Raw genomic sequence first — 265558 nt, 5'->3', positions numbered from 1 at the left:
GTTTATCTTGACACCGCTACAGACTTTGTCTGACCTTGCACAAGCTCTGTGTCTGTGTTTATATCTGTAAAATGGATATAATGCAGCAGTGCTTACTTACAGCTTCACCAGGGATTATTGCAAGGTTTAATTAATTAATATGTCTGCCTCTCGAGTCTTCATGCAAGTGCCTATGCTATATTTTTCTTAGCCTGTTAGCTTGCCATCATTTAAGATTCTGGGAATGGAACTGTAAAGAAAAATTTTACTTCTAGACACATACATTTGTTTTATTCCCATTGTGGTACATGTTTTGCTTCAGTCTTCGCTAAAAATGTTAACAGTGACCAGATACCCAACACAATATCAACAACAACGGGAAGGAATGCAAGCCAAAATAGGGAAGAAACAGGTTAAAGAATATTTAGATAAGTTAGATATATTAAAGGCAGCAGGGCCTCATGAAATGTATCCCAGGATACATAAGTACTAGCTAAAGCAATCACAGAATCTTTAACAATTATCTTCAAGAACTCATGGAGGACAGGTGTGGTCCCAGAGGAGGGGAGAAGGGCGCACATAGTACCTATCATTAAAAAGGGGAACAAAGAGGACCGGGGAATTCAGCCTAACTTTGATACCTGAAAAGATACTGGAACAAATTATTCTTTTTCTAATGGTGTTCCTATGTGTGCTCCACTTCACATATGCATGTGCTTCTTGAGCCCTTGATCAGATATTTTCCATTAGCAGTTTCTGTTTGGCCTGCACACATGCTCTACACAACCTCATCCTTCACTCTGAGGGTATACAGGGCTGTACAGGTGAACCAGTCACAGTTCCTTCTCCACTGCCTTGGCCTGAGACAGAGCTCTAGCATGTCTGCCTCAGCATGTTTTGTAATTGTTTTTAGTTAGTATAGTGTTGTGTTATTTGTTGTTAGTATAGAATTAGATAGTTGTCAGAGATTTCAGAGTTTTTTTTTCTTCCCCATTTTTCTGAGGAGCTTATTTGGCCTTGTGATGGGGTGGACTAGGCCCTGAGGCTCCCTGCTGGAGGCCTCAAGGCCCTTCCTCACTCTGCCCCAGAAAAGGGCAATAGAGAGGTCCTCTAACCTGCCTAAGCGGCTGTGTGGGAAGCAGTTGTCACCGAAATATCGGGTCCACCTAGCTGAGAGCCAATAACAGCCAGACAGGGATAAGGAAGAGTTGCTTTATTCTGCAGAAGAAAGGAGAGCTTTGCACCTTGGTACGAAAACTCTGTCTTACACACATTTTACAGATCCTTTATACACATTCAGACAAAGGCCCTTGCCGTGTTAACATTTGATTGGTGGTTGCCAGACCCGTGCTTTTTCTATCTGGTCAGTGAAAACCAGCTTGGGGCTAGTTCCCTCTGCCTCAAGGCAGAGGAGAGAAGACGGTTCAAAAGTTCAGGCTACTGTGTAGTGAGGTATCTGCTTCCCCCTAATGGCCGCTGGCTGCCGTAACGGCTGCTAGCTGTTAAGGGGGGGGTCGCTGCTGACTATCACACAGTCAATCTCGGCCCAGCGGGGCAGTATAAAAAGAGCTGCAGCGCCAGAGCCAGTGCAGTTCCTTGCGAGAGCTGGAGCAGAGTGGATGGTGCTCCAGGCTAGCTGCTGGGACTCCACAAGGACAAGGCCCTGAGGTAAGGGTGAAGAATGTGCTGGAGCCACAGGGAAGTGGCCCAGGGAATTAGAGCAGCTGCTCAACTTAGCAGCTGCTGCTGTGTCCCTTTTTCTACAGAGTCCCTGGTCTGGGACCCCAAGTAATGGGCGAGCCCAGATCCTCCCCAAACCCCAGTTAGTCACTAGGGGAAGTGGCCTGGACTTCGAGGCACCCCAGAATGGGGACTGAACTGTAGTGGCCCAGCTGAAGAGCTGGGGCCAGAGAGGCCCTGAGAGGGCAAAGACATTGCCTCCAGGGAAGGAGCCCTGCGGCACTGTTCTATTCCAGAGCAGGGACAAACTGAGAGAGACATTACAGAGGGCAATGAGAGAGGTCCCTGTTGGACTTGTACCCCGGAAGGGGTTTGCTTTGCTTTTAACAGATAGTGTGTGACTTAGCTGGAAGGCTAAGTCAGCGAAGACTACCACAAACAGGTAGAGAGAGAGAGCAGGTACACACACTCGGCCAAAGGGCGCTCGTGAGAGGTGAACGATCCCATTACACTGGTACCAGAAGCGGGGATTGTTCGGACCATCCCCTGTAAACAAGGGGACCATGGAAGAGCTATTATCAGCTCTAGGCCAGCGGGAGCTGCAAAACCCTAGAAAGCTGCCCAGCAACAGCACAGCAAAACCCTGGAGGGGCTTCAACAGCAGCAACTCCAGTTTCACGCTTGGCAGCCTCGACAGCGTCCATCCAGGCCCAGCCACCGCAGATGCCACGAAGGAAAGAGTTGGAAGACCTCACCACAGAGCGGCAGGTACTGTAGGCAAGTGGGGCAGGTGAGATGGGTTTACCCTGATACAAGCCATGATTGTAAGGCCATCCCAGTTGCCTTGAGCGCCACTGAGACCAGTGAAGGCCAGGCTGACCAAGACACCTGGCCACAAACGGTTGAGGCCCAGGCTATAGTGAAGGCGGAACAGAGGACCATCGGGACACTGTCCCTGGGGCAGCCTTCCAAGCCCTAAACTATGTTTCCATTGTGGGGAAATGGGCCACATAAGAAGGTATTGCCCTGAAAAAAACTCTGTCGGGAAGGCAGTACTGGTATTATTATAGAGCCAGGCCTTCCCCAATTGGCAAACCTTGGTTAGACAAGGAAGCAGGACTGAGGCCCACGTGATAGAAATGGGAAAGCAGTTGTGGGGCTTGAACAACCCTTTTCCTGGAGGCAAGACTCAGCTTCCAGTCTCTGTCCTGAAGGAAGAGAACATGAGCAATATATCTGTGTCGCAGGAACTGTGGCAAGGCCTCAAGGTCTCCAGCAGATGGCCTCAGGGCCTAGTCCACCCCATTACACACCTCCCCCCCACCACCGGACAAGATTGAGGTGGTTCAAGCAGTGAAAGAGATGGCCAAGCAGCTGGGACAGACCAAGCAAGACACAGCTGACCTTCAGAAGGCGAAGCTGTTGCTGGTGGCTGAATTCAAAGAGTTGGCCAAGGAAAGAAAAATATCTCTGCCTAGGGAGAGAAACATTGGGTACACAAGAGACGATGGGCAGGAACCCTGTGAAGGAGATGAGCTGAACTGAAATCTGGAGGAAGAAGTCTCCAACCTAAAAGATAGAAGGAGTTGGAGCATCTGCTTGTTTTGGAGATGGAATGCTCTGCCTACCATCAAGACCAGTGGGCCCGTACAGAAATAGAGGTGCAGGAGAGAGAGACCCTCTCATTGAGCAGAATGCTGAAGGACAGCCAGCAACAGAAGCTGGATCTAGAAAAAGCATGGCAGGCCTCAGAGGAGCAGCTTACCATACTGAGAAGGGAGCTAGAGACTGAGACCAGAGAAGTGATCCACACCTCTGTAGGTGTGGAGGTCTGAAGCACTGAGGCATGTCTGGAAACCCATGATAAGATGGTGAGCACAGAAAGAGAGTACCAGGAGGCTTGTGTGGAAACCAGTGGGTTGGCTGATGGGTTAGACATCCAGAAAGACCTCCTGAAAGGAGCGGGTAGCAGTCTAATAAAGAAGCAGGTGTCCTCTGGCACAAACACTAAGATCCCATGGACAACAAGGCTGCAATAATGGCAGTATCCCCTCAGCTACACAGCAGCCCTCTACAGTAAGGGACTGGGGTGAGCTAGAAGAGAAGGCTGCTACTGCTGATCAGAAGTAGGCTGAAATCCTGGAACTACGGACACAGGTCGCCCAATACCGGCAGGAGCTGGAAGAGGTCTGTTCTTCATGGGACAGGACTGTAGGGCAAGCAGTAAAATAGGAGCAAGAGATGACCTGCCTCAGAGTGGAGAAGGAGAATAGGGGACAGCAGTACTTTCTGTTGCAAAAGCTAAGCTCCAGAACCTGCTCAAGGTTCAGCCAGGATCAAAGTTCAACTTGGCTAAGGTTGAAGTTGTGTGGATCGGGGCCACTACAGAAGGAAGATGACTTGGACAAGGACATACATCTGCTTGCTGTGGCTCTAAAATCCCAGAATCTTGATGTGGCAGCAGAGCAAGGCCACAACAGGACCTCTGCTAAAAAGAAGAGCTCTTCCCAGAGGAAAAAGGAAGCTAAAAATGGTCCTAACCTGCTGAATGTCGTACACACAATAGTGTGGGTACAGAAAGGACGAAAGTGACCAGGTATTGGAAAGCAGTGGGCAAAACAGTACAGTCCCTGGTCTTTGGAAACCTTGGAAGGGATCTGAACCTAGATAGAGAGAGCCATAATTTTGAAGGGTGTACATGCAGATGCATCCAGAAGGACTCCTCTCCAGATCAGGAGGCCACAGTAAAGGAGTTTATTTCTGGGGAAATCCCAGCTTTGTTAACCAGCCTAGAGGCGGTAAAAGGCTTTGGTGATCTGAACGCCCTGCATGTGGTAAATTGACATGCCACTGACTATGGAGGATTATGTGCACCATATCGACTACCTACAGAAAGGGGTACCCTGGGCTGTGGTAACTTCATATTTCTCTGATGAAGATAAGGATATTGCCAAGGACCTGGTTAATTTACTAGTGTTAGCCAAACAAGAAGTACCCCCTTGGCTAAAGAACATGGCTAAAGGGTAACTTTGGTTGAGCCCACCTTTGAGATAGGTTGGCTCTGAATAGAAGGAGCTCCCAGGGACCATGACCAATGAAAACCTCTCCAGACAAAGAGGTCTGAGAGGAACCCTGACTAACTGGGGCAATGGGACGGTTAAAAGCTCTCCAGGTATAAAGGCCAAGAGGGAACCCTGATAAAAAGGGGGTCAGGATTATAAAAGCTCTCCGGGTAGATAGGTCTGGGAGAGAAGTACCCTGAGGAAGCAGGGCAAAATTGATAGAAGGTGTGTCACAGAGCTACTTAAGGAAGGAGCCTGAACTAGAAAATCTCTCCAGGCAGAGGCCTGGGAGAGAACCCTGACCAAAAGGGGCAGAGATTATAAAAGGCTCTCCAGGTAGAAAGGCCTGAGGGAGAAGACTCTGATCCACTGGGGTGTGAGACTGCCAAATCTCTCTATGCAGAGACGTCTGGCAGGGAAACCCTGAGAAACTAGGGCAAGAACTACTAAAGCTCCCTGGGTAAGAGAGGCCAGGAAGGGAGAGCCCTCACAGACTGGGGCATGTGCAAAGGAACTCTCCAGACAGGAAGGTTGGAGAGAGTAAATAACCTGCTAAACTAGGGCAAAAGACTGGGTAAGCAGAGACATTGCCTGCAAGAGCACCACCTCAATCTTGTCTGAGGGGGGGAGGTGTGTGACGGGGTGGACTAGGCCTTAAGGCCCTGCCACACCCCACCCCAGAAAAGGGCAGTAGAGAGCTCCTCCAAGCTGCCTAAAGCGGCTGTGTGGGAAGCAACCAATCAGGGCCCAGCAGGGCAGTATAAGAAGAGCTGCAGGGCCAGAGCGAGTGCAGTTCCTTGCGAGAGCTGGAGGAGAGCGGATGATGCTCCAGGCTAGCTGCTGGGACTCCACAAGGACAAGGCCCTGAGGTAAGGGTGAAGAATGTGCCGGAGCCACAGAGAAGTGGCCCAGGGAATTAAAGGGACACAGCGACAGCTGCTAAGTTGCGCTGCTGCTCTATCTATCTACAGAGTCCCTGGTCTGGGACCCGGAGTAGTGGGCGGGCCCGGATCCTCCCCAACCTGCAATTAGTCACTAGGGGAAGTGGCCTGGACTTTGAGGAACCCCAGAATGGGGACTGAGCTGTAGTGGCCCAGCTGAAGAGCTGGGGCCTGAAAGGGCGAAGACATTGCCTCCAGGGAAGGAGCCCTGGGGCACTATTCTATTCCAGAGCAGGGACAAACTGAGAGACACATTACAGAGGTCACTGAGAGAGGCCACTGTTAGACTTGTACCCCGGAAGGGGTTTGCTTTGCTTTTAACACACAGACAGATGGTGTGTGTCCCTGCTCATTAATCACTTGGATAATAGAGTGGAAAGTGTGCTTTTAAAATCTGTGGATGGTACCAAGCTGGGGTTGGGAAGGTTGCAATCACTTCAGTCGACAGGATTAGAATTCAAAATGACCTTGACATATTGGAGAATTGTTCTAAAAATCAATAAAATGAAATTCGGTAAATAAGTGCAAAGTAATTCACTTAGGAAGGAAAAATCAAATGCACAACTACAAAATTGGGAATAACTGGTTAGATGGTAGTACTGCTGAAAAAAATCTGGGGGTTATTGTTTATCTCAAATCGAATGAGAATCAACAGTGATGCAGTTGCAAAAAAAGGCTCGTTCTTAGAGTGCTTGCTCATGTTGATTCCATTCTAGGTGCGCGCGCGCCCACGTGTGCGGCCGTCGGAGATTTTTGTCTTAGCAGTATCCGTAGGGCCAGCTGTGGCGCCCTCTAGAGTGCTGTGCTCATGTCGCAGTATATCCGGCGCTGCCGGCCCATGCCCTCTCAGTTCCTTCTTATCACCCGTGGTGGTAGGTCGGAGCGCCTCTCTTGCTTGACAAGAGCTAGCGGTTTTCTTCCCTTGGACTTTGTACCTTCGGGCCTCTTGGACATTGTTGATAGCATTAAGTAGTTGTTAAGTGTTAGTTAGTAGTTAGGGTCCCAGTGGGGACTTTGCCCCAGAGCGCGGCATGCCACGAGCTCCCAGGTTTGAGCCCTGCTTGGACTGCAGCAGGCCTATGTCTGTGAGTGACCCCCATAACAGCTGCCTTAAGTGCTTGTGGGAGTCACACATTAAGGAGTTGTCAGGGTTCCTTCCCCACTCTGACCTCTAGGGTACAGATGTGGGGACCCGCATGAAAGCCCCCTAAGCTTATTTACCAGCTTAGGTTAACAGTAAGCTGCCACCACCAAGCATGTTCCAAATCTTAGGGGAGAGCCACTTGGAACTCTGCCTTTCCCCAAATATTTCCTAAGTCTCTAACCCCCACCCTTTCCTGGGCAGATTTATACTAATTCCTTCCCCCCCCCAAGTCCTTACACCCCTTTTTCTGGGTAGGCTTAAGGGTATACCCTCATCAGTTAGTCCTGGTGAACACAGATCCAAAACCCTTGGATCTTAAAACAATGAAAAATCAATCCGGTTCTTAAAAGAAGAATTTTAATTAAAGAAAAAGGTAAAAATCATCTGTGTAAAATCAGGATGGAAAATAACTTTACAGGGTAATCAGATTCAAAGAGCCCAGAGGAACCCCCTCTAGCCTTAGATTTAAAGTTTCAGCAAACAGAGGTAAACCTTCTAGCAAAAGGAACATTTACAAGTTGAGAAAACAAAGATAAAACTAACATGTCTTGCCTGGCTATTATTTACAAGTTTGAAATATGAGAGACTTGTTCAGAAAGATTTGGAGAGCATGGATTGATGTGCGGTCCCTCTTAGTCCCAAGAGTGAACAACCCCCAAAACAAAGAGCACACAAACAAAAGCCTTCCCCCTCCCCAAGATTTGAAAGTATCTTGTTCCCTTATTGGTCCTTTGGGTCAGGTGTCAGCCAGGTTACCTGAGCTTCTTAACCCTTTACAGGTAAAAGGATTTTGGTGTCTCTGTCCAGGAGGGATTTTATAGTGTTGTATACAGGAGGGTTGTTACCCTTCCCTTTATAGTTATGACAGGAGTATTGCCGGATCTGCAAGAACTTTTGGCCCTGCACCCAAAAGGAGAGGGATATGCGCCTCAAGGCTCTCCTGATAGAGTCCGCATGGCTTCCGAGCCTTCTACGCAGGCCGCACTGAGTGCCTTGGCCTCCGTGCGCAGTGCACCGCCGGCACCAGCCTCTTCCCAACACCATTTGCGGTTGTCGGTATCAAAAAAGAGGGATAAGAAGCACTCTCCGGCACCGAGCAAGAAGACCCAGGGGTCATCAAGCAAGGGACCCGGGCCTCCCCGCCAGCCTTCTCTGGAACCGTGCAAGCATACCTCCTTGACTGGGGCTCCACCAACTCCTGGGACCGATATGGGACCCGCAACCCTGCCTGCCCCATCGTCCTCCCAAGCCCAGGCACAGAGAGAGCACAGGTCTTCACCTGCCCCTATGATGTCTTTGGTGCCACAGGAACAGTCTAAGGCTCCCCGAGAGGGCAAGCCTGCTGTTAAGGCCCCTCAGAGGGCAGGGGAGTGCCGCCAGTCGCCGGACAAGAAGCGACGGTCTCCACTGCATGGAGGATCCCGAGGCATTTCCCAATCTCGTCGTTGGTGGCCCGGACCCTCCTCCTGGTTTCCTTGGCACTACTCTCCGGCACGGGGTTGACGCTCCCCATACTATGACCGGCATCACTCACCCTTTCGCTGCTCTACCTCTAGACATCGGTCCTGATCGCCAGCACCATGGGAACACTCCTCATCTTATTGCCAGTCTCCACGGCACCAGTCCGTCCGTTCCCTCTCCCTTCCTTCTCCCCCCCAGCACCAATACCCCTGACACCGGCCCCCACTGGGATTGCTCTTCCCCAGTACAGTCACTGGTCAGTTATGATCACCGGTAGCCTTGACCAGTAAACTGACTCAGGCATTGACAGCCCCTCCCTGGTTGCCGGAATGTGGTTCCTCTGGCACAGAGACCTAGTTCAGCCCATCGCCCCGGGATTGGGCACCGGAACCTGCTGCGCCGTCCACCGCACCACAATGGCAGCAAGGCCGGTGGCCAACAGAGTGACCATATTGGGGAGCATGGGGCGTTCTGGTTCTCCTTCAGATTCCTCCTTAAAACTGCTTTGCCATGATGCTTACAAAAAAACTTGACAGTGGTTAGGCTGCTGGTGTGCTGAGACCACTGCCTATCATGCTGATGAATATTGTCTCATTGTTTTCTTGTACTCCCCAACTGGTCTGTCTGTATCCATCTGTTGTCTCTTATCATATACTTAGATTGTAAGCACTTTGGGGCCAGAACTGTCTTTTTGTTCTGTGTTTATATAGTGCCTAGTCAAGATCCATGAGTGGGGCTTCTAGGCACTATGATAATACGAATAATAAATAATACTAAAGTTCCCTTATTCTTGTGCTCTGAGACAGGGAGAACAGTAGCTCTCAATCTACCTTATCTATACCATTCATTATTTTAGCTCCTTATACCATGTGTCTTCTTATTCATCTCCTTTCTGTGCTAAGCAGTCCCAGTTTTTTCAGTCTCTCTTCCAGGTCCTGAATCATTCTCATTACCCTTTTCTGAACACTCTCTAATTGTTCATTCCTTTTTTGAGATGGGGCGACCATTACTGCACACAGCATTCCAGATGAAGCTGCATCCAGGGCCGGCTTTATGACCCGCGGGGCCCGACTGGAATACTCGGCGGTGGTCCGGGGCTTTGGCAGCACTTCGGCGGCGGGGGGTCCGCTCCGGGTTTTCCGCGGCACTGAAGGACCCCCACCGCCAAAATGCCGCCGAAGATCCCCGGAGCGGACCCCCTGCTGCCGAAATGCTGCCGAAGACCCCCGGAGCGGGGCCCCCTTAGGCATGGGGCCCTCTTCGGCGCGGGGCCCGATTCCGGGAAATCGGGTGAATCAGCTTAAAGCCGGCCCTGGCTGCATCATTGACTTAACTTCAGAATGAATTATCTGCATAATTTGCTCTACGTTTAGATGACACTTTCAGGATGCATCCTGTTTAGGTAATATCCATATCCTGGGCTAAATAACTTCTGAGGTCAAAGTCTGAGATATACATTAGCCAAAAAACACCCTCCAGTTATATTTATAAGTTGAGCCTTGCATTTACTGGATATTATTGATATGAGATTACTGACCACCAAATAAAGCTTCATGAGTCCAGAATTTGAATGTTTCATAATATTTAGTTATAATTAGCTTTATCTGGTCAGAAATATACAGTGGTGTACTGGTAATGTTAGCTATCAAAATGAGCAGGAAAAACACAGTGAAAATTTCAAAAAACAATACAGCTAAAATTCTATGTTGTACCAGCAAAGTGCCTTAATGGATGTTTTTAATTTACTGAATAAATCATTGTTTAATATTGATTGCTTGAAATGTGTGTTTGTTAAAATGTGCATTAGACTTATTTTTAAGTAAAAAAGTCAATATTTTTCCTGTTTATATATGATATATTGCTATAAATGTTCTGTAATTGAACTAAACATTACGATTTATTTTTCTATAGTCTCCTTAAATAGAGTACCATAAAAAACTTTAGACACAGCAAAGCTGGAATGTTGAATCAAAACTTTTTTAAAAAATTACATGAATACCTTTCATTAATTTGAATCTTTTTAATATTTAAAAACTTGTGTTAACAATGCAAGCTGACTGTTCTGCTTTATCAGCATTATACAGTATTAACTTCAACCAACTAAGGTACTTAAAAATTATAAATTTCAATTCAACAGAAACATTTATACTAGGATTTAAAAAAATCATTCAATAAGGATGGACTTTTCAAAAATGCCTACGTAATTTAGGAGCCCAATTATTAGGGCGCTACCAAATTCATGGTCCATTTTGGTCAATTTCATGGTCATAAGATTTTTAAAATCGTAAATTTCATGTCATCAGATATTTTAATCTGAAATTCCATGGTGTTGTAATTGTAGGGGTCCTGACCCAAAAAGGAGTGTGGGGGGAGGGGTCACAAGGTTATTGTAGGGAGGTTGCGGTATTGCTACTCTTACTTCTGTGCTGCTGCAGGCAGCAGAGCTCCCTTCAGAGCTGGGCAGCTGGAGAGTAGCGGCTGTTGGCTGGGAGCTCAGCTCTGAAGGCAGAGCCGCCACTAGCAGCAGCGCAGAAGTAAGGATGACATGGTATGGTGTTGCCACCCTTACTTCTGTGGTGCTGCCTGCAGAGCTGGGCCCTCAGTCAGCAGCCACCATTCTCCGGCTGTCCAGCTCTGAAGGCAGTGCAGAAGTAAGGGTGGCAATATCACGATCCTCATAAAATAACCTTGCAATCCCCCTGCAACTCCCTTTTGGCTCAGGACCCCCAATTTGAGAAATGCTGGTCTTTCCCATGAAATCTGTATAATATAGGATAAAAGCACAAAAAAGATCAGATTTCACAGGGGAAGACCAGATGTCACGGTCCATGACATGTTTTTCATGGCCATGAATTTGGTAGGGCCCTACCAATTACCATTAAAAGTCAATGGGACTTGTATTAAATGACTTGTGTTTTTTCAAAAACCTATCTAAAGTTGTTGCTTTGGTTATTTCTGGTATTATTTACTTACTTATGCCTCCTTATTCTATGCAGAACTTAAGGCCTTCACCACTGCCTTCCATCTTTCGTGGTCTGTTGTTGCAGTCTTTGCTTTTTCCCTCATGTCATTTTAATAGCTTTCAGTTCAGCTTTTGTTGTGAATTTCCAAGTTGTCCTAGGTCTATTTCATTGCCTTTTGCCATGGGGATTCCAATCCAGCACCTCTCTTCTTATGCTGTTGGTTCTTTCCTTCATGTGTGTCCTAACCACCTCCATTTTCATTTCATAATTTCCAGTCATATCGGTCTCTGTTTCATCGTCCTCCAAAGTTCTTAATTTGTGATTTTTTTTTTTTCTGGCCATGATGAGGATTTGTCTAAGGCAGCTGTTTATAAAAACTTGGAGTTTAAATAATAAAGTATTGATAGGTCTCCAAGTTTCAGCACCATACAGTAAGATAGATTTTACAAGGGTGTTAAATACTCGAAGTTCAGAGGGCAAGTTTGTGTCTCTGGATCAGCTTTAGGGTTGTGAAGACATGTCTGGCTTTCATTATTCTGGCTTTAATGTCTTCATCTGTTCCACCTGTTTTGCTTACAATGCGACTAAGTGAAGTGTTGGACCTCTTTTATGTCAATTCCAGAAAATGTTATTGGTGTTTCTTGTGTATTGTTTCTCATGGAATTAGTTTTCTCAATGTTGTTTTATGCCCTCCTAACTGTGCATTGGTCTGGAGATAATTTGTTTTAGCTTGCATATCTCTGTGAGTATGGGACAGCAGGTTGATGGCATCTGTAAAGTTCAGGTCTTCTAGCTTCTGTGTGGAAATCTACTGTATACCCCTTGGCTGTTCTGTGGTCTCTCTCATTACCCACTCAGTTACCAATAGGAAGACCATGGGTGACATAAGGCATCTTTGTAGTCTTAGTCAGTGTAAGCTACCGGGGCATGGGTGGCCTTCCTAGTGGGTGGAGCAGGACCTTGCCTGGTGATTATGGTGGCAGTTTGGGTAACAACAAGGGAAGATCCAGGGAACAGACACCGATCTAAGGCTGAATCTGGAGTCAGAGTTGAGGGGGCCAAGTTGAAGATCAGAACTGGAGTCAGAATCCAAAGTCTAAACTGAAGGATAAGTCAAAGTCCCAGTCATATCCGGGGGTTCAGAGCCAGGAGTCAAAGGGTAAGCCAGAGTCACAGTCCAGGATGTAACTAAGAGTCAAAGCCAGGAATCAGAATGGCACAGAGAGACTGGGGCTGGGAGTGAGGATTGGAAGCAGGAACCAGCAATGAGAGCAAGGTAAGCACAGCTGTGGGCATGGTACACACTCAGCAGCCGCTGTGCTTGTGCTGCAAGGCTCAAGTAGCAGACTGCTGGCTCATCTGTCCAATCAGGAAGTGCAGCCATTTTGAGGGGACTTACTGGGCCCAGCTCAGCTTTCTGTGTTGCCTAGTAACCAGATCGTGCCCCTGACAGAAGCCCCTGCCATAGGTCTTCTTCTAGGAGTTGTTGGGCCTGGTTTGTCTGAGTATTGTTGGTGGAATTCTTGTAACACAGCAGGGGCATGGATGTTTTTTACGGGCTCCCACTATCTCTCCTCTGGCCTGTACCCCTTCCAATCCATAAAGTACTGGAGCTTACCCCTTACCCATCAGGAATCAAGGATTTGGTAGACCTCATACTCTTCCTGTCCCTGGACCACTATGGGTGGTAATGGTGGATCCATCTGTGATGGGATCCCCGGGGTGAAGCCTGGAACTGTGGGACCACTGTGCCCCCTTAACTCTCCAGCCTGGGCTGTCTCTCACAATGCTTTGCTAGTGACAAGCAGCAAACCCCTCCAGGCACTGTTATCACTCAGCACAACTGTATGTGGAGTCCCACACCCAGCTTGATTGTGTGAATGCTCCCAGAGCCACACATGAATCACAGAGAAAGGCACTAGCCGAATCCCCCCCCCCCCCCCAGCTCCCAGCCTTGTACCTCAGGAATATACCGTCTTGCACTGCTCGAGACGAGCAGTGTAAGTTGATTAATTGGTTCATCACTTCATCAATGGAAAGTGGATATACACCAGCCTTTGTAAACCTGAGCAGATTTACCACACACTTCAGGCAAACTCACCGGTAAAGATAAACAGTCAAACAAATGTATTGATTACAAAAGTGAGATTTTTAAGTGATTATAAGTGATGGGCAAAAAGTCAGAGTGGTTACCAAAATAAAATATAAGCACGCAGTCTAAACTCTCAACCCTATTAGACTGGGCAACATCTAGATTAAGCAGTTTTTCTCATCCCACTGGATATTGCAGTTCATAGTATGAAAGTTTCACCCTTGAAACCTGAGCCAGTCTTCTCTGTTGGAGTCTTCAGAGTGTCCTTGTTGCTTGCAGCATAGGTGAGGAGGAGGAGAAAAGGCCAAGCATGGGGCCCCTGTGTTCTGTTTTATACCCTTAGTCCATGTGCTTGGAGAACACAAGTCCAGGCGTGTCTGGTGGACATTGCTGAGTCATCAGGCAAGGTTGAGCAATTCCCCTGGTGTGGCCTTATGTAAGTGAGTCATTGAATAGTAACTCCCTTGCTGGACAATGGCTATTGAGGGTGGTTCGACACCCGCCCAAGTGTTGGTTAGCTTCTTTGTCCTTGTCAGTGGGGATCAAATATCTGGGCAATTACGCAACTCGCAGCATATTTTAGTGACAACCATACAACACAATCTCATAACTTCATATGAATTAATGATATACATATTTAGATAGAACAGTGGCTTTCAGCAGATCATAACCTTTCCCCTGATACCTCACATGGCATGCTTTGTGAAATATCACAATTATATATAAATGATTATTATGGGTGCTACAGGGCGCTCCCCTGACATATAGAATGTCACACCCTCCATCCAGAAAAGGGGTTGCTGACAAATGGCTTGAGAAGAGAGACATAGAAGACAGGGTGGATTTTAAGGGAGCTGGAGCTTGAAGGTCACTAGATTTATCTCCTGGTTGATCTGGAATGGGCTGAGGGACTTGTCATTGAGCTTGGCAGAGGGATAGGTTGATTTCAAATTCTGCCTGGAAAGCCACACTTTATTGACTACGTTGAAGTCTGGGGCAGTTTGCCACTGTCAACCAGCATAGCTCTTATAGGATTCCTTGTCAGTGGCCAAATGCTTTGTGTACTCCTGATGAATTTGGTGGAGATGGAGGACTATGTCTATGGCTGCTGGTAGTCTTCTGTGGGTGAAACCAGGGGTGAAAAATGAAGTTTGCAAAGAACAGGCTCAGTTGATGGAGATATGAGTTGTGTTATTGTAGGCAAATTTTGCCAACAGTAAAAAGTGGAGGTACTGTTCCAATGTCTGGCTGACCATTTTGGTCTGGCTGGCAGTCTGAGGGTGGTAAGCAGTTGAAATGAGGTGCTTGGTGCCAGTACAGCAGGGGAATTCCTGTCAGACCCGGGAGATGAACTGGGTGCATCTGTCATGCACTCTGGAGTGGTTCATGACTTTGTACCAATCTCAGAGCAGACTGTCAAAAAGCAGGGCAGACAACCCAAACTGGTGGTATGTTCTATAATTAGATTTCACCAACCCAGTAACACATGTGAATTCCTGGATCACTGTAAATCTTACCATGGAGTCACAAATAGTCCCCCTGGGCACTACAGTCTACCTTGTCACCCAGGCAAGGTGGACTTAGTGATAAATGATCACTTACACCAAAAATCACAAAATATTCAGGTTGCTCCCAGCCCCAAGAGACTAGTCACTTACTCCAGATCAGTTTTTACCTTCAGTCTCACACACAGACAATGCTGGTAGCCAATCCTATAGTAAACTAACTAAGGATTTATTAACTAGGAAAGAGAAATGAGAGTGTGTTTTACGTATTAAAGCAGGCAACGTATAAGTACAAATGAGTCACAGTCTGTGGTTCCAAAAGGTGACAGTGATGTTGTAATCTGTCCACTAAATGTCTTTCAGGGGATCTCTGCTTTTTGTTTCTTAGCTCCAACCCTTGTAAGAATCCAAACAGCAGAGAGAGATCCAGTTTTTCCTTGTCTGGGATTTTTATGCCCTCCACTCCAGAGTACAAGCTGATGAAAACAGTTCATGTGTGGGTCTCTTTCCTGGAGGGAGTTAGGAATGCAATCAACTGGGCCTCTCGCCTTTGATGCTATACAATACCCCATTTATCTTCAATGGGCCATTGTGTATACAGGACAAGCCTTTTACGTTAATTAATGCTTCTTTTCCTGTTTGAGTTACACGATTACAAAGATTTACAATGCATACACTCCATATAACTTTACGCTATGGGCTATCGAGGTTATAAATGAGATCAATACATGCAGCATCCTACAAGCATTTTGTGCCATTGGGATTGGGGCAGCTCCACAATGAAGTCCATCAAGAAGATGGGGCAAGAATGTGGAGGTGTGGAAAGGAGCTGGAGAAGGCCCACTGGTCTCATGCACAGCCTTTTAGTGCAAGTGCAAAGATCACACATCCTAATACAGTCTTTAACGTCTTTTCATAAGTTTGGCCACCAGAAATACCTGAAAATCAGATTCCTGGTCTTAAACTGGCCAAAATGTCCTGCCATGGGGGAATCATGGTACAACCTCAATACTTTGAGTTGGAGCTCTCCTTCAGGGATGTAAAGGCAATCCCCTTTTAGATGGAAGTTTGACCTGGAGGAGGGCCCAGGGTTTTCCAGGGACTGGCAGATTGGTACCACAAATGGATCGCTGAGGAGCAGAGAGTGGATAGCGATCATCAGAGGGTTAATGCCCATTCCTCTGATGAAGTGATACAAACATCCTTCTCAACTTCATCTTGTTCATTCTTGAGGGACAAGGCATCTACCTTCCCATTTTTAGTCCCTGGGTGATAAGTAACTGTAAAATTGAATCTGGGTTAAAAAAAGTTCCCAATGGCTATGGTGTTGGTTTAACTGTTGGGCTGGCTGTAGCTGCTCTGTTTTTTTGTGGTCCATCCAAACTTGGACATTGGGGCTGGCTGCTCCAAGGAGGAACCACCACTCCTCAAAGGCCAGGAGTTTCTTCTCCCAAATATCATAGTTTTTTCTCTCGGTTGCCAAGAGAAAAAGGCATGGGGTGGAGTAGCTGGCGGAGTCCTGTTACTTGAGAAATGACTGCGCCTACAGCAAAGTCCAAGGCATCAATTCCAATGATGAAGCCCCGAGCACAGTCGGGGTGGGTTAGGATGGGGCAGATGTGAAGACCCTTTTAGGTTGTTAAACATAGCCTCCATATGAGCGGACCAGGCAAATTTGGTCCCCTTCTTAAGGAGGGACATTAAGAAGGTGACCAGGGTGGAAAACCCCTTAATTAATCACCTGTAAAAATTTGCAAAGCCCAGGAATCACTTTACCCCTTGCATATTTGAGGGTGTTTTCCACTCTGTGATCACTAGTACCTTGCTGGAGTCCACAGCAAAATCTGCCAGGGAGATGACATAACCCAGAAACTCCCATTTCCGTGTCAAGTTTGCATTTTTCAGGCTTTGGCTTAGTCAGAACCAACTCCCTGCCATCTAGAAGGATATGTACCAACTCCCTGCCATCTAGAAGGATAGTGGTCATGGAGCTCTTGATTTTCAGAGAAGATGAGAATGTCATCTAAATAGATTAACATGAACTGATCAAAGATATCCCTAAAGATATCATTCATAAAATGCTAGAAGGTTTGTAATGTGGGAGCCTTACAGAGGCCAAATGGCCAAAGAGTCAAAATAATCATACCTAGATCAGAATGCTGTGTTCCACTCATCCCCTGGCCAGAGTCTGCCAAAGTTATACGCTCCACGCAAGTCTAATTTCATGAAGGTCCAGGCTGACTGGAGTCTCTTCACAAGCTCATCATTAAGGAAAAGGGGATATCAGATGTGTGCCACGATTTGATTTAGTGCTTGGTAATCAGTGCATGGTTGGAGAGAGCCATCCTTCTTGGCTATGAAGAATATAGGGGTACCAACTGGGGAGGTGGAGGGACAAATAAATCCCTTCTGTGGGTGTTCCTCTAGATATTCCTGGAGGGCTTGCAGCTTTGGCTCAGGCCATGTCTACACTTACTGGTAGATTGGCACTGCTGCGATGGATGCAGCGGTATCGATTTAGCGGGTCTGCTGAAGACCTGCGAAATCGGTCGCAGAGCATTCTCTGGTCAGCTCTGGTAAGTCGGCAGGAGAGCATCTCCCGTTGACACAACACGGTATAGACACCATGGTAAGTCAACCTAAACTGCATTGACTTCGGTTAAGTTATTCATAAAAATAACAGGAGTACTTGTGGCACCTTAGAGACTAACAAATTTATTAGAGCATAAGCTTTCGTGGGCTACAACCCACTTCTTCGGATGCATATAGAGTGAACCATATATTGAGGAGATATATATACACACACATACAGAGAGCATGAACAGGTGGGAGTTGTCTTACCAACTCTGAGAGGCCAATTAAGTAAGAGAAAAAAAACTTTTGAAGTGATAATCAAGATGGTTCAGTACAGACAGTTTGATAAGAAGCAAGTGTGAAAATACTTACAAGGGGAGATAGATTCAATGTTTGTAATGGCTCAGCCATTCCCAATCCCTATTTAGCCCTGAGTTGATTGTGTCTAGTTTGCATATCAATTCCAGCTCAGCAATCTCTCGTTGGAGTCTGTTTTTGAAGTTTTTCTAAGTTATTCATGTAATTGGAGTAACGTAACTTAGGTTGGCTTACTGCAGTAACATAGACAAGGCCAAAGAGAGAGCATAAATGCATCTGAAGGAAACCTCTGTTCCTGGGCAAAGTTCAGTAGGGCACTGCAGTGGTGTGGTAGGAAGTCCACCTTCTGTTTTTTGAATGCCCTGGCAAACTCCAGGTATTTGACAAGAATCTTAGGTGTGACTTGGCCTGCTGCTTGCCTCTCCAAGAGTCTCAGGGGCTGGAGCACTCAAATTGTAAGCTGCATAACCATGGTTGGTCTACCTACTAGTGGTTGCAGTGGCTGTTCAGGTAATGACAAGCAAAGACCCAGGGATCAGGTGTTACCTGGGGTTATCAGAACCCTCAGCAGGGGCAACTTAATTATTTCACTCCAGGCAGTGTAAGGAATAAATCAACAGGAACTCAGCGATTCTGTCTGATCAAGGAGTAATGCAAGTAAACATGCTTTTGTCTAACACTGCAGTTTATTAGATTTAAGCACACACAGACATAAGCAATAGGTTTAGAACATCCCAGATATTTACGTATATTCTGAGATGGTATTGAGTAATCAACGACAGGTCAGCGCTGGCCAAATGCCTCCCTGGCAGAGAGTAAAGATGTCAGGAAAAACGTCTCTCCCAGGATGGCTCCCGAGGACTGCTCCCAAATACATTCTATTATCTGAACTTTTTATAACTAACTTCTACTAAACACATAGATCATAATGACCCTGTGATGGGTTGGATCACAGAAACCCCCTTGGGGCTGCCAACTGATGTGCCAAGACTCCTACTGCCCCTGCTTTCCCTGCCAGCTTGGGACTCCAGAGCCCTGCCTAGTTGTGCCAGACATACTTGCCGGCCACAAACACAGACCCAGGTCTGAACCACGTCCCACAAACTGCAAGCTTAACTGAAAGCAGCTTAAGAAGTGTTCCTGTCTTTAACACTCAGATGCACAACTCCCAATGGGGTCTAAACCCCAAATAAATCCGTTTTACTCAAATTGTTTGCCCTCTATAACACTGCTAGAGAGATATGCACAGCTGTTTGCCCCCCTCCCCACCCCCCACCTCCAGGTATCAATGCATACTCTGAATTAAATAATAAGTAAAAAGTGATTTTATTAAATACAGAAAGTAGGAATTAAGTGGTTCCAAGTACTAACAGACAGAACAAAGTGAATTACCAAGTAAAATAAAATAAAACACGCAAGTCTATGCCTAATCCAGTAAGAAAAATGAATACAGATAAAACCTCACCCTCAGAGGTGTTCTAGTAAGCTTCCTTTTACAGACTAGTCTCCTTCTAGTCTGGGTCCAGCAATCACTTGCACCCCCTGTGGTTACTGTCCTTTGTTCCAGTTTCTTTCAGGTATCCTTTGGGGTGGAGCTGCTATCTCTTGAGCCAGCTGAAGACAAAATGGAGGGGTCTCCCAGGGGTTTAAATAGATTTTCTCTTGTGGGTGGATACTCCTCCCTCTCCCTGTGTAGAATTCCAGCTACAAGATGGAGTTTTGGAGTCACATGGGCAAGTCACATGTCCATGCATGACTCAGAACTTACAGGTAGCAGCCATGGTTCACATGCTACCTTGAACCTCCTCATGTAGACTTCTTATGTGGATTGGAGCCTTCCAAGATCCATTGTCCATTAAGTGCTTCTTGATTGGCACTTAACTTGCAAATTCCTTCCTAAAGAAGCTGACCAAATGCCTTACTAAGGCTATTTAAAATCAAACAAGTATACAGCCAATATTCATAACTTTGAATACAATCATGACACATGCATACAAATAGGATGAATATATTCAGTAGATCATAACCTTTACATAGATATGTTACATGGCATATGTAGCATAAAACATATTCCAGTTATGTCATATATACATTCATAAGCATATTTCCATAAAGCCTTATGGGGTGCAATGTCAGAGACCCCTACTAAATCAACACTTTTCCTAACTTTCAATAAACTGACTATCAGAGGCGTCTAGACTCAAGGCTGTCCATGCACATAATTTTGTTTCATTCTCAGTTATTTACTTTTTCTTCCCCTCCTCCCACACTGATTAGCAAAACTGCCAGTAGTTATGACCTTGCTTCTGAAAGCCTGTCTCCAAATTAACCCTTTTCTATGAGGTGATCTATTTCATTAATTCATAGTGGCATAGTGCACATAATATGATTGCAATTAGCTTGATCACATTCTGATCTCAAATCCAGGGCAACACAGGTACTGTCCAATGGTGAAGCTGGAGTCAGGTTTGAGGGGCCAGGCCAAAAGTCAGAACCAGAGTCAGAAGCCAAAGTCTAAGCTGAAGTTGTAGACAGGGACATAGCCAAGAGTTGGAGCCAGAAATCAGAAGGGGGTAGGTACAGGCTGGGGCATGGCTACAACCAAGGCAGAAGCTGGGCTGGGAGCAAGGGCTGGAAGCAGGCTGGAGCAGGGAAAGCACCACGGTAGGTATGGTACATGCTAAGCAGCGGCTGTACTGCTCCTGCAGGGGGCAAGTAGGAGACTGCAGGCTCCTCTGCCCAATCAGGAAGTGCAACTGTTTGGAGGGGTCTTGTTAGGCCCAGCTGAGCTTGCTGGGTTGCCTAGCAACCAGGCTGGGAGCCAGCTGTGCCTCAACAGTCAGTTTGCTGTTATGTATTACTTGGCATGTCATATTTATATAGAAATTCTGGATAATAATTGCAAATTTCTTGGGGATTCCATAGTGGTGTAGCAACGTCTGTAAGGCTGTTCTAGTTATTGTGTCAACGGCTTTTTGGAAATCTCTGAAATTCATGTAGAGTGTGACTGCTATTCGATTGACAGTTCTATGATCTGTACTGTTACAATTTATCTATATATGATTTCTCCTGTCTGAACTCCGCCTGTTCTTGTCATAGCCTTTAATCTACTGCTTAATTTAGTCTGTCTAGGATAATGCATATACCAGTAAGTATTTTACTTGTTTTTACACTGAGGTCTCCTGTCTTCGGCAGTTTCTCTACGTGGCCATTTCCCCACTCATTTGATATTTTTTCTCTGCCAACCAGAATGTCTACAACTGTGTTCTCTGAGTCCTCCTTAAGGAGCTCCAGCATATTGCATATTTAATCTTTTCTACTATGTCAGTTATTTTGCTAGCCAAAAATTGTAACAGATCTCATTTTAGGTTTCCTGCTTTGGGGAGTTTTGCTATTGACTTCTCTGGGAGCAGGATTGTGGCCCTACAATCCATTAGTTAAAGGGGCTTGAATATATTTATTACCAACATTAATTACTAGCATTAAACACTCAGTGCAAAGATAATGCAATTAACTTGTTGAATCCCAGATATATTCAGCTGGTTAGAGTCAGAGTTGAGATTGCTTGCTGTTCAGTTCAACACCAGTAAACTGTATACCACAAAAGTTTCTATCAGGAATCATACTTAGATCTTAGAATATGTCAGTACTTTTCTTGATTTAGGTTGTTGGTTTTTTTTGTCTACTCATGTTGTTTGGACTATGTAATTGTCATACTTTCTATGGGGAGAAAGGAAGTAAAAAACTTAAAACATTATATCTGAAAAATGTTGAAATTAACCATTACTTGTAATTCATTCTAATTTCAAAACAACCTCCTCAATATCTGGAGTAAATCAATGGCTACTTTTATTTCTAAAAAATCACATTATTTACCTATTCTAGATTCCTCCATCAACCAGTGACATTTTTAACTTTAATATCTCTTGTTGTATATAGATAGTGCTGTATGTGTTCTTCGTGTCTCAGGGGCTGTGGAGATGTTGCAGCTTGGGAAAGCATATATTAATACACACTTATATAAAAATGGATTAGGATGAACTTTTCAACCTAGTAAAGAAAAAAAACACCCAAGTGTGTGTGTGCTGGGCCAGCAGGACAATGGATAAAATACTAAGAATCTGCCTAACAAAGCTTGCTAAAATAGCTTTTGTGTAAGGGGACCCTTAGCTTGACACCTTCCTTCCCCTCACTGGGAGAAGTCCACATCAGTGTTCAACTATGAGATATAACAACTATTGTTTGCTCAGATGTGTAAAGATTTCACACATATTTTTGAACAGCCTTGAAGAGCCTCAGCAACCAATGGGGCAACATAGGTAAATAAACATGGGAAATGTTTCCTGGCAGACTTCACAAATGACCCAGGGGGGTTAGCTGTAAAGAGGCACAATAGAGAGGAAGAGTTCTTTTTGGAGGATGAAACTTGTCATGTCTTCCACTTTACACACCAGAAAAGGATGAGTACACATATGCAGATGGGAGTTCTGTGGTTCCTTCAGTGACAGAGAATATGATTTAAAAGATTTCTTTAGCTTGTTTAAATCTCTACCATTATAATTCATGCTTAGCTAAGCAATCTAATGTCTTATGCACTTCTGTTAAACACATTTTTATAAATATTCCTCTCTGCATTTGGTTTGTATCTCCAAATACTAAATATTATTCTTAAAGAGATTGTGTTTCATGGGACCTAAATTAAAGCTGAGGCCATAATTGGTCTACAAAGGGATTGTTGTGTGTATACAACCACCCCTGCCTCACCCCAATCCTTTGACCTTTCTCTGACAGAAACTAGACCAAAGGGTTTGTAGTAGTCACTATAAATGGCCCATGCTTTATGCTGGTGCTGGCTTGGTGAACCTATGCCATGTGATGTGGACAGTGGTAATGGTAGCTGAAGAAGAAAAACTATACTGGATCAGACTAATGGTCTATCTAGTCCTGTATCTAGTCTCTGCTGGTGATCAGTATCACATACTTTAAAGGGGATATTTGAAATAAGTTTCTTCTTAACCCCTATACGTTGGAGGCATCAGGTTTTATAACGTTCCAAACTATTTTTTAAATTCTTTCTATTGTAACTCTGGATGTCCTCATTATCCATAAAACTGTCTTTTTTAATTCTACCACATACTTGGTCCCCATGATAGCTTGTGGATCTCTCACAAGGTAACTGTGCATTTTGTGAAAAGTAACCATGCACCTAGAGTGCATTCCCAGTGAATGTTCTTCCTTGCTTGTAGAGTATGAGCAGAGTCACCTGCTCAGTGCAAATATGTGGCCACACAACTTGCCACATAACATGCCTTTTACCCCCACCCCGTTGATGAAGAAATTTCCATGTACACCACACTGTCCACAATGTCTATTTTTGGCCATCTTTTGCTTGTCCAGCCATGGTTTTGCCTGCCCCCTCCCAGTCTGCATATTGTTCTGTTTTATTCCCATAAAAGGAAGTTCATTGAGTTTCCTTCACCAGATCCCTTATTGCCACCCTTAAAAAGACAGAGCAGGAGGTGGTGAGAATGCTAGCAGCAGCACTGAACTGTGAGGAGCGATCATCTACTCAGAAGGCAAAAACCAGCTGCTAAGCTGCTTTATCTCCTTATGTACTCTGCAGGAGGGGAGTTAGTGCAAGTCTGGCAGGCTGGGGTGCTTGGAAGAGGAGGTGGCAGAGGTGTCATGTCAGGTGTGGTTCCTAACCCTTGCTGGAGCCCAGCAATGTACCATTGATTTATATAATAGCATTATATTTTCTGACTCATTCTTTATACAGCCTATCATTTTGTTTCCTTTTCTGTCTACCAATGTATCATGAGCAGCAGTTTTCGTTGGAACTGTCCATAGTGACCACCTCTGGTCTTTTTCCTGAATGGTTACAGGTCATTTAAAACCCAGCAATATGTATGAATATTTCAACTTAGTGTAATTATAGCTGCTCACTGCTGGACCCTAAGATATGAGTAGCATACGAGTACTGCAACCCAGGGGCAAGTTCTGAAGGCACTTCAGCTGCTAGGCTTTGTAGGTGACTTTACAGATTGCCTTGTAGGTGGTGGTGAGCTCTATTATCGGGGCCACTATGGTTGCCATGAAGGCCTGCAGGGATTCACTCCAAAACAAGAAACTATCACTCCCGTCAACTCCCTCCCCACACACTGTTCCTCCTGGGGTTCCCTGACTTCTGTTGAAGCCTGCTCTGCATGCAGTTCTGTGGGCTTTTCTCCCTGCGTCCTGCTTCCCTGATGCTCCTGGTTTGCCATGCCACCACTGCCTACCCAAAGTGCCAGGTGACTTACTGGGTCACAGTATTTTCATAGAGTTTCTGCCTCCTCCTATCTGGCCAGAAGGTAATGTGCGGGGTGGACTCTGATCCCGATTCCACACCCCCCCCCCCCCCCATGGACTTATCAGAGGCAAAATAAACATTTCTGACTTGACCATTGAGCAACTAGTGATTGATTTGTATTTCATGAGGCCACACCTATATGGGTGGGCATCCAGGACTTTGAGAAGAATCATGTTGGCAGATGGAAGCATAGTGCCTGGCACAAAAACAACGTGCAGCTCAATCACAGAGCCTAGGCAAATGGCTCTGTGAAATAGAGGTGACTAACATCAGTTTTCTGTTTACTGGATTCATCACACTGTGCCTTCCAATGTTTATTACCTTGTGTTGGTATGACACAGAGTGACCCAATGGTGGTTCACTACTCTGTGAGAGGCCTGTCCTACCTACTACACCTAACACATTGTTGTCATGATGTAAACCCAAATATATCATGGGAAATGTAATATACCATTGGAAAACTAATAACTCACTGATCATTAATATTCTTGCATGATGTATGTATGAGGTGTGTACAAAATGTTATAAATATGTCCTAGAATTATGTTCTTAAAATGTGTTTGGCACACAATGCATAAGTCTAGTTTGTCCTAGACAGAGAAATGTATATTTGCTGTCTAACCTACCTCGTCATCAGGCAGAGACACTGAAGGTATATTTACATAAAGGGTGAACAAAGCCATCAACCTAGAGAGTTGTGGGAGATTGTTAAGAAACTATCTCAACAGGTGATGGAGACTCCACTCCCAGGAGGACTTCCTGTCTCTTGAAGGAGGATCAATGAACTTTGGGAAGACAGAATGGTGTCTTCTCCCCAGCAAGATAAAGAAGTGTTGTCTGGGCATCCATCAGTTGAGAGGTTCAAGGGGCCAGAACTCTTGAAATCACAGAGCATTGGATCCTTCAACCAAGGGGTTTGAAGTCTCTGGAACTGAGTAAGGTGAGAAACCTGCTTAGGCAAAGCTTGTAACTTGCTGGCATTAAGTATTAGTCTTTAGAAGAGTATTTTTTTACTTTTGTTTGTTTGAAGCCCTTTATATCTTCATTCCTGATCCTTGGTATCACTGAAACCTATGAATTTTTGTTGAATAAACTTCTTTGACTGTTACTATAAACCAATGCAGTGCTGTGATTGAAATGAGTGTTTGTCAACCCCCAGTTAAATTAATGAGCTGCGATGTATTGTCTATTTAAAGGAGCAACACATTTAATCACTTCTGTAAATGTTCAGTTAGAGGGCTAGACACTGCAGGGTGACAGTTTTTGGGGAAGTTCAAGATTGGAAAGGTGTTGGGGTCACTTCTCAAAAAGTAATAGTGGTGGAAGCCAGGGTATGACCTGCATGCTTGGCACCAGAGTTGTGGGGCAGGCAGTGACACAATGCCTTATTGGTCTGGGTTGAATCCCAAAGCGTTATAGTTGGTCAATGCAATTTCATCTGCCACTGTGTTGCTTAGTCACCTAGCTTACTTAGGTCCCTCTGAATTTCCTGACAGTCTTCTCTTGACTAATCTCAATTTGAGGTCATTTTAAGGGTACCCCACTGTCAGCCTTTTGCCAAGTTGGAAAGTGTTGGTTTTCTTTTTCTCATGCAGTTTCTAATCTTGTCAAGCTCTGAAAAATGGATCCGTTGAAGACTGTCAAATCATTTTGCAATAATTTAATACTTCCATACAATTCCTAATGGGTGGGAATGTAGAATGAGTCACACATGTAGAGGCTGCTCTGCTGAGGAAAGATGATTTCCTGGGTATGCCAGGATTACAGTACGAGGAATTCTTTATACCTTTCAGTCTCACCCTGAGGTTCCTCACAGTACATTTTAATGTGAACAGTATTGTTCTGTATGCAATTTTAAAAATTCCCTGTGGGTGTTCTGCAGGAGGGGGAGTCCGCAGGGAGGAAAAGAGAACAGACTAAAAGAGAGGAAAGGGGGCAGAACAGAAGGAAACAGGCATACTGAGAAGGGGGGAAATGCAGGGAATAGTTAAGGATGGAGACTCTTGAGGATGGGGGAGAAGCAGAAGGGAGACAATGGAGACAGTGATCCAGCACAGAGGTCCCACTAAATTCCACCAAAAGGGTCACCCATTCTTTACCTGTTTAGTGAGTACGGTTTATGGCATTTGTTTTCTCCTGATCGAGGATGTGATGCTGCACCCAATATTCTAGACCCCATATTCTTCACAGTCATATTATTATGATATGGTTATGACAATTATGATGCATTTTGTGCAAGATAAGTCATGTGAGGTGCCATTGAAAAGTTATGATTTGCTGAATATGATTATCCTATTTGTACGCATGTATCATTTTTGTATCTGAAATTCTGAATATTGACTATGTATCTGTACTTCAAATGTAGTTACACCTGGGTAATGCCCACTAGACAAGATGCTTTGAGTCTAGATAGCTGGTTGGGAAGAGTCTATTCAAGGCAATGAGCCATTAGGGAAAACAATAGGCCTTAGAAGAAGCTTATCTCCTACCTGTGAGCCTTCCTGAGAACCCTCCAGACAGCCTGTAAGTAATGGCTGCTATGACTCTACAAGGCTATGTGACCAGGCCACATGATTCTGGAGTCCATCTTGGGATGTCAATATTTTTCCACAAACCGGTCTGGGAACCAAGTTTTGAAACAAAGGGTTCCCATCATATGCTAACGCTATATAAGGCAGTGAGTGACATTGTCAAGGCTGTATTCCCACTTTGAACTTTAGGGTACAAATGTAGGGGCCTGCATGAGGACTTCTAAGCTTAACTACCAGCTTAGTTCTGGTCCGCTGCCACCATTCCCTACCCTGGGAAGCTTTTAGAAACCTTTCACCAATTCCCTGGTGAATACAGATCCAAACTCCTTGGATCTTAAACAAGGAGAAATTGACCCTTCTCCTCTCCTTCCTTTCACCAACTCCTGGTGAATACAGATCCAAACCCCCTTTGGATCTTAAAACAAGGAGAAATCAATCAGGTTCTTAAAAAGAAGGCTTTTAATTAAAGAAAAAGGTAAAAATCATCTTTGTAAAATCAGTATGGAAAATAACTTTACAGGGTAATCAAACTTAAAGAGCTCAGAGGACTCCCCTCTGTCTTAGGTTCAAAGTGTAGCAAACAAAGATAAACACTCTAGTAAAAGGTACATTTACAAGTTGAGAAAACAAAGTAAATCTAAGACGCCTTGCCTGGCTTTTACTTACAATTTTGAAATAAGAGAGACTTGTTTAGAAAGATGGGGAGAACCTGGATTGATGTCTGGTCCCTCTCAGTCCCAAGAGCGAACCACCCCTTAAAACAAAGAGCACACACAAAAGCCTTCCCCCCCCCCCCAAGATTTGAAAGTATCTTGTCCCCTTATTGGTCCTCTGGGTCAGGTGTCAGCCAGGTTACCCGAGCTTCTTAACCCTTTACAGGTAAAAGGATTTTGGAGTCTCTGACCAGGAGGGATTTTAGTACTGTACACAGGAGAGCTGTTACCCTTCCCTTTATAGTTATGACACGCCCCCCAAATCACAGATAGTGTTGGACGTTCGGTTCCACACTGGCTGTGATTTCTTCCTGGAGTTCTAGGAGAAAACAGAGTTAACAAGACACATGTACCTTTAGACATACTACTGATTATATAAAAACTAACAATATGTTTCATTACAAGAACAATTGTTAACCAGTTAACTCTGGGAAACTTTCCCGGGAGAGTGCATCAACCACTTTGTTAGAAGCTCCCGAAATGTGTTGTATTTCAAAATCAAAATCTTGGAGAGCTAAACTCCACCGAAGAAGTTTTTTGTTATTTCCCTTGGCGGTATGAAGCCACTGTAGCGCAGCATGGTCTGTTTGTAGTTGGAAACACCGTCCCCAAACATATGGGCGTAGCTTTTCCAGCGCGTACACAATGGCGTAGCATTCCTTTTCGCTGATTGACCAGTGGCTTTCCCTCTCAGACAGTTTCTTGCTGAGAAACACGACAGGATGGAATTCTTGATCCGGTCCTTCCTGCATTAAAACTGCTCCCACGCCTCGCTCGGACGCATCTGTGGTTACTAGGAACGGTTTGTCAAAGTCTGGGGCCCTTAGCACAGGGTCAGACATGAGGGTTCCCTTAAGCTGGTTAAAGGCCTTTTGACACTTATCAGTCCACTGAACTGCATTTGGCTGTTTCTTTCTGGTTAGGTCTGTCAGCGGGGCGGCGATTTGGCTGTAGTGTGGTACAAATCGCCTATAATATCCGGCCAAGCCTAAGAAGGATTGGACCTGTTTCTTTGACTTTGGAACCGGCCACTTTTGGATAGCATCCACTTTGGCCTGTAGGGGATTTATAGTTCCTTGACCCACCTGGTGCCCCAGGTACGTCACTCTGTTTTGGCCTATTTGACACTTTTTAGCCTTAACAGTTAGTCCTGCCTGCCGGATGCGCTCGAAGACTTTTTTCAGGTGCTCCAGGTGTTCTGTCCATGAATCAGAAAAAATGGCCACATCATCGAGGTAGGCAACTGCAGATTCTTCCAATCCCGCTAGGAGACCATCTACAAGTCTTTGGAAGGTGGCGGGTGCATTTCGCAACCCGAAAGGAAGTACATTGAATTCATACACCCCTGCCTGGGTGACGAAGGCTGACCTTTCCTTAGCGGGTTCATCTAGTGGTACTTGCCAGTACCCTTTGGTTAAGTCTAAAGTAGAGATGAATTGGGCATGTCCCAATTTTTCCAATAGCTCATTTGTGCGTGGCATTGGATAGTTGTCAGGACGAGTTACAGCATTTAGCTTACGGTAGTCCACGCAAAAGCGTATTTCCCCATCTGGTTTGGGAACTAGAACCACTGGAGATGCCCATGCACTGGTAGAGGGGCGGATTATACCCATCTGTAGCATGTCCTGGATCTCCCTTTGTATAGCAGTTTGGGCATGAGGTGACTCCCGGTAGGGTGGGGTTCTAATTGGGTGAGCATTACCTGTGTCAATGGAGTGGTAGGCCCGTTCGGTCCGTCCTGGAGTGGCTGAGAAAATCGGTGCAAAGCTTGTGCACAGCTCCTTGATCTGCTGTCGCTGCAGACGTCCAAGGGTCGTGGAGAGGTTCACCTCTTCCACGCCACCATTCCTTTTTCCTTCGTAGTAGACACCTGCAGGCCACTCCGCGTCATCTGTTTCCTGGGCTGTAAACTGGCAAACGTTTAATTCTCTGGAATAAAAGGGCTTAAGAGAATTAACATGGTATACCTTAGGCTTTATGTTGGAGCTGGGGGAGGCTATGAGATAGTTAACAGCTCCTAGGCGCTCCTGGACCGTGAATGGTCCTTCCCACGACGCTTCCATTTTATGGGCCTGGAGCGCCTTTAAGACCATGACTTAGTCTCCTACTTTGAAGGACCGTTCTCTGGAATGTTTATCATACCAGGCCTTTTGCTCTTTCTGAGCATCCTTTAGGTTTTCTTTAGCAAGGGCTAAAGAGTGTCGGAGGGTGTTTTGTAGGTTGCTTACAAAGTCTAGAATGTTAGTTCCTGGAGAAGGCGTAAACCCCTCCCATTGCTGCTTCACCAACTGTAATGGCCCCTTAACCTCGCGGCCATACACAAGTTCAAATGGTGAAAACCCTAAACTGGGATGTGGTACAGCCCTGTAGGCAAAAAGCAACTGCTGCAACACTAGGTCCCAATCATTGGAGTGTTCATTTACGAATTTACGTATCATGGCCCCCAAAGTTCCATTAAACCTCTCCACCAGACCATTGGTTTGATGGTGATGAGGGGTGGCAACCAAGTGATTCACCCCATGAGCTTCCCACAGGTTTTTCATGTTCCCTGCCAGGAAATTAGTTCCCGAGTCTGTAAGGATGTCGGAGGGCCAACCTACCCTGGCAAAAATGTCTGCTAAGGCCTGGCACACACTTTTAGCCTTGGTGTTGCTTAAGGGTATAGCTTCCGGCCATCGGGTAGCAAAATCCATGAAAGTCAGTACGTACTGCTTTCCTCTGGGTGTCTTCTTTGGGAAAGGACCCAGAATATCCACAGCTACTCGCTGAAATGGGACCTCAATTATGGGTAGTGGCTGGAGAGGGGCTTTAACCTGGTCTTGGGGCTTTCCCACTCGTTGGCACACCTCACAAGACCGGACATAATTAGCAACGTCCTTGCCCATTCCCTCCCAGTGGAAGGACTTCCCCAACCGGTCTTTGGTTCTGTTCACCCCAGAATGGCCACTGGGATGATCATGGGCTAAGCTCAAGAGCTTTACCCGATACTTAGTGGGAACTACCAACTGTCTTTGAGGATGCCAGTCTTCCTGGTGCCCACCAGAAAGAGTCTCCTTGTATAAAAGTCCTTGTTCTACAACAAACCGGGATCGGTTAGAAGAGCTGAGAGGCGGTGGGGTGCTCCGCGCCGCCTCCCAAGCTTTCTGAAGGCTGTCATCTGCTTCCTGCTCGGCCTGGAACTGTTCCCTTGATGCTGGAGACATCAGTTCCTCCTTGGACTGTGGACTGGGGCTTGGTCCCTCTGGAAGCGATGTAGGGGCTGGGGTTTTTTCCATTGACTGTGAACCGCTGCCCGCTGGTGCACTATGTGGTATCTCAGGCTCTGGCTGAGCCTCTTGGGTAAGGTTATTTGCTGCTTCCGCCAGTTCAGGCTCGCTGGTGTCCTCTGGCATTGGAGTTGTAGACGGGGTTGCAAGCGCTGGACTCAGTGCTGGCAATGGTTCTGGTGCTGGTTGCGTTGCCAGTTCCGGTTCCGGGCCTGGCTTTGGCTGGGTCTCTGGGATTGGATCCACTACGGCTGTTGCAGTCGTTGGCAGGGGATCCGGTTCCACCACCTGTGTTTGGGTCTCCGGTAACACAGACGGGGCCCTGGTGGACGGCTCAGGAACAGGGATGGGGGTGAAAGCTTGCTTAGCCTGGCTGCGGGTGACTATTCCCACCCTCTTGGCTAGCTTCACATGGTTGGCCAAGTCTTCCCCCAGCAGCATGGGGATGGGATAATTGTCATAGACTGCAAAAGTCCACATTCCTGTCCAGCCCTTGTACTGGACATGCAACTGGGCTGTAGGCAAGGTTACAGACTGTGACACGAAGGGTTGAATTGTCACTGTAGCCTCCGGGTTGATGAGTTTGGGGTCCACTAGGGATTGGTGAATAGTTGACACTTGTGCCCCAGTGTCCCTCCAAGCGATAACCTTCTTTCCGCCCACTCTCAAGGTTTCCCTTCGCTCCGAGGGTATGAGAGAGGCATCTGGGTCTGGGGTTCTTTGGTGTGATTGGGGTGTAATGAACTGTAATCGGTTGGGGTTCTTGGGGCAGTGAGCCTTTATATGCCCCAGTTTATTACCTTAGCAGGGCGATGTTTTAAATGTATCACCGGGGCGATGTTGGTTGATGGAGACTGGTGTGGTGGGGTGAGAAGGCGTCTGGGGTTTCCCTTGGGATGTGGGTGGGGCCTTGGGTTGTCCCCGGTGATAAGGTTTTGTTTCGGCTTGCCCCTTCTGATATTCGCTCCAACTGCTACTAGCTTTTTTCTTTTCTGTCACCTCCACCCATTTGGCTCCAATCTCCCCCGCCTCGGTTACAGTTTTGGGCTTCCCATCTAGGATGTACCTTTCTGTTTCCTCAGGAACACCCTCTAAAAACTGCTCCATTTGTAATAGGAAGGGCAACTCTTCCGTAGATTTAACATTTGCTCCTGATATCCAGGCATCCCAATTTTTCCCAATGTGGTAGGCATGTCGGGTAAATGACACATCAGGTTTCCACCTTAGGGCTCTGAACCGCCGACGGGCATGCTCAGGTGTTAGCCCCATTCTGATTCTGGCCTTGTTTTTAAAAAGTTCATAACTGTTCATGTGTTCCTTAGGCATTTCAGCCGCCACCTCTGCTAAGGGTCCACTGAGCTGCGGCCTCAGCTCTACCATGTACTGGGTTGGAGTGATGTTGTATCCAAGGCAGGCCCTTTCAAAATTTTCTAAGAAGGCCTCAGTATCATCGCCTGCCTTGTAGGTGGGGAATTTCCTGGGATGGGAAGTGGTACTTGGAGAGGAATTGTTAGGATGGTCTGATGCATCCTGCTTAGCACTTGCTGCTTCCAGTTCATGTTTCCTTTCTTTTTCTCTCGCCTCCTCTTTGGCTTTTTCCAGCTCCATCTCTCTCTTGTGGGCCTCCTCTTTGGCTTTCTCTTCTCTTTCATGGGCCTCCTGTTTGGCTTTTACCAGCTCCATTTCTCTCTTGTGGGCCTCCTCTTTGGCTTCTTTCTCGAGTTTTTTAATTTCAAGCAGTCTCTGATGTTTTCTCTCATTTTCTTCTGCTTCTAGTCTGGCCAGTTCTAGTTTGTTAGCTGCTTCTTTGGTAGTCATTTTCCTGTTTTCTTGTGCTGGGTCACACCCTCTGCAGTTGACTGAAACTGGGATGTACTTAGCTCTGGCTGCTGCTGAGTTAACAGAGACTTTCTAACAAGCTACTCCCGAGGATGTAAAAAGAAAAAAAACAATTCAGCTTGTAAATTCCTTTACCAGTCAAAGTCTACTCACTTTGAACCCTTCTCTTAACAAAGGACCTTGTTAAAAAAAACTTAACACCTCTGCCTTCAGGCAAGGAGAGATAAGATATGCATCTACCTTCAGCTCTGCTTTCCAAGCAGCTAGAAGGGAAAAAAAAATCTCTTACTGGCTTTTGGATTTAAAACGATCTCCACCGCTGTGCCACCATGTCAAGGCTGTATTCCCACTTTGAACTTTAGGGTACAAATGTAGGGGCCTGCATGAGGACTTCTAAGCTTAACTACCAGCTTAGTTCTGGTCCGCTGCCACCATTCCCTACCCTGGGAAGCTTTTAGAAACCTTTCACCAATTCCCTGGTGAATACAGATCCAAACTCCTTGGATCTTAAACAAGGAGAAATTGACCCTTCCCCCCTCCTTCCTTTCACCAACTCCTGGTGAATACAGATCCAAACCCCCTTTGGATCTTAAAACAAGGAGAAATCAATCAGGTTCTTAAAAAGAAGGCTTTTAATTAAAGAAAAAGGTAAAAATCATCTTTGTAAAATCAGTATGGAAAATAACTTTACAGGGTAATCAAACTTAAAGAGCTCAGAGGACTCCCCTCTGTCTTAGGTTCAAAGTGTAGCAAACAAAGATAAACACTCTAGTAAAAGGTACATTTACAAGTTGAGAAAACAAAGTAAATCTAAGACGCCTTGCCTGGCTTTTACTTACAAATTTGAAATAAGAGAGACTTGTTTAGAAAGATGGGGAGAACCTGGATTGATGTCTGGTCCCTCTCAGTCCCAAGAGCGAACCACCCCTTAAAATAAAGAGCACACACAAAAGCCTTTCCCCCCCCCCCCCAAGATTTGAAAGTATCTTGTCCCCTTATTGGTCCTCTGGGTCAGGTGTCAGCCAGGTTACCCGAGCTTCTTAACCCTTTACAGGTAAAAGGATTTTGGAGTCTCTGACCAGGAGGGATTTTAGTACTGTACACAGGAGAGCTGTTACCCTTCCCTTTATAGTTATGACAGACATCATCTTTGGTTCTTCACTCCCCACACAAGAAGACACCTGGAAACACCTGAGGAACAAAGACTGAACTAGGGGAAGTGCTGGACCCAGGCTAAAGTCTGTGTATGAAAGACCTGGGGATTCCAAGCTGTAAAGCAAGTGCAGCTTGTCCCTTAAGAATCTGCATCCCACCTGTCTCATCAGCCAGGGTGAGGATTTGCTAGTTCATATCCTATCTTTCTAGTATCTTAGACTTAGTTCGCGTTTTATTTACTAGGTAATCTGCTTTGATCTATTTCCTATCACTTATAATCACTTAAAATCTAATTTATTTTATGTTTTAATCTAAACCAGTAACCTTTGACTGGAGTGCTTGGGGAAAATCTCTGCTTGGTTACCACAAGTGTGCATTGTTCTTTTCACATTAAGGGAGAGGTGGACCGGGTATTAAACGCATAAACTGGCCAGATTTGACCAGGGCAGGATGGTACTGCTCTGGGGTCCTAGGCTGGGAAGCTGGTGTTTGAGAGCCTGTGTGTAAGTGCAGCGGGCTGTGTCCCTACTTGTGTGAATGCTGGTGAAAGTGCAGGCTGGAGGTCTTTGCAGCTTGTCACAGCAGCATAGTGTGAGAGGGAGCCCAGGCTGGTGGGTCAGAGGACTCAGTCGTACCCCAGTTCAGGTGGCACCCCAGGGGGACCCGTCAAAGAGGAATCTCAGCAACTGACACATTTTAAACAAAATGCAAAGTGGCATGTCAATAATAATACAGGTGTCATGGAAACTAGAGATAAAAATAACGTACTAGATTATTGAGTGCACCCCTGCTGGGGCAAGTTTGTGCCTTATACTTTTTCCTCTAATGCTCTGACCAGTATAATTTTTAATGTTCTTAGTGCAGGGCTTTAATAACTACATTTCCCAGCTAACCTCACTCACTCATCTTCCCTCTCCAAAGTCCTGGAGAGCGATTTTTCAGGAAGCCTAGCTGGCTATTGATATAGTCTCTCTACTAGAGGGCTCTGAATGTGGATGATGGGAGGAGCGTGAATTCACTTAAGCTACAGCAAACCACCCAATGCAGTGAAAGATCCTGAAGGCTAACGGAAGCCAGTAAAACACAATGCAGTACTGAGGGAGCAGCAGCAATGCACGGCTGGACATAGAACACACAGGACGGCGAGAGCGCAAAGCTGCTCAATATTGCACCATGCTGACCTGTCTCTGATAATTTCCAAGGCGGGTGGGTGGGGGGAACTGAAGGACACAGCCATGCAGCCGGCTGCTTACCTGCTCTCCTTGATGCTCTGTGCCTTGGGGACCTTCTCTCTGGTTCATTCCAGGCAGGCAGGTAAGTTACCACCGTTTACGATTGCCGCATGCAATGACCTGTAATTGGGGGCTTACCCTTTCCAATGGTAACTATGTGTCTGGCAGGTGCATGGTGGGAACCACACGGGTGCAATTAACACATCATGCAGTTGCTACGAACACGAGCTACATTTCATGTCTATGTGTTTGGAGGCGGGAGGCGGTGTGTGTGTGTGTGTGTGTAAGGATACATTTTTTTTAAAGGCCCCATTAAGATGGAGATCTTGCCCGCACCACATCGCTTTCTGTGCCCTGTGAGCTGTAAGCATGGCTCAGAGACACTATTCCCCCCCTTCCACGCAGAGCGAGAGCGATGGGGGGTATTTGTAATTGTAGCGAGCACAGCTTAGCATAGAGTGGCCAGCGGGGTGATCGTGTGCATTTCTCCCTCCCCAAGGAGCCGCCTTGTTGACGGAGATGGAGAGAAGGGCTGAAAACCGATTTCTGGAGAGGCAGAATATCGTCCCCCTCCGCCTGATCTCCCGCCCGGAAGACGGCACCCAGACTGGGCACGGGGTGCTCAACACTCGGGTCAGCAGCCGCTCGGATCGGAAGCAGGTCAGGAGGGTGGCTGGGTTCTCGCGGTCGGCTCGGGCTTTTTAAGTGGTGGGAGCCGGCAGCCGAGTATTTGGTGTCTTGTTGCCCCGGAGACGTGTCTTCGGTGAAATGGGCTCTTTCCAAATGCTAGTCATGTATGATGCTGCGCCATGCATAGAAATCACAGCAAACGGGGAGGGGGCTTTGCAGTCGACCCACCAATGAGGTACACAGGATGCAGTTATCAACATTGCACTGATCATCCCAAAGCCCTCCTGCTGCTGAGAGTGACCCTCTCTGCCTTAGTCAATAGCAAGAAGGGGTGACGCTGGGTTAGCTCAGGTTATTCTTTTAAACCTATTTTAGGTGTGGGGAGGGTTTCATAGCTACGTAGCCCCTTGGCTGAGGTACAAGCAATTGCAATAGACCAAATGATCCTTTACTGCATGTTCCCTGAGTGTGGCTGATCTATGAATGCCGGGAAGAGGTGCGTCTTCCAACTTCCTGCATCAGTGACAGTCTGACGTTAGGTAGATCCATTTGCTTTTAAGAATATGGGTGCATTTAACTCAGATTTTAAAAATAGGAAAGCTTTGTTTTACCCTGGAATGCCATGTTAGTACCTTTGTACAATCAGAACAGAATCACTTTCACAGAAAAAGTAAGAAATTGTGTTTAGAAAGGTGTTTGTAATCCAGACAGAGGAATGTACCACGAGGGTACAAAGTACATCAGATAAAAGCAGTATTTACTTTAAAATGTTTTCTCACTGAGATGCATATCTCATTTCCTGTGGGTCCTAGGGGACAGGAATCCTACTGCAGCGCTATAAAAATTAATCCAGAAATTGAAGGGATAGTTCCATTGCCTTTTTTATTTCTCTTCATTTAAAATGGTCCCTAGGTGCTTTTTTGGAGATGATTTCTAGCTTTTTGAATCTAATTGAGGATTTGTATAGAAAGGCTGATTTTCTTTGCTTGTTTGTTTGTTTTTTTAAATTCACCAAGAGGAAGAAAGAAATTTATTTGCAACAACTTTGCTGAAGAATTACTCACAGCAGGAAATTAGTGCAATGTCAGTTTTTGAATGCATTTTGTGCATTATGATTGTATTTAATGAGCATGGACATACTTATTAAAATTGAAACAAAAATACAGTAATTGATAATATAAAAAAGTAAACTGATTGCAAGTGTTCACTGTTTAGGTACTAATGTGAAACCACTTATATATAAACTATCACTACAAAACTAATACTAATGGAAATAATTTTAGTCAATGTAAATCCAATTAAATATACTATGTGTTTTGATATGGATATCTTTTTATCTAATATTACAAAACGTTTCTCAGAACATGTTGTCATAGACTAAGATCCTGGAATAATCATGCATTCTAGGTGACTGTTGCAATCCCAGATTGTGGTAGGCTTAATTTTCCATCCAAAATATATACATAGTGAATTTTTACATTCTTTGGTTTCTTCTTCTGACAAACTTTGAAGGAAGTTCTGGCAATTTGTGTTCTCTTTGTATGATTCAATAATACATTGTTTCTTCATAGCACATTCAGTTACCTGTATGCATCATTTATTTTCATCCTATGTGAATTTCCTCATTCTGAGACTATATTTATGACATGATATAGTACAATGTTTTTAGCAGTTTTAAATGCTTTCAAAATGTGTATAATTTAAAAAATCAAATAAATTGTGTCTTAGTATTTCAAAGTCACTTGAGGACCCCTGAAGTTTTTGAACCCTTCACATATGGCAATAGCACATGCCACATCTGTTACAAATATCTAAACTTGCAATCAAGTACAACATTACAGTTCAAAATAGTGGCCTGGATCTCTGCCTAAACTGGAGACTAACATGCCTCCCTAGTTTCTTGAATAGTCTTTGTCTTTCCATACATATGATTTCAGATCTTTTATTTACCAACCTTGATGCTCCTGAAAAATTTGATGTCGCATTTCATCCATGTTTGACAAAGTCATTATGCAATGTTAATCTCATCCCTTTCACTCACAAGAGAAATATCTGTTGACTTAACAACATAAAAAGTTTAATTGTATTTTCAGCGTAGTTTCTACACTGAGGCAAGCTTTAAAAAATGATGTTGTGATCTATTTTCTTCCCACCATTGCTGATTGCTAAAATATCAGTGTGCAACTAGAAGCTTTCCTGCTTCATAAATAAGCCTCCTTCTGCGACCTGATACACTCATAGTCCTTCCCATGGTATAGTAGCTGGCTGTTGCCCCATTGAAGGAATCAGTAATTAGTAGTGATGGGAAGGGACGTTTGGAATATAAACAGACCAAAACCAATGCACTGATTTTATATAGTTTTCTTATAGAAGGATGGGTGCTTCTTAATTGAAAAGGGCATTGTACTGCCTCATCCCAGAGTTCTGAGTCATCTTGACAACATATGATCTGCGGTACTGCTACATTTGCTTAAAGAAAGCTTTGAGGAGCTGCCTGTTTGGAAAGTATTTTTGCAGCAGTATAAAGTCTGAAAAGTGTATTATTGCAGTTGGACAATTCAATATGCTGGCTATTATGGTGCAACATCCCACAATAAAACTTTACATTACTGCTGCCAAAACTCCTACCAAAATTGCAGCTAACAGAGTTAACTTTTGGGTTTACTTCTACCTAGTGGCTCAGCAAAAGTTACATAAAATAACATTATAAAATTACATTATACATTTATTATTGAATTATTAATTGCCTTCTGGTAGTGCCTGCAGTGTGCTAGATACTGTTCACACCCACACACAGTCTCTGCCTGAAAGAGTTTATAGTCTAGGAAGACAAGTGATGTATAAAGGGTTGGAGAACAAGGACACAATCAAAATAAATACAATTTGTATATATACTTTTAAATTATTATTAGATACATATTACTTATTTCTGACTGTTCTTCATTCTATCCATGACTAGTGGGCCAGTTTCTTGTAGGAGTTATGAAACAGAATGAGTCTTGAGCAGAGACTTGAAGGAAAGGATTAGTTATGAATTAATTCAGGAAGGACTTTCCATGCATAAGTGGCAGCGTTCAAGAAGGCACCAAAGTTGTAGGAGAAGCAGTGAAGGCTAGCATCTTTGGCAGAGCAGTAGTAATGGGCATAGGAACAACATAAGAGATGGGCAGATGTGTATGGAGGGCAGAGCTTTGTAAGGTCTTGAAGGCTGGGACAACAAGCTTGTACTGTGGGAAAGGAAAATGGGGAGCCAGAGGAGGTATGGATGGGGGTGACATGATCACAGAACACTGGAGAAGGAAGATGATTTTAGCAGCTGTGTTTGAATTGATTAACGATAGGAAGGATGGGGAGATATAGGTGTCAGGGAAGCTAGAGAGAAGGAAGTTATACACCTCTACCCCGATATAACGCGACCCGATATAACATGAATTCGGATATAACGTGGTAAAGCAGTGCTCCGGGGGGGTGGGGCTGCGCACTCCGGTGGATCAAAGCAAGTTCAATATAACGCGGTTTCACCTATAACGCGGTAAGATTTTTTGGCTCCCGAGGACAGCGTTATATCGCTGGGGTAGAGGTGTACTAATTAATATGGGATATGATTAAGGCTGAATGAAAATTTTACCTGTGTTACTAGAAAGAAGAGGTTAGATCTTAAACACAGAACTGAGTAGAAAGCTATAAGATCTGGACCTAGCCTGGATGTGTGGGTTAAGGGATAGGGAAGAGTGAAAGATGACTCCTAGATTATGGACTTGAGTGACAGAGAGGTTGATGGAATTATTGATAGTAACAATGGAGAGAAGGGGAAGGGTATAGGAAGAAATATAAATAGTTTGTTTTTAGCCATGTTGTTTAAGCTGTTATTGAGATGTTCAGGAGTAGATGTCAGAGGTCTAGTGGAGATTTGGGATTGGATTGAGGGAGACAGGTCAGGACCAGAAAGGTAGATTTCTGAATCATTGGCATAAAGATGGTAGCTGAAATCATGTGAGTGAATGAGATTGCACAACAAGATGGTATAAAGGGAATAGAGATTCCTATAGAGATTGGGTTCTCCTCTCTTTTCCTACAGAAAGAGAGGCTGAAGGTATTAGGAGAGCAAGGAGAGGATGAAGATACAGAAGTCCAAGGAGGACAGGATATTAAGGAGGGTATGATTGACAGTGTCAAAGGCAGTGTCAGATGTCAAGGAGGGTAAGGATGGAGTTCAAGTTCTGAGATATGGCCATGAAGAGGTTCTTAATGACCTTACGACAGTTTCAGTTCAGAGAAAAGGGCAGAAGCTGCACTAGATGGGATCTAAACTGGAGTTTGGAGTCCTGGGAAAGAAGAGAATGGAGGCAGCTGAGACACAGATGGAGTAAAGAGATGGCCTTTTGAGGATGAGGGAACCTCAACATGCTTGTATTGTGTGCAGATGGAGCCACAGGAGAGTGAGAGGTCAAAAAGAAGGGTGAGAGAAGGGGATGAATGAGGGCAAAGGCAGCCAGGAGTGGATGGATTTACAGTTTCAGTTTTGTCCAAGTTTCTAAAAACCTAATTTCTGCAGCTAATTGTCATATTTGTGTTTAACTCACCAGGGCTTCTTTGGCTCTGAGCCTTGGTGTAATATGCACAATATGTATACTCAAAAATAGAAGTAAATAAATCACAGTTCTCATATAGCCACTCATTGGAAACCCCTAGATTTGAGCTCTTAAGGAGTGGAAACAGGGTGTCCTCAGTGGAGGATTGTCAAAGGCTGGCTAGCCCTTTAAGGCAAGCTGGGCTCAGACTTGGTTGTGACTTAGCAGCTATTCCTCAGCCTCTCTGGTGATCTAGAAACTAGTGATCCAGCTGGATGTGATGGAGCTTAATGAGAGACCCCAGCTGAGGGGGATCAGGGAGAGAACTCCTTAAATAGAGCTGTGAACTCAGTGGAGGGGGAGACCCAGGAGAGAGGAGCAAGGAGAGTTCTGGGGGAGGGCCTGGAAAAGTTAGGCTGGAAGGCCTACAGGGAGCAGGGCAGGAATTCATGGGAGAGCCCTGAACTAGGGCCTACAAGGAACAGAGACCGCTCTGAGATAAGCTTCCAGAGTCCCAGACATGAGGGGGAAAACCTGCTAGGATGAAGTAGCATAGGAGAAGAAATGGGGACTATAATATGTAACTACCCCATCATGCTTAATTTGTTTATCTTTCTAAAGTACTCTGGGACTTTTGGATGAAAGGTGCAAGAGAGGGTGCCATGTATTCTCATCAATGCACCCTGATAACATAGCAAAGGGCACTTAATAAACTATTAATTAAATAATTATGGTGAGTTTTGTTGTTCCTGCAGCAGGACCCCATTGTCTTCATGAGGCCAGAAACTCTAGATATTTTATTTAAAATAAAAACCCAAAACAAAACGCTGGTAGAGTATCTTCTAATAGAAAGTAGAAATGACCTTGTATTTCCCTATGACATGATCATCCTGTTGATATGATAGGAGGCTCCAGGGGAATTGTGAGTTCTCTGATGCTTTTCTGTGGTCAACAGTGTGTTATGTTCCACATAAAAATGCAGCGTTAACAAAGAAATAACAATTCCCTCCCCCCTCCACCTCATTTGTTCTGAACAGACTCTAGAAGATTAAATCATATTGCACAAAAAGCCTGCATTTAGGAATGATCATTTACTAAAGCCTACAACAAGACAATTAAAACACTACCTCTTAGCAATCTTTTTAAACTGTACAAAGTTTATTTGACCTAAAACAACAAACAGAGTATACTATTGGTGTCTTGTAGCATTTTAACTACATCAGTGGCTTGAGAAATAGTCCTGTTGCTAAATAATAAAATAAACAGTTGAAAGTTCACATTGAAATTCACTCCTCCCACAGAGAGTCTGAATATTGGTGCTCCGTGCAGGCGGAGTGCTGTGGTTTGAGAGATGAATTTCACTTCCTAGCCCGAGGCTGGAGACCTGGGCTGCTATGTTTCTTCTCTGACAGCTGCTAGCCTAATGTATGGGCTGAGATAGTGGCTACCACCCCTCTGTACCAGTTGCTGGAGTTCTAAGGGCTACAGGATCTCTATAAACCCAAATTCCCATTGTGGCCTTCCACATTGACATGTGTGGCAGAGATTCTTTCTGTGGCACATATGGGAGTACACAGAATACCCTGTGGGTCAGATACTTTTTCAGTTCCCCCCGTGCACTCTCTTCCCATATCTTCTGTCACGTGAAGGGCTGTGTGCTGGCTCTAAAACCATTGGAGAATTTCACCTCCACCATTCAGAGCTGAAGTTAAGATCAGTCAAAGGTGAAGATCTATCTAAATGATAATACCAACAGTTCCTTAGCCAGCTAGTGGTGTTGATATTATAGTGGCTCTAAAAGAGTATAATCTGAGAGATAACAAACCATCTAGATTTCAAAACTATTCTAAATCTCCTGTAGAATTCTGTATTTGTTTAGGGTTTGATCTTGTACCACTGATATCTGAGAGCTTTCTGCCTATTTTAGATTAGTAGGTTACTGCCCGCTATATAACAACGTGCTAGATTTAGTTACCTTGTCCTGTCTAACTTTATTTGTCTGTTTTACCCACCTTCTGCATCTTGTCATAAAGCTAGATTGGGAGATCTCTGGGGCAAGGTATGTCATCTTATGACTTGTTTAGAGAGAGCCTAGCACAATGGGGGCCCTGATCCTTGATTGGGATCTCTAGATACTACTATAATACACATAAATAATATTAATCTCATGTAATTGGAGTCAACCGAAGAATTTGCAACAAAGAATGTATTTGTCTTCCCTTCTGTTTTCTGTTCTGATGTTGGCAGATTGGTCTGTTTTGTCATTTTTCATGTCAAGTAGTTCAAACAGTTAGTAACTAATAGTTAGTAATTAGCAGAGCTCTCTGACTGTAGAGTAGGCTAAAGAAGATGTGCAAGATTCTGGGAGTGATGAGGCAATGACTGCTGGAAAGAGTCACATGGTGAAAAATAGTCTGATTTCTCCACTCTCTTTTGTCCCCTTCAGTGTATTGGCCAGTAATTGATGGCTCTAGTAGAAACACAGGCACAGTTTGCAATAAATCCATCATGAAACTTAGGTCAAAACAAAGGCTAAGTCTGGACTGAGACTATAGCAGCTAAGAAATGTGTCCACTCAGTTTGCTGCCAGGTTCAGCCTCCTTTCCCCACAATAAAACAAAGTTGAATGGGTTTTGGCAAAATATGTGCAGTACTTTACTGTTTTTAGACTCTGATGGAGCTCCTTAACATATACATATGAACAGCATAAACACAACCACTTTATCTCTTCATGAATATATGGACAATATTTATTTAATTAAAATAGCAATACCATGTTTAGGTGCAAGTTCTGCCCCCAAGAAGGGGGGAGAAAGTGCTGAAACCAAAACTTTCTATAGATCTCAGCCTGCAGCAAGGGCAGCACAACTTCAGCGGGATTCTACCCTTTGATATTTGAAGTTCTGATGTGGACACGGTTGCCAGATGTGCACTTTTGCCAATTAAAGTTGACTTGCAAGAAGTGTGTTTGGCATTTTAATGATATAGCATATTTTTATTTTATAGTCTAACTCTGGCCATCTCTCTATAAATACCCTTTCTATGCAAACTTCTTTCAGGAGAATTCCCTCCTCGTTGATCAGATTCTCTATCAAGAACAGATTAATTTACTTAAAAACAGTATCCCAAAACCTAAGTCCATTTCATATTGTGAAAATTACTATCCTAGAACACATATTCCTGTAAAGTTGCATATTAGGCCTGGGATTTTCCAAGGCTCCTAAGGGATTTAGATGTCCAAATCCCAATTAAATCTGTGCACTGTGAGGTTTTTTATCACATTACTGCCAGCGGACGGGGAAAAAAAGGATTGACTCCAGAAACCATCCCTTAATTTCATAAAGCATCCACACATATGCATCATATAAGGCCTTGAGAGGATTAGAGATCAGTATGACTTATAGGAAGTGCTGAGTCTTTTTTCAGTCTTTGCTTATTCTGCCATGTGCGTCATAATAATCTTTTGGCATTATCAGATCTAAGCTTTATAGGGAGTGAGCCCAGATCTGACTCTAGTAGAATTACTCATGATTTACATTGGTATCAGTGAGTTCAGAATCAAACCCAACATTTCTCTTCCACTTCTTATTTCACATAACATACTTACAGGCCCATACTGCAGATATTTTCTTATTACACTACATTCATGTTGCTTAGAGGTGACTTGCATTACAGATATTGTCATAGTTATGATATGTGCTGTTAACATGTAGCTAGTTGCCCATACATATCTAAATCCAAAATGCCACTCCAAAGAAAAGGGTGCAATCAGGACCTGCCCAATCTGTCATTGGACCCTGCCACTTCCTCAGTTTAACCTTCTTGGACTTCTCAATAACTGCACCCAGTCTTTCATGTGAGTCAAATAACACTCCTTTGTGGGGTCTGGTTTATTACAAGAACCTCACAGTTCAAATCTCAACTGAAATCAAAACAAGTATTTCCCCCAGTTCCCATGTTCTTCAGCCTCTTGCTGGGCTCAACATTTTTTTCCAAAATGCAGGTTCTGCTGCCTGGCATTTCCTCAAGTGTCTCCCTTTTCAGTCTGTTGCTCCTTTAAGGCGTCTGCTCCTTCCCCTCTGCAGGTAGCTCTAGCCAGGCCTGTCCCTCTGGCTAGTATGGAGAGTTCCTCCCCCAGTCCTCTTTGAACCTGGGTCCCCTCTAGATCTCTCTCCTTTTTCTCACTGATACAGAAGGCTCCTGCTTATAGGAAGTCCACCCCCCACCCCGGCTACTTTCAGATAATCCTTGACCTCCCATCCAATCACTGGCCCAAGCCCATATCCGTCACCTGGGGACGGATAACTAGGCACCAGTGGGGCTCAGCCCAACTACCTAAAAGGGCCAGCCCACTCTGTGACAGTGGATTATAGATGATATTTCCAATCTTGTATTTGCTGTTCTCATCCTTCTGCTGAAATAGGTCTTTTTTGATTCCTGAATAAACTTCCTTCATTCTGCTTCCTACAAACTGAAAACACGGGGCCAACTGAGATTATGCACGTGTGTGTATCCTCTCAATAAAAACAACACAAAGGAGATCTAACAAGTTTGCATGTAATGGATGTGACCTCTGAAGCTTGTCAAGCCATGAGCTATCAAATCCTCATTTTTATCTATAGAAAGATTGCAGTGACCCTCTCTGGATATCTCTTCACTGGGTATGATCTCTTCTATTTTTCAATATCAACATCTTTGCTTCAAACATGACATCAGTTTGCCAGCTATGCAGATGCAAAGCTTCCATATGGGGAAGCAATTTTGTCTGTTTTTTCCTTTTGTTTTCTTATTGTTTCTGGGATGGCGTGTAGAACTACCAGAAAACTGTTTGGAGTATGTGACACAAAGGCAGATTGGGTTTTTATGGTCACAGCTGCTCCTTGCTGGGCACTCCTGAAATCATCTTTGTGTGTCTGAGGAAAGGGAATCATTGGTGGCTATGGGGAGAACTTTTTAAAGGAAGCGAGGGAGCAGTGATAGGTATCATGAGCCCAAAGGAGACTAGAATTGGCTGCTTCTTTTGAGACCAAGCTCACTGAGGTGGGGATTTTTACAGCAGGAAGTCTGAGTCCTGCACAATCTTTTTGGTCTTCTATCTAGTAGGAGGACTCAACTGAGGGGAAACTTAATTTTCTGCAGAAACTTTACAGTCGAACAAAAGAGAAGGAAAAAGTAGCCGAGCGGCGTTATGTACAAGCAAACAGGCCGGACTGGACCTTTTCAAACCATATTGTGTGTTTGTATAATATACGTTCACTGCCACCTTCTGAAATGTTTTCTGGAATAGTAGCTAGAACAGAAAGTTCTGAAAGTGACTCTTGTGCTGGAAATTGAAGTTAACACCATGTCTGCTAAAATTAATGACATATATAAGTATGTGACAAAAGGTAAGCAGAAAACAAGGAAAACAGCCAATTAGTGATAGGACAATTTGACTAATAGAGCAAATAACAGAGCAGCTTGAAAACTGGATCCAATCAAGGAAAGTTAGCATATTAGGCATAGCTGCTGGGAATGAGCCAATAGACAGTGCCTTTTGGTGACCTTTACAATAACTTTACTAGCTGTATTTTCCTACTCATCTGTAATGTGTGGTTTGACTCTGAGGATGGACCCTATTATGCCACCCTTATTCATGCTGAATTGAGCTTTATTTCAATTAGACTCTTTGCAGAGTAAGGCATTACTCAGCATTACTTAATCAGGATCTAGCCCAAGAGCTGACAACACATTCAGTAAGAAGGTGCTTTGAAAGTCTCTGTTACCTTAAAGTGGCGTATTTTTCAGTGAGAATAAGCACAAGTCCCTTAATTTTTTCTTTTAACTTTAATTAAGAACAAGAACAAATGAATATAAAATGGCCATCAACAAGTTTAGGCTTGAAATTAGATGAAGATTTCTAACCATCAGAGGAGTGAAGTTCTGAAAAAGCCTTCCAAGAGGAGCGGTGGGGGGGCAAACAAACCTAATTTGTTTCAAGGTGGAGCTTGAAAAGTTTATGGAAGGGATGATATGACAAAATTGCCTACCAAGGCATATTGCCCATCCATACCTGCCATTAGCAAATATCTCGAATGGCAGGTGATGAGACACTAGATGGGGAGGGCTCTGAGTTACTATAGAGAATTATTTCCCAGGTGCCTGGCTGGTAGGTCTTGTCCACATGTTCAAGGTCTGACTGATTGCCATATTTCAGGTTAGGAAGGAATGTTCCCCCATGTTCTTCCTCTGCAGCCTGGGGCATGGGTCACTTGCTGATTTGAACTAGAGTAAATGGTGGATTTTCTGCAACTTGAAATCTTTAAATCAAGACTTGAGGACTTCACTAATCCAGCCAGAGATTAGGGGTCTATTACAGGAGTGATGTGCAGGAGGTCAAACTAGATGATCATGGTCCCTTCTGGCCTTAAAGTCTTAAAGATCAGGCCCTGTTTGCTCTGCCTCCACTTCTACTCTCTTAGAGGCCTTATCTTCAATAGTAGTCAAAATCATTTTGTATTAATATAATTATGACAATAATTAGAAGCTCTCAAACTGACCCTGGGTTAATCCTCTTGTAACATATTTCTATCTTGAAAAGTTTTCATCCAGGGCTTTTCTTTGTTCCCTACTGTTAATCTAGTACTTTATTCATCACACCATATTATCTTCTATTTCATGATTTTTTGCTTTAGCCCTTTATCTCTGATGTGGAACCTTGTCAAATGCACTTTGAAAAACCTAAGGGTACAACATCCACTGAATTTCCCTTATCTGTCATGGCAGTGATATATTCAAAGACATCCAGCAGATTAGATAAGCATCACTACTCTCATACCTGAATCTTTGCCTGCTCTCCTGATAAAAGAGTGCTTTTCCAGAAGTTCTATCGACAAATCCCCTGAAGAGTTTTTCCACAACAAAAGTTACGCTAATTGGTCTCAGAAGGAGATGAAAATTATAACTAAATTTAAAAAACTCTATAAATAAACTAAAGTAACTTTTCTAGACATAAAGTTGTCATGAATATAAAGTCCAATATCTCAGGATTTTCCAAAGCTAGAAGCAAGTGCTGGGTATCTCATTAGGAAGTGGAGACTTGCCCATTTCAGTTATATAAAGCTGCCTTTTTAACTCTGGAGGGTCATGAGAAGTCTGGAATTAAACCTGTCACAGATGCAAGACTGAATATTGCCTCACCTAGCCCTTGGGCCACATTAATTTAGGGTGGTTGTGGGGAGGATTTCTCATTTCGGGGAGGGGGAGTACTTTTCTGGGAGTTTAATTATTTATTATAAATGGTGACTGAATCTACTCAGAAGTCTGGAATGTTAGAAGTAGTTCTGGAGAAGATGGATGAGTAGGCAGAGTTTAGGTGAAGTGGTCAGAGGGGCTGCTTAAAAACTGTCACCACTACCACTTAGATGTTTCCCATATGGTAATGATGTCCATGTGATAAACAGCATTGATCATGCAATTATCGGTGCTCCATCAGCTCTCTGTCCACTCATCTGTCTTCCCCAGGACTCATTATTTCATCCCACTGAACAGGTTTAAGCAGCCTCTAATTTAATAACCACAAACAATTAAAAAACCTTTTAACTACTGGAAAGAATAGATTCCTGGCTTTCCAATGGGACATGCAGCCCTTGCTTTTAGCTCTGACAGCCCATTGGTATCATGATGTTTGTATGGAGAGAAACTATTTTAGAACTCAGGACCAGATCTTCAGCTGGTGTAAATTGGCAAAGCTCTGCTGAAGCCAGTGGAGATATATCAATTTTCCACTAGCTGAGGATCTGGCTGATAATGTTTCTCTCACCCTCTGAGCCTACCAGGTGTAGAGATACAAAAATATAGTCCAGTATTAACAAAGCAAACAAATGAAAAAAAACCTTTTCAATAGCCTTTCTAATTTCTAGTTTTTCAGCAAAATTTGTGGCATGTTTGCCACTCAGGAGTCACAAGCACCCCATACATATTCTAACTAAATTTTTACACAATACTAACACATTCTCTTGTTTCTGCATTTTTGTATGGCATCTGTTTAAGAAATTGCCATATGTATCTAGATATAGTTATAGGTGTGACCAAAGAGAGAGAATGACTAAGGAAGTGGTAAATTGTTGTCTACAAGTATTTCACGAGGTACCTGCTAAGATGGAGATTTGACAGTTACTTCAGCTGGTATCATATCTGAATCCAATAATTTTACCAGATTCAGTTTTGTATTTTTCTAAACATTTTAGTGAATATTAGATATTTAAAGTGGCCACCACCTCCATGTGTCCTAGGGAACCACAATTGCTCCCCATTCTATTTATATTTTTTGTGTTGTACGTCATTTAAAAGACTGATTCTTTTGTTCTGAGATTTTTCTATTACTGAAATAGGCATGTCTCTGAAGACTGGTCACCGACACCTGCATGAAGTTTCAGAGGAGGTGACAGGATTGAATACATTGGACTAAATCAGTGTTTCCCAAACTTATTCCACCGCTTGTGCAGGGAAAGCCCCTGGCGGGCCGGGCCGGTTTGTTTACCTGCCGCGTTTGCAGGTTCGGCCGATCGCAGCTCCCAGTGGCCGCGGTTCGCTGCTTCAGGCCAATGGGAGCTGCTGGAAGCGGCGCGGGCCAAGGGACATACTGGCCGCCGCTTCCCGCCGCCCCCATTGGCCTGGAGTGGTGAACCGCGGCCACTTGGAGCTGCGATTGGCCGAACCTGCGGACGCGGCAGGTAAACAAACCGACCCGGCCCGCCAGGGGCTTTCCCTACACAAGCAGCGGAACAAGTTTGGGAACCACTGGACTAAATTCTGGTCTCAGCTGCAGCAATGAAATCACTGGATCTATTCTGGATTCATTACGGTACTTGGCCCTGCCTCAGTGGGCTGGAGTAAATGATCTTTCAAGATCCCTTCCAGCCCTACATTTCTGTGATTGTATGATGTAACTAGGACCAGGCGTTGGCCCATACATAGAGTACTGTGTACAGTAAGGGCTTATCTATGCAAACACTTAGTTCTGGGCAAGCTGGGATGTAACTCTACATGGCGCTAGTCTGCCATGCACCGTTTGTCAGTATGGGCCCTGCTGCAACACATTAACAGTTCCCTAGTGCATTGTGATCTACTCCCATTTCAAAGCAGCATAGATCAAAGCCAGAGCACCTGTGAGTGTGTGGTAGCAGGGCCCACACTCAGAATCAGGGCATGGCTTGTTAGCATTAGATAGATTTACAGCTCAGCTTGCCCCGAACTAAAAGTTCATGTAAACACGCCTAAAGGTACCTTTTTAGCACTCTATTATATTGAGTGTACATCACCCTGAATCTAATTTAGACCCTTCAGTTTAATATCACTTGTGTCAAAACTTCCTGTAATATTTCACATAGGAATGTTGCTTTAACTTCGCAATCTTTAATAACGTCCATTGTTAACTACCCCATGTTAGCTGTGTATGACACTCAGTACTGTCTACAGAGGAGTTGCTCAGGAACTCCATGTTATGCACTTATGCAAATCTGACAACATTCTTTGGGATATGTTGTACTGCAATCATCCTAGTTTAGAGGTAGATTAATCATACTGTCTTTTTTTTTTATTTACTTGCACGCAAGCTGTTAGCATTGTGGTTCTGGAACTTTTAGATTGTTCTAGAGCTGGAAGCACTATGCTTTTTTCATTATAATGGTGTTTTCTACTTCTGTCTCTTGTCCATATGCTGCATAGTGTGCTTCTTCCTTGTGTCAGTGGAACTCCATTTTTATGATTAAGTTGTCACATGTTGATGTGTCACATCTATGATAAAAATGTTTCAGTTTTCTGGGAAAGTTGCTTGGTTTGAGAACTGAATGACATAATTGATTATCTTGCTTCAGTGGTTGAGAAGAGCCCTTGCAGGTGCCTTTCTTGTTACTATTGCTAGAGTTAGATGGCATAAAAGAATCCATTGATTTCCTTCCCTTTGGTTCTTTTGTTGTCATGTGTCTGGGAATCTGAAGTTAATTCTCTGGTAGCCATTTTATCACTTCTCTAAACAGTTCAGATTGTCAAAATATGATTATTCGTAGTCTTGTTGAAAAATAATGTAGAAGCAAGCTTTTTACGTCATGCATCTTGCAGAAATATTCAGTATTATTCTGAGCCTAGGAAACATACTGAATAGAGCTGGGTGAGAAATGTTTTTCCTATCCCATGAAAATTTGAGATTTTGAAAATTTTCCCGTTGTGCATCAGGATGTAACAGAAACTTTCACAGTTTTTTGATGGGGGTAGGAGAAGTGAAGAGAGAGAGAGACAGACACACGCACACACTAAGACTGACTGAAGTACTCCAGAATAGCCAAGAGCCCAGTGGTTAGGGCACTTACGTGGGATATGGAAGATTCAGGTTTAAGTCATGGTCTGAATCAGGTAGAGCAGGGACTCCTCCATCTCAGCTGAGTTCCATAACCACTGGGCTATTGGTTCTTCTGGGGTGGTCTCTCTTTTTCTGTTTTTTGACTCAAAAATCCATCCTGAACCTGAGTAACTTTTCTTAACAAAGTTTTGTCAAACTCGATACATTGCTGCAAAAAGTTTAGCTTTAGACGAATTGACATTTTTTTGACAAAAAATTCCCGACGAGATCTAGTACTGAATTGATTTTACTTCAAATTGTCAGATGATGGACAGAGGATTTTTTTTCTGTCCATTTCTCCTCATTGATAATTTGGGATGTTGCATATTCTGTGTTTTATTACAGCAAACTGTTTCCTAAGGGATAGTTCTTGTAAGGGAGCCCTCTTTACTTCCAGTCTGTTGGAAGTAGGATTCCTCCCTCAGTCCTGTGCTTGACCAATTTACAGAGACCAGCCTCTGGTTAAAGCTATGCCCACTCTGTCAATCAGAATTAAATTTCTTTTTTTCTGTTGAGTCCAGGGCTGCCGAGAGTGGGTTCGGGCCCTGGTGAAAAAAAATTTTCGCCCCCCCCCCCCAACCCCAGCAAGGGCAGACCGGCTAAACAGGGCCAACGAGGGGGGGGGAGGAGCCGGGCCCCGGGTCCCCTTCCGGACCACCGGGCCCTTGTAATTTGGTAATTTGTACTGGCTTCCCCCCGCCTCTCGTCGGCCCTGGTTGGGTCTCTTAGACTAAGTTCATCAATATTTCTTCTACAAACAGGATTTTGGTCCAAAATGGCCATTTTAAAAAAAACAACAACAAACTGTTGCCAAAAAAGGTTACTTTTTGGAAATGTTTCATATTGCACAGTACTGTTAACAAAAATGTTATCAAAAATATAATCAAAATGGCTATTGAAACTCTGCATTTCCATGTCTCAACATGTTTGGGTTTCTTTTAAGTTTAGCCTTAACTATGAATTTTGGATAATTGCAACATCCGTGTAATGTTTTACTTTAAATTACTGATACCTACTCTTACTTTAACATCATTTTAACATTTTAGTTTTTGTCTGGGAATAATAGTGGTCAAGGGTCAGCTCTAGTATCCAATAGCACAGGAATTGCACATCTCAGATACATGTTTGGGGGAGGAAATTTTCCAGACCAGATCAATATGGCACAATATTCTTAATAGTTAAAAAAAAATTCCAAACAACAAACCCTCATGCCTCTCATAGTTACACTTCCATTACTATGAAATTAGCCATGGGCAATGTCATTGTGTAATGACATATGGAATAATCAGTTATGTCACCTGCAAAGATCTTAACAATTGTGATAGTTTGCCCATTGTTAAGAATTTGAAATGTGCTCTAGAATTCTCTTGAATTTAATACTATCGTAACAAACAGCTAACAGCATAGATCTTTGTGCAGCAGTTACTGGTGTATAAGCAGATACAAAACGACTGGCTGGTTTGCTGAAGTGAGAGGTTAGCAAACCTGCCTCCATGGAACAAACAAACAACTAAACAAAAAAAGATGAGGAACATTTTTTGGCCTCTAGCAGATAAATAGGAGGTTCTTGGACCATCATTTTCTGATGGAGGAAGCGCCAAAAAAAGGTGGCAAAATCCAACTGGAAAAGAGGGCATTTGGAACCCAAATCAGGAGCATACACTGCTGCCTGAGAACTGAAAAAGGAAGGCAAACTTGTTGATTTGCTACAGATAATTTTGATAATCTAGGAGGTGCTAGTAGCTGCAATAGCGAGCAAGAGATGGCCATGGTACCAGATCTGGGCTTCTCTAAACTCCTTGGGTTTCAATCTTAGAACTCTTGGGGACCACAGATGTAAATGGTGGAATCTTGGGTTGAACATAAGATGCAAACTGGGGACTACTGTAAGGCATCAGTAGTAACCCCATTGCATGGCACTGGGAAATGGAGAATATGAGCACATCAAATTCACCTAAAAATTGTGTCACCACTTCAGTTCTAGTGCATAACAAAGAGAGAATTGAAGGGGTTTTGAACAATTTTGCTGTAGGAAGACTCAGTGAAGGCTTCAGAATAATTCTAAATATCCTGAAAACTCTATAATTTTAAAGTTTCAGAAGAGCTCTCACTCTCCTGATATTGACTAATTTTACATGAAAGGGATTATTATAAAAATTGTACCACTTCACATTTTCTTTTTTTAAAGGTTGTAATGCAATAAATAAGTCATAACATGAAAAGTGTGTGTATTTTATATATATATATATATATATATATATATATATATATATATATATATATATATATATATATATATATATACACATACATTTGTGTGTAATTTGTATGTGTAAAACTGTCTGTGTGTATATAAAATATGCATGCAATGCCTGGAATCTCATAACTAGACAAATTTCAGACTAGAAATAAGCTACATATTTTTAACAGTGAGGGTAATTAACCATTGGAACAATTTACCCAGGGATGGGATGAATTCACTGTCACTTGAAGTCTTAACATCAAGATTCTATGTCTTTTTCTAAAAGATCTGCAGTAGCTGTATGAGAAATAAGAGGGTTGATGGAGGAATCACCTCATGACATTCTATGGCCTGTGTTATGGAGGAGGTCAGACTAAATGATCATAATGGTCTTGTGTCTTTTGGCCTTAAAATCTATAAATATGTGAATTGTATATATAAAAAGATATGGATAAGGAGGCACCCTAGCAGCTTCATAGTTAATTTTACATTGGCTCTTACAACTAAAGCAGGGTTTAAATTCATGGGATTTATATGCACATACATTTCATTACCAAAACTGGACCATTTTGAAGAGAAGGTCCAACCCAAATTCTCTCTCAAACTTCCACTGGATTCAGCAATACTACTTATCTTCTAAGCACTTAAAAAAAATCACCCTGTTTTTAAAATTTGTACTTAGGGTCTGTATTTTTGGGGGAACTCCTGTCACTTGTGTTAATACTCTTACACTGAACTTCTCATATTAGTGAACCTTCAACAAAATACCCATGCAGCGTACTTTAAAAAAGAAGCCAGCAAACCAAAAGGGTGTAATTCCCTTTACTTGTCATGTCTTCCTTTTCCACCAAGGAAACTGATGGCGAATATGTCTCCACTATATATTTCCAGGCATGGAAAGGATAAGGTGATGCCTGTGAGAACTTGATCCTGGTAGCTCATTGTGGGCTGCAAGTAGCACAGGGAACTTGTGAGCAGTTCAGTGCTTCAAGAGAAGTAGACAAGGAAAGATAGGAGAGTCGTACCCTATGGGTACGTCTACACAACCCGCCGGATCGGTGGGTAGTGATCGAGCTATCGGGGATCGATTTATCGCGTCTAGTGTAGACGCGATAAAATCAATCCCCGATCACACTGCCGTTGACTCCGGAACTCCACCGCGGCGAGAAGCGGAAGCAGAGTCGACGGGGGAGCAGCAGCGGTCGACTCGCCGCCGTCCTCACGGCCAGGTAAATTGACCTAAGATACGCTGACTTCAGCTACGCTATTTGCGTAGCTGAAGTTGCATATCTTAGGTCGACACCGCCCCCCCCCCCCCCCCCAGTGTAGACCTAGCCATAGTACTGTGAACTCTACCAGGCATAATGTCTCCCTGCATTCCAAAGTCCAGGATTAGGCAAGGCTACAGGGCCTTCATCCCTCCTTAATCCTTCAGGAAACTTTTTGTAAAATAACATTGACTTTCCAAAGAGGGAAGTTCAAGGGCTCTGGTCCTTTCCTCTTCCTCCAGCCTAGCTTTCCTTGCTGTTCCTCATCTGCTGTGCAGATGGGGATGTTTCTCCAGGTCCCTGGGAGTCACTACCATTGGAGGAGCTCCCATTATTTCCCTACCCAATCCCCTTCTAAGGGGAGCAGCCAGCGTGAGTTTTTGTTCTCAGTGCAGCTCTGACCTTGCTGATGATATCGTTAGCAACTGACAGCAGTGAGGAGAGCTTCTCCCTATGAAAGAGGATGGACCCTTGGGAGCCCCGAATAGACTAACCTAACTTTCCTCTTCTTAAAGCCAAGGAAGATTGGCTTGTTCCTCTTCACAGCTCTAAACAGGGAGCATCCACCAGAAAGCCTTTCCAGGAGGATTTTCTCTGTAGTTTTTTGGGCTGCCCTTCCTATTTTTTCCTTTTCAAAGCTTTTACCAGCCTGGGAGCTGGTTGCACTAGCTTGTCGGTACAAACATGACAGATTGGATTTCAAATTGTGTTCTACTGTACTTCACCATTTTCCTTCCCTCTTTATGCTGAAAGCTTACTGAACAGCCTTTTCTCAACACACGACCTTCCAGTGTGAATATACAGCACTCACTGTGCCCAATATAGCTGCCCAGGCATTTCTTTTTGTGGACCCCTTTGTGGAAGTGACGTACCTCTGCACTTTGTAGAAGGGAGCGACATGTGTTACAGGCTAACTTTCCTAATATCACAACCCCCATTTATGAAATGTAAAAATCTATTGGGCCCAATTCTGCTCTGGCTACTTTGTTCTGCAAAGTAGCCCCAAAGCTGGCTTATCTGCCTCTGTGAGGATTCCACTTGTATATGCGGGGTACCTGGGTGGCACAGTTATGGCATATGTCCCTAGGCCACAACACCCCCTACTACCAGTGGCGGCTCCAGGCACCAGCGCTTCAAGCGTGTGCCTGGGGCGGCAAGCCGCGGGGGGCGCCCTGCCAGTCCCTGTGAGGGCGGCAGTCAGGCTGCCTTCGGCGGCTTGCCTGCGGGAGGTCCACCGGTCTCGCGGATTCGGCGGCGGGTACGCCCAAGCCGCGGGACCGGGGACCTCCCGCAGGCAAGCCGCTGAAGGCAGCCTGCCTGCCGTGCTTGGGGCGGCAAAAAAGCTAGAGCCGCCCCTGCCTACTACCTCAGGCATAGGGATGTTCCTGAGGGGAAAGGGTGAAATCTCCAGGTGCTGAAAGACTCTTGGGTCAATGGGCAGATGACCATAAATTAGGACAAACTTGAGGCTTCTGTAAATTGCTCCCTGGACTGGACCAAGCCCAGTATTGAGAAGCATGGAAAAATGGCTTTTGCTTCCACACCTTTGGAGTGAGTTGTGCAGGCCATCCCAACTGACCGCCAGTAAATCCTTGATAACCTCTGCACTAGCCTGTATTGCATTTATTTACAGAAATGTATTATGAGGGTTTTTTAAAGAAAAAAATAGTACTTTTTTAATCCCTCTGCCTATAAAGCCTTTAAATCCCTCTGCCTTAGTTACTACAAGTCCAGTTGTACAGGGTTCAGAGGGAAAGAAGAATTGCAACTAATTTAAAACTCCTCCAAAGTGATCTAAAAATGGCTTTTTATTTAAAGAAAAATCAGTTTTGCAGTTTAGTTTCTTGGGACTTTCTAGGACTAGTGGCATGTGCTCTGTGTCCCACTGGAAAACTGGGAATTTTCCTTTTCTAATGGAGATGGGGGGAAGGCTCCCATTTCTAGCCCTGCAGGTTGTGAGACATAAGACCTTATACATGTCATTGAGTAGGACTAAATATTGGACTAGTGTAATTTTGGTGGTAATGAAGGAAGGATACATTTGGCTAGGAGAGAAGGAATGAGACTTCTCTAGCACATTGTTTGTTTAGGTTTTTTAAATGGCAGCTCTTTGTAGCTGTTCAGGGATTTGGAATGTTGGAAGTTGTTCTGGCCGAGATAGATTAGTGGGTAGAATGTAAGTGAGGTGGCCAGAAATCACATGATAAATGTAGCTGACTGTATGGTTTAGCAGTTTATAACACTGCTATCACTCCTATGTATGTGCGCTGAAGAGAGAAAATTCCATGCATCAAGAAGATCAAGGGTTTGATCTTGCAAGGTGCTGAGTACCTTCCATCTCCATATAATTTCAATGAGGGTTGAGGGTGTTTAGACCAGACCACAATGAAGCAGTCTAACCAAGTTAGCGTGCTTCATATTAGCAGCTGTCAAGCTATTCTCCACAGATTTGTCTCCAGATCCAGGTGCAATCTAGATGGTTAGTCAGGGAAGGTTGGTTTGGGTTGTTTTTATCTTTCTGTGGAGAATATGAGTTCCAAAGAAAGGTATTGTGTCCTGCAGTTCCTGTGGATCAACAGTGATGTAACGTGAGAGAAATAACACCCCAATACAGGATGCTGTTTCGAAAACTCCTACCTGCAGAGATGCTAAGTTTGACAATGGGTTTTAAAGGTAGAAATTTATGAAAGGGAATATTGCCTCTATTTATTGGGTTTATTATCCTGCTACTTCTACATCTTGAATAAAATCAGATAATATAGTAAAAAAAAAAACCATTATTCAACAATTTGTACACTAAACAGTAAGAATTTTTCCTGTGCTAATGGCATATTGATGCTTAGTACTTTTATTTCATTTTTTGTCTATATTATGTTCTCAAGTCTACGTGGTGCATTTTGACGTAGCAGACTGCTAACACATTCCAATCTTTTTAACGTTGCAGTCCACTCATGTTGCCCGAGCCAGCTTCCAGGTTGATGCATTTGGGTCATCATTCATTCTAGATGTAATGCTAAACCAGTAAGTACTGACTGTCTTTTATTCTGTATTTGTAAAATGCCTAGCACAATGGGATGCCTATTTTGGTTGAGGTCCCCATGTACTATGGTAATACCAATAATAAATAATATTTGTATGTATCTAGTGGATTTGAAATAGTATTTGTTTTTTCTTGTTTTGTCAAATATCTCTGTATATTTTGGCATATTTTCAAATATTGCTACTTACTAAGAACCTTATTGTAAGATGTTTTGTAAGATGTATTATTATTTAGTCTGCAATTCTGCAATTGATAGTGTGCAGGCAAATTGCTGTGCCCCATTGGACAAGGAGCTACTGAAAATTGGTAACTATTTGCTTTTAAACCCTGAACATATTATGTTAGAGGTCCACTAATAACACTTACAGCTAGTTGTCGAAAGCCTAAGGTGAATGGTGCAAGTGACGTTTCTGCAGATAAGTTCCTTATCTTTTGAGAAAAGAGAAGCGTTATAAAACATTAGCATAGTGAATTTCAGACTAAAGAAAGTGATTGAACAATAGCGAACTTATAAATGAAACCTGATACTTAATTCTGATGCAACAGATTTCTTTTGGAAAATTCTCATCTGACAAAATTGAAACATTTCAGGTGAACGTATCAATATGGTAGATATTTGACAAAAATTATTGATATATTTAAATTTGATAAGGTTGAAGCACTTCGTTTAGACTTTATGTTCTATCATAAGAGTAAGGGTTTGCAGAAAGTTTACATTGTTTAAAAGCATTATACAATGCATGAAGATCACCCTTCTACAGAAAAGGAGTAGCATATAGTGTGTGTGTGTGTGTGTGTGCATATGTATGTACATATATAGGTGTACATGTACAGATAACATAAATTCTATAACAGATAGGGTGAAATCTTGGCTCCATTGAAGCCAATGGCAAAATTCCCATTGACTTCAGTAGGTTCAGGATTTCAGCTGTAGAGTCAGCCTGAGGATTGTCTAATAAGAACAAATCAAATATTAATAGTATTTGGAAAGACAAGCAAAGGACGTTATTTTACTATGAACTTCTTCAGTAGCTTTTGCTATGAAAGTTATGTTTTTACTCTTCATGGAAATATGCTGTACATTTAAATATTTAAACTATTTAAAATTAAGCTTATTTTAGGATAGGGTCCATTTTTTCCCCCTAAAGGGGTCAGATTGTGCTACCCTTTTTTCCTTAAAGGACATTCAATGACCATTGGAACTGGCCTAATGTGAGTAACGCTGCCACAATCCAGCCCTAAGAGATGAACTGCAATGTTTTTCAAAATCTAAAAATCTGTTCTCTCTCAAACCAGTAATATAATGTAAACTAAATTCTGTCCCCAGTTTTCCCCATGTAGTGATGAAAATGAAAGGTGCTATTTGGCCTGTAATATGACATTTTATGCAAGGTTTCAAAAGGGCGTCTGAAATTGCATTTGCTCATGCACAAATCTTATCAAATAAAAGGAAGGACCAAGGATGCCAGAACAACGCGGGAAATGTATTTTTAATGTATGTCCCCAGGAACAGATGTTATATTCAAAATGATATATATTTTGTCTTTACTATAATTAGAGTGAGTTCTTGCTTTTATTTCCAAACTTGTATATTACATTTCTATGGCAGCATCAGACCTTTATTTATGAAAAATAAAAACTTTTTTGAGGGGTTTGGGAGAGGAATGTCAATTTTGTGGATGTACAAACAGAAGTGTATGCCAAATTTGTGGATGGAGTTTTGGAAACCAGTTTGGAAACTTGGCCCTTTATAACAATATATTTGAAAATCAGTTAATCACTTGCCTGCCAAGACCAACGTTAGAGATTCTGTTTCCTCTGCAAATATTGATGTTAGCACTAATACCTAAAACTGTGCTGAAGCAGGCATGTGTTGGTGGCATCATCAGCTCTTGCTGGCGCTTGTATTTTGGGGAGTGTCAAGGAGATGATTTTGTCTCCTCCAAGCCCCCACAAACTTTTGGAGTTACATTAATTTAAATTGGTAAGTGGTAGGAAGAGGGCAATTTTTGAAGCATCTTTCAGTCTCCTCTGTTCCAGAAAACCTGGATCTTATCTGCCTTTGCTCGGATGCCTTGATGTTGGGAGCAGTATAAAAAAACCCGGATAGGTCTGTGTGTCACAACCATCATTTGAAAATTGTTTCAGTAGACAAGTCAGTTAAGCTAGAGGTCTTAGGGCTACTTCTCCATTGTTACTCAAGGGTTTAGTATGTATTCTGGTGATTTTGGGGTAATAGTCTATTTTCTTCTCTAGTTAATTAACTATACATAATGTGTAGTAGCCAGTAGTAGAAATATGTATTCGCAATTGTGATTCCATTCTATTCCCCAACAGAGATAAGAGGTCATCGGGGAAATAAAATAAAGGAACATAAATTGATTTAATAAAATTCACTAGCTTAACAGTCTGGGCTATTTCTTGCATTTGTTCTCTTCTCCCATTTTTCATCCCCTGCTTTTTCTTTCTGTCTCTCTCCAGATTCATTGTATACATCTTCACATCATTTTCTCATTTCTCATTACTGTTTTCTCTGTTTTTTTCATTACTATCTTTCCTTTCTCCCTTGTTTGTCTGTCTCTTTATTTGAAAATCACCATTCCCTTTTCTCTGTTTTGTCTGTTTATATTTGCATTCCTTCTCATTCATGCCCTGATACCCTCCCTCCTATTATGTTGTGTCTTCCCCTTGCTCTCATCTGTATTCCATTTTCTCTTCACATTCCAGCATCTTTATCTCTCCCCCTCAATCTTTTGAAGGCTCCCATATTTCTCTGTCTCTCCCTTCCCCCCATGTCAGCCCTGTCTCTTCCTCCCCACCCCAAATGTTTACACACTAAATATCCCCTCCTCTTCTGGCTTCTGCATATGATGCTTCCTGGCAACCTCTCCTCTCACAAGTGTTCACCAACGGAGGGTCTAATGCTGCCAAGAATTTGAAGTTTATTCCCCCCCCCACACACCTTTCCCCTTATCCTCTGCATTGCCTCCTCACCCCTCCCAGAGTGGCTGCCACTGTTGAATCTGGGAGTAAGAGGAAGCAGGGCCTCCTGTTCCTTTGCCTCCCCACCACATCATTTGTCAGCAACTACAGGCCAAGCTGGCTCCTCCGCTTAGCTGCCCCCCCCCCCCCCCCCCTGTAGCTGGAGGCCATTTTCATAGCTCAGAAGAAGAACTGGATTAGCTGTGAGCAGCTGAGAAGGAGTTTGTGGAATCCTTTCACCACTAGTGAAAAACTCCCCAAAAGTAGAGTTCAGTTTGGGCTCCTTCCCCTCCATCAAAAAATAGGAACTGAAAAGAGCCTTGGTTGGCTCTAGTGTGGCTCATGAGTAATCACTGGTTTTTAGAAAAAATTACTCAGTCAGCTGTCAACCATGGAGCTTTCTTTATATTTTGAAGGTGATCTCTGCAACAAAAAGGGCTAGAAACAGACATTTAAAAATACAGACAAAAACAGATGGGCACTGACATGTGAAGGGTTGCTAAAAATTGAGGGCCCTGAATGTGTGTGTGTCTTGGCCAGTCTTTTAAACAGGAAAGTGAAAGAGGAAATAATTTCGCAATGTTTTGTTATAACATTTTGATTTACTTCAGAATTTAAATCTATGTGCATATGGTGTTTATTGTGAATCTGCAGCAGTTTTAAAATGCATTTTTGTTCATATGTAATAAATGTGCCTTCCTACATGAAATAAACTCAATGTTATGAATAGAGGGTTTGGGGCTGAAAATCAGAAGTTTGATGTAGGTTCCTGTGCAGTCAATGTTTTTTCCACTGTATACTTTTTTTTTTAGTTGCAATAATATCTTTACAGTAAGCTTTAATAAAATACTGTGTCTGTTTCAAGTTTGTCTGTTTAACTGGCTAAAGCATTTATGAAGAAGCTTTCAGGCTAAACTAGCTGTATTTTTAAAAGGTTCAATCCCTCAGGCAAGAGTCAGAAATGCATTAGTGGCATCAGTGTTTTATGATACTGTTGCCTCCTATGCATTCATTCCATGCTCGTCGTCATTATTGTTTTTTTCAGTGTTATCAAATCAAATCTCAGAATTCACTATTAGCTGTGGTATCACAGTGCTGCTCTAGGCTTCCCTATTTCAGAGCACATCTAAATCTGGCGATCAACCCAGAATCATGTGTGAGATGCATAACAATTAAGTATGCTTGTTTTTTGATTCCTTTTCCTTCAAGTTTGTGAAGCTTGGTTGGCATCTAGCGAAATGGGTATTTCTTAATTTATGCCTAATATTTCTGTTAAAATAGTTAATGTGACCATTTATACTTTCAAGTTGGTTTGTAATATCATTAAGTAAGAAATTGTATAGGAAAATCAACATATTTGAGTCTGAAGCATTTCTAGTCTTGTGAAGCAGGATATCATGTGCTATGGGGGCAGCCATCCCAACCTTGGTTTGCTCCCCACCCTCCCAACTTTTGGGCATCTGCCTAAAGTGTCAGATTTGGCCCAACCCAATCTGCCATGCTAGGCCTTTTAGAAAGGAGGTGGCAAATTGTCTTGAGTAGCTTCTGGCACTATCCATGCTCTCTGTGCTGCTGGTCAGGAAGCAGCAGCAGTGGCCTGGGTTGGAGCTGAATGTGGAGTGACCCCTGCCCTAGGCTGGCCATTGGTGAGATGCCCGCCGCCCAAACCCCCCCTCCCCCTGTGATGGGACTGGCCCACCAACCTACCACAAGCAGCCACAGCCTCAGCAAGGAGGCATAAGTGGGGGTTACTGACACAACTTTGCCGCCCCCCTTCCAGAATTTTTCTGAAATGACCTGTTGCTGTGAAGCACATACATCTGCCTTTATGAGAACTGGGCCACAGTGTATCTATCTGTTTATGGGGAGCTAATCTATCACAGAATGGATTAAAAAAAAGCTCATTAACTGGATGGGGAGAGGGCAGCTATAAGATTGTTCTACAGAACAGTAAGTAGGATTATCTATAGCAAGATTAGTGATTGAGAGTTCAAAATGTGGAGGGATTCTCCTAGGAGAAGTGCATGGAAAGCTTAGAAAAGGGGAGTGGGACACCTCATTCAGTACATTTTCTTTAGCATACATATAACCACAAGGAAAGAATTTTATTTACCTTTAATACTCGGGGGGAAAAAACACAAAAAAGGCATAAGTGTTTTTATTAAGCTGGAGAAGGACTAAATGAGGTGGATTGCATGGAGTGAGTGACCTTCACACTCCAGCCCAGCTTAGGCCATATCTACGCTACCTGCTAAATTGGCAATGCTGCGATTGATGGAGCAGTGTCGATTTAGCAGGTCTGGTGAAGACATGCTAGGTCAATGGCAAAGCGGTCTCCCGTCGACTGCTGTACTCCATCTCCCCGACAAGAGTAAGGTAAGTCGGAGGGAGACACAGCTGTAAGTCGACCTAAGTTACGTCGATTTCCGTTACGTAACTGAAGTAGCGTAATTTAGGTCAATTTACAGCTGTAGCGTAGACCAGGCCTTAGAAAAAGCACAGGTGCCTGCTGACTTAAAATGCAATGGTGGAAACTCTCAACAGTGGGTGTTGTGTGAACATACCAGTCGGCACAAGACTTGGGGTGCAGCTCTCTATTTTAGCCAGCACCGTCTCCATTAGAGGCTTTAAAAGCCTGCCTCAGAAGCAAGCCATCATTTTATAGGCAGTCTGTATAAAGAGGAAGGGTTTGTCTTTATATGCTCATGAAAGCTCAAATGCAGAAGAGCGCTGTTTTGAACAAATTGAAAGTTATAGTAGTATGTGTATTATCACTATTATTTACTAGGGTGGGGATTATTTACAGTGAAGGGATATGGCCATGCCTCTTCTCTGCCATTACCTCTTCTTTGGGACATTGTGTGCTCCCAGGGGGGCACCAAGGGACCAGTCCCTGCATTCCCCTGAGCACCCAGACTGCAGTTGTAACAGGCCATTGGGTAGGTTGTGCAAGAGGAGTGAGGAGAGAGGATCCTTGCACACTCCCCTCACCTGTGCACTCATGTGGGGCTCTGTTACATCCTGGCCTTAAATCTGGAGTAAGTTACTAAAATCAGTGGAATTGCTGTGTGTAATGGAAAGCAGAATGTTTCCTTGGGCCCTTGTATGAGATTAAGATGGGCCAGCGGCAGGGGGGGCTGATCTGGGGCTTGGAAGACTGGGTTCAGTTCCTTGCTACACCACAGATTTGCTGGGTGACCTTGGACAAGTCACTTAGCTTGTTTGTGCCTCAGTTCCCCATCTTGTAAAATGGGGATTATAGCACTTCCCTACCTCAGCGAGGTGGTGTGAAGATGAATACATTTAAGATTGTGAAATGCTCAGACATTACAGTAATGGGGTCTATCTTAAGGGTCACAATTCAGGGTGGCTGCACCTGTATTTCCCCTCAGTGGTTCATCAAGGGCACCTACTCTTGGCTTTCAGCTCCCCAGCTGTTGCCTCTCTTGGGTGGAGACACATGTCCATCTCTCTTCTGACCGCAGTATTCCCAGGCTGGACAGTTCCCTGCCTTCACTGTGTCATTCCCAGCACAGACAGGTTGCCCTAGGACATCCGCTTGCTTTCTCTTCAGAGACAGGTAACAGTGTTATTGCTACAGATATATGCTATTACATGGCTCTCTCTAAGCAAGCCTACTTTATTCTTAAGGTACAAAGCATTGCAGAGAAAACATACAAAAACAATAAAAGAACCTACATGGATGCTAATAAGCTTACCAGAGCTCATCCTAACTCTCACAGGGGCTCTGGCAAGTGAAGTCTTTTAATACCCTACCTTAGGGTATCCTTGTGGTTACAAGTTCGTCAGAGCTTCAGCTCAGAATTGGCACCCAATCTTATAGGGCCTCAGTTTGCCAAGTCCTTGCAATCCTTCTCTAAGGATTGGGGCCCTTCATGGACCAGAGGTTCTGTCTATTTGCTGGATCAGGAAGTAGGCCCCAGGTCAGCCTAAACTCAGGCTTTTAATCCAAAACTTTAGAGAATCCAGTTTGAACTAGAATATTTGTGTCTCCGCAGGCTGATAACTGAGGAAGTTCATTACCATACTCCTACTAGAGAGGGTACATACAATTCCACAATAACACATACACCATTGCATGTTTAATACAATTCTCCCAGAGATGTTAACTCTACTTCAATAAGTTTTAACTTAACTCAGTAAAGTTTATCTTAATTCCATAAGGTTTGTTCAGTATATTGCAGAATATTGTCCATCTGTCACAATAAATTCTTAAGATAGATACGTAGAGAACAAACAGTGCTGTAAAAAGATGAGGATAACTGGAACAAGAAAGATGTTTCGAAACAAGGCTCAAAGTCACCTTGTAGTATAAAATGAAACGGCATTAGAAATCAATAAAACGTGTTATGTGGAGCGCTGAACAAGTATATTGTCACCAAATATCTTTTTTCTTTTAATTTATCGCCAAACATACAAAGACATAGCAGCATTCACTAAATAACAATTAAAAAGACATTTGGAATCTTTAATGTTTAACTTCACTTATTGTTAATGCTACTTAGAAGGTAAATAGCACTACAGCAACTAAATACCCATCCACACCACCAAACACATTTTTGTAGTCTGTGATGAGAGAGAGAGAGACAAATATTCCACATTCCAAGTGGGAATATTTCTTATGGGAACATATTTCAACCAAGGTTTTTCAATCCTATGTCAGATCACGAGCTTCCTTTAAAAACAAAACAAAACAAAATGAAAGACAATTTAAAAGCCAAAAGCCAGATTTTTTTCCCCATGAGAAGACAAGCTGCTAAAAACCTTCTTGAAATTTGTATTGGCAACTAGTCACTAATATTATTATAAATGTGTCATGTAAACTGTAAATGAAAAATTTCTAAGAGCGCCCTGAATCAAAAACTTTTGCACACGTGCAACTCAAATGGATATGGGTGCTGACATATGCAAAGGTATACCAGTTCTCTACAGGTAAGTCTTTATAGTATATCCCCACTCTTGAGTCTTCACCTACAGCACTGGTGAAGCAGTTAAATGATTTCAGACTGTGTGCTATAGTCCACTCCTGGATGCCTCACACAGGACCACAAGACTGTCTGTTTTGGTGTAAGTACTAGGCCAGATTCTTCTCTCCATTACACTAGTGTAAATCCAAGGAGTGTTGCTGGGCCAGATCCTCCCGTGTGGGTGAGTTGTACTCAGGGCAAGACTTGAGGAGGCACCTGGTGGGGCAAAGTTGGCTTCAAGCCATCTTTGCTGCCCCCCAATCCTGAGTCTACTTGGAAGCCAGTCCAGTCCCCTAAAAGCTGCTTTAACCTATGCCTGGCTGCATGTAGCCCCAGTTGTTCTAGCAGCTGGGGCTCAGTGAGTTGAAGATGCATCAAAGTATGCCCCTTTCTCTTGCTCCCTCCCCCGAGTGCCAGCGCTACACCACCTGAGAATTCCCATGTGCGGGGGAATCATGAGGGGTCAGATTCTGCAGCATCACAGCTGTTTTGCACTGATAGCGAGGGGTTGAGGATCTGGCCCCACCGTATCTAGTATAGTTACACTTTGGGCCTGATACTCTTTTATAGCGAGGTCCTTTGTGCTAGTCTTACAATGTAAAGGGTGTGTGTACTGTAATTCACACACACTTTAAGGTCCAGTTTAATGCCAGAGTGATGTAAAGAGGCCGTAATGTAAATGAAAATCAAGCCCTTCAAGTGTGATTGGTCTAAACTCTTTTGCTATATTTTTGTAACCATTTGCTTATGATTCCCAATCCAAGCAGTTTTACTAGACACCTGCAGAGTCAAAACCCTACCTGGCTAGTTTGAGTTGTGCTTTCATAATGCCATTTTGTAAAGTAACTCATCCCACCCTCATCTTTAGAGGCAAACTTATACAACACCCACGTAAAAAACAATCTTACCAAATACTTCCTCCCTCCCATCATTGCTTTAAAGATTAATGTTCACTAGGGTTAATTATTATACACCCCAATGTATGTTAGCATGTTTTGGAATTGTGTTGTACTTTTTTTGGATAAACTGGCTTTGAGTGGCTCAATTTTTATTTTTAAAGTTTTTATCATTAAACATATCCACTGTGCAGAAATATGATTACTGGTGCCAATGCTTCTTCGTGTATAGTAAGACCAAATCTGAGGTTTTATTTGTGATCTCATATAGATTCTAAAGCCCAATGGGACCATTGCGCTCCTCTAGTCTGACCTGCTGTATAACACAGACCATATGTCCTCCCTGAATTCCTTCTGGACTAGAGCATATATTTAAAAAAAAAAACATCGTCTTGATTTAAAAAGTGCCAGTGATGAAGAATCCACCACAATCCTTGGTAAGCTGTTCCAATGGTTAATTACCCTCACTGTTAAAAAGTTGGTGCCTTATTTCTCATCTGAATTTGTCTAGCTTCAACTACCAGCCTTTGGCTCTTGGTATACACTTGTCTGCTAGATTGAAAAGCCCTCTTACCAAATTTCTATTCTCTATGTAGGTACTTATAGACTGTGTTCAGTCACCCCTTAACCTTCTTTGTTAAATGAAAGAGATTTAAGCTCCTTGTGTCTTTCTCTACAAAGCATATTTTAATCCTTTAATTATTCTCATGGCTCTTCTACGAGCTTTCTCTGATTTATTAACATCCTTCTTGCAGACACCAAAATTGGACACAGAATTCCAGTAGCAGTCACACCAGTGTCAAATAGAGAGGTAAAACAACCTTCCTACTCATACTTAATATTCTCCTGTTTATATCTAAGGATCTCAGAAGCCTTTTTGACCACACCTTTGCACTGGGAGTTCATGTTCAGCTAATTATCCACCATGACCTCAAAGTCCTTTTCACAGTCACTGCTTCTCAAGATAGAATTTCCCATTCTGCAAGTATGGCCTGAATTCTTTGTTCATAGAAGTATGACTTTACTTTTGGCCAGATCAAAATGCATATTATTTGTTTGCTCCCACTTACCAAGCAATCCAGTTTGCTCTGTATCAAGTGACCTGTCCTCTTCATTATTTACCATGCCAATCTCTATATCATGCGTGATGATTTTATATTTTTTCCAGGTCACCGATAAAAATGTTAAATAGCGTAGGACTAAGAGCTGATCCCTGTGGGATCAGTAGATCAGTAGAAATACACTCACTTAATGATTATTTCCATTTATAAGTGTATTTTGTGACTTGTGAGACAGCTTTTATCTATTTAATATGTGCCATGTTGATCTTGTACGTATTGTTCAAGTTTCTTAATCAAAATGTCACATGGCACCAACTCAAATGCCTTACAGAGGTCTAAGTACATTATATCAGCCCTACTACTTTAATCAACCAAACTTGTCCCATCAAAAGAAGCTGTCAATTTAGTTTGAGAAGATCTATTTTCCATAAATCCATGTTGGCTGGTGTTAATTATATTACCCTCCTTTAATTTGTACTATGTAATGTTCCATTTGGTTTCTTCTAGGTTTTAAAAAGGTGAATTGCGCTCAATAATTAATGTATTAATGTAATACAGTGGCCACCACCCGAGCACCCCCTTGTGGCCAAAGGTTGTTCTGTGCATGCTGCCTCTGTTTCCCCCCTCTTCAGTGGGCACCAAAGAGGTACCTCATTCTCCCCTTCTCTCAGGGGGGAGGGATAGCTCAGTGGTTTGAGCATTGGCCTGCTAAACCCAGGGTTATGAGTTCAATCCTTGAGGGGGCCACTTAGGGATCTGGGGCAAAATCAGTACTTGGTCCTGCTAGTGAAGGCAGGGGACTGGACTCAATGACCTTTCAGGGTCCCTTCCAGTTTTATGAGATAGGTATATCTCCATATATATGTATATATGGGGCTGCTTGAAGTACCTGTGTTCTCCAGCATATGGGACATGGCAGGGCTTCTCCCCATCTTAACAAGCACTCATTGCCATGCCCAGTCTTCTTTAAGCAGATTTATTTGTCCAAACATAAGCACATAATAGACAAAAGCAATTCCTCAGTTCACCCTTTGTCCTAGGGTATCAAAGCCTCTCCTCCCCAGGGTCTCTGGTAATCCTGCTTCTTGAAGCTTCCAAGTTCCAACCAGCTTCCCTTCTCACAGCCAGTTAGCTCTGCTCCCTTCTGGAACACCAGCCCCAAGGCTACCTCCCTGAGCATCTGACCCCTTGTTCCAGGGACCCACCACCAGAGTTAGCTCCACCCCTCTGTGGTTCCTCTTCCCAGGCATAGCTTGCCCCAGTCATTTCTCCTCTTCCTGTCCTCTGACAGGCCTGTGTAGCCTGCCTCATTTAACTCACTCGATAGGGGTCACCTGCTCTGACATGGGAGCTGGGCCTGGTCTACTCACAGGGACCAGCTACCCTCTGACAATGAAATTTTAGGTTTTGAATGTTGTTATAATTTAGGCCAGGTCTACACTACCGCGGTAGTTCGACAGCTGGCAATCGAACTTCCGGGTTCGATTTATCGCGTCTGGTCTGGACGCGATAAATCGATCCCGGAAGCGCTCGCCGTCGACTGCGGTACTCCAGCTCGGCGAGAGGAGTACCGCGGAGTCGACGGGGAGCCTGCCTGCCGCGTGTGGACCACGTCTGAACCGCGGTAAGTTCGAACTAAGGTATGTCGACTTCAGCTACGTTATTCACGTAGCTGAAGTTGCGTACCTTAGTTCGAATTTGGGGGTTAGTGTAGACCAGGCCTTAGTCTTAAACTACAAAATAAATTTGATCATCTTTCCCTTTATTAATGCCAGTACATTCATTCACATTTTAGCCAGTCCCTGTGTTCTTTGAAGAAATATCTATGGCATTTAAACACAGCAGTATTTTACACTTTCAGAATCACAGCTGAAGGAATTGTGAATAAGATTTGCTTCCTTGTATCCTGCCTGCAAATTGCACTGAGATATTGCTGGCTCTTATGATGACATAAATCACAAGAGTGAAGCATTTGTGTTTTTAGTTTTAGAATTTTATTATGTCTCTGTGTTTGGGGAGCAATTGGAATGCATTTGAATCTTCTATTTGTTTGTTTTACATCTAAACTTCAAACGTTGCTTTCACTGAAGTTAATGGAATATCACAACACAAGCCTAAGGGTGAAAAACACAACATATTGGGGTTCATTTGTACTTTGCAAGTATTCATCTGAAATGTCATAGTAGTTGAGAGGCAAAGCCTTCTGTTCATTAGTCCCAAATCAATGCCCATTAATAAAAATCCTTATTGCTGTCAGTATGACATTGTTACAATACTACATTAAAGCCTGAACTCACTGAAGTGAATAGGAATCTTTCCATTGAGCTGGATCGGAGGTGGATCAGACCCTTACATAGTCTATAAACAGTAGATTCTAGGGGTGAAAACTTGGCCTCATTGAGATTGATGGGAGTTTTACCAGGATGTCATAGAACAGAGGTGGGCAAACTATGGCCCGCGGGCCACATCCGGCCCGTGGGTCCATCCTGCCCGGCCCTTGAGCTCCTGGCCCCTCCCCGCTGTTCCCCCTCCCCTGCAGCCTCGGCTCGCCATGCTGGCAGCGCGGAGCAGATTTACCAGTGAACACAGGGTGCCCTGGCATGGGGCCCCCCAACAACAGGGGGCCGCAGGGCTGCGCACTCGGGCAGCTCAGCACCAGCACACCCCCCGTGGGGGGAGAGGAGCTGCACTGCAGGGGCAGGGGAGTGGTGCGGGTGGCGGGAGCACGGCGAACGTGGGCGGAGGACTCAGGAGGAGCACCAGGCGGCCATGCAGCTGGCCGGAGAGAAGCGGCGCTTTGAAGGGGACCGCCACTTCTCTCCAGCTGTGCGGTTGCCCCTACTCCTCCTGAGTCCTCCGCCCATGTTCGCAGGGCCACATTCCAATAGGGGGTGTGGGGGGACAAGGAGCGGGGGGGTTGGATGGGTCAGGGGTTGGGAAGTGGGAGGGGGCAGATATGGGGTGAGGGCCATGCTCTTTGGGGAGGCACAGCCTTCCCTACCCGGCCCTCCATACAGTTTTGGAACCCCGATATGGCCCTCAGGCCAAAAAGGTTGCCCACCCCGTCATAGAATCATAGAAGATTAGGGTTGGAAGAGACCTCAGGAGGTTATCTAGTCCAACCCTCTGCTCAAAGCAGTACCAACCCCAACTAAATCATCAAAGCCAGGCCTTAAAAACCTCTAAGGATGAAGATTCCACCACCTCTCTATGTAACCCACTCCAGTGCTTCACCACCCTCCTAGTGAAATAGTTTTTCCTAATATCCAACCTGGAACTCCCCCACTGCAACTTGAGACAATTGCACCTTGTTCTGCCATCTGCCACCACCGAGAACAGCTGAGGTCTATCCTCTTTGGAACCCCCTTTCAGGTAGTTGAAGTCTGCTATCAAATCCCCCCTCACTCTTCTTTTCTGCAGACAAATAAGCCCAGTTCCCTCAGCCTCTCCTCATAAATCGTGTGCCCCAGACCCCTAAACATTTTCATTGCCCTCCGCTGGACTCTCTCCAATTTGTCCACATCCTTTCTGTAGTGGGGGGGCCCAAAACTGGACGCAATACCAGTGCCGAATAGAGAGGAATAATCACTTCCCTCGATCTGCTGGCAATCCTCCTACTAATGCAGCCCAATATGCTGTTAGCCTTCTTGGCAACAAGGGCACACTTTTGACTCATATCCAGCTTCTCGTCCACTGTAGTCACCAGGTCCTTTTCTGCAGAACTGCTGCTTAGCCAGTCGGTCCCCAGCCTGTAGCAGTGCTTGGGATTTTTCCGTCTTAAGTGCAGGACTCTGCACTTGTCCTTATTGGACCTCATCAGATTTCTTTTGGCCCAATCCTCCAATTTGTCTAGGTCACTCTGGACCCTATCCCTACACTCCAGTGTGCCTACCTCTCCCCACAGCTTAGTGTCACCCACAAACTAGCTGAAGGTGCAAACCATCCCATCATCCAGATCATTAATGAAGATGTTGAACAAAACTGGCCCTAGAACCGACCCCGGGGCACTCCGCTTGATACCGGCTGCCTACTAGACATCGAGCCGTTGATCACTACCCATTGAGCCTGACGATCTAGCCAGCTTTCTATCCACCTTATAGTCTATTTATCCAATCCATACTTCTTTAACTTGCTGGCAAGAATACTGTGGGAGACCATATCAAAAGCTTTGCTAAAGTCAAGGTATATCACGTCCACCGCTTTCCCCATATCCACAGAGCCAGTTATCTCATCATAGAAGGCAATCAGGTTGGTCAGAGAGAGCCCTCCTGTCGGCTTAATTACTCCAGCCCCTGTGAGCAGCAGTAGCTATGTCGGCGGGAGAAACTCTTCCACTGATGTAGCACTGTCCACACCAGCGCTTAAATCAGCATAAGTTATGTCACTCATGGGGGTGGCTAATTCACACCTGTGAGCGACATAACTTACATTGATTTAAGCTGTAGTGTAGCCATAACTTCAGATCTTGCATTTTTTAAGCAGTTGCTGACTTGAGGTCTCCTGGTCCCATTGATATCAATAGAAGTTTTGCCTTTGACTTCACTGGGAACAGGATTTGTCCTATATTGCTGCTTGTTTGATAGTACAAGAAAGTTTAACTGGTGCCTACAGAAACGTTTGACATATTCGCTGAACTGAAAAAGGAAGCAATTTCATTCAGTTTTATAATGTATCCTATATTATTTTGTGTGTCAAAGTGCATCTCTGTGAGAACATTCTAAGTACCTGGATGAGAATTTCCCTGAGGCTTCTGAAACACCACTTAAAAGCTCAATGATCCTTGACTTCCCATATAAAACATTTAACAACATTTATATGGGTATATAAAATCTATATGTCCTCTCTTTCTTGTGATAATGTACTAAACCATAAACAAAAATATTGTTTGCTGGAACGGTCAAACCATTAAACAACAACGTATATTGCATACTTTACTGCTTTTAGTTGATTGCATAAATTGTAAGCAGTATGTGTTGGTTTACAGTGCAGTGATGGAAACAGATGTTGGAGATGGGATTATCAGCACCAAGTGAATTACATCTCCAAGGTGTTAAAATGATTTCATTGAGAAAAATTGTTAAAGGAAAATAAACATTATACTTTGAAGACTTTCTTCACAAAAAGTTTATAATCATTCTGAAGACATGTTGGGCATTTTACTACTACAGTGATTTTCATTGTTTACTGGTGACAGTGCCCAGACTTACTCTGGTTTTACTTTTTTTCTGTCACTTGGGAGATATGTATTGTTAATCCATACAGATAAATAATGTATTACGTTTATGATCTCCTTTAAAAATGGCTTTGGGCTAAGGGACCAGTCCAGTTGATTAACATATATTTTTGCCCAATCCTGCAAAGTTGTGAGCATCTCTAAATTCCATTGACTACTGCAGCAACAAAAGCCCCTGGGTAGTGTGGGGATTTTTTTTTTTAATTTTTTTGATTTAACTATTATATTGAAATGTGGATTTTACAGGGAGAATTTTTTTCTGAACTTATCCCTAAAAATGGAGTTATACCCACTTATACTAAGAGTGAATTTGGGTCACAAGAGTCCCTGCTCATAACACTCCTGAGCTATAGATAATACCATAAATCCTCTGCTGTGAATTGTTGGCTATATGTATTGTTCAGTGAGGAATTCTGAAAACACCAAGATAATCATAAAAGCCACATGAAGTGATGTGAGAACACTGTGCCTTATTCACAATTCCTAACTTGTATTTTGTGTACTGTAATTTACAGAGCTCTTCTTCCACGGATCAGTAGGTCTCCTTCCTGCTGACATAATTATTCCCTTGATAGCCTATTCTGCTGCTGCTTTCTTATCCAACCACCTTCTGTTTTCTACCTCCTCCCTGCTCTAGCATCATTACTTTTTCTCCTGTTCTCCAGTCTTCCCTGAAGCCCCCATTTTCCTTTAAAATCTTTTCTGCTCCATTACCTCAGGATCTTCCCTTTTAAAGCTTGCTGTCACTTTTGCCCCATCTCTGAAATTGTTCTCCCAGGGTACTTGCTGCTTACCCCAAACCATAGCAATTTTCTCAAAATTTTCACCCATGACTTTTAATTTTAGTTGCTCAATTTAAGAAACCTGAGGCATGTTTTTTTTCTGAGGTGCCGAACCTTTTTTGTTTCCATTAGAGATTTTTGCACCTGTATAAAGCCCCATTTGAAATTGAGGGAAGTCACATCAGTGCAATGCATATACACTGGGCATTTTAACCAGTGTAGCTGTAATGGTGCAAAAATCCCTAGTGTAGACAAGCCCGGAGAGTTGTGGGTGTGCGCATCACCTCTGAAAATCATGTTTCTGAAGTAGGAAACTCAAAATCAGAGGCAGCTACTGTTATTTTTAATTTAATGAAAAATATAATTTTCATTTACAAATGTAATCAGAAATGATGAAAACCTTCTACAGCTTTTTACATAAAAGTTAAAGGTTGCTGTGACAAAATGCCATTGAATCCAGTGAATATTCAAATACTCTTATGTAGTAAACATCTTTCTTTAACTGATTGCATGTGGCCATATATTAAAATAGCAAAAGCATTCACTGAAGTCATGGTGGCTTTCACCATTTAATTTTTCATTTAAAATAGCTTGATCTAGAGCATCTAAATCTCAAATAAGCTTTAATAATATGAAATAAGTGTTGTTAGCCGTTGTGGATAAGTGTTTTGAAAAACCATAGCCAATTGGCATTTACTGGACATTATGGGCCATGTTTTTTTTAAATGGCCTCTAGATCTATCTAGATGTACAAAAATGGTACATACATCAATTTGTATGTACAAAATCTGCATTTGGGAACACAAATAGACATTCATAGATGCAAATTAGGTTGATATATAATTAGTTTTGCAAATATATGCAAATGAGCCAACAGAATTGTGGGAAAAGGAGAACGAGTTAACACATTTTATTTAGACTTTTTAAAAGTCTTTGACAAACTAAGTAGTACTAAGAGGTGAAGTAATGTCATGGATTAGAAACTAGCTCAGAGATAGAAAACAAAAAGTAGGAATGGGTGGTCAGTTTTTAACATGGCAAAAGGTTAACAGCTGGGAGCTCCAAGTCTTGGACTAATATTGGTAGTGTTTAACACAATTGTTAATGATCTGGAATAAAGGGAAAGCAGGGAGGTGGCAAAATCTGTGGATGGCATAAAATTATTTAGGTTAGTCAAGATTGGTGAAAACTGGGAGGAATTTCAAGGGGACCTAACAAAGGTAGCTGAATAGACAGCACACTGGCAAATGAAATTTGGTGTTGAGAAAAGTAAGGTACTGCCTATTGAAAGGAATAATTTAAATTATGTGTACACATTGAGTTCTAAAATAAATGCCACCACTCAGGAAAAAGACCTGCATGTCATTATGGATAGTCAGGCAAAACCTCTGCTCTCGCCATGGAGCAGTAGCCAAAATAGCCAACAAAATGCCCAAGGATTAGAATAGAATATAAAAATGAGTACAAGATCATGCTCTTTTATAAATCAAAGGTCCTTTGGAATGCAGTGTAGATTTCCAGTCACTCCACTTCAGAAGAGATAGAAAAGGTGACCAACATGATTCTGGGGGTTACTAAGTGCCCTCAATTCCCATTTAATCAGTTAACTTCAATGGGAGGGGAATCCTCTGCACTTTGTAGCATCAGGCCCCAATTTGTTATCAGTAATGTTGTCAGATGAGCAATGGGGCTGATGTTGATTTGAATGGAAGCTTGTCAAGCCCTGTCTGTTGGAGGGAGAATCACTGAAAAGCAGGGTCTAGTGGGGAGAGGAGGTGTGAGGGAATGAAAATAGTGGACATCAACAGGACGCCTAGAGGGAATTGGTGACTTAAAATTATCCAGTCAAAGATGAACAAGTGTGTGCGTGCATGTGTGTCTGTGTTAATTTTCTTTTTGAAAACTTTGGGAATTTATATATGAATATAATTTCTGATGTAAAGTTATTTGTGTTGCAAAATAAGTAATTAAAATCTGTTTTACTAAGGACATCAGCAAGAATAATATGAAATGAATTTTTATTCTGCAAGACTGAGAATCAACATCCAGTATTAAAATCTTACTTTGATAGCATATAATACTTTGCAGATGGCATGTAGCAATGCTGGACTGTGTTGCACACAAATTCTATTGTCTTATCAAAACAATAGATTCTATTGCTTTCATCACAATTTCTATGACAAAGATAAAGGGCTATTCATAAATTATACAGAGATTTGGTTCTGTGATCAAATTTGTAATCTTTTAGTTTCTTTTTTTATTTTGCCATTGATGTTCAATACCAATGACTTCAGAATTTTACCTGTTTCCTTTGTGTATAGTTTCCCATTTGACCTGTGATGTATAAACTACACTAGATATTTGTGTTTGTAACTGCTTTCATTGGCTAGGAACAGCTTGCAAATGAAACCTGGGTCTTAATTTAATTTTTGTAGTAAAATGTACTTCTGACTTTAAAAAACAAAACTTTGAGCATAAAGGGTTTTGAACATATCACACTAACTGAATCACTTTCTACTTATATTAGCAATAGAAGTATCTTCAACATGACATCATTCTGCCCAGTGTTTGCTGGAAGACCACTTCCACCACTCCCATGCACAGAACAAGACCAAATCCCAGGTGATGGTGCACACACCAGTAGACTCCCAGCCAGCAGTGAGAGCACTGGGCTGAAGGTGGCCACTTCATTTGTGGTCTATGTCTACCCATTCCCCTTGCTTGATTTCTTCAGAGCCCAAACGGGAATGTATACTGCTATTTCTAGCCTTGAGGCAGTCGACCAGGGCTCTGAGACCTGCTGCTGTGGTTTTTCGTTTGTTTGCTTGTCTGTCTTTTTTTTTTTTTTTTTTTTGCAGTGTAGACATAGCCTCACATTTCACAGGAAGGGTGTTGGCCAGGGATCTGAGAGTGTTGCTCACATGTTAGTGTTTGTTTGTGCCCTGTGGCTGATATGCACAATATACCCATGTAGATTATTCCTTCTCTTCATAGGAAGTGTTCCATAAGGGTAAATATTAGTTTTTACTAGAATATAGGCACACACTAGGGTTGCTTTTGTAAGATATATATGCACTTGTTCGGGAGATGGTTGCACTGTTACTATCTGACTGTTCTATATCCCCCCCTTGGCCTCCCGCAAAAATTTAACAATAAAGCTTTCATTTTTATACACTTATGATTTGAGCAACTCAGGATACACTATATATCTTCCTCTAAATTATTTCAAATATCTCTTTGTTTTCTATTTTGATTCACTTGCTTATTTTCTGTGCTCTTATTAAATGATGGTAAATGAACCAAAGAATCAAGCATTGAAAACAAAAGTCGTATATTTACAATGCACTTCAAATAAGGCACTAAATCACAAGGCTGACTTCTATTAGTGAAATACAAAACAATTTGCATCACATAAACACATCAAAATCTTAGTTATTCAGTGAAATATGTGATTATATTAATTCTTAATAGCAAAATGATTTAGATACATTATTGAAGAGAACTATATTTTTAATGTCCTATTCTCCTACTCCAGCACACAAGTAGCTTCGTGTGGGGAGAAAAGAGCCTCATATCAACTGAATAAAATACTGTCTCATGCTAATAGCTTTGTATTGTTTAGAAAAATAAATGTCAAAAAGTTAGAAGGTATTTATCTTGTGCCCTCATTCTGTTCCATTTACTTTATTTCTTCCATCTGAAAGAAAGTAGAGTACTGTCATTTGGTGTGTGATGCATAGTGTGATGAGAGAAGAGGTTCGTTTTGTACTTTTATTAAAGATGACCTACAAAAGGATTTGTTTTGTTTTTAAATTGGACTTTGTGCCCCTGTTTATGATGTACAAAGAGGGTCGGAGAAGTTGGATTTTTTTCCCCTCTCCCCCTTCTCCTCCAAAAAGTTTTCTCTCCCCCGCCTCACGCTTGTTTTCCTTTATCTTAGAAACCTCAGCAATGTCAAGTCTGGCCTTTCCTGAATTTGTCCTAGGATCTGTTGGGGAAGGGGGAGGTTGCCTGAGTGTATGTATGTGTGTGTGTCTCAGAGCATGTGTATTGTGGACACTCTTTGTACATTGTAAAAAAGGGCACAACGTCCAATTTAACTCAGCCATACTGTTCTCACCTCTGCTGTGATGATATTGTAACCTTCTGTGCTGATACAATATATTCTTCTAAATAATACCTTTTATGCTTTTCAAGTTGCTTTTACAATCCATCAAGTTGCTTTTACAGTCCATCCCTCAATGTAAAACTCCTACTGCGGTGGATAAGAAAATATTTAAGGTTAGCATAAAAAACAAAGATAGAGATTTACTTCAGCACAAATTCCAGATTACGTAAAAGGCAACTGCTAACAGACTATGGCAATTTCTAACCACCAGTGAGGAAAGTTCTTAATTTTATTCTGTCCTTTAGAGTCTTCTATGCTACACATGGAGTGAAATCCTGGTCCCATTGAATGGCAAAGCTCCCATTAACTTCAAGGGGCCAGGACTGCACCTAAAACCTTTAGAATACCAGTGCAACTCTATCTATGTAAAAAATGCCACTTTTGTCCTTGAGGAAACTTCACTGAAGTTTACCCAGGGATAAATTTGGCCTATTTATCTTGGCTGTTTATATAATTCCCATTAGTACAGTATCTGAGCACTTCACAATCTTTAGTGCATTTGTCTTCATTTTGCAGATGGGGAACTCAGGCTAAATGACTAGCCCAAGATCACACAGGAAGTCTGTGGCAGAGCAGTCCTAGGCTAATGTCCCAACCACTGGAATATCTTCTCTAGGCTTCATGTCAACCAATTAATAATGAACAGAAATCACAAAATAAGCAACTTGTAGAGAATTATCTGATATACAATCTAGCAAAATCTAGCAAAAGAGATTAATATAAATAGCTCCCACTGTTATTGAGAAAATGTAGCTGGAGAGCTTTATTCATCTTTTCACTGTGGCATAAATTGAAGGTTTTTTTTCTTATTTGCAAGAATTGTTTGATAACCCCTACATTACAACACATTTCCTGAGAGAGATGACTGATATTTTGCCTGTACATATCCATAATCATTCTTTGATCTCCAGTTCTTTTATCGTATAAGATAATGTACTCTTCTTCAGTGGATTGCCAGAAAGTTACTGTTAATGGACTTCTGGCATCTTGTGATTTTACATTTGGAATAGATGCAGTAGTGTTCAAATGCTATGCAGATATATGGATGGGTTTTGCCACTGCAGCTTGGCACTTTTAATCCTGGGCTGCTCTTCCCTTTGCTGGATTTCTTGGATATGACAATGATCAAGAATGATCAAGTAGTTAATTATCAAGTAGTTACATGGATTCATCTAGCCTTACACCTGACTGTGAAGGTCATATGAGTTCACGTTCTTTTAGGTCTTGCTGTATCTAAGAGTAATAGAGATGAAGTATTTGGTACCCAAATTCCCAAGTATGCTGGTGCTGATACTTATAACCTTCCCACGAAAGTCTGATTTTGGCTGGTTAGTGAGGATTTAAACTTATTTCATTGATGCCCTCTGTAGCGATGCGCAGACTCACCCAGCGGCGCCTCCTGCTGGTCATTCATGGGAATTAGCTCACCAGCCCTCAGGAGCGCCCTCTGCAGGCCAGTGTCCCACTACCGCTTGGCCCCCGTGTCCCTCCCGGACCGGTTCCCTGTTGTCTGGGGTGTTGCCCCCTGGTAATAACAGCCCACTGTAATTAAATACAGCACTGATTACCCAGTAGACTTTTATTATGGTATATGTAGGGATGACCAACCTGATTGCCTTCTATGATGAGAGAACTGGCTCTGTGGATATGGGGAAAGCGGTGGACGTGATATATCTTGACTTTTTGGAGACCAATACTGGTCTCCCATAGTATTCTTGCCAGCAAGTTTAAAAAGTATGGATTGGATGAATGGAATATAAGGTGGATAGAAAGCTGGCTAGGTTGTCGGGCTCAACAGGTAGTGATCAATGGCTCGATGTCTAGTTGGCAGCCAGTATCAAGCGGAGTGCTCCAGGGGTCGGTCCTAGGGCCAGTTTTGTTCAACATCTTCATTAATGATCTGGATGATGGGATGGATTGCACCTTCAGCTAGTTTGCGGGTGACACTAAGCTGTGGGGAGAGGTAGGCACACTGGAGTGTAGGGATAGGGTCCAGAATGACCTGGACAAATTGGAGGATTGGGCCAAAAGAAATCTGATGAGGTTCAACAAGGACAAGTGCAGAGTCCTGCACTTAGGACAGAAAAATCCCAAGCACTGCTACAGGCCGGGGACCGACTGGCTAAGCAGCAGTTCTGCAGAAAAGGACCTGGGGATTACAGTGGATGAGAATCGGGATATGAGTCAACAGTGTGCCCTTATTCCCAGGAAGGCTAATGGCTGCATTAGTAGGAGGATTGCCAGCAGATTGAGGGAAGTGATTATTCCTCTCAATTCGACACTGGTGAGGCCACATCTGGAGTATTGCATCCAGTTTTGGGCCCCCCACTACAGAAAGGATGTGGACAAATTGGAGAGAGTCCAGCGGAGGGCAATGAAAATGATTAGGGGGCTGGGGCACATGATTTATGAGGAGAACTGGGCTTATTGCAGAAGAGAAGAGTGAGGGGGGATTTGATAACAGCCTTCAACTACCTGAAGGGGGGTTCCAAAGAGGATGGAGCTAAGCTGTTCTTAGTGGTGGTAGAAGACAGAACAAGGTGCAATGGTCTGAAGTTGAGGTGGGGGAGGTCCAGGTTGGATATTAGGAAACACTATTTCACTAGGAGGGTGGTGAAGCACTGGAATGGGTTCCCTAGGGAGGTGGTGGAATCTCCATCCACTTGAGAAAGCCCTGGCTGGGATGATTTAATTGGTGTTGGTTCTGCTTTGAGCAGGGGGTTGGACTAGATGACCTCTCAAGGTCTCGTCCAACCCTAATCTTCTATGATTCTATGTTTGTTTCTACTAGTTTTTTAAAAACTTTGAAGCTAGACCTTAAAGAAACACTGCCAACATAACTCATATTTTAAAACTCTGCTTTACCTCTCAGGTTTTAAAAAAAAATGTTTTAAACTATTATGTTACCATCTGTTGATTGTTGCTTTTCTCAAGTTTGCCAAGTGCATACATTGCTGGGGGATATACAGTGATGAGCTGCCAAAATTGTAACAACCGGTTCCCTCCTCACCCCACGAGGGGGTCATGGCCCACCCCCCGGGTCTCCTGCCCCATCCAACCCCCCGCGTTCCTTGATGCCCCCCCACCCCAGGGACCCCTGCCCCATCCACCCCCCTTCCCTGTCCCCTGACTGCCCCCCGCTACCCCATCCAACCCCTCCTCTCATTCCTGATGGCCCCCCGGGATCCCTGCCCCATCCAACCATCCCTTCTCTCTGTCCCCTGACTGCCCCTGGAACCCCTGACTGCCTCCCACCGCCCCATCCAACCCCTGCTCCTTCCTGACTGCCCCCCCGGGACCCTTGCCCCTATTCAATCCCCCTGTTCCCTGCCCTCTGACCGCCCCAACCCCTATCCACCTCCCCACCACCCCCTGAACTCCCCTGCCCTCTCTCCAACACCCCCTCCCTGCTCCCTGCCCCCTTACCGCGCTGCCTGGACGTGGCTGGCAGCGCTACAGTCCGGCCGCGGCCAGAGCCGGGAGACCGGGGACGCGGGGCCGGGGCAGGAGTCGCGCGTCCAGAGGCCGGGGACGTGGGGCCAGAGGACGTGGCGGGAGCCAGGTGGACGGGGCTGGAGGTCGCGGCCGGAGCCGGGCGGCTGGCTGGAGTCGGGGAGGGCTGCGGCCAAAGACGGGCAGCCGGGGAGGGCCGCGGCCGGAGCTGGGCAGCCAGGGATGCGGGGCCGCCGCCGCGCCCGGACCCGCACTGCCGGAGCCCGGCCACGTCGCACCACAGCAGGAGCCGGGCGGCCGGAGCCACGGGGCTGGGCCGGGCCGGAGCCGGGGGACCGTGGCAGGAGCCGGGCGGCCGGGGCTGCGGGGCTGCGGCTGCCGCTGCGCCCGGACCCGCGCTACCGGAGCCGGGCCGCGTCGCACCGCAGCAGGAGCCGGGCAGCCAGGCGGCCGGGGACGCAGGGCCGGGCAGGGCCACGGCCGGAGCCGGGCGGCTGGGGACACGGGGGCGGGCAGGGCCGCGGCCGGAGATGGGGAAGGCGGCCGGCCGGAGCCAGGGAGGGCCGTGGCAGGAGCCGGGCGGCCGGGGAGGGCCGCGGCCGGAGCCGTGGGGCCAGGCCGCCGTTGCGGCCGGAGCCAGGCGGTCGGGGCCGCGGCCGGAGCCGGGCAGGGCTGGGTCCGCGGGGCCGTGGCCGGAGACCGGCCGAGGCGCATGGCCCTCCCCCTCCCACTACTCCTCCCCCAGCTCCGTCTTCCTGGGCCTGCGCTGGAAGCCTGCTTGCTTCTCAGCCCTCCCAGGCTTCCCACGCAAACAGCTGATTCGCGGGAAGCAGGGGGGGAGGAGAAGCAGGGCGGAGCATTCATGGGAGGAGGTTGAGGCAGAGCTGAGGTGAGCTGGGGCCGAGGCAGGGAGTGCTTGTTAAATTTAAATGCTCTTTTAGAACCAGTTGTCCCACGCAGGACAACCGGTTCTAAAAGGGCTTCTAAATTTAACAACCGGTTCCCGCGAACCGGTGCGAACCGGCTCCAGCTCACCACTGGGGATATATTAACACTGATTTCAATGAAAAATGATCTGATTTCTTTACAGATCAATCACCTTAACTTGTTAAATTTTATCATCTTCTCTGGAAATGTGTCCTCTCAAAACCACTTGGGGAGGGTTAGGGAACAGTCATTTTGTTAAGGCTTCTTGGACAGATTCTGTATCAAATTCTGTATCATTTTTTAATTTTTTTTATCCAGGCTACATCTTTTCCTCAAACTCCCACATACACAATCTCTGACACAATAAATAGGCACAAAGAAGGGAGCAAATCTCATTGAATGTCTGGTTAGTAATGTATCAGAGTTTTAACGAACTTCTGCACAATATAGGCAATTGATCAAATGTGTTATAAGGATCTGGTCTTAAGAGATAGAGTACCCACTGCTTCCACTGACTTTCATGAGAGTTGTGAGTATTCAGCACTTATCAGACCTTATATGGAAATCTAATTTCATAGGAAAGAGAAAATTTAAATAAAACTTTATGTATTTAATTGATTACATTTGTTTATGTCGTGAATTCATGGGAAAGCCTTGACTTTGACCAATTCCATAAGACTCCTGCAAGTGGAACCTTGCAATCAAACTCTTGGTTATTTGTTTAATTCACTTGGATATAGCCAAAGTTTGTCCAGAAAATCTAAACAAACCATGTATCATAATCTGGTACTATCAGCCAAGGTGTTTTATATCAGGAGTTCTGAGATCACGTGATCCTTTTTGACAACTACCAAACTGATCACATATCTAACTTCCTGTTGGAGACATTTTCATTTACATTTTTTATGTTCTCTTTCTCCCTTTCTCTAGCCTTGGCTACAGTGAAGATTTTAGGCAATCGTCCAGCAAGTTCTCTCTCTGTGTTGCTAGCAACAGCAGAAGACCAGTATTTACCACAAAGTTGTCTAGACCTTGGCTGAGCATGGTGGAAACATGGTGATAAAAATACTGGGGGCTGGTCTGACGTAGCACTCTCACAATTATTGACACCGGAGGAGCTGTGTGTGAACTAGAGCACTTGCTAGGAGAATTCTTTAAAATCTCCCAGTGTCCTCCTCTCTCTTCTACCTCCCAATAAAGAAACATCCAAAGTGTATCATCTTGGCCTTCACTAAAAAGGTTAAAGATACTAAAACCTTAGCTACTTCCCCCCCCTTTTTTTTGCTGATCCTTTATTGCTGTCCCTTTGCAAATTTTCTGCATTATTTCAGCCTCAGTATTTACATCTTTCTCCCACAGACTTTTATTATGGAATCTTCAAGGGTGTTTGTTTTTACTTAATCTGCATTCTGTTAATCATGCAAGTAATTTTTGAGAGCTGCTAAGATTTCTTATGAGACTGGAATAGCCATGTACCAGGGAGAAATAGGGCAATTACTATTTTGTCCTTGAGTGGAGAGTTGGGTTGAACTATTTAAATTGAAGAGAAACCATAACGGGGATCTTTCATTATCTCTGAGCCTCAAGCTATTGTGGAAAAATGAAGCTGGTTTCGTGCAGACAGGGCAACACTTAATTGGGGCAGCAGGAATGAAAAGGCCCTTAAAGTTTACTTTCAAAGGGAAAAACATGTGGACATTTGTACTACTTTGCTTTGTGGAGAAGAGAGGAGGCCTGAAGGGGCCCAAGTGAAATGTTTTAAAAATCCTTTATGTGTCACTTTGAATTCAATGAATGGGCAATATTTCCTCACCACTTGGCACCAGCAGGGTGGATCCCATGTCGCCAATGTGATCCTCCTTGGGTGTGCATAGAAGTAGGGACTATCACGTCTGAACTATCATCCCTTCCAGCTCCCTGGCACCTACCAATGATCCTCCTCTGAAAAAAGGCTCTGTGAGAATTAGCTCTTCTTCACAGTGTTGCTCCCAACAGCCCTATCATATTTCTGCATCGAAATCTGTTTGTGAGTTCATATGGTTTAAAGATGGATTGACACCCTCTAAGTGCATTCTTGGCTGGTACTGAGCAGCCCATAGGGTGACCCAGCTAAAGAGGGAGCTGTGCTGCCACGGGGAAGGAGGTGGCCAGTAGGAGCCCACAGAGGGACTCTGGAGGCTCTTGTCTCTGCAGCTCTAGGGGCTTCTTTCTCCATACATCCCTAGGATACGCAAGGGTGGGAACCACTCAAAGGGAGCCACAGGAGGGGTTAAGGACATGTTGTGCAGGAAACTGCAAGGTCAGCCTCACTGAGTTTTCTTGTCTCTCTGTCCCCCTTCCATAAGGTTCTCCGTGGGAGGGGACATTCTGTCCCAAGGAGAGGTGACTCAATGGTCGGGAGTCTGACAAAGTCGTATCTGATTTTGATGATGCGTCTCATAGAACAGAGGGTGTCAAGGACTCCATGCTCTGTCTCTCTTACTGTGTGTAGATTTCTAGAGAGGAAGAGAGTAGACTGTATATATTATTAAGTATATCATTATTCTCCTTCCTGTCTATACATTCCACCTGCCTTACCTAAACCTAAAAGCTTGTTTTTAGTCATGGAGTTCATGTTTTCTCTATTCTATTTCAGACTTGTGAAAAGTGTAAAGAAAATGTCAAAGAGAAAATGGAATAATTCCTCTCAATGTTTATTGGGCTAATAATATTTTAGGGTGAAATTTGCTCTTGTGCAGAGTGCCAGCACAAGGTTTATGGGATTAAGTTGTGCATAAATGCTGTACTGATCTTTGCATTGGGGTGAATATCACCTCTAATAATCCTGTGCTTTCCATAATATCAATTATGTAGTTTTAAAAACAAACAACAAAATAAATGTGAAAAACCCATATTACCAGAATGTAAAAGTGAGATTTAAATTTTCTAAAGCAGTCTCCAACATTTGGGGCACAAAACTGAAGGTGCAATTATTTGTTCCCATAATTTCACCCATTTATGCACTGATATTGCAATAAGATGCATGTAGACGGAGATCTGAATTCAATGGCTGTGAGGTCCATCTGAGCGCATCTTTCTGCAGGATTGGGGTCTTAGGAGTCTACTCAATTGCACTGATAAATCAAGTAGTTACCTAGCTGGCTGCAATATTAGAGGCTGGGTTAAGACACACCTTAAAATCAGGAATTAAGACATACAAGATTCAATCATGCCTTTTCCATTCTTAACACTAATTGGTAACATTTTATTTCGGTTCAATAAACTTGTTACCTAATGGACAAGAGTCCATTAGGCCTTTAGCTGTAAATAGTCTTTGATCTACTATTGGAACATGTGGTCAAAAGCATGGATTTGTTTCCACTGCTGTGCTTGAAGTACACAAATTTACTTTTCACCTAAACTCATGGAAAATTTTGAACAATTTCCCACGTTCTGAGCTGGGCATACACTTTTTGATACAACAAAATTTTCCTTCCTTCAGTGCAGAGAAAAACAAAAACAAAAAGAAGAAAAAATTGTATTCGTAGGCTTGATCCCCTTACAACTTTGAAAACAGTCTGCATTTTGACAGCAGTAAAATTGATATCACAACCATGGCTAGAAATGTGTCACATGTCAGAGTGAATTACTGTCTTTCCAAACTTCAGTATGGAGTATTATCTGAGCAGGGGCGGCTCCAGGCACCAGCGCTCCAAGTGTGTGCCTGGGGCGGCAAGCCGCGGGGGGCGGCCTGCCGGTCACCATGAGGGTGGCAGTCAGGCTGCCTTCGGGAGGTCCGCCGGTCCCGCGGTTTCGGCGGCAATTCGGCGGCGGGTACGCCGAAGGCGTGGGACCGTAGGACCTCCCGCAGGCATGCCGCCGAATCCGCATTACCAGCCAGACCTCCCGCAGGCATGCTGCCGAAGGCTGCCTGACTGCCGTGCTTGGGGCGGCAAAATACATAGAGCCACCCCTGTATCTGAGTTGCCTTCTTCCTGCATAATATATTCAAAATGATGCTGGAAAAAGAACTAACCTTCAAAGAATATGAAACTACAATAATATCCAAAAGGCTGGCGATTGTTTGCCTTACCTCAAAATGTTCCATATGTCTTTTAATTAAAGACAGCACTGTTCTGCCTGCCAAATGGAGGACTGTAACCTCCTCAGGAATAATCTCTTTCTTCAAGTAGTAGGTTACTGTATGCTTTTCAAAAAGTGACTAGTGCTTTTGGGAATCTCCAATTTTGGGTGCCTAACTTGAGACTTCTTAAACAGACTTGATTTCCAGAGGGTGGATTCTCAGCACTTTTTGTAATTCAGACCTCCTTGAGGTGTTTTGGGCAGCCAAAAAAAAAGGGGGGGGGCACCAGGAACCACTAGTCACTTTTGAAAATCTTCTTTCCTCTTTGCTTTAGTCAGTGATTCAGGCCCAGGACAAACAGAATCATGTCCTCAGCTGAATCTCCTGCAGCACTTAAGAAAGAACTGTCTCATACATAACAAATAGGTGTGACCCTCTGTCAGGTATTGATGGCAGGAACAAGGGCTGGGTTCAATAAGTTTCGGGGACCCTTTCTGAAATAATGAGGTGTATGATTCAAGACAGCGTCAAGAGCTATACTCCCACTTCTGGCATTAGGAAACTAAAATGTAACATTCCTGGCCAGCTTTCCAAGTATTTTCTTCCCACTCACAAGTCCTTTGTAATGTGAAACTTCAAAACCTTTTGTCTGGGAAAGCATAACCATGTATTCACAAAAATTAAAATTAGTAAACCTGACCATCTATGAGGGGCATGGCCCATTTCACAGTCCCATTTAATTTACCCCACTAACTGAAGGCCAAGAATTCAGTTCCCACCCACATAAACCTAACTCAAACCTGATTAGATTCAGAGGTGGTCAAGTGGTTATTAGGATTTTAGTTCTCGCCTGCCTGTCAGTTTCAGTCCAGCAAAGCCAGCAACACTAAATCCTGTTTTACTCTGCTTTGCCTCTACTGTTCTGGTTCTACAGAATCAAGTCCACTGCACTGCTCCTGGTCTGCTCCTGCAGAGTCAAGTCTGTGCTACCTCCAGTCCCACCCCTCAGAATCCACTCTGCCATTATTGGTCAGGCCCTACAGAGTGAGCTCTACACATGGTTCCTATTCCAAACACCTGGTGTCTCAAAGAGAGTCTTTCAGATCTCTATCCTGCCTTGAATTTTGGTTCTGTACCTAGAGCCCACTACCTTTAGCCCAGGGTGACCCACTTTCCTCAGGCTATCATTTCACAGTTTCTCCCCTTCCTTACAGTAAATACACTTATAGGCACCATGTAAAATAATTTACAAAAACTCCACATAATACAACACAATACAACATACATACAACACCTCACAAATGCGCTGGGGTGAATTTAAAATATGTAAACTAAGCCTGATGGAGCTAGCTTTCTCCCTTTCTCCTATAGGGAGAAGCAGAGTCTAGCTAACCCAGCTATTAGAAGAGTTCTTGGCTCTTTGTTTCTGTTTTGGAGCCAAGTTCCAGGAGCCTTGTTCATGACACATAAGATTATTAACTACATCCAGATTCAACAGTTTTTAGGTTTCAGTTTACCAGCAAGATCAACTGAGTCAAAATCCTTCCTGATTCCAGATTATCCCCAGAATCCTTTTATTTTATATTCTTCTGAAGGATTTGTCACTTTCCATTCTTGTGTCAATTTTATCTCATGCTTCTGAGGAAAGTTCTGTGCTCAGTCAATGTTTAGTTGTATGTGAAATGTGCATTTATCATGCAATTGTATCTTTATCTTTACTCTCTCTACTTAGGACTCAGCATCTTCTTTACAGGCCTCAAAACCTGAAAATGCAGATGTTTTTGAATGGTTTGTTTTGCTGTCCAAAGGAAAAGAAGCATGCTCCAGTGGCTAGAAGGCTAGCTGGAGACTTGGGTTCAAGACCCTGCTCTGCCATAGACTTCTTATGTGACCTTGGGCAAGTCACTTAGTCTCTCTCTCGCTGTGCCTCGGTTTCCCATAGGTAAATGGGGATAATAGCACTTTCCTACCTCATAGGGGTGTTGTGAGGAGAAATATATTAAAGATTCTGAGGTACTCAGATGCTATGGTAATAGGGGACATATAAGTGCTTAACAGAGATACTAAATTGAAGGGGAAGTGGAAGAAGTTGGTGAAGTCTCACATGCTGCAATAGTCTGTAAAAGAATCTCAGTGGCTTTGGGCTCAGTAATCTTTCCGTTTTCCCATTGCAAAATAGAGCTATTTTTAACCTTTTATCTTTTTAATAATGCATAAGTTAACAGTAGACACTCATAGTACTGGAAAAGCATGCAGATGCCTCAGAAATAGAAAATCCCATCCAAAGTGTTTCAGGGAGGGGCTTTGAGGGAAGCAGGAAACATGTCTATTTATACAGTTTCCAGGCTTTTGTTACCAGGCTTATATTTTATAGCTGACTCTTTGTTTTAAAATCAGTATTTTCATTTGTGATGTGCCTTCCCAAACAATATTCATGAAAACCACTGACTAAATACAAGTGTCAGAGAAGTATATGACCTTATGTACCATATGTGCTAAGAGAAAATAGCATGAGTTAAAGAAACCTGTGTTTATGTGGGGGTGGCAGGGGGTAAAAATTACTAGCATGATTTTATTTCTCATTTCAGCATCTCCAACCCCTGACCTGGATGGCTATGTCACTTTCCACCTGAGAAGTGTACTCTTCAACTCTCACAGTTTGATTTAGAGAGGGAGCAAAGTTGGAAAGTTTAGAAGTGTTCTGGCCAGAGGTTTTGGTTCTGACCCATTTATAATGGTAAATGGATGTAGTATTCTATGAAACATCCCAACCAACAGAAAGGCAAAGCTACTATTTTCAATAGTCATTACTAGCCATTATTTACTAAAAAGTAAACTTATAGGTATTATAATGCTTCTAGGGTGGGGTGAAAGGAGAGAGGAACACCACTGCATAATTTTTAGAAATATAATAATCAATTATGCAATCTTCTTCCTTATGCCTTTTGCCAAGAGCTTTTATACTGTTATCCAGATAGTAATATTAAATATTCATGCAGACTGAAAGATAGCTAGCACATTCTATTTTGTTTTACTAGCACATATGGAAATAATTTCTACTCTGGTTTTTGTGATTAATTATACTTCTTTGCTGTTTGTTTTTTCACACACATTTATTTTCATAATTTGTGTATTATTTGGCTGAAACAATTAGCTAATTGAGCATGTAGGAAATTTTTTTAATTGTTTTGGTAAGGATGATTTTTCCTCTCTCTAAATTTCCAAGAATCCTCAAAAGGGAAAATGTTTACTACCGCCATTATTTGGATAGGAATAATTAATAATAATTGCACTGGTCTACAATTTTTGAGAAGTCGTCTGCTTCAGAGATAAAATGTGCTATTTATTATGTATTTTGATGTGCTGAATTCAAATATGACAATTAAAACAACTGATTGGCTACTGTTTCTAAGATATTTAAGTTTTTACATTTTATGTCTATGTATATTGTGTAGATAGTAGAGTTTTAATCATAAATTGTAAACCTAGGTCTTTTCATGTGTTTATGGTTGCTTTACATGATAATATTTCACCTGTCCTGTTTATGTAACACTTTAAAAATCAGCAAAAGGGTTATATAAATAAAATTTATTATGAAACAAAAGGCAAAAAACTATTATGTACATAGTTTAGTCCTATTCAGTGTCTACTCGGCGCTTCTTGGCTTGTCTCTTGTATTCATTAAATGGAGCATCTCTTGTCACTGTCCAGCAATAGTCTGCAAGCATTGATGGGCTCCATTTGCCCTGATAGCGTTTCTCCATTGTTGCAATGTCCTGGTGAAATCGCTCGCCGTGCTCGTCGCTCACTGCTCCGCAGTTCGGTGGAAAAAAATCTAGAGGAGAGTGCAAAAAATGTATCTTTAGTGACATGTTGCAACCAAGGCTTTTGTATGCCTTGAGGAGGTTTTCCACCAACAATCTGTAGTTGTCTGCCTTGTTGTTTCTGAGAAAATGTATTGCCACTAACTGGAAGGCTTTCCATGCCGTCTTTTCCTTGCCACGCAGTGCATGGTCAAATGCATCATCTCGAAGAAGTTCACGAATCTGAGGACCAACAAAGACACCTTCCTTTATCTTAGCTTCACTTAACCTTGGAAATTTTCCACGGAGGTACTTGAAAGCTGCTTGTGTTTTGTCAATGGCCTTGACAAAGTTCTTCATCAGACCCAGCTTGATGTGTAAGGGTGGTAACAAAATCTTCCTTGATTCAACAAGTGGTGGATGCTGAACACTTTTCCTCCCAGGCTCCAATGACTGTCGGAGTGGCCAATCTTTCTTGATGTAGTGGGAATCTCTTGCACGACTATCCCATTCGCAGAGAAAACAGCAGTACTTTGTGTATCCAGTCTGCAGACCAAGCAAGAGAGCAACAACCTTCAAATCGCCACAAAGCTGCCACTGATGTTGGTCATAGTTTATGCACCTCAAAAGTTGTTTCATGTTGTCATAGGTTTCCTTCATATGGACTGCATGACCAACTGGAATTGATGGCAAAACATTGCCATTATGCAGTAAAACAGCTTTAAGACTCGTCTTCGATGAATCAATGAACAGTCTCCACTCATCTGGATAGTGAACGATGTTGAGGGCTGCCATCACACCATCGAAGTTGTTGCAGGCTACAAGATCACCTTCCATGAAGAAGAATGGGACAAGATCCTTTTGACGGTCACGGAACATGGAAACCCTAACATCACCTGCCAGGAGATTCCACTGCTGTAGTCTGGAGCCCAACAGCTCTGCCTTACTCTTGGGTAGTTCCAAATTCCTGACAAGGTCATTCAGTTCACCTTGTGTTATGAGGTGTGGTTCAGAGGAGGAGGATGGGAGAAAATGTGGGTCCTATGACATTGATGGTTCAGGACCAGAAGTTTCATCCTCTTCCTCTTCCTCGTCTGACTCAAGTGAGAATGATTCTGGTGCATCAGGAACCGGCAGTCCTTCTCCGTGGGGTACTGGGCGTATAGCTGATGGAATGTTTGGATAATGCACAGTCCACTTTTTCTTCTTTGACACACCTTTCCCAACTGGAGGCACCATGCAGAAGTAACAATTGCTGGTATGATCTGTTGGCTCTCTCCAAATCATTGGCACTGCAAAAGGCATACATTTCCTTTTCCTGTTCAACCACTGGCGAAGATTTGTTGCACAAGTGTTGCAGCATATGTGTGGGGCCCACCTCTTGTCCTGATCTCCAATTTTGCAGCCAAAATAAAGGTGATAGGCTTTCTTAACCATAGTGGTTATACTGAGCTTTTGTGATGCAAAAGTCACTTCCCCACAAACATAGCAGAAGTTATCTGCACTGTTCACACAAGTACGAGGCATCTCTGCTCACTTTGGCTAAACAGAAATGTGTCCCTTTGCAAAATCAAACACTGACAAATAAGAGAGCACGACACTGTATGATTTCTAGAGCTGACATGGGGCAATTTGTTCAGCAGAGTGATGTAAGCTTCGTTATGATTGCATCATCCATGACTTCTAGGAATAACATGATGCAATTCATATCATGTATGACGCAATACCAGCTTCAGATTGCATCATTCATTGTTTTGCCTAAAAAGCAAGTACTGTCCAAACCCAGTCATAGATTTATTCATAGATGCAGTCAAAGATGTATTTTAGTCATTTCTGGTTTAAATTGAGATCCCTTCCCTTTATAACTCACTTATCCTCCGCCATTCCCAAGTCAAGGGTTGTATATACTGACCCAATAGCATATCTTGAAAACTAGAGCCAATCAACAATTTTAAGCATCATTTTCGTTCTCAGTGACCCAGAATTAGTAAAGTTTGACTACATTTATTTCAGAAGCATTTTGGCTGTAGAGCAGTGTTTGTCTGTCATTGCTGCATATTAACTTACTATAGGGAATAAAAATAATATATACTAATACATTCTTCATAGTCCTGTAATTGATACTAATAAGAAGAATAAGCTAACCATCAATTTGACACACCAGATAGGAACAATATTTGTAGTACTTCTTGTTTCATGGTGTCAAATGATGTCAAACTGTTGGCTATAAGATACTGGGTTCTTCTTTTGGATTGGCTGACTTTTTTCCCCCCCAGTGAAAATCCATGATGTCTGGTTAAATCAGAGTAATGAAAGATAACCTGTATAGCACATATTATAGTTTTTCAGAATTATTTTTTATGCTTTGTCATTATGGAAAAAAGAGCAAGTCTCAACCTGTACCTGTACTATTTGCATAAACACTGTTCAGTGTACAGCTTTGGTTACTCATTAACAACAGTGAGGAAGGTTCCTGATCAAGAATCCCAGGTGCAAATCATAGACTCATAGAAATGTAGGGCTGGAACAGATAATGAGAGGTCATCTAGACCATCATCCTACTTTCAGGTGGGATCAAATATACCTGAACCATCCCTTACAGATGTTTGTATATGTGTTTTTAAAAACCTTCAGTGATGGGAATTCCACAATCTCCCTTGGTAACCTAATCCAATACTTAACTATTTTTGTAGTTAGAACGTTTTTCCTAATATCTAACCTAAACCTTCCTTGCTGTAGATTAAGCCAATCACTTTTTGTCCTACTTTCAGCTGAACATAGAGAACAATCAATCACCAACCTTGTTATAACAGCCCTTACCCTATTTGAAGACTATTAACAGAGTTGGGTCTTTTAGCCGGAGCTGGCTTTTCTAGCTGAGGCAGTAGAGGCTCCTGTATTTAGATCCAGCGGTCCCAAGTTCAATCCCTGACGCCGATGGGCTTCATGGGGGTTGGGTGCTACACTTTCTGGAAGTTGAAGCTAGACAAATTCAGACTGGAAATAAGCCATACATTTTTACAAGTGAAGGCAATTAACCATTTGAACAATTTACCAAGGTTGTGGCGGATTCTCCATCACTAGCAATTTTTAAATCAAGATTGGATGTTTTTCTAAAAGAGATGATCTAGGAATCATTTTGGGAAAGTTCTATCGCCTATGTTATACAGGAGGTCAGACTAGATCAGTGGTCCCCAACCTTTTTCTTCTGGTGGGTGCCCGATGACGAGCCACGGAGGACCGTGGTGGCGGACGAGCATCCGCCGAAATGTAGTGTCATCCAGAGGCATTGCCGCCGAAATGCCACCGAATTTCAGTGGATGCTCGTCTGCCGGCCAGTACGCGGGCGCATTTAGACACCCCGGCGGGCGCCATGGTGCCCGCGGACACCACATTGGGGACCCCTGGACTAGATGATCACAATGATCCCTTTTGGCCTTGGAATCTATGAATCAGGTCTCCCCTCTGTCTTCTTTTCTCAAGACTAAACATGCCCAGTTTTTTTAACTTTTCCTCATAGGTCAGGTTTACTAAACTTTGTATATTTTTTGTTGCTGTCTTATGGATTCTCTCCAATTTATACATATATTTCTTAAACTGTGGTGCCCAAAAATGGACACAATACTCCAGCTGAGGCTTCACCAGTAGAGCAGGACAACTGCCTCCCATGTCTTAGATACAACATGCCTGTTAATACACACCAGAATTACATTTGCCTTTTTCTACAATTGCATCATCTCGTTGGCTCATATTCAATTTGTGATGCTCAGATCCTTTTCAGCAGTACTAACACCACCATCCCCCATTTTGTAGCAGTGCATTTGATTTTGCTTTCCTAAGTGTAGTGCTTTGCACTTGTCTTTACTGAATTTCATCTTTTGATTTCAGACCCATCCTCCAAAGTGCTTTCAACCCCTTCTGGCTTTCAGTTTTTGTAAGCATATTTCCACTCCATTAGCCAAGTCATAAAATAAAATGTTGAATAGTACTTGACCCAGAACAGTCCCCCGCAGGACCCACTAGGTACATCTTCCCAGTTTGACAGCAAATCATTGATAACTACTCTTTGAGTATGGTTGTGTACCCACCTTAATCGTTATTTCATCTAGACCACGTTTCCTTATTTACTTACCATGGTGTATAGTGTAAAGATCTTAGGAATCAGTGATGTTTTAAGTACATTGTGATCCTGTTCAGAACAGGCTGGTTTGTCTGCAGTTGCAAGTGCTTTGGAGGATAGGATTAAAATTCAAAATGATCTGGACAAACTGGAGAAATGGTCTGAAGTAAATAGGATGAAATTCAATAAAGACAAATGCAAAGTACTCCACTTAGGATAGAACAATCAGTTGCACACATGCAAAATAGGAAATAGATGTCTAGGAAGGAGTACTGCAGAAAAGGATCTGGGGGTCATAGTAGATCACAAACTGAATATGAGTGAACAATGTAACTCTGTTGCAAAAAAAGCAAACATAATTCTGGGATGTATTAGCAGGAGTGTTGTAAGCAAGACACGAGAAGTAATTCTTCCGCTCTGCTTGGCGCTGATTAGGCCTCAACTGGAGTATTGTGTCCAGTTCTGGGCACCATATTTCAGGAAAGATGTGGACAAATTGGAGAAATTCCAGAGAAGAGCAACAAAAATGATTAAAGGTCTAGAAGAATTTGACACAACACCAGATAGGAACAATATTTGTAGTACTTCTTGTTTCATGGTGTCAAATGATGTCAAACTGTTGGCTATAAAATACTGGGTTCTTCTTTTGGATTGGCTGACTTTTCCCCCCCCCCAGTAAAAATCCATGATATCTGGTTAAATCAAAGTAATTTAATCTAGGATTTGTTTAATCTGGAGAAGAGAAGACTGAGAAGGGACATAACAGTTTTCAAATACATAAAAGGTTGTTAAAAGGAGGAGGGAGAAAAATTGTTCTCCTTAACCTCTGAGGAAAGAACAAGAAGCAATGGCCTTAAATTGCAGCAAGGGCGGTTTAGGTTGGACATTAGGAAATACTTCCTGTCAGGGTGGTTAAGCACTGGAACAAATTGGCTAGGTAGGTTGCGGAATCTCCATCATTGGAGATTTTTAAAAGTAGGTTAGACAAACACCTGTCAGGAATGGTCTAGATCAGGGGTGGGCAAACTATGGCCCATGGGCCAGATCTGGCCCATCAGGGCTTTGGATCTGGCCTGTGGGATTGCCACCCCCATGGCGCCACGGGCCCCGCGCCGCTCCCAGAAGCAGCCCGCACCACGTCCCTGCGGCCCCTGGGGAAGGGGGGCAGAGGGCTCCATGCGCTGCCCTCGCCTGCAGGCACCGCCCCACGCAGCTCCCATTGGTCGGGAATGGGGAACCATGGCCAATGGCAGCTTTGGGGGAGGTACCCACAGGCAGGACCGGCTCCAGGGTTTTTGCCACCCCAAGCGGCAGGGGAAAAAAAAAAAAAAAGCCGCGATCGCAATTGCGATCGGTGGCACTCTGGCGGCAGCTCCACCGCGCCGCTTTCTTCTTCGGCGGGAATTCGGCGGCAGGTGCTTCCCTCCCAGAGGGACACGCCGCCGAACAGCCCAACGTGCAGCCCCTTCCCCTTGGCCGCCTCAAGCACCTGCTTGCTGGGCTGGTGCATGGAGCCGGCCCTGCCCACAGGCGAGGGCAGCGCACGGAGCCCTCTGCCCCTCCCTCCCCCAGGGGCTGCAGGTAAGCGGCGCCGGGCCGGAGCCCGCATCCCAACCCCCTGCCCTGAGCCCCCTGCCACACTGCGCACCCCACTGCACCCCAATCCTCTGCCCTGAACCCCCTCCCGCACTCCTCCCTGCACCCCTATCCTGAGCCCCCTCCCGCATGCCGCACCCCCACCTGCACCCCAACCCCATTCCCTGAGCCCCCTCGTATACCCCGCACCCCTCCTCTGCCCCAACCCCTTTCCCTGAGCCCCTTCCTGCACACTGCACCCACTCCCACACCCCGCATTCCCCCCCCCACCCCAACCCCCTACCCCAGCCCTACATTCATGGCCCTGCATGCAATTTCCCCACCCAGATGTGGCCCTCAGGCCAAAAAGTTTGCTCACCCCTGGTCTAGATAATACTTAGTCCTACCTCTCGAGATTCCTTCCATGATTCTATTTTATGGTTCTATGAATGGAATTGTGCTTATGCTTTCTAGTCTTATCTCTGCTTGTTTTTTGATCCTGCTATGGCTAATGTTTGTTGCTGAGTGATTTTGTGTCATGCTAGGTCTAAATGCCATTATCCACCTTTCCTCTGAGGCAGAGCTGATTAAAATACTGCCACTCATGGCTCAATATGCTGCCAGTCTCATTTATTGATTTGATGATTCATGCAAATTCACCTCACAACTGACATAGCCCAGTAATGTTATTATGTGTGTGATCAGGCACTGGATCAGCTTTAAGAGAAGAGTCTTGAGCAATGGGAAAGAGGTCAATATTAGCAGCAGCGCAGAAGCATCTAGCATCATGACAGACATTCATTTCTCTCTATCCCACCATTCTCTTTTCACACAGAAATTCACAGAAAAGGTAAAGGTCAAGAAAGATGTATTCTCTCTAAATTCAGGTACATGAAGTTTTGAGGTGAAGGAGTTTTTCCATGTCTCTAAGTCAAAGATAACCATTGCCCCAAAATTTCACACACAAAAAATATTCAAAGACTCAAATTTGCCCCAAACAAATTGGTGATGTTTTTCGAGTGAAATTTCATTCCAAAAATCTCATCACTTTTGGGAAGCTTTGAGCTATTTATAGATTTATGCATCAAGTTTGCTAATTAAAAATTGCATAGGCAAGTTTAATGTACTAACACTGTTCAGTGCTGTAGTTTTTCCTTATTTTTTTAGTATAAGATAAAGAGGGGTTCATAAAATAACATTAGAAAATAAAGTTGGAGTATGATGAGATGATGTTTCCATTCTCGACTCTTGAGCACTGATAACATTCCCAAAACATTCTTCTTGTTGTACAGTGGGGAGAAGTTTGCTCACAACTTACTTTATATTACATTCAACAGCCTGAAAAATGAATAAATTTGATGTAAGACCTGAAGCTGCAGGTTAAGGTGTTTGTATTGGAAGATTTAGGTGGAATAGATTTTCCTAATATGTATTACTCACAATATATAATAAAACGATGGTTTTCTTCAAATCCATAAACAAATAGAACTAAAGTCATATTTCACCTTCTGCGGTATCAGGCAAAAAGGAAAACTTCTCTTTGAATCCTCCACAATCCCTATAATATTGTTTGAGGTGACCATGGGTTTTAACAATGGATACTTTTAACATTTATTTTATTTAATTGGACATACTTCAGCAGATCTCACTATTTGTACCTTCAGAAATTTTGAGCGCATCTGCTTGAAAGTAAAGTATGCGTTCACCATGACTACATGTCCAGCAACATAAAAAGCATGGACCAACTCTGTTCTTTAGTTTTTAGTTTAGTGTCTTGAACATTGCTCTGTTTTGGGTGAAGCTTATGTGCCATTGTTCTGGATGTTAGAATTAATGTAAGGCCTGGGACTGATGTGCAGGAGTGGATTATATTTATATTAAGTTTATGATCTTTAGACCTGTTTGTTGCAGGGAATGCATGTTACTTTGGCAGGGATGGCATCAGAATTTACACTCTCCTTTCAAGGTTGATTAAGAAAGGGTGTAAATCTAGTTCTGCTCTATAGCCGTTTGTAACAGACTGGCAGCATTTGTCTGAAGCATTCTGTGCCACCCAGTAGCCATCCTGATGGTTCAGGGCATGATGGCTTGGGTTAGCTGTGTGAGGGGAAACGCCTAGAAGGAGCAATGTGCACCCCTTGCTGCTCTCTGATGTACAGTGCAGTATGCATAGGGGTTGCCCATTCCCCCCATCCAACCATCAGGCCACTTCGTTTTGAGATGGTGTGTCATGAACATATAGCTAAGGGTAGCATAAAATCCCTCCTTTACTGGTACAGGGTTAAGAAGCTCAAATAACCTGGTTGGGACCTGACCAAAAGGATCAATAAGGGGAGAAGATACTTTCAAATCTGTGGGGGAAGGTTTTTGTTTTGTCTCTCTTTGTTGTTCTCTCCGGGACAGAGAGGGACCAGGGCAGGAAAAATACATCTCCTAAAGCCATATCTGAAATAAGCATCTAAGATTACAAATTGTAAGTAATAGCAAGGAAATGAGTTAGATTATATTTTGTTTTAGCTTGTGAATTTTCCCTATGCTAAGAGGGAGGTTGATTCCTGTTTTTTGTAACTTTAAGGTTTTGCCTAGAGGGGACTCCTCTGTGTTTTAACTCTTACTACCCTGTAAAATTATCTTCCATCCTGATTTTACAGAGGTGCTTGTTTTACTTTTTTCTTTATAATAAAGTTCTGTTTTTAAGAACCTGATTGGTTTTTAGTGTCCTAAAAACCCAAAGGTCTGGTCTGTGATCACCTTGTTTACCTATTTGGTTGGTATATTATTCTCAAGGCTCCCCAGGAAGGGGGGTGAAGAGGCTTGGAGGGATATTTTGGGGAAACAGGAACTCCAAGTGGTCCTTTTCCTGAATCTTTGTCTAACTCACTTGGTGGTGGCAGCATACCGTCCAAGGACAAGGAAGAATTTGTGCCCTGGGAAAGTTTTAACCTAAGCTGGTAGAAATAAGCTTAGGGGGTCTTTCATGAAGGTCCCCACATCTGTACCCTAGAGTTCAGAGTGGGGAGGGAACCCTGACATGGTGGCTCACTAATTGAGGCAGGAGGCAGTCTTTCAGTTTACGATTCTCTTGAGTACTAGATTAGAATCCCGTTTTGCTGCTGAATGTGGGCATCCCACCTCTCCCTCACTAGAGCACCTGTGTAGCAGAGAGAATCCACAACTTCCATGCAAACTTTAGTTTTGTTGTTTGTAGGGGTTGTGGCTGTGTGTATCCCTGTGAATGAATGGGAATAGAATTCCTACATCAGTCTTACTGTGAAAAGGTTAAGTGGGTTCTATTGATTCACTGAGGCAAGTAGCTTCTCCACCCCACCTGGCAATAAAGGAAATGAGAGTGACTCTCTGAGGAGAGAGGATCTGGATGGCTAGGGTAAGCAGTTCTGAGATAGGAACTGTAGGAGCAGCCTTTTGCAATGGCAAAAAGTCAAAGTTAGGTAAAAGATGGTGCAAAAACTTTTCAAATATGTTCTTTTCAAAAACTTTGACTCAAAAAAGGTTTTGAAAGTTTTGCAAATTTTCCCAATTTGCCGTCCCCATATCTCAACCATATCTAGTAGTGTTTGGGTATATCAGCATATATTTATAAACTTTTCATTATTACTATGCTAATTTTTTTCTACAAACTATATTATATTTTTTTTGTTCTCTATCTTTTATACATTCTTAGATGTACCCATTAATGTCCATTTGAGACTTACGTGCTGGATTCTCTTCAGTTACTTTGCAGGGTTGCTCATTACAAATAAGTTCCACAGCTCTGGATGACTTGAATTTGAGATAAGGACTTTATTGTGTCATGTCAGAAAGGAATAATTATTTACTGGTCTATGGTAGTAAAACATAGAATTGTTCCATATCCTTTCAGAAATAAATTTCAGTAGTATAGAAAAATATGAATTTGTATCCTGGCTAAAACATAACTTAGTGCTTGGGCTCACGTGGTTGAGTAGCAAACAAAAATTGCCTATTTTGAATTGTCTCCTGATGCTTTTCAACAAGTTACTTGTTTGGGCAAGATGACTAAGGCACTATTTTGGTGAGTCTCTCTTACTTATGTGTCTTTGAAGACTAAAAAAAAAAAAAGAGAATTGCTTGAGGGGCGGGAGCCCATTTCAGAAGAAAGGTCAATACACTCTTTCTAGTTTGAATAAGGGGGCTGGTATTTGTATGCTGAGTTAGTGCAAAACTAGTGAATTAAAACTGTAGAGATGTAAGTGTAAAGTGTGTGTACAAATGGTCTGTTTCTTTCATGACAACGATGTTTATGAAATACAATTATTTGAGCCTTGACTTCATATTAGATTTGAAGAAGTAAACTGCCAAATAAAATAGACTTGGTAGTAAGGGAATTATCGACTACATGACTTATAATACTAACTAAGTGGTGCTTAGAAATATAGTCTGGAAAAGTTGTATTAATAGATTGTGGGCAAAACCCCTTACATCCCTGAGCTGTGCTGAGAGTGGGTGGGAGAGTGGAGCATGCCAGTGAAATGGCTGCACATCCTGCTGGTTCAGGACAAGCTATCTTCGGCTGGCTGTGAGAGGGGGAGCTCAGAGTAGAGTGCTCCTTTAGAAAGGAGCAGTTTGTATCCCCTGCTACTGTTCTACCCTTCAGCATATTGAGGGGGGGGGGCTGCCTATGTTGCCAAGGCAGCATACCATACCCTCTTGAGGCTGTGGTGTGCTAGTGTAGGCAGCCAGGAGCCAGTCCATCCATTTACGGTTTTGTTGAGCACTGAACTGGAATCCTGCTTCCTGCTGAGTGTGTGGTTCGGACACCATCTTGCCTACTAGTGCACCCAAGTAGCAAATTTGAATGCCTGTTTTTTGTGTAAATGTCTGCTTTAGTTTTGTTTTGTTTTCTGTGAATGAGAATAAAAGGCATAGACCGAGTTAGGCAGAAATACCCATGAATGTTTAAGGACACCGTTTTTGTAGTACCATACATATAATCTTAAATTAAACTGGTGTGGGTGGCTTCTCTGATCATCTCAAAGGGCTTGATTCTACAAGGTGCTGAGTGCCCTCAACTTCTGCTGACTTACATGGGAGTTGAGACAGTCGATATCTTGAAGGATCAAATTGAAACTGAGGATTAAAGTATAAATTCTGTTCTACACAGTCTCATTCTGTCCTTGGTGCAGCTCCTGTTCCTGGAGCAGCCTTTCTTCATCTCCTGGCTCTGACTCAGGTCATTTCAAGTTGAAAACACGTTTCCTGTCATGCTGTTGTCCTTAATGCCTCCTTCCTGGTGCTATTATATATTATTTAACACTGCAAATGTATTATTTAACTCTATCAAGCACTTCAGGTTCTGAATTGTAAGAAAGAAGCAGTAGAAATCAGTGGGGAGCTTTGACGTCAGTGAAAGCAGGATCAATCTGAGAGATGTATTTTTATTCTTAAAAACAAAACAATTTTTTTTCTACCACTTGGACATCTGGAATAAGATCTTCTGAGGCAAATGCACTGCAGCATCTGAGTAGTTTGCAAGTATTCCTGCAGTTAAATTAGACTCTATTTAAGGGAGAATTTAAGACAAATACTGTGATACCAAATAGAAAAAATGTTTGGACTATTTCTATGTCATTTTTCATTACTTCACCAAGGAAGGCTGCAGTATGCCTTTATTCAAAGTGAAATTTGCTTTAAAAAATTTAAGTGCATTACTTTGATCATGTGGGTATGTAGACACATTTTTCATCTATACTTCAAAGAGACTGTGTCCTTAAATAAGGAGAAAGCCAGATGTGTTTTTTAAAACAGGCTCTCTTAATCTTAGCTTTTTAAAACAGTGGTTCTCAACCAGGGGTACACAGAGGTCTTCCCAGGGGTGCGTCAACTCATCTAGATATTTGTCTAGTTTTACAACGGACTACATGAAAAGCACTAGCAAAGTCAGTACAAACTAAAATTTCATACGAAATGACTTGTTTGTACTGCTCTATCTACTATATCAGTGTTTCTCAACCTGGGAGTCACAATTTATTTTATAATTTTATGGTAAAAATGAGAAAGTAAGGTATTTTTCAGTAATAGTGAACTGTGACGCTTTTGTATTTTTATGTCTGATTTTGTAAGCTAGTAGTTTTTAAGTGAGGTGAAACTTGGAGTACACAAGATGAATCAGCCTCCTGAAAGGAGTACAGTGGTCTCGAAAGGTTGAGAGCCACTGCTTTAAAATACTACAAAAAAGTTGCAAAGTAGTTCAGTATGTTTCACGAGGACAGTGATAACTGCAGGGTCCTTTTAGCAGGAAAAATAGCAGAACTTTGCTCTACTGCTATAAAATGAAATTCTCAACGAGCGCACACAGCCTGGGTTTTGTAGGGGAACCACATGGGAATATAAGAAGACACTAAATCTATCCACCCTGCAAGGTGTGTACTATCTGTACAGTCAATCTAACTCTCTCATGCACTCCCCCAAATGGGCTTCTATGAAGCTCATTTGTCTCTGCTGGGTTCATCTCTGCAACTGGATTTATGTCCCAGTTTTAAACTTTGAACATTTTGAATCTTTCCCGTAATGCAATTTGGCCAACATTTTCAAACTCTAGTGCATTAAGTTAGGCACCCTACATCCATATTTAGGCTCCTAAATAAGAGAGGCTTGATTTCCAGAGCTGCTGAGCACTGATAACTCCTGTTCAGGTCAATGGACACAATGAGTGCGCAGCACCTCTGGAAATCCCAAGTCTTATTTCGGTGCCCAAGTTGGCATCGTCATTCATATTTTCAAGCACCTGAGGTTGAAAACATTAGCCTTGGTCTCTTGGGAAAAGATGGGAGAATGCCAGTTGGGAATCTAGAGAGAACATTCTTCAGAACACGTTCTTAGGGCATCTGAGGTGTCCCAGGCATCACGTTATCTATTCTTATGCTCTACTTCCCTAGCTGCTCTGGCATACTGTCATCTCCATCTCATCATAACATTGATCTGCAACCCACACAGCTGTAAAAAGGAAAAGTTGTTTATTCCTATTAAGGCTTTCCATAGATTTGCCCAGCAATTTAACTGTTTTCCCTTCAAACAGCTATAAATAGAGTATGGTAAGTGGAAGTTTTAGATGACATTGCCCCATCCCAAACATTATTAACTATGTGCTGTTGTTAGGAGAGAAATCAGAAGACTGCTGGGGAAATGTACACCAATGTACATGTTTATACATTAAGACACAGCTGCATTCATTTTCATATTGGTTCTGACCACCCCAACACTAAGGCAAAATCCCGAAAGCTTTAGTCACATGGGCAAATCTTACCCATAGGAGCACATCCAGTTACTGCAATGGGAGGATCAAGCCATTAGAAACAAGTCTGTAACTGTGGTTCTCTTTATTTTATTTTAATTTAAAAAAAAAATTGTGGATGAGAATAAAATGGGTACTTTCATTAGACATGTATCTAATCCAAGGAGGAAACTATCGTTTTCATGCTTTTTTTTTACCCCTTTCATTTTAAAAAAAGTAAATCAAAATCATTAGCATCACTGGAGGTTGCGTTATTTTAATTTACTGTTCAACTTAGCATTATATTCTCCTAAATAATGTACACTTTTCTGAAGGTCTTTCCTTGTTCTGAAAGCCACAGTCCCCTCCCCTGTGCTTGACTGTCGACTTTGTTATACTACAGAACCACTGAATTCAAATTAGTTCAATTTTTAAAATTATAAATAGCACATGGTACATTGGAAGGGATTGTTTTAGAAACATAAATCATGTAGAAATATCTAGGAAGATTCCAAATATGTGTAGTACTGAGGAGACGCATGATACCGTTACCTAGTGAAGAGGATAATACAATGTTCAAGGACTTGTGCTCTTGTCAAGTTATAAATAGTTGCGGTGTAAATTGCAGTGCCACTTATTGGAATTAGTGTTTGCATGAACAACTCCAAAACACCCTTAAAACCGATTAGTAGTGATGTGCTAGAGGAGGCTCTTGGGGGTTCCCAGGTGAGCCCCTTGTTTAAATTCTTGTCACCAAAATAAGGGAAGAGCTGGGATGATTTCCTTACCTCTTACACATTGCCATCCTACCTCTCTGGCACGCAGGGCTTACCACAGGGGAAGGAATCTGTGGGCATCCCTTGTTAAAACACTGGCAGCACATCAGATTCGATGCAAAGACATCTGCAAATTTGAAGTTCAGATTCTTTTTAGAAATCTTGTGTCATTTTCTGGAGTTCATACTCAGCACTCACTGAAGCACAATTTTAAGTCAACTTTCTAGTCTACGCTCCGGTATCAGTCACACCCATAAGTGTCTGTATTTGGCCAGAACTCTTATAGAATCATAGAATATCAGGGTTGGAAGGGACGTCAGGAGGTCATCTAGTCCAACCTGCTGCTCAAAGCAGGACCAATCCCCAGACAGATTTTTGCCCCAGATCCCTAAATGGCCCCCTCAAGGATTGAACTCACAACTCTGGGTTTAGCAGGCCAATGCTCAAACCACTGAGCTATCTCTCCCCCCTTATAGATTCATTTGTATTGCAGGTGTTCATTATTCCAATATCAGACCTTGTCACTCAGCTGTATTTCCAACTCCTGGTCAGCATATGGTTCTGGATGGGGAGCGTCCATGGGCAGATTGCCCTGTGACTAAGTGAAAGGGGTGGAGTACAAGGGGAATGGTGCCAGAAATGAAATTAGATTGTGCCCCCAGCACACCATCTCTTCCACCTAGTCACAGTGGCACTTTGCACCTACAGAAGTCCCTGTGATGAGGTGCTGCACAGATAGGGCTATACAGAATTTAAAAGGTGAGGACTGTGAGGAGCAGTACTTGATGCTGTCTGTGATACTGTCATTCCCTCTACAGACTTACACAGCAGTACAATATAATACATAAAGCAGCTGCATTATTTCCCCACCGTATGATGTGCATATAGTATTTTTTTATTAATGGATATATGTTGTATGAATGATCATGTAATGAAAGAGTCTGTTGTAGTGTTTATGAACAAGGAGGCAGCTATAAGGCTGCTGTGGAAAAATTAGCTCCGAGCAGAGTTATCTAAGAGGAAAATTTAGTCCTCAGTTACTTAGAAGAAATACTCACTTGTGCCTTCTGAGAGGAAAATAAAGCGTATTGCCAAATTACAGGATTTGTTGACAGAGGATAATAGGACACATTAAGAATCAAACCAAATCCTACATACTCAATTTTGGAGGTGGTTGCATCTTTTAACCCTTTTCCTACCAGATAGATTTTCTGATGTCATTGGAAATGTGACAGTCCTGAGGAAATGGAATGTGTACTAAATTCTGGGTGAAAATGCAATATAGTATTTGAAAAATGATGACCAGAAGTAGTGGGCTGAAGCATGGAGGAAGATGCTTTTATATGTTGAAGAGGAATACTGGGTACTGGCTTGGAAACCAAATTTGAATGTAGACGTTGACTATGAGGGATAAGGACAGACTACGAAGAAATGCTAATCACAATGAATTGCTGTATGATGAAAAGAGAATCGTGATCTATTACAGAAGTGGACCCACAGCTGCCAGCAAAAGGCATTATTTTACCCACAGAGGGAGGCAGTCCTGCGAGGAAAATGGAGGTGGTCAATCAGATTCTAGGGAATGTGAAAACTAAGAACCATGGAAAGAATAATGTGCTTTGCAGTCCAAATTGCAATCTACTTTGACTCCCATAATTTTTTCATCATAGGATGCACGTCAGTGCTTCTTCTATATCAATATTTGAGTTTGTAATTCCATAAATTTTAAAATTTAAACTACTGATCATGTGATAAATTGAAAAATTACAGATGCTTATTGTTGAGCAGGGCTGAATAAAATGTACTAAATTCTGTAAATATGTGTTAGAACAATTGTACATTAAAGTAAACACACATGTAACATGCAGCTCAGTACACCTTTCTGAGTCAAGGAAATGTGCAACACATCCTGGTATACAGGCCCCTATTTTCTAATCTTGAGAACTCTACAAAATTGAGTTCTTCAAACAAGGCAATGGGATTAGTCCTAATTTAGGACTTCATTCAGTGCATGCCAAGAATACATGAATGGGACAAAGGAAATACTGAACAGAATGGGGGAAATAGACGAATGATGGAGAAAATGGAAGTCGGGAATAAACAAGTGTAACAGATGAGCATCAGAAGCAAGAAACGACATACAATTGTGTTTTTACTTATTCGTGTTTGTATGTTTTAGAGTATTTCTCCGGCAGATGCCCCTCAGCAGTGTGTGTGTAGAGTGGATTTCGGCAGCATGGCTTCCGTCATATCAGAGCCACCAGCAGAACTATTTGAATGGGCCAGCTGCAAGGTCTAAGATTTTGTGTGCTGCCTTCTCTGCCCCAAACTCTGTGCCATGTTAACTGGGTGTCTGAAAAAGGCTAATATGCCCAGACCAGGGATCAAATTCTCCACTCCTTTGTACTGCTCTAAACCCTTAGTAACCCCAGTGAAGTCAGTACTACTATTACGTATGCCAGTGTAAACAAGTGCAGAATTTGGCTCTGCTTTGAGCGTTATTTTGGGAATGAAGAATCATGAGGCCAATGGATATAGATGTCCTTTTAAACTGGAGGTTTGGGAGGGGAGGGTGGAAGGAAACCTATAATGTACTCCGGCTATAACCAAGATAAAAGAGGGATATATTCTGATTTCCCAAGGATTCAAGTTGTTTTCACTACTAAATCCTGTCAGCGTGAATCAGCTCATACTTTAATCCATGTGGCAATGGAGAATTAGTAATAAACATTGCACTTATATTGGTAGATCCTCATGATGTGTAGGCTACCTGTGGAGCATTGTTTGAACTGCTGTTGTGGAGATTACTCTTGAGCATGTGATTTGGTTAATGAGCCAGGTATTTTTATTTTTTAAATATATGCCCGGGTAAGAGGTAATTGTTTTCTCTGGATTTCAGTGACTGACTTAGGATAGAATGAGAGTTTTTAAAATACCAAATAAATATGCTCATGGTACAAAGAGGGAAACAAAAGGTGACCGTGATTAGTACCTATTTGCCAGCAGTCAACCCATACATAGGGAGACTAGCAAATCTGCCAGTCACCTAGCATGTCAACTGTTTGCCCATTCAGTAACTCATCCAGATTCCAAACAGCACAAAGTAAAACCAAGGAGTCATAATTTGCTGGCATTTGTCTTTTTGGATGCTTCCTATTCTGGTGTACATACTACATGTTAAATCAAGATTGATGGCTTTATACTCAGGGTACTGTGGTTATATTCTGGATTCTGTGGTTAAATTATTAGTGTTGCTCTCCATTTCTAGCTCCTTTGGATTATATAGTTAAACAACTGGTATCCTCGTGCTTGCTCATTCATTTTTAAGATCAGCTGTGACTTTTATTTTCTCTTTCAACTTTTTCTGTAATTTTGCAATGTCTCTATACTGACCATTTATGGCTCCACTCTGCTGTGCCTAGCTCCTTCAAGCAACACCCCTTTCCATCTGTCTTATGCATGTGTTAAGGTGGACAAGTTGAGGGTTTGTTTGCATTGTTGCAAACTAACTCTGGCAATGGTTCACCTGCCAAATATCATGAGTGGGAGCACTGACTTTTAACCCAGAAAAACGTCTATGCTATTAGCATACAAGTCCTTTTTGAAAGAACAAATTACAGTGTTACAACAGGTGTACTTTGCTTTTGTTCTTTTGGTAAGTGGTGTTCCCCTCCTTTCTGGTCCAGTGTTGTAGACATTTTGCACTATTATTAGTATTTTTCCCCACAAGGATGACAGTACTTAGAAATCCATTGGTTTCATCTCATTTCTGAAACACTTCAAATATTCATCAAGGCAATACTTTTATTAGGTTGACATTAATGAGGATAAATGTCTCCATAATTTGAATTATTATATATTTTTTCAATTCATGTATGTTAATAACAATTTTTCATTTGAAGAATACACAATATCCAAGAAAATACATGGTCATTTTGTTCTTTGACATCATGCTGATTAGTGCAGAGGATCTGGTATATGGTACGTATTTTAGCTGGTGGTGCTGTCAATAGTTGAGTACCCAAGACTTTCCATTGTAAGACCCTGTTTTCAGCTTTTTTAAAATAATTTTTTGGGTATCTGTCTCAGGCTGATTTATTTATTTATTTATTTTTAAAGGTTTGAGCTAAAATGATCCAGCTGTTTCTGAGAATAAGATTAGGGGAAAATACATTGTTTTACTCATGTTACAAAATGTTTTACAACAGTTTTGTTGAGAAGATCTATAACCTCCATGCTTTGGAGCAGAAACTTGAAATTTGGCAGACAGGTTGCCCTGGTGTCAGGCATGTGCCTTTTGCTACCCCTGTGAAATTTAGCCAAAAAACTAAAAACCCTAAAAATCTCAGTTTGTACATGCGCAGGAGAAACTTGTTAAAGTTTGGCAGCTAAATTCTTCGAACATTACATCTGCACAGAGCATGCTTCATCCCCTACCAGTTTCTACACGTTGACTGGACTGTTCATGCACCATCCTCACAGAGCCATTGAGCGTGTTCTCTATCCTGAGCTTCAGGGGCTGAGCGGGATTTTCCTGGCAATTGTTGCTCCTAGCTGCCACGGGTTGTTGTGGTGCTGGATACAGCATACAGGTAGTAAGAGCAAGGAGCCTGTCTCTCCTGTGTGCTCTCAATGTCTCTTCTGCTGATGGCACCCAGACAGTATGGAGGAAAAGCAAGCAGCCACACTGGAATGCAGATGGTGAGAATTGGGAAGGGAGCAGCAGAGGGATAATGGGGAGCAGAAAATGAGAGGGAATGGAGTCAGAGGGTAGGAGAATAGAAGCCAGTGGAGCCGGAACAGGGGAGGCCAGGGCCCTCCCACTTTTTGCCTGAGCAGACCCCATCCCCTTCCTCTCCTCTCTCTCCTGAGGCCCCACTCCCTGGCCAGGCCAGCAGTTGGTGGAACCAAGCTGGGGAGCCTGGGCAGACAGTTGTGGGAGCCATGGGGACCCTCCACCTGCCTGTGGTGCGGGGGGTCTCAGAGCAGCCTTGCCCAGCCCAGGGCAGGTGCAGGTGGAGGGTCCATGACACCGGCTCACCACAGCTGCATGCACGGCTCTCCCACACCCAGGGACACCTCGGAGCCGCAGCTCACCCATGCCCTGGGCAGGGACACGAGCAGGGGACTGCTTTCGCCCGCCCCCCACACCTCAGGAATGGAAGAAGGATGAATAGGAACAGAACCGGAGAGGGGCAAGAGCCAGGAGATTGCGGGGGTGGATAGGAGGAGAGGGGAGTAGGGAGAGGAGAGGGGGGTAGGGAGAGGAGCTGGGTGAAGGCCTGGGGACAGAGGGTTTATAACACTGCAACCTTAATTCAGCCCCCTTGTGTGTATGAATTATGATGCAATCTTTAATGATTTACCACATACTATTTTTCCCATAGGAGGGACGGAGCTCTGGGAATGAGTCAGGGTCATGTAGGGAATGAGGCTGTAGAAACCCTTTTCTCATTTGTTGTAGAAGGAGTGTAGCGAATGAGCAAGGGATTGCAGGAAGAGGTCTTGTGATTGAGGCAGTTGGATGTTGCGCTATAGAACTGGATTACCCCTGCCTCTGCCTCAGAGTTCCTATATGATGGTGGGCAAGCTACATAAACCAAAATGTTCACAGTTGGCCACTAATTGTGTGTTCCTCATTATCTGAGTGCTCAGTATGAGCGACACCCCTGGGGTCTGATCTGCAGAAGTGTTGAGCATTTACAGCTACAACTGAAGTCAATTGGAGCTATGCTTTGAACATACAAACTGCTGTATAATGATAAATACTCTGACAAATCAGGCCATAGGTATCTCAAGTTGGGTATCCAAAACTAGTGGATGTTTTTGACATTTTTGGCTTTAATCTGTCTGTGCGTTAGTCTCCATCTATGATGCTGATAATACCACTTATTCTTACAGGGGTGATGTGTAGATAAAATTTTATATTCCGTACCGGGTTTGTACAGTGTATAATTAAAAAAGCTCTGTGGCCGCACATTGTAAGAAGGGGATAACAAGAAATATTGAATAACTTCCCATTTACCGAGTGAGACAGGAGACCTGCGATAAACAGAGTATGTGATCATGTAATTAAAGCTTGTATCATAATGGATATGCGCAATAGGGTCAAATGAAGATTGCCTGTGCATCCTTGAGTCTGGCATTTTCTAACTTTTCAGTGTTTGATTTTGAAACTTTAATGATCTTTTAACATAGTGTTTTTGGATATAATTTCATATTTGGCACTATGGTACCGTACCTTAATCTGAAATCAGTTTGATTCATGAGAGGGCAATGGGCACCAAATGTTGACTGGTGCTACTGAACTAAAGTAGATCAACATACAACCATTTTAGTATGGTGATCTGGATTTAAAAGCACCCTAGATCACAACTGAAATAAATTTGACTCAGGAAAATGTTTTCCACATCACAAAACCACAACAAGGGAGGTAGTTTCTGCTATTGCAAGAAAAGGCACATTAAAGGCTGGAATGGAGCTGCATTGGGAAAGTTGTGTGGGAAATGTGTCTAGCATGTCTGCTCTGTGCTTGCCTCCCACGAGTATTATTCATTTGCTCAAACACTAAAATTAATTATATTCACCCAAACTTTAAAGGAAACACCTCCAACTTTTACACATGGACAGAATGGCATTGATAAAGCTCTTTTCACTTTGTAGTAGAGGTGCAAATGCAGTCTAAAAATATCTGTTCATTTTAATAGGCTTTCTTCAGAAATTTCAATAAAAAATGAAAATGCATGAAGATATACTTGTGTAAATTATTCATAAACAAAAACAGTGTGAAGCTGTATTGATGCTGGTGTTGCCATTGCTATTGTACTGTGAAATAGGGGTAAGGCAACAACAGAGTACCTGTCCTTTACCCAGGCTGCTTTCAGCTTTCTAGGGTTTGTCTACATGGTAAGTTACTGTGTGGCAAGCTAGGGTGTGAATCTACAGTGCACTAGCTTGCTACGCACTAACATTCCTTTGGACATTGCTCCAGAAGAGTGAAAGTCCTGGTGTTGTACACTAAGCTGCACTCCAGAACTTTCACTGGGCTGTAGCAGAGTCCACAGAGAATGTTACTGTGTGTGCGGCAAGCTGGTGCGATGTGGATTCACGCCCTGGCTTGCCAGGGAGTAACTCTGCTGTGTAGGCAAGCCCTGAGACTTAGGATCATGAAAGTTAGAGCAAGAAAAACCTTACTTCATCGCCCTTCCAATGAAGGTTGATATCTAATACCATCTTCAGCCCATTATTCGTATTCTAGTTTCAGAGCATCTCCAGCAGCAGTGCCTCCTGTTGGTTACTGCAAAGAATTTCTGCATGAGGTGATGCCGATCCATTGTGTTGGAAGTAGATGACGTCTTGTTATGGCATGAAGAAGGAAGCTGTAGTTACAATCCCTGTATCAGCAGAAAAATTAACTACTTATTTGTGCACCTTGCAGCACTGATTCTACAAAGGGTCTTTCTTTTAAAAGTATAATTATGAAATGGTTAATAACACTTTAAGTAGCTTTGAAAGCATTATTCTTGCTTTTATTGTGTTGGAAACTATATTTAGATTTCATAAAAGATAATAGTTAAAAGAAAAATGGTATGGTATATTAAAGTCAGTCCATGACTAGATCTTTTTTCTCTGTACCTACAGTACAAAAATATTAGCTCTTGTGTTTTTCTTGGAAGCGAAGGGCACTGGGTATTCTACATTATGTGCAGAATTTTTCAGTAATTTCCCACAAAATTGACCATATGCCCATTATTGTTATGGGTTGGGCGAAACATCATTGAAACTGATGAGTGTTGCAGCTGTCCTTCATTCGGGATAAAGAAGGGCCTCACACCAAAACACCGGCACATGTCACTGCCCAGAACAAAGGCCCATCTGAGCCTGCCCAGGAATTAGAACAATGTGGGTGGAGGGTTTTCTCTGGGTGTTGTTTGATAGAGGTGTGTGAGTCTGTGTGTGTGTAAGAAGGGGAGAAACATATAAAAGCAGAGAGTAGGCAGCAGCAAGACAGAACCCAAAGAAGCAGTGAGCATGGCCTTGAGAAAAGAGTAGAGAGAGAGCTTTTTGGGTTGAGCACTGGCTGAAAGGGTCATGGAGATATGAGCAAAGAAACTGTTTCCTGTTGTTTGACACCTGTGTTCAGGGGAACAGCATTTTGTACATTCTTTGTAAATAATCAGGATTGTGTCACCAGACACTCGACTCCATCATCAGTTTCTCTTCCTAGCCGAAGCAACTCTCAAGGCCCTTAACTTTGACCAATCACTTGGGTCAAAAGGAGTAATGTTGTGTGGACAAGACCACCCTACCCAGTCAGAGCACAGGGGCTGAAAAGGGATGGACCAAAAAAAGCCCTTTGTGTAGCAACTACAAATTGACAGCGTGAACCCCAGCTGGCAAAATTACGCATGTCAACAGTCAGGCTGGAGTTTGAACCTGGAGCTGTTTGTGATGGAGCATTGAAAGTGCTGCTACTTTTGTGTAAGCTTTTCTCGCTGCTTTTGCTGTCGCTCCTTTTTCAAAGCAATAATGGAAACTATGGACATAAGGTAAATAAAATGAAAATAGGCAAGAACATCTTGAGGCAGCTTACGCTCATTCCACCAAGAAATTAACCCTCTCCAGGAGTCCAAATCAGAACATTATGTTTAGTTGTAAAGTTTTATCCCCCCATTACAGGCCTGTTTAGGATTCCGGAGCTCCTCTCTTGAGCCACTCTAAGATCACATGCTGAAATCCTGCAGTAAGATTCAGGGTAATTACTGTTGAGTCATATTGGCAGGTGGGATCAGTTAGCTTCCACCAGGCTATCAATGGAGCCAGAGTGTATTTTTAGGTAAGAAGGAGTCAGGACCGGAGAGGGAAATCCCAGGCACATACCAGCATGTGTTAGAAGCATTAGCTGAGGTTCATATTGTGCTACAGTTTTTGATTTAACAATAATAATAGGAAAGTGCTGAGTTTGGACAGGGTCTGTGTGTGATATGTTGAGGACTCAGCTTATTCATACATCCCTAATTTCTTTTTGGAGTAATTGTTTGTTGTTTAATACCCAAATGGAAGAGGCGATGGAGTACGTGGAATCACCTTCCCCTTTTTCCCCCACCCAAAAAAGTTTTGCTTTTAGTAGCTGAAAATAGCAGGGCCAGAGTATTTGAAAAGTGAAGAGCAGCTTGAAGTTCTACAGGTGAGAACATACATGTACTTTTCAAACTGCCTTTTCATTCCTCTCAAAATGGCCACTGTACACATCTCCCAAAGACACCTCAAAACAGTAGTGCTTCCCATACAGCCCTGTCCTGCACTTCCTGCTACTGCTTCAAAGATGTAGAACTGTTTCTTCTTTCAGGCTAATACTCCCTAGATACCCATCTGGCTAAATAGCTATATCCATTAAATTAAGTATCAATTGAAAAATAAATTTAGTAATTGTGAAAGGGGGATATGGAGTGGGGTGAAAGCTTTACAAATATAATGTGATAAACAGATGTTCTCAATGGAGTTTGGAGTTAGCTAATCCTTCCTGAACAGCACGGAGGAATGGGGGATGAGAGGAAAGCAGAAGACTGGGTGGATGGGCTTAGAAAGCAGGCATAAGGATGAGAGATTCTGAATGCTCCAGCCAGTCAGATGCAGGAATGTGCCATCCTAGTGGCTCTTCAGAAGCAGTCATTTTGTAAATCACTGTTTTTTTTATTGTTTCATGGCTGACACTGAAATCATACTAACATAGCAAACCTGCAAATCAGCAACTGTATCATCCCTGTGCTCTGACTATCTGGGACGGTTTAATTTCAGATTAATCATTGAGAAAAACCTCAATTTCTGTTCCCTCTTGACTTGTCTCCCCATTCTTGGCCCTCGAGTCAAGGCAATAATCAACCCATCTTTCCACTGTTATCTTCTCTGGTGCCCTGAATCTCCACACCCTGAACCCTTCTCAAAAATCACACCCTATACTCACTCCTTCAATAGCTATTCACCTTCCATCACCTCTAACCTCAGCAAACTCCTGCTTGCTACCAGCTGGTATGCTGCCTATTTCACAGTACTAAGACTGATTTTTTACAATAATCTTCTCTTGTTGGAAACAGACTCTCTGTTGTGATCCTCATTTTTCTTGAACTCAGTTGTCTTTGATACAGTTGATGATGATTGTGGCCTTCTTCAGTTAGTTGGAGTCAAAACCATTTTGTTCACTTAGTTACATGTTTACTTTTCCATCAGCTACTTCTTGTGACAGGCAGTATGCACTCCTCTTGCACAGATCTTTCCACTCCGGTGTTCTGAAGGGTTCAGCCCTCGAACCAATCTCTTCAACTTGGGTTATCATTACCATGCAGGTGACACTGAAGCCTTTTCTCTTTCATTCTTTTGGGCCTTTCATCATTTTCTCCTTGTCTGAATTTTCTCAACACCTGTACTTTGTGTAACTTACCTCAAATCCAACATGTCCAGAAAGGCTATCTACTAATTTGTTAGGAAGAGCATTTCAACCAAAACTCTACCACTTTCCTTTTTGTAAAGCTTCCCAGTTCAGATCTCATATTTGATCCTGTTCTCAGGAACTGTGTTTGACTTGAAGCTAAACTCTCATTAAAGTCTTTTACTGAATTTTTAGGTACACATAATAGAGGACTGTGGAAAGGGATGAACTTTAAGAAAGACAGAAAAGACAGAAGAAAAAGTGATAAGACAGAAGAAAAACATTCACAAAAATGTTTCACAAGGTACAATGGAAAAGGGCAACAATATCAGATACAGTAAATTCAATCATTCTTCTCACCTATAACATTGATGTATCATATGCAGACACAAGACTGCATTTTAGGATTATGATTCTGAGCTCTCCTGTGCTTCCATATCTCTTTGGTTTGGAATTCTGTCTACTGTTTCTACATAGGACAGCTATCTCTGTTCTCATAACTTCTATCCATTCAGGTCCAGTCATCTGGAATGCTCTAATTCCATTTTTATGCTCTCCCTAAATCTCCACTCCTGAGTCTTCAGTTTGTTCAAAATCCAGTTCCCCCCGGCCCCCTTCTTGCACCTGGAAAAGGGAACACATCTCTTCCATCCTCAGAAATATTCCTTGTCTTCTTGTCTGTTTCAGAATCAAGATCTATGGACTTGTCTCCTCTTCTTTCCAATCTGATTGTTTTATATTCTCCTTTCTTTTCTCCATGATCTTCATTCCAGACTTAGTTCTGACCCACTTACTTCTCCACAGCAGATTCTTCTCTGTACCCACTTAATATCCAACATCTTGACTGTTTATTTTTACATCCCACCTATTCTCTGTGGACTCCTATTCCTGGCCTCAATTCAGGAAAACCATGTATGCACATGCTTAAGTCCGTACCTATTCAAGACATCTCTGAAGCACATGCTTATGTGCTGTACTGAATAAGGGTGCTTTCCTGAACTGGGACCCCTCTCTAACACTCAAATCTTACTCCCTGAACCTTCTAGTTTCCTTGTGTTCTGTCACTGGGACTACTTGGCTAGGAAGGGTAGCAGCAATCTGACCTCTTAAGACTGTAAGTTGTTCAAGGCAGGGACTCCATCTCTGTTTTGTAAAACATCAGGCTTATTTCTTGGTCCATATGGAATCACTGATATGACTTGGAGTTAAAATAGTGCTAAAAGATGGTGGTATTGTAAACAGATGGTGGTTAGTCTGTTCTATTTGTGTACATTTTAAAAATAACCATTTCCCCCTCTTGTAGTTTTTATAAGAAACAAGAACTCCAAAAGCAGATTGTTGGCATTATCATAATTGCTTTCTCATTGTTAGAGTCATAGTTCACATGTTTCTTGTGAAACATTTTTTTAGAACTTAACATATGGAGTTTTTTGCTCGCTCCTTTTCAAGGAGTTTATCTCACTGATTGAGCTTATAGTTCTGAAAACATTATATCACAGCTTGTTCAGTTTATGCTCATAGGTGTTTTATCACCATGATTTTCTATGTCCTTAGCACTTGTGAGATTTTTTTTATTGTTTGTTGTTGTATTCAGATGCAGATTATCATTTATAGCATCTGTATGGTAAAAAAAATATATTTAAGCCAGCAGAAATCGATTTTAAGGATGGGGAGGCTGTCAACCAAACTGCTTCTATTGCAACACTACTGTATAGATAAAAGACAATGAGACTTATTCCAGCTGAAATACAAATTATTTTATTGCCGATTGCTCACTGACTTACGCTGCTTAGGCAATTATTAATTCCACTGGCATTGGCTAGGAATTTACATTGTATGTTTTTTGAAATAACTATTTTATTTTAGCCAAAGCTATATGCTTCATTATTATTGAAAGTGAAAATAGAACTGCATATGTTGGTGTTTTGTGATATTTCCCATGCACTGTGCTATAATTATCAATAAATATATTATCATAAGGCATTCTTTGTGGGAAATTATGTTTATAAACAAAACACTCCTGCACGTAATTAAGAGATTTATTATAGTGGTACAATTAGGGGGCAGACAGGTCATGTTGACATCTTCTGTGAAGGCCACAATACCCTATGCCAGTTTAAAAATAATAATAATAATAATAATTAATAATAATACTGTCACCCACCCACTATCAGTCCCCCCTATTCCTCCCAAAAAACTTCCTACACATCCTCCAATTTATGATGTTTGGTCTCAGTATGTTTTTTGTTGTCTGCCTCGTAAGACTATAGAGTCTGTGGGAAAAGGACCTTATCATGTTCTGTATGTTGTAGAGCACAGAGCTCCCAGGGGACCTCAGTAACACAGATACAACTGTAACTTCAGTGGAGTTGCACAGGAGTAATTGAGGGTAGAGTTTGTGCTTTTGGTTATAGTGATGTTTTTAGTAACCCAGTGAAAGGATAAACTGTTGCTAGACAGAACAGGCCGCAAGCAATAAGAAATACCACATATTACCTTAGCAGGCATGGATTAAACATATCTTAGATAAACCATTTCTCCCCAGAGGTTTAAACCATGAAGGAATGTAGTCAGAAAAACATCATCTGGGCCTTAGAGCTTTCTACAAGTGGCTGATTTGCATGTGTAAAAGCATGACAAGGTGGCAGAAGGAAAGAAAGCAAAAGACATTAGAAAGAGGGAACTCCATGGGGGAGAGGGGCTCCCCTAAGTCACTCGTGAGGTACTGAGTGCACTCTCTTGCCCTTAGTCCAATGTCTGCTTTGTATTTTTGTTCATGTTCCTTAATCTACTTAGCACTGTGCAATGGGATGAAATCTTGACCCCACAGAAGTTAATGGCAAAATTCCCCTGAAGTTTTGCTTAGCAATGTCCCTACAGACATTTGGCTAAATAATATGGATAAAAGCCTTAGAACTCCTGGAGAAAGCGAGCGTGAATAAATGGCTCTGAGACAGATCCACTGCAAGAGTCTGAGAGTGACACTCTGTCAGCTAGTCAACAAACCGGTACAAAAGCCTGGTCTATCTCAGTGGAATGGCCAAAGGCAGGCAGGATAGTCAGACCTTATCCTGGCTAGAATCCCCTGTGCATTATGATCTTACCTACTGCTTTAGACTGACTCTGAGTTCAATTTTATGGTGCACATGGGTATTATGATTTTTTTTCTTGATACTGCACCATTACTTTTCTAGGGGTCTGCTAAAGGCAGCTGCCATGTTTTGTTCAGTTCAAATGTAATCTGTTATAGAGGTGACTTGCAGTGTGTTCTTGGAAGGAGAGGTTACTTTTGTTCTTTATTGTTTTCTCATAATGTAAACCAGAAAAATCAATCAGATTGAAAATATATGAAAAATGTAATAACCTTTCCATGTCAGTTTTGCCCACCCACTTTTCGATGTCAACAGCCTACCTGGTCTTTCAATTATCAATGACTGGTTTTTGAGGCATTGGATCCAAAAATCTCAGCCTAGACTGTCTCACCTTTTCGTGTTAAAATGTAAATCTATTACACACACAAAATGCAACTCTGCTGTAGCTAATTGTTTCAGTGAGTTTTGGGAACATGCCACGGAAGGTATCCTGCTGTTTTTGTGCTTTTCAAATGTAAATGTTTAATCAAGCCTAGCTGAGATGATGTGCACAAGTGTATGTACTCAATGCTCATGGTTCCTTTTCTGTTGTTGCAGTGATCTGCTGTCTTCAGAATACCTTGAGAGGCATATCGAGCATGGAGGAAAGACAGTGGAAGTTAAAGTAAGAGTTTGCTTGGGGTTATGAGGGTTCCCCCCATTTTTTAAATGTTTGTTTAATGGACACTCCCTGATTTCACTGTAACCAGTGAATTCGGATTTTAACATAAATTCCTCCTATGAGTCAGGCAAGTTTTGTTTCGTCTAATTTTTAAGCTTCTTGTTTATTTTACATTACATAAATACTCATGACAAAATTATACTTATGAGAAATGTATACGCTATAGGTTTTTTTACTTTCCTTTGTTCTAAATATGTATGTACCAAAGAAAGTGCAACACTGACTCTTTTACGTAATGATACATTACGTAAACTTACTAAAAGGCCAGGATTGCTGTTTTTATGGGTTTCCTCATATACTTGAGTATAGCAAGTTATATAGGACGGTAGTTCCAAATATTTCACCATCTTGAAATAGCAGGTTCCTTTTGTAAAAGATCTGTTGAGATACCTATCAAATATTGTTATAGTTGTCTTCTAAGAAATATGCCAGTCTGGGTCCTTTTTGCAGGATGTTAATTTCTATTCTCTCTCTGTGTTTATACTAATTCAATGAAAGCCAACCTGATGATCCACTCTGTCTCTCTGAATACGCCAGCTGTATTTTCAAATATTCATATATGCTGATACTATGTACGTTTGTACTTAACATTAGATTTTACAAAACCATCAGTAATTTCAGAAAGAATAAAATTAAATCAGTATTTACATATATCTCCTCAGAGTTGCTGTGAAAGAGTCTTCTGGTGCATAGACAACATCTCATGAAAGTATGGCAATAAAATAAATGTAGACTGTACACAGCATGTATAGTGGTGAGAGTGGGTCATAATAGTAGCTCTTTTTAAAGGACTCTGTCAAGTCAAATGTGGCCCAAAATTTAGGTTTTGTAAAAACCAAAACCCCCTGAACTGAAGACTATTAAATGTTCCCTAATGCGACAGCAAAAGCAGGAAAGGGCAAAGCAAAAATTTGGTCAGCTGAACACACAGAAATATTTGTTCACTTCAACTACTTAGTAATCAGCTTACCCTTCCCTAGAATTTTCATATATATTATATACTTTTGGTTCCATAGTTTATATTTATGCAGTGCCAAATTGAACATGGAGAAACACACGTTCATTTATTGTAAAGATCATTTTCACAATGAGCCTGTGTTATACTGTACAGTCAAAAAATCTGACTGTAATCCAAAATTTGACTCAAAGCAGAAATACAAGATAACAGCTGTAGTTAATAAAAAAAAGTTAATCCATTTCTCTGTATTAGGAAATATATACAAATTGGCAAACTTAAACATTTTTTTGGCTGCCCGTAAAGCCTGCTTTACTAAATTAGGGACCAGTTATGCATCCCCCTCTCATGAGCAGGGCCGGCTTTAGGCACCAGCGTTCCAAGCATGTGCTTGGGGCAGCACTTCTCAAGGGGTGGCATTCCGGCCCTTTGGGGGCGGCTCTTTTCAAGGGGCGGCACTCCGTTTTTTTTTTGTTTTTTGTTTTTTTTGCTTCGGCAATGGCGGCACTCTGGCTCTTTTTTTTTTTTGCTTGGGGCGGCAGAAAACCTGGAGCCGGCCCTGCTCATGAGTAATCCTTACTCCAGTGAGTAATATCTTTGAAGTCAATGGGATTACTCAGCAAATAAGTAGTACTTGCATGAGCAAGAGGTAGCAGGATTGGGGCTTTAAGACAGGATTTTTATTGATTTTCATAGTGTGGATCATATTCTAATAGAGTGTGTCTCATAAGCCACTCTTCCCATTAACGTGGACTACTTCCCCTTCCATTTGCAACTGTGCACCATCTCTGTAGCATCTTCAGCAATTGTTTTCCTTCAGCTAGATTAGCACCTTGAAATATGCTCTGAGTAAGGAGCAGCACATTGTTTCATTGCCCCAGGAGCAGAGGACAAGACTGGTTGTGAATCAGAGCATCACAGTTTCGTCCCTTCTTCTCCCCTGGGGTGTGTGTGTGTGGAAAATAACCTGCACCAGCCCCTTTCCTGGTGTGACTTACTTCAACTTTCCATGTCTTGCTGCCTTCCCTGCCCTTCCTCCCCCAGGAGAAGTAATTGCCTTGGCAAGGCTGCTCTTCACTCTGTGTTGCAACCTGTAGCATGGCTCAGAATGGCACCATTGAAAAGTAATCGGAGCATTTAAAATGAAGTTTTAGCTCTTTTACTGCCATTTAATATCTGCAATCAAGGGGGAGAACCAGTCTGATGGCCACACACTTCAAAAGAGCTCATCAGCCACAATTAATGCCAGATTCTCAAAAACAAACAAACAAACAAACAAACAAAAAACAAACCACCTCAGCTCCCATTGGCACAGTCAAGGAATTATGATGTGTTTGGAATAACAGAGACTTGGTGGGATAACTCACATGACTGGAGTACTGTCATGGATGGATATAAACTGTTCAGGAAGGACAGGCAGGGCAGAAAAGGTGGGGGAGTTGCATTGTATGTAAGAGAGCAGTATGACTGCTCAGAGCTCTGGTATGAAACTGCAGAAAAACCTGAGAGTCTCTGGATTAAGTTTAGAAGTGTAAGCAACAAGGGTGATGTCGTGGTGGGGGTCTGCTATAAACCACCAGACCAGGAGGATGAGGTGGACGAGGCTTTCTTCCGGCAACTAATAGAAGTTACTAGATCACAGGCCCTGGTTCTCATGGGAGACTTCAATCACCCTGATATCTGCTGGGAGAGCAATACAGCGATGCACAAATAATGCAGAAAGTTTTTGGAAAGTGTAGGGGACAATTTCCTGGTGCAAGTGCTGGAGGAACCAACTAAGGGCAGAGCTCTTCTTGACTTGCTGCTCACAAACAGGAAAGAATTAGTAGGGGAAGCAAAAGTGGATGGGAACCTGGGAGGAAGTGACCATGAGATGGTCGAGTTCAGGATCCTGACACAAGGAAGAAAGGAGAGCAGCAGAATACGGACCCTGGACTTCAGAAAAGCAGACTTTGACTCCCTCAGGGAACTGATGGGCAGGATCCCCTGGGAGACTAACATGAGAGGGAAAGGAGTCCAGGAGAGCTAGCTGTATTTTAAAGAATCCTTATTGAGGTTGCAGGAACAAACCATCCTGATGTGTAGAAAGAATAGTAAATATGGCAGGCGACCAGCTTGGCTTTACAGTGAAATCCTTGCTGATCTTAAACACAAAAAAGAAGCTTACAAGAAGTGGAAGATTAGACAAATAACCAGGGAGGAGTATGAAAATATTGCTCAGGCATGCAAGCGTGAAATCAGGAAGGCCAAGTCACACTTGGAGTTGCAGCTATCAAGAGATGTTAAGAGTAACAAGAAGGGTTTCTTTAGGTATGTTAGCAACAAGAAGAAAGTCAAGGAAAGTGTGGGCCCCTTACTGTATGAGGGAGGCAACCTAATGACAGAGAATGTGGAAAAAGCTAATGTACTCAATGCTTTTTTTGCCTCTGTCTTCATGAACAAGGTCAGCTCCCAGACTGCTGCACTGGGCAGCACAGTATGGGGAGGAGGTGACCAGCCCTCTGTGGAGAAAGAAGTGGTTCAGGACTATTTAGAAAAGCTGGATGAGCACAAGTCCATGGGGCCGGATGCACTGCATCCGAGGGTGCTAAAGGAGTTGGCGGATGTGATTGCAGAGCCATTGGCCATTATCTTTGAAAACTCATGGCAATTGGGGGAGGTCCTGGATGACTGGAAAAAGGCTAATGTAGTGCCCATCTTTAAAAAAGGGAAGAAGGAGGATCTGAGGAACTACAGGCCAGTCAGCCTCACCCCAGTCCCTGGAAAAATCATGGAGCAGGTCCTCAAGGAATCAATTCTGAAGCAGTTAGAGGAGAGAAAAGTGATCAGGAACAGTCAGCATGGATTCACCAAGGGCAAGTCATGCCTGACTAACCTAATTGCCTTCTATGATGAGATAACTGGCTCTGTGGATGAGGGGAAAGCAGTGGACGTGTTATTCCTTGACTTTAGCAAAGCTTTTGATATGGTCTCCCACAGTATTATTGCCAGCAAGTTAAAGAAGTATGGGCTGGATGAATGGACTATAAGGTGGATAGAAAGCTGGCTAGATCGTCGGGCTCAATGGGTAGTGATCAATGGCTCCATGTCTAGTTGGCAGCTGGTATCAAGCGGAGGGTCCCAAGGGTCGGTCCTGGGGCCGGTTTTGTTCAATATCTTCATTAATGATCTGGAGGATGGCGTGGACTGCACCCTGGTCTACACTACGACTTTAATTCGGATTTAGCTGCTTTAATTCGAATTAACGCTTGACCCGTCCACACAACGAAGCCATTTAATTCGAATTAAAGAGCCCTTTAATTCGATTTCTGTACTCCTCCTCGACGAGAGGAGTAGCGTCAAAATCGGTATTGTTAATCCGAATTAAGGTTAGTGTGGCCGCAATTCGATGTTATTGGCAATTAGATGTTATTGGCTACCCACAATGCAACGCTCTGGAAATCGATGCTACTACGGTAGCTTGGACGCACACCACCGAATTAATGGTGCCTAGTGTGGCCGAATACATTCGAATTTATAAAATCGGTTTCCTAAATTCGAATTATATAAATTCGGATTAATCCTGTAGTGTAGACATACCCTCAGCAAGTTTGCAGATGACACTAAACTGGGAGTAGTAGTAGATACGCTGGAGGGTAGGGATAGGATATAGAGGGACCTAGACAAATTAGAGGATTGGGTCAAAAGAAATCTGATGAGGTTCAACAAGGACAAGTGCAGAGTCCTGCATTTAGGATGGAAGAATCCCATGCACTGCTACAGACTAGGGACCGAATTGCTAGGCAGCAGTTCTGCAGAAAAGGACCTAGGGCTTACAGTGGACGAGAAGCTGGATATGAGTTAACAGTGTCCCCTTGTTGCCAAGAAGGCTAACTGAATTTTGGGCTGTATAAGTAGGGGCATTGCCAGCAGATCAAGGAACGTGATCATTCCCCTCTATTTGACATTGGTGAGGTCTCATCTGGAGTACTGTGTCCAGTTTTGGGCCCCATACTACAAGAAGGATGTGGAAAAATTGGAAAGAGTCCAGCGGAGGGCAACAAAAATGATTAGGGGGTTGGAGCACATGACTTATGAGGAGAGGCTGAGGGAACTGGGATTGTTTAGTCTGCAGAAGAGAAGAATGAGAGGCGATTTGATAGCTGCTTTCAACTACCTGAAAGGGGGTTCCAAAGAGGATGGATCTAGACTGTTCTCAGTAGTACCAGATGACAGAACAAGGTGTAATGGTCTCAAGTTGCAGTGGGGGAGGTTTAGGTTGGATATTAGGAAAAACTCTTTCACTAGGAGGGTGGTGAAGCACTGGAATGGGTTACTTAGGGAGGTGGTGGAATCTCTCTTCCTTAGAGGTTTTTAAGTTCAGGCTTGACAAAGCCCTGGCTGGCGTGATTTAGTTGGGGATTGGTCCTGCTTTGAGCAGGGGGTTGGACTAGATGACCTCCTGAGGTCCCTTCCAACCCTGATATTCTATGATTCTATGATTTAGGTATCAAAATAAGTGGCTAGATTTTCAGGACAGCTCAGCATGCCAGGTACATGTCAGTGCTGAGCACGCTTCAAAATCTGGCCGTGGTTTCAATGCCTCAGTAGGAGCAGGTGCAGAGCTCTTTTGGAAAAAAATGTGGCCCCAATTTTGTGTGCTGAGCACTTGAAAATCTAACTGTTGGCTCTTGTGAAAATCTGGCCCCACATGACCAGTAAGCTGTTGGTCCTTAAGATACTGAAAGAGAAAGAAGCAGAGGAAAAGTCCAGAAATGTTTATTATGCATATTGGAATCTGGACTCTGTAGTTCAAACTGTTCTCAAAATACATATACAGACATAGACTCCTTACATGATGATGATTCAATACTTTAAAATTCTGCGATTGTTTTACTGTGTCATAAAATCCTGCTAAAAGGGTGCTCGTTCTAAGAATAAACCAGTCAAAACATAGACAACAACAAGAATGAAGGGCTCACACAGACTACTTAAATACTTGTTAAAAAAGAAAAAGCTACTGAAAGGGCCAGACCTGCAACAAAAATAAATTGTATAATAAAGACCACATTGCTATGTGCCATTTCCTAAGCTATCCAGCTCCATTTCTGAGGCTGTCAGTTACATAATAAGGAGACTGCGTCTGGTGTACATCTTGCTGTTTCCTACTGCAAATGTGGAAGGCCCTGAACACATTAAAGCTGCCATGGTCTAGCTGTGTGAGAGGAAGGGAGCACCCTGTGGAGCTCCTACTCCGCTTGGGGAAAATACTACTAGTTGGTGGAGCCGGTAGCAGTGCCAGAAGGGAGAAGAATAGGTATTTCAGCAAGGAGATCCCATCTGCTCCTTCTACAGGAAGATCCATATCCATCATTGGTTCTCCCTTCTCCTGTGATGGGAGGGGATAGAGGAGACCCTCCACCTCTCTTCCGACTAGGAGGGGGTGACAAGAGAAAAACCTCACTCTTCATTGTCAACTCCCTCTCATTTCTGGGGAAGTTGGATGAGAAAATAGAGCTCTAGTCAGATTACAAAGGCAACTAAATGGCCCTGTCAAATCCCTCTCCCTATCTGGCACTTGACAGAGTGCTGAGGATAGTCCGATTTTAAAATATTTGGTTTTATGAACAGTGAAGTGCTTTCTTTAGCTTCTTCTTTCCCTACATCACATAGCACAGTGTAAGTAGCAGATATTGCCACTGCTGTCATCAGCAATATAGGAAACATATGGGAGCGCTAATGCGCTATGGGAATGCAGTTGCATACGCAGTCATCATTTAACACTGTTACAAACATGGACATGCCAAGGGGGTGGACAGATGCTTGCTCTAGCTTATGCTCTTTGTAGAATTGGGCAGAACAACTCTGATCCCCTAACCAAAATTTCCTTTTCTGAAGAAAATGTTCTGGTTTTCTGTCATTGCTTACAGTGTTTTAGAGGTGGGGAGGGAAAAAAAAAAAGAAATATCTGTAGTTCGAGGATCCAGTTGTTAAGGAATGAAGGGATTTTTAATGACAGGCACCTCAATTGAACATATCCTTTTACAACAAAAGAGGGTAAAGTCTAATTTAATTGTTGTACAATTAATTAGTATTTGTGCAGCACTTTGAAGATGAAATGCACTATATTCTAATTGCTAAGTGTCAGAACATCATTGGATGAGACAGGGAAACACACCTCTTTGCTAGCTGCTCCAAACGCTAGGTATGCAGGACCTTCAATGTTGTTATAATATCAGCCAGCAATGCCCAATATTAAAAAACAGAACAATGGGTTAAGTTTTTTTGTTTGTTTTGTTTTTTTGACCTGCATGTGAGTGAAATTTTGCTACCAGTAAGGAAATCTGATCTGTCATCCTGATCTCTGAACTCCGTCTAGAGGCAAAGAGAATACTCAATCAATCAATTAACAAGAAGCAGACCACCCCCCCATGCATTACCTTTTCCTGATTGTGTCAGTACAGATCTTTCCAAACTCCAAGCACACAAATGCTCAACTTGCATACACTTTACCTCACTGCAGTATATCTCTGTGTCCTTTTATCTCTTTTTACGTTATCATTCTGTCATTGAGGCTGTCACTAAGATAAAAGGCAAAATACAGCTTGCAGTGCTGAGTAATCTACACAATGGCATTTTTCTTCCTTAGACTGAACAATTTGTATCTATTCAGTGACATTTTTCTCTTATAAAATATTTTCATTTTTTCACATTAGAGCCATATGCATTCTGCTCATTATCCAAACAGAATTGTCTTGCGGACCTACAAAGGTTCCTAGATAATAGTTTTGAGACAATTAAGCAGAAATACAGTGTCCAAATTGGAGAGATTGTATAGGTGGATTTATATGTATATTTTTAGACAGAATGATTAATTGTAACCACAGGCACTTTGTCTATTTCTCAAACATCACAATGTATGCAAGTTGTAAACATGCTGTACATAAGTTATGCAAAACAAACCAACCCACTCTATGGCCAAAATGTTTGAAGTGGAATGTAAATCCATATTTAGGCACTTAATTAAGTTCTTGATCCTATACCATTGAAGGTACGGGGAGCTTTGCCACTAAGGGTATGTCTACACAGCAAAGAAAAACCCCTGGATGGCCAGTGCCAGCCGACTTGAGTTCATGGGGCTCAGGCTGTGGGGCTGTTTCGTTGCTGTGTAGACTTCTGGGCTTGGGCTGGAGCCCGAGTTCTGGGACCCTCCCACCTCGCAGGCCCTAGAGCCCGAGCCCAGACATCTACACAGCAATGAAACAGCTCAAGCCCCATGAACCCAAGTCAGCTGGCACTGGCCATCCATGGGTTTTTCTTTGCTGTGTAGACATACCATTAATTGTTCAGGATCATGTTCAGACTCTTAATAGCTTGATTTGCAAAGGTTCCAACTACCTGTAGCTCCCATTGACTTCAGTGGGACCTGGGGGCACTTCTCAAAAATCAGGCAACTTACACCTGGTCTACACTACATAGTCAGGTCAATGTAAGCCACCTTGCATCGACCTAGTTGTGCCTGTGTCTACACTTAAATTTGTCTCCCATACATGTAAATTCTCCATTAAGCCAATATTGTAATACCACTTCCCTGAATGGCGTTGAGCTAAGGTAGATGTATTGAGGTTGACGCAATGTGAATGTAGACACTGTGTTAATCATGTTGACCCTAATAATCCTCCAGCAGCTGTCCCACAATCCCAACACTGACTGCTCTGGTCACAAATGTGAACTCCACTGCCCAGGGCTCATGGAGACTGGAAGACCCCATCCCCCATTTAAAGCCTGTGAGTTTTTGAAATGCCTTTTCCTGATTGTCCAGTTTGGGGACAATCCCATTGTTGTGTGCAATTGCCCAGCTGACCGTGCTGGCTGCACACTCCAGACACACTTTGGCTTGGAGTAGACAGGAGATATTGGATCTCCTGGGCCTGGTGGGAGAAGAGGCTGTGCAAGCCCAGCTACAGACCAGCCCTAGAAACATGGACATTTATGAGCAGATTGCATGGTGGATGCAGGAGGAGTATGACAGGCATCAGCAGCAGTGCTGCATGAAAGCAGAGGAACTGCAGCAGGCATATCAGAAGGCAAGGGAAGCCAACAGTTGATCCGGTGCTGAGCCTCAGACCTGCCACTTTTACAAAGTCCTGCATGCCATACTTGGCAGAGAACCCACTACCACCATGGATACCTCAGAGGACCCAGAGTCACTGGCCCTGCTGTGAACAGTGAGGATGAGGTGGATGAAGAGAAAGAGGATGGGGGGCATGTGACTGGAGGGCCCAGATATGCCATGAGCCAGAACCTGTTTGAAACTCCTCCTTAGTCCAGTCAGTCCCGGATATTGAGCATGGACAAGTCCGATGCAGGGGGAAAAAATTGGGTAAGTGTGTAAATTTATCCCCATTACAGTGCACAGCTATTGACTTTTCATTAATTTGCTTGTACTACAAGAGGTTGTGTAACCTGTGGGCAGGTTAGAATTTACTTCATTGCCCTTCTCCAGTGCCTAAAAACCCAACTCCAATAGAAAAGCACCTGGAGACCCAGAATTCAGTCTCTAAGGATTTTCAGCAAGAATTGAACAAGGTCAACTCCCCACATTCAAGTCCCAAAAGAACAAAAGGAATTAACGTAACAAAAGGACCCAACTCATTCCTATCCACCCCCAACTTTATAAAATCTTATGATAAAGAAACAAAGAACTTAATTTTTACAACATAACATGACTATTTTATAAGCATCATACATTATCTTCACCGTTATACATAAACAAATAAAGAAAACTAATTAAAATCTAAACAGGTCAGAAACACAGTGAGAAGAAACTCAGAGTTCCCAAAAGCTTAGGTTGAGTTCACCTGAGTCTCAGTTAGTCTTGATCACCAAATCTATACAGTTTGCTGAGTCAAAAACAACATCTTCTCTCCACTTGCTTGTAGGAATCCTCAGTTGGAATCCATGCAGACTCTTCCTCTGCAGTCAGCCAGTCAGATGATTAAGCAACCCCTCAGTTTAACACCCCCCCCCACCCCCCGCCCCACACACACACACACCGCAAATGCTTCAGAGTTAGGGAAAACAGCCTGCTTTCTGCTCCTGTGGCTCAGCTTCTCCCAGCCCACACTGGGCACATGGCCTTTTGTAAAGCAGCTGCCCTGACTGCTTGCCCTTGTGGAGTCTGAGTTCAGCAACAGGGAACCTACTGAGCACACCCAAACTACCACACCCTATTCTAGAAACTTCTGAGTGTGGACAGCTAATTGTGCATCTACCTAGCAGCAATGAACCAGACCCAACTCATTCCTATCCACCCCCAACAGATCTCTTAGGTACATGGGTTACAGTAGCAGTACAACAAAAAGAGGTAGAGTTGTTATCTGCTCCTACAGAGTTAGGCAGGGTGGGCTATGAGGAGTAGTTTGTTTATGTACACAGGGACATCCCTTGAATCCTCCCGAGACATCTCGATGAAGCTTTCATGGAGGTACTCTGACGCCCTCTCCTGAAGGTTTCTAGGGATGGTAGCCTTATTTCTTCCTCCACAGTAGGACACTTTCCTGTGCCAGTTGGCAATAACTTTGGCAGGCACCATTGCAATAAACAGAATAGCAGCATATGGGCCTAGACAGCTTCAGGACGCCAGCTGCAGCTAGGCTCTGTGCCTTTGGTGCCCTCAGGAGTGAGCTATCAGCTAAAATCACCACTGCCTGTGGAAAATGGTGCCAATGTTCAGTGCCATTGCCCTATACTTAATTTCAGGCAACTGAGCAATTCCCTCCTCATTTCTCTCACCCCTGGTGGGCCATACACCCCACGGCTGGAACTGTGAGTGATACTGTGCACAAGCACTCTGATGCAGAAGCATGGCTTATTTAAAACTTTAGGGGAACAAGAGAAGGGAGTTCTGAATCTTAACTTTCACTTTCTGTTGTGACTATATTGATAATAGTACCTCTGTCTGGTTCATCTGTAGCTGCTGACATTGTGGCCTTCAGGGATTCCCTCGCCATACTTGTGGAACGCCTGAGCCAGATAAGGAGGAGAAAGAAGAGGACTCTGGATGACATGTTAAGTGAAATCCTGCAAGCCAGTGCTGCAGACCATGAACAGAGGGCCTGGAGCATGAATATTGCAGACTGTATGGATAAGGAAAGAACGGGCAGGAGAAAGGCCCAGAAGTCAGAGCGGGAGATGCACCAGGACAGGATGGGGCTTCTCTGTCAGCAAACACAGATGCTGTAGATTCTTGCAGACCTGTAGGTTCAACAATCCTGGCCTTGCCTCCCTTTGTAGTCCATGGAGAACTCCAGTATAGCACCTCCCTACAGACCACCCTCAAAATTACATGTGGTGTCAGGGACTGCATCCCTACCCTTCTTCTCCACACTGGGAGACATTAAGGACAACCACAGCTTCACATACACCTACCTGTGATAGCCACAGTTGATGTATGTGCAGCTAAAATGAACATTAATGTTCCTTCTACTTTAAGCTCTGTTTCAAAAATTTATTAAGGTTTTAATGTATTTGCTTTTGACTTGCAAAGAATTTTTTTAAAGTGTTTCTTAATCTGTTAAACTCTATTGTTTGGAAAATAATTAATCTTTATTAATTCCCAACATATGCTGCAGAATACTTAGTGGGAGTGAAAGCACCCACTTGTTAATGTACAGCGTGACACAACTCATAGAATCAGTGACAAACAGTGTAATAATCATAAATGTACAGCAAGCACCACAAAATTAATAGGTGCCCTGTTAGTGATATTCACAGATGAGCACCAAGCACCACACATTCCTAACAGGCCCCTAAAGTGCAGGGTCAGGTAGAGCACAGTACACCACAACACATTACTGTGGCTCGCTGTTAAAGTGCTCTTTCAAAGCTTCCCTGAGCCATATAGCTCCATGTTGAGCTCTTCTCATAGCACTTGTATCTGGCTGGTCAAACTCGGCAGACAGCCCCTCCACTCCCCACTGGCAGCAACTTTCCCCACTTTACTTCACAGATATCATGCAGGACACTGCAGGCAACTATAACCCTTGGGATATTTTACACACTGAGGTCCAAGCCTATTAGTAAACAACGCCAGTGATCCTTCAGTCTACCAAAAGCATATTCAATTGTCATTCTGCACCTGCTGATCTGGAAGTTGACTGTTTCCTTGATGCTGTCGAGGTGGCTGGTGTACAGTTCCTAAAAGCCAGGGGACTAGAGGGTAGGTTGGGTCCCCCAGGATCATTATTGGCATTTAACATCACAAATGGTAATCCACCAGTTGGGAAAGAAAATCCCTGCTTGTAGCTTTCTGAATAGTCCTGTGTTCTTAAAGATGCAAGAATCATGCACCTTCTCTGATCAGCCAACCTTGATGTGGGTGAAATATTCCCGGTGATCCACCAGCGCTTGCATAACCATAGAAAAATAGCCCCTTCTGTTGATATACTCTGTGGCAAGATGGTCTGCTGCCAAAGTAGGGATATGCATGCCATCTATTGCTCCACCGTAGTTCAGAAACTTCGTTGCTGCAAATCTATTATATCCTGCATGTTGTTGAAAGTCACAGGCCTGTATAGCAGGAGATGATTAATAGCCCTGCACACTTCATGACAATGGTTCCCCTAGTGGGTTCCAACTCCAAAATGATTTCCCACTGACCAATAGCAATCTGGCATTGAACGTTTCCACGGTGTGATCACCAAGTGCTTCTCCACTGTCAGTGCAGTTCTTATTCTCATTTGCTGAAGGGCTGGGTTGAACTCTACACACAGATCCAGGAATGTGGCCTTGTGTATCTGAAAGTTCTGCAGCCACTGCTCATCATTACAATGCGATCCCATCAGTCAGCGCTCATTCCTTGGGCCAGAAGTGGCACTCCACCATTTGCAGCTGCTCCATGAACGCCACCAACAATCTTGAACTGGTTCTTGCTACGTCCCATAGCAATCTGCCCTCTAAGAAATCATCATGTTCCCCGCAGCTTTTCTTTTGGCTCTGCAAATACTGGAGGATCATGTATCCTGTGCTTGCAATGCTCATGACAATAGTACAGAGTTGTGCAGGCTTCATGCTTCTGTCAGAGATGGCGGACAGCAACAAGTCCCATGTCAGTTAGTGGGATTTTCAAAATAGGTGTGAAAATTATGGAAGTGAGATGCCATTATTGGGTGGAGAAAGTTGCATGAATGGAACTTGAACCTGCCATCCCAGTCACCCTGTATGACTTGTTTCTGCCTCACCATGCATTGCCAAAACTTCCCAAAAGACAGAACTCTGGATGGTGGTGAGTTGTGCAGTGGGATACCTACCCATGGTGCACTGCACTGTGTGTCAAAACAAGCACTCCTAGAGAGTACGTACAGTGCTGACACAAGGAACCAAGTATACACGCGCACAAGCAATATACTAACTGTGGCAGCTCTATACTGACGTAACTTGAGTTGGCCAAAGTTTGTTGTGTAGACATGTCCTTAGTTAAGTATCTCAGTGTGTATTTAGGTACCTAGCTCTAGGCACTTAAAAATTTTAATGCATGTTAATGCAATTGGAAGGTTGAGGTTTTAATTGTGTAAAACTCAGAAAGCAACTTTAACTCTCCTTATTCATATGTATATTACAAAATCATTTTTGTTACAATACCAGACAACATAGATGAAGATAAAATGTTTCATATTGTGCATGTGTCTAAGTTTATAGAAATAATTACAATTCCTTATTACACTGTGTTATTAGCCAAATAGTATGTACAGCACCTAGTGTGTGTTGTCATAATCTGACTGTTGTAATGCATATGGACAAGGGGAGAGAGTACAGTGCTGGGAGAACTTTAACTCTGGATCCTTCTTTTTTATACAACTAAAATCTCAGCCTTAATATGCCAATATCATAGTTTTCGGGGGTGGAGGGTTTAAATAAAATGTTCTTTTATAGAAAAACAATTCAGAAGTGAACACAGTGTTAAAAAGCCAAAAAAAAAAAAAAAAAAAAAAAAGGGGTGGGGAGACTGGCTGGCTGAGGGGACTGATAACGAGATATGTAGCCTTTCCTCTCAAGGTCACTGCTTCAAATCTGGCCTGGGTTAGCAGTGCCTAGAAGTCATTACCACCCAGTGGCTGAAATCAAGTGAAGTATCAATTACATCTTATCATGTATTGTTTTATTAAGCCTCATACTGACATCCTGATTAGTGTTCAGATATGCCATGGTAGCATATTTCCATAGGTTTGATTGATCACAGCTTTATAATAATTCAAGATATAACTGAAAAACAATGTTTCACAGATTGCATCAATCCTGCTTTATAACAGATCAAGTGATGTGCTGCCAATATTTAGCAAGGGGCTCCCACAGTCCCCCATTTAGAATACAATAGCCCTGTCTACCTTAGGTGTATCTGCTTGCTAGGAGGACTGTAGGATAGCAGAATGCAGTCATGTCTCTTCCCACTTCAACAAAAACACTTTCTCATAACCAGCAGGGTAGCAATACAACTTGGCACGCATGCATATATTAAGTGCACTTTGCTGGAAGTGTTTATACTTTCTTCCTGAAAAACACATTTAGGGCATCGATAGGATCACAGTGTTCAGCTTGTGTAACATGAAAGGGGGGAGGGAGAGGAAGTAGGCATTGTGAGATGGGGAGTGTCCGGGGTACCGTCCCTCAGGTAATTGCATCAGGTGTCAGATATTTTTTTAAAAAAAAATCTGATGGTGCATTCCATAGGCCAAAAAAAGAAGGAAAAAAAAGTGTGCTCATGATAAGTAATTTGAGCCCTAGTGGCAAGTCCTTTGGGGCAAGGATAATTTTTGCAGTATCCAGAGAGGAGGTTACTCTGTTAGAACCAGGGAAAATCACAACAACCCACCTGTGAAGAGGTTGAGAAACCTCACACCAGCATGAAAAGGGTTAAATCAGGGTTTGTCAACCCATGGGTTGAGACCCATAATTAGGTCGCCAGAATGTTTCAAAGGGTTGCATGGCAGCTCCTGTGGCTCCTATCCCACAAGGCTGGCTGGGTTCACCTCCCTGTTCCAGGTACTGCAACCTCTGGGATTCCAGCACCACTCAGGTTTGGCCCAGCCGTCATGACAACGAGAGCTCGGATAGGTCAAATTTGAGTGAGTGGTGCTGCAACGCCATGAGCCAGGTCACAACTCCACTCACACAAATTTGGTCCAATCAGGGGGACGGGGCCAAACCTGAGCGGCACTGCAACCCCAGAGGTTGCAATGTCTGAGTGGAGAGTCAAAACCAGCCAGCCCCACAGTACAGGAGCTGCCACTATGGGGTGAGTGCCGGGCAGGACCCAACTGAAGCCACCTCAGGGCCTCCACCCCCAGACTATTTACTGGGTCACGATAGGCCATAAACATTTACAAATGGGTCATGAGCCCCAAAAGGTTGAGAATCACTGGGTTAAAGAGAGCTTATGGGCGCAGCTAGACCCACCCCACTGTACCTGCAGCCAAGGCCAGGCCTGGAGGGAGAAGAAAAGGAGAGAACCTGGCTTAGTTCAGGGCTGACTGGTGAAGAGGCAGGAGATAGCTGCCTCCCTACGTGAGGGGAGGCATCATTAGTAGCCTGACTGCTGGGACAGCCTCCTGGACTGAGGAAGAAGCAGTGCATCCCTGACTGAGGGAAACTGCTAAGGAGACTAGGGGGCACCAGTAGTGAATGAATTGCGTGACTGAACTATACAAACATTGTGGGGTAGGGGTTAGGCTCCACCAATCTTATGTCTGCTCCACCCAGAGGGACCTCAGGCTGCAGCAAGTCCACAAGGGGTTGCTACTCTAGTTGCGCCACTACAGACTGTTTGGACTATAGGGTCCATGCCCCAAACTGAGGTAGGAAGTAGCCCAGCGCAGTGGACTTACACACTGCCAGGAGGATCCTTCTGGCATTGCTTCACACAGTGCCCTGGGCTGGGAGCCAGTGGGGAGGAAGGGCCAGGGTCCCTCTACCACACCTCTTAAAGGACTGAGGCACCTCCATCAGGGAAGCGGCTGGAAGTCAGGCACCCCAAACACTAGGCTGTCTGGTTCTCTGAGCACCACGATACACCTCTCCTCTATTTGATGAAAGGATTTAAAAAAAAAATCAGATTTCTGCAAGTTTCCCCAAAGCTCCCTCTCCAGTACTTATACAGTCCCAGAGCCCTCACCCATACATATATGTTTTTTTCACAGAACTTTCTATAGCTGTATTTGTTTTATCTGAAGCTCACTGCACTATAGAACTCAGTTTATATTATAGGTGCTGACAGAGCTTTCAAATTTCTGCACACTTTCAGTTTCTCTGAAAATCTTTTGATTAGACATGTTGTTCTACCATCTTACAATCAATATGATTTGCGGAAGGACTCAGGTTTCCTGTTTTAATTTAGTTTACATTATAGAGAGAGTTCCTTCTGAGTTTAAGTAAAATTTACTCTTCTCTGTGGGACATATGGGGGCTAATGTAGCTCAGTCATTCGGTATATTGCACCTTCTCTACCCAATGATCCTTCAGGGTTGTAAGTGGTCTTAAACATAGGACTTGGAGCAGGGCCGGCCCACAACATTTTGGCACCTGAGGCGGGGAGCTCAAATGACACCCCCATACCCCCTCTCTTGGGCCAAAACTTTGAAAGGTCTCAATTCTGCCTTCTTCCTGTTCTACTCCTCTCATGGTACTGCTCTGCTACCTATCCCAATAAAGGAGAACTAACAACTTAAAATGCCTTGTTCAAAAATTTTAAGTTACACTTAACTTTCAAATGTCTGAACAGCAAATGTAACTTTTCTTGTCTGCATAGTAAGCACTGGCATTTTTATCTGTTTGAATAATCAAAGTGGTGCTTTCCGTGCCTTCTTGGTTGCAAAGATTTGAACTGCGTCCTGCTGAAAGTCCACAGTCTGGGCCAGCTCATGCTCTATTGAGATGGTTGCAAGGCCGACCAGCCTCTCCTGTGTCATTGTGGAGCATAGATGTGTTTTTATTAACTTCAGCTTGGAGAAGCTGCGTTCTCCACTGGCAACTGTTACAGGAAGTGTTGAAGTATGCGCATAGCAACAAAAGCATTTGGAAATAGGGTGGTCATCTTTTTTGTGCACATACATTCCAGACAGCCTTTGGAGTTGATCCTGCTGAAATGTATCTTGAAAGGGCTTTCAGTTCATCACCTAAATCACTCGCATCAATATCGCGCATGTCATCATGTGTCAACACTGTCTCTAGTGCCCTGCATTGCTGGTGTAGGTCTTCTTCAGGTATAGTGAGGAGTTTTGGAATATCATACAACATCCCAAATAAACTGCTGTGTTCCTTGAGCTGCATGAAACATTCTTCAACTGACTGTATTGCCCAATCTAGCACCTGGTTAAAGAATTCAACTTAGAATTGTTGTTTGGGGTCTCTTATGGGATTATCCCGTGCCTCGTAATCAAAATGTCTTCTTCTTTGGTGACTCTTGTATTCTTGAATGGGTGGGAAAATAGCTTCAGTGTGAAGTTCTGCCAACTTCTGTGCACTCTTCAGAACGTTTTGAAATTCCTCATCTGACCGGTAAGACTGTAGGTATGACTTTGCTTTGTCTAGTTGTTCCATTGCTTCAGATATATCAAGGTCAACACCTTGGAGTCTCTTGCTTACAACAAACAGTATGTCATGCCACAACACTAAGCCACACAGAAATTTGAAGTTATGTATGTTTCTGGTGATTCCATTTCCCTCTGCCACTGTTCTCCCACGAACAGTTCCTGTCATAGCATTATCCCCCATAATGGCAACTATGGCATCATCTATCTTCCAAATTTGGTGTTTGATAGGTTTTATTGCCTCCATTTGACTTTCCCATCGTGTGGCACTCAGTGGTTTCAGTATCAGAGAGGATGTTCCCAGATGTTGTTTCAAAATTTGCCATCGATGAGTTGATGCAGAGAAAAATGCATAGATGCTTTGAATTACATTAAAAAATTCAGCAGCCTCACTAGAAGCAGATGCTGCATCACTGACCACCAAGTTCAATGAATGAGAACTGCATGGGACAAAAAAAAGCTCGAGGGTTTATCTCTCGGATCTGTGTCTGCACACCTCTGTTCTTTCCTCTCATGTTGGCACCATTATTGTAGCCCTGACCTCTCATGTCAGCTATCACAATTCCTGTATCTTCCAGCTTTTTAAGAAGCACATTTGTCATACCAGCTCCTTTAGTATCATCAATGTCAATAAATTCTAGAAAATGCTCTCTCACAGTCACCATTGCAGGGACATTTTCACTAGGTTCTGTTGTTGTTACAAAATGCACCATTAAAGTCATTTGTTCCATAAGGCTGATGTCAGGTGTGCAGTCCAGAATAACAGAGTGATATCTTGCTGACTTCAGATCTGCCACAATCTTCCATTTGACTTTTGTTGCCAGTAACTGTATGATCTCATTTTGAATTGTTTTTCCAATGTAGTGGTGTGTGTACATTTCTTGGGTGGTGACTCTTCTTAGATGCTCCTGGAGTACAGCATCAAAGTCAGCCATCAGTTCCACAATTTTAAGGAAGTTTCCATTGTTCGGTACATACAGCTGATCTGAGGTGCTACGCAGTGCTATGTTTTGGGTAGCAAGCATTCTCACAATGGCAATGAGCCTTTTCAGAACATTTTGCCAGTAAAGAGATTCTGATGCAATCTTCTCTTGATGCTGATCATCTATGGTGGCCTTTAACCTTAGTCTCATCTCAAGCTCTTTCCACCTGTGGAATGCTCTCTGGTGATTTGCTGCCTTCTCATGGCATGCCAGATTTCTAGCCAGATTTTTCCAGTCCTTTGTTCCTGTAGAACCCAATGTGGCTGGAACATTAGACTGGAAGAGTTTGCAACAAAAACAGTATGCAGCATTCTGGGTTTTTTAGTACATAAGCGATGCCCTCTTCACTTTGTCACCATTGGGGATTTCACGCCAGTAATGTGTTGGATGGAAACTTCTGTTTTCATTGTCTTTGGGGAACATGAAGTTTTTCACTTGCTGTGGCCCATGCAGTAGAAGGAAATCCCTCAGGCTACTGCTCAAGTGGGTCCACACTCCTGGATCATCTAGACTTAAGGAACTAAACTCAGCAGCAGCTGTTTCTTGTGCCTCCACCACACTCTTCTCTGTTCTACACTTTTCTTCAGGAATGTGCATGGTTACATCCGTTTGAGATGGAGATAGGGATGCTGCAGTAGCTGCCAGGTCACCTGCACTCTGACTAACTGGAAGATCAGGCATCTCCTCATCACTCACATCCTCACTGGGGCCGGAAGGCTCACTGTGAACATTTGTGTCTATGTATTTCAGGAGAACTCCTTCCTGCTTAGATAGAAAAGCTTCCTTTGCTTTCTGTCTTTTTCTGAATGCTGCCCCAGAGGGGCGTTTTCTTCTTTCACTCATGACTGCTGTTCTGTGCCAGCTATAGTGGTTCTCAACACTCAGTTGAAGGGGACAAATAAGCAGGCTGGTAGCAGGGCCTGAGTGAGGGAAGATATCAGCGTCTTAAGGGCCTAACTGGCTCCTACTACTTCAGTTGACTGCCTGTTCTCCTCAAGTGGGTTCAGGGAAGCAGCAGGAAACAGGAAGCTCCCTGAGAAGCTGGTGTTAATCAGTCCAGGCTCCTGGGGGTGCTAGAGAGGTACATAAGAGGCTCCTCCTCCTCTCTCTCCCTGCAGCTCCTGCTGCTTTCTGTTATTCCCTCTCACCTTTTCTCCTGCCTGCCTGTAATGTCTCTTGTGCCCTCCTTCCTCCAGCACAGCACTCCACCATCTCTGTGCATCTAGAGCAGAGAGAATACATATGCACCAGCAGCAGACACAATTTTCTACACTCTGGGTCCTAGTGGCACCCCTCCCCCCCCACAGTCTGGCATCTGAGGCGGCCGCCTCAGTTCGCCTCATGGTAAGGCCAGCCCTGACTTGAAGGGAAAAAAAGCTGATGAATTATTACTAGTTTACATTCTATGTGCATCCTGCTATGGGAATATGAAAAATTAAACAGCAGCAGTTGTCAGCTGTAGTCTTGTTCTGAATCACATATTTTTTAACATATTGGCTAGAAAGACTCTTAGATCATGACTCCTGTAGGATCAAGTGGGTTCAATTACCTTGTCCTCCCTCTTTTAATTATTTCTCTTCTACCAAAACCTGGTATTACGGGGTGCTCTATTTACTGCTGGGTGGCATCCTCTTCTGGTGATTAGCACCACCAGGTTCAGTGCCTCCTTTCTTCTCTTCCACCGTTGCAGCTCTCCTCTCGCTCATGGAGTCTCAGTACAGCTGTTTTGTGACTCAGCCCTCCAGACAGGTCACAATGATTCCCCTTCTGGAGGAATCTTTCAAAGTCTGTCTGCCCAAGAAGCATCAGGCAGTCCTCGCGCCTGATGCCCTGACCATGTCACTGCTGCAGTAACTCAGGAGATCTTCCCACTCACTGCCCCAAGCAATACTACTCTGTGGTAGATAGTGGGGGAACCCAGTCCCACCCTCTACTCTGGGTTCCAGTCCAGGGCCCTATAACAAGTAGTTAAGATCTGGGTCTTCACCAACCCTACTGCTTTCTTCCCTGGACTACTTCCTACCATGCTTCTTTAAGCTTCTCCTTCATCAGCCTTCCTAGTCAAACCCTTCTCTCTTAGGCCTGCCAGGTAAACCCTTCCTTATGGATTTCTGTCCCTTTTCTCAGGGACACCTATCCCCTTCACCCTTATCTCTGGGATAGAGACTGCAGACTTCCTCCCTACCACTTCTTTATAGAAGCTCCTAATTAGCGCCTTGCACATAGCCTAAATCTCCCCCATTTGCAGCTTAATTGGCTGATTGGGTGCTACCGCATCATACCTTGCAACACATTTTCATTAAGAGGACATTTTTTTCAGTGCTTATACAGTAAGACATGAAAAGGGGAGAGGAGGCGGAGGGAGGGAAGAAGAGGAAAAAAAACACATGGAAGTGAAGGGTGTGAAGAGTTTAAAATATATTCTGGCACACTGAAGGTAGAATTCTAGCCCCATTGAAATCAATGGGGGTTTTGCCAATTACCTCAGTAGGATCAGGGTTTCACCTCTAGTGTTAGTCACTTCACACTGTTCCTTTCCCCCACTCCCACCTGTCTGAAGCAGCGGGAGCATTCCGATGATATTTCTGTGTTATATGTGTCATCCATAGTCGTAGTAAAATGGCTCAACACACCCCACGTTTTGTTATCTCGGTTCCTTGAGCCACTAAACCAGGGGTGGGCAAACTACGGCCCGCGGGCCACATCCGGCCCATGGGACCGTCCTGCCCGGCCCCTGAGCTCCTGGCCCGGGTGGCTAGCCCCCGGCCCCTCCCCCGCTGTTTCCCCTCCCTAGCAGCCTCAGCTTGCCCTGCTGCCGGCACAATGCTCTGGGCGGCAGGGCTGTGAGCTCCTGGGGTAGCACAGCTGCAGAGCCCAGCCTAACCTGGTGCTCTGTGCTGTGTGGTGGCGGTGGTGGCGGTGGCGTGGCCCGGCTCCAGCCGGGCAGCGCGGCTGTAGCGCCGCCAGCCACCAGTGCTCCAGGCAGCGCGGTAAGGGGGCACGGAGCAGGGGGGGTTGGATAGAGGGCAGGGGAGTTTGGGGTGGTGGTCAGGGGGCGGGGGTGTGGATAGGGGTCGGGGCGGTTGGGGGGGAATAGGGGGTTGACTGGGGGCAGGAGTCCCAGGGGGGCAGTCAGGAAGGAGGGGGGGTTGGATGGGGCAGCAGGGGGCAGACAGGGGCAGGGGTTCCGGGGGCAGTCATGGGTCTGGGGGTGGGGGAGTGTGGATGAGGCAGGGGTCCCGGGGGGGAGGGGCGACAGGGAACGGGGTTGGATGGGGCAGGAGTCCCAGGGGGGCAGATAGGAGGTGGGGGCTGGGCCACAGCCCTCCATACAATTTCCGAACCCAATGCGGCCCTGAGGCCAAAAAGTTTGCCCGCCCCTGCACTAAACCAGCACATCATTATTTCACGTGGGGACTTAACATTTCTAGATCAGGGGTTCTAAAACTTCATTGCACCGTGACCCCCTTCTGACAACAAAAGTTACTACATGACCCCAGGAGTGGGGACCAAAGCCTGAGCCTGCCTAAGCCCTGCTGCCCTGGGTGTGGGGGGCAAAGCCCAAGGGCTTCAGCCCCAGGCAGCGGGCCTGTAACTTGAGCCCTGCCACCCAGGGCTTCAGCTTCAGCCCTGGGCAGTGGGGCTCGGGCTTCAGCCCCAAACACCAGCAAGTCTAAGCCAGCCCTGGCAACCCCATTAAAATGGGGTTGTGACCCACTTTGGGGGGTGGGGTGGAGAGTGAGAGAGAGAATATGAGTCTGCTGTACAGCGTTAGCTAGGAGCCAGTTAGCTTTTAGCTCATGCGGTAGAGGCTCATGCACTAAGCTCCAGAGGTCCCAGGTTCGATCCTGCCCACCAATGACTGGGTCTGTCGGCGTTACATTTACATGTTATGTATATCCCTGGATGGAAAGAGGAAAAAAAAGTAGTTGCTAAAAGTCTAGGCTACATCTACACTACACACCACTGGTGGCAGTGTGTAGGGCACGTGTAGCTACACGCCGCAGTGAAAAGCAAGCTGCATCCACGCTGTGGTGTGTAGCTACACGTGACAGTGAAAGGCTCTGGCAGGATGTGGAGGCAGCAGGGAAAGGTTCATCAGCTCTCTGCTGCTGATGCCTTTCACTGCACTGAGACCTCCCCACTTCCAGATCCTTTCCCCAGAGTCTCTCCCTGCAGGGGGGAAGGGCTCCAGCAGCTGGAAGGCAGTGGGAACCTGCACTGTGAAAATAGCATTGTAGGTGAGGCGGCACAGCTTGGGTGAGTAGAGAGCCATGTTGGGTATGTGGTTGAGTACATACCCACACCCTTCAGGCGTGTCTTTACTCGCCTAAGCCATGCCTCACCATCTACACTTGTATTTATACCCATGCTAGGGACACTATCTGTGCACGTTCCCTATAAGCTGTGGAAAGAAGCGTGCAGCGTAGGCATGCCCTTAGGGTTGGGTTATGCCTGGCTGTTGTGCTGGGGCACAAGAGTCATGAAGGGAGGCACAAAGATCCTCTCATGTTGTGCCTTGAAGCGCTCATTCCTTTCTTCCTACATTCAGAGGCATAGGAACCTGGCACAGTGTAATGGTCTTGTGATCATCCAAGTGCAGGGACTCTGTGAAGCTAGCAATGTCTGTGGCACTAGCCACCCCATAGATGATAGGATAGGAAGGAGGCTGTAAATAGCCCTGTTCTCCTCTGCCCAGTCTGCTTTAGGCAGGTGCTACTTAAAACCATTTTCTCTGACATTGAATGACAAGAGGCTGCTTCCCCACCAGATGCTAGTGCAGTTCCCTGGCCAGATGGCAGTGTGCTGACTAACGAGCTAGCCCGACACGCTCTCAAGCTGAATGCAGAGCATGGTATCTGTAGCTTTTGGCCAGTAAACACAAGACCTCATTTGAACCCAAAGATCTAGTCCAATAGCAGATGCCTAGTGTTGAAAGCATCAGTCATAAACCACGTACAATATGGACCGTTGGTGCAACTGTGTATTTTTATGTACTTTTAAAAGAATGCTGCCAACAGGGAGAGCTTCAGTGGTGATATGATGCTGTATCTTTAATGGTTCTAAAACTGTCCTAGAGTCACTCACTGCTGCACTTTGACTTCAAATTATGTTAATACCTATGATAAATGCCTAGCTTCCAGGAGTCTTGTTTGAAAAGTTCATAACCTATTTTAAGAAAAAATAAAATTTCCTGGAACTTTTTTTCAGTCTTACGAGATTCTAATCTGAACCCTTGTTCATGGCCAATATTGATTTCCCTTTGTAAAAATTTAATCAATTGGGAACTGTGTAGATATCTGAAAGGCACATTACCTTGCAGCTGGTGATGGATTAAACTTTGTGGAAGCCTCAAGAATTTGTAAGTAGAACTAGCTACTTACTGGAGGGCAAGAATTGTAAACCCAATGACCCTGCAATGGCTGGCACTTTAAAAAGGCTAATCATTCGCTAGCTGGTCACAGATAATAGAGCAGTTGTTAGCTGGTCCTTTAGGAGCTCTCCTCTGTAAAGAAAGGGGCACTCTACCACTAGGAACTCCTCTCCTTTGGACTACTGAGTGTTAAAATATTAGTACACAGGAGCTCAGGAGAGGGAGGTCATGCATTTTTGAGCCCAGTAATGCTGTGTATTAATGGCTATACCTCGCCTGGTTGAAGGGGATGCTTTTTGGAACTGCTTACTGGAGTATTTTGGAAATGAGAGCTGTTGCAAACAGATGGCTGGGAGTCCTTAGCTTCCTAATATCGCCGAGGAGTAAAAATAGCAGAGAACCATTGTAAATACTCTCTCCATTGAAGTTGTGGAGGGGAATCTAAGTTGATTACTAAGGATTAGCCTCTTGAGTACAGTTTGGCTGTCCAATTCTTATTTTTTACTCCTTATTTTTTTCCTGTTTTGTGAATATTGGTTAATGTGCTTCTCATGTTCCTTTTGATATTTATTTTTAAAAGGGCTGGGGATAGATTTCCCCCCCGTTTACTTTCACTGCTAGTACTACAGCCTACTTGTTTTCCAGCAGCAGTTGCCACTCTAGCTGTTGGTAGGCCTCAGAGCCATGACTGCCAGAAAACAGAGACCTGAAGAAGAGCTCTGTGTAGCTTGAACACTTGTCTCTCTCACCAACTGGAGTTGGTCCAATAAAAGATATTACCCTCACCCACCTTGTCTCTCTAAAAAACAGAATACTTTGACTGGCATGAAGCTAAGAGGTTGGCAAGGAGATGGCTGTAGCAAGCTGGCATGCCATGGGCTCAGTTGGCAGTAGTTCGGATTCTGTGAGCAGTACCTGACCAGAGGTAATAGCAGATTATGCATAAAGGCTGATGTTTAGGCATATCCTCACTCCTGTCCAGGTGCTTGATCTGTCTGAATGGATCCTGCCATTGCATCATTCTGTTGGCTTTTGCAGAATATTATGGCAGCCTTTATTACCAATAACAATTGACTGCCACAGCCACTCCTGCTGCCAGGGCTGGCTCAGGCTTTTTTGCCGCCTCAAGTGGCGAAGGAAAAAAAAAAAAAAAAGCCGCGATCGGCGGCACTTCGGCGGCAGCTCAACCGCGCCGCTTCATTCCTTGGCGGCAATTTGGCGGCGGGTCCTTCGCTCGAAAGGGACTGAGGGACCCGCCACTGAATTGCCGCCGAATACCCGGACGTACCGCCCCTTTCCGTTGGCCGCCCCAAGCACCTGCTTCCTGCGCTGGTGCCTGGAGCCAGCCCTGCCTGCTGCATTGTCCTTACAGGTGACCATGGTGGGTCAGCACAGAGGACCTGCATCTGACTGAAGCAGCAAAGGAGAAGAACAGAGTGCCACTAGCAGAGAGCTTGTTCTGAACTACATTGATTACAACCTGGGAAGTGGTTACATTCATGTGGAAAAGGCAAAAAAAAGTTGTACTTTTTCTTCACCATAGCATTAGACAAGACTCTTCCAGCAGAAATGTTCAGATGGGGAGGCAGGATGTAACAGGCACTATAACAGAATTGACATTTTCTCACTGTGAAGAATTTTCAACCTAATTTTCTAATAAGATCTACTGGCTCCAGACTGACCTGATTAACATCATAATGTTCTAGCAAGAGGCAAGAAATGCTGCTAAATTCCACTCTGATTTACTAGCTGATGTTCTTGATACATTGGGAGAGCTATGAACTAGACCCTTCTCCAACCTGGTTGATGAAGATCAGTGGAGAAATTTGGTTTATTGATGAGGGTTATTAATGTTTCCCTTTTAGACAGCAGGATGGTATTGTTGCTGCCTTTAAACAGGGAGCAGGTGTATTTTTGATTAAGAAAAATAATCTCTTGCCACTGTGTACTGAACTCTAATTGCCAAGGCTGTTAATTTTTCCTTTTTGAAAAAGGTTAATGATCCAACGGCTCTGGGACTTCAGGAATTTCCTCAGCAGGCATTTGCTCCCTTTCAGGTGGGCTTTCAGGTGCAGGGTGCCACAGGGTTCCATTTTGTCATCATCTCTTTTCTGTCTGTCAGTCTGATTAGGTGAGACTGTGACAGGCTCTGAGATCCTGGTTTAAGAGAGTCCTTAAGGCAAGATGTGTGGTTCACAAACACAGATTTTTTTAGTGCACTGGGGACACACAGACAACAAATATTTCCAGGTACACGTGTAGATCTGCCTAGATTTCTTTTGACCTGCTAGATTGTCTCAGAAAGGAAGACGTGAGCCCTTAGTAAAGTCTCACCCACATGTCAACATGTAAGCCAGAATGTTCCAGAGTGGTAAAAAATATGGGCATGGGAGTGAAGACATCTGGGTTTTATTCTTGGCTCTGCCAGAGTTTGTGTGATCATGGGTAAATTGCAACATTAACTGATTTGATTTAATTAAATAGAGTATCAGAGGGGTAGCCGTGTTAGTCTGGATCTGTAAAAAGCAACAGAGAGTCCTGTGGCACCAGTCTTAAAGGTGCCACAGGACTCTCTGTTGCTTTAAATAGAATAGAATCTCCAAGGTATGTTCTTGCCAGACAACACCTTTAAGTCTGTTTATTTCTATCTTTTCCAGATTGGTAGATAGAAAAATTATTTCTTCCACATATATGTTATGGGATAATTTAACTGAAAAGCTATGAAAAAGCTGTGAGTGCTATCATGGGGCATTTATTTGATTCTTATTAAGGAGATCAAAAACCCTTTTTGAGCCACATGATTCATGCTGGCTCAGAGTTTTTGCATGAAAAATGTTCTTCCTGGTTACACAGATTTCATTTTGCAGCATAAATGAGCCTCAGGCACTAGTGCAGATACACATTACACTACAATGTATGAGGATAAGCTAGTCTTGACTAATTACCCAAAATTAGTAGGGTAGTTAGGTAATTCCAGAAGTAGTTAGAATCCATTTGATTCCATCAATCATCTTTCCAGTATTATTTTCACACCCACGCACATGTTCCTGTAATGCTTTGTTACAAAAATGATATGGTAAAAAATCTTTTAAACGCCATAGGATACGGTCTTTAGAAAATCCATCTAGTTGATCATTTCTTTTTACATGAATTCCTCAGGGTAATTTTTATTACATGTATTATGGTAGTGCCTAGAGGCCCAAACCAAGATGATGACCGGGGCCCTATTGTACTAAACACTGTAACAGACAAAGGAAAAGATGATTCCTGCCCCTAAGAGTTTACTGCACCTAATAAAGAAAAGATGCAACAAGTGAATGGCTGTAATAAATCGTTGGAAGGAGTAAAGCAGAATGAGGCAAACAATAAGAAAAGCATATGTTTACATAGGCCAGATGTGCACAGCTAGATGGTTTTGAGTCAGATAAATTTTATTCTTATAATAAACTGTAAGAAATAAATATGATAGATATCAGCAGTCCCTCCTGACCATGTATCTAGATATAATCAGTTGGCAGTTTCCTGTAGACATCTTGGTAGAAGTGAATCCCGGGGAGGGGTTTGTTGGGGACAGGCTAGTGTCTTTACAGATTAATTCAGGGAACATGTGAAAGGGGAGCCTGGAGGAAAACATAGAGGTGTGAGAGGTGTGTACAAGCAGTGGAGGCTGCCTCTGTCAGTGGAGTGGAGAGAGTGAAAGGTGACACAATAAAATACAAGAGCAGATAAACAGGCAGGAGATAAAATTGTGATGCAACTTACAAGTATGTTGTTAATTATTATTATAAGTATATACAAGTATATTATAAGTATATTATTATTTATTATTAATGACCTGGATGTAGGAATAGAGTGCATACTGATCAAATTTGCAGGTGACAGAAAGCTAGGGAGGTTTGCCAACAATTTGGAGGATAGAGCTAAAATTCAGAGGGATCTTAATAAATTGGAGAACTGGGCTATAGACAACAAAATGAAATTCAACAATGACAAATGTAAGGTGCTACTTAGGGAAGAAAAACCAAATACACAAATACAAAATGGGAGATAACTGGCTTGCAGCAGCACTGCTGAGAAGGATCACAACCTCAGCAGTGCGATGCTGTTGCAAAGAAAGCAAATGCAATTTTAGGTTGCATGAACAGAGGCATAGCATGCAAGTCACAGGAGGTGATATTACTGCTCTACTCGGCACTGGTTAGGCCTCAGCTGGAGTACTGTGTCCAATTTTGGTCACCAATGTATAGAAAGGATGAAGAGAAACTGGAAACGATCCAGAGGCGAGCAACAAAGATGATCAGAGGAATGGAATGCAAGCCATATGAGCAAAGGCTGAAGGAACTGGGTGTGTTTAGTTTGGAAAAGAGGAGATTAAGGGGAGACATGATCGTGGTCTTCAAATACTTGAAAGGCTGCCTGTGGCGGGGCAACGACTCACCAGCGCGGCACCTCCTGCTGGTCGTCCAGGGAATTAGCTCTTTCCAGCCTGGAGCGCCCTCTGCAGGCTGGTGTCTTGCCTGCCGCTGGCCCCATGTCCTTCCCAGACCCCGGTGCCCTTTGCCCAGGAGTTCTGCCCACCACAGTACCCCCTCACTCTGGGTCTCCCCTCCCAGGGGAACCCCCAGCCCCCTATCCCCACCTTGCCTCAGTGGCTACTGCCAGTCTCCATTTAGCCCTGCTCCCTGGGGCAGACGGCAGTCTGTAAACCATTCATCATTGGCAAGGGGGGTTGGACCTCTTATAGGGCCAGCTGTGGTCTGATTGGGGCGTGGCCCCACCTGTGGCTGCTTCCCCCAAACAGCCTAGATTTTCCCCCACCGCAGACCTTTCCCAGGGCTGTTTTAAGCCCTTCAGGGCAGGAGCAGGATGACCACCCTGCTACACTGCCATAAAAAAGATGGAGAAAAGTTGTTCTCTTTTGCCACAGAGGTCAGGACCAGAGGCAATGGTTCAAACTACAGCATAGCAGATTTAGATTACGTCGCAGTAAAAAATTCCTTACTGTAAAAAGGATAGGACAATGAAATAGACTGCCTAAGGAGGTCATGGAAGCTTCTTCACTGGAGGTTTTCAAAAGGAGGTGGAATAGCCATCTATCATGGGTGGTTTAGACACAGCAAATCCTGTATCTTGGCAGGGGGTTAGACTAGATAACCGTTGCGGTCCCTTCTAACCCTGTGGTTCTATGATTCTAATTGAAAATTTGCCAGAAGGATACTCTTTGTAAAATGAAGCAACAAATAAGCCACATATTAGTAGGCCTTCAATCTCTCTAATCATATATTAGTTTTTTTCTGTGGCAGGCATCATCATAGTATCTGAGCACTACCTCAGATTCATGGTACAGTACATTTCTAGGTCTACACAATGGCATCAAAGTCCCCATGTCAGCCGACAAAACATGAAGAAGAAGAATGTCAAAAGAGACTAGTGATTTTTGGTGCCCGAACTCCAGGGGACTGATTTCCAGAAAGTGCAGTGCATACACCCTCTGAAAATCAGGCCCCTTTACGGTGTCTCAAGTTGGGCACCGAAAATCACTTGTCCCTTTTGAAATTCATAGTCTGTATGATCCTATAGAAAACAAAAGGGGATTTCCTTGTCACATCCCAAAAGCTACTAACATACTCTTGTTTTATTTTTTAAACTTCAGTTAATTTAGTGTTGGTGAAACAGCTGTTATAAATATACTTTTGAAGGGTAGAATCTGAGAGCATTTAATTTCACACTGTAAGTATGAACAGCAATTTTGGCTTATGGCTCTGCATCACTATCACCCAAGTGATTGCCAGCTCACAAAGATGAATAATCATGCTTTCCATCTCAGTAAACACACTTAAATATTTGCTCGCCTAGATATGTAGGGGTGGGGCAGGTTGCTCTTACTTGGGGGGAGGGACATGTTTGCCACCAGAAATTAGGATAAACTCTAGTGTTATTGCTTTTAAGGCCCCTCTTTTTAAGTCACCCGTCGACCAACAACAAAACACCATAATGACCTGGGTGAGTTTCTCCTAGGAATCAGCAATTAAGTTTGAGTCCAATGGGAATAATGATGGAAGATGTAGAAGACTTTTTCAGATAGAAATGAGGTTATTCATATTTTGTATACAGTGCCTAGATTGTACAGTGATGGGTGCACTGGAGATACATATGGCTAGACAGACATAAGGTCCAATCCTGAAGACCCGACTAAGGCAAAACTTTCCCTGACTTCAGTGGCAGTTTTGTCAAGTAAAAGACTGCAGGATTTGGCAGGTGTGGTATATGCACTACTTATAGGAAAGAAAAGACAAGTGTTAATTTTCATTGCACTCTTTTATCATTTGATTATACACCATGTTTCCTTTAAATTCAGAGCACTAGGGACACTTATGACTAATTCTCTTTGATCTATTTGATAAGAATGTCCTCTGCGGTTTTCTCTCGACACTGAATGACTGTGAATTGTGGGCACCACGCTGGTAGGCATGGCAACATAGTCATGGCACAAGCCATGTTTGACAGGGCATGTGTATGATATTGTGCAACATGATGGATTCACCGTCTCTATTTTCAATTACAGGGAGGAGAGCATTGCTATTATCAGGGCCAAATCCGAGGAAACTCAGAATCATTTGTTGCCTTGTCAACATGCCATGGACTTCAGTAAGTTTCCCCAGGTTATTTTTTTAATGGGCTGTATGTAATTTCTTAAAACAAGTACAAATTTTATAGTAAAAGAATTACTAATTGCAGCAAAATGTTAAACATCTTACTCTCTCTCACAAATTATGGGTTGAATTTGGACCTATAAAGAAATCTTGGATTTTTACAAGTAGTTTACAGAGTGCCTGAGTTGTTTTTTATTAGCACATAAACACACTGGTATTGTGTAACAGTCACATTTTTTCAAGTTAAAACTAACTTACAAATAAATAAGCAAGGGTGAGAGCAACCCAAAATATTCCTTTCCTGGGGAGGGGGGAAACCTTTCTAAATGTTACTCTTTAACTGTTTCAAAATATGCTTTGCTCTTTCCTGATTACGACAATGAGTAGATGGCATATTTCTCTTCTGTTCTGACCCCATTTACAAAACAAAATGGAGACAGTGAAGTGGGGGTTTTCTAGTCATTTTTCTTTTCTTTCACAGAGGCACTGATATTAGATATTTAGATATTTACCTACTGATCTGTACTTTACATATATGGCAATATATTTGTAAATCTGAAGGAAAGGAGTGGCCCTTACATGGCAAACTGAAAACTTTGCATTATTTTAACAATATGTTGTACTTAATAGCACCTTCCATTTGAGGATCTCAAACAGCTATACAAAAATCCCACATAGTCCCTCTCAGGGGTTGTATCATAGTTTTGGACCGGTTCAAAAAGATTCCTGGCCTGATTTTCAGAGGTACTAAGTAACTGCAGCTTCCGGATGACTTCATTGGGAATTACAGGATCTCCCTGATATTGAGGTCAGACATTGCTTGAAGGGTCATGTGATGAATGGTCTATAAATAGGAGCACTCAACAATTACCTTATACTTCTCTTTTCCCTCCTGCTTCACTGAAAGGCAGGCACGTATCCGATGGGGATTTTCATTGATTCGATCCTTTTCCTTCTCCAATAGTTCTATAAATTCTGTATCAGACTTCTATATTTTCAGTTAGTTTCTTTTAGTTAAATTTGTTGGGTTTTGTTTTTATTTTAGCATCATTGCAGTTTTCTGTCTGATTGTTTGTACCATAATGCTTTTATCTCTTTTGTAATCAAGATTTAGGAGTGAGGACTAACCCAAGAAATCTGACTTCAGGTTCTGTGCCGAAGGTGAATCTAAAAATAGTAGCGTTTTAGTGCATTCTGCAGAGATTTAACTGCATGACTTCCATTAGTTGTGATCCATTAGGTCTTGGATTGTAGTCCATGACCCCTGTTAACTCTCAGGGGCTAAGAGAGAAAGGGAAAAAGAGACTGCAAAAATTCCTTTCTGGCCTTTATTTGGTGCTTTGTTCTTCAGGATGAAACCCTCTCACTGCTTTGTATTCTCTCAGTGCTTAATTATCAATGTTGGTACCTTCTAATGCAGCTACATGACTAGGGTGATGAAGAGTTGTTATCTTTTCCTTTTTTGTTCAGCTCTCTTAGGTACATCTCTTTTTTCCTTTTAGGGAGGAATCTTGAAGTATCTGTATACTTATATCAGCAACAAAGATCAACAGATTCCTATTTCACAATAGGCAGGGACAGTTTGAAACAATATAATAGGCTGGAGTGTTCCGGGACCCTGTATGAGAATGCAGTGTTTCTCTAATAAGTCATGTTAAGCTCAGGTGCTGCAACACTGCATCATCATCATAATCTTTATCATCTTTTCTATAGTGCTTTTCATGAGTAGATCTCAAATACTGAATAAGTACTGCTGATTCATGCTGGCATTTAATTTCATTAGCTCCAACCAGGATCTGGAGTATTTCTCTGGAGCAGAGGAAACTGGGGGCTATTACATCTAATAAGGTCTGTAGGGCTGGTTCTTTGGTGAATTTTATGAGTTGTAACAGCTGGAGAAGATGCCTCTAAAGGAGCAATAAGCTCCATGTTCTCCATGTCCAGGCAAGTATTAATTCAAGCCTTTTCCTCTGCTTAATACATCCTCCAGGTCCCAGCCTATAACAGCTATATTATTGGTGGGTGGGTGTAGATCAGGTGCCAAGGTTGATGCCAGAATTGTTGATTTAACTTTATCTTGTGATTTCTTTAGCTATTAATGCCTGCGTTCTTTTTAGGGATGTCTATCTCTCGTTTGGTAAATTAATAAGGTAGTGGGTTCGATGGTGGAATCCTCATATCTCTGAATTTCCTTTCCTTTTGGTAGTTGCATTGAAGAAGCAATATACTTCTGTGGCCTTAATTCCTAGTTAGCCAAGTTTTTATTTGGGATGTCCAATAGTCTACAGTGGGTTAATGCAGAGATTCAAACAAAAATATAACATTTTGAAAAAGCCACACTCATTATTAGGATTTCTAGTGTCCACATTTCTTCTTAAATTCAGCTCTTGGGTTCCTTACAGAAGAATATAGAAATAAATGCAAAATAACTTCCCATTTTCATTTTGTTTTCTTCACTGCAGTTAAGTGATGTAAACATATCTATTACCTGTTGGGAATGTTGGAGTGTAGGAATACAATATTGAATCTCTTTCAAAGAATGTGCTTAATTATATATTCTTATTAATCTGTATTTTAATGCATTTTTTATTACAATACAGGCTCCTTGGAAGAGAACCATGTATTCCTTTATGTACTGTATAGCATAAAGCACACTAATTCTTAATAATGGATGATAGATTATTGAGTAATGAACTCTTCTAATGTAATAACATTTTAAACATTCAAATATGTTCTTAGGTCATGATCCTGCAAGCTCTTTCACACAGGCAGACTCCTTCCTCGCCCCAATTGAAATTAGCATGTGGGTACAGGGTCCATCACACATAGCAGCCTATAGAACTGTGGTGTCAGTTTGAGAACTATAGAAATATTTTTGGGAAATGAAGGGCCTTATCAGAATAACTACAGACAAGCTATAGTAAGGCTTAATTTAAAATAAGAGTTTGAAGGCCTGTAATGTAGATACTAGATAAGTTTTCTTGTTGGACTATGAATTTGCTGCCCACTGGTGGTGAAATTAAAAATCTTGCTATTTTAAGATCAAATTGATTTACAAGATGTTTATTGTTACAATATGTTTGTGTATTGTTTTGACATAGTAAAGATTCAGATTTCAAAAGTGGTCTGTATTTTACTACTACTTTGTATCTAACTTTTTTATTAGTGTATGATTCAAATATATAGACTGCTTCAGTTGAAGTCTATTGCAAAACATCCATTGACTTAAGTCGGATCAAGTTTGTAGTTTGACTGTAAATATGTTATTACCATGTACCATTATTAAAGAGTGGTTTGATCAAATTCTGACTTGATCAAAGGTCCATGCTGCTGGGTGAAATGATCAAATAGGAGGCCCTTTATTCCAAGAATGTGAATTAAGTCCTCAAATGCTGACACACTGATCAATCCTGCAGACTTTACTCATGTAAAATTGCCATTGATAGCAAAGCAAGTTTTGCATACTTAAAATCTGCAGGATGAGTCCCAAATCTCATTTTATTCTTAGAATGAAGGCCTTCATCAGGCTCTAGGATTTTTATTTTAAATGTCATAGAACAAGTTAATTTCTACAAAATATTTACAGGTTATTTGCAAAGGGATGAATACCTTTGAATTAAATATATATTTATAACCACTGCTAATATGAGTTATATTATATATTATATTATATATATATTATATTATATATATCCAGAATTACTTTGGTGGAGCCATTTGGCTTATCCTGTAAATACACAACATTTGGGCAAATATTAGATATGTTTATGTATAGCTGTAATGGTTTAAAAGTTTAATATGTAGTTATGGTCCCCAACAGAGTAAAATGACATCATTTTACTCAACAGAGCTGCTCCCTGTTAAGGTCAGAGCTGATGTTAGTGACAAAAAATGCAAACATTAATTATAAAAATGTTTTAAAAATCAATTTCATTTTTGACTTGCATAAGTCAAAAGCAAGTATTCATTTCTGTCACTTAAAGAATGAAATGTGGTGGTTTTTTTGTTTTTTTCCCCCCTCTCAAACTTTGGGGGAAAAAAAATCTTGCTCTCTTGTTGAGGTTGTATAGTATATGTCAAGTCTGAGCCTACAGCTCATATTTATAGCTAGTCTTAAAAAACCTTGAAAGAAGCACTTTAGAAAGGACATGCTGACACAACTTAATCTCAAAAACACCCATGCTGCTGTAATAAAGAAAAAATTCAAGAAAAGGCTGACTTAGATAAAGATGAAAAGGAAGGTGTGGGTAGGAAATGTACCTCTTTAGTATACTGTCAATTAACATTTTCATATCAGATCATTTTTATTTTTGAGTGAAATTCATCTTTGTGCAGAAATCCAGTGCAAGGCTTAAGCTTAAACCCCATTTAAACTCAAAATAGGATTTTAAGTGGTGTATAGGTCTTGTGTGAGATCTCTGCACAGTGGTGAATTTCACCACTGCTGTGTATTTACTTGTAAACAGTAATGCACAACCATGTGATTTAATTACCATAGGCTGTCTACATTCACTTAGGATCCCTTAAAGCTTGAACCTATCCTGTGGTTAGAACTGAACCATGTGCCACCTTTGCTGGCTTGGGAAATTGGTGATTGTTCACATGTGAGCAATTACAGCAACAGATTTTCCAGCATATACAACAAACATGCATATAGTTGGCGCCCTTAAAATTCCTCTACCATTTGGAAGATTTTACTTGTGTGAGAGCTGTTCCCTGTAAGTATAATGAGGAATACCACAAGAGCTAGCGAAAGCTTTCCATATGCTAGAATACGTACTGTATGAAAGGGCAACATAGCATGGGACATTGGCTCTGGCAGTTCATGGAATATTTCTGTTGATGTTGTTTTATATAAGACCTATTTGTGTCTTTTCCAAAAAATTTAAATAAAGGACTTAAATTGATGTGTGAGGAAAAAAATGGTTATTCTTGATTTTTTTTTTCAGTTTGTTTACCTTGTTTTGTTTACCTCAAAAGTATCCCCATTATGCTGGGTCTTGTAAGAGCATGCAGACAGACAGACTTATGGCACCAAAAAGCTTAAAATCTAAGAGTCAGATCAGTTTAATACTTTATTTTGGCATGACAAGCTATATATGTGTTCCCAGAGTGTGTAAAGAGACCTCTTAAATATCTGTCAGAAGTAGGAACAATCTGGTCCAGGGAGCGGAGTAGGTTTGGGAACTGGGTCAGTCAGTCAGTCAGTTTCTGCTGCTCTTTGTGTCTAACTCTTTATCACTACAACAAGGAAGAGGAAAAACATTTTAAAAAAAGGAAAAGTTGGTTGTAAAATCACGAAAATTGGCATGAGGACTTAGAAACTGGGATAATACCTGACATTGCTTTTAATTTATTTTTTTAATGGTTATATTTTAAGTTCATAGCCTCCCCTTCATGGGTTACCTGTTTAAATTGTTTTAAACTTTTTATAAATGTTTGGTAAATCTCTACTCAATGTTACCTCTTTTCCTGCCTTTAACAGTGGGATGTTCTATGATGGGAATCATACTTATCTTATTGAACCAGAAGAAAGCTACACTTCACACGTAAGTAGAACTTCAGTTAACCCAGTATTCAGATACACAAGAGATGCAGAAAACGAAAAAGCCTCATCCTCAGCCTTGCACCTCTAGCTTTGGGGCTGGAGTCCTTGTCCTCCCACTTTCAGCAGCTAGTCGATATATTGCTCTAAAGGTGCAAACCAAAGGCACTATATTGCATCTAGTATCTGAGTTCCCAGTAGCTAAATACAGTATCAGGAAAACAGGAGGAGTTTTCCTCCAATAATAATAATATGATAAAATAAAATAATAGTTTTCCTCCAATAATACATGTCTTAGCTACCCCTTGGTAGCTTCTTTAAAACGACCTCTTGGTCATTTGTCAGTGCTGAAAATCAGTTAAAACCATATATATACATATCCATTTGCATTTCATATTATTTAACTTTAGAAAATTTAGACCCCAATCCAGCAAAACATTTAAGCACGTGCTTAACTTTAAGCATGTGATTAGGCCAGTTGATTTTAAAGGACTTACTTGTATGTTAAAAGTAAAATACATGCTTAAGTGCTTTGTTGAATCAGGGCCTTAATGATCACATCATAATTGGGAGAGGAGGAGAAGAATCTACAATGTGGATAAAGATCCTTGAGGTTTGATAACCTCCAGTGATCCATTATTTCCCCAACATATTGGTTTGGTACCTAATGGAAAAGAGTTTCTATCTCCCTAATATTCACGGGATGGTTCATTTTATCTTGGCTTAATGCATTCTACTGTTTACTATTTCAGGAGGATTTCCATTTCCACTCTGTTTACAAATCCAGGTTATTTGAATTTCCTTTGGATGACCTGCCATCTGGTATGATTGTTTGTAATGCTCTCTTCTTTTAACTTGTGTCTTATTTTGCCACATTTGTTTATCATATTTGGTTTCTAATCTTCTTTGGGGTTTTACTCTTTTGTTTACTTGAGTCTTTCTTTTTCTGCTTAAGTAAAAAACATATGGGGGGGGGGGGAGAAGGAGGGGAGAAGAACCTTACTATTAACTCAAACCTCACCTCAACCTTCATATTGTTGATATTTTTTAAATAAACTTTGAAGAATTGAATGCTTTATATTCCATTACACATGCAATATGTGCTTTACATAAAAAGTCATGGCAACCTAAAGGTTGATGAAAATAATCCCATAGTTACCAAGGACTGATGACCATCAGTGGCCTCCTCCACTATGAGATAAAGGAATGGTCTACTAGTCTGAGTGTAGGACTAGGAAACTGGATTTTCCGAGTTTTATTCTAGTTCTGACTCTTAACATTTCTGCTTCAGTCTTTCCACCTTAATTGACATTTGGGGTGTCATGAAGTTTACTTACTTAATTGTAAAGTACTCTGAAGATGGAAAAGAGGTGCGCAGTATTACTGATGCATCCCCATAAACACTTTATATTATGTATGGAATTAGACAAGGTTTAAAAAATGAACATTGATTGTGAGAAGACAGCTTGGTAGCCAAAGCTGAAAATTCAAACTTTTCTAAGGCATATCCCCATTCTGTCAAGGGTTTATCAGTTTGGAAATGTAATTTCCTACGTATATAGCTTATTCTGGACGAATGAGACCTGTACTAAACTGCTGATTTCTTCAAGACAATTGCAGATGTCTAGTTTATAATATGGTAGCGCTCAGGACTGGGGCTATGTTGCACTGAATATGGAATATGAGACCTAATAATGAAGTGCACGTTGTGTGGGATGCACTCTGGAGGATGTCTTCTGAAAGAGACAGAGGTAGCGTAACTACTGAGTTGGCAGCCTGTGTTTCGAAATGTGTGAGTAAAGGATGAGATCTTTTGGAACTAGAATTGTGTGTCTTGTAGGCAAAGGACTTTATCAATGGTGAAACGTTATGTTTTCACAGACTTTGGGAGAAAAAAATAAATGTAATTTTGAATTTTTTATGACTATGAAAAGCATTTTTTCTGCAAGCAGAAATCTATCATTTAACCTTCCCAAAAGCCCTTTGACCCTCAAAGTATGTCAAACTTTCTTTGCAAACATTGAGACTTTCCATTTGGGGCAGTTTCAGAAATATCCAGTTTTGCTGGTTTTGCCACCACAACTCTGTGTTGGTTGAGATGGGGAAATGTTGCCATTTGATCAAATTGTGGAATACTAATGAAAATAACAAGTATATGACTACTAACGAAGTGGAGAAACTGCATATGGCACTAATCTTGTGCAACTGCTTGGTTGGATCCCATACCTGAATAGGTTAATTATAACTAGCAAGTTTCATAACAACATGTTATAGACTTTGTCTATCCCATTGACTGCTCCCTCTGTGTTCACTTACATTGTTATAAACCTGTCCTCAGTTTCAGGTTTGCAATGAAAGTTTTAGCACCTGCAGCAGATTCTTTACTAATGAAAAACGATTTTTTCATTATTTCCATTATATGTTTCTTTAGGTTTCCTTTGCCTTTATTGTAAATGTATGTGTAGTTCCCATTGTGTGATATACATATGCTGAGTGGAGATATAAACCACTTAACATGAAATCCTGTTCCCACTGAAGTCAATGGCAAAACTCCCATTGACTTGAATGGGGCCAGGATTTCACTCCGGATCTTCACTGATTTTTATATATTATCATAACTGGGAGTAGTGGCTTTACAGCACTTAAACTTTTCTGTCTGTTTCTTTAAACAGATATGATATATTTGCAATTGCTAGCTTGTAGTATTTTTATTTTTTACTTTTTTATTTACTGCAGCAGGACTATTTCGCTAATCCTGTCCTTTAAGACTGTTATTATAACAAAAAGTGCTTTGCCCTGTACTTTATGTTGCCAATATTTCTCTTCCTCTATTCCCCCACCTTTATTGTGGACTTACATGCCTTAAGAAACTTCTAATTTGATTCCAGAATTATTTGTTCTTATCCAGGGATGAAAGTAACTCCAGACACTTTTGCCTCCCCTGTCGGTGGCCCTGCTTGTACGAACCCTACCAGCAGGGCTGCCAACGGGGGAGGCAAAAGGGGCAGGGACATTAAAGCGCTGCCACGGCAGCACTGCGTACGGGCCGGTGTGGGTTCTTACCGGTACGCCATACCAGCTCACTTTCTCTCCTGTTCTTATCCCTAGTAGGCTCTATGCATAACTTACGATTTCCAGTCAGTGCTGCATTATGAACGTACTTTGATGTACCACAAGCCTTTTACATTGATGGTGGAAAAGCAAAAATTAACAGACTGAGGTGATTTCATATCAGTAATAACCAAAGCAAATGATATATCTCATCAGTAGCAACATAGGTTTTTATATTCTTCTGTTCCATGGGAATTAAAAAATATTGTTAGAGAATAAATTATACTCCTCTGTGTGATGGCAAGCAGATATACCATCTTATGTTATGCACCTGTCAAATGTCACTGACTGTGAAGGATTAAGACTTTGAAGAGAGAAAATCCAGGGTTCTTCAAGAGGCTGGTGATTCAGTAGGTGGTACTTTTTCCTCAGAGTCCATACTAAATCAGTCAGTGCTCTGGGATGATGATAGGAGACACTATGCCATCGGAGGTGCTGTTTTTCAGATGAGACAAAGTAGATGTGATCTTCAGTGGTCATAAAAGTTCTCATAGGACTTTTTCAAAATAGGAGTGATCAAATTCCAACTTGGTTTGTTACATCCCTATTTCTATTTCAATTTCCTTTGTGATTTCAATTGGTCATGGTACTCTTCCTGAGATACTTTTGGATGGGAAAGCGCTATGCATGTTCTCGTCATTATCATTCACTTGTAAAATGTTGTGAAGTATTACTGTGTGCTGTTACATAGCTGCTACATTCCACCCCAGATATGGCTTCATTTTTATGGTAGGTGAAATGATTCTTAAATAGTTTGTAAATTATTAAAGTAGTCTGAGATGCTATATAAATGTAAGATATTATTATTTCACCAATAAAAAGTTGTAATTTTACCATTTGTCTTCTGGCGGCCCTACAAATTTTTACATCAAAAGTTAAGAGTTGGTGGCATGACACCAAAACATGAACTGGATCTACAACATAAGTATAGGTAGGATATATAAAAGCACTCACAGAAAACAGACAAGCAACAATAAATTTGAAAGTGGTTCGTGTTGATTCATTGTGAGATCTGGGTGGTGGCCCTCAGGGATAACAGGAGACCCCATTAGCTGACCCTGGCTGTGATTGAATTAGTTTGATCCTCTTCCTATTATTCTCTCGGTGCAGAGCATGTTACACTTAGCATTTCAGTTATTGTACTGCAGCAAAATGTCTTCAAAAGTATTCACATTTTCTATTCTGTAAGAAGAACAGTAAGAATATGTAAAACATATGATGAAATACAGACTGAGGACATGACCCTGCAAAGCCTTATGCAGGTGAATAACTTCACTCAGATGAGTAATACCATTTGTTTCAAAGGAACTACTTTCATGAGTGAAGTTATTCACACGCATACATTTTTGCAGGATTGGATCTTAAGTGAGTACCAGACATTGTCTGATGAGAAAGCTTATAATAAGTAGAGTGGGGCAAAATTTTTTGTGATGAATAGTTAATTCGCCAAAAATGCAGTTTTGTGAACAGAAAGTATTCATGAATTTGGGTCAGATTTGGCAAATAATTTCACCCAGGAAGAAAAGAACATTTTTAAAAGTCTAAATGGAAGGACATTTTGTTTCAAAATGTAGATATATTTATTTTTTGTTTAAAAAAAAAACAAATGAAACAACAACAGCAACAGACAAGAATTTCATTCTGGATTGAACAAAATGTATTTTTTTGACTTAAAACAAAAAAAAATCAGTTTTACATTTCAGTGAGAAAAAATGAAAAAATTCATTTCTGGTTGTCCTGGAAAAAAAAAATCATTTTGGATTTTTTTGTTTGAGCCATTGAACCAAAAAATCAGTTATTCACTCAGCTCTAACAATAAGTATAGCATCTATGACTGTGCTTTGCTCATACCACACTGTGAGAGAAAGTTACTCACAAGTGTTTTTTGTTGACATACGCCAATCACTTATGTTTTGCTCTTATGATATGTATTATCACTAGAAACTCTTGATCACTACAACCTGATGTCGTATAGCTAGATGTAGTTTAGTGAAACATGCAGGTCCACTTTGAGTTTTAGGTCTTAGCAGCCATTACCATCCTTTTATCCTGGTGTTCAGATCACATGTACAAATGCACTAGTTGGTATAAAGTATATGCAGTACGAGCAGAAGTGGAGATGTTGGTAATGTTTATAACCAAATGTGAACGCAGATGGTTTGGGATTTCATTACAAAACCAAACCTGGAGTGCAGAGATATGTGAGTTGGAAGTGCCTAATTTTGCACAGTCCTATATGCCTTTTTACCAGCTTTGCTAAAATGACTCTGGAATACAGAAAACAGTTCTCAGCCCTTCATGATTAGTACCTCCAAAAGTTAAAGAAAGAGCAGAAAAGGGAAATTAGAATATTAAAGAGGATTTGACATAAAATGAGTGAAATTGCTGGAACTTTCATGTAGTCTCACTGAAAGTTGATTAAAGAGATAGGCAAAGACTATAAAAATGTGAAAGTTGTTAATACAAGAGAAGAAAAGGGACTTCTGTCTGTAGCAGACACCATTGAAACAAGGAATAAGAATCTAAAACTAAAGAGGGTAAAGTTCAGGTTGGATGTTAAAAATGGTGAGTCCTTGTGTTTTGTTTAGCTTATACCCATCACTGGGGTTTATGAGCACCTAGTAAAATGGGATTTGGCAAAAGAATAAACTTCTCAGTGCTCATGATTAGAAGTTTAAAAAAATTAAAGACCTAGTGGGATTAGTGTGGGGTAATATCATACTGATTGTGGGGATTCTAAACATCCCAGAAGGTCTCTCCCAATTCTAACATGTATTACACTGTGAATATAGTCACTGTCACGGAGTCACTGGGCGATGCTCTAGAACTGCTCCCTATGAAGCCAGTCAGGACTCTGGTGAAGTCTCCTCTCTGTGAGCAGACTGTCTTCAGGGCAAGAAGCTCACACGGCTTCACCTTCCTGGGTCTGACCTTGGAGCATTCAGCATCCTCTGCCCCTCCGTGCGCTTCCCACAGCGAGTCCGCCCAGGCGGGGTCCTGGTGGGCCAGGGGGCCCGGCACCCCAACTCCGCAGTCAGACATGACTCTCAGCCAGCCAGTAGAACAGAGGTTTATTAGATGACAGGAACAGGGTCTAAAACAGTGCTTGTAGGTACAGAGACCAGGACCCCTCAGCCGGGTCCATTTTGGGGGGCAGCGAGCCAGACACGCACGTCTGCCCTCACCCCACGTCCCCAGCCAGCATCAAGCTGAAACCCTCTCTATCCCCTCCTTTCTGGCCTTTGTCTCTTTCCCGGGCCAGGAGGTCACCTGATCTCTTTGTTCACCTTTAGCTATCTCCTTGCAGGGGGGAAGGGCCCCGGCCATCAGTTGCCAGGAGACAGAGTGTCGGCCATTTATGTGCACTGGCCCTTTGCTCTGCAACAATCTCACCCCCTAGAGACTTAAGAAATGCATAGGGGAAACTGAGGCACACACACAATATTCAGAGGAAACAGTAATAATAGTCCCACTTCATCACAGTCACCTTAAAGCATAAATTAACACAAAGAGCAATCAAATTGAATTAATGTAGCCATAGCAAGTATGGGTGTTTCCTGCATTCCAGAAAATATGATTCAGTTCATGGTAGCACCATACAAATAAAATTCACCATACAGTATTTGGTGAAATTTAGTCTTTGAACATCAGTTACACCTTCTGAAGATGAAGTCCACAGAATGGCTATATTAGCAGACCTGCATTATTAATAGCAGAATTTTTATAATTTCTCTGCTGTTGGGAAAAGTAGCTGTAATGTTGCCTCCTTTCTAGAAGAAGAATTGAAAAATGAAATCATTATCAGTTCTAATTCACAGAAAATGAAAATTTCCATATTGTATTCATGCTGCTCAAGGTTATGTAGTGAAGTGATATATATATATATATATTGGGGAACTTTAGATTTATTTGGCTTTGTTTTCCACTTAGAATTCTGGCAAATGAACACCACATCACAGAAGTTTGTTGTAAAGCCAAGACACAAAAGGAGTAAAAGGCAGGTATGTGCCCGTACAATTACTAAAGAATGTGCCACCAGACTTGGTTTGCAGCTAATAAAGGAATCTCTCCAGATAAAGTCCTATTGCTCGTGTTGTTTTAGCATGAGACCTACATAAATAAATAAAAACAGTTGCAAAGGCAGTATCTAACATCTGAGTAACATTGCTGAAACCTGCTGAAGAAATCCCTTCTTAGGCGCTAAGCATCTGTGTTGTATCATGCAACAATGAGCTACTGGAAATGCAATTTCAAGAGAACAAACAGATATCCCAAATCATGCTGATGTTGTCATGCTTTGCCATGGCTTTCCCTCTTGCAAACCTCAGCTACATTTATTCTGCCATTACTGGATTGCCAAACCGCAACATCTGGGGATTATGATGTTGTTGTTACCTCTAGAATGAAATGATCTTTGTTCTTTAATTGAAGTTAGAAATACTGTACCAATTTGAAATATAGTGTTTGGTTCCTTCATTGAAAAGAAAATATGTTATATGAAAGGAAAGCAGGACAAATTAAAATTTATTATTATAAACTGAGAGCACCATTCTTGTTTATTATGATGAGAGGTCATTAATTGTGGACATTTATCTTAAGATTGAAAATATAATATAAATCCTTTATATTTGGGATGAGTGTTATGACCAGGTTACAAAACAACTATTTATTCCACAAGATTCACTAAAGTTCAGATTTTTAATGTGCTTTCAGTAGATACTCCTTGTAGCTTTTATTTTTAAAAAATCTCCCACAGCACAACGAGCCATGTAAAATATATATGCCACTTTTTAAATTTGTTCTGATAATACAGATATGCATTTAGTGGAGCACAGTCAGAGGTTATGGTAAGGCAGATATAACACTTTAATTTAAACACACTGGATTAGATAAAACAATAAAACAAGTTTATTAGCTAAAAAGAGAGAGGTTTTAGGTGAATACAAGTAATGAGGCATAAAAGTCAGAGATGGTTATAAGAAAATAAAGTTAAAATGCTACTGGAGCCTAACTTAACAGTCTATATCAGATTCAAGCAAAATTTCTCACCATATGCTTTCAGCAGTCTTTCTGACCTAACCCTCTAGGTCAGGACCTCTTCTCCCAGAATCCAATGAAGTCTTCCTTCGTTGCTTCAGGTGTAGAGAAAGTGATGGGAAGGGAGAGAGAGATGGAGTCTCTTGGGTGTTTGCCCCTCCTTTTTATAGTTTCAGCCTGCCTTTTGAGAAACATTTACAGTTGGGTACCAGGAGGCAAAAGATCTATGTGGAAGGATGTTCCCTGCTTCTTTTTCTCACCTGTGTGAGCTGCCTTTGTCTCCTCCTGCTTGATGACTCTGTTTCAGTGGTGGGTAAACTGTGGCCCGCGGGCCACATGCGGCCCATCAGGGTAAGCTGATTACGGGCCGCAAGACATTTTGCAGACGTTGATTGTCCACAGGCATGGCCCTCCACAGCTCCCAGTGGCTGCTGTCAAGGCTGATTCCCCACTCTGGCACTTCAAGTGCAGAAGGTGGGGGCCAGCAAGGATTTTAAAGATTAATACTGGCCACTCCAGGCTTGTATTAAACTACCAAGGTTACAGTTTCTCTCTGACCTTGGATAGGTAGATGCTGCCACCACCCAAATGCAAAAAACCCCTTTGAAACCAGAAAGGCGCATTTGGGAATTCCTTCCTGTGGGGTACCCTCAAGCCCTTTCACACACACCCCCTCTGGGGAAGAGCTGAGAAAGAAAAACAAAGGAAATCAGCTGTTGCCACCAGCTAATTTAACAACATGTGCACAAACCTCTTAGGACACCAAAAATCCAATCCTGTTCTTAAAAAAGGTAAATGTTATTAAAAACAAAAAGAAAGAAAATACATCTGGAATTTAGGCTTATGCTAGATTTTAAAAAACCCACTTACAAAATTTAAACATCAAGAATAACCTTCTTGAGGTCCAGCTTAAAGGTTACAAGCAAAACAAAAAGCATTTGGGGTTGACACAGAGAAGTCCACAAGCCAATAAGAAATAAACCTAATCACGTCTTTCTAGACATTCTCTAATTTACGTACATATCTGGGGTTTCAGATAAGCAATCTCTAGGTATGATTTGATGATTTTTCATATCTGGCTTAAGCTTCTCACAGCATAACTGCTCCCTGTTCCTCTCTTTCCCGGAGAACCACAACACACAGACAAAGGGAAGTTTTTTCCCAATTTTAAAAAGTTCTAGCCCTTCCATTGGCTCTTTTGGTCAGGTGCCCACTCCTTTCCTTTTACCTGTAGGCTTGTTAACCCTTTCAGGTAAAGCAAGTAGAGAACAACCACCAAGAGTGATTCCATAGCCAACTGGCTGGCTGGGTGTCCACAAAAGGGAGCTATCCCCCCTCTCGTTTATCACAGCCACGGTTTGCCGTTCCCAGCCAATGGGAGCTGCGGGAAGCGGCGGGCCACAGGGACGTGCTGGCCGTCACTTCCCGTAGCTCCCATTGGCCAGGAATGGTGAACGGCGGCCACTGGCAGCTACGGGGGGCCGTGCCTGCAGATGGTCAACGTCCGCAAAATGTCTCGCGGCCCGCAATCAGCTTACCCTGATGGGCCACAGGTTGCCCACCACTGCTCTATTACTGCTTAAGTACAAAATAGGCAGAGCACACAGACCTGTTTGCCAACCTCAATTTGGAACATGTGTTAATAACACCATAAAGTGGAATTTTATAACTTCACATACAATGTTGCCACACATATTTTATGAGGACAATATTGATCACCAAATTATGAATTTTCAAATTATACCTTACAAGACATACTTTGTACAAAGATAACAGTGTGTAGGGTTTGGACAGAGGGGTACATTCTGTCACAGAGTGAGAAGGTGCGAGCAACAGAAGAGGAAGATGATTTCAGCAGCAGCTGTTCGGAGGGAGATGAGAAGTGGGGAGACCAGTGGCATTACATGACCTTTTATGAGCACTAAATTCACTTAGAAATATATACTTATAGTGATACTCTGCTGTCATGATTATCTCCATGAGTATGATACATGCACAAACACATCCCAGAAAAGAAGCAGGGATTGAATGAAAAACAAGACTAAATGGCTCAAAGAAAAGATAAGCGCATATTCACTGCCATAAACCAGGGAAATAAAAAAAATGGGTCACATAAATAACTGTTGTGAAATTCACTTTACATCAAATAGTGCTAGAGGGATTGTTTGACTTTTCATAAACAAGAAGCAGTTGCTCTAGATTTACAGCAACAATAATAACATAATTCTGCTGGGAAGACCAGGGAAAATAAAGGCGTCATTTAGAAACGTGGCTGTGAATATCTGTAAACTGGAAGGAAATGTGACACTTAATTGACTGTGTATTAATGATAGTTGATTGACTGATTTAGAATTTGAATAAACAGTACAGCCCTTACAAAAAGGCTTTTTTGGGGGGAAAAGGTAATTGTGCCATTCTGAGAGTTTGTAGCAATTCTGTGAGTTTACAACTGGTGCCAAACAAGTTTTTAAAGATGTAGATATTATTTAGGATCTCTTTCAGAAATCTATGGTTCTTTTAGAAAGTTCTAAGTTTATTTTGTAGGATTTACATCTATTCTGGAGGGAATGGGGGCAGAGGACACACTACAGTATATATATACATTTACATTTATTATATATCTATAATTTTCCTGTTGACCCTCCAAAAATAATCTGCTGACCAGATGTGGAGTTAAAACATTGTTCCTATTTATAGCTTGGAAACACAGGCAGATCTGACATATGTACAAATGTACAATAGTTTTTTAATAGTTCTACAGTCAGTATAAATGATAAAAAATGGTGGAAGGATGGCAGCATTTCTAATAAACGAGAACACAGGGAAATGAATTCATAGAATCATAGAAGATTAGGGTTGGAAGAGACCTCAGGAGGTCATCTAGTCCAACCCCCTGCTCAAAGCAGGACCAACCCCAACTAAATCATCCCAGCCAGGGCTTTGTCAAGCCGGGCCTTAAAAACCTCTGAGGATGGAGATTCCATCACCGCCCTAGGTAACCCATTCCAGTGCATTACCACCCTCCTAGTGAATATTTTCCTAATATCCAACCTAGACCTCCCCCACTGCAACTTGAGACCATTGCTCCTTGTTCTGTGATCTGCCACCACTGAGAACAGCCAAGCTCCATCCTCTTTGGAACCTCCTCCCCCTTTCAGGTAGTTGAAGGCTGCTGTCAAATCCCCCCTCACTCTTCTCTTCTGCAGACTAAATAAGCCCAGTTTCCTCAGTCTCTCCTCAGAAATCGTGTGCCCCAGCCCCCTAATCATTTTCATTGCCCTCTACTGGACTCTCTTCAGTTTGTCCATATCCTTTCTGTAGTGGGGGCCACAAAACTGGACGCAATACTTCAGATGTGGCCTCAACAGTGCCGAACAGAGGGGAATAATCACTTCCCTTGATCTGCTGGCAATGCTCCTATTAATGCAGCCCAATATGCGATTAGCCTTCTTGGCAACAAGGGCACACTGTTGACTCATATCCAGCTTCTTGTCCACTGTAATCCTGAGGTCCTTTTCTGCTGAACTGCCGCTTAGCCAGTCCATCCCCAGCCTGTAGCAGTGCATGGGATTCTTCCGTCCTAAGTGCAGGACTCTGCACTTGTCCTTGTTGAACCTCATCAGATTTCTTTTGGCCCAATCCTCCAATTTGTCCAGGTCACTCTGGCCCCATCCCTACCCTCCAGTGTATCTATCAAGCTTAGTGTCATCCACAGACTTGCTGAGGGTGCAATCCATCCCATCATCCAGATAATTAATGAAGATGTTGAACAAAACCGGCCCCAGTACCAACCCCTGGGGCACTCCGCTTGATATCGGCTGCCAACTAGACATCGAGACGTTGATCACTACCCGTTGAGCCCGACGATCTAGCCAGCTTTCTATTCACCTTATTGTCCATTCATCCAATCCATACTTCTTTAACTTGCTGGCAAGAATACTGTGGGAGACCATATCAAAAGCTTTGCCCTTGTTGATGTGGCAAATTAAGATTTGTTTCCAGTTGCCCTTTAAACAGCTATTGTTTGTTAATCTTTCTGCAGGTTCATCAGATTTCACGTAAAGTTGAGGAGGAAACAAAATACATTGAGTTAATGATTGTGAATGATCATCTAATGGTAAGACTTGCGTACTTCGTTATTTGAAATACATCAATAATTTATGATTGTCTTATCTGCCTTCAAGGTGTAAACAATAAAGTACACCAATGATCTTATTAATACAGTTTATTTCCTAAAGGGGGGGGGGGGCTGATTCTGATCTCACTTATATCATTGTGTGACTCCAGTGAAGTTACTCCTGATTTTCACCAGCATAACTAAGAACAGAATTAGACCTAAAAAATGTACAGAACAAGAATTTGACACCGAATGATCTGCTGTATATCTGACTCCAAGCTGATGGTACATTATATTTACCTATAATAACTAAACAATCCATAATGTTAGTCTGCAGTTTACTAGTGACTGTGCGCAGAATCATTGTTGTTGTTGTTGTTTTTTAATGAGAATGCACCTCACTTACTTTGTTACAGTACTAAAGGGCTCTTTAACCTAACGGAGAGAGGCATAACAAGAATCAACAGGTGGAAGTTAAAGCCAGACAAGTTCAAATTAGAAATAAGGCACAATTTTTTAACAGTGATGTTCATTAACCATTGGAAAAAATTACTAAGGGGAGTTGTGGATTCTCCATCTCTTAAAGTCTTCAAATCAAGACTGAATGCATTTCTGAAAGCTATTGGTTAGTCAAATGCAAATGATAGGGGTCAATACAAGAGTAACTAAACGAAATTATCTGGTATATGTTATACAGTAGGTCAGATTAGATAATCTAATGATCCCTTCTAGCCTTAAACTCTATAGCTCTATAATTGTTATGCTTCCCTAGGCTTTTTTCAATTATGAACAGCTTCTCCTAAGCAATGCCCACATTTGCAAAGATACCCATCAAATTCTAGAAGGAATACACGGCCAGCCTTAAATAATTTAAATAACAGAGCTTTATTCCTTTGAACCCTGTGTTGGGTGAGCATAGCAATAACGTCGAGGGTGACAGTGATTTCTGTGTCACAACAGAAGATGGTAGTTGGTGTTCAGCATTCTCTTTATTATAGTGGCTGTGTTTGAGCCAGAAGAGCTGGAGTCATTGCCTGCTACATGATATACCCATTTGAACACAGCTGTTTCCTGTTTAAAATTTGCACATTAATTTTCTTGCAGGTTAAAATCATTTGGTAAAATGTCTGTTCACTGAATAAACACAGTGATTATTTCATTTGCCTACACTATGAACCTGGGTACATATTAGAGAGAGGCATTCATTATATTTTAAGTAGTACACTTTATGCTAATCCTCTTGCGTTTACAACACTATCTGAACTCTGAGCACCTAGTATCTTTTTAAGGGTCGCACATTATGTTGCTGAATGTCCAAACAATTAGACTTAGATAACATTCTAGCAAATATGTCTGTTTAACTTACCTTTTTCCTGTGCCTTATAATTGCTGAATTCCTGCCCAGTTGAGTACGTACTGTTATGCCATGTCTATGCGACAGCGGCAATGCTACAGCGCTGCAGCTATGCTGCTGTAGGCTGTAGTATAGGTGCTTCCTATAACAATGGAAGGGAGTGTTCTGTCACTGTAGTAAGTCCATCTCTCCGAACAGCAGCAACTAGGACAATGGAAGTATTCTTCTGTTGACCTGGCCACGACTACACTGGGGTTTAGGTTGGCAATAGCTTCGGCTTTTTTCACATCCCTGAGCGATGCAGCTATTTGATCTAACTTTTAAGTGTAGACCTGGCCTTAGTGATTTCACAGATGTGATAAATCACTGTCTGTTCAAGGTAAGCAAGCTGTTCCCAGGGCTCATTGACTCTGCAGTACTTCTTGCTTAATATTCTCATTTTATATCCTATAGAATATAAACTGTGACTATGGAACTTGGACAGAACCATCAAATACTGGAGAATTCTAAATGGATGTAACTTTACCCACAGGCAGTTTCCTAGCTCTGACTCTAATCTGTGATGGATGTAACACACCAATGTATTTTATGGTAGCTGGAAAGAAACGGATATATTCAACATGCTTACTGTCTGGTCGATTAGACCCAAACTTTGCCTTACCATAAATTTTGTATTGCCTGGTAATGCATAAAAATTCACATTGTTTGTTAATTTCTCTATGATGGAGAGATGGATTTAAATTAAAAGCAAAACAAAACAAAAAAACACAATACAATTTCCCCTGTTAGGCAATTAACTGAAAACAAAGAGTGAGTGATCAGTGCTGAATCTTCAGCAGCAGTTACTTCTAGAGATGTGCTCACATAACTGGGTCACAAACAAGGAAGTAAACCAAATGTCTCCATGAGAAATTTTGGTTGGAAAATATCAGTGTTTGCTGAAAAGAACAAAAATGGTCTTAAAATACATTTTATATCCTATCTTTTATTATTGATTCTGAATAATTAGCATGTATATAGAATATTTCATCTGTAGATCTTAAAACCATAATTTCAAAGCTAGGTAAATGGAGGTATAGGGAGATTAAGGGCCTGATTTTCAGAAGGGGCTAAGCACTGTCAGAGCCACTTATTTCTGTTGAACTTGTGGAAGCTCAGCACTCCTTGAAAATGAAACTGTATGTGATTTGTGCAAGGTCACACAGTAAAACAATGGCAGAGCTGAGACCAGAACCCTGGACCATTGCCCTATCCTCTTCTCTAAGAAGATATTGTAAACAGTGATGAATTAAAAACAAAAGTGAAAATGTAGATAACATTGTCCAGTGTCCTTGAAAAACTTCTCAAAACATAACTGAAAATAATGTTTAAATAACTACTATATTTGTGAGAGAAGATGGGTGAGGTAATATCTTTTATTGGACCAACTTCTGTTGGTGAAAGAGACAAGCTTCTGATCTTACACAGAAGTTGGTCCAATAAAAGATATTACGTCACCCACCTTGTCTCTCTAATATCCTTGGACCAACATGGCTACAACAACACTGCAAACAATAATGAAAGATACAATTTTTGTAATATTTCTGCATGTCCAGTGCATGGTAACAAATTAGTTTTAGCTAAGGTAAAATATTTCTTTTAAAAAGCTCTTCTGTAGTGCAACAACCAGTACTGAGATATTTTTGGAGTTCAGTTTTTCTAAAGGTTTTTTTAAAATATTCTAAATTCAGAACTAATAACTAAAAATACAATATAAGCCCACAGCCCTGCAAAGATGTACACAGTTGTTGCCTCCTCCCCCATAGCAGGAGAAGAGTAACCTGCTGAACTCTCTGAGCTTGAGAAGTACTTGGGAAAAGGGGCCTGCAGTAGGAGAAGCTGGCTATGGCCCAATAGCTGGCCTGACTTACAACCCCAGTTCCAAGGAGAAAAGCTGGGAGGACTCCCATCTTAAGGAGAGACAGAGGGACTACCTAAATTACAACCCCATGACTTCTTCATTTCCGACGTCTGTCTTGTTCCAATTGCTGGATGCCTTAAAAAAAAAAAAGAGAGCTGGTCCTCCTGCAGTTGGTGCTGGACCCCCCACATGCAGATTTGGGAGGGTAAATGTCTCACAGTGGTTTGTTTATGCCCTGCTGTTCAGATTTCCCTCCTTGAGAGGAGGAGACCTCACATACAACTTCTGGTACCCTGTGTCATGGTGGACTGCCTTCAGAGTACCCTCTTGTGGTCCTAAAAGTGCATTGCTCACAGCACCCACTTGGACTGTTCTAGTCAGTTATACAGACCAGATTAGGTCAAAGCATTTACCCCCTTTGTAGGTTTATTAACTCTTTCTGCAGAGTGAAACTCACTTCTTTAGAAGCTCAAGTTCTCGCCCACTCTGAGTCTGTATAAAAGTCCTGGTAGGTTTTTCTTCCCCCTGTTTATGACACCCCTCAGCCTCCTTCCTGGAGCTGGGGTTGTACTTCAAATGATCAGCCTCTTTTAGGATTGTCTTGGAGTCTACAGGAATTGAAGATTAATCTTTAATTAAAGATTATGTCATGTGATGAAGTCTCCAGGAATACGTTCAACCAAAATTGGCAACCCTACTCTCTCAAGTTATGAGTTTCTAGCTCTCCTCCTTGGAGTTGGGTTTCTTTAATGCACTTTCTAAACATTAATTAATGAATCTTCACAACACCATTGTGAGGCGGGTAGGTAATACCCGTATCTGAACAATTTGCTAGACACAATTTTTTAACATTTCAGTCAGCGCAAAAGATAAGCAGCTTGAGCACAGCTTCTGCTGTTGATAAGATTCATCTTTTGCTTTACGTTTTTCAGTCAAAATTATTTTTCAGTAATATGTTTTTAACTGGTCTGTGTTTGTTTTTCAGTGTAAAAAACATAGATTATCAGTCGGTCATACGAACAGCTATGCTAAATCAGTGGTGAACATGGCAGATTTAGTAAGTATTATTCAACGAAATGCTTTTCTAAATGTGTTGTGAACCATGTGGTTGTAGTGCCGATAATTGTAGGAAATGTTATTTCACAGATATACATGATATTAATTTATGTGAAGATTGCAGATATTTATTTAGCTCCCAGTACAGCACGGTATTTAAGCATGTGCCTAATTTTAAATAATTTCAGTGACTTCACATGCTCAAGTACCTTGCTGGATTGAGGTTTTTAAAGCACATCTTATTCAGAAAACTACCCAGTAAGGGTAATGTATTAACTATAGCTGCAACCAGGAAAGTGTCTACAACTATAATGCACTAAAATATAAGGAGAAATTGTATGTTTTATTCAGCCTTTAAGAAATTTGAGTTCATATTATTTTATATGGGGCAGGGGAATATAGGTAGTTGTTGGGGCTATAAATCACACAGCAGATGGCTACTGTGCCCAGAAACATTTCCAGGATTTGCAAATGAAAAATAGTATTCCCACTGTTGAAGTCCTTTGGTCTGGGACACGATGGTTCCTGATAAGTCACTCAGTCTGAAGATAGGCACTGCTGAAGATTCTGTAACAGTGGAAGTGGTCAGGTCTCCCTGATACAGGTACCTGTTGCATATATCTGTTGAGGAGTATAGAGCCCTGTTGTTTAAGTGAAGTATGTTGGACACTATAAAATACAGATAAACCCTGATTTTTCTGAACCTAAATCTTTGAGTTATCCAGAATTCTTGTGTGGCCCTTTAGAGATTTGTATCAAATCTCTCAATTTATTCTTACAAAGGTTTTAGAGTCCCAGAGATCTTTGCAAGGCTCAGATCCTACCAGGAGCTCTTTGCTGGTGGACCCTTGTAGTCATGCAGAACTGCTTACTGGGGTGTGGCCTAAAATCTGGATTTTAGCTGTACTACTTCCTGTTTAAAAAAGAAAGTTGGTGAGCCTCAGGGAACAAAATGTTCATTATTACAGACGGAAGTTGTTACAAAAAAAGGGAAAAGAAGCAACTATATTCTATATGATATAATATATTTGTTCATTTTGTTAATGTACTAGATATATAAAGAACAACTTAACACCAGGATAGTATTGGTTGCCATGGAAACCTGGGCTACTGATAACAAGTTCACCATATCTGAAAACCCATTGGTGACTCTACGTGAGTTTATGAAATATAGGAGAGATTTTATCAGAGAGAAAAGTGATGCAGTTCACCTTTTTTCGTACGTAACTTCGTATGCCATTTTATTACTATTTTTTCATTCCATGGGGAGTGCTTTATTATTAGTGGCTGAAACATTTCCTTTCTATGATGTTATGCAGTGTACAGTAATCCTGACAATAGTGCGTAGGGACAGGGAGGTGGGAGGTTAGAACAATGTAACTAATCATGTAACTAGACACTACTCTCATGCTAGTTTCAATATATTAAGCACAAGCTGCATGTGCTGTGAACTCCTGTTGTCTTGTGTAATTACCTGCCAACACAGATTGCCTGATTGATAGTGCATGGTACTGTGTTGCAATAGAATACTGACAGTTGGCCACTCACATCATTCATTTATAGCAGAACATTGAAACCAATGTGGAGTTCTGCTTAAAAGCCAATGGCACAATATGTGCCAGTAGATATTACTCAATGCCCTGCATATTGCAGGATTACTGAGGTTCTCTATTCCTTCAAAATACTTTCTTCTCAAGAGACAAGTGCACCATAAGGATCATAAGCTGAGTATCATTACTGGGAGGAATGTTTCTGTTCTTCCCTAATTCTCTGAATTGTTTTGGTAGTGTGATTGGTGTAATAAAACCTAACAGAAAAGAGAAAAGGGTGGTCTCTTGGTGAGAGACGGGATTGGGGCTCAATTCTCTGCTTTGCCACGGACTTTTTGTGTGACCTTGGTCAAGTCACTTAGGGCCCAATCCCATAGACATTTAGGCATGTGCTAAATTAGTCCATCTGACTTTACATGAGTAAAGTTAAGCATGGTGCATAAGTATTTGTAGGATCAGGTTTTTAATCTTTCTGTGCCTCTGTTCACCATCTGTATAACTGGGGTAAAATACTTTCTTTTCCCCACCCTTTGTCTTGTCTGTTCAGATTGTAAACTCTTTGGGGGCAGGGTCTGTCTCTTCCTGTGTGGCTGTAGAACATTTTATTCAGTGCGGCCCCAATCTTGGTTGGAGCCTCTACATGCTACTATAATACAAATAATAATAATAACAATGTCTGAGAACATTAAATTCCTAGATCATCTAGAAATAGCAGATCCTACAATTACATCTTTTTAGAAGGGATACAAACAGTGAAATTGAGGGATCGGGCTGCATGGTTGTGTGGTGACCCCATCTGGCCTTGGAATCTGTGAATCTATGAATCCCCCTTCTATCATGGACAAGGGAAACAGGTTTGCCTGCACAGCCCTCAGCATGCTCTCATCTGCAGCTCTAATGAAATCTCATGCCTCAGGACTTCAGGCAGTCATCTGCAGGGGCTAGGAAGGATTTTTTCCCCTGACACATAATTGGCCTGACGTATTGTGGGTTGGTTTTGGTTTTTTCCACCTTCCTCTAAAGAATCAATGGTCAGCCACAACTGAAGACGGGACACCAGACAGGGTGGATCAGTGCTCTGAGGGGGTTCAAAGAATCATCTTTGCTAATGATGCCTGGCTGGTGTGTCTTGCTCACATGCTCAGGGTCTAACTAAAGTGATTGGGCTTAATATAGGGGTATTTGGTTGAAATTTAATACAGGTGATCAGACTGTGTGATGTAATGGCCCCTTCTGGCCTTAAACTTTATGAAAATATGAAACTATTTTATAGGGGAGTTTCTCCCTCAAAGAATTTGCCTGTGCATGAGAACAGATGTTATTCCTCCTTAGTCTGTTTTGGGAAAGGTTTCCTCGAAAGAATTGTGAAAGCTTCTTTGGTTTTCACAGCTCTCTATTCTGTTTGTGTGCAGTCAACAGCACAGTAATTGCAACTGGCATTTGGAAATAAGGGAGGTAAATAGAGGGATTGGCTAACGTAAGAAGTAAACTTTCTCATTTTGTTTTGTTTTTTAAAGGGGGAGTCAATTTCAGAGCAGTCGGAGTGGTGCAGCCTACATTGGTGGAATTTGTTCACTATTGAAAGGTGGAGGTGTGAATGAAGTAGGTGTGAATATTCATACTAGCACAAATTGATGTGGTAGCCACAGTGTCTGTGTCCGCACAAGCATTTTTCTCAAAATGTCCCCCTATTGCATGACCAATACAGAACATTAATACAGTCCCATGGAATAAAGTTCAAAATAGAGGATAATGCTAAAAGGCAAGCGGAATAAGCTTGGGTTTGGGTTCAGTTGAATTTCCAAACTAGAGTCTGCAGCTTTCTCTCCTTCACACTTGAAGCTACTCTGGTAAGAAAAAAATCTTACCTATTCTTAAGAGTGTGTTTTGTCTTTCTTGCTGATCCATTATCCAGCTGCAGTTAAATGAGTCTTCACTGAAGTAAGAGCCATAAAACCGTTGATCTGCTTTTGCCTTAAAAAATCTTATTTTAAAATGTATAAAAGGTGTGTTTTATGTTTTCAGATTCTTGTGTCAAAACGATTATTGTTCCCATCCTGTTTTGTTTCTTTCAGTTTGGAAAGCCAGACTTACTTGCAGTGACATTGGCACAGTCGTTAGGCCACAATCTTGGCATTTTTTCAGATAAAAGAAAACTACTAACTGGTAAATTTATGTTTGTTTGTTTGTTTGTTTGTTTGTTTGTTTTTCCTTCTTTCAAGTGAAGATCTTTATACAGTGGAAGCGTTTCCTCCTGATTCCACTGGAAAATAAGAAATGAAAAGCAAGAATTTTTTTCTAAGATTGTCAAGATTGCATAGTAACGTGTGTGATTTTATGGAAGAAAGTTTGGCCAATGTGTACGCATAAATTTGAGTCCTGTGCATAGTGAAAAAAGTAAATGTTTCTTTCCATATTGTATTTGGAGGAAATTAGGAATATAGTGTTTTCAGTGTTCTTTTTAAGATGAGAAACATAATATATGTTATGCAGAGATTTTAAAATTGTCAGACTCAAAGTGTGAATTTTAATTTTGTTGTTGTTGTTAGGTGAGTGTAAGTGTGAGGACACATGGTCTGGATGTATAATGGGAGACACTGGGTAAGACATTTCTTTATAGGAACTTCCATGTTACAACGTAAAGCAAATGAATCAACAAATATACCTTTCATGGTTGAGCTGAGCATCTGCTATGAAAAAGTTGTACATGATTTAGGGCAATATTAAACACTCTTTCAACAGTGAGAAAAGGAACATATTCAATATATGAGAGATTAAAAATGTCAGTTACAGAGTCTAGGCCAAATGCTACAGAAAGGCTTACAAGTTAGAATGGGAGTACTGATTTGCAAGCAGATATTTTCACCGCATGGCTCTGAATCAAGTACACTAGCAACCCCTTTCCAAGAATATGGCCATATGTTTCCCCCCATATTTTGGAAGCAGACAAAATATTGTTTAATGGTCAAAAGCGACTTGAGAAATAAATAACCAACTACCCTATTTCTTTGTAGTTATTATCTTCCAAGCAAGTTCTCCAAGTGTGACATTGAGGAGTATCATGAATTTTTGAACAATGGAGGTGGCGCCTGCCTCTTCAATAAACCATCCAAGGTAATTAACAGCTGATTATTGAGAAAGGGAACAGTGGTCAAGGTATACTTTACTTCTTACCTTTCCACAATCTTATACATATATTTTTGCAGCCAGAACTCTTGGAAGAAGGAAACTACCCTTTCTGGCTAAGACTCAGAGGGTGAAATTCGCCCTGTGTGAAGGGATCAGCACAAGACACACACAACATGTAATCCTTATGCTTTAACAAAATCTTGTACAGATTCTTCCAGCATTTTAGACCCTTTCTTTCAGAGCAAAGCTCTTCCTCACATACACCAGAATAAATCTTCAGTGTAGCACCGAATAATAATTGTAGAGCCTGTATTTGTGGAACAATCAGAAGAGTGTGTAGCTGGACTCCCTCGTGAACAGCACTTGACCTGCTTCTGCCTATTGATTGAACAAACGATATAAAATGGAAATGTATATTTGCAGCTAGAAATTTAAGGGAAAATCAATATAAATTAGAGGTAAAGAAACCCCTAGCAAAAAAGTTGGCACCTTTAGAATGGTGGCTTCTGCAATAGGTTAGTTGGCGAACACCGGCTTTGTTTATTGCAGCAGTAGTCAAAACCCAAGGTTGTCAGGATGGGGATCTTGAATCCTTTGTTTATAACTGATGCTATCATCTACAATGCTAATCCTGGGACTAGTGGGGAAAGATGCAGACAGGCTAAATTGGCAGCATTAATGGCCACAAAGGATTTTTATTTCTGCAGTAGCTGGAGGAATAGAGTAAATGTTATGACCAATTGCACTGCTGCAGAATTGCAGTAAACACTAGAGGGGGGCAGTGTTCTTCACTTGGATAGTTTATGGCTGCAGGTTTGTAGATTTCTCATTATGAGAGAACTGCCTTTATCAAGTAAACAAGAATGGATTTGCTTTTTCTCTATCTCAGCACCCCAGTGAAAATCATCTCACAAGGCTCACATATTAAGTGCTGTCTTCTCATTTGGATGATTATAATAGGGAGTACATCTGCAAAGTGTTGTGTGTTTCTTTTAACAGATGTACTTAATGATCTAAGGGAGAGTCAGCGTTGTTTATTTTGTTGATAGGATGTAACTGTTTCTTGTTTTTGAACACCTGTATCCTTCCTTTTGCAGGTCTAGTTTTTCATATCTCATGACAGATGATGAGAAATGTTGATTGTTTAATCCCTTCACTGGGTGGATTCTTTTTTGTAACAAAATGATTTTTAATAGAATGTATGCTCACCATGGCTTTGTTTACTCATTATGCTAATTCACAAAAATACTTCAGTAGAAGTTTTTTGTATCCCTTATCACAATTTAGATTAGCAGCATTTAGATTTTTCTTTTATAGGATATGAAAATGTGAAAGAAAGAAATGGAAACCAGAATGATCAAGTTGCAATTTAAAACATTGTATCCAAAATCTTTTAAAGTAAAACATTTTTTTTAAAATGAATGTTTATTTAATTCACAAGTCTTTCAGAGATGCATGCTTCATTCTAGCAAGGAAGGGGGAATACATACCTCTTTATAAGAAGCATGGGGGAAATGAAACCATATGTTTCAGGGTGTATTGTCCTACAACACTCCATTGGAAGGTTGATATTAAAATCAAGATCAGCCAATTAAGACCCCCCCACCCCAAACAGTGAAAATGTCACCTTGTGATTAATTTAATATATTTAAAGTCCTGTTGTACAAATTGTACATAGTTAAGAGTTGAGAAGTTCACTTGGGATCTTGGGAAAGATTTGTAGCATTTTGTTTTTCTTAATTTTTGCACTGCAGCTTCTAGATCCTCCAGAATGCGGCAATGGTTTTGTTGAAGATGGAGAAGAGTGTGACTGTGGTACTACTGCAGTAAGTACAACGTAATACGGTGCCTACTGCAATGGACCCAGCGTGGTGGTGGCTTTTGTTTTTTTTTATATATATACATATGTATATAAAACGTTATATGGATATATATATTTGGATATATATATTTATATATTTAATGTTAAATAATAATCATAATTAAGGCTGCAAAATCAGGCCCTGAAAGATAATTTTTTAATATTTGGGAAATGATATTAGTATATCAAGAGTTTAGAGTGGTCATTATTAAAATTGTCAGCATTTGGCAACAGATACCACACAGTTATTACAATTATGTCCTATTTTACATACAGGGGAAACTGTGGTATCTCAGACTCTACTATGTGGAAACCCTGATGTTTTAGTGGCATGCGTATAGTATATATTCAGCTTCACACCGAGCCCGGTTAAAATCTACTTGAGTTTAAAGCACCTGGTAGCAGTAATGGAGTTTTTGGAGAAATAGTGTTTTTTTCTGTAACATTTTGCATGTGTGTCTGTTCCCCAGGAGTGTGCCATTGAAGGAGGAGATTGCTGTCATACATGCACCCTGACTGCAGGCTCAGAATGCAGCAATGGGCTTTGCTGTAGAAAGTGTCAGGTAAGTACAATGAACTTAAAGTGACTTGTGCTGTCATTTATGGGGAGTTAATGAGTTTAGGTGATTATAGGCACAATTGCACATGCATTTTTGCTCTCAGACCTTGGACCTCCCTTTCTGAAATTTTGACCCTTAAAACTCATCAAAAACTGGTTAATCTAGCTCTGATCTTTGTCTTTTAGATTATAAGACACTTGGGGCAGGGAGTGTGAGCCAAATTCAGAGGTGAGTCTAAGTCTAGACTAATTTACACCTTCTTCCAACCCCAAACCAGTCCAATTCAGTTTGGACTCCTTCTGGATTCCTTTAGACTTACATGTTCAGATGCATGCACCATGTCACTTACACATCACCTCTGAATTTGCCTCTCTGAATCAGAGGAAGTCTCTGTTGGAGAAAATTATAGAACAGAGGGTCACAGAGAAGAGTGTAGTAAGAAGAGCAACTAGCAGTAAGGTGTAAGGATGTGTAAGTTAAAGGAGGCCTGCAGTTACTTTAACTTACACCTCCTCCTGGTTCCTTAACATTGCACTTGATCCAGAGCCCATTTAATACAATGCAAATCTTTTTATTTAATGTATTGGGCTTTGGATCAGGCCCTATGTACGTTACACAAGCTTAAACTCCCCTAAGGCCTGGTCTGTTCTAAAAAGTCAGGTCGACCCAGCTATGTCACTTAGGGGTGTGAAAAACCCACACCCCTGAGCACTGTAGTTAAGCTGGCCTACCCCCTGATGTAGACAGCGCTTGGGCTTCTTCCGTCAACCTAGTTACTGCCTCTCAGGAAGGTGGATTAAGTACTACGGCAGGAGAACCTGTCCCATTACTGTAGTGAGTGTCTACACTGAAGCGGTACAAAGACGCACCTGCGCTACTGTAGAGGTTTAATGTAGACAGCCTTAGACTCATAAATCAATCAATAGGCAGAAGTAGGTCAAGTGTCTGTTCACGAGGGAGTCCAGCTACACACTCTTCTGATTTTCCCCTTTTGTCTTCAAGCTGAGGACACTGTTCTAATAAAGGACAATGCTCATCTAATAAATAATAATAATGTTATCAATGCAGTGTACTTATATGTGATATTATCATCTTGATCGATGGGCATTTATGTGTCTGACTCCTATAGGAGAAATGTTAGTAATAGCTCAGTGCCATATTCTGCTTTGACTTTGGGCTCATCATTAAACGCAAATTATGCTGTAATAGACCTCATTTTTCTAAGCACGTTTCTTTTAAAATGAAATTTAAAAAAACCCAGAAGATGTCTATGAGTAAAATTTTCAAAAGCACCTAAATGACTTAGCAGCCAAGTCCCACTGACTTTCAATAAGACTTAGGCTCCCAAATGCCTAAGTCACTTTAGAAAATGGAACTAAGGGCTATCTGCCACATAGAGTTGTGAAAGTGGGTTAAACTAAACAGGAACAAGGCAATGTTCCTATTATTATTATTATTATTAATGTAAAAGAGTATGCCTGCCCTGTAGCGCCCCTTGCTGGCCAAGTGTGGCTCTGTAGCACCCTTGCCTCAGTTTCCCCACAAGTTAGGGCTTCCATATAATAATTACACTAGAATTATCTGTGTTTATGCCTAACCCAGACTACTTTATTGGTACAATGTCACCTTAACACTGTCACTCCCACCTCCACAAACAGGAGGATTCACCTTGTTCTAAACCCTATTGTCCAGAAACAGCTATTTTTCCTTCCCTTTGCAATTCTTCCAGTCACCCATTCCTAGGGGCGCCTCTTACTAGAACCCTTTTCAACCGCAGTGCTCAATGGTTAAACATCCTCCCAACCCCTTGCCAGGTGATATCTCTTCAGGCTCTCCCTTGGGAGATAAGCTTCTCTAAGCATGTTATGAATCCTGCCACCCTTCCCCAGGGATCTTTTCTGGAGACCAACTTCTTGTCTAGCCCAGGACCGGGTGTCTCTTACCAGGCTCAGCATCTTTATTTTCTCCTCCCTGTTTCCTGTCAGAGGTGCCCATTATAAGGCCCAGTTGCCTTCCCTTAAGCCTAATTGAGCAGCAGATCACCGATGCATTGGTCCTCACACCCTCTGAAAGGGCCAGTCACCCTGTGACAGGCACTCTTATTCTGAAATAAGTGTGTCCACGTGTGGAGTTAATCAGGAACAGCTGTATGTATACACAAGCCCTTAGGCTCCTAAGTCACTTAGGCACTTTTGAAAATGTTACCCTATCTGTCTAACTTATCTATCTGTTTTTTTCCACAGCTGGTAGGGGAGAAAAAAACTAAGCCAGGTGTCAGAAAAAAGTTTCCTCTGATGTTAATCAATTTAGCTCTACTAAAGTCAATGAAGCTACACTGATTACACCAGCTGAGGACCTAGAACACTAGCAGGTCAAATCTTATACAAAATCTGTGTGCAGAAAGAGAGCACAAATTAAAAAAGTGACCTGTGGTGCACAGATTAACAGACCAGTCAGGAAAAACTGAGGGCTCTGAGGTGGACCTGAGGCATGTCCGTAACTGGTGATGCAACTGAGAAAGAAGTAGTGATGATTGATTGGCAAACAGGGTGCACAGCACTGACAGTCCCCACTTCTGGGATATTTTGCCATTTCTTCAGTTCATGAGGCTTTTGGCAATGGTATAAAATGTTTATTCAGAAATTAAACACCATACATTCTGTCACTACTACATTTCTCATCCTTAAATGTATGGATACTTTAGAAGTGGGTATAAAATGATGTGGAATCCAACAATGTTTATGGCCAATTTCTACCCTGATTTACACTGTTATAATTGAGTTACATAAATGTAAGTGACCCAATGATCTCTTACTAATGACCTGGGGTAGCTGTGCTGGAGGAAGTGAAAATTATAAAAGAGAAGCGTAATCCAGTGGTTAGGTGCTAGTTTTAGGCTTAGGAGGCTCAATTTCAATTCCCTTCCTCCACACACATCCTGTGTGCTTTTGGGCAAGTCATTAGTCTCACTGTGCCTCAGTTCCCTCTCTGTAAAATGGGGTAAAAGCATTTTTCTACCTCATCGGGGTGTTGTGAGGATAAACATTAAAGACTGTGAGGTGCTCAGGTACTACAGTGATGGGAGACATGCAAGTATCTTAGGTAGATTAATAGAAGTGAGAGCAAAATTTGGCCCTTACACTTGTAACTGAAAACATAAGGTGATTGTTTTCTTAATCCTGGTGACGTGTGGAATCTAAACTGAGTCAAAACAGCTTCCCAAAAACAGTTGAAAATTTCCCATTGTTTGATTCTGGTTAAAACTGTTGAAATTATTATTGCATGAAAAAGCTGGTTATAGAGATACTAAGAAAGTGATTTTTCAAACTTGTTTTAGTTTGAATCTAAAGGAGTTGTGTGCCGAGATGCGGTAAATGATTGTGATATTCCAGAAAACTGCACAGGAAACTCCAGCCAGGTAATATTTTAAAACTCTTTCACAAAAAGTGAAAAAGTTCAACACATGCACAATCTCAGTCAGTATGAGAGTTATTGTAGTGGTATGTAAGTTGTTTAAATGTTGTATAAAAATTACTTTAAGTTTAGGGGAAAAAGTGATACTGAAAGAAATTTTGAAATGCCACTAATGGCCTTAGATTTATAAATTGTTTTTATAGCCTGCTCACTATCTGGATTATCAAGTGGTTATTTTCTCTTTCTATAGTGTTCTCCCAATATTCACAAAATGGATGGGTATTCATGTGATAACAAACAGGTAATTATAATTTGGATTTATATTTTTAGTATTTTTATAGATGGGAAAACATATTCCTATAGGTTCTGATCTGAGATCCTTTGAAGTCAGTAGGAGTTTTACCACTAACTTCAAAGAGATTTGGATCTAGGCTCACAAAGTATTTTCAATTAGAAAGTAGAACCACATTACGCGTTAATTAGTCTTTCCATCACCTATTGCAAAATAAACTGAATAATAGTCGTTTACCTGATTTGAAAATGTATTTGACTCAGTTGTGAAAATGTGAAAAAACGTTGTTTTGTGTCTCTTCTGTTTCTTTAGGGTATTTGTTTTGGAGGAAGATGTAAAACCAGGGATCGGCAGTGTAAATACATCTGGGGTGAAAGTGAGTAAACATTATTGTTTCTAAGTTGACTTTCATTGACATAGCTCTAAAGATTCAAGTATCTTGTGGACATACACCTACCTGGAGTAATTAAAATCAGTCAAAATTTAGCTGGGACTGTGTGCCATGATATGGACTCACCATGAGACCGGGTTCCATATGTAAAAGAGGAAGCTTGTGAACTTGCCCTTTAGTTCTTGTTTTTTGCCTGGACTCACTTTTAGTATAATTGTTTACTTTTTTATGAAAAGGAGTGGGCAGTTGCTCTGTGATCCTCTATCTTCCTTCCCTCACTTTACTTCTGTCCCTGGCTATTGAAGACCCTTCAGCATAACACCCATGTCTCCAGCCAACGAGTGCTTGGCTTGACACTCTTCAAAGACCATCACTGGTGATCCATGCATTAGTCAGAGGCGGTCACTCAAGAGTTTCTTTTCTCTAGGGACTGAGCAATTGCTTCTGCTATGCTCCCGGTCCCTGCTGGCCCTGGGAGCTTAGAACAAGCCCAGAACCTCCCTAGATTGCCATGGTGATCAGTTTCTTCACACTGATTGGTGTACTTATATTTAGTTAGCAGTTAGGAAGGTGTTTGAAACCATGGCTAGAAAAAATAAATGGTTGCCAGAGGTCTTCATTCATGCCTGATTTAGTGCATATCAGTATATTTAAACGTGTGGAATTTTGTGTGCCGGTTTTAACCTGGCACCTGAAATACCAACAGAAGAGTCTCTGCACACAGAGCTGCACCCACCGGTTTAACAAAATGTGTTTAAAATCACATGTCTAATTAAACTAATGCAACTTTGTGTGTTGAACACGACAATGTGTAGAAAATAAGATTCAACTTAGGCTATGTCTACACTAGAGAGCTTACAGCAGCACAGCTGTACCGATACAGTAACATCTATCGTGTAGCCGCTCTATGCTGATGGGAGAGAGCTCTCCCGTCAACATAATTAAATCACCCCCAACGAGCGGCGGAAGCTATGTCCGTGGGAGAAGCTCTCCTGACGACATAGCGCTGTCCACACCAGCACTTCTATCTGTGTAACTTATGTTGCTTAAGGGTGTTGTTTTTTCATACCCCTGAGCAACATAAGTTTTGCCAACATAAGTGGTAGTGCAGACATAGCCTTAGGCTGTTAGCTCTTTGGGGCAGGGACTCTCTATGTGTTATGCGTTTGTACAGCACCTAGTACAATGGTGTCCTGGTGCATGAGTAAGGCTTCTAGGTACTACTGCAAAACCAATACTATTACTACTACTACTAATAAATGTTGTGGGAAATGTCTTTAGCAGCAGGTCAGTCACAGACCAGCACTTGCTGTGCCTGCTATGTTTTGGACAAAGAGATTCACTCCTAGCTTGCTGTTCAGGTACAAATGAAGGGTGCTTTCGCATTGACTGTCTCAGCTTGTTCAGCATTGACTATGTCACTCTTGGTACTGGCAGAAGCTAAATGATTTCTGCCAGAGCTTCAGCTTTCTTTGGAGATGAAGAAAAACAATATAAATTGTAACAGGAAAACCATGAGTTGAGAGTTTAAGTTTGGCTTAGATTCTTACTCAGATGCTTTTATAAAGCTTATCCAAAGAACGTGTTGAGTCTGAATAATTGGGCTGGAAGTCTCATGAGAGCAGCCATGTCATAAGCTGTCTAGTACCTCCTGCTGCTTGGGACAGAACAAAGGAGAATAGGTTGTGTTGTATTTCAGGCACTTAAGCTACTGGTCCCTGATAGAACCAAGAAATATTTAGGCACATTAAAAGGAAAAATAATGGAGGAAACGATGAGAAATTAGCTGCAATTTTTTAAAAACTAGATTTGAGTCGTAGGCTAAGGTTTTGGTTTTATTATTGTCTGAACAGGTTATTCCATCATTTAAGATAAGTAGAGAGATCCAGGGTTCCTGGCAAGTATTTGGTTTTATAATCTAGTGCTGTTATAACTCAAGATTTTCCCCCAAACACTTTAGAGCCTCAAACTGGCCATAATCAAAAACATTTTCCTTGAAAACTGGTCTTTACTTGTAAACAAGGTCTGGAGTGAAGACATCCTTGGAGAGATAATTAGAGCCAATATTCCTGGAATAAAGTAGAGGATATTTTTTGATTTATTTGATCTACGACCTGATTTCTAACATCAAATTTGCATCAGGCTTTTAAAAATGTGCATAATCTTATTCGAAGAAAATTGTTTCTGTTTTTAGAAGTGACAGCTGCTGACAGATACTGCTATGAGAAACTGAATATTGAAGGGACTGAGAAAGGTAACTGTGGAAGGGGCAAGGACACTTGGATACAGTGCAACAAACAGTAAGTTCATCTACTCTGGAAAGCAACTTGTGTGAGATTCTCGCCCCGATCCAATCCTTCACCTGTCATAAACAGGCTCTAAAAGCCCTGGATCTGGCAGGGGGAGAATTCCCCTGGCACAGAAACTGAAGAAGACATCTGCCTTCTAAGGACCACCTACAACTCAAGCCCCAGTTTAGGGTGTCAGGAATGGAGCCAGGGGTTGGAGGAGAGTCCCCATAATCTGCATCAGCTTCATGGAGTCTCATCTGCAACAGACTGTGGAGCAGTCCAGAAGAAGGCGGAGGGGGATGCTGTATCAGAACAGCTCTCAGATCAGCCAAATTTATGCCGGGGCCACTTTGGCCACCACAGCAACCCAGAATCCAGGAGGTGTTAAGATGGCTTAATGTCACTACCTGCCTCCTCATTGCTCCAAGGCTCTGAAAGGCAGCACATAGTATCACTCCTTCACTTTGCTCTAAGAGTATGTCTGCACTGCAGCTGGGAGTTGTGATTCCCATTGTGGGGAGACACATTCGCGCTAGCTCAGCTCGAGCTAGTGCACTAAAACTTGCAATGTGGACATAGCAGCACCAGTGGTAGCTTGGGCTAGCTACCTGAGTCCAAGCCTGCCCAACCACCTGGGTCTGAGTTGGGGTAGCTAGCCCAAGCCACTGCGTGTGCTGCAATGTCCAGGCTGCTATTTTTAATGTGCTAGCTTCAACCGAGCTAGCATGAATCTGTGTACCACGCTGGAAATCACACCTCCCAGCTGCAGTGTAGTCAAACCCTCAATGCAAGGCTGGGCCTGACTCTCTATGGCCTGGCACTTTGAGAAGTCATTTACATCTGTGAAAACCTGGTGTAAAATGCCACCATTCTGATTTTGTAACTTAGGGCGTGTCTTTACTACCCGCCTGGATCGGCGGGTAGAAATCGATCTCTCGGGGATCGAATTATCGCGTCTCGTCGGGACGCGACAATCAATCCCCGAATCGACACGCGTACTCCACCAGCCCAGGTAGGAGTAAGCGCCGTCGATGGGGGAGCCGCGGCGGTCGATTTGCCACCGTCCTCCCAGCGGGGTAAGTCGGATCGGATAAGTCGAATTCAGCTACGCTATTCGCGTAGCTGAATTTGCGTATCTTAAATCGATCCCCCCCCCCCAGTGTAGACCTAGCCTTAGGCACCCACTTTGCCCAGGTACAAATGACTTATCAAAGTGCAAGGCAGTGGAGAATCAGGCCTACTGTATGGAGTATAAATGTTTTTGAAACGAAGATCCAAATCATGGGCCCCAAAGAGACAGTACATAGAAGAGATAATCTCAAAACAGAAATTTGGATCCAAATACCACCAGAACTTTGGGAAAGCTTGGATCTGAGTCCACATTCTTCTCTCCTACAAATAAAATCCTCAAGTAGAGAAAATGCTGATTGGAAGATTTGTGTATGGTATCATAATATTTTTTACCAAATCTCACAAATATTTGAAGTAAATACTGCCGCGTCTTATTTGTGAAGAAATACATAGATTCTGGACATCTCTGGCAGAAATCAGTGTTGCTATGGAGAGCCTAGGCCTTAAACTTGTGTACACTGGGTGCTAACACATTTTGAAACAACAATTAAAATCCTTTTATAAAAAGCCTCTTTTCCTAGTGTAGCCTTAGGTGAGGCTCAAGGGCATGGCAGTTCATGAGGTAATTCTCCACTGCCTTGCACTTTAGGTAATTGTTTAAACCTGTGCAAATTAGGTGTAAATGACAGCTCAGATGCAAGACAGTGAAAAATCAGACATGTACCAGTATAACTATTTCAGGTAGGAGGTGATTTTAAGGTGGACATAGTTACACTGGTCTAAAGGTGTATTAGGCTAGGTCTACACTGCAGCGGGGTTCCGACCTAAGATACGCAACTTCAGCTACGTGAATACCGTAGCTGAAGTTGCGTATTTTAGGTCGGCTTACCTAGCGGTGAGGACGCGGGAAAGTCGACCGCTGCCGCGCTGCCGCCGACTCCGCTGCCGCCTCCTGCCGAGGTGGATTTCCGGAGTCGACGGCAGAGCGATCAGGGATCGATTTTACCGCGTCTTCACTAGACGCGGTAAGTCGATCCCCGAAAAACCGATTGCTACCCGCCGGATCGGCGGGTAGTGAAGACAAAGCCTTATACTGGTCTAGGTTATTCCCCTTCCTGTATGGGAATAGCTATATCAGTATAAGCACTTTTATACCAGTATAATGGCATCCACATTAGGGGGATAGTACTGGTATAGTTAAAGTGATAAAACTTTCATGTGTAGACAAGACCTCAGGCTCAAAGAGTCTGGCCACTGAGGTACTTGAAGCAATAGCAAAGAAAGATAACAGGAAAATATGTAAGGCAGGTAAGCAGAGAAAATTTTCTCGAGGATGGGAACATAGAGAATTATGGTCCCTTTTGTCTGTGATATTGGACTTGAGCACTTATGTAAGTGAGGGAGAAATAAGTGGTGGTCTGCCATTCTAATGGGCTGTATACCAGTTACCAGCACATGTGAAAAAACAAAAGACCTGTCAACGACACTAATTTTTTTTATATAAGTGTAAACTATTTTTATTGGATTATTTTTCTGAGTGAATGTCTATTTAACTTCTGAATACAGGGATGTGCTTTGTGGATATCTTCTGTGTTCCAATATCTCTAATGTCCCAAGACTTGGAGAACTTGATGGTGAAATCACATCTTCAGTCATACAGCTGGGGAAATCCTACAACTGCAGGTAATTCTTAAAACCCTATAAAATGGAACAGAGATGATATTGCCCTCCAAATTCCTCCGCTATGGAAATGTCAGCAAACTCCTTCCTAAGTGAAAAGCAACTGCTGCCATTAAAAACAAAACAAAAGCCAATGTAAATTGAACTTCAGTCTGACCCCCACCAGTGCTCCTTCCAGATTTGGATTGAGGCACATTATAATGCCATTTTGGGGAAGCTTGCCCTGCTTCTTCCTGCATTTATTCTATGGCTAAATGCTAGAATATCAGCCTCAGGAGTTATGTATGTTTAATCTGAGTATTTTAAAGGGTGTTGTGCGGAGAGCATGTCTACGGCAGAAATATAGTATCTTAGTTTGTTTTTTATTAGGGTCGCTGAGAAAAAACCTCCTATCCTCCCCAGTATATTTTATGGATCCTGCCTGGTTTCTGCATATTAAAATGACACAAACAAAAATGAATGTGCCACACAAGAATCCAGTGTATTGAACAGTCTTATGTCTGAAGCAGTTAGGGTGACCAGATGTCCCAATTTTATAGGGACAGTCCCGATTTTGGGGTCTTTTTTTTATATAGGCACCTATTACCCCCTATCCCCTGTCCCGATTTTTCACACTTGCCCTCTGGTCACCCTAGAAGCAGTGTGCAAATATATTGTGGCTCTTTGTTTGTTTTGCAGTGGTGGCCATGTTAAGCTAGATGAAGAAACAGACCTGGGCTATGTTGAGGATGGAACGCCATGTGGCCCAGAGATGATCTGTTTTGAGCGCAGATGTCTCCCCACTGATTCCTTTAACTTCAGCATCTGCCCAGGCACTACAGATGACAAAATTTGTTCAGGACATGGAGTATGTTTTCATGTTTTTTTAGCCTTGACTTTTACATTTCTGCTGCCTTTATTGAATGCTTCCAAGTTTATGCATTTATGTTACTAGGTAGATCATTTTTATTAAAGTAAACTGAATTGTTGGCGGTACAAGTTAATTTTCTAGATACACTTTTAAAGATTGTATGTCAAATATAAAGGTAGTGAATACATCGGAATCAGGGCAGTCTGAGCTATGTATTACAGTAAGTGTATATACTATTATTACAAAAGTTATATAAATTACTTAGTTTTCATCACTTCCTCCAACTTGCTTCATCTTTCCTCATGTGAATTTAAAGGACTTAATACCATGCTCTGGGAAACTTTAAAATATATAGGTCCAGATTTGATTGTCATATTCTGGACCCTTTGTATTGTACGGGTAGCACAAAAGGTCCATAAAGCACTGGATCTTATCAGGTGAGAATTCCCCCAGTATGGGGAGTTCTTAGCCAGTTCACAGCTACTGTATTTGGTTCCTGTGCTGGGCCAGAGACTGGGGTTGCTGGAGTGCCCTGAGTTCTGGCTATTCCAAGATGGCATAGAGTCCCTTGATCCCTGTCATAGTTTAAAGCGATCCCCAGACTGCTCAAACCTGCCCTGCTCTAAGGGAGCCATAACATACTCCTTGATAGCTCCTATTTCTACGGTGCCGAAACTCAGTTTTTGATGTGAAATTATCAATTTAATCTATTTTAAAAGAAAACTGAAATCGGAGGGACACAGTCTCCCAAAGTGAAACAACAAAAATATTGTACAGAATTTTGCAGGCATTTTTTTACCAGTTCCACACAACTCTACCTAATTCGTATTCTAAATAGTGAAAAAAAAGTTCATTTTGTGATTTTATTCTGGGTTACGTTTTGAACTGCAGGTTTGCAGCAATGAAATCAAGTGTGTGTGTGATCGATTCTGGGTAGGAGATGACTGCAACACCGCTTACAAAGATGCTTCAATTTTTGATGAAGAAATGGCAGGCAAAGGTGTGTAATGCATATATTTGTGGTAATACTTTAATAGACGACAAATTGTAGAGGCTAGTCTTTGGTTTGGGGGAAGGTCCAACAAGCAAAGCTAGATCAGCTACTCCCTCACTTAGCATATAGCAATATACTAGATAGCCTGACCTCTTTCTTTAAAAAAACAAAACAAAACAAAACAAAACAAATGGTCTAAGAATGCCTCCACCCTACAACTGGATCTGCGCAGCTTGACTCCTATAGAATTCATAAGAGTGCCATGTGGGTTGTAGAAGTGAATCCAGGTGCATCTTGCTTGCCTCTTGAACCTATTAAAATAAATGGAACTAATCCTGGTTAAGATTAGCAGAATTTTACCAGCAACCCCCCTCCCCCCCATTACCAGATAAAAGGGTCAGCACTGCTTATATTTTGAATTGTCTTATTCTCCAGGGCCAAATGTTCAAAACATGGCCTCTTTTTGCATACATGCACATCATATGAACATATAATATCTGTGCATAACGTGTGCACACATAACTGAATGTACATTTTCAGACTTAATAAGTGATTTATGTAAACACATTTTGTATTTAATCTCTGAGCTTGTCTACATAAGAAAGTTATATTGGTAAAAGTTAAAATGTGAATTTAAACCTTTATAGCTACACCACTATAACGGCCCAGGTGGCTACTCTTATTCTGAAAGAAGAATTACTTTTTCAGTGTAGCTTAAACCCCTTCTTAAGCAACATAAGCTACACTGAAAAAGGCATTCTTACTTGAGAATGAGAGTGTCCCAAAGGGAATTATAGTAGTATGACTATAGCGGTGTAATTATACTGGTATAACTGGTAAAACTTTCCCATGTAGACAAGCCCTTAGTCAAGGGTAACAGTCAGATAGATAGATAGATGTTTTGTCTACAAATATTCCTTTGTATGGTAAAAGTCTGTTTTTATTGTGTATTTATATTTTAAGTGTTATATAAATAATGAAAATAATGTATGGCATCATATAATAAGTATGATTAAATCTCACATAGGATTCCCTTCAGCTTTTAAAGTAAAATTATCATTTGCCTCTATCAAAAGACACTCTCCCTTCACACCTCACTTTTTATTTGTCCATTGAGAGATCACTTAATGTAGATTTCATTGTACATACTTACAGCATGATAGATGATTTAAAAAAAAATGCTGTTCATGTACTACTTATAAATAACTGAAGAAATATGCACATGGGGCAACTTTTATATCTTTATATGGCACTTGGAGGTTTGTATTTGGACATCCCCTTTTGGAAAGGGAAGCATTGAGCTAGATGATCATAATGAAAAATAGAAAGTCTTAATCTCTGAACTGAGAACAAGAAATCTTCTATACCAAATAAAGGGAGCCTCAAAGTAGTGTATAAATGTTATACAGAGTATCAACATGTCTGTATTTTTAATTTAAATTGAACATTTTAAAATGAGTTTCTAAGTCTTTTTGTCCTCTTCTCCTGCCCCTCCGATACAGGTATAAAGACATTTTATCTTATTACAGATCCTATTTCATTATATGAGACACCCCCTATTTAAATTTAGAAGGCTAAGAATGTGCAGCCCATTGAATGATCTAATTTGACTGAACATCCATGTTTTAATCATAGATTTAATGTTCATATACTTACACACAGACTCATACATATGGTTCCATATACGTTGCAGGTGTTTCTAGTGGCTTTGTATTATTTTTTTTAATTTAATATTTTTGAATAATTAATTTACTTCCGGGAGTTATAACAGGATTGGAAATCAATTAATTCAATTCATTTTCTGTTACGTGGTCAAACTACAATAGCTCCTAATTTTAAAAGTCCCTTGTTAAACATATTAATGCTATTTACAGGACTCTAGCACTGTTTTAAATTATTCAGCACAGATCTAGTTTCTCAAACAAATCTCTAGAATAGTGCTTTAACTGCTTTGTATATTTTTATTTTTAAATTTCTGTATATTTTGTTTTTTGTCTTTCACTTTCCCCCAGGTGTTGTTAGTACAAATATAATAATAGGGGCTATTGCTGGCACCATTTTAGTGTTGGCTCTCGTTTTAGGAATAACTGGATGGGGTTACAAGTAAGTATAATGTGCAATTTTTAATAAATTTGAAAATATGTATATATGTTCAGTAGATAGCTGTTTACAATATGAAGTAATAAATCAAGAATATTGAAAATTATACAAATTTAGGGTGGCTGATCAAATAGAAACTGAATTATCTCTATTAATGGTCAAGGGAATTTAGAAAGATAGCCCCTGTGTAAACAAAGCACTTAAGGACTTGCTTAAGTTTAAGTATGTGCTTAATTCCCATTAACTTAATACCAAATTAATGTAAACTTGTGCTTAAGTGGTTTGTTGACTGGGGATGGGATTGAAGCATACGATTAAGGTTCAGATTCTCATCTGATATCCTGTTTATATTTTCTCAGGATCTGGCCCTAAGTGTTTTGTTGAATCAGGGCCAAAATGGCCACGTCCATTTCTTTCAGTATTAATGTTCTTTTTTTTCAGTTTTGTTTCTGTGCAGAAGTTCTTCTGTAAACAAAACATTTTAGTGTTTTTGCAGATATTAAATTAAGATTTAATGCATGTGCTTTTAGAAAAAAGTCAGCAGCATTTGGATTTAAATGAAATGGCTTCAAACTCCTTTATGTGGAATACTGACAAAGCAAACCAAGCTCGACTATTCAAATACCATTATTTGGATAATACCGAAGTGATTCATAATATTGGGCCAGTGCTGTTCTTAGTTATACTGTGTAGTTCCACTGTTTGCCAAAAGCTGGGAATGAGCGACAGGGGATGAATCACTTGATGATTACCTGTTCTGTTCGTTCCCTCTGAAGCACCAGGCATTGGTCAGTGTCAGAAGACAGGATACTGGGCTAGATGGACCTTTGGTCTGACCCAGTAGGGCCATTCTTATGTTCTTATGATGCCAATATGATTAAATGCATGACTTAAGTATTTGGAATGCCCTATATCTAAATGCAAGAACATGCCAGAAGGTTATGCCCTTTCTTGGATGAGGACCTGGCTACAATGAACATGCTCCAGCTGTTTTTATAATTTCGGATCCCTGTGCCATTCAAAGTTGGTGTAAATTAGAGGAGTTGAGAGCTGCTCTTGTACAGTGCAAGGAGAAAGGCGTGCACAGAATACTAAGAGGATTAGGTTAATAAAAGGACAGCTTTAAGCCACCTTTGCATACCACCCAGTGATTTTGGCAGTACGTGAAGATCTGAACCCCTCTTTGAAATACAGCTTCAAAACTTAATGCATGTTTTGGGATATGATTAGGCAGTAATTTAGTGAATTTTCCTGGTAATACAGAAATATGTATTGAAAAACAGAACTAAGGTTTCCAAATGTTCCCAGACTTAATAAGCATGTTTCAGATACTGAAAAAACATTGCAGTGTATATCCTAGAGACACTAACAGTCCAATATGAATATAATCCTACAGGTTTGTTTTGAACTAATACATCTGTTCTCTTTTCCAAAAGTGATTTATTTAGGAATCGTCAAGAATCAAAATTTCACTTTGGCCTACATTGCTTTTATATTTACTTGTTGTTTATGCTGTTGAATACAGCCACATTCTCCCTAATATATACACATTGGTAATTCATTCTTATTTCTTTCTCTTCTTTTCTATGGAAAGAAACTATCGGAGACAGAGGTATGTGATAAAAGTAAAGTGAATACATCCCTTAGGAAAGCTTTAAATGATGATTATTTCTGTATTTTTCCAGTTTTGTGATGATGTAAATTTTGTAGAGAGCACCTGTGGATAATGAATTGTCATATTTCAATGTTTCCTTAAATCAGTGGTTTTCAACCTATGGTCTTCATGTCCTGGGGGTCAAAAGACTGTCTAAGATTTCCAAACAGATCTGCACCTCCATTTGAAAATTGTAGGAGTCTTCAAATGAAAAAAGATTGGAAACTACTGCCTTAAATTATCTATATGATTTTATAAAGGATTACTTACCTGACATATCTGAAAATGCTGTGAACTCTTCAAACACAATGGCTAAAATCCTGGCCCCATTGAGGTCTATGGCATAACACCCATTGACTTAATTGGGGGCAGGATTTCATTCAATAAGAACAGGAAAATATAGAAAAAAATAATGAAAGATAAAAGCAGAGCAAAAACCAAATATGCTTTTAGAGATTAAAATGTTCTTGAGGTACAAGAGGAGTCAGCAACAATATGAACCTGATGTATATTAAATTCTCTGAACCAAATTCATTCCTGGAGTTACACCTTTAAATTAAATACATTTTAGTTAAATTAAATTCATAGATAAATTTGAAGGAAATAATTTCAATGATAAAGATAGATGTTAAAGTCCATGTTGCTGTCACAATTCAATTAGTCTCATATATATCCTGCAAGTTTATGTTTGATTGATGTTTTATATACAACCAGGAACTCAGGATAATGCACTTCAGAACAGGATCCATAACATTGGATTTAGATAAAAATGGGTTAATATGTACAAGAGTATATCAAGATGAGAATACAATTCCAGGACTAGTTCACACTGGTATAAATCAGGAGCAACTCTACTGGAGTCACAGGAGTTACACCAGTGTAAAAGTAGTGTGAGATCAGAATCAGCAGTGAGGATGTATGATCCAGTTTGGAAAAATGTCAGTCTGAATCCTGTGCTCCACTGTCTAAAACAAATGCTGATCTGTTAAAAAAATCACATTGATTCAGATAAGCAATGTAAAACTAATTGAATCACTCTTCCCACCAACCAAGGTCCAGCTATTGATTCCAGGAAGAGCCCACTCCTTCCCCCAAACTATACTTCCTTCCACCTACCCTGCTGTTCTAACCATCCCTAACTGCAAGGGCCTGATCCTGCACTCATTCAAGTCAAAGGCCAAACTCAAATTGGCTTCAGTGGTGCAGGATCAGACCCTAAGAGAGAGTTGCTCACTGATTATTCTTCTGCCTTCCCCCCCACCAACCAATCCCCTCCTGTCTAATGCAGTTATTACACTGTCTTGATCCAAGATACTGCTATATCTGCTGCTGCCACCTGCTGAGCTTGCACTCCATGCCCTTTACCTTTGTAGTACTCTCTCGGTCACTTAGAATGCTTGGCATGTAGCAGAAAGGCCCTGCCAAGTGCAGATTTGTTTAGGCTATGTCTACACTACAGTCTATGTTGGCATAACTTATGTTGCCCAGGGGTGTGAAAAAACCCACTCTTCTGAGCGACATAAGTTACACCAACATACGCGCTAGTGTGCACAGCACAATGTCAGTGGGAGAGTTTCTTCCGCTGACATAGCTTCTGCCGCTTGCAGAGTTGGTTTTATTATGCCGATGGGAGAGCTCTCTCCCTTTGCCATAGAGCGTCTTCACTAGACGTGCTGCAGCAGCACAGCTGTATCGGTACAGCAGAGGGACAATGGAAGACTGGTTTGTGGGAGTCTCTTATCATAAGAACATAAGAAAGACCATACTGGGTCAGACCAGTGGTCCATCTAGCCCAGTATCCTGTCTCTGACAGTGGCCAGTGCCAGATGTTTTTAGCAGATGGAGGTTTAGGAACATGTGGAACATAGCATTGCATCCCTGACCATCTTGGCTAAGAGCCATTAATGGACCTATTCTCCATGAACTTAGCTAATTCTTTTTTGAACCCAGTTATACTTTTGGCCTTCACAACATCCCCAGTGTGAGTTCCACAGGTTGACTGTGCATTGCATGAAGTACTTCCTTATTTTCGTTTTAAACCTGCCGCCTCTTAATTTCATCAGGTGAACCCTAGTTCTTCCATTATGTGAAGGGCTAAATAATACTTACTTTCTCCACACCATTCATGAGTTTAGGGATCTCTATCATATCCCCCCCTTAGTAGTCTCTTTTCTAAGATGAACAGTCCCAGTCTTCTTAATCTCTCCTCATATGGAAGCTGTTCGATACCCTTAATCATTTGCCCTTCTCTGCACCTCTTCCATTCTAATATATCTATTTTGAAACACAGTATTCTAGGTGAGGGCATATCAGTGATTTGTACATTGTCATTACAATATTTTCTGTTTTATTATTTTCCCCTTTTCTAATGGTTCCTAATATTCTGTTAGCTTTTACGATTGCTGCTGCACATTGAGTGGATGTTTTCAAAGAACTATCCACAATGACTCCAAGATCTTTCTTGAGCGGTAACAGCTAATTTAGACTCCATCATTTTGTATGTATGGTTGGGATTATGTTCCCAATGTGCATTACTTTGCATTTATCAACACTGAATTTTATCTGCCATTTTGGTGCCTAAACAGTTTTGTGAGATCCCTTTGTAACTCTTCACAGTCTGCTTTGGACTTAACTATCTTGAGTAATTTTGTATCGTCTGCAAATTTTGCTACCTCACTGTTCACCCCCTTTCACAGATCATTTATGAATCTGTTGAACAGCACAGGTCCCAGTACACTCCTTGAGGGACCATGCTATTTACCTCTCTCTATTATGAAACCTGATCATTTATTCCTACCCTTGTTTCCAATCTTTTAACCAGTTACTGATTCATGCGAGGAACTTTCCTCTCATCCCATGACTGCTTACTTTGCTTCAGAGCCTTTGGTGAGGGACCCTGTCAATGGCTTTCTGGAAGTCCAAGTTTGCTATATTGACCCTTGTCCACCTGCTTGTTGACTCCCTCAGAGAATTCTAACAGATTGATGAGGCATGATTTCCCTGTACAAAAGCCATGTTTACTCTTTCCCTACATATCTGTTATGTGCAGAATGAGTTGGCCTTAAAGTCATTTGATTGGAGATACAACTACATTGGCAGAGGATAGGGCAACTTAAATCTTGAAAATATCAAATGAAACCCAGCCTATACCAGTGCAAAATTAGCATGAGAGGATTGAGAGAATCTAAAATATCAATTTTAATATATTCTTGGTGAACTTTTAGGTTCCATCATCCAAGAAGTTTATTAAGTGAGATGGAAAGCTATGAATGTGGACTCATTCTGTGTGCAGTTTCCATGCCAAGGTTCAGGATGGAAACTAGTATAGGCAAAGACTTTTTGGAAATGATGAAGCAGCCAGTGGTGCATAGCAACCAAATCTCATTAACATAGGAAGAGGAAATTCTATAGTCGGATATCTGAAGAAATAGTTATGAAAATGTATAAGCAAGGATTCAGTAGATGAAAAAAGTACAAGAGAGTCGACTGGAAAGCCCTCATTGGAATTAGTGTTAGCTCTTAATCCAAAATGAAAACAGATCATCAGTGTGCATGCCAGTGTTACATAAGGATTACTATTTGATGGAGCAAAGCAACTGAAACAAATAAAATGTAAAAAACTGAAAGGAGTAAAATGTCAATGGTTCTATCGACTGAGATAGCCTGAAATGCACAAAGATATGGAAAAAACATTAGTTTGATCAAAGAGTGACAATTTGTTAAGTAGTAGACTGGAGAACCATTAAACTCTATTGAGATACCCACAAATCACAATAAGTTGGCCTCTGAAATATTCCTGAGGTTTATGAAGATTGAGACTACAACTGAGACTCAGTATGGAATGAAAGGAACCAAAAGGATTGTGAAGTACCGTCTGTGAGCCTTTTGGCATATGATTATATATTTTAAACATATGAGGAGCTTTTGAAATTTAAATCTGGAAGTGAAAGAAGTGAAGAAAATCTTAAGAGAGTCAAGTTCTGTAGGAGGACACAGTCTGTATTTCTGAAAACCGAAATGAAAGTGAGTCAGCCTTCTGGTTAATGAGCATTTTTATTAATGGTGACAAACGGAAACAAACACCTTGGAAAGTACAATGTTGAACTGCGCATCTTCTGCTAATGATTAAAGCAACAGACAAGTTATCCATTTGAATTAGGGAGACATTTTTGACCTGCTAGAATTATCTCCAAAGAACAGTGATAACCGATGGCTATAAATTCACTATCAGAGGAAAAGTGGGATAGGTTGTTCATAAATTGGAAGTTTTCCCTCAAATCATGGCTAAAGGGATGAGTGGGATGTGAATTATATATTTTGATAAATTGGTGTTCTTCAGAAACATGGAACATTTTAATCTCTTTGCAAATAATTTGCTTCTAATTGCAAACATTGAAAAGGTTGTTTAATCAGAACAGAAACAAGTCTTGGATGAATGAAGGAGGGAACACAGAACAGAAGGCATGATCTAAAAGGGTGAAAAGAGTATAATAAACCTTATAATACTTCTGGGCTAGCAGCTTGTCTTTGTCTTTCCTGTCACTCTTCTGCTTCAAGCAATCTCATGAGTAATGCTTACTCAGAGACTGATTGTTGACAAAATGGAGAAGAAGAATTAAAAGTTAAAATTTAAGCCTAAAGGGAATATTTTTGGAATTATTTACATTTTAAATGAGGTGCTCAGATGCATATTTCAAGATAGTGACTTGACTATACTGTAGCCAAGTAACACTGTACTTAAAAAATCTCAACCTGCACACAGTAGCTCAGAAAAAAAATAAGTCTGTTGCTGTAGTCCAATATTACCCTTATGTAAACTTCTGACACAGTGAACTGTAAAGATGCAGCAGCTCCACAGGATAACTTGAAACTAGGAGCTGTCATTCAAGCAAGTAGATGATGAAATCCTTAAAACCAGTACCTTTAGCAAAATGGAAGTCAGTGCAAATTAAAGGAAGTCAGCACCATTTTGTCATCTGTCTTTCAGAGGGGAGAAAAAGTGCATTTTAAATGCACTTGGAAATCCAGTAGTAAATCCAACTAAAACTGAATTGCCATAGTTAATTCTCTGTCTGACCAAACAACCTAATCCCTTTCACAGGCACTAAATTTGCTTTAAAAAATACAATTCTGGACTTGCAATTTATGCTTCTAGAGTGCTAGAGGGCTTTAAAGTGAACCTCGTTTGAAACGAAGGTCAAGATTTTCAAACTAACAGTGATTTTGGGTGTCCTTATTGGAGACCAGATTTTCAGAGACTGGGTATGCAGACTGATGGGCAGTTTTACCAGCTAGGGAATGGAAATAAAGCTCCAAGTTCTTTTAAGACTCTTTCTTTGGGGTTTGTTCATTCATTTGGTTCAAAAACAAAAAACAAGTCAACTGAAAAACACTGAGCAATAATTCCCCAGAAGCTTTCCCTGCGTTAACCAGCCAGGAAGGGAGAACACACAACCCTTCCCTTAACTCCCTTTTGACCCAGCTTCTATTTCCTTTTAGTCTTTGCCCTGAATAGCCATATGACCAATTGCTGACTGTCCTTTGCAGGCTGCAGCACCTGTACTTTGTCACATAGTCCTTGTCACTTCCTGATACCCAGGCCTCTTGAAGATATCTGAAATTGATCATCTAAAACCTGAGACATCCAAAACTAACTAGTCACTTTTGAAAATCTCAGCCAGATTTTTTCAGTTAAAAGGCAGGTTTCTCTGAATTAAACCTCTGACATTGCATTTCTGAATTCTAAAAAATATGAAGGACTTCTCTTTCAAGTCTGAGGTGTTTATTAATATTCTTACAGTTTCCTCCTGTAGAGTGTTATCTCTTCCTCTTTCTCCTAAACTAATATTTGTGTGTGCATGTCTTGTTTTCTAACTTTAAAATTTTTATTATGCTTTAGACAAATACCACAGGGAGATTATGTAAAAAAGCCTGGAGAGGCCGACTCTTTTTATAGCGACATGCCTCCTGGAGTCAGCACAAATTCTGCATCTAGTTCTAAGAAGAGGTCTGCTTTTCTGTCGCATTTTCAGATTTCTACCTGTTCCATCACCCATTATTCCATTAGTCAGAACATTTCATTGTTTTGCAGCAGGTTTGAGTCCTTCTTCCTTCTTTGTGGAATGTTAAAAATGGTATCTTTTATTCTTTGATTACTGATTTTTCACCACTACATAAAATGCCCCAAACTGTTGATTATTAAAAATCAAAGCAGAATAAGTATAATTTACATTGCTGTCCAAGATTTGTATAATCTAATTTTCAGCATCTCTCTGCTTGGAAATTGCTTTCCAAGAAGACTATAGTATTCTTGGCAGGTTCAAAAATAAAACAAACCAATAATTAAAAAATCCTGTGAATTTTATCATGTTCAGGTAATCAAAGAAAAGAGATACTGTCATGTTTCAATAAGAGTTATAAAAATAAACTAGTTAATATGAATGTTATTTTTGTATCCTTATTTGTAAATGTCATTGTTAACTCCTTTTAGTTGTAGTCGACCTAGACATAGTGAAAAATATTTTTATTCTTGCTGACTTGCAGAAATGAGTGTGGTGCTCACAGTTTTATTTCTATACAAATACTAAACTTTCAATCAAGTGTTAATCTATGACTTGATCTAGCAAACACTTGTTCCTTGAGCTGACTATTCTGAGTAGTCCCTCAGAGCAGTAGATTGTACCATTGTTAAGTACTAATCCAAGAAGATACATTATTTATTTGTTTAGAGTTTGCTAATATGTTGTGGCTCCTATTGCTTAGAAGAGACATCAACACTATTTTAAAATGACAAGTTCATTGCAAAATGTTAATGGTACATTAGTGGTTGATAAGCTCACCATGCTCTGCCATCATTTTGCAATCAGAGATACTTTAATTATGAAACTCCTTTTTAACTGGCACTTCAAAATGATTTACAAGGAGCTGTGTGTAATAGGAATGCAGTCCTCATAGGAAAATGGATTTTTTTTTTAAACTTCCTATTTCTTCTCCCTTTAGATAATTTATAATTGAGCAATTGACAAAATTCACACAATTTTTAGCCCATTTAAAGTTGCTGAACATAGCAAGTATGTGAAACTGTATGTACTATACAGGCCTCACATTCCATTTCCTTTAAAGTATCCCATTTAAATCTATGACTAAGGCAAATGTATCCTTCAAGGGAACAGCGCTTGAGATGTAATTAATTAACCACACTCCCCTTTTTGGCTAAAGCTTTTATATTTGTGGGGGGATAAATAATTTACTTCCAGGAAGTGAAAGTTAATCTTAAAATGATGCAGTGTCTTCAGCTGCAAAATCATTTCTCAGTTGACTAAGTTCTAATCAAATCTTGGGAAAGCAAGTTTCCGTAGGTCTTGTATTTGGCAGTGGAGCAGGTTTGCATTCCAGTTAAGAAAAAATTATTTAACTTTTTAAAATGAACATTATGTAACTCTTCTCTTCATGATATGTCTTTGTTTTGCCTCATACTTCCATTTCTTTCATGTTGCTTTCACTTGTTTATTATTTACTGCACAATGCTAAGGTCTGTTTATGCTAGAGAAATTGAATGTTGCAACGGCACCAGTTCAGGTACTGTTGCACCACTGTTGAGCAAGTTTGGGTAATGCCTCTTACATACTACGGCAGGACTAATGTGGACAGAAAACAAGGCCTTGAAACGATCACAGTGTTAATTGATCCTTTCAGTTCAGTCCCCATGATGTTATCCCCATCTATCAGGCAAATTGCCTTCAGGGCACTCTGTCCACAAATACCCACATCTCTGGGCAGACCAAAGAGCAGCCGAGGCTTTACTCATTTGGTCCCATCGATGCTGGAAAACACTATGAATGGTTAGTTGAAGAGAATTCAGCATGACATTAAAATATTAACAGCTAACTTTATAATAACACTCCAGTATAAAACAGTGAACACCAAGCACAGTAAAAAGTGGGGGCCACCTGTTGCACCTGTAAAAGAAACTAGTAGGAGAAAAATTATCCAAGAATGTATCCGTTTTAAGATATTTAACCCTGGAAATATGCTTGAATCAATAAATATTGGTGTGATAAATAAATAAAGACCTTAGGGTGACCTGTGAGTGACCTGGGAACTGTCTAAGCAGTCTCCATCAGATTCTTGCCCTCCAAAGGAGAAAAGAGGTGGAAGAACATTAGTATATTCAGATATACAGTTAAAATATACAAATACACTCATTAGGCCAAGCTTCTCTCAAGTAAATAAACAAACAATCTCTGTTTTACCTTACCATGAGTCTCCAGGTACCACTTGTCTACTTCCATCCCCTCTTGTAGGCCTAATAATCGTCCTGGGTTGCCATTGCCACATATGGCAACGGGGGTGGGGAGCAGAACTAGCTGTGTTGTAGGGAGTCTTCTACAAGGATCTGCTCCCTGTGGATACTGGCCCTCAGCAAACACATCTCTGGATTGTAGGAGAAAACATGAGAAGAAAGAAATACATTAGTTCATCTTATAGGATCTGAGTATATAGACCCCACTCTGCCATGACTTTGGCCTGTAAGTGCACACTGCAATCTCCAGCTCACAAAAAGAATAAAATATCCATATTAGGGCTGTCAAGTGATTAAAAAAAATAATCACAATTAATCATGTGATTAATCACACTGTTAAATAATAATAGAATACCATTTATTTAAATATTTTTGGATGTTTTCTGCATTTTCAAATACATTGAATTCATTTACAACACAGAATACAAAGTGTACAGTGCTTGCTTTATATTTATTAAAAGTATTTGCACTGTTAAAAATAAAAGAAATAGTATTTTTCAATTCACCTAATACAAGTACAGTAGTGCAATCTCTTTATCATGAAAGTTGAACTTGCAAATGTAGATTTATGTACAAAAAAAATCCCCTGCATTCAAAAATAAAACAATGTATAATTTTAGTGCCTGCAAGTCCACTCAGTCCTACTTCTTGTTCAGTCAATCGCTCAGACAAACAAACTTGTTTACATTTGCAGGAGATAATGCTGCCTGCTTCTTATTTACAGTATCACCTGAAAGTGAGAACATACGAATGTTTAGCATATCTGGCACGTAAATACCTTGCTACAAGAGTGCCATGCAAATGCCCGTTCTCACTTTCTGGTGACGTAAATAAGAAGCAGGCAGCATTATCTCCTGTAAATGTAAACGAACTTGTTTGTCTGAGTGATTGGCTGAACAAGAAGTAGGACTGAGTGGACTTGTAGGCTCTGAAGTTTTACATTGTTTTGTTTTAGAGTGCAGTTATGTAACAAAACATTTCTACATTTGTAGGTTGCACTTTTAGGACAAAGAGATTGCACTACAGTACTTTTATATAATGGAGATATCCTATCTCCTAAAACTGGAAGGGACCTTGAAAGGTCATCAAGTCCAGCCCCCTGCCTTCACTTGCAGGACCAAGTACTGATTTTGCCCCAGATCCCTAAGTGACCCCCTCAAGGATTGAACTCACAACCCTGGGTTTAGCAGGCCAATGCTCAAACCACTGAGCTATCCCTCCTTATATGAGGTGAATTGAAAAATACTATTTTTTGTTTATCATTTTTACAGTGCAAACATTTGTAATCAAAAATAATATACACTTTGTATTCTGTGCTGCAATTGAAATCAATATATTTGAAAATGTAGAAAAAACATCCAAAATATTTAATACATTTCAATTGGTATTCTATTGTTTTAACAGTGCAATTAAAACTGCGATTTAATTTTTTAATCATGATTAATTTTTTTGAGTTAATCGCTTGAGTTAACTGCAATTAATCGACAGCCCTAACCCATATCCGTTTATTCAGCTGAGAACGAGCTCTTTATCTCCTAGAGCACCCCTGCCTAGGTGCGTGGGTGCTCATCATGATCATCCTGGGCTTCCAGGGCTAGAGGTAGGAGAGGAAATGTAATGGGGAATCCTCCCAACCGCCTTCCATCATTCTGTTTCCCTCCAGTTGTGTGAGGACTTAGCATGCATTCCTCAGTCAGGATGGAATCAATGACTGGGTGGGGGGAGGGGATGCTACAGCTAGGAACAGATAGCTAGAAAGATGCCTTAGGAAGCTTGCAGTGCCCAGGGATAGCAACAGTTGGATGAAGTGCTATGAGTGGTCACCCTGAACCAGTTTATAGAACCCAGGCTAGTGAATGTGGACACACTGAACCACTGCGGGAATGGCCTGTACTAGCAAACCTTAGCTGTAGTGCTTTACCATAAAACAGTGCACTCTGCTAGTGCAGACAGACCTTTGGGCTTTGTTTTGGACCCAAATGATTAGAAGCAACAAAGAGTCCTGTGGCACCTTATAGACTAACAGATGTATTGGAGCATAAGCTTTCGTGGGTGAATACCCACTTCGTCAGATGCTTTCATGGGTGATGCATCTGACGAAGTGGGTATTCACGCATGAAAGCTTATGCTCCAATACATCTGTTAGTCTATAAGGTGCCACAGGACTCTTTGTTGCTTTTTACAGACTAACACGGCTACCCCTCTGATAAATGATTAGAAGGTAACCTAACAACAATCACAGATGAGCCTTCCTATTCCAGGTCAAATGGATTATCTCATTCATGGAGTGAAAGGATCCCAGACACAAAGCATATTTCAGACATCTGTGAAAATGGAAGACCTAGAAGTAACTCGTGGCAAGGTAAGGGAGAACTTTTATGCTGACTACAGCAAGAACCCACCTGGGTGTCACCACCGCTATGCTGACAATTTAATTGTTCTTTGGACAGGAACATGACTCCCTAAAATTGTGTACATTTTGTTATTAACCTGGGAGTTTGGATTTAACAGCACAACACACTAGTACATTTTGCTGTATCACTAACAGCAGGAGTTCTGAATCCTTCGACTCCCAGAGATGAATTATTCCAGGTCTGTGGCAATGGTCCAAACTGCAATTTTAAATACAATTTTAGACAGTACTATTCAACTGTTACTTTCAAACAGGCCTTGAGTGCAAACCTGAAACATATTTGCAGCATATATTCAATTAAGAGGAACCACAATACAGATATAATGGCCCAAATTCTCTGCTGTGCCTACAGTGGGGAACCACAAGTGAGCCATTTACAGTTCTCCGAGTCGCTGGCTGGTTTTATGCTGGCCAGGGCCAGCTCAGGCTTTTTTGCCGCCCCAAGCGGCGAAGGGAAGGAAAAAAAAAAAAAAGCCACGATCGGCGACACTTTGGCAGTGGCTCAACCGTGCCGCTTCATTCCTCAGCAGCAATTTGGATGTGGGTCCTTCGCTCCAAGAGGGACTGAAGGACCCGCCGCCGAATTGCCGCCGAAGACCCGGACGTGCCGCCTCTTCCCATTGGCCGCCCCAAGCACTTCCTGTGCTGGTGCCTGGAGCTGGCCCTGATGTTGGCCACAGCTCCTGCAGAGTTTATAGCAGCCTCATGGATGCTCTAAACTTTGGTAGCTGGTAATGATCCCCAAGGACCTGCCCACAAGCTAGTTATTATCAGAGCCCAACATGTTTCAACCACTTCCCCTACCCATCTTTACTCACCCCCACTCAGAGTCTGGGGATGGCCTAGCATGCAGATGCACTGGGTCTGAGTGCGCTGGGGAGATACAAATAGTTCTGCTTCCTTTGTGCCACTTGAGCAGAATGGGCGAGATTCTATGGCCCAATATGTTGTAAAGCATGGCACTCCATTGGCTATAGCCACTTTGCCTTGGAAAGGTTTACCTTTGAGAATACCTGGAGGTGATACATTGGATGAAAAAAATAAATATCAGAGAAGTAAAACGTCTCCCAATTTTCATTTTGTATAAAAAATTAAGAATTTGAACCCTCTAATTGAATTGCACACAAGAGCATCGGAATGGCCCCACTGCAGTTTTTCAAAGGCAGAGACTAAGAGATGTATATTTAAGAGTTTAACAAGGAACTAAATTCCTTTGAGGTTTATCCCTGTTGCTTGAAATCAGCTGATCATTGCCAACAGGGCCAAACATATCAAAACAGGAAATGCTAAATTTTGGAAATAAGGCTCTGAGGGCCGGACGTTTAAAGGTATTTAGGCATCTAAAGATGCAGGCTGGCACCTAGAGGGATTTTCAAAAGTGCCTAGGCAGGTTAGGTACCTAACTCCCATTGACTTCAGTGATTAGGTGTGTGATGGGTTCAATCACAGAAACCCCCTTGGGACTGTTACCTGATGTGCTGAGACTACCTTTGAGCCTGTTTTCTCTGCCAGTTTGGGCCTCCAGAACCCTGCCTTGTCAAGCCAGACATGCCAGTCTGCTCCAACACAGACCCAGGGTCTGAACCACACTCCCCAAAGCTGCAGACTTAACTGAAAACGGCTTAGCAAGTGCTCCTGTCTCTAGCACCCAGACACCCAGCTCCCAATGGGATGCAAACCCCAAATAAATCTGTTAAACTCATAAATTGTCTGCCCTCTATAACACTGATAGAGAGATATGCACAGCTGTTTGCTTCCCCAGGTATTAATTACTTACTCTGGGTTAATTAATAAGCAAAAAGTGATTTTATTAAGTATAAAAAGTAGGATTTAATTGGTTCCAAGTAATAACAGACAGAACAAAGTAAGTTACCAAGCAAAATCAAACAAAACACACAAGTCTAAGCCTAATACATTAAGAAACTGATTACAGATGAAATCTCACCCCCAGAGATGTTCCAATAAGCTTCTTTCACAGACTGGTTTCCTTCCTAGTCTGGGTCCAGCAATCACTCACACCCCTGTAGTTACTGTCCTTTGTTCCAGTTTCTTTCAGGCATCTCTTGGGGTGGAGAGGCCATCTCTTGAACCAGCTGAAGACAAAATGGAGGGGTTTCCAGGGCCTTTTATATTCTCTCTCTTGTGGGCGGAAGCCCCTTTGTTCTCCTGTGCAAAATCACAGCAGCAAGATGGAGTTTGTAGCCACCTGGGCAAGTCACATGTCCATGAATGATTCAGATTTTTGCAGGCGGATGCCATTGTTTACATGTTAGTTTGAATGTTCCCAGGAAAGCTCAGATGTAGATTGGCATTTCCCAAAGTCCATTGTCAGTTAAGTGTTTTTTGATTGGGCACTTACTGAGAATAGTCCTTTCTCAAGAAGCTGACCAAATGCTTTACTGAGGCTACTTGGAATCAAACACATTGAGATACAAGTACATAGCCAATATTCATAACTTCAAATACAAAATGATACACACAGCATAATCATAGCTAGCAAACGACAACCTTTCCATAGACGCCCCACTTGACCTCCTCTGTACAAGACCTGGTGCAACAATGATCTATACATTACAGTTCATGTCAATAACATCACAAGGTGCTTTGAAAATCCTACTAGGCACCAATTTGCATCTTTAGGTGCTAACTACCTTTGAAAACCTGGCCTTAAGTGTTTTAGCCAAATGATCATTACAGTCACTGATCACCAAGGCCAAGTTCTACTGTATTAGATTATTACTAAAATCCAGATTGTGGCCTATCCCAACTGCTCTTGCAAGGATGTAGGGGGTATATAAGCATCTCTTACTTTCCTGCATTGGTTACCCATACCACAGAGCAGTGAGTAGCCTCTGCTGGACTGCTACATTTTGCTCCCTGTATATGGGCAAAGTTTCACGGCCAAACGTTCCAGCCAGTTCAGCTGTGCTTGGGAACATAGACTGCACCAAGTTTAGGGCTGGCACAGGCTGCCTTTCTCCTTCACATACAACTCCTGGAGCAGGAGGAAACTGAAAGGCACAGTCTACTTCTTAGCTTCTCTTGGGGAGAGCACAAGTACACACTTCCCCATATGCATGGCAGACTGTAAAATAACAGTCTTGCCCAGATGGTGCTACTCATCTGAGGACAACTATGTTTAATGTAAATCAGTTAAATTTTAGAACGTAAAGGCTTCTACTAATATAAGGCCTAATTCTGCAGCCCCACAGGCAAAATTCCCACCAGCTACACTGGGAGTTTTACAGTGCAACAATACTGGATCAGTTGTTTGTCTTTGTAAATTTAATACAGTTTTAGCAACAATGCTAAAAATGTGTACTGGTACATTTAGATGTGTATATTTTTTCACAGTGGAGGTCAAGGTTGTTAATGCCTGATGATATTGAGGCCATAGGTTAAATCCAAGACCATATTGCAAATATATGGAAATTATCTTTATAGTTCCATGCAGCCTTCCATTCGTAATAGTTTCTAGGAGGAAGTCCAGTCTGACAATTCACATATTCAGAATGCCCAATTTTTATGTATATGCGTGCGCGTGCACATGCATGCCAGATTCCCTGGTCCTCTATGTGCCAGTCAAGCGATGCAAAGAGGAATTAGATTGGCCAGAAATAGTCAGTACAGGGGGGTTCTCTGGTGGCACAGAGCTGGCTCCATTACCAGCCACCTCCTTACTCCAGTGTAAGGGGATGGTGGGGAAGAGAGAGACCTCATGAGTTAGAGCTGCTTTCTCATTGGGTTGTTGGTGCAGGATCAGGGAGCTGGAACTGTTTCCCTGTGGCCTCTCCTCTCCACTCCTGCTGAGTTCATGCAGAGTGGTGGAGAATCCGTCTCTCAATGATCCTGTTTTAATTTTTAAGGGGCCCGATCCTGTGCAGAGCTGACTACCTCTAGTGAGGTACAAAGCATCCTCGACTCCCACTGACGCTAGCACACTGCATTTGCTGCTCACAGGGTTGGGCATTAAAAGGACACTGGTAACTTGAAATGCACAATTCTCTGACAATGTTTTACGTTATTGCTACCTGTATCTACTAAGATTAATGCAATTGAAAGAGACTAGGGCATTTTACTCATTTTGTTTTCAGTGTATTTGCTTCAACAGCATTTTGTGCATAGTCAGTTGTGCTGTGTTGTTGATGGTGCATGCCTTTTTACAAGCCTTGCAATAGTCGGTGTTTACCAACAGTAGAGCCGAAAATGAAACTAAAGAGGCACAAGCAAGTGTGTGCAGGGGCAGGGAGAAGCAGCAGACTTGAACACATAGGGGGTCATGTGCTCACTTAAAAGACCCTTCCAACAGGGCAGAGGAGTAGAAAAGCCCCTAACAATTTTTTCTTAAAGGAATTTTTTTTTAAATTGGGGCTATGACTAATTTGTGTTCTGTTAGCAAACTATATTGTTTTGAGTCCATTTCAGAAAATTCAAGTTGACAGGGTCCCTTTTAACTAGTGTATTGGACATTTTTTTCTAAATATATTAAATATTTTATTAAGAGATCACTAGCACACAAAGCTGTTAGTGGGATGTTTCATTATGTAGAAATTACATCTCCTTGGTTTCACCCATTGTTCTAACATCAATGTGAGAGGACATGAAAAATGTGGAGAAATCAACCATGAGTAGCTCAGTGATTCCAACCCTTATGACTGTATTGTGAGTTTCACAATATTTAGTGTTTACCTTAGAGCCCCAGCCCTGGTGGGTTCTAATTGGGTGGGAATTTCAGCTTTTATATTTTAAAATGTAAGTTTCTACCTCTCACGGTTGCAGAGAAAAGTTTGAAAATGTGACCCAAGTGCACCCTAAAGACTCAGAAACCAGAAGGCAAATAAAAGCTCATGATTTTTTGGGAATGCCTGACTCATGATTTTTGAATGGCGGAAGCTGTCAATACCACTAGTTTGGCGGGGAGGTAATGAACATGAATTATAAACATTTTTAGAATGCTATACATGTACATTTCAAGATATTATTTGGTCTGTCTTTATCCTCTGATCTTTTTCAGGTAATATAGGAGGAAACAGAAAGAAAATCAGAGGCAAAAAATATAGGCCACGGTCTAATTCAACTGAGTAAGTTGACCCTTTAACAGCAAAGCAGAAAAGAACAGCTTACAAACTAATGCTACTTTCATTTACATTGAGCATTTTAAAGTAGAAACTACAGATGTTCCCTGTGGCCCACTCAAAGTACTGACTGACAGGCTGGTAAATGGTTTAACAAATGTGTTTTAATATCTTTTTACTTTTTCTAAAACAATTAATTATTGCTTTTCTTCTTTGCAGTCAGGCCTATAGCAAACCCCACTGGGGGTGACAGCCTGCACCGTCACAACAGGCTTTTGCCTACAGTAAACTGCCATTTCTGAGTGTGTCCTGTTCAAGTGGTGAATTTCAGATAACCTATTTTCCTTCCTTTGCTCTCACCCCAGATGGAACCACTGCAGAGGACACAGGTTCTCCTGGGGACACACATTGACATTCCTATCTCTGACGCCCCACCCAGAGATTTTAGGAAAAGAACCTAACTGTGCTTTGAGAACATATTTACAGTTTAGTGCTCTAAGCCATCAAGTCTGACCTAGAATAGCTTCTCAAACCACTGGGATCAGAACATGAGGAGACTGTCTGTGCACAGTCTTTGTTACAATGCCCACTGAGGTCAGTGTGAGTCTTTTCATTGACTTCAATAGGCTTTGGATCTGGTCCAGTAAGGGAAAAATAAAGAAATGGGCATGTATGTATTAATTTAAACATATTAGGAATTGAGCCCATTTGTAAAACTGTCATACATGTACAAGATGTATGATAGTTGGGGGAGGGATAGCTCAGTGGTTTGAGCATTGGCCTGCTAAAAGCCAGGGTTGTGAGTTCAATCCTTGAGGGGGCCACTTAGGGATCTGGGGCAAAATCAGTACTTGGTCCTGCTAGTGAAGGCAGGGTGCTGGACTCAACTCAATGACCTTTCAAGGTCCATTCTAGGAGATGGGATATCTCCGTTAATTTAAGAGTCATATAGACAGTTACAAAATTAATTAGATTTGCCTTCTTTGTTTTGTTTATTGAATAGGCCCATATTTGCTATTCTCCTTGTGAGAAATACTCCATATTATCTATGTCTACTTAGTTAGACCCCTTATCTGAAAGGATGGTGAATAGGTGGAACCGTAACCTCTAGGCTTGTCAAACATTTTCCACTAGGCTTCCTTTGTCATTATTGTGCCACTTAAGAATTTATAATTCTCTGCCAGTGACAGAAATGATTATTCCCTCTCCCCCGTCATCAGTACTAATGTATCTCCCCACTGGCAGAAGGGTTTGATACCGGTCAAGCTGGAAGCTAATAGATTTAAAAAATTTATTAAAGCTAATGTTAAAAAAATTATATAATACATAGGTTGAGAAAAGAGTGTCTGTACATCTGGATATAGTTTGCTTAGATTTGCCACAAATGCAAAGTTTGTTTTTAAAAGTCATGATACACAGAGTACATAATCAGCAATAACCCAAATTTAGGTGAATAGATTTAACAATACAGTTTAGATATTAGAATCTGAATACTCAGGTACATCACTCATGGAAAGTTGTACAGAGATTTGGTTGTGGAAAGCAAAATATATCAATGAGTGGAGATTGTCCCTCAGTAATTGAGAATTAGGTAGGTTGTCCATATAGAAAATACAATCCATGAGGAAAGTATTTCAGTTACTTTCCTGACTGCGCTTCTCATCGGCACTCCATCTCATCCCTCCTGGTATTGCTGATGATACTACTAATTTTCTGTGGGCCCAGCCTTTTTCAGCTAAAGGATTTTGAGTTTGTTCCAGAACTTGAGAATTCCAAGTTCAATATGCAGTTATTGCATACATAGGTTTTCAAAGGTTCACATAGATGAGTCTTTGCTACAAATTACAAACATTAATAGTTTGAGACATGTAATAGCTACCACATTGCATGGTTAAAACTGGCAATACAAAACCGTAACATTCTTCTTAAATCCCTTGCAGGAGTTTAACTTTCAAGTGACTGCAGCACTCCTGTCCCCATGGCCATAATGCTGATAAACTCTGATTGGAATGTTGATTGTTTGGTTTTCTTCCTTTGCATGAGACAATTTGATAAGAGCAAATTAGTTTGGTTGACTAACCTGCTCAGAGTGCAGATGAGATTGCAAGTTCTTCTCTAGAAACTTGTTTTGTGCTCTCTTTCATTTTCTGACTTTTATTTCTGAAAACAAGGCTTAAAACCATAGCACCAAATTCAGGCCTGGCACAACTCCATTACAGTCAATGGCGCTGTGTCTGCTAGGGCTGAATTTGGCCTATAGAAAACAGATACACTTTTTTACTCTAACATTAACCCACCACCTGGGAAGAGAATCATATTGCTAGTAAAGGTTAAAGAGCAGAAAGCATCTTCTCCCCTGTTCTGTGATGCTTAGCTTGTGTATTTAAAATACCTGAGAACTTCAGGATGGATAAATAAATAAATGAGAATGAATCAATAGCGAGGGTCACGATTACTTAAAAACCTGTCTTGGTATGTATCATTTTCTCTTTTTAATGTGACCTATAATTTTTGCCATATCTAATTCTCTCATTTCATCCCTGCTGCTGAGTATAGCGTAAGCAGAAATGGTAACAGTCAGAGGCAGCATCTGTTGCTGAAGAGTAAGCAACCTATAAGGGGGTGGCACAGAACATCTGTGTTCCTGAAATATACTTGCCAGACTAGGTGGGCTGGGGAAACACCCTTTCCCCTGAAGGTGTCTGCTTTGGGGGTGGGTGAGAGAGCTTGGTGATTGCAAAGGCACCTTGTCAAGAGTCTGCTCTGCAAGAACAGCCATGAGGTGAGCAGGTTTCCCGGGCTACAAAACTGGATCCTCCCAAGCAACACATCTGCAGTGAGGAGAGGAGAGAATTGTAGGGGAGTCACACATAGAGCATAGTTAGAAATATGAAATCACATTTTGAAAAGAACTGACCAGGAATGATCTGTTACTAACTGTGACCAAAACATTTGTTGTTTGTTTTAACAAAAATGTGATGCCAGCTGCCTTAAGGTCCATGCAACATTTTCAAGACAAATTCACCTCATTAACTTCTCAGGTAAATGTGAAAGAACCTTAATCAAGTATATCCTGAGACAATGAATAGCGATTGGAATATTTCCTATGTGACAGCTGGGAGCTGAATAGTGCACACAGTGAAAAGAAAATAATAAGGTGCCAAACTATTGTCTCCCATAAGTAAACAAGATCCACTGTAAATTGTTAAAACATTATGAGCCTGATTTGTGCCATACTCTGAATGTGTGCAGAATTCAGGTATTTGCACAGGAAGCTACCAGATGTACATTTACATACACACATACCTGATTTATGCATATATTTGCAGCGATTGCATGCACTAATTAGGTGCACTCTTTTGTGTGCACAGTTGTGCAACTGATTGGAAATTAGCCCACAATTAAACTGTTAGTTTCCTCTGAATTTCTGAAGCATTGGGTAGGGTTTCAGCCATATGACTCTCATTAGTATTAGTATGGGATGCACATAGCAAGCATCTCATGCAATTCCTGAAAAATGTATCGGGCATTATTTTGTGTGTGCCTTGAAATCTAACAGATTGTTTCTTGGTTGATGTAAGGCTGCTGATAAATGTCATCGCTCTACTTAAAGATATTTTTGTCAGTTTTTAATTGCTTCCAGATGAGTCAAAAAAACCCTTGGGAGTTTTTATTTAATGAAGTCAGGTGGTTCACTCCATACAAAGAAAATGTTGACTTACAGAGCCAGCATGTTCTTCCAAAGTTTCTACAACAGAATTGATTTAAGTGGTCTGATAAAGTAATAGTTTTCTGTTAAAATCAATGAGTATTATCCAAGAAAGGTAATACAGACTTTCTGAATATCCTGACAATAAAATGGAGATGTGTTAAAACATGTCCTAGTAAGATGTGTTTTGCCAGTTAGCAGTACTGGTTCTCTTTGTTAATTATTTTCATCTAAGTGTGCATCTTCCTCATTGTTATAAATCGATATAAACATGATTTGGCTTAGATTTTTCTATTATATATTGTGTTTTTGCAGCAGGGTAACCCATGTATCTGAGCCTGGGCTTTCTCTCGCCCACCAAATCCCGACCCAAGGCATAAGCCAAGGGGGTTCTCACCACCCCCATACAGGGAATCGGGATCACAGGTCAGTTTCACCTGCTCCTTCATTCTGGGCTGCCATTTTTATCCCATGAAAAGTCCCTTCCCCTGAGTATTCGGTAGTTTCACTGTGGCAAAACACTTTTGACCGCTTGGAGGTGCTCCTGCTGATACAGCGCTAGCTCAACCCTCCTCCTTGCCAGCCTGAGGTGTAAGATCACTCTTGAACCTGGGTCTTTTGCATTATTGCATGTTGCGCTACAAGCCAAATCAAGCCATTGGTCTAGTTTTAGCCTTAGATTTAATGACAGATTTATTTCAAATGAGAATTTATCATTCAAAGTAATTTTGGATTTCAATGATGACTGATGCACAGATGACTGCAAAGATCAATCTGAGAGCTTTCTCATGATATAATTCAGTGGTCTGCAGTGACAGAATATAAACCTTTCTATATGCAGATTGATTGGAAGGAATGAAAGTTATCTGTATGTAACTGGGCCTAGGAAGCTCACAGACATTATTGTATAACAACTGCATGCTTTGTGGCCACATTACATTTTATTTTCTACTTTAAAAAGACAGATCAGGAGTGTTTCATGGTTACCAAAAGACCCCTTCAAATAAAAAGTGCAGGTTAAAAGTACTGCAGCTATGGTGGACTCCCTAGGAAATCCACAGCTACATCAGCAGTTAAAACTGTAACAGCAGATCCAAACGATACTGGCACCAGCCTGTTGATTTACTAGCACTTCATCTGTGGCTGCACCACAGCTTTAAACTTTTACTTTTTACTAAGAAGCCAGGTTGGAAAGCATAAAGCACTACTGATTTCACTCGTTTGTAATTAAGAAAGGCAAGTTAGAGGCAACTGTGGCTGGGGGCAAATACTTTTTGAAAGCTGTGGCTGTGCTTATGCGGGGCAGGGAGATGAAGTTCCAGAACAAAAAAGGAGGTCTAAGGAGTGTTTTGTTGTTTTTTTTTATAAAAAACAACAACAACAACAACAACCACCTGCTACAGGTTTTAGACTTTGACATGGTTTAGAATATTGTAGTACATTCGGTTATGTTTTCAAGAAAGAAAGAAAAAGAAAACTGGCCTGTCCTACACTCATAAAATCAACCCCTTGAGGAAACAGTTCACTCATGAGATCAGTGGACTGCTCATATGAATAAGAGCTATGGGATCTAGCCCAAAGGTATTTACAGTAATTTAAAAAAGAAGTTTTGCTTTTTTTGTTGTTACATTTCATTTACTGTTTCAGATTGTGTTGATCCCTATTACATAAATGCAGTGATAAAAATAACTGTTACACCGTTGTGATGATTATACCAGAAATGCAAAATTTAAATTGCACCAAACAAGTTGCTCAGTGTCTACATCCCATTTTATTGTTAACACTACAAAGGGAGAAGAGGAAAAGTTTCAATACAATTAAGTGAACTTTCTATTGGTGGTCAAGGGAAGTTAGTTACAGAACTGTCTTCACCTGTTGTAATATTACTGCTAACCATGGAATAAAATAACAATGTTTCTTAGTTTGTGTGTAACTTAAACACATACATGGGTTTTTTTAAGTGGTTCTTTTGCTAATCAAGGTTTTACAAGGTAAAATATCAGATCAATTATGCAGCCCTCTTTGCAATTTCACCAGATCACACACAATTATTTAAACCAATTTTTGTTCACAGTATAGGTGTAAAGAAATTACCAGAGGTGGCAAAAAGAGCATTTTAAATGGTGAGGTTGAAATTCATCCATGCACAGAGGGCCAGCCCAAAGTCTCTGCAGCATTTAAGGCCTCAATCCTGCAATTCAGTCCAGCTGGGCAGACACCTGCCCCTGCAGAGAGTAAATTGCAGGACAGGAGCCAAAATCTCATCATGAGGACATAAGAGGTGCAAATACCTTGTGATCATTCCTGGCCCTCTGCATAGAGGTGAATTTCACCCTTAGGAAATTAAATGAATAATGTATCCTCAACAATTTCCAGATTAACTGAACTTGAGCCTTGTTGTAGTTCAAATTTTCTCATGCAGTTGTACACATTGCCTACACCTCACCCAACATCCATACTGATTTATTTGCTATACTCACTTGCATTTTGGGGATGAAGACATCCTTGCTGAGCTTGTGCTGTGTGTTCTCAGATTTTCTATTCTTCTTGTTCTTCTGCCTTCTCTGTTCCTTCCATTGCTTTCTGCAGGTATTTAAACCCCTGGTTCAAAAGAGAATATAATGTAGCTAAGTGGGTAGAAGATGTGAATAAAAACACTGAAGGACCATACTTTAGGTATTTTGTAAATTAATTCTATATCATTTGTAAGAGCTGTTCCAGCATATACACATATGTTGGGACTCCTATCTTGTATATATCAGTACAAGTTACTGTAGGTGCAAAGGGCCCCTTGTTCATTTGCTGCCTTTTGATGTCTTTTTTTCTTTTTTTTCTTTTTTTGGCTTCATGTGCAATTCCAATTCTTTTTCTGAATGTTTTAATGAAGCCATTGAAAAGGATGTTTGTAGTGCATGCATTCCCACCATCATCTATAGCTTTTAGTAGCTTTCTCTTCATTTTATGCCAAGTAGTGTTTTATGGGCATGAGACGTATTTACCACTAATAAAATAGTTTTAACCTAAATAGGATTTCATTTACTGAAACAAGTGGTCTCTTGTCTATATAGTGCATACTAAACTTACATGAAAAGAAAAAGAATAAAATGTAGTGGAATTTTACCTTAAAAATACAATGGGGATGAAATAATTAACATGACCAGAATTAAAAATGAGAAATATAAGACTACATTCCGCACTGGGAAGATCTAACCACCTAGTGTATCTGGTACAAATGAGTGTAGGGTTCTACTGAAAATACTTACAATTAAAGAGAAAATTTTGAATTTAGTGCCAAGTAAACAGAAAAACCAGGTCACCCTCCATCTTGTACCTGAATAATGAAACTTTGATTCTTCATGCAATTCTCAGTTTCCCCCATCCCCAGGTTAGGAATGAGGGGAGGGGCAAAGATAGCTTTAAGCCACTGTTTTGTCTAGTGTATGGAGGAGCCACAGGGTTGCTTTAACTTATGCTCTGCTTCCCATGGCCTCCTGTAGGCTCCGGGAGGTAGAGAATATGCCCCATCCCACCACTAGTCAACCCCAAAACACCCCCTATTCTGGGGCCTGGGAGCAAGGCCAGGGTAGGGTGTTTACACCAGTTCTATAGACCAAGGAGTCCCCTTGCACAGGAGGTATTATCAGGGGCACGTTTCTTCTCCCTTTGTACTAACACAGTGGCATAAAGGGACTGTAGTAAAACTGAGAATCAGGCCCCAAACCTCTCTCTGTAGTTGAGAACTAGCTCCTAGTTTTCAACAGCACAATATAAAAGCATGAAGCAGACACAATCTGTGGAAATGTGAGAAGACATTTGATTTGCTAATCCCACAGTGCTTTGGAAAGAGCCGTTCTTGTTTGTTAGGCATATCGTGTGCCGTTAACATGACTGGATCTCTGCAGTGCGTTAGAAATGAAGTGTTAAGTGAATACCATCGACCAAAAATCATGAATAAAGAAACATTTAAAAAAGGCAGGTGAACTCAGAATCCCACAATTATACTTTAAGTATTTTAAATGATAGCTGTGAAATATTTCCATTACATCATCTACATGTTACTTAGAACAGCTGCATTTTGAAAATACAAAAAGATATTTGTACAGGCAAAAGATCCATCTGAAGTACCCGACTGCATATCCTTTCATTAAAAAAAGAACTGGGTGCTCTTAGCATTAGTAGCATTAGAACTTTTATCTCGTAATTACAGTTTGAAGCTACAGTAATTATTTAGATTAAGTTAATCCCTGGGCCAAAATTTGGCTTCAAATACCTGAAGTCTCTTGGAACTGAATGTGTTTATCTGAGGACAATCTGTCTAGGAATATGCTCTTTCACACCTTCCCCGACCCCAAAGAGTTAGGGACTAGTTATATAATTTTAAGAACTACTGAAGTGCTTTGGCAGCAAGGTACACATTAAATATCACAGAACTTTTCTGCAAAACTTTCCAGTTCAGCAGTAGCTCCAGATTAAATTCCTTAGGAAACCATCTAGAAGAAACAGAAGTATGCTGACTGCTGGAGTATGTATCAAAATGCAGAGGAAGCCTGCAACTTCAGCAGACCAAGGCATTGATGAAACACAAAAATTGCACCAGTTTAACTAACATACTTTATTTAAATCAGTTTAGTTAAACTGTGCAAACCCTGCATGGACTCTTCCTTTGATTTTTGTATCTGCTTATATTGATTAAGCTTAATTGGGGAACTGGTTGAAATTGACTTAAGTTTAAACCCACATAGCCGTTTGCAACACTTCACTAAATCAGTTGTAATAAACTATTTTAGTTAAACTGGTGCTTCTTCTCAGACACGAGAAAAAAGACATTATTATTACTAAGGACACTTTGTTTAAAAATCACACAGCAGCTTTCTGAGCTCTTAAATATACAATCTTTTAAAAGCAATTTTTGAACAAAATAACCTTGCAAAACTTCAGAAAAATGACCAAAGATAGTGGCTTATAGTATAAAGTGTAGGCTTGGAAAAAAACAAACTAATGAATTAATTGTTTAAAGGGCCTATTTTATAACCCAAGTGGTTAGTCAGATTCAAGGAAAACGCCATCTTATGCTTGGCTTTAGAAACCATGATCCAAGAATGGAGACAGTTACCACAGAACAATACTTTTTTGTAGTTGTTTCATTTGTGCTCTCTTTTAAGAAAGCTGAAATTGACACAGCTGTTTTGTTTACTTCCCTGTTTCTGCGCTACCCTCAGTGATGTCAGCATAGTTCTGGGAATAGTGTTTTGTTAAGTGCTGTTGTTGAAGCCAGCGGAGGGAATATAGAATCACAAAACATTGATAACTGCCAAACTATGCTGTTGTAGATTTTCAGAAAACAGAGCATCTTGAGGACTTCCCCCAGCAGACTTAAAAAAAAATCTTAAAGTAAGTCAAAGTTGGTCCTAGGTTACCGATAGTGGCCTATTTACCGAACATTTTCCACACAGTGAGTCAAGTATGTGTGTATATACATCGGTATAATAACTCTTAATAGTTAATAATCAGAGCTGGCCTTTCTGGTCCCACAAAGCCCCCAGCTGTGGGTTCCCCAAATAGGCGAGACCAAGAACTGTAAAGGAGAATTTCATCTTTCACTTACAATCTAGCCCTTCCTTTTATTGTATATGTACAATCTGTGTAAGGGGCAGCCTATTGCTGCACAGACCCAGCAGCGGACAAAGCAGGGAAATCTCTTCCTGGCTCCTGGCCTTGCTCCAGGGGGAGAGCAGTCTGCTACTGGTCTTACACAAGAGGCAGACTACTTGTCCCTTTCATGCCAGCTCTGTGCCTACTACTGCAGTTTCTGCTGACAGTAACCTTTTGAACAGTGATCAAGAACTACTTGCAGGCCTCACTGAGGCAAGCCAGACTCTCAGGGATTGTGATGGCATCACTGGAATGTGAACTATCAAAGCGTTAAGTATGCCAATCCCATAGATTCATTTGTGCACGAATGATGCAAAGTATCAGAGGGGTAGCCGTGTTAGTCTGAATCTGTAAAAAGCAACAGAGGGTCCTGTGGCACCTTTAAGACTAACAGAAGTATTGGGAGCATAAGCTTTCGTGGGTAAGAACCTCACTTCTTCAGATGCAAGAATGATGCAAAGGATCCCTCTGAAACACCGAGCTGCCCGAGTTTGAGTTACTGCAAATATTTACAGTAATAGTAAATAGTTTACAGAGAAACAAGATTTTTAAGGTGAGAACCCAGGACACTTGTCCCGAGGGAGGAAGGTGGGGTGGGGTGGGGGGACATGTTACAGGGATGGAGGGGAAGAGAGAATAAGTCTTCTGTTCCCCTCTCATATTTTTCTGCTTTTGTTTGCTTGTTCCTGTTCTGCACTTTCTCCTCTGCTTCTCCTCAGCTGGCCACTTAAACCAGCTTTAACTCTGCTTTGCGCCACCAGCTCTAACCTCGAATTTCCAGGTTTTTATCCCATCATCCATTGCCTTTGTGTGTGAGCACATCTCTGACTGGTCATAGTCACACAGGGCCACTGGGCTCATTTTCTCCTTGTTTCATCTGGGACGGTCAGATTGCGCTTTTTTAAAAGACATTTTTTTTTTTTGTTTCTTTCCTTCCTCCCTTCCTGCCTCATCCGCCCCTTTCTCTCAATAGCGCTCTCTCTTCCTTTTTACTTTCAGTTACTCCTTTCTTCTTCATTGCTGTATGCAGTTGTTGGAAAGTACAAGTAAGCTCTGTACTGCATACTGAAGGCAGCGAGCAGTTTATAGTCACTCATCTTCTCCAGTAATAAGTTCCCACATCATGGAGAAGGCCCCGATTCTCACTCTGACAAGCTCTACCTGTGGGATTTACAGTTCCTATGGAAGAGAGCTGTTTAATAAAGCCATTGTAATGGTGAGAACCCATTTTCTTAGGTAGGTTGACTCCTTTCCATGGAGAAGATCAGTGGCGAGGGTGAAATCCCGGCCCTGGTTGAAGCCAATGGCAAAACTCCCATTGACTTCAGTAGAGCCAGGATTTCATCTTGAGACTCTGAAGATAAATGTGTTTAATAAGCTTTGCGAATCTAGTGCTCTGGGAACATGTAGGATCATTTAGAAACTTCATGCAATATTTAGAATTTATGTCCCCACACTGGAACATCAGCCTATTCTTGCAGATCCTCCCTTAGAACTAAAACTGTCCCCACTTCCAGCTTCTCTTCTTCCTGCACCCCTGAAAAAAACTTGAGAGGACAAATGGGCCTATTTATGTTTTAAAATATGGCCTAATCTATACTAGAACAAATATATACTTGTTTAATGCAATCAATCTGGTTAAACTTGTGCAAATCCCTAGTACAGATACTCTTAAACTGATAATTTACTGATTTAAGCTAAACCAGTATAAGCAAGGTTTTATTTCAGTTTGATTGCATTAGGAGTGTGTGCCGCTTTAACCAGATGGATTTTTAAATTGATTTAGTGCCGTTTACAAAATGAGGTGATAAACAGCACCATTGAGGAATAAGGGGGACCCAGCATAGTTGTCTTCTCTAATTTTGATAGTAGTTGTGTTTTAGGAGATCATGTGTCATTTAGTTGTGGGCTAAGTGACATTTATTTCACGCCATCTCTTTTGACCTCAACATTGTCTAACTGACTAGTGTTGTGCCAGTATTTTGTTTTGAACCCCAATATGATTACAAAAATCTCTTAGTTTCAGCTTCAAACATAGACACACAAATGAGTCATTAACTCTTCCTTCTTGGCCTCAGACCCCAGGATGAAAACTCCCAGAGCCCCCGAGATTCATAGCTTCATTTTGGATAGCTAGTAAAATCTGGGATCAAACCTTCCTACCATACAATGTGTAGGAATGAATGAGACTTATGAGTCTTGCATTGTATTTCAGGCCTTGCATGTGAGTTCAGATGAAAACAAAACTTGATGTGAAAGTTAACAGATGTGAAACCATGAGAACTGAAACCTCTGGTAAAAGCTCAATGAAACCCACCTGAACCAAAACTGCAGAGTTTTGCCCAGCGCTAACCCTTGCATTACCCGCAAGTATCCCTGTAGCTGGATGCTGACTTTCTTCCATACTGTAAATGAGAAAGTTCTTACATGGCTCTCTCATTTAAAGTGCATATAAATCTGGGATACACAGCACATAAACAATGGCAGGATAGAGCCTTTAGGGTGATATTTTCAAAATGACAGCATTTTACATGTAAAAAAAATCAGTGATTGTGCATCTGACGCCGTACGCAACTGTACTTGCAATATGTTTTCACACTCTCTACAGGTGGCACATAGTCCAGACCATTAAAAAAAAAAAAAAATACAGAGTGCCTAAATGAGTAGCAGAAATAAGTGGCCAGGGATTATGAGGGAAGGGCATGTTTATCTATTTAAGTGTGCAACTGCATTTTCAATGTTGTAGGCCTCCAACTGGGCATCTAAACTTCACAGATGTGGGTGCAGCTGGTGCGCCTCAAAACACTCTAGGTTTGCGTGTTGAGGTTGGTATCTGTGTCTGTGTGTGTGTGCACAGGTGGGCTTTTTGTAGGAGCAACACATTGGCAAACCATTTTGTGGGTGCACCAGTTTCACCCCCAGTTTGAAAATGCAGCATTGTGCGTGCATGGAGAACTGATTTATTCAGAAGCATTTCCTCTGGAGATTGTTTTCTGTTTTCTGCAAGGCAAAACAAAAAAATTTCTTGGGTAATACGCAGCATCTGATTTTGAAATAATTTAAAAAATTCCTTATATGCTGTTTCTACAAAGTTTTTAAGACAAAAAAACCCCACTACAGTGACAAATATAGAAAACCAAAAGAAGACGACTCATACACATTGTAAAGCTGTGATAGGTGGTTATAAATGAGCCCTAACAAAGATATAATAAAAATGTTGGCGAATCTAGCCCATTACTCCAAATTCTGCTCCTCATTACATCTGTGCAACCCCTATAAGTCCAGTAAGACTGCACCAATGTGCCTGGGAGCAGAATTTGAAACATTGTATCTATTTCTGGTTCCCCCACCCCTCCCAGTAACAAACACAGGGTCAGATTGGGCCATTTACGCTTTGGCCAATGATGCAGAGCTGTAGTTTCCACCAGGTAAGCTAGGAATCCTCCCCGAGGACCCTGCTGCAGAGAGAGAATGTGCATGCTCCACCATTCCTTGGGCTGCTGCTGCTTGCTTCTGTCTCTATACAACTGCCCACCCCTGCACAGAGTGGTGCAGGGCTGGGCAGGACCATAGCCTTGCCTCCTCTCTGTGCTTCCTCTCCTTGGGGTGGCTTGCATCACCAAGAGGAGCAGTAGGCGGGAGCATAGCCTGATCCCGGGATGAGGGAATGTTCTCTTCCCCGATCCCTGTGCACCCGTGCACACACACACACACACACACAAAATTTGGCCATGATATTGAGATAAACATCTTATTCTCAGATAGAGACCCCAGAATCCAAAGTGAACACCCTCAGGTCTTATCTCCTGCTACTTCATATTTTGTGTTTTAAAAAATGAAGGGTTTTTAACCTTTAGGTCTCATTTTCAGTGTAAAAAAGGCTCCTGGTTTTCTTTTTAACTATAGAGCCCATTGTTCCTTTGAATGAAGGAGAAAAATATCATTACGAACCTTTGTCAGTGCAAATGAGATTAGCATTAGTGAGCGGATGGGTCTGAAAAATTGTGAGCCTTTCCCTTGAGTTTTAAAAACAGCCTGATTTTTTGCATTGGCAGTTTGGTGTTCAGTTAGATATGCAATGTTGCACACAAAAATACTTTATTTCATATTTCAGTAGAGGCTTAAAATTGTCATCCTGGAAATATCTGTGTGTGTGCTGTTCTGTCTCACCGTGTGCTCAAAAAGCAGTTGCTGAGGACTTACTTTTTAATATCGTATAGAACAGTATGGTTATAATTTTGTTCTTTCATAAACTAGTATGACATTTGAGAGATTACAGCACAGGACTTTAGAAGTACAGTACATGTACACTGATGACATCAATTTCACACCTGTCACAAGCTCCCATGTAATTTCCATTGGCACCTTGCTGGTCATAACTACGATCAGCCATTGTTTGTAGGGGAAATGAGCGTGCAGTTATAGGCCATCGCAGACACAATCATGACAATGTACTAGACTAAAAAAGTTTTTAAAAAACTCTTTACATTTAAATGAGTTGCTATTAAACATAACAGAGAGCAAAGTTTTCATCACTAAGAGCCCTTAGCCTGTTTCTGAGCCTACACTAGTATATAAGGGCCCAACCCTACAAAAACTTACTACTGGGCATTGTATTGACTACTATGAGTAGTCCTGTTTGATTTGAGCTCCTGATGACTGTGATGTTAATGTATCCCACGACTGCAGTCTCTTGCTATGTGTGCAGTGGTTGAGAATGTGCATGCACAAACTGAGTGGCAACATTTTCCTCAAGCACATCCTAGAATTGGAGCATGTAGGTAAAAGTGCTCAAAAAGTGTGTGAGGGACGTGAGGGATAGCCGCTAATGGCAGCCATATGGAGGCCCCTTGTCAAAGTTTGGCTTTCTGTCTGCAAAATGAAACTAACAAGATAGGGTAATTTAGATTTTCTACTTCCAGTTTGTTTTTTTTCTTCTCTATTATCCACAGATGGAGCCTCATAGGATCCTCTCATTGGATAAAAGTGCAGAATCTCAAAAGGGATGTGTCAGAGATTTTCCCATGTGTAAAATTCCAGTCAATAAAGTCCTGCCACCTTATTGACATAAAAAAAATGCCTTTCATGTGATACAAACATTGACTTGCTCCTGCTTACTCTGCTCACCTTGTACAGAAATGCTGATTGCAGTAGACTAATCAGTTCATTTTTGTATATTCTCATGAGACTCTTTCTTTGGCTGGAACACTATGCACTGTTTGATGCTTGCATGTCTAATAATTTGTTGTTAGCACTTTGTATTTGCCTTTGTTTCTTCACAACTAACAGTTTGGCCTCCAAGTGCATGCATTTTATGTAAATTAATATCTTATCTTCTGTGTTCGTATTTTAGCATTGGAATGTATAAAAGCTATTTAAAAGACCACTATCTATTGCCATTTATTGACTCACTGGTAGAATATTTGGTTGTGATTATACTAGCATTGTTTATATTTAAAGGTCAGTGTCCTTTCTTTGTTTTAGTTCTCTATTTATTCTATAGGTGACTTGGTTTGTTAACTTTATAATGATAAGATAAAATGCTATGTAATATAGTTTAAGAAACTGTTTATTATGGGAAAGTACACTAATGAAAGATAAGCAGCAGCCTTAAGTTTTCCTTCCAGTATTAATGAAAGCTGTAAGCATCTGAGTGATTTTTATTGATAATAATTTAATATTTAGAGTACTGATCAATTTTTTTCTAGTACTGAGTTCATAAAGTATGCATTTACATTTTGAATCAAGCTTTCAAGTACTTGCAGTTGAAGTGCCGGTGCCCAAAGACATCATATTTATTTTGTGTGTTTCAACATCTCAGGACTCTGTCTCCTGCAAAGTCTCCATCTTCCTCTACTGGATCTATTGCCTCCAGCAGAAAATACCCATACCCAATGCCTCCACTTCCTGATGAGGAGAAGAAAGCTAAAAGACAAAGTGCCAGGGTATGAGTCTCTCCTTCTTTATGTATAGTCAGAGAAAAACTCTTAATTGAGGAAATGTTTTAATGTGGCCCCCTCATGCCTGGACATAGCATTGCAGGGGATTTCCCGCTCGTACTCTTTGCTGGCCACTTCCTTAGCCCCACAGTGGCCAGTCCTAGCCAGCATCTTCTCCTGATCCCCTCTGGCCAAATCTCATAATCATTCAGTCCTCTTAAGGGAAGAATAAAGGTCCAACTTAAAGTTCAAATAAGGTCAACATTTATAGTTCTTCTCAGGCTTGGCTGAAACCCTGTGCTTCCTGGCCCCTTCAGAGCTTCTTTTCCTTCACCAGGAACACCAGCATTGTGCCTCCGAGGATCTCCCTGCTCCTTGTAGGCCCTATCTCAGGACTCCCTCACAGGAGTCTACTCCACTCCCTGTGGGTCTCTTTCTCCTGTTGCAGGCCCTAACTCAAGGCTCTCTCCCACTGGAGCCTACCCTGCTCCTAGTGGTTGATTCAGCCTGACTTCCTCAGGCACTTCCCAGAGGAGAACTATCCTTGTTTCTCTCTCCAGGCTCTTCCTTCTCCAAATTAAGCACATAAGAACAGCCATACTAGGTCAAACCAATGGTCTGTCTAGTCCAGACTCCTATCTTCTGGCAGTGGTCAATGGCAGATGCTCCAGAGGGAATGCCCAGAACAGGCAATCATCAAGGGATACATCCCCTGTCGTCCACTCCCAGTTCCCCCCTCTATTTAAAATTGTGCTCTCCCTGCTTCATCACTACAGCTGGGGTCAGTCTTTCTAATTAAGCCCCATTACACCCAGCTGGGTTCTCTAATTGGCCTTTATGTTGCCAGCTCCTCGGTGAGGGTGAGGGATAGCCGCTAAGTCCTGGCCGAGGCTGAGCCCAGCTTGCCTTAAAGGGCCAGCCAGCCTGCAACATAGTGACTAATTTTGCTGTCAGTCTTTAAAAGGAAAACAGAGACAGATTCCCAGATGTGCCAGAGCAGCAGCCAAGGCACCTGGGGAGCTGTCCGGGCACAAGTGCCAGTCTTCCTCCTCTATAAACTTTGAGACTGCTGGGGGCTGAGCTGGCTTCTAGCACAAGGATTCTTTAATTTGTGCTGGCAGATAATGAATCCTAAATAACTGTTCCTTGCCAGGATTTCTGGAGTGTATTGTCTATTGCCAGAGCTGTCTAAATTACACTGGGATCTGCTCCAACCCCTGCAGCAGCCCAGAATCGGCAGGGCTAAATAGGGTGACCAGATGTCCCGATTTTGGGGGCTTTTTCTTATATAGGCATCTATTACCCCCCACCCCCGTCCCGATTTTTTACACTGCGGTAGGTCAACTGCTGATGCTCCCCCGTCGACCATAGTGCCAACTTTCTCTGGTGCCGGTGGGTGCCTGTGCCTCCCCGCCCCTTTCCCTGCCCCTGCCCCTGTCCCAACTTCACCCCATCTCCGCCCCTGGCCCCGCCCCCATTCCAACCCCATCCCCAAAGTCCCCGCCCTAACTCCGCCCCCTCCCTGCCCCATTGGATCCCTTCCCCAAATCCCCGCCCCGGTCCCGCCTCTTCCCCCAGCATGCCACGTTCCCCCTCCTCCCCCCTCCCTCCCTGCCCCGCGAATCAGCTGTTTTGCAGCGCAAGCGCTGGGAGGGAGGGGGGAGAAGCAGGACGCGGTGGCGCGCTCGCAGAGGAGGTGGAGGCAGAGGCGAGCTGGAGCAGGGGGGTGGGGCGGGGCCACGGGGAGCTGCCAGTGGGTGCTGAGCACCCACCAATTTTTTTCCGCCTGCGCTTCTCGCTCTGGTGGAGTACCGGAGTCGATGGGAGCATGCTCGATGGTCAATTTATCGCGTCTTCACTAGATGCAATAAATCGACCCCCGCTGGATCGATCGCTCCAGAGGTAAGTGTAGACATACCCTTAGAGGCACAGCACAGAATCTCACCCACTGAGTTGTGGTCAAGGAGATCTTGGTCCAGCACAGCACAGGCAGAGGGGCGCAGAGGAAGTTAAGACACACTTATTTTCCCCAATCATGGGGCAGCCTGAGTACCGGTCCAGTCCCCTGGCATAAATTAAAGAAGTTCTGAGAAGGCAAAACATAGGGGGAAATTTTGCTCTCTCTCTAAAATTAGTTATGGTAACCGTAGTGTTAGTTGTAACAATAGTGGGTAAAAGCATTCTGACACAAGCTTTATAGTTGAAGTTGACATTGTTTCTTCAAACTTTATTCTCCGAGTCCTAGGTTTCTATTATGCAGCTTGCAGTCCTTCTGAAATGTTCCCAATCGTATGATGACATTGTGATATAAACAGATATCCACTAGGGACTAGGATGAGACCTAAACAAAGCAGACTTTCTTCCCCAACAAAACTCTAATATAATTTAGTTAATAACTGTATTATAACTTTGGTAATGTATATGTGTGTTCCTTTTTCCCCCTCCAGCTATGGGAGACTTCCATTTAGTTCTACAGTTTAGCTGGGTGACATCAGAACTGTTTACTTCAAATTTTATAGAAACTCAGCATCACTGAGTCATTGCACATTCATCTGCTCTTCAGACAATTTGAAAGAACAACAGAGATGCCAGTGATCACAGAGAGAACCTGCTCTCATACCCAAGGGGGAAAAAACAACATGTTTTGCTGTTGATTAGAATTCTATTAAATCTGTAAAGAATAACCACAAATCACAAAAATTAACATGGGATAAATAGATTGAATATGATAAGATTATTCTGCATGATGACCAATATATGTAGAAATACAACTAAAACTCATGTACAAATCCTGAATAAAAGAGGTTTTTCTTTGGTTTATGCAGTCCCAAATAACAACAAAATTGAGTTCAGAATTTTGTATTCTGAAGCACGTGACCAATGTAAACATTATGCTATGTGCATGAACCCTCGGTTCTTTACAAGTAAGGGGAAAACCACGTACTGTAGTAGAAATTAGCATGCAGGAGTAAGAAATGTAGAATTTTGCTACAGGATCTTAAGTTTTGAGAGGCATAAACTTCAAACAAACAAGAACTATATCTTTTTTACCTTTCGTGTTTATAATCTCCATATACAAATTGTATATATGTAAACATTTTAAAATGTGAAAACAGCTGTAACACACATGTATTTTGCCAAATGCCTAAAGAAACAATCATGACTAACATCATCACACTTCAAGCGTTCTGAATATTATGAGCAGACCGCTTTGGAAATGCAACAGTTCTAGTGCTGTAAATGTGTTTCTCAGCAAACTGGTGTTTGACCAAAATCTCCACAATCTGGGAATATATTTGTTATAATCACCAGAAAAATCAAAGTTCAATGATGCTTTGGCTTAAATCACCACCTAAGGAACCAGCAAAAATAAGTTGTCTGATAGTGGTGATGTGTGTTTGTCTCTTCTCTCACACTGGTGTAAATCAGGAGCAACCCCACTGAAATCAGAGCTGGAGTCTTTAACTAATAGTGAACATACATTTACTGGAAATTGAGGAGTAATTTAAGGTCATCAGTTAAGGGGGTGGAAGTGGGGTCTCAGTGGCAGATTTGGGATATGTGTGTGTGTGTGTAAAGCATTTCAGACCCAATGCTGGAGCAACCTGGCAGAGTATACAGGTTATGATGGGCATGATGCTATCATAGTGCTATACAAAACCTGAAAGCTGGGCAATTGGCCGATCTCCCCTCCCCGCCTTTTTTTACTGCTATTACTTGTACCATGTATTAGCATACTGAGGGTCCGTCAACTCTGCTGCTGGGAGTAAGTCTCGCAGCGCAGGTAGACAGACTCACACTAGCAAGGCTTGAGCTAGTGTGCTAAAAATAGCTATGTGGACTTTGCCGCTCCGGCGGAGACTCAGGCTACCCATTTGAGCTGAAGCCTAGAGGTTGGGTGGTCTTGAGCTCGGTTGGCGCCGGAGTCTCTGCCAGAGCCACAATGTCCACACAGCTATTTTTAGAGTGCTAACTCAAGCCCCAGTCTGTCTATCCTGGCTGGGCAGCTCACTGCCACCTGCAGTGTAGACACACCCCACGTGCAACAGCAGAGGTCTCCTTTGCAGGTAGCATGGGCCTTGAGCTGAATACAAGTGGATCCAGACCAATGAAATTGAGGATGCAAAAACAAACTTGTTACAAAGGAGACGTGGCAAGATGGCATTAACCTGACTGCTGGTCAACTGTATGCTGTGTGCTAAAGAATGTAGAGTAGATATAGTTACAACACCCGAAGGATTCAAAAGGATGCTGTAAAATCCCTGGGCATTTTCAATTGTAAATGTTCTTTAAATAATAAAAATGGCAATTATAAATCAGTTAAAAGACCTCTCCTGTCAGTACCTCTCCAGAAGTGACAAACGTCCAACCTCTGGTAATTCCATTGCAGAACAAAAGATCTCTTCTAATAAGAAATATTAGAATACATGGCCCACAGTAATATAATCAATTAGATGCTGACAGGAACATAATGTGTGCTTCTGAATCTTCTACCTCTTTCACGTAATTCCTTTAGTAAGTGAACCTACCACTTACAGCCTTTTAATGTAACAGAGTTCAGTTTATCAAATTTCTCTCTGATTAAAGCAAGTCAGATTTAGAGGAGTCCGGTGGCACCTTAAAGACTAACAGATTTATTTGGGCATAAGCTTTTGTGGGTAAAAAACCCACGAAAAAACCACTTGAAGTGGGTTTTTTACCCAGGAAAACTTATGCCCAAATAAAACTGTTAGTCTTTAAGGTGCCACCGGACTCCTCACTGTTTTTATGGATACAGACTAACATGGCTACCCCTCTGATACTTAGTCAAATTTAGGTTAGTTTTAAATTAAGACATTTTTAAAGATGTCAGCAACTGTTAAGTATGTAAGATTTTAGAAGTATTATATTTTATTTATAAGACAGTGTGTAGGTTTACATCTACACAACACTGGCCTACCAGAGGAACTTATCCTCTTCATGGTAAGAGATTTTTGTAAGCGTTGTGAATTATGACAAATATGAATGAGAACAGAGAGCGTGGGTACATTTGAAAAGCATTGGCATCTACAATGGCTTTGGGCAAAGATTCTGCACTTTAATGCAGATTATAGATTTGTCGGTACAGAAGTATGTAATTGATTAGTTTTGGAACTGACCTGAAGAAGTGCTCTCTGTAGCTCAAAAGCTTGTCTCTCTCACCAACTTCTCACAGAAGTTAGTCCAGTAAAAGATATTACCGCACCCACTTTGTCTCTCTAATTTTGCAAAGGTTTAGTTTGAACATAGGCCAAAGACAACAGGACAGAGAACTGTTAACAATGTACATCTTATGGAAGAAGGGTCTGATCCATAGCCCACTGAAGTCAGTGGGAGTCCTGTTGCCGTCAGGGGGCTTTGAATCAGGCCCTTAAATATTTCTCCCAAATAAGGAAATTCTTATGTAAAAATGTCCAACTCATTGTTCCACCACAAGGAAGATAACTTCTCCATGCATTAGTTTTTTGTCCTTAGTAACTGAAATGTTTATCATGTGCCTTTTCTGATATTTAGTTTGAATACAAACTAGTGTGTAATTTTGAATAATCTTGTTTATATTTTTCTATATATTCATTCATTCCTCCCTTTCCATTTTCCCATTAAGACACAGCAAGATTTAGCGGCCGAAACTGAATGTAACATAGTGGCAGATTATATAACATTCATAGTATCTTGTTTTGAAAATGAATAGGTCTCTTAACTGTATTATCTATGTTGCATTCTGTACTTGTGGCCTTTTTCTCTTTCTGGTGTCACTCATTCGTAGGATTTGATAATACCGCTATTTGTGTGTAGGGTAATTTAATGGACATGATTGACATTTGGAAATATGCAGTGATTGGTAATCTAGATGTAAGCACTAAATTTAAATTAAATAAATATTGGCTTTCTCTTTGGTATTCTAAAGAGTGAAAACACCTGGCACTTAATGTAAATTTCGCCTTTTTTTCAAATGCATTCTGGAGGAAAATGCTGCACTAAGTTAGTGACCTGAACAGTGAATTAAGTAATTGTACAAAAACTGGAACTTGTAGGGTGTATGAACCTCAAAAGCCAATGAAGACTGACCAGGTTAAACCCAGAACAGTTGTTTGCTTTTTATATTACATAATTTGCCACTAGTTTAGTTTAATGCCTCTGAAAGGAGCTAGCTGGATAACCCTGGAGATTGCAGACCTCTCTAATCATGTAAGTTGCAGCACAGACAGTGGTGGCATAGGTTGTCAGGCAAAACTTCACCCTGCTCAAGCTGGAGCAACTACAGAGTAGAGAAGATACACAGTTGTCATGGCCCATTCAGTTAATTGGCTTGTTTGCTGAGTCTTCCAATATGGGTGCCAATTAGTGCCAGCTGTGATGCACATACCTGCTGACTAAGGGTGCTGAGAGGTCACTAAGGCCCAGCTCCTCAAAGGGATTTAGGCTCCTAACTTCCATTGAAATCAAAGGAAGTTAGGTGCCTAAATACCTTGAGGGATCTGAGCCTAAGTTATTTCAAACATACCACAAATAGGTGTCTGATAATAAGGATTTTTGGTTACTAGTAAAGTGAGCTATATTTAAAAGCAATGATCTCAGTTTCATACTGTGGGCTAAGAATGTTGTGTATTTAAAATAAGATTAATATGACCAATATGTTGAGGACTGAAAAGCAGGTACTGTATTCAAATAGTAACTTTGCACGATGATTTTGCTCTTCTGTGTATTAAATTCTTCATGCCACAGCTCTTAGAACTGAAGCTCACCTGCTGATGCTGGATTTGCTGAGAATGAAGCTATCAGCAAGGAGGTAACATCATAAGGAATCCATGCTACAGTTTCTGATGAACAAATTCATACAATGTATCAGAAATGTCTGATTGCTAATTTGCACATAAATGTATTATATGCAAACAAATAAGCACATCTAGTTAAAAAAGGTTCAATTCTTTAATTATACAGTGTGTCTGTGTATAAATATGTTGTGAATTTAACCTTAAGTCTTATGAGATTTTTCTGGACATGTTTCTTTAAGTACAGATACTTCTAAATGACTAACAGTTTTCTCTTTGGTGTCTGAGACTTTGAACCTGCTAAGCTGATGTACGTAGGCCTCACGTATACAATACATTTTACTGTCTTGGTTAATCATAACATAATGGGCCTTTACAGCATGGCTACAATTAAAAAAAGAAAGAACTTTGACAACAGATATCAAGCCTTTTCCTTCCCCTCCTATCTCCACTGGTGTTAAATTAACTCATCTGAGCCTATCTACACCAGTGCAACAACCGTTTTCAACATCAGAGCCAGAAATAGCCACATTTGCTGGTGTAGGACCTTCTACACTACAATTTCTAACCAAATATGTAACCAGTTTGTTGCTTGGTTGGCTGAGTGTAGTTTGTGGACAGACATTCCTGCATCTAAATTGTAAAAACTGCAGGACATTTTAACCAACACCTCCTTACAGGTTTGGCTCCTCCAGCCGTGTGTGCCATAGGATATCCTAGAGTGCATTGTCTCACGTGCTGCTGATGCCCCACTGTGTGCACAGCTTCCATGCATTATCCCCTCTATTGGGCAATATGGGATTGCTGGCCAGACTCATGTGTGGCTGCTAGTGTCAGCCTGTGTGGATAGCACATAACTTTTAAAAAGTATTTCTTGGGCTCAGGGGATAGAGTCTGAGCCTCCAGAACAGTTTTCAACAACCATTTGGGAAAAGTCCACAACTGTATTGCTTAAACCAGGTAACAGGAACAAGTGCTGGAAACCATGTCAGGATATAGTAATGCTGTACTGTGTTGGGGTTTTAAGGGCCTGTCTTACACTGGGCAAACTTTATACCTGGTTTTAAAACCAATTCAGCTAAGCCAGTCTGGCTTCTTTAGCCCTCTGAAACCAGGTCTAAATCACAACTTCCATCAGTTTTAAAGTCACTTTAGCTGAACCAGCTTTAAACCAATCAGAAAATGTTTGCAGTATAGACAGACCTGAATTGCCACAGGATTCAGAGAGAAATGAGGATTAGGGGAAATACAAAGTACTAGACAATTAAAAAGCACGCTATGGGAAGGGAAGGCTGAGTGACTCAGGAGTCAGAGTGGGGTATCAATTCAGTTGATAACATTTTTAATGCTGGTTTTAATTACAGGAGTTCAAAACCAATACACCAATTTATTTCTGTTTCTCTGCATTATTATGACTTAAAAATGTTTTCTTTTTAAAAACTTACACAAGGCCTTAAGACCTTATGTATTCAAGCTTTAGCATGCTGAGTATTTTTTTTACAAGCAGGTTAGAAACTCCTGTAAATTTGCCCGACTGACCTTCAAGTATAGTGGTGCTAACAGATAAACATACGATACGGTAAGGCTGTAATACAGTAAGTGCTAATATATCATATTGTAATAGTAGAAGGATTCCTGCTCACTGCCTTTGCATTTTATGCTAGGGAATAATCGAGCGTAGGTTCAGACTATGAGTATATGACCTGTTTTTTTTCTTATGGGTAAAAAATATTTCAGTACTTAGTGTTTTATACAGAATATTGTACTTTTCATTTTTTATTACGATCATTGCATAGATGCAAAATGTTATTTTTCCAAAATAGCAAATTATGCACTGTTTAATCTGCAGGAGAAAATACTATTTACACTATGACCACTTTCAGAAAAGCTTTTGGCATTGTACATAGCAGTTGAGTCTGCCAGCTTTGTTTTGTGTTAGTATTTTTATCATGTGTTGCTATAAAAAGATCTATTAATTTCTGAAGCTATCCTCTGCAAGTAAAACATTCATAGTGGACAAGTACTTGGTTTCATCATTGGGGACTGGCTAAAGTTGACAAACAATCACTTTGCAAATCATTGTCTTTGCTACCTGAAACCCTCCTAATTCTTACACTACATTACAGAAACATCAGGTTTTGACAAACACCAACAAGAAATGCTGCACATTCTATCATTGCAGCTTTGAGTGTGATATTTTTGACAAACATTATAGGCATTGGGCCATTCAAGTGAGTGAAACTGGCTTTCCTATAGCTAAACAAAATGTTGCTTTTATAAAATAAACTCATTGTAATTTGGGGTTTTAAATTCTTGCACAGTTTTATTAACATCGTAATAACCACTTCTATGAGAGTATTTAATACAAATACCTGTGGTTTTCAATGTTACTGACATATTGTAACATCATTAAAGTGACTTTCAATGAATAAGGCTGTGGTGTGTGTGCGCATTTTTTAAAATTTGTATATAGATACCTTTTATTAAAAGGCCTCTTAAAAAAGAACACTCAACATTCAGCAGAGTACCCAGTTTACCGTAGAGGACTCCAAATACTTTTAAACAACACTATAGATGAAGCTTGGTAAATAGCAGGGCAAGCCTCTCACACAGTGACCTCCGAGCATACCCCAGCTGTGTGCAGGAGGAACTATTTAAAGAGATGAGAGCCTGGTTTTAGTTTCTCTTCCCTCGGGCTGTCTGCATAAGCTGCTTACCAGAAAGATGTTTCTCCATTAAAAAAACAGACTAATCACAACTTATTTTATATAGGCCAAAATGCTGTAGGCATAAACCACACAACACAGAAATAACAGCCACATTCTTAGTGATTATGTGATCTCTATTGATTCTTAAAGCACAGAGTTATTCTCATATAGGATTTTTCCCCCCCAGCATGCCTTTCTGGGGGTTGGGACCATTTAATCTGGGAGTGAGACACAGCTGCAGCTCCATTTGCTGACAAGCTGACAGCTGCTTCCTATAGTGCCCTTGTTTCTAGCTTGTAAGTAATTCTTAACTCCTGTTATGTTTTCCTATTCTTATTCCTGAGATGATTGCACCTTCATACAGACAAATAGTCATCCTATGGCAATTTTGTTTAATTGCTAATCCAGGCCTGATTTAAACCTAGACAGAGGTGAAAATTGTTATAGCCTCCCGATCCCCTCTAAGTGATCCAACTCCCTGGATGTATCCTAGGGCCTCTGAAACTCCAAAAGAGAACATGTGCTCTAAAAGCTTTGAAAACCATGTTTAAAAAGACAGAAAGCTGGATAATTCTTATTGACCCTTGTAGAATTCCAGTGAGGTGAACAGCTTTCTTAACAAAGTATTTAGTGATACTAGTATAGGCCACACATAGGAATTTTTTTTCAGGCTGCTGAATGAAGCTTAACAACTTTAACAAGCCAATGGTCACTCCCCTACTTTTCACTGACTATATTCCTTTCTTGATTGCACAAGGCTTCATTTTACAGATACAGCAGTGTGGAGTTTGGAACTTTAACAGGTAAGATGAACTCTTGGCATTAAGCACATAGATGTTGTAAAATAATTTAAGCCAGCATTCTACTACTATTTCCTCTGGTGGAATGACAGGCTCACTTCTCATCTGTTGTGTAAACTGGGCCAGATGTAGGTGCATGCTCTTTAAAAGAGGTAAATTGAGCAAAACAGTTTTGTGGGCTCTTTCTGCTTTTTTGCAGTATTTTCCAGCCTTATTTTCAAACATGTGGCTAAACTTCACACCACATAGTTGCATCTGCAACTGTTTCATGATTTGTATTGCCATTTCATTAGAGGCACAACTTTGCACACAACAGATTGAGGCTCTGAAAACCCAGAATAGACTGTTTAATTTACTGTATTCATCTACAGCAGGAAAGTCCCATTCATGTAGTCATAAATAGTTCTATGCCAAAAAAAGAAACTTTTATCTGTTTTCCCTTAAAGTCCATTGTTATCAATGAAAAGATTCCCATTGATTTAATGGGTTTTGGATCAGGCCAAAGACTTGTTGTTGAGAGACTGGAGTTCTAGTCCTGGTACTGCCACACTTTGTGACCTTAGTCAAATCATCTAATCTCTCTCTACTTCAGATTTTGTCAGCTATAAAAATGCAAATAAATATTAGAGCTGAGATGAACGTTGGCTAAAAAATTCAGCTTGAAATCTGGCAATATTTGGTCAATTAAAGGCTGATTGTTTGGACATCTGAAATCCAGGCTGTTAGGTCATGACAAAACCTAAACAGAAATGTTAATTACCCCAGGCTGTATCCAAACAAAACTTCTTTTAATGAACTTGAATATTCCCCTACTTCATAAGGAGGTTAAGTTCATTAATGTTTATAAAGCAGCTTGAGACTCCTTTAGTGCAAAAGGATGGGGAATAGTTAAAATGACTGATGTGGAGTCAAACTTTTCCAATTAACGTTTAAGGCAATATTAACCAAAGTACATCTGAACCTACTAAGGTAAAAGGTTTTGACTTGGGTTTCCATCTTGGGCCTGATTTTCAGCATTGCTGAGCACTTACATGAACCAAATGAAGTCAATGTCAGGGCCAGGTGTGTCAAGCTGGGCACCCAAAATCAGTAATCACCCTTGAAAATGTAGTTGTATGGCTTAGTTTACAGCAGTGGTGGGCAACCTGTAGCCTGCATGTGGCCCATCAGGGTAATCTGACTCCAGGCCGAGAGACATTTTGCTGACATTGACCATTCGCAGGCACAGCTCCTAGCCAATGGGAGCTGCAGGAAGTTGTACGTAAAAAGAGAATAAGGAAGGATATGGTTGGGCTGCTATGCAGTATGAATGGGAAGGAGCTTAAAGATGATTTAGGTATGGCCCAAAAACTAAATGAATACACTGCCGTGGTTTTCAGTAAGAATGATAATCTGGAACATGTGCTTGAAGGTAGTATGGCTGATGGAAATGAGCGTAATGTACTCAAAGTGGGAGGGGCTGGATAATTTCCATCCCAGAATACTTAAACTGGCACGAGATCACTAGTCTGGTAGCAAGGATTTTTAAGGATTTCGGAAAAGGGCAACTAAAATGATTAGGGGTTTGGAACAGGTCCCATATGAGGAGAGATTAATAAGACTGAGACTTCAGCTTGGAAAAGAGAAGACTAAGGGGGGATATGATAGAGGTATATAAAATCAGGAGTGGTGTGGAGAAAGTGAATAAGGAAGTTATTTACTTGTTCCCATAGTATAAGAACTAGGGGCCACCAAATGAAATTAATGGGCAGCCGGTTTAAAACAAATAAAAGGAGGTTCTTCTTCACACAGCACACAGTCAACCTGTGGAACTCCTTGCCTGAGGAGGTTGTGAAGGCTAGGACTATAACAGGGTTTAAAAGAGAACTAGATAAATTCATGGTGGTTAAGTCCATTAATGGCTATTAGCCAGAATGGGTGTCCCTAGCCTCTGTTTGTCAGAGGATGGAGATGGATGGCAAGAGAGAGATCACTTGATCTCTCTCTTGCCAGAGGGAGTGAACCTGTTAGGTTCACTCCCTCTGGGGCACCTGACATTGGCCACTGTCGGTAGACAGGATACTGGGCTGGATGGACCTTTGGTCTGACCCAGTACGGCCGTTCTTATGTTCTTAATATATCTAAGTTCTGGAATAGGCTTCCAAGGGAGGTTGTGAAATCCATCACTGGAGATTTTTAAGAACAGGTTGGATAAACACCTGTCAGGGATGGTCTAGGTTTACTGGGTCGTGCTTAAGCGCAGGGGGGTGGATTTGATGATCTCTTGAGGTCCCTTCCAGCCCTACATTTCTACAAGTCAATTTGGGGGGGTGGGGGGACTGGGAGGGGAGAGAGATGAACCATATTACTGCAGAACAGCTAATGATGTATTAATATTTAAGAAAGGTTGGGGGAAAAAGTGATCCTGGCAATTACAGACCTTTTTGTCTGACCTCAGTAGCTCTAGAACAAATTGTGAAGAATAATTATAGTCATGGAGGCAAAGTACAAAGGGGATGTAATGCAACATGAGTTTACCAAAGGTAGATCATGCCAGACTAACCTGACTTCCTTCTTGGAGAAAATAACTGATTTCTTAGATAAGGGAAGTGTAGATCTAATATACTGGGACTTCACTAAAGCATTTTACATGGTACCATATGGGAAATCATTAGTAAATTTAGTGATGCTGTGGATCAGTACAAGAATCGTAAGATGGAAGCAGAACTGGCTAAAGGGGAGAAGGCAGTGGGTTGTGCTGAAAGGTGAATGAATGGACTGGAGGGAGGTTACTAGTGAATTACTTTGATTGGTCTTGGGATCATCTTATTCAATTAATGACCTTAGCACAAAAAGTAAGTGTGTATTAATAATGAAATGCGCTGCTGCTACGAAGTTGGGAGGCATTGTCAATAGAGAGGAGGATTGGAACATTATACAGGAAGATCTGGATGACCTTGAATAGTGGAGTGACTGAACTAGGATGGAATTCAGTAGTACTACGTGCAAGGTCATGAATTTGGGTCTAATAAGAATTTCTGCCAAAAGCTGGGGGTTCATCCGTTAGAAGTGACAGAGGAGGAGAGAGACCTGGGTGTGTAGGTTGATTACAGGATGACTGAGCCAGCAATGTGATTTGACTGTGAAAAAGGCAAATGCAATCCTAGGGTATATCAGGTGAGGCATTTCCAGAAGACACTGGGAAGTATTAATGCCATTGTACAAGGCACTCTTAAAACCTCATCTGGAATACTGTGTACAATTTTGGTCACCCATGTTCAAGAAAGATGAATTTAAACTGGAACAGCTGCAGAGAAGAGCTATTAGGATAATCAGGTGAATGGAGGGCCTGTTTTACCAAGACAAATGCTTGGCTTGTTTAGTTTAGCCAATAAAAAAGAAAAAGAGGGGATATGATTATTTGATTGCGCTCTATAAATTTATCAGGGGGTAAGTATCAGAGAGGGTGAAGAGCTATTTAAGTAAAGGGACAACATTGTCACAAAACCAAATAGGTTTAAAATGGCCACAAACAAATTCAGGGTGGAAATTAGAAGACAGTTTTAAACCATCAGGGGACTTAAATTTCTGGCAAGGTTCTTGAGAGGACAAATTTAGGAGTGCAATTGTATGATGGGGTTGCATGTGATGGGATGGGTCAGCAGCAGTCCTGAGGCTCACTTCTGGTTTATATCTTATGGTGGTACAAGTTCATACTTCAGGTTTTCAGCTGGTCAGCCAGAAGGGATCAGGAAGAGATTCCCTCCTCCCCCCCAATGTATTCTAGGTTTTTTGTTTTTTTTAAATCTTTTCCCTCTAAAAGCATCAAAAATGGCCACAGATGGACGTGGGCCAGGGCTCTGACATGGCATCAAGCAGTCTTTCTCTGGTGCATAGCTGACCGGTTCTTGCTCCTATGCTCAGGCTCTAACTGATCACCATATGTGGGGTCAGGAAGAAATTTTCCTCCAGGTCAGATTGGCAGTGAGTGAAGGAATCAGTCACATTCCTCATTATGTGGGTATAGCATTCCCTGTTCTCAGCATGTGATACATAATAATTTAGTCTCCTGGGGGCTGCAATACTTTGGAGCGATTAGCAACTTTCAGTTGCTGTGTTTAGTGTGTGGGTGGTGGTACTGACACTGTAATACACAGGAGGTCACACTAGATCTGATGGTCCCTTCTGGCCTTGAATTCTGCCTCTATTCTAGTGGATTGGATGCAACTGGATCACTTTTCCAGGTTTTTACCACCAATATGGAGCTCCTATATGGCCAAAGAGCGGGTGTTGGCTTGTTTGCTTCTTTAGAATTGGTAGGAACTCTAAAATTTTGAAAAATAATTGTTCAGGTTTAAATGAAAAAGTGGATATTTCAACATTTCCCACAGAACAGGCATTCTGGAAAAAAAACTTCAGTTTAGTTTTTTTTTACTAATCAAAATGGTTTGATTTGGACTTAGCAGCTTTTAAAGAGTGAAACATCTTACTTTCTTGTTAAAAGTGCCTCCTCTTGTTTAAAGAAACAGTTTGGCACTTTTAACAAGAACATTAGAAAAGCACTCACTAAAAATTAGAGAAGCAGCTGTTTAATATCCTTGTATTAAGCTTGGAATTTTTCCAGGCTATTTTATTTTCTTGTTAAAAGCATCGAACTGTTTCATAACAATCAACCCTTTTGAACACGAAAATAAGATATTTTACTACTAATTAGAGTAACAGCTTTTTTAATAAAAAGAAAAGTTAAAATAAGCCAGACGAAGTATGGAGCTGCTGGAAAGCACCAAGACTCCTTAGGCAGGTGACTCCTTGGGCTGCAAAGAATTTTACAGAAAGTGGGTTTGTGCCTTTTGGGTTATTTGGCATTTAAAGAAGGCCTACATTTACTTTAAGGTAAAGAGCCCTTTAAGCTAGGAAACATGAATTTAAGCCTCCATAAGCTGAAGTATTTTTGCTTGCAAAGGTGGGAGTTGAAGGTACAGTTATGGGAAATATAAACCTAATTCTGTGAATAACTGCATGTATGTATAGAAGATATAAACCAGTATTATTTTCAAGTGGCACAGACTGTACAGTTAGTTTTCTTAAGGCAACGAGAGCAGCCCACTACAAGATCACCTGATGGGAAAAGAAGTTCTTCGAATGGCCTCTGCACAGGGATGTGCAACTTGCCATCCATGGCAAAATGGGCTGAGTCCATCGTGAAGAACTCAGGTTACGGATTAACCTTAGTTTCCCAATTTTCCATCTTGCTTTCTATCATGATCATCACCCTATTGTGTTGACTCTTCGATGCAGTATTGTCACGGAACAAAACCACCACCATGGCTCCATGCTACTATGTAGGACAGGAAATAAGACAAGCTCCACTCTGATGAATGTTTTTAGTAGCTCATGAGAGGGGAAAGTAAACACACGACAGAAAGTCTTAAGTTTTACATAATCATTTAAGTTATACATAAAAGGTGATTTACAAGTATATGCAAAATTAAAAAAAAATACAAAAACGTAAGATTAAGGATGAGTTGATATTTCATTTTTAAAACACCCTTTTTTGTTCATCTGTATTTATCAAAACTAAAAAAAAAAATCACAAAAAGCAGTATCTTTATAAAATATGCAAATACCAATATTTAGTTACATAGCCATGATAACTTTAGGTGCAAAGCAAAACACAAAGTGGAATGTTAATCATGCCCATCCACATCTTCCTTCCTCTTCAATTAGATGCTCATAACACACTGTATGAACTGAAAGAAAACAGGCATCCATGTTAACCAAGTGCAGCGGAACATGAATAGCCTCCCCCCTCCCCGACGTTGCTTGAAATGCTCTCCACATATACTCACTGACCTCAACTCCATTTTCCACAAACTGTCTTCAGCCAAACAAGGGAGCCACGCTCAAGGAGGCTACCAGAGCATCAGAGTAAGCTAAAAAAGCTTACAAGGGCATGAGAGCTTCACTGAGGGGAAGCCAAGCCAACTCGGAGGAGTGAAACAGAAACCTAGGTATACCTGGATCCCAGCACAGAAAGCACATGATATTTTGAATCTATAACACCTACTGTCTCTGAGGGAAGAGTGACGAGCATGCACCACCATGTTTTTTCCCTCCACAATTGGTCAGGGGGGGAAGAGCGGATGGGAAGAGACAACTTTCTCAATGCCTATTCTATCCTGGGGCTCTCAGCTACAATAGTAAATAAGGGTGCCAATTGTAATAGTCTTTAGTGTAATGATTTTTTGGCTCCAGCCTTAAGTACTTTTTCTTTAATTACAATTTTAGCTAGGTTGGAGTAAACAAATGTCTTAGGTGCACTTACATCATCATACTGGAAATTGACAACACCCTGCTGGGCTGTGTCCCTTCTTCGAAAACTGTCTGCAAAAATATATAAAGAATTGTGTATTACTGGAATCAGTGGAAGCACTGTATTTTATCAATACATTGAGTATTTAGATGCTATCCTTCTGATTAAAATTGACCCCTCCTTTATTACTAAGCTGCATTTGCAAAGAGAACAAAAAAAAAAATCCTGTAGTCTACTTAAAATTTGTTGCTTATAAGCACTGCTCAGTTGGCACAAGGTTTTCATGTGCCAGTTTGTCCAAAGGCCAGTTTTAATTCTCAGCAAAGACCTGGAGACTGGTTTTGTGAGGATTAATAGGTCTCTTTCTAATGCAGAAGAGCTTTGATGTCATCAAATAATTAACACTCTACACCTTCTACTGTGAACACTGGTTCAGCAGAGTAGGCTGTAGCCCTCTTATAATGCACTATGCTCACAATGCTTCCTCCAGTAGCGAAGCTTTCTTATAGGACAGGAGCAAGATGAGAGGGAAGAGCTGAAGAGAGCAATGGAGAGAGTTTTGGAGAAAGGGTGACAGCAAGAAGTTAAGGGGGAGAATGACAAGAGAACAAACAGAAAATAGAAGAAATAAGGAAAGACGTGGGAAGACAATAGATGAGGTCAGACAGGAAAAGACTCATGCTACTGTTGAAACTCCCAAAATGGTAATGAATAGTTGAAGAGACTTCTGGTCTGGCTAACGAAACAATCTTTATAACAACTGCTATGGTTATGTGATGTGGTATAAAAGTTGGTTTCCCTGAAGTGATTAAGCCATTTCAGAAGAGGACAAATGGGAGAACTTCAATAATAATAATAATATACGGTATCAGCTCTGACTGAAAATGGCTAATCTGCTGTAGGAGGAGCCAACTCCTGGGATTAAGAAGTTAACGTTTTCTGAGACACCTTAGATTAAACTGATTTCATAAAATAAAAATGTATTACCAGATGCTTCTCTATAACATACCAGTGAGAGCTCTGAGTTTTACACAGCAGGCAATGTAATCATCAAATGTAATCTTCCCATGGGTGCTGTATCGTTTTGCGACTGCAGTCACTGTCTGTGGGCTCAACCTAAATCCTAATTGAAAGAGTCAGGAAAAATAGTGAAATGACAACCAAGTTACAGAGATCCAAGGCAGTTTTTATGGGAAGATTTGTTGTGTGCCAGTTTATGGAAAACATTGTTATGTTGGGAAATCCCACCAAGTCAATGTCATGATATTAGAAGCAGGGGAAATTTCAACAGCCAGTAATAGGGAAGTTTCACAATTTACCCATAGTTGTCAAGGCTTTCTGCAGCTCTTGAGGATCCACTGTACCACTTCTGTCACTGTCAAAACTTATGAAGTGTTGTCTCCACCCGTTCAACACAGCCCAGAGCTCTTTAAATTCATTGAATCCCAATGTACCAGACATATCCCTCTGAACCATGGCTAAGGAAAAACTGTTTAATTTCCAAGCAAGTGCTAAATATTCCTCAATTAGGATCTATATTTAGTCATGCAAGATTGAAATGTATTTACTTAAGTTTGGGAAATAAAGGGTATCTTTAATCCCCCCCCCCACCCCCCAATTGTGCTAGTGTTACCCTCCTCTAGAGCACAGAACTATCCAAGAGCTCTGGCAGACAGAATACTTTTGGCTAAAAGTCAGCAATCAGAAAGCCAAAGGGCCTCCTCCATCCATCTGAAAAAGAAATACAGCATCGCCTCTCTGGTGCTGTACTGCTTCCATGCATTTTTCATCATTAGCTTTGTCCAAACATCAGAAGCTAGCAATAAAATAAAGGCTTGTGCATATACTAGTATTTGATCTCCTAAAAATAAGAGATTTGTTTTGCAGGTCATGTACTAAGAGTAAAATAAGAAAGTTAAGGTAGATAGAGCCTTGCAAATCCGTGGATATCTGCTTTATATCCGCGAATGTGGTTGTATTGTTTATCATCTTTGCGGATTGCATGTGGATCCAAATTTTTTTTTATCTGCACAGCGCTTTAACAGTGAGACAGGGTGATGTGGGTGTGGATAAATATAAAATTAATTATTGTGGATGCAGATCCAAATTTTTGTATCCGTGCATACTCTAAAGGTAGAGGACCAAAGAACTATAGGGGAGTTCATCATCTAAATATTTTGTTAGTGGCGAGCCTACAAGTCCTAACGCCTCTTATTTTATTTCTGATAATGTCTTGCAGCAAAACATTTGGAATATCAGTTATAGTTCCAATAGTGTACAAAAGAAACCAACCCTCCTCTTGTATTTTTCCCTTCATTCCTTTGGAATTTTGAGTTAGAAAATGAAGGAATATTTTTAAGCCTTGTGTTCTGTCAGTCACAAAAATCAACTATCCGTATGCTAAATATCAAGTGATCTATCAGTGCAGGGAGTACCAATTAGTCACATCAGTTCAAAGAAAGTTTATAAACTAACACAGTAGAACACCTATTTTATCTATTGGGTATTCAGTTCATAATATTATACATCTAAGAATTACATAGGTATAATGCATAAGTTAATCGTTCATAACAAATGTATACAGTTTTTTTTGTTTGTTTTTTGTTTTTTTTTAATTGCATCTCTTTGACGAGGCAAACATGTGTAGCCACTTGAATGCTGGCTGAAGGACTGAAGTCACATTCTGTGGCAGAAAAAGGACTTGGCCAGCAAAAGAAAGAAAAAAAAGATTAACATAACCCATCATTCATAAGATCGATGGTCATAAAATAGGGGTTCTACTGTAGCTAATCCTCCCAATTCCAGTTGTGTGTTAGAGCTATACTACCTTGGATACTCTTCCATGGAGTTTTTCTACTTAATAACAAATAACTAGCAACTCATTCTGCCTAAAGGTTAACGAATGTGTTTATAAAAGCACTTCAAGCCAGAGCTTTCATGTTAATGCAATTATAGGCAGGTCTGATAGCACCACATATTAAGGTTGCCTGACCCTTTCCATTATAACATCCTGTTTTCAGTTACTTATAACTTTGCCAATCTCTAACCATTTGGTCTGAAATTTTCCAGAACAAAAGCCTGGAAAACTTCAGCCAAAATGGTTCAGCTATTTCTGAAAATGAGCCTAGGGAAAAATACATCATTTTGTCCATTATAAAAATTGACAGACATTTCTTTGAACAGTTTTAATGTCCCCATGCTCTGAAATAGGGACTTGAAATCTGGCAGGTGCATGGCCTTTGTGTCAGAAATGTGTCTTTTGGCATCCCCGTGGAAAAACTGCCCAAATCATGGGGGGGAAAAAACACAGTTCACACAAGTTCAATAGAGACATCTTAGACTTTAGCAGCTAAAATTTCAAGAATAAGTTATCCAATGATGGGGGTTCCACAACCTCCATTGGAAGTTTATTCCAGAGCTTAACTACCCTTATAGTTTGAAAGTTTTTCCTAATAGCTAACCTAAATTTCCCTTGCTGCAGATTAATCCCACTACTACTTGTCCTACTTTCAATAGACATGGAGAACAATTTATTACCATCCTCTTTATAACAGCCCTTCCCTTAACATACTTGATTATTGATACCAGGTTCCCCCTCCCACCCAGTCGTCTTTTCTCAAGACTAAACGTGCCCAATTTTTTTTAACCTTTACTCATAGGAAAGGTTTTTTTTAAATCTATCATTTTTGACTCCTCTGAACTTTCTCCAATTTGTTCACATCCTTCCTCAAGTGTGATGCCCAGAACTGGACACCGTACTACAGCTGAGACCTCACCAGTGCAGAGTACAGCAGGTCAATTACATACAACACTCCCATTAATACACCTCAGAACGTTATTAGCCTTTTTCACAACTGCATCACAGACTCTCATTCAGTTTGTGATCCACTATAACACCCAGATCTTTTTCAGCACTACCACATAGCCAGTTATTCCCCATTTTGTAGTTGTGTATTTTTCCTTTCCTAAGTGTAGTACTTTGCACTTGTCATTACTGAATTTCATCTTGATTTCAGACCAATTCTCCAACCTATTAAGGTCATTTTGAATTCTAATCCTCTCCTCCGAAGTGCTTGCAACCCTTCCCACCCTGGTCTCATTTGCAAATTATATAACCATATGCAAGTCACTAATGAAAATACTGAATAGTACTGGCCATAGGACTGACCCCTGTGGGACTCCATTATATATGCCCTCCTGGTTTGACAGCAAACCACTGACAACTACTCTTTGGGTCTTTCATCCATATTACCACATGATGGAATTTCTATTTTCAATTGTTTAAGTTCCTAGAAAAGCATGCACAAATTACATTAAAAGAACATTATGAAGGTTGTAAAGTCAAGCACTCAAGTTACGAAATACCAGAATAAAGTTACCCTTGCCTCACTCAATACCCAGGATAAACTGTGCTCACTTAGAGCATGTCTGCACTGCAGTTAGACACCTGACTGACCCGTGCCAGCTGATTTGGGCTCATAGGGCTCAGGCTAAGGAGCTGTTTAACCATGGTGTAGACATTCGGGCTGAAGCCCGAGCTCTGGGACCCTCCACCATAATAGGGTCCCAGAGTCCAAGCTCCAGCCCGAGCCCAAACATCTACACCGCAATTAAACAGCAAATTAGCCTGAGACCCACAGGCCAGCTGCAGGTTTTTAACTGCAGTGTAGACCATACCCTTCGTGAGCAGCTATTCAATATTTTGTTTTCTCCTCATTGTTCAGTGTGTCGCTTCATGCCTTGTTTACTGTAAACTATCCAAACCTGCTCTGAATACAATATTATCCTCATGAGCTTTTCTATGGCACTCATTACTACAGTACCAGTGATTCACAAAAGTTAATGTATCCTCACAACAGCCCTGTGAAGTTAGGGGTGGTGGTATACTCATTTTACAGGTGGGGAACTGAGGCAAAGAGATTAAGGTCAAAAGTATCCACTAATTTTGGATGCCCAATTTGAGACATCTATGACCTGATTTTTTCAGAGTACTTAACATTATTTAGCACTTCATATGTTCAAAGCAGTTTCCATTGACTACTTTTGCATCTGTGAGTGTTCAGCACTTTAGCAAATTCATCCTCTGGGTATCAATTTGGGCAGCCAGAAAATGAGGAACCCATGATTAGTGACCATCTGAGAAGATTTGGTTTAAAGCAACATGCCCAACACAGAGGAATTCTGTGGTACAGACAAAAGGATAGAATTCATTTCTCCAGGGCAGCATTCAAGTGTCTTTACCATGACAACACTCTCTTCCTGCAATCCCCTAGCTCGCTCACTACTCACTTTCCACCTTCTGCAACAAATAAGGCAGCATCCTGCAGACAATAAGCCTGTTTCAATACACAAGCCTCGATTCCTTCCCAGAGCAGGTTCATTCCGTGCACTTAATGAGTTGGGGTCCTGTAGAAAAAAGTATTACAAGGGGCAGAATTAAGATTGCCTGTGCAAACTAATTCTGGTATTTCTTAATATAGGAGTACCTGATTTTGCAACCTTAATGTTCTTCTAGCAGTTTCCTTTTGTAATATTTATACAGTACACCCAAGACAAAGGATACATCCAGCATAGAAACCATGAGCCTGCACGTCTCTAGGTTGAAAGCTGTTTAAATGAGGGGGGGAAATAGATTAGTAGCAGTAAATATGAATTACTGATTTCTCAGTTTGGTTTCATAATATATACATGAAATAAGACATCACTCCCACTGGAAAGCTGCAGTCTTGCAATTAGCAATCTCACTCTGATTCAAATAAAGAAAAAATCTTCTATTCTGAGGTGGGTGGTGCAAGAGGTTATTATTTTAGCCTGTTATTTTTGGAATCCAGTCTTAAATTACAAATGAGATAAATTTTAGTCAATCTCAACTCATGTAAGCTTTTGGCTACATCAAAATGGGCAGTCTGATCAGGACAGTAATCGCACTGTAAACTCTACCAGCCTAGACTGGAGTCAAACTGTTGGAATACAGAATGTTTCATATCTAGACCATTACTGGTGGCCTGAGCAATTCAGCTCTACTCACAACACAAATTTAACTTTGTGGACACCATATATCAGGTACTTGGATCATCAAGTCTACTCACAGCATTCTTTGGTGGTCAATAGATGCATGCGGGTGTCACTTTCCTAAATGTGTTAACACTGGTCATCTTAATATATTATAGATGTTATTGAACTAGTTTATTTTTAACTTCTCAAAAGCTTGACACAGAGCTGTTTTCTTGCAGTCTGATCACCGGCCTCTAACTGCGCTTTAAGTTGTTTTGTTACTGTAAGTACAAGGCTTTAGACACCATGAATGTGTGTCAACTCTGCAAAGTAACTTTGTGAAAAATGGCACATTCTTACAAAACAGATCTGTTCTTGGTGGATTCAGAATTATACCTGCTTGCTTGAGAATCCACACTAATCTTGTCATTAGTCTCGCTGCATGTCAGATTAGTTAAGAAAACTTAGTACTTCATTTGGAATTTATGTTCTAAGAAAAATGGGGCTGCACAGGTGTAAAAGAGGGGAGAATTTGGCCCACAGAATCTTCATTACTGGTGATGATCCAAGCAGCGGGGGGGGGGGGGGGGCGGGGGGGGGAGCTTGACTTTCAGATCCCAAGTTTCCAAAGCAGGCAGCAAGAAAAATCTTTATTTGTAACTGTACAAGTTAGAGTTGGACTCACTGAGAGGAAAACATGGAATCACTCTATGCTACGTTTATAGTACCTTTTCAGAACACAGCTTCACATTAAAGTATCTGTACATTTGTTTTAAATTTCAAAAGTCAGTTGCATGAACTTTAAGATTAGGAAGGTCTAAATTTAACTTTAGTACTTTCTGTCTGTAGTGTCTAAAGATCATCAACCCAGATTTGTAGTCTGAGTTGTAGCCTTCACTCCAGATTTCTTTACTGCTCAGGATAAAAATTAAAATATAATTTTGGGATATTCTACAGAAGTTTCCTCATTGTAACCACCTACTCAGGGTTGTGAAACCTCTAGGACTGTCCTGGAGTCTCCAGGAATTAAAGATCAATCTTTAATTAAAGATTGTCATGCAATGTAACCTCCAGGAACACATCAACAAAAATTGGCAGCCCTACACCTACTAAATATGCTTAAGTAAACACATGGGGCTCAAGTCAACTGAAGGTATGTCAGCGTCTGCTGTATAAACCCGCTATTATCTTTGTATGAAGAGTATCATGCAGACAAGATCAATATTAAAAAAGGTCCTAGGTCATCAAATTCATCTGTTTGACGTAGTAATCAATAAAACCTGTGTTGCTCAAACAGCTGATGACAGGATTAGGTGTAAAACTCCTTCACTGGAGATTTTATAGAGATGAATATCTAGTCAAATAGATGTTGCCACTGAGTTGCAGAAAGACCACTTCTGAAACATGAACTCTTTTACACACTACCATTTAGAATTCAGAATTCTAAGCATTAATTTTTGGAGAGTGGCTGTTCTGAGTTAAAACTTACCCAACATCTGAAACAGACAGATATCTCCTAGACAGCCAAATACTGTAGAGTGAAAAATCAACAAGATACTTAAGCCCCTGAATTCTGTGACAGACTAATTAGAGAAACTGTATCAAAAAGTCCTTGAACTGATCCTCTGAAAATCTAGTACTAAACACACTCAAGGAACCATGGGCCTAGGGATGAAAAGAGAACTCAGACCTTCTCAATAAAAGGCCTGTTCCAAGGGGACCTTTTATGCTGGTTTCTAATGGACTCTGTGGAAGGATCTCGTTTATTGAATCTGGGTATCCACAACACCTGGTCCAACATAAATCTTAATTGTACATTGGAATACCACATTCACAAAATTATTAGGGCTGTCAAGCGATTAAAAAAATTAATTGTGATTAATCGCACTGTTAAACAATAGAATACCATTTTTTAAAAATATTTTTGGATGTTTTCTACATTTTCAAATATATTGATTTCAATTACAACACAGAATTGAAAGTGTACAGTGCTCACTTTATATTGATTTGATTACAATTATTTGCACTGTAAAAAACAAAAGTAGTAATTTTGCAATTCACCTAATACAAGTTCTGTGGTGCAATCTCTATCATGAAAGTTGAACTTACATGTGCAAAATAAACTGCATTCAAAAATAAAACAATGTAAAATTTTAGCGCCTGCAAGTCCACTCAGTCCTACTTCTTGTTCAGCCAATCGCTCAAACAAGTTTGTTTAGATTTGCAGGAGATAATGCTGCCCGCTTCTTGTTTACAATGTCTCCTGAAAGTGAGAACAGGCATTTTCATGGCACTGTCGTAGCCAGCGTCTCAAGATATTTACGTGCCAGATGTGCTAAAGATTCATATGTCCCTTCATGCTTCAACCACCATTCCAGGGGACATGCGTCCATGCTGATGACTGGTTCTTTTTGATAACAATCCAAAACAGCGTGGACCGATGCATGTTCATTTTCATGTTCATCTGAGTGAGATGCCACCAGCAGAAGGTTGATTTTTCTTTTTTGGTGGTTCGGTTTCTGTAGTTTCTGCATCATAGTGTTGCTCTTTTAAGACTTCTGAAAGCACGCTCCACACCCCGTCCCAATCAGATTTTTGGAAGGTACTAGAGATTCTTAAATCTTGGGTCGAGTGCTGTAGCTATCTTTAGAAATTTCATATTGGTACCTTCTTTGCATTTTGTCAAATCTGCAGTGAAAGCTATAACATGAAATAGATGGCAGAATGCAGGTAAAACAGAGCAGGGGACATACAATTCTCCTCCACGGATTTCAGTCACAAATTTAATTAATACTTTTTTTTAATCGAGCGTCATCAGCATGGAAACGTCCTCTGGAATGGTGGCCGAAGCACAAAGGGGCAAACGAATGTTTAGCATATCTGGCAAGTAAATACCTTGCAATGTCAGCTAAAAAGTAGGAGCGTTGCCAGCAGATCGAGGGAAGTGATTATTCCCTCTATTTGGAACTGGTGAGGCCACATCTGGACTACAGCATCCAGTTTTGGGCCCCCCACTACAGAAAGGATATGGACAAATTGGAGAGAGTCCAGTGGAGGGCAATGAAAACAATTAGGGGGCTGGAGCACATGACTTATGAGGAGAGGCTGAGGAAACTGGGCTTATTTAGTCGGCAGAAGAGAAGAGTGAGGGGGGGATTTGATAGCAGCCTTCAACTACCCGAAGGTGGGTTCCAAAGAGGATGGAGCTAGGCTGTTCTCAGTGGTGGCACATGTCAGAACAAGGAGCAATGGTCTCAAGTTGCAGTGGGGAAGATTTAGGTTGGATATTAGGAAAAACTATTTCACTAGGAGGGTGGTGAAGCACTGGAATGGGTTACCTAGGGAAGTGGTGGAATCACCATCCTTAGAGGTTTTAAAGGGCCGGCCTGATAAAGCCCTGGCTGGGATGAATTAGTTGGGGTTAGTCAATTACAACACAGAATACAATATATATGAAAATGTAGAAAATCATCCAAAATATTTAATAAATTTCAATTGGTATTCTATTGTTTAACAGTGCAATTAAAACTGCAATTTAATTGTGACTTTTTTTAAGTTAATCGCGTGAGATAACTGCAATTAATTGACAGTCCTAAAAATTATCTAATAGTAATGTACTTGCTAGCCTACTTGATAACACAAACTAAATTTGGTGAAACATTAGCAGTTCCAGGTGAGCCAATAGGAAGCGAGAAGGCAAAACTAAAATCCTTCTCTAAAGAAGTGTTCTCGGGGCCAACTACTCCCTATGACTAAGTTCTTGCAGCATAGTGCATATGACTCCAGAGTGGAACGTTTGGAAGCAGTTAGACTACTTTCAAAAACAAATGTAAGTACTTCTTACCATGTGAACTTAATAACTATGCAGATAGTACAACTAATGATTGTCTAATATGAATCAAATATACTTTTATTTAAATTGTCAACTTACGTTTATACCCTCCTGCTATACCCGACTGGGTCAGACATCTCTGCAGCTCATCAGCATCTATTTGTCCATCCTTTTGAAAACAGAAAAGTAGGCTTGGAAAAGTTAGCTTTTCATCAGTAAATGTCGATAAACTTTCACATCAAGATCCACGTTCACTGATAAACCTATGCATGGAACCTTATACAAAAGACTGGCTCTACCGAGCGTACTAATTTCAATTTAATTTAAATTCACTCCAAATTATTTTATCTGTTGATTCATAGAGTTTAAGACCAGCATGGACCACTAGATCATCTAGTCTGACCTCCTGTATATCACAGGCTATTTAAATATCACCCAAATACCTCTGTCGTGCCCAATGACCTCAGTTAAACTAAAGCACTTTAATCCTCAGAAAACTGAACTGTTGCATGCCATAGGCAGAGAACAGAAAATTCTGACATGCCATCAATGCCCCTGCGACAGCAGGGAATTCGTTGGGTGAAACAAGTCCAGATGATCCTACCAGGAGTTCCATGCCGCGGAGGTGAAAAAAACAGCAAGGTCCTAGCTGATCTGAGTTGAGGGAAAATTCCTTCCCAACCCCAAATCCAACAATCAGTTTGACCCTGAACATATGAGCAAAACATCAGCAAGGCATCAGAGGATTCTCTGTACCGCCTCAGAGCACCACTCCACCCAAACTGGTATCCCATCTCTAGTTATGTTCAATCTGACCCTTCAGAGGAAGGAGAAAGACATTCCCAAGATTACAAATGTGCATGGGGGATGACGACTCCTTCCTTACTCCTGAAGCATGAGATAAGATTAGTTGTTACGATAATATAGAACTAAAAGTGCAATGAACTTGCTGAGGACAACATAGGCAGTCCTGGTTTAAAGATTTGCATTCTAGTTTCTATAACAGGACTCTACAAAACAAAGTAAACTACATCAGAGAACATACATCCCCACTTCCCGAGATAGACATTAGATTGACAGTTCAAAAAAAGTTGGTTTGGAACAGTGAATTGTTAATAGAGCAAATTAAAGCAGAAAGTAAAATATTTTAAAGGAATAAAACAGAAAAAATACCTATCTGCTCAATTAGGAATACGATTTCCTTCCAAAGCATCCCTCTCAAGGCCAGTTAGAGATTATGAACAACTGCCAAGTCAGGTAAAGCAATGAGCTGTCAAAAGTGGAGTTGGAATTGCATGTCACATTCCTCACACCCACCATTAAAGTTTATAAAAAGTTCTAAAGTGCAATTTAACCTCATTCTAAGATTAAATGTTTTTTAGATGCAAATAGACTTGACTGATTCCAGAAGCATTAAGTACTAAAACAAGAGTTGTTTTATATTTGAAGCCTATCTAATTTTCCTCAGCATTTTCCGGAGAGTTTTTATATCTAGTACATATCTAATTTAAGCCTGAAAGAATGATAAACTGCTGACTACAGATGACATCCAGATAACATTATCCGAGAAAGGATACTAGTCCTCAAATTTATAACTATAGTACTTCCAGAAGAGACTAGTGGGGGAAAAAACATGTTTATCTATCAGCTCCAGATATACTCCTCTGAATATGTCCTGTAAATAAGTGGTTTTTATTCTAGCTGACATTTTACAAGGCCTGACAAAAGGCAATTGTACCTTTTGACCAATTAAATACACTGCTCCCCAACTTCTAGTATCTTTGGTCTTTAGGCCAGCTTTATAGACAGTGCACTATATACACTACTATTATAATACAGGTGTGGTAGAACCATAGGAAAACTCCAGTGTAAGAAATTCAATTACATCAAATCAGTATAAGTGGTCAATCACGTTTTAAAATTCTTTAAATTAAGAATCAAAACAAGAAGCCAATATCTTGACAACTTGAAGATGTGAAGGGGAACTGAAAGAATGGAAATTGGAAACAGAGCTATAAGGCAAGTCCTACGTAAAAAAAACTTTAACAGTCCAACTTTACATTAGACAGGGCTTTACAGACAAGCAGTAATAAAATGAACGGCTCCCACAGAGAGACAAATTCAAATCACTGAATGGAGATTCTGAAAAAAAGGTTAGTATAGTTTAGATTTTTTTTTTAAATATCTAAGATATTAACATTCATATGGTTTTCTCTTAAGATAATTTCCAGTATAAATTTGATATAAAACTCAAATTGATATTGCAGATGTACGAATTCATCCTGCGATAAATATATTGTGAGTCACAACAGGCTGCAAGTGAAAAAGGGCGGTCAAACCAGTTTGAGGTTCTATAATAATTTGACTTGAAAAGTTAGGTGGGTTTGGCTCATTAAGTATTTTCATGGATGGCCACATGATACTACTTTAGTCCTGTTCTTTTTATCGATTCAGTCACTTTTTGCTTACAGGTTTATTCATCAAAAGGACTACTACAGGTAGATAACAGATTCTTCTTTAGCTCCGTAAGAAACATTTCTAAAGGTCTCTACTTTATTTCAGTGAAGAACCAGATTCCTCACAAATAAGGAGAATCCTTACATATGTACTCATTTGACTACTTTCATGTGGTTTGTTCTAATACCCTCATTTGTTGTCTTTGCTGCCAGAATGCATTGATTCAATAGCGGTGTATTTTTGAAACTATTACACTTTAAGTGTTACGTAGGTTGTAAGAAGTCAGTTATTGAAAGAGAATAGTGAAAAGGGAGCGGAGACCAAGGGTACTCTGGGATCCTTAACTCTGAATGTCTTGACTTCCACAATTACACCCTTGAAACTGCATTAATGGGTTTTTGCAAATAAACAAACAGTCGGACAGACAAGTTGTTTACTGGACAGTACATAGGATTTATTAGACAAATGACTAGAAAGATGTAAATTTATTTTGTCAGAGCAATAAAGCCTCTAGCTCTAGCGAGCTTACTTGTTTAAAATAAGTTTTTAAAATGGATTAGAAATTGTTACTTGCAGGAATATATAAAAGTTTAAAGACATGTAGAAAATACAAAATTACAGTATACCAAATCCTTAGAGTAATAAATAGGTAGTCAAAACCAGGCATAGAAAAATTAAGATGCAAATATCTTAAAAAACAAACAACCCCCCCTCCCAAAAAACACACTTCTCCTATACTCTGTTCACTCTGTTCAGCAAACTACTCCAGGTAGTTCATGCCACCAGGTTCTGGTACTCCCGTGTTCCCACATCTAGTGAAGCCATCCCCTTACATAATGACCTAACTCTTACTAACCTCTCCTGGCTCTTATTGAGGCCATCCATGCAACTGACATTTCTGGTTGGATTCTTACACGACAAGTGATGGGCCCTCCCCACCCATGTGCACAGTTTTAAAGTGAGACAGCATAAACTCAAAGAGTATTTAATTCAATTTGACTTGATTCCTCAGCTTGTCCTCACACAGTTTCCAGTATTCAGAGTTTCAATATGCTAGGAAGTTCTGCTATACATACACCTCTGTGGCAAATACTGATGTCCAATATTTAAGTTGCAATACAATGAGAATAATTTTGTCTTATGTCATAACTTCAACCAAATAGTTTTTTTTTTTTTTTGGGGGGGGGGGGGGGGGGGAACATACCTGCCCAGCTACTGCAGCAAAATAACCATACAAAGGATCTTGAGTCTGTCCATGGAACACTGGTCCTCCTGGAGCAGCTCCATACTTTAAAACAAGAAATAGATGATTAAGATACAATTAATGCTTTTAGTTGACTACAATATTTGTAATCTTGCATTTCAGCATCAATTCTGAGTGTCATTTTTGTATACACCTTGTCAAAACCTGTAACTGCTTTAAAAGAGAGCACACAACTTTGGTGTATATACTTGCTACAATGTAAAGCAGGCCTACATAAAATCTTACATTTGAGTCAGCCCAGTGATCTAATAGTTATAGTAGCACACAGTGCCTAAATTATTCATACATGGCATCTCCATTACTAAAGGTTTGCAACCATGGTAGCCCATTTTGTACGATCCTCTGCAAATCTAGTCCTTTTGATCCACGCAGGATACCACATTGTCCATCAAAGATCTTCTTTTTCTGTGTTGTTCTCTATCAACTTTCCCTTCAAGTGCCTGTAAACATACATCACGCACTGCAAACTCAATCTGTCTTTTCACTAGCATTTGCTCAATTCTCTAGTACAGGGGTCGGCAACGTTTGGCACGTGGCTCGCCAGGGTAAGCACCCTGGCGGGCCGGGCCAGTTTTATTTACCTGCTGACGCGGCAGGTTCGGCCGATCGCGGCCCCCACTGGCCGCGGTTCGCCGTCCCGGGGCAATGGGGGTGGCGGGAAGCGGCGCGGGCGAGTGATGTGCTGGCCGCGGCTTCCCATTGCCCCGGGACGGCGAACCGCGGCCAGTGGGGGCCGCGATCGGCCGAACCTGCCGCGTCAGCAGGTAAATAAAACTGGCCCGGCCCGCCAGGGTGCTTACACTGGCGAGCCGCGTGCCAAACGTTGCCGACCCCTGCCTAGTATGTTTTCACTAGTTACACAGTCTATCCATGATATTTTCAGAATTCTTCTATAACAACATAATTCAAAGGACTGTAGTTTGTTTGTTTGTTTGAATGTCCATGTTTTAGAGCTGTAATGTAACACAGACCAAATGTAGGTTTTTAAGAGTCAGAATCTAGTCTTCAGATTTATATCCCTTCTCCTCAGATATTTATTCTTCCAGAATGTCTCTTTTGCTCTTGTTGTTCTGGTGCTGATTTCAGTATCAGATCTTCCATCTTCTGTAATGATGCTTTCTAAGTAGCAATAATTTCTCACTTGCTGTATGACTGTTGTTCACTAGAATCTTGCATGTTTTCACAGGCTCCTTGCACATACCACTATAGTTTTTATCTTGTCCACATTCAACTCTAAACCATATGTAATCTCCACTAACTTCATCAGACCTCCTTCAGAATCAGCCACCAGCACTGTCAGTTGCATAGCAAATATGCCTAAATTAGGGAGTCAGATTTATACTCTAGTTCAGGGGTGGGCAAACTTTTTGGCCCGAGGATCACATCTGGGAATAGAAATTGTATGGCAGGCCGTGAATGCTCACAAGGTTGGGGTGTGGGAGGGGGTGAGGGCTCTGGTTGGGAGTGCGGGCTCTGGGGTGGGGCCAGAAATGAGGAGTTCAGGGTGCAGGCAGGGGCTCCAGGCTGGGGGAGTGGGGTACGAGGGTGAGGACTCTGGGGTTGGGCTGGGGATGACGAGTTTGGGGTACAGGAGGGTGCTCCGGGCTGGGATCGAGGGGTTTGGAGGGCGGGACGGGGATCAGGGCTGGGGCAGGGGCGAGGTGAGAGGCTCAGGGGCGCAGGCTCTGAGCGGCGCTTATCTCAAGCAGCTCCCAGAAGCAGTGGCATGTCCCTTCTCTGGCTCCTACGCGGAGGCAAGTCCAGGCAGCTCTGCATGCTGCCCCGTCCGCAGGCACTGTCCCTGCAGCTCCCATTGGAGCGCCGGAGGGGGCCATTGGAGTGCATAGGAGCCGGAGTGGGGCCATGCAGCTGCTTCCGGGATCCGTGTGGAGCGGCCCCCCGACCCTGCTTCCCGGCTGGAGCACCAGAGGGGGGCCATGCCACGGCTTCTGGGAGCCACGTGGTGCGGCCCCCGACCCTGCACCTTGGCTGGAGTGCTGGAGCAGGGCCATGCGGCTGCTTCTGGGAGCCAGATGGAGTGGCCCCCGACCCTGCTCCCCAGCTGGAGCACCGAAGCGGGGCAAGCCTCAGATCCCGCTCCCCAGGGGGAGCTCGCGGGCCAGCTTAAAACAGCCTACGGGCCGTAGATTGCCCATCCCTGCTCTAGTGCTTTGAGGCTGAAAGAATGAACGCTGCTTGACTGAGATGACACCACAAATTATTAGTATTCATTTGCTTTAGAGCAGGGGTGGGCAAAATACGGCCCGCAGGCCGGATCCAGTCCCATGTAACATTTCTGTCTGGCCTGCCAGGCGCTTTGGCTGCCCCCACACAATCTCCGGGCCGCTAAAAGTCCCGCGGCACAGCCTTTATTTCTGTAAATAATAGAACTGTAGAAATGGCAAAGACTTTTTCAATGTGCTGGTGTTAACGGAAGCCATTGAAATCAGTGAGAGTTGTAGATGCCTAATACCTCAGAAAAGAGGCCTACTTGATTTGAATCCCCTCCCTGCTCCAGCAAATCCAGTTCAAGATATAGTCTTCCATCATCCTCAGTAGAGGTAATAGCATACTAAATGTATCCCTTGTTAAATAAAACTAATTTAGCTAGAATCAAAGCTCTGGTTAAAACGTTAACTAATGTTTTAACCAGAGCTTTGATTCTAGCTAAACTAGTTTTATTTAACAAAGGATAGGTCTATTATTTACAGTCAGCTGCCTGAGCCAGCAGCTTTTTTTATTGTAAGAGGAAAGGGCGAGACTATGGGCTGTGACAGGAGGCCAGCTTCTGGTCCACCAGAGGCAGCAGCAAAAATCCCCCTCTGACCCTAACTATAACAGGAAAACAAAACCATTAACCACCTCAGGCTTGCTACAGAAATGTACTATTCTGACTCATTCTTCTCCCAACCCCCGCAAGCTTGTAAGACTCATGTACTCCAATCAGTTTACCTTTGATCTGAGAACTGTTTACATGATTACACTAACCAGACAAATGCTTTCAACAGGCCTAGGAACCAGTTCAGTCTGAACCATTTTAGAACTAGGGAGGGAACACACTGAGATCAAGCCGGGTGGCTCTTCAAAATCTAGAATCCACTGCTTTTGTGAAGGGTGTTAGGGAGTGGGCCCTGCAACTGAAAGCATCTAGATCAGTGCTGGGGGGAGACAGGGGACAAAGGATCTTAAACTAGTTGGGCGTCTAGGGCCGATGGCGTGAACGCCGCGTAGCACCAGGGCTGGCAGACAGGATTGATACGCAGGGGAAAGAGGGGTGCTCCCCAGAGGACGGGACAGGGCCGTGCTGTTGCTGGGGCAGTGGATGTTGCACTGATACTCGAGCTTTAGCACCGGCATGTGCCCCGCCAGCTCTGTGGCTGGCGCAGACTTCGCTGGCCAGAGAAGCCGAGCTCCCTACTACATACACGGCAGAGGCCTGCGGAGCGTGTCTGACCCCCCGGACACAGCAGGGCACCTGCAGCCCGGACACTGCCGCGGCCCCCGAGTCGGGGGAGGGAGTTTCCTCCCGCCCCCCCCCCCAGCACAGCCCGCGGGGGGCTCCTCTCGCCCCGCAGCACCGACACCCGAGCGGGGCGGGCCTTGCTTCGCGCCCGGCGGGAGGCTCGTCCCAGCCCCTCAACGCCCTGCTGCAGGGCCCCGGCCTGGCTTACCCCGCCCTGGTAGTAGCCTCCTCCGGCGCCGGGGTGCCCAGGATACGCCATGTCTAGCGCGCCGCGGTCTGCTGCTGCCCCTCCCCCTCCCGTCCCTACCAGCTGCACCACAGGCCGGGCGGGGACGCCCGGGTCACACCATCCTCCGGGGGGGGCCTGGAGCAGGGCGCACAACTTGCAGCACCGCTTCTCCCTTCCCTCCTGCGGGCTGTGAGCGACTGCGAATCGCTGAGAGGCTGCGCGGTTTGTTGCTCTGTTAGACCCCCATTTTAGGAAATTATCCCCTTTGGCTCGCTCAGAAGAGAGAGAACACATCCCTCCGCCGTAATGGTACAGGCCAAAGCCCCAGTGGGCGGGTTGTTTTTTTTTAAACAAAAACTTTATCCACACGCAGGCGCAGCTCGGGGAGCACTGCGCTCTCTCAGTGTGCAAGGGGCTGTGGGCCAGCGCTGCGCAACGCAGCCTGCAGCCTAGCCTGGGACCGGGCTTAAAAAGCAACTTTATTGCTCATTCTGGACAAGAAGGGTGGGGGAGTGCGTGATAATTGGCTGCTGCTGCTAGACCAGGGGTCGGCAACCTTTCAGAAGTGGGGTGCCAAGTCTTCATTTATTCACTGTAATTTAAGGTTTCGCGTGCCAGTAATACATTTTAACGTTTTTAGAAGGTCTCTTTCTATAAGTCTATAATATATAACTAAACTATTGTTGTATGTAAAGTAAATAAGGTTTTTAAAATGTTTAAGAAACGTCATTTAAAATTAAATTAAAATGCAGAGCCCCCCAGACCAGTGGCCAGGACCCAGGCAGTGTGACTTTGGCACGTGTGCCATAGGTTGCCTACCCCTGTGCTAGACTATGGCAGTGTTGCCAACTTTTGCAATGTTATCCAGATTCTCATAATACTTCGTGTTTTTTTCCTTAAAGCTCCAGCTCCTGGAGTCATGTGAGAATCTCTGCAACCATGGTTTTAAAAGACGTTTCTAGCGTGGTTGTAAGAGAGAGGCTTGGAAATGTGACTGACGTGTACCCTAAGGGCTCAAAACCTAGAAGGACAAAAAAGAGATGCTGCCAAATTGATTGTTTTAAAAATCTCATATTTGAAATTATTTTTGAACAGAGTTTGCTTATTACTGATTATTAGTAACCACAAGCATTCAAAAATGATGAGCCAGACTCTCAAAATCATGAGACTGGTGTAAGTGGTATAAGACTTTGGAAACAATATACTTTAGATTCTTTTGTGTTGTTTGTTTTGTTTTTATTTTGTTTCTGACCTTTTAGCTTTGACAACTTTGAGCTTTCTCTGAAATCATGAAGGCCAGAGACTTTTTAAAAAAATAAATAAATAAATACAAAATCTATGCTGAGATTCTCACATAGGACTACATAGGGGCTGGAATTTAAAGAAAAATACAAGATATTGTGAGAACTGACAGAGTATTGTGAAGCAGAAGTTCTGACTGTCATCCTTTCATGGTCTGTGCTTAATAAAACACATTAATCATGTATAATAATATTGAGAATAATAATGAAAATACACCTGAAAAACAGTGAATATAAAAGTGCAAATAATCCCCCTGTTCATAATCAATATCCATGAAAACAAGAAATCTAATATAGAAATGAGTTCATCTTGCTCTACATGGGTTCCAGACTTTTGGGGCAATAAGTATTCATTTAAATAGACCAAATTATTACCCTATCCAATGCCGTAACACATGGCCACAGCTTGGTCAGCTGTGCTAGTTATAACCTGTTGCTATCAGGCTGGGAGTGGGAGCCGATCAAGTAATATGATGAGTTAGAATTACTGTTTAGGCAATAGTAGCATTCACAGTGTATTAGCAGGCAGTTTCCAAACACATAGGACGACAGTCCCTGTACTAAGCAGTGTACAGTTTTAAAAGGAACGTATACAGTTGAATGGGAGCTGCTGGCTCCTCATTTAAGAGGCCCCTCATTTAAAATGGCAGCCGATAGTACCAGTTGCAAAAGCCAGATACTTATTGTGTCCCCTCATCTACTAAAGTTTGATTCTTTCCTTAACACAGTGTTGTCCAGCAATTCATTCAGACTACTAATATAGGACTAGAAACGGTAATAGTGGTATTCCAGACATCAGAGACTTTAAATGAGGAAGCTAGAGGTGATTCCTTTTATTATTCTTTAGCTTATATGTTAGAAAAAATTAACATGCATACTATTGAGAATCACAGCCCCTTTCCCAGGTCATGTGGAAAGAGTAAAGTTGAAGGGCTATTGGTCAAGCCTAGAACAAGGCATAGTTCTGGCAGATCTGGTGAAAGGTCCAAAATATAATACAAAAAGTTAATTCAACCTCATATGCAGTGTTTTAGTAGCCATGTTGGTCCCAGGATATTAGAGAGACAGGGTGGGTGAGGTGATATCTTTTATTGGACCAACTTCTGTTGGTGAGAGAGAGAAGCTTTCCAGCTTACACACATTTCTTCTTCATGTCAACCATTCATTCAACCTTGGCATGCCTTCTTTACTACGTAGCTCTTCCAATGGTGTTCTATTCTTACCTACAGCTTCCTTGCTATTCTATTCTTTAGCATCTTTAACATTAGCATTAGCATTCACGGATCACGAACTGAATGAGAGTCAACAATGTGATGCAGTTGTGAAAAATGTTAATATTTTGGGTGAATTAACAGGAGTGTTGTTTATAAGACACGGGAGGCAATTGTCTGTTCAGCACTGGTAGAGTTCTGGGCACCACACTTTAGGAAAGATGTGGACAAATTGGACAGAGTTAGGAGGAGAGCAATAAAAATGATAAAAGAGTTAGAAAATCTGACCTTGAGGAAATGTTAAAAAAAACTAGGCATCTTTAGTCTTGAGAAAAGAAGACAGGGGAGATCTTATAATAGTCTTCAAATGTTAACGAAAGGTCTGATATAAAGAGGAAAGTGATCAATTGTTCTCCATATCCACTGACGGTAGGACAAGAAGTAATAGGCTTTATCTGCAGCAGGGGAGATTTAGGTTAACTATTAGGAAAAACTTTGTAACTATAAGGGTAATTAAGCTCTAGAACAAGCTTCCAAGAGAGTTTGTAGAATACCTGTAATTGGAGGTTTTAAAGAACAGTTTGGACAAACACCTGTCAGGGATGGTCTAGGTTACTTTGTCCTGCCTCAGTGCAAGAGGCTGGACTCAATGTCTTCTTGAGGTCCCTGTCAGTCCGACATCCCTATAATTCGATGATCTCACAAATAGATGTATACCAGGGGTCGGCAACGTTTGGCACGCGGCTCGCCAGGGTAAGCACCCTGGCGGACCAGGCCAGTTTATTTACCTGCTGACGCGGCAGGTTCGGCCGATCGCGGCCCCCACTGGCAATGGGCGGCGGGAAGCCGCGGCCAGCACATCCCTCGCCCGCGCCGCTTCTCGCCGCCCCCATTGGCCCGGGACGAGTGGGGGCCGCGATCGGCCGAACCTGCCGCGTCAGCAGGTAAATAAACTGGCCCGGCCCGCCAGGGTGCTTACCCTGGCGAGCCACGTGCCAAACATTGCTGACCCCTGATGTATACACTTTTACACAATTTGCTGTTTGCCAGCCTCTTAATCTGCTGGCTCATAGAACAAGATACATTGATCACTTTGGAGAATGAGCATTAGTTATGTAACAATACTAAATAATCAAAGAAAAAGTCTTGGCTTGTGATAATACGGAAGAATCATAGGAAGAGTTTTGGCCTACAAAGAACACTGTTGCCAATATAATATTCATAGTAACAAGATTTCAAGAAACACCATCCCAATTGTCACCCTTGTTTGCAGTCTCAATGATGAGAGTGTAAAGGCACACAGCACTGAAAACTCCTGACAATCGTTTCCTTCTTCAGGCTTAATTTTCAGAAGATGGCAACATAGTGGGGTATGGAAGAAGAATATAGATTTGGCTGGTTTGTTAATAAGTCTAAATCGAAAATATGCATTATTACACTGATGTGCTGGCAATAATTTCACAAGAGGTTCCTAGAAACATAGCCCATGATAAACCCTATGTTCACATGAGTGCTCTTTCAGGGAGCTGAAGGACTAGGGGAATCTATTCATTCGTTTTTCTATTAAAATAAAACTACATCCTCACAAACATTAGGGAAAGTGGCAACAACACCACTTGTCAGACAAGATTATATTAAGTGCATTTGCTGGAAATGTTTATACTCTGTTCCTGAAAATTACACTGAATTTATCAAGAACATAGCACAATGTTCAGCTTGTATAATTAGATGTGTGGGTGAAGACTTTTTTGGGGGGCATTTTGAGTATCTTTCAGCAGATTTTTTTTAAATGACTTCTGATACAACTTGGTCCATTCAAAAAAGGTAAAAAAAATTTGTTCCTCAGAAGTTTGAAGCCCAAGGAGAAGCCTTTCCTAGCAGGGTGAGTCAGCAGTATCTAAAATGGGGAGTAAATCCCATCAGAGGCAAGGACGTCATTCCAAGCTTCCCTTCAGTGTAATATCATCAGATTTTTAACAAGGGGGTTCTATCCAGCACAGCATTGAGTGCATACGTATAAGGAAAGGAAAACTGTTAGTGCAAACACCAGAAGAAAGAAAAAATGAGAGCAGTGAAAAAAAATTATTGATTCCAACATGCAATGAAACAATGAGCAATTATGAATGCTTTCTAAATTGGCTGAAAGGCCAAATGAAAGCAAGCCACACATTTACATTCAGCAACATTGGCCAGCTCTTCATTCTTGTAACATGAACATTTGTTCTGAAAAAACAGAAACTATTTGTTTTTGCAGAAGTGCATCCAAAACGCCATTTGAAGTCAATGAAAGCTGTGCGTGCTTAGCAATTAAATATATAAGGTCTTTCAAACTGGACACCCAAAATCAGAGGCTGCTTTTGAGAATTTTGGTCTTTCTATAATGAATTAAGTCTATACCACTGGAACATAATAATACATGCTGCTGCATTTACGTGGGCATTTGGGATGCAAAGAACTTCAGCAGGAATTTGAAGTTAGGACTGGCCGGAAAACAAGACTTCCTTTTCACACAAAAATTTCAGGTTTTGACATTTGTTTCTGTTCTGATGAGGAATGAAAATGAGACATTTTGATTTTTTTGTGAAAAAAAGAGAGGGAAATAGATATAAGTGCTGAACTAGGGGTCCTGGGAGTGCGGCAGCATCCCCTGGCTTGAAGTGGTTTCCATCATATACAGGGTTTACAGTTTGGTTCAATGGCTCTCAGCACCCCCACTATACAAATTGTTCCAGCAGCCCTGGAAATAGACTCGCCCACCCCAGAATAGCCAATAACTCAGTGTTTAGGGTACTCATCTGGGATGGGTAACAGGTTCAAGTTGTTGCTCTGAATCTCATAGAGCAAGTAGTTGAATCTAGGTCTCCCACATCCCAGGTGAATGCCCTGCCTGCCAGTTAATAGAGTCAGTATCTTTTACTTTGGCCCAATGAATATTTACTTATTGATATAAAGTAAAACAACTCCGCCTCAAGAACTTGAACATGAGATTGACTCTAGCCCTGTAGTTCGGACTTTCACATGTGATGTGGGAAACCCAGTTTCAATTTCCCCTGCTACCTTGAATAGGAGCAGGGACTTGAATCTGGATTTTCCCTACGAGTGCTCTGGTCACTGGGATATTCTGAGGTGGGTCTCTCTCTCTCTCTCTCTCTCTCTGTTGAAACAGATACATTTCCATGAAAAGTTTCAATTAGTTTCCAACGAAAAAATGTTTTCTCAAAAAATTCCCAAACAGTTCTACTTGTAATATAGTTTGGCAGTATCTTCCCTTCTAAAATTAAGAGGCTGATTTTCACTATGGTGTGAAAGGGTGGCTAACCTGATAGTTATTAATAATATTAATGTGACTCAGCAGCTAACATTACCCTGTGTGCATTGCTGAAAATTTACATATATTATAATAGTGTTTTGTTTACAAAAAGGAAAAAACATTTAATGTACTGTATGTTAAATGTGCATAATATGAATTCATTTACATTACAAGGCTGCTACATGAAAATTAATAGCTTGAGGAAACTGGCTGCATTTTCAATTGATCTTGATACAATTAATTGGAAAGTGACTTTTTTTAATTATGCAGGAAAGAAATAATTATCTTGGAAAGATGATCCAACATGAATATTAAATCAATTTGTTTTTGTTTTTTTTAAATGAAGCTGGTGTTATCTGCGTATTGATAAGGGAGAAGTGCCAGAGATTCCATGAAGTCCACTAGGGACTTTACATGGAACCTATTCAGATAGTTAGATTACGGGCGGCAGTACAAAGCCCTTTGTGAGGCAGTACAAAACTCTTTGTGAGTCAAAGAATAATCATACTTGTTTAAACAGTGGCAAAACAATAATGGCATATCACTTTGCATTTTTCTACACAGTATGTGGTATTGTGTGTAAAGGAAATAGAATCTGCCTATAATATTTTATGAATATTACATGCTCTATCTGTTGGCATATTGTGTTATTTGCTATATGATTATAAGTGGTTAATTCCAAGAGAAGCTGATAGCACATATATAGGAAGGTAAACAATAGCTTCAGATATTTCCAGTACTTAACAAATAATACAGATGTCATTCGCTTTGAAGTTTTACTTCTGACCATGCTGTTCCACAATTTGGCCTGTAACCCAGGAGGAAGGGGCCGGGTGGGAAAAACTGCAACAAAGAATTTTGGGGTGGATAAAAAAGACTGAATACCAGTCTCAGATGTTGGGTTGTCTGGATAAGCTAGGCCTACTAAAGCCATTTGTGGCCTCATGCAAACTGGTCTGGTAACCACACACACTTAGTGTACATTGATGTATTTCAAAGAGAAACTATTTGTTTTGCGGAAGTATGTTTTGAGCCCCTGGGATGCATCATGTCTAGTTGAGAGGTTTCAGCAGTATCCAGAGAGGAATTTACTTCATCAGGGACAGAAAATCATCTCAATCCTTCCTTCAGTGGAATTTTAACAAGGGGTTCCCAAGAGCTTCCCTCCAATTCATCACTGTGTTTTTATCTCTTTTTTTTGAAGATCAGCGTAAGAAAATATGTTCTAATGGGCTTTTCATAGTTAGTATGGACAGGCAAACTAAAATAATGATACAATTTTTAAAAAGTTAAAAATAATCCAATTGATGAACACATCATAAATCTTGTATACTTTGAATCATAGAATACCAGGGTTGGAAGGGACCTCAGGAGGTCATCTAGTCCGACCCCCTGCTCAAAGCAGGACCAATCCCCAGACTAATTTTTACCCCAGATCCTTAAATGGCCCCCTCAAGGATTGAACTCACAACCTTGGGTTTAGTAGGCCAATGCTCAAACCACTGAGCTATCTCTCCCCCCGAGAGATTTGTTATTTATGGATTTTGATTTATTATTAATTTTTTAAAAAGCACCTATCCTATGATCTAGGAGCATTTTAAAAATTAGATATTACAATACATTTACAAACTAAGCAGTTTATTTCCTTTTACGCATACACCACAGATAACATTAATTTATCTTAAATATATCCTTCCCTTTCTTCAACATCCAAATCCATTACTCTCTTCCCCCTGCCCTCTCTCCAAAAGCCTGAGAAAACAGATGAGCTGTGCAATGTGCCTGGAAGGACAACAAATCCATATTAGTTTGGACTAGAGAAGAGGTGTGAATTACAAAGTCTTGCCAGAATTACAACGGCCCCTTTCCCAGACAATGTCCTGCCAGCAGGCCTGATCTCTTAAAATAAGGCAACTCTAGCCCGAGCAATTTAACTAAGGCTTGGTCTACACTTACCCCCCAATTCGAACTAAGGTACGCAACTTCAGCTACGTGAATAACGTAGCTGAAGTTCGAAGTACCTTAGTTGGAACTTACCTCGGTCCACACATGGCAGGCAGGCTCCCCCGTCGACGCCGCGGTTCCCCCGTCGACGCCGCGGTACTCCTCTCGTCTAGCTGGAGTACCGAAGTCGACGGCGATCACTTCCTGGTTCGACTTATCGCGTCCAGACAAGACGCGATAAGTCGAACCCAGAACTTTGATTCCCAGCCGCCGAACTAGCGGCTGGGTGTAGACATACCCTAAGGGATGTGTTGAGAGTCTCTACTAGCAATGAACTAAATTCTTTCCACTGGACTCTCCCAGCCAGGAAAGACATGGGTTCAAAACTCAGGTTGTGTGATTAAGAATTTTCAACACTGCCAGCATCTCAATAAGCAACACTGCCTGAAATTAAAGGAGAGAAGACTTAAGCCTTTGTCAGAATGATTTTATTTGCAAAGTGTCATAGAATATCCTCATGGTGAGAGGGACTTAAATGAACTACCTCACAGACAGAACTTTAATTTACCAGACTACCTAGTACTGAAACAAACCCACTAACCGAGACTTTGTGGATGTCTGGCAGAGGCAAAGAATTGGGTGGTTCAGAATACATGAAGAAAGGATATAGTTTTCTTTTAAATTCTACAGGTCTTTTTAGCATAATTTCTGAAGAACTCTAATCAATTTGTATAGAACCCCATTGATTTAATCCCTTTTAAATTCTATTGGACTTTTCCATTGGGTTATTCGGCTTTCTGAACCAGCTTCCAGATCATCCTAGAAACGTGGCTATCAGCCCACATCTTCATTATTCCACCCTCACAGCTCCATTTGGACTCATATTGTTTATGTTGCTAGTAACACACCTAGGGTTCGCTTGTTTATCTTGTGAAGTTTAATACAATAGACTGAAAGGAACAATTCATTATTTAATACCTTCATCACACAAGCAATGGCACACCCAAATGACACCATTCCTTTCAAAGCGGTTGGGAAACAATGCAGCTATTGTTTTTCTTTTTGTTGTTAACAAAACATTTATCTAGCTCACAGAAATGTTTGACTAGCATTCGTTGATATCAGAGAGTGCAACAG

General features: G+C 41.7%; 2 protein-coding genes across 4 annotated transcripts; one reads left to right on the top strand and one right to left on the bottom strand.

The window, feature by feature from the left end:
* Positions 1 to 35326: 35326 nt before the first annotated feature.
* Positions 35327 to 225293, top strand: ADAM22 (ADAM metallopeptidase domain 22). The gene is made up of 30 exons (XM_065397640.1): positions 35327 to 35467; positions 56841 to 56917; positions 117128 to 117194; positions 147691 to 147773; positions 153264 to 153327; positions 154076 to 154145; positions 160365 to 160435; positions 165514 to 165588; positions 169828 to 169899; positions 170951 to 171117; positions 172966 to 173050; positions 173524 to 173614; positions 173998 to 174049; positions 174463 to 174562; positions 176332 to 176403; positions 176909 to 177001; positions 180336 to 180416; positions 180663 to 180713; positions 181017 to 181080; positions 183290 to 183395; positions 186024 to 186140; positions 186816 to 186984; positions 187879 to 187987; positions 189994 to 190084; positions 191676 to 191693; positions 197635 to 197742; positions 202299 to 202399; positions 207465 to 207531; positions 222708 to 222831; positions 225273 to 225293. The coding sequence occupies exons 1-30, from the start codon at positions 35327 to 35329 to the stop codon at positions 225291 to 225293; spliced, it is 2607 nt and encodes an 868-aa protein (XP_065253712.1).
* A 13181-nt stretch (positions 225294 to 238474) lies between these two features.
* SRI (sorcin) lies at positions 238475 to 256722 on the bottom strand. Of its 3 annotated transcripts, XM_065397938.1 has the most exons (9): positions 256635 to 256722; positions 252904 to 252987; positions 249342 to 249411; positions 246900 to 246941; positions 244980 to 245023; positions 240736 to 240883; positions 240426 to 240539; positions 239429 to 239487; positions 238475 to 238853 (listed from the first exon to the last, which is right to left on the bottom strand). In XM_065397938.1, the coding sequence occupies exons 1-9, from the start codon at positions 256683 to 256685 to the stop codon at positions 238827 to 238829; spliced, it is 639 nt and encodes a 212-aa protein (XP_065254010.1). In that variant the 5' UTR covers positions 256686 to 256722; the 3' UTR covers positions 238475 to 238826. The 3 variants fall into 3 exon arrangements, with proteins under 3 accessions (XP_065254010.1, XP_065254011.1, XP_065254012.1); XM_065397939.1 differs by lacking the exon at positions 246900 to 246941; XM_065397940.1 differs by lacking the exons at positions 240736 to 240883; positions 244980 to 245023; positions 246900 to 246941.
* Positions 256723 to 265558: the final 8836 nt, after the last annotated feature.

Source organism: Emys orbicularis, chromosome 2, assembly GCF_028017835.1.
Source record: "Emys orbicularis isolate rEmyOrb1 chromosome 2, rEmyOrb1.hap1, whole genome shotgun sequence".
In the NCBI taxonomy this organism is placed as follows: domain Eukaryota; kingdom Metazoa; phylum Chordata; order Testudines; family Emydidae; genus Emys; species Emys orbicularis.
The sequence above is the reverse complement of the archived record's forward strand: the minus strand, read 5'-3'. Positions and strand labels throughout refer to the sequence as shown.

Coding starts and splice junctions, on each gene's coding strand:
- SRI (XM_065397938.1), bottom strand. CDS start 256,685: ATGGCGTATCCTGGGCACCCCGGCGCCGGAGGAGGCTACTACCAGGGC. Junction 249,412..252,903: donor TTGCTGCAGTAGCTGGGCAG/GTATGTTCCCCC, acceptor TGTTTTCAAAAG/GATGGACAAATAGATGCTGA. Junction 246,942..249,341: donor TATAGCAGGAGGGTATAAAC/GTAAGTTGACAA, acceptor TTCACTCTACAG/TATTTGGCTGTCTAGGAGAT.
- ADAM22 (XM_065397640.1), top strand. CDS start 35,327: ATGGAGAGAAGGGCTGAAAACCGATTTCTGGAGAGGCAGAATATCGTC. Junction 153,328..154,075: donor AAGAAAGCTACACTTCACAC/GTAAGTAGAACT, acceptor TTACTATTTCAG/GAGGATTTCCATTTCCACTC. Junction 177,002..180,335: donor TTTGCTGTAGAAAGTGTCAG/GTAAGTACAATG, acceptor AACTTGTTTTAG/TTTGAATCTAAAGGAGTTGT.